Genomic DNA, 248,467 nt, shown 5'->3' with positions numbered 1-248,467 from the left:
TTTACCTTTTACTCTCTTTTGGCTAGCCTTATCTAAGTAACTTTCGAGTTACTAAAGTCACATGAATTTTTAATGGAATGCAAAAAAGAAGGGTGAAAGGCACTCTGTAAGCTTATCTAGTCCAACCTCCTGTTCCATGGCAGAATTAATTATTTCTAAATCATTCCCAGTATGTTTGTTCAATTGGTTTAAACTATTGGTTAAACTTTTGGTTTGTTCCCATTCTTCACTGTTAGATAAACTGTTTAAATCTGCCTTATTGTAGTATTGTCCTGCCTACTGTTTATTCCTCATCATAACCACAATGGAGAGAAAATGTTGTGCTCCTTCCTTATTTGTAGATAACACTGAGATTTTGGAAGACTTCTGTCACTCTGTAATTTTTTGTTCTCTAAACTGAACAACCACTTCTTTCAGTATTTCCTCATAGGTTGTGTTTTCAAAACTTGCAATAAGTTTCATTGCTCTCCTCTGTACAATTTCCAAGGGTATTTCTTCAGTGTGATATCCAAAGGGGGACAAAATACTCCAGCTGCTACTAATACTGTAGTACTAGGTAAAATAGAGATGCTGTACTGAATGCATTACAAATTATGTTCTTTTATCCAATTCCTAAAACGTTTGTTTGAATAGCAGTCTGAAATTGTTGGTTCACATTCAGTTTGTAATACATAGTAAACAAGATCCTTTTCTCAGGAACTAGTACTATTAACAGCAAATCCCCAACCTGCCTTTCTGCATTTGACGATTTCTACCAAGGACAGAACTTTGCAGGTATTTAAAAATAAAATAAAACAGAAATTTCAATAATAACAATAAAAATTATTATTATTTCTCCAGTTTACTAAGATACTTTGAATTACAAGTCCATCTTCCAAAAGAGTTGTAGCTACTCTTCACTTGCAACTGCTGCACAGTTCAATGAACATACTATTTATTCTATTGGTCCTTGCTGAAATACAGAACAGTACCAGAATCAGAGAAGATCCATGAAAATCTTCAATGAACACATCCTTCCAGTGGGACAGCTAGCAATTGATTCCTATTCTCTTGGTACAGTTACCCCATCAGCTTTACACCCATCTCAGAGCACCTGTTTCCCTAACTTACTTGGAAACCCCTTAGACAAAAAGAGGGGTTAAGGAAGAAGCAGTATGATATAACTTATTCATTATGATGACATCTTACTGTGTATGTTTAGCTTCCCTATCAGCGTTAACTCCCTCATTGAGATATAAAAATAAGTTTAATTTGGATAGTGCATATCACTAGTTGGCAAAGAATTTGAAAAGACCTTTTTCTAACTTTATACCAATTTGAAAGGGGTAGAAGCACAACCTGCTTAGCATCCAGATATTATCATCATTATAATAGATTCCAGAATAGCACAAGGAAAATACACTAGTGAGAGAACATGGTGCAGAAAAGTACTCCAAGTTACAGCTAGGTCACCAGGTTGTATAGCACAATTTTTATGTACTATGGCCTAGAATATAACTTAAAAGAAATAGTAGAATAAGACTATTACATCTCTTTTTAAAAAGTCTAGTTTTCCATGGCTATTTCTTCACATAGAAATAACACAGCTGACACTAAGGTTATAAGTGAAAACAGAAGCAGTCAGCTGAAGTAAAGGGCATGAAATAACTCTGGATAAAAAATGGATTATTTTTATTTTCTGTTTTGATATTGAAGACTGGTTCGCTGCCTGCATTGCTGTTGGATAATTGAGATTACACAAAGTAGAGATTCATGACACAGTATGGATGGGGACCCTGTGGGTTCTCTGAAAGCACAGTAGCAATATCAAAAAATCCTTCTCATCCTCCTCAGTCCATTTGTCTTTAAAACCTCACAAGAAGTATTGTGATCCTGTTACATATTCAAAGAATAACCTTAATTTTGTCAGGGGGGCTCTTTTGCCAAATTAAAAATTGAATTATCTTTTAAGAAGTTCACCTCCTGTAATTAGGAATTGCATGGAAGAATAATTATAAACAGGATAATATTCACAAGCTTGCAAAGTTTATGATTGCAGAGATATACTTACAAGAAAAGTATAAATGGGAAAGCAAATTTTCACATTAGTAATTACTTTTGAGTGAGTTTGAAATACAGTGCTTGTGTCTTTAGACACCATCTTGTGTTATGGTACTAAGCTGCTTAAGGACAGTTCAACAGTGTAGTAAATTCGCTTTTTAAATATAAAATAAATTGTAAATTGAGAAATTTCTTTCTTCAAGCCCTGCAATGCAGGAAATACATTACAAATAGCTCTGCTTTTCAAGCACCCTTTGCTAAGGAAACCAACCATCAAAGCAGCATGGCTGAGGATTTTGGAACAGCTACAAGTGCTTTGTTCTGCCGGAGAGCTGCAAGTGCAATCTCAGCCTCGGCACTCGCAGCCACTGGAGAGGAGCTCCCCATAAAGGTCTAAAAAGTTACTTCTTTCTTCTTCTGGAAGCCAGCCTGCAAAACTTAACCTCTGCAGTGCAAAAACCTGACCACATACACAGAGAGACCTCTGACTGTCATGGGTTGTCTAATATCACTTCTCTTTTCATTCTGTTCCTGTACCGGTCTCTACCCATCTCATGTCTCTCTTTTTACTACTCTGTACATCAGTGCAGTGAGGCAGACACCTTTTTTTATTCTGTAATTGTATGCTCTGTAACATCAAGGAATCTCAGGCTTGATTATGGCTCCAAGGTGCTGCTGTCGCAGAAATAATTATGTAGTAGAAAAGGAGAATGGGATGATCTTAGAGCTTTATCTCTGCCTAGGGCCTCAGACCCAAATTGGAAAAAGCTATTCATTATGTCTGCTGAGTTATCAATTGCCAAGTCTTCTGCAGAAGGTTGGTAGTTGTAACAATTCTCATTTTACGTAGGGAAAGCTAAGGACAGAGAATAAGACCAGAAAGGTATGTTGTGGAGGTTTTTTATGCTTTGCTTAGTTTTTGTGGGCACAGGTTATGCATTCACATAATTAACGACGCGTGAAGAAAACAGAATACAATAATACCTTTGATTGCACTTCTGAGCGCAGCAGTCTAACCACTTCATTGCTATCTTAAGTTCTATTCTTGGCATACAGAAAAGATGTTGGTAACCAAGCCTTATTAGTTATTTCCCGAAATCTGAGAAAAGTGCTTTGAGGTGCTTCCCCTGGCAAGGCATTATTGTTAGCTAAATTAAAAGCCTTTCTGATAAAGATAAGCAAATCCTACTGTTATATATTTCCTACATTCATTCTGAGCGAGACTACAGCTGGCATGTTGTAAACATGCCATGGGTATTGGTCTCTTCTCCCAAGTAACTAGCGATAGGATGAGGGGAAATGGCCTCAAGTTGCCCCAAGGGAGGTTTAGATTGGACATTAGGGAAAATTTCTTTACTGAAAGAGTGGTTAAACATTGGAACAGGCTGCCCAGGGAAGTGGTGGAGTCTCCATCCCTGGAAGTATTTAAAAGACATGTAGATGTGATGCTCAGGGACATGGTTTAGTGGGCATGGTGGTGTTGGATTGATGGTTGGACTCGATGATCTTAGAGGTCTTTTCCAACCTTAATGATTCTATGATTCTATGAAACTCATGATGCAGAATCAAAAAATGCAAGTGTGGCTTTAGACCTCTCTTGCAAAACTCTGTCCTGAACTGCCTTAGAGATGAGGCTGTTGGAATGGGTAACATCACTTTTCTGCGGTCATTTCAATCCTCACAGAGCTTTAAGGCCTTACGGGCTTTGTAAGAATCCTGAAGAGATGGCAGAAAGGCAAAAATCTCTCTAAAACTTGCATGTAAAATTTTACCCATAGAGAACTTATGCATAATACTTGGTGGTTTGTTAGCATGGGAAGACAATGCTCAAAATTTGGAGTAAATCCTTCAAGTTTAAAAAAGAGTTATTGTCATTTTAAAATACAGTATAGATGAGTCTACAGAAGTATCTTCCAATTCACATTAAGTCCACTATACTTTCTACACAACACTATTAATACAGACCAAAAGTACTACTCAGTACTTCAAGTCATTTACATTTGGTAGATGCAAAAGCAAGTAATCCACCTTATAATATGACTATAACCTCAGTTAATAACCTAATGAAAACACAAAGTAATGAAAGGCTAAGTTGAAGTAAAAAAAATTCATGAATGGGCAAATGAGACTTTCAGGAAATGACAGAAGCCATACAGGACAGATGCATTTCAAGAACTGTTTTCAGAGAATTAACAACAAAATTCAAAAAATATACCTACAGTTTTCCAGGAGATCTTGGACAAGTAATATTCCCCAGTTGTCAAACTCTGACACTGGTAGCTCAAACCAAAGTGGACAAGGTTTCCCACACACACACTTTTTCAGAATAAAAAAAAAATAGATAAATAAAAGAATAGGGATGAACCTAGAAGAGATAAGTGAGACAAACATATAAAGAAAAAAGTGTTTCAGAGTAGCATGGGATACATAATGTTGTACTATATAACTTTTACATCTATGCTTTTGCTGCCCATCCTTATCACAGTGGTGAAATGGTTGAAGAACATTAGATGGACCACAATTCTTTTATAAATTTCACCCTGCATGACTTTTGTAATATTTTCTTATATTGTCATCTTTAAGTAACTATGATTAGGTTATGTTTAATATAATAAAATGTTATCCAAATTAGCTACTATGAAGAAAATTAACTCTATCCCGGCCAAAACCAACACACAAAGGTTTATGTAAGGACTGGAATATAGAAGCTCATGTTTCTCATTTGTTGACTCAAAGTTGAAATTGCTGCAATACTGAACTTATGAAGTTTACTTATTTATTTATTATTAAAAAGTCCAGAGTCTGAGCCATACTAAAATTGAAATGGCCGATTCCCATATTTGGCACAAAAACTGGAACCCCAGCCAAATGTAAGGAAGAGCTTTTCTGAAATGGAGCTTGATTTTAATCATATGTGCGTGAATGATGCTGTAAGATGCTCGTTTCAAGTCTGTCCCCAGGTCATAAGAAAAGCATTTGGAGTTTTATGGAGATATCTCATCATTATCTCTTTCAAAGCCTCATCAACTCTGGAGGACAAATCTGTTTTGGCCAAACTGGTACTAAAAGGAAGATGTTCATTTAGTCTAACTTAATCTTTTTTCTTCTCAACATAGGGCAGAAGGGGTTTTATTTCCATAGTTACCAGGATATTTCCTTTGAACTTCTTCCAGAATACTTTTATCTCTTCCACATGCACTGACACACAATCCTATGAAGTATGTATGTATTTGTGAAACACACTGTGCTTCATTACCAATTCTTTGTGGCATGTAACAGAGGAAACTTAGTCTATTGTTAAAGCTAAATTTCTGACTTGCTGATTTAGGTGTTTTAATATTTAGTAATGTATTACTATAAATTGACTTCAGAATATTACAAGTGAAAGATTAAATGAATAACATTTATTCCGAGGTTTTGGTTTTTTTTGAAGTTGTTATTGTGCGAAGCCGATTCCTTGTTATTGGGTATTTTGAGTCAATATAGTTGCATGCTTTCTAAACTAAAGAAAGCATTGTTTTGAAATTAAAATATGTGCTTTTTTTAAAAATTCCATATCAATATACTGGCAATAAGAAATGCAGGAAGGATAGGTTGTTGGTTTTTGGTTTTGTTTTGTTTTGTTTTATTTTAAGACAGAAAAATCAGAACTTTAGTTGAATTTATCTAGTTTTTCTACCCTTTAAAACATTTATATCACTTTAAAAAATTTATTTCCATTTTGGTCTTCAGGAAGGAACCATTTTTAGCATTCCTTCAAAACCACTCCTTTTCAATTCAAAGAACAAGCTTTCATCAAATGAAAAATATCTATTCTATGTATCCAAATACTGTATCCATTCTAAACTGATATCAAATGCCCATGACAAACAAAGGAAAAACAAACTTCAGGGTATTTCTTTTCTTAAAAGATTATTTTAAAAAGCTTTTACATAGAAATATTTACAACCAGTTCCATGGTCTACATCAGTGGTTCTCAAAGTGTGATTCTTTGAACATAGATGACTTCTAAGACACTAAGAAATGAGCTGCCCTTGTAGTACAAAACAATGCTCAAACCCTCTCCTCTTACTCTGAGGTCCAGTACTCCATATGCAGCTTGCCATGAGACTCCTTTCATTGCTGCCTTCATAGCTCACTAAAAAGCCGGGAAATATGGTCTATACTAGGGCTTTCCAACACTGGATACCAGTAGTGGTATGAAAGATATGTCAAAGTGGTGCTATTTGGGCTACCATCTTTTTTCTAAAGTGAGGGAGGCAACAAATGGATTCCTTTTTTAGCAGTCAAAGAGTTGACACTTGCATCCAAATAAAAAAAGGACATAGGGCTGGAGTGCACCTCCTTGCTTGCATGGATGTGGTAGATGAAAGGATAGAATTTGCTTGTATTGATCCCATTGCACTATTACACAACTATCTTTCTTCAAGAAACTGACAACTGAACAAACCCAAACCAAAAACCAAACTAGGTTCTCACTAAGGCCAACAAAAGCTCTTTCAAATGTTGTCTGTTAATTTTTGTGGGGAAAACACACAAACATATGCACTAGCTTAATCTAACAAATAAGTAAGGCCATACAGAGTCCATAAAATGCCACAGAAGTCTGTGCAGAAGCATAGACTACATTACAAAACTCCCACTGCCTTAACCGTAAATAGCAGCCTCATTTATGTTCTTTTATATCTATAGTCAGAAAAGTCATCATTCAAAAAAAAGTTGAATCCAAGACTCCGTATCACATGTTCTGCTACCCTTAAAGATTGTTAGCAATCAATATACTATTAGGAATGGCAGGAATTCTTCTACTGAAGTATTCAGTAAAAATAACCAGTAGTTGACTTTTTCTATTTGCAATGGTCTAAAGACTGTTGTCTAAATATTGGATCAACGACAGAACAGACTGATCTTTTTACTGAGGGAATGCAAATGCTCCCAAACACAAGTGTCATTGACAGCTCAAGAAAGATATACATGATACCAGGGCTCTTTCTGATAGGAAAGTTGATTTAAAGGAAGCTTTTGGCCTCTCTGATAAAGTAATAAAGGGATTACAATAAAGACTTGCCTAAAATTATGCCCGAATTCATTCACTGCCTGGTATCCCTAATTATCTGACAACGATTGCTAAACATTGTGGGAGTGGAAGTTATAGGGACAGAGATCTAGATGATTAGGTCATTCTTGATTCTACTGACTCAAGAATAATAGTGAGCATTTAGCCTTATTCCCTTCTGATTCATCTGTTACAGCAGCTACGTGAATTTGGCTGAAGAAGTCCACCTAATTCATCTTGATATAAGAAAGAAATTTTTTACGGTGAGAACAATCAATCACTAGAACAATCTCCCCAGGGACGCGGTAGAGTCCCCATCACTGGAGGTTTTCAAGATGCAATTGGACAGATATGCTAGATAATCTCATTTAAAGTCCCTTTCCTATGAAAGGTTGGACCAGATGATCTTTTGAGGTCCCTTTCAATCTGAGCTGTTTTATGATTTTATGATTAATTCTGTTAGTAAATAATCTGGTAAAAGGTTTAATAGAAGTTTCTTTGCTGCATGTTATTTAACTTTAGTTAACTATGTATACCCATGAGATATGTGGAGAAGGCATGAAACAAGGAATAGACAAGACAAATCAAATCTGGTGTGAGTACACTGACAGTGGTATCTTCTCCAGATGGTTCATTTCTCCGAAGTGTCATTTCATTTACGTGTGCAATGTGTCTGCATTGGCCCCAGTAGACTTCAAAACAAGATCATAATTTGGCTGTAAAGAGTAATTTTAAGTCCATTAGGCCATTAAAACAGATCCTAACATATCTCATTTATTAAAAGGAAGGCAATGTTTTGTGAAAAATAGCTCCTTATTCCCAGATGGAGTAAGTGCTGCTCTCCACAGTCACAGAGACATTTGGCAGTTACAATGTGGTATTGACACAGCTGCAGGCCCTGGCAGCTGAGCCAGTTTCACATGGCTCTGCTCTTTTCTTCCTCCCTCTTCCCCCTCAAAATCTAGGGAAAAGTACTGGACAGTTTCTCACCTGGCCTAGTTGGTTTTGTGCATGAGTCATTACAAGACTCCGTCACTGTCTTGTTTGATGTAGGCACATTTGGCTGTTGTACTTTCAGAAGGGTTATGAAGTCAGCTCAATGCCTGTGTTTGAATACAAAGTTGGTTGTCAGTACATGACTAGGTCAAGAGTTGAATGAGGACAGATCAACTAAGATAAAACAGAGATGAATTAACTCGCATGGGTGGGAGTGAACCACAAAAAATAAATTCATATTTTCTTTGTTTAGCCAGGTGCCTCACTGGATCCTTTGCTTTTCCTAAATGTGAAAGCCTTTTGTGTCAAATATATCATACCACTCAAAAAGCACCATGAGAGAAGAGAAGGTGGAAAGGAAGAAGACATTAATATTTCAACATGAAGACCCACAAGGATTGTGAAATATTTCTGCTTTAAATTACCAAATAGTGATCCACTACAACTGTTTTGCCTGGAAAAGCACTAGATGAAAAGTAGCTAACACAGCACAGATTTCTAAGACACTAGTCTCTACGTTCCTTTCCTTTTTTTGTGACTGATGAGTAATTGCTTTATACGACAAGGTCATGTGCTAAGTTACATAAAAGGACTCTGATACAGTCAGATTTGTCCCCAAAGCAAAGTTTAGAGTTTTCACCCATCCTTTTTTTTTTTAAAAAAAAACTCCTCCAAACATTTAACATTTTTGTGGCGATTGTTTATCTTGGAATAGTTTCTAGACGCTCCTCCAGAAAACATTTTCACTGTGGTTACAAGGGGAAAAGGGCAGAAGAAAGGAATTTTTGTTCTTGCACCTTTTCAAGTTTTAAATTGGTCCTAAATAGGAGCTACTGTGAGAGATATATTATAATTAAAAGGAAGAAAATATTTCTCCTCATTTTGAGAATTGGTTCATGAATTATCCATCTGTGAACTACTAGAGGAAAAAATATGCTTTCTATGGATTATTTTAGTGTATTTTTTTTTTCCATAGAAAGCAAGGTTCAAGGAATAAATAAGAAGGTTTTTAGAACTACTCCCTGTGTGCAACTATTAATAACTTTCTGCAACAAGAGTATACTGACTGCCATTTTTTTAAAAAAAGATTATTTGAAATATTTTTCCTTCCATCACATTAGATTCAACTAATTTTTGCATCCTGTACTAGTAGTAAATTAACTTTTCTTTTTTTCGTGTTCTTTGACAAATCTTAAGCCAATAAAACTCAATTTAGCAACACTGACTACAGGTCCTAAAGTTTAACTGATGGCATGTCAAGAATTTTTAATACTAGATTTAAATAATAATAATTTTATATATTTTAGACACTATTACATAAGCTTCTTAATTGTATAGTGCTCCTTTATCTATGAAGCAGCTTTTGCCACAAAGAGAATCAACACTTCTCCATTGGCTTTTAAACTTTTATTATACCAAAAAAATATTCCACATTTGCTGTGTTACCAAAAGCAAATGGGTGACACTTTCACAGTGTTCAGCAGCCCAAGCAATGCTGGAAATTGAGTATTCCAGGGAGAAGAAATGCAAAAGTTCCATCTGGGATCAAGTAAACATGCCTCTCTGGTATACCTAATGTTTTATATGTAGTTACTGAGAGAGTTAAATGTCTTTGAAGACCTTTGAAAGAAAGTCCTGCATGACTAAATTTGGTGTGTCCTTCCTCCCTTGACAGGCACAGAATTCATCCTCTCCAGGCAGTTTGCTGTAAATCAGTCTGGGGCTCATCTATGTCCGTGTGGCTCACATACAACACACCACTCCTTCAGGCTCCCCTAAAAGGCAGCAACATCTTGGTTGGTCTAAGGCGAGAGCAAAACAGATGGAATTGCTTGCCTCAAACATTTACATTAGGTAGAGGAAAGACAAATATTTCCAACTTCCAACAATGGCCTCTAATCTAGCCTTTGCAATCCATCAGAATAAAAGAAATTAGATTAGCAGGAAGATCACCATCTTCTTCATAATGACCAGCTGAAGCCCTAAAAAAATAAACAACTGTTTTCCAAGAAATTTAAACATTTGAACTGTATCTACCTGCCTATATTTGGATCAGAACAGGCTGTACATGTCTGTCTCTCTAAACAGGTATTAAAAAAAACAATTCCAAAACCCAAACAAAAAGACCCCAACAACAACTAAAGTTGTTGGGGAATTTTCATACCAAATGGTGCCTAATGACTTTATGTATGAAGGATTAATTACCTGGATTTCTGTCTTGTATTTATGTTTTATGCTTACAATTCTTCTCAGTGCCTAAGTGGGATTTTGGGAGACTGGATCACACAATACTTGGCTTTTGATTTAAATTGTATATCCACATTCTAAAGTTAATGGGAAATCATTGTGCTTCACAGACCTCACAAAAGCAAAGAAATTTAAATAACTGGTTATAGAAAATATACATTCCATGACAATTTTTAGAGCTTTTGGAAGCTAGAGAACATACCAGATTTTTATTTAATAGATGGGCTTTAAAAAGCCCTAAATAAAAAAGTGATTTCTTGTAACTGGGTTTATTTTTGGAAGAACTGCTGTGTTTTGCCCCATGAGGATTGTAGCTCTGATGCTTTGTGAATAGATCTTGACCTTCTGAAATTCTCTTTGCTAAAGCAGTTACAATACAGATTACTAAAAATAGTAATTTAGAGGATACTTCTGCATTTTAATTTCTTTTTGATTCCTTTTCAAGGCAGTTAGCATGCAAGAGGCCTCTCCTCTCTTTGGAGTGAAAATGAGGAGTGAAGCTACTCTAAGAAAGCTTACACCCAGATAGAATGATAATCCTGCAATTATTTGCTGTATCTAATAAACTGGATATTGCTATTTCTCATGCTTTAAAGTCAGAACTGAGGCTCCTGTAAACCTTCTCCTTCCTCCCTTCAAAATGTCTTGCCTCTTCTTTGGTAGGAGTCTGAATGCTTAGCATAAGACACAGACCACCTTCAGAGACATCATTAACAAAATACTTTCTTGGAGCTAAAATGTGGTCTTTACAGATTGCAAAAAAAGTTTGAAATTATAAGTTTCATACATCATTTGCTAGATTTTTTTTTAGTTGAAGAACAAGTAATTCAGAACAGGAGTTACTACTAAGGTTAACTAAAAGGTCAGACTCATTCGTCATTCAAAAATCTTTGAGGAACAGAAAATACTCAACTAGATGTATACTTTTCCATTCTATTTTCTCTGTATGTGCTGTTTGTACAATACAGAATCTACTCCTCTCCCTGCATCTTCAGACAGGAGCTGACATGATTAGATGGCCACAACTTACCTGAGGAGCTGATATCTCTCTTGTTGCCAAGAGCAGATGACATGGTGTTGCAAGACTTTGTTGGTACTTCTTTTCTGACTGTCTAAAAAGCATCCTGGACAACTCCATGCTTTTGAAACTGGTATGAGTTTGATTTTTGGGTTGTTTTTTTGTTTTGTTTATTTTGTTTGTTTAGTTTTGTGGTGGTTTGTTTTGTTTGTTTTTTTCTTTTTTTTTTTTTTTTTAAACCCACCCTTTCTGGAATTCTGACATACTGTTGCCTTCTAGCTGCCCTTTGGTAATTGTAAGAGTGGGATGGTAGATCCAAGACATTAGAAGATAACCATCTGCTAAGGAACCATTGTGTCTGGAGACATACCTCTCACCATAGTAAGACAGACAATTCTGTGGACCAGAGACACCAGAGCCCTAACAGGTATTAATTCCTGGAGAGCATGTGGCATTTTGTTTGGTGGCTCCTGAACCCTTCCTGTGGCAGAGTTTGGTATCTAAGTATGGAGCAATTACTGTCAAAGCTGTTGATGAAGCCACAGTGGAATATGCAATAGTTCCCAGAAAGAGTGCTCCACTTTGATTACTTCTTACTGCTTGGGTCTGCCTCTTCCAATGTCTGCAGCCAACATGTCAATGATCCAACCACTACCAAGCCACTCCAGTGATTTAATCAGAGAAGAAACTGTTTCTGCACCAACCAGAGACTATATTTGTTCAGTTATCCTTAAGGTTTGGCCTTCTTCAGACAACACGCCAAGTAATAAGCATAGCCCTATTTCATGTGGGTTGAAACACTACAAGGATCTACTTCTCCTACAGCTTGAATATAAAGTGTCAAAGCCACAGGTCTATTTCACATGCAGGGAATCAGTTCCGTAGACATTGACTGATGTTTTTTAATGGATACCATCAGGCAACTATTAAGACTTTTGAATTGGTTTATCTGCTTTACCTATATGCTAAATACACAGTGTCGTTCTAGTCTTTTATCAGAACCACATGGTCAGTTTATGACATATCTTCAAATGTTATTTTTGGATCTTTTCCAGTCTACATGTCTTGATTTTACAATTACACTGGTGCTTTATATAGATCTCGTTTAGTCCTTGATGGACTACAGACATCCTGCTTGCTGGCTTATTATCCAGCTTCTTATCAGTTTCACGCTAAACCATTATTTCAGTTGCACAACTACAGCAGTTAGGTCAACTCTTTCTCAAACTACAGTGTTTTAATCCACCCTTTCTAAACTGACTGGTTCCAAGTACTTGAGAAACTTTTTCTAACTAAAGAAAAAAAAAAATGCATTTTAAGACGACCACACAGGAAAAGGCAAATAGACCAAAAGGAAATATAACAATAGTATTATCTGTAGTATGTGAAACAGAAATATCCCTTGCATGAGTCCAATGCCTGCACAAATTGGCATCCTTAAAAACAAAACCTCCAACCAAACTAAATGAAGTTCTCCTTTTTGGAAATTTCTGCAGCCTTGTCACCAGGGTTTCAAGATAGATCTGACCAATAACCTTAGACTAGAAAACAATATCTGTGGAAATGTGTTGGTTCAAGCAGAAGACAGGTCTTAAGATTTGTTTTCTGAAGACACACATTTGCCCAGATTAAAACAAATGTTCTCTTTGCAGGCATTGTGCTCTCCGTTCTGTTTGACAGCAGAAAGCTTTGGAATATACATTTGGAAGCTTTGTATAGCATTGGAATTACATTCATGTTAAAGGTATAAACTAAGCTAACTATGTCGTACTATTTTATTTTTTTGAAACATCCTGTTGTTCCAAAATGCCAAGGTTTAGCACCAGCTATGTAGGGAGCTGATCACAAGAATCATCTCACAGATGATTTTTACAAGGCTGGAAAACTACTGTTCAATAGCCAGACACAACTGTTTGATGTTAATTGCTCACTGACAAGTACAGCCATTTGGGAAAGGAACATTTGTAAAAATGCTGCTCACACCAACTAAAGTGACCTCCTCATCCTCAGCAGCACACACTGCATGACCTTAATGACACATATATTGCTGATGCAATTACACCAAGGGGTTCAATTCCCATTACATAAACAGGAAGCGAAGAATGAGAGTTAAAGGTAGCCCCATAATGACCACTCATTATAGAACAATAGCTACTTCCAAACTAGTTCATATCAGAATATTTTTCCTTGACAAACTTCTGATTGTGAGAGGCATAGAGAAAACAGGGAGTCCAGGATGGCTGCTACATTCAACTACTGGGTACAGCTAGACACAAACATTCATTTTTTGAATGTTTATTTAAAGCACCTAAAGATTTTTTTTTATAATAATAATAAATTATAATAATAATTAAACTCACAAAGATTGTATTAAGTTCTTGAACATGTCAGCAAGAAGATTGTTTTGCAATTTTACCCGAGAAAGCAGAGGAGGAACTGCAGAATTATTCTTTGACGGTGAAAAATGTTCTTAATGCCAATCTTCAGGAATGTCATCTAGTCTACCTATTCCCTCAGCTAACCATCTCAAGAGAACTAACATTCAGCTTATGTTAGCTCCCAAAAAATTTAAGCAAGGTACTTCATAGTAATGGTTGTTCATTTTGCAAGTCTGAACCAAGTTGCCAAGGAGTGAATCAGATAAGGAAAACAGTCTCTAAAGTTTTGCAACTTCTTTCACCAAAAATACTGGATTTGGATTTCAGTAGCAGAGAATTACAATCAGTTTCTGCCTCAGAGTTCCCAAGGCTGAGTAGACCAGAAACCCAAAATTAATCCATTGTCTGACTGAGCATTTTTTTTTCTTGTTCCTTGAAGAGGTTTGGAAAGATCTCCCAGCATTTGCTGCAACTGTCATGAATGGCTTAGGAGCGTGGCTGCTCTTACAATGCTGTGGCTGATGAGCCTGGTGCCTTAGAGATCGACAGACAATGTAATGAATCTATGGACCTCCTCTGTGAAGAATAAACAGTATTGTCTTTACAAACTTTTTTCCCCTTCATTAAAAAGCTCTGTCTAGAAGTTTCTGTACTTCTACCTTTTTTCCAGCACAAAACCAATTGCACATTCACTGACATGAATGAAATGAGCCAAATTAGGAGTATCACATTATTGTGTCTGAAAGTACAAATTTAAGCAATCAGCTTCCACAGCGTCAAATACGGACTGATCTTAGAGCACTACAGTAGATGGCTCATTGATCTATGTCACTGTTATAATTCTCAAAAATCAGATCCTACTTTCTACTGTTATGAATCCAGCACTCTTGAATTGTGCCAATGTGGTTTTAAACCACTGCATTTTGATGTGCTATTCTGTTCTTGCCATTTTCATTAGCTACAACTATTCTACCAGTCTATCAACTACATCTAGGTTAAATTAAGTGCAAGAAGTGTACTACACAGTCCTTTCGTCCAGATCTCATGGTTTTATCTTGATGGTCCATCCCAATATTGGAAAAGGGAATTATGAAAACAATATAGTGCATTTTCTAACCAGGAGGTATTAATACCAAGTGTGAATGTATAAAGAAATGAAACCTCAGAACTTATTTTTCTCCTCTTCTTTAGGATTCTCATACTTTCTTTTGCCCCATTGTGACTTAAAAACGTTGGTAAATTGATAAAAATATAAGATTGAATGTAACTGTGTATCATCTGACTTAATAGAACTGTTGCTCAACCTAATAAATGGGGAACAGTGAAAGCAGAACTGAATTTTTCTATCTCATTCTTTGTTTTGAGACTGTATATTTGAGATATTCTTTCACACTCTGGGGAAAGAAATAGAAAATTAATCTTCCATTGCTGTTATGCCTCCATTAGCAGCGGGGTATGAGGTCACACTGCTGCCTCAATAAAGATTGCTCAGTCTCCTTCGCCAAGTGCTGTGGTCCTGCAGAGTATGAACAGCTTGTCTATGAAAGAGACTCTGGATGCGGTGGCTCTATGAATGCCTAGCCTGTGCTGTTAATAAGGTATATCGGCTGGCAAAAGGTCCTGCAGATGACTAACGGCTATTGAACAGTAGTTTTCCAGCCTTGTAAAATTGCTGTCTCCCCCACCTTCTCCTTAGAGTTCATCCACAGACAGGCACAAATACAGATAGAACTGTAAGTTCCCAAGCTGCAGGCTGCAGGATATGAAAATAGGGATCTAATGCCCACTTTCCCCCGCTGACATCATCCTGCAAGATGGAGGATATAACAGAAGGGGTGTGTGGGTGGTGTGGTGGTGGTTCCATAGGCACCTGCAAAGCAAATACTGCAGCTACTGACTCCATAACAAGGCTGGGAAGCACCCGTATCCCACTGTTAACACCACCCTCAACATTACCTGTGTTTCCTCTGCCTGGTGCACAGTATGGCTACTCTATCAAACTGCAATTGTGAAAGGCCCACAGGGACAAGGACAGCAGCTGCAACCATTTTAGATATGTGTAGCCCAAGTTTCTTCTCCCTTTAAAAGGTTTCCACTTACCAACCTCACTACAGCAGAATTCAGAAGACTCTACAGCTAGTAAACATTATTTAATATTGGTAATTTCCAACACCATCACTATAAAATATGCAGCTGCAGGGTCTTAATAGCTCATCTTGCAGATCATGTCAGAGAAGAAAGGGGAACAGATCAAAATACAAACTCACCAGATCTCTGTTCTCCCCAAAGCCAAGAAAACAGGTATTCTGTGGCTTTTTGCAGCTCAACACAACGCAAAAGCATTCCCCTACTCTGGCTGAGGGGGAAAAAGCCAATGCCAAAGGAGGAAAACAGACACTTCTTCACTTTCTACCAGCCTCCAACCCCTTCAGTGCTTCATCTTAAGCCTCCCCTGAGCTGCACTTGGTTTCTTTATTTTAGTCACTAACAAGCTCATGGAGGAGACTTTCATTGTTAGTGACTAATATGAGTTTTTAGCGCACACCTTATTCTTTGACAAGAGGTTCTACAGATCAGCTATGTATATGAAGGACCATCTCCTTTGGTTTGTTTTGAAGCTGGCTCTGACTATTTAATGCCTACTGGTCGATTTTTATTGTTGTTTTTTAGTGTCCCCCCCCCCCGCCAATGGACCAATATGGCAGCAATTTTCTGCTCACACTCCCTGTGCTACTAATGTACTACTGTCAAGTCTCCTCTCAGTTGTCTTCTTTCCCTCAACCTCTTGGTTGAGAACTTCAGCTCTCTAGATTTTTACTATTTGTAACAGGAGATAACTCAGACACATATAATTCAAAGGCAAAGGGATGGTACCAAAAAAACCCAAAACAAACAAAAAACCATACCCAAAGGCCCCACCACATCCAGATTAGAGTGCATGATAATTTTAGACATTGTGCATCTTTTCGTGCACTATTGTTCTAACTCTTAGGAAGAATATGATTTATTACACTTCATAGCCAGATTTACAATTGGACTTACAGTGGTCATATTTTACAATATTTAATTATTATTATTTTGTCTCAAAAATGGAGGCATGCTATAAGCCCTGACGGTGGGTACTGAATATTTCAGGGCAAAAAAAAACCAAACCCCACACCTTAATATATTAATTTACTCACAAAAAGCATTCAAACTTTCAGCTTCCTTCTTTCTTGACGTAATGATACAGTTTATTTACATAACCACCCAGGCTTCCCTAGCTTCGTCCTCTTCCTGCTTACCGAGCTGGAGGCCAGTCCAGGCTCCCCAGCCTCCAGCTCCAAGGCCTGGTGTCTTTCTTTTATTTGCCCATGTTCACAAGCCTCTAATCTTCACACACAAATACTTCAAAGAGCTCCTTCTCTCAGTTTGTTCGCACACTCTCAAATCAAGCTGACTCTCAGCTCTTTTGCTCTTAAGTCCACAAGTGTCATTCTCCCCACTACTCTAGTAAAAATAATGGAAAGCCCTTCCAGTATTCAAAATTTCAAACCTCTTTTCCAGAGTTGTCAGTCTCTTACCTAATCCTGCAATGAACGCCTTTTTTTATCTGTAGGGACAAATCAAGGAAGTTTTATGCCTTAGAGTCTGATCTTTAAGAAAGAGATGTTACATTTATAGATAATTTTAAATGATATAATTATATAAGCACAATTTAATCATTATGAGTCATTGTGGAAAGAGTAAATCATGTTAAAGAAATCTGGTTACTTTTAAAAAATGAAAAATGTTATTAGCCTAGATAAACCAAGAGGCTTGACATACCTAGGTTTTGAAAAAGGTTCAGAGAAAATTCAAAATGATGGATCATTGTTATCATTAAGAAACTTTTGTTGTGGATGGAGTAAGTCTTTATTAAAAATGGGCTTTAAACTTTTCTCCAGTATCAAGCACTTGTAACCTAGCATTCATACCTGAAGGTCAGTATCCCAAAGTCTGACTCTTTCCCATCCTTAATCTTTAGTTTGGGTTTTTTGGGGCACCTGCTTTTCCTGTAAAACTGTAATAACTTAAATTGACTCCAGACCTGATGCAGTTGCCTGCCTTCAGGGATCAGCAGTACCAAGGCACCAATCAGTACCCAGAAAAACAGGGGATTGGAGGGAAAATGGAAAGGCAGCCGCTGAGAAGTGAAGTCCCACAGGGCTGTAGATTAACACCAGCAGATTTTCATATTTTATTCAATGGTCTAGATAAAGCTGTAATAAGTCAGATCATTAAATTTGCAGATGATACTAAAATAAGGGGAGTATTTAAGACTCAGAGGGATGTAAGAATAATCCTGACATTAACAAAATGGGCTCAGAGGTGAGTTAGGACATTTAATGTAATGAAAAGCGACACACTTCAGTAAAAATAATGCCCAGGACACATACTGAGACACTTACAACTTAAATTATATTAAGTTAATTAATATGTAAAGAGAGAGAAAGTTACAAGTTATACTTGCATTGCCATTCACATTCATAATTTTAAATGAAAATAAGAAGACATAGCTCCTGTCCTAAAGGGATAACAGATTAGCACAGACAAAATAACATACTGTCATTTAACACAGTAACACCAGGTGCTTGCCAGCATACTCCAGAAAGGAAAGCTACAGCCCTCTGGACCAGTCTGTCATTAACAAGGCTCAGAAGAATAACTGTGGCCACTGCCACCACCATCCCTACCATCTGTGACTTTCTAATATTTTCTTCACTACAAGTGTATGTCTGATTAGAGGCTACTTCAAAATTACACAGATAATTTTTGGGAATATAAGTCCTCAGGTATGAAAAGAGCAATGCTGTATTACCAACTCTTTGAATAATACTCAACAAAATTAAATGTCCATTTCTAAGAGGAGGCAAAACGCCCCCAGTAAACAAACAAAACTACCCAACCTCTAAAAACAGGCCTCCAACCTTCTCTCATAAGAAAAAAGGTCTGAGGATAAAGCAAGGAGAAAGCCAGTAAGATGCAGAGGAAAGGGGAAAAAAGTGAAACAACAACAAAATAATCAAGAAAAGAAAAGAACAAACCAAACCAAACCTGCAAGCAAGCTAAAGGCAAAGGTCCTTAGCTCTAGTTCACAAAAAAAAAAAAGCCAACCCAAAAAACACCATTAGAAACAGCAAAACAACTTTCCTTATATAGCAAAAAAACTAAAAGCCAGCTGTTCTCTATTAATACTGCTGTAACAGCATGTCACAACACCTACCTCTAGAGTAGAATACCTCTTTTCATTATACCAGTGAAAAGTCTGAGGAAGACAGAAAAAAAATCCCTCACAATTTACCCTTGAACCAATGCAATCATTTACATTGAGGGCGGCAGGTTCCCCGGGTGTTCTTCGTTTAGCCAAATTTCTCCACCTAGTCTATTAACAGCCCCAATTAATTACAAGTGTCCAGCTATAGAGCCTTAGTTAGACCTACTGTTTGTTACAATTCGAAGAACAAAATTTCAAGGCAAAAAACCAGCAGTGTTAACAGCGAGAAACTGCCAAGGTCATATGATTCATTTATCTAGGAGCTTAGCAACAAAGGAGAGCTGCGAAATACTGTAATAGCAATAAGCCAATAGATTAACACAGCATCAAGCAACATCTTGAAGGGGATCAAAGCAGTAAATAAAATGCAATGCAGTGACAGGTATGAGAATAGGGTGTTCAGTTTCTTAACTTCTTAACTTCTTTCTTTCTTCTTAATATGAAATAGTGAATGAATTGCAAAGGACCCACAAATCTTAGAGCAATATAAACAGAAAGGAGGGAAAACAAATGCTACCAAAGCTTTATCTCAGTTAATAGGAATTAAGATAAATTTCTATTCCTTCTTTAATGAAACATTTTCTTGGTGTATTTCCTAAACAAATGACAAGAACTCTGATGTTTATAAATAATGTTATCCTAAAATATTGAAACAAAAGGTAGAACAGTTACAGGATATAATGAAGTACTATTTAAGATTCCCAGAAAATCAAATAATTCATCTAGCCCACACTGCAGGGAAAAAAAAAAAATAAAACAGTGACTCATACTGGTAAGCAAGCCCTCTGATTTCAGTTTAGAAAACACAGTTTGGTATGTTTGTGAAAAGAATGCATTACAGTAAGTGTATTAATAGCAATCAAGTCAGTGGATATATATAAAATATACTGTATCTGTAAGCATTACACCACACAAAGAAAGCCCACAGTCTGTGATGTAAGTTGAATAGAATCTGTTACAATATCACAAATTCTGAGTAGTCGAGGTAAAGCCTCATTTAAATATAAACTTACCGGAGAATAAACCCATTGTGAATGAAGAACATGTTAGGTGTCAGGATGACAGAATCATTTGCACTCAGTAAATATGAGTGTATCATCCTTCAGTACTATCTCCTTGCTGCAAGCACCAAATTACATCTGCAAAAGATTTTACCTTGATCACATTTGCTGTTAAATATCAAGGTCTAAGCTTGTATCTGAATCTATACAAGCGACAACATTAAAAAGTCTAATTTAACAGTACTATTTCCTGTGTAAATCTTTGTAATGCTTCAGATACAATAATAAATATATGCAAATGGTTATTTCCTAATAGCAACTACTGTAGAAGTTGGAAAAGACCCAAAATCTGAAATCTTAATTTCCCACTACTTTTATCTTTAGTATCTCCCACACAATTGGACTAAAAGTTCTCTGTTGTCTCTCAATTTGATTTGCTTCCAATATGGAATAAGTCCTTCAAGGTTCTGCACTTAATGACACCCAATCTGAGTGAGTTTTTGTCAGTTGAATAATTCTGCTTTTCTGCTTGGTAAGAAAGGAAGTACCTATTTCATTTCTTTCTCTCACTTTATATTGTAAAAATGCACATATTACTCTGTTTAGGACAGGAAGGGCAAGGAACTTTGATACTACAGGTAACCAGTTGTATTAGCAAGTAATTCCAAAACATCTACTTTCAAATTTTTATTCTAAATTTATTGATGATTACTTTATCCATTGCATTTTAAGCCTTCTTTGCCAATTAGTTTACCAACTCCTCTTTTTTGATGTTTACTCCCTGACGATTCAAAGATTATATGCAAACTGCCTGTTTATTCTCCCAGGTTCTGGTGTGCATCCCAGTTGTGTTCTGACTACCTGCTGGCACGTGACAAGGCTTTCCACTCTTCTTCCATCCCTATGGTGCAGACAGCGGTTATGTCAATCTGAAAGCATTTGTTGTGTCCTCAATCTGAACAAGAGGAATTCCCTGTTAATTCCAGCTACCATGTAATCTACAGACAGCCTGGGAAAAGCAATCCTACTGTCTCTTAGCTTTTGTTTTATTTCTTCGAAAGATGAGTCCTTTTGCAGTCTCTAAATAGCCTTGTTGCCACCTTCTGCGTAGAGGTGACTGGAACTGTATCTACTATTGTGGTATTATGGGCAGGATCTCATCGGCATCTTGTAAAAATAGCATTAGGGCTTTTCCATCTTAACAAGGAATTTCTTACTGAACACCTCCTCCGTTCTCAACCACAGCCCTTTAGAGACCCCTGGAACTGTCTAGCAAACCCAGCTCTTCCTTCTTGATTAGTCTTGGTCACTTGTGTTTTGAGTTAATGGCAGGTTTTTGTCATAAGCTTTTCAGTGAATGACATTGCCATTCATATTACTAAAGTCTATTAAATTTCTGTTATTCCATTCCTTAAGATTATACTACGTCCAGATCTGTCTGACGTCTTTCAGCTTTATCAGCTAATTTTAATTTCTGTACTCAAACATTCTGTGCCAGGGTAATTAGAGAAAAGTTAAATAATAATAGCCCCAAGACTGAGTCTGAAAGAGTTCTAGTATTAACTCCCAGGGTTTTTTTTTTTTATCAGCTCCTCCTAAGAAAATTAGAACAGGTGAACTGGGTGAGATAAAAATTTCCCTTCTACCTAGATGCTTAGATAAAGTGAATGATTTTTATGTTGAATAGCCCATGATAGATTTTTTTTTTTAATTCCATAAATCCATCTAAGTATTTTTGAACTCCATAAAAACTTTTTATATTTATAACATTCTATAGCTGTAAACTTCACAGCTTAATTATGTGGCAGGTGAAATAGTACTCCATTTTCCCTTGAACCTAACAGGCTATAACTTCATTTGATGTTACCTAGATTTTCCAATATTAAAGAAAGTTAATAAGCATCCCCTACTGATGCCTTTTCTACTTGTGATTTTATAGACCACAATCAATTCCCTCTCCGCAGGCTTTTCTTGAGGCTGAAAAGACCTAGTATATTTAGTCATCCATTTTGTCTGTTTCCTTACATGCCTTACAATTCCTGCATTTATCATAATCTCTCACAGCTTTGCTAATAATTTTCTATGCAGCATCATATAAAATTATTTGTTAAAGTATTGATAGATGAAGTATTATACTATTCTTGTCTAAAAAATTGGTTACCCCATGTAGAAATGGCAGCAATTTGGTCTGGCATGACCTTGCTTTGGTTAACCCATGATGCATTTCATTCTGTTTCCTATTTGACTGCACATTTTTAATTTTTCTTTCTTTTATTTTTTAAACACTTTTGAATTCTATTGAGGTCAGACTAATGAGCATCAAATTACTTCAATAATTTTCTCCTTTTATCTAATAGAAGTATAGTATCTGTTGTTCTCCAGTGATGAAAGCATCCTTATTCCTTCAATATTTTGGAACAGTGAATAACGGGTACCCAAAGTTGAACTCATTCAGCTTACTTAGTTTTGTTTCCAATAGTTATTTCCTTTTTTATATACTCAAATTCATGAACTGTCCTCATTTTGCTTTCATGTTCTATATCTTCCTCTTAATTTAAAACTGAAACAAGGCATTCATTTGGATTTGTAGACGTACTTTTTGAATTTATTTTTCCATTCGTTTTACAACTTCTGAGCTCAACATTTTGCAGCTCTCAATTGATCCTTACAGTGTCTGACTTCCTAGATAAAGTTTTCTTTGCTGATGAATTTTTTTTTCCATTTCTTTTAGATTTACTCCTAGTATATTTTTAACATGACTATTCATCTAGTTAGTTAGGCTTAGAACTTTTCCTACATATTTATGTTCCTCCTGCAGTCTACAAATAATTCTTTCATCTTTGCAGCTGTGGTTGTACGACCTGTTTAGGTGTAATTGGGAGGGATCATTTCTTCAATGCAGTGCCTTTCTACTATCTTGCATCAACATGGACCTGGTGATGTGCCCGAACCAATATGCTATCCCCGTAGCTTGAATGCTGGGGAAAGTGATGTAGCAGGCATCCAGGTGGCTCTGCACAGAGCTGTGGTCTGTTACAGCTGAGATGAAGGTGGATTTTAATAAGACAGGACAGGCTCGGGCACGGTATCTCTGTCCTGTGCTCTCAGGACACAATGTTCCAAGAAAATTATTAGCACAGCATCGTGCAAATATGGGCTGGAGCCTTTCTGAGCTTAATACACCCAATTGTGTGATAGAAGAGCAGTACAGAGAGGCCTAAAAACCTTTTCAGAGTCTGCTTGAGGATGTTCAGGCATATCAGAAGTTCCTGGCCATACCAGAACCAGGTAGCTATATAAAAGACCTCTGCGGTGTCCCTACCCTCTGTTTCTTGTGATCTTATTTGCTAAGTACCCAGCACAGATTTTAGTGAGTTTTACTCATTCCAATTAAATAAATCTCCCCCTTAATATCCATCTTCAAGTCTAGAGAAAGAAGCTTTCGTTTGCTGCTTCTAGCATTCTCTCCTGATGTTAATTTGAGCAATTAACGATCTTGAAAGAACAGTTAGATGGAGAAAAGTGACTCTACAATATTTGCTCACTTGAACTGATGTCACTGAAACTTCTTATACAAGCCAAATGGATACAGTACCAAACCAGGATTATTCTTATGTAGCAATATTTGCGCAGAAAAGTCATGATACATTGACTAAACTACTTGATTCTTTCCTGTTTTATCCTTTTACAGACACCCTTAAAGCACCAAATAATATGATAGAATTCCTATTAAATAAATGAGAGGTGACATTAATTTGGATATATTTTCATTATAAAAAGTGTCTTTACAACATCATTAACATTTTATTTCTCCCTCAGGCTCTGTAAATGTTGAATAAGAATGGAGAACATAACGCTGGCTGTAAAAATTTAACGTTTCTCACCCAGCAGCAGGAGAAATGGTTCTATTATTTATATGAGAACAATAACTGAAGACATTATCAATTGTTTTGTATGGTATATGAAGGGGTTTATGCATAGAGATATGCAAAACATGCAGCACAGAAAAGAGTTAAGTTATTCAAGGCTTTGTCAAGTACTTTTGCACTCAGATTGTTTGAGTCAATTATGTTTGCTATTCTAAGATCATACTTCACCTCTTCATTTCATAGTAAGATCCCTGTCTGACTAGCTCCCTGACTGAGTTTTGTTTTTATTATCATAATGGAGTCAATAAGATGTAAGCCATGTTGCTACTGGTGAAGATACACCAGAATAAATAAAAGGAAAACCAGATCTTAAGATACGTGAAACAATACCACAAAATAAAATGTAATTAAAACCTTTGGTTGTTTGAGAAAATAAATTTCTTTTAAAAATCAGAATTAACTGAAATTGAATCATATGCAAGAAAACCCAAACCAAAATAAAACCCTACCAAAATCTATAATCTGAGGCAACAAAGACATCTCCCGCTTCTTTCATCATCTGAAATATTGGGGAATTCTTTATCATATCCCTGTAGAAAAGAAGAAGCCAGGAAAAAGATCCCAAAGTCACAATCTCTAGCAAATAAACATGAAACTTTCATATGAGGATATTCATCATGGGCCAGATGTTATAGAAAGACATGGGTTGAGGAAAATAGTAAGACACGTCTCTGGTGTGCATGAAGGGACTCTGGGAGTCCTCAGGAGACAGGAGGGAAAGGGGCTGTCCTGGGGACTGTACTTGCCACAGCACACTCTTGCGCATTTCAGATCTAATTTCTCCTGGAGATTTTGTGAGGTAGAGTTACTCAGACTGCCTACTGCTGACACCAGGGACTAACTGCTAGAGTCTTCTCATACACATTTAAAAAAATGTAAATACATTGGCTAATTTATTCTAATGTAAATCCATTGGCCACACTTATTCCTTGTGTATCAGCCTTACATCTCTGGACAAGTCTAGGACCCTTGCCATAAGTTCTAAACAGACACAAGCCATATTCACAATATAATCCAGAGGTGGGAAGATGGCTTGCTTAGAAAAGCCGGAGCTAATTTCATTCTAAATAATGTGGATGGTTGTGTCTTTTTGACAGCACAGACTTCAATTGCTTACGAGGAAGGCTTGCCAAGTCTTTGCTGGCTGGCCAACTGTACCCACGCTGTTAGATTTGGTCTTGTCAATACTTGTCAGAGTTTTGCATATATCTGTAGGGGATTCAATCAAATCCTGTATTTGTTTCACGTTGAGGTTGCAGCTTTGGTTGATGGGTTTCTTCTAAACAAACTTCAGACGTATGGGTAAGTTTCTAAGCTCACTCATCATCAAAGAAGAGAAAGGCACATTTTGTTCTTGAATCTGCCACATTTTTCTTTTTCACATCAGTATTTTCATTCTTGCATACGTTTTGATGACAGGTATGTATCTGCTTTTGTTTTAACTGAAATTTTCAGTAGTCAAACAATTTTTCTTTTACTAGTATACACTTGGACTTTTTTTCAAAAGATTATTCTTCAAGGCTCCAATAGATGTCACTATCAAAATATAAAAGAGAGCTGGTTGTGTAATGTAGTCAAAGAGAGAGGCAGCAGGGAAGCCTTACTCACTGGACTGCTTCAAATCCCAGCATGACAGCACAATTCGTTAAGCTAGACATTGAAGTGAGCAGCTGCCAGCTAAACAGTGCACATCTTTGCATTCTTTAAGCCCTTACTATTAGATCAAAAATATCTAATAGTTTCACTGAATATGAAAGTAAGACTGAACCTACTGAGAGTCTGGGCTAATAAGCACTTTCCTGTTAGCTTTTTGCTCTCTCCTGATTCAACTACAAAAAATGGCCTATCTTCTCTTTAGCCCACTTTGCACATTACTGCGCTGTGTTTTACAAATGCTCATTTTTCATGTTGTTTTGGATCGCATCTGGAGTAAGTCTGCTATAAAGCTTTACTACTGCTTTTGGAATGACCTGTCAAAACATGACAGCGCTGCTTGAAATGGATAAGTAAAGCTTATGAGTAAAATTATTTCAGAGCTATTTGCCCATACTACAGAAATCTTTCAGGTTTTGTACTGACCAAGCAGATACTTTGTTCTTTTTATCTAACCCCTACATCTTTGGAAAAAAGCATATTTTCTGTGTGAATATTGGAATCTTTCATTTTCTGAATCTCTTTTTTTTATTGCTTGGAATAGAGTAGCAAAACCCTGCATAGCTACTGTGTCAGCTCTACTACATGGTGTTGAGATGACTCTACCAGCTCTACTGCCTTGGAAAACAAGCTACCTTAAAAAATAAAAAACAGTTTGTGGCCCCTAATTCTTGGGAACACACCTGGGAATGGGAGGTTTTCTACCTTTAAAAAACTTAGTGACTTCTATAAATCTCTCTAAGCCCATATTTGAATGTCATTTTGATCAAGTAGTAGAGCATTTTCACTGGTGCAAGTTTTGCAAAAACTGCATCAGGATCCATCCCCAAACTAAATTGTACCACAAGATGTCAGTATCCAATGCAAACAGCTCCCATGTTTATGGCTCCTTAGGATCTGCTTGTGAACCTTGTTCCAGTTTGGAGTTATTTTGGGTAACAAAAAGGTTGCTAGTCTTTTTACAAGCAACTAGCTGAAGGACCAAAGAGGCAAGAGTAATTGAATAATTTGTTGCAAATGACCTGTCCAGCCTAGAGCCCTATTGCTCGTGTACGAAGTCTTCTTGCTCTGTCTAGAATCCTGGACCCGTGCACTAATTTGAAGACACAGACACTTGGATGGTTCTGCTAATGACAAGTCTATGGCTCCCAGTCTAGAGAACCTTTGTACTTTAATGCAAATGTCTTTGTAAAAAATTTCTGCCCTAAGCTACAGAACTTACAATATGCTACTGCACTTACCTTTTAAACCATTTCTTACAGGGAATTTGGCTGAGCCACCGTTTAATGAGCTTAGGATGTGAGGAAATTCAATGAGCCAAAAAGAAAAAACAACTGAATACAAAGGTCAGCACAGCTACCCAATTTATGTCAGCCAAGGATTTTCTTAGTAAAACACTGTAGGTATAGGACCAAGCTGCTGCTTCTGTCTCATCTGCCTAAAAAACCTTTTTTTTCAAGACCAGCTTTGCTTTGGGATGATGGGAACCTCCAAAAGGTATAAGCATCAGTGCATGCTGGAGACCACTAAGTATGAGCACATACTACAGATTGCAGGGTTTTTTCCTAGCAGAAATGGCAGCACATGAGCACATATAATCTAGAATTAGCTCTTAGAGAACACAGCAAGGGGCTTTTTCATTTGCCTTTTACCTGCTGTTTCTTGTTAAAGGAGGGGTTACTCTTTCATCTCTCACTAATCTTCTCTGATGTGCTACTGACAGCAGGAACCTTATCTGCGAGACTCTCTTCATCTTGGAATCAGCTCATTAGAGAAAAGTAGACCCCAGGTCCTCACACATGGTGTCTAAGTAGTTTACTTGGGTGACCACCTCCAGAGATTTTGTAAAATGGGCAGCCAGAAAGCAGATTGAAACTACACAGCATCACTCTTCTTGACTTTTAAAAAAATCTTGCATGGGTAATCCATACACAGGAGATGATGCTACGGTCCTCAGCCTAGTTGGCTTTCCCCATTTGTGTAGTTTCCCTGTAGAAAGTGTAAGAAAGGCACTGAGACCTTTCAAAGAATCCAGTGAGAAAAAGTCAAAAACAGCAGCCTCCAATACCAATTGCCATAGCACAGCAAAATCATTAATGGGATTTTAGTAATCAGATTTTCTCAAACTTCTAGAGTACAGGATTTTATGTAGCCTATAATTCTATACTCGCTATAGGGATAAAGAAAATAAAATGTGAAGTAAGCAATGACCACAGCTATGAAAAGCTGAAAAGAAAAAGGTTGGTAGGACTTCCGATGCATAGTCAAAAAAATTAACATATTTTCTCCAGACAAGCAAATAAGATGCAGAAACCATGAAAGAAAAATATATTTCTACATAATTTTAGCTCACTTCTTCCTAATCAGAAGCTGTTCCCCAGAGGAACCAAATGGAAGAACAAAGCCATGTGGTGTTATTATTTTGCACCTTTTTAACCTTAGCGTCTGCTGCATATTTAGTCAGTAGAAACACAGAGGTTATGACTGCAGTTACCCAGAAATACTAAAGAGTGGTTGAGAAATGACTATGCCTTCTGGAAAACACAAAAGTATATCTACATATCCTATTCTGTGAGAATTCAGACATAAATCTCCACATCTTAGAAACCAAATGCATATCTTCTAACCAGACAAGCTCAAGGACTCAGGCACTATTAATTCTGTTGCTCTGAGATGTCCTTAACAGGAAAATGGGCCTTACAGTTGAGTATTTTCCACAGAATATATTTAGACTACATAACTACATTTTCCATAAGTTCCAGAAAATCTTCCAGAAAAAACAAAAACATCCCAGTGCACATTTTTGGCAAATTTCACTAAGCTCAGACTCTGCAACTGAACTTGAAATGTTGAGTTACTTTTACTAATATTAATAATAGAGCGATCAATAGTTTCTAACTCTTATTAACAGTAATATTGGTCATTACTGCTGTTTCCCACTAAAATCTGACTGCAAGACATCGCTGATAATTTCTTCAAGATACTGATAAAAATTAACTTCATAGCTACTACTCTGTGTTACACTGCCTACAACTACATTCTCTGTGAAATACTATCTAGAGGAAATATTATCTGAACCTTTCTGAATCCTGAAAATTCAAAAGAAATACACTTTTTTAAAATACTGGACCTCTGCATCCACTAATCAGAAGTAGCTTCTGCTGGTGATTCACAAGCATTGTATACAACCCTGTATACTCATCCTGTTAAATGAGAAAATTACAGTAGGAAATGTACTAAATTATGCACGTTAGTGGATGTATTTATACCAGCTTCAACGGCCAGTGCTACATCGTGCCCATTTTCATTATCTTGCATATAAGTGCAATAGAATCTGACAGGACCATAAAGACATGTATTGCGAATACATGTCAAATGGTCAAACCCATCAGCATACCATTTCATCTTCTTGATTAAAGTATTGGTAGAAAAATCCCTGCTATGTGTTAGAAGACCTATGTGCTTTGCACTTACCCAAGGCATAGTGTGACAGAGAACTTCCTGAACAGAAGAAACCCAAAGAAAGAATAATAGTAACAACAACAACAACCACCACCACCACCCACAAATAGGCCACAGGTACTGTTTGTGGACCATGTTCTCCGTCATATCTGTTCTTACTAACTTTCTATTTTGAATGAGAGGGACTTTGTGCTCTTCACTTCTGTGCCCAATAGCCTTGTAACTGCCAAGCCCCTGCTGCATCCCCCTGCCAGGGCATACCTCCCTGCTGCCCCAACAGCATTTGCTATAACCAGTGCTCCTCTCCCACTCTGCAACTTTTGCTGCCCAAGTCCATCTCTGCTTCCCCGCTGGAAACGCTGGGGAAGGGATACTGATCATCTCACCTTGCTTAGGCTGCTTGATATGGTACAATGCCCACCTCTGCCAATGCTCAGATGTCTCTCAGCCACACTCAGAGATATTTTTCATGTAACATCTTAAGAGACAGTTGATTCCTCAGGGAAAATATTATGGGCTTCCATAAAGAGGTGTAAAGAGGAAGCCATTAGTAGTGTACAGCAAGTTTCCATGGTCCTATAACACCTAGGACTACGCTAACTAAATTCCAATGCTACCACAGGGATTTCTTGCAAGGAGAAATCCTGGGGGAAAAAATACTGAGCAATAATTCTGCTTCTGTAGCACAAACCGTTATTCATTGTTCTTCATTAATAAGGCCATTTATACACATACTACCGTGCAATTATCAGGCATAATTAACCATAATTAGCCATAGGTATGAGGCACTCTTAGATTTTTCCCATGAATAATAGGAATACTGCTGGCAAAGAATAAAATATATTCAAGTATATATCTTATTATTGGCCATGGAGGCATGCATACATTACTCCTCTCTTACAGCTGTATTTCAGGAAAAATAAGTCATATATAAAATAAAACTAAAGGTGATCTGACCTTCGATGGCAAACTTTGCTGTCAGAATCTCGGAAACATCCCTTTCATTTCTCCAATCGATCCCTGATCATCAGGCTTTCTTCTGTTCGACATCACTGTGAAATCTAGTTTGTGGTGATGGATAGGAAACTGGGAGTACTTGAGGTTTTCCAAAAATAAGCATATTGGTACATACCTACACTGCTGCTGCGTATAACACCTTACCCTCCCTCAAAACATTTTTTTTTTTGCACTGTGATTAAAAGAAGAGCAAAAATAAAATCTGTGCTTTCAGAATGATTAAAGGTAATGAGTCAGCCATGAGTCATGAGTGGAGAGAAGGTAAAGGGCTGTTAGAACTGAAATCACAAATGCTGCTACTTGAAGCAAAGGAGTAATGCCATTATCTTCAAATAACAGGCTCATGACCTCAATGCAGACAGACACCAGCAAAAGACATGACCACACTCAGTAAGTTAATCGGCTGCTCTTTGATTTAAAAATTGTAGTTCAATTGTCTTACAGTATTTTTCTTTCCTGGCAAACATTTCTATAACTGTAATTTATGTGCTGATAAGTACTTACATTCCAGGTTTGTGGAAAAATGTAAGTAGTAGAAACACTACCAATTCCATAGTGTTTAAAACGTTCCATGATATTCTTTATTCATTTAATCTCTTTTTAATCAAACATTATTACTACTGGACTGCCTAAAATCATCAGGTCAGAAAATAGTGCGTAAAAACTATAGTAGTGCATCCTGAGGCAGAGAGAGACAGTGACAGCTAAAGCATGGCGCTGAAGGGACAAGAAGTAACTAGAAGGAATTAATAGCAAAGAAACAGGAGAGGGAGTAGAAACTGGGAAAAGGACAGTGCTATGTTACTGGAATGGAAATAGAAAATGAATTATTAGAGGACACTAGGCAGATACATATGAAATAAATAAATATAACATTAACAATGTATGAGCATTGTATTGTCTGTTTTGAATACTAGAAGAGCCTGTTGGCTGATAGGAACAGTAAAGAAAGTTGTCACCTTTAGGTAAGTATGTTTGGCTCTCATCTATTAAAATAAAACAACGTATTTGTGGATATGAAATATGCCATTATGTACCTCCACACATAACAAACCTAAAGCAAGACAGGAGAGGATTTTTCGCAAAGATGAATAAACACAAGAGACAGACAGACAGACAAATGGGAAGAAAGAATAAAGGAGGAAGCATTAAAAATATAGCAAGGGGCGGGGGGAGAGGATTCTTTTTGTATCACTTTTCTTTGCCAAACCATAAACACAAGGACACTCAGCAGTTCATTCTTACTCAATGTTTCCACATTTTTCTGCTGTTTTCCATAGGTGGGGCAAAACTGACAAAGGACCGAGCCAAGTTTTCCATTGGCCCTGTTATTAATATGGAAGTGCTTCTCCAGTATATGAGATATCTTATTTTTGCTTTACCTTGTGGTTTGTATCTGAGCTTCCAACTTGTTATTTTTACACTTGTTTCCTCTGTAGAAAGAGAAAATTCTGAAGTCCACAGTACATCTCTTGTTTGCTTTGACCAGAACTGCTGGGAGTGATAGGTAACATGACATACTGTGGCTGAGGTCTGTGTGTTCTGAGAATTATTGAGGGTAGTGGGCCCTCAGAGAGCTGGCTTTGTGGCCCACTTTGTTTTAATTCCAAACTGAACAGGTCAAACACCATTAGGGAACCAGGAAACCCAGCAAAACTCTGCCTCACGGCCATTGTATATGCCTATGCTGGAACCAGAGGTTTTATGGAAAAAGGATAGGCCAAGAATAGTTTTTTCCCATTCAGCATTAGCAATCCCAAGAGTTTAAAAATTATGAGTCAAGCCTCATGTAATCACTAGGGTGATTTAAAAAGGAAAATATTTCAAAATATTACCTATTAAAATCTTCTTGTTTGCCTCTTAGATTTTGAACCTTCTATAGCTCGTTTTCAGCAGTCAGAAACATTTGTTAAAGAAAGCAAATATGCAAAAGAAAAAAAAAAAAAGAAGGCAACAGTCACAGGATTCCAGACGCCAGATTTTTTAAGAAAAACTTCAACTATGGGCAACATAGTTTGCATAATATTGCAAGATGTGGCAATACTTTGAGCATTCTCTGAGACTTATTGCTTTTCTTGATGAACACCATCACTGAGCCATCGCTCTTTTTATCATAAGTTAAAGAGCAAAGAAGAAAAATCTGAACAAGTCTTACCTTCGTGCCATTCAGCTTAGTAGTGTCTAATCACATGATATAAAATCCTGAAAGCTCACAGAAATTTGTCTGTAAAAAGAAAGCTTTAAAATATCTGATCAACTCCTTCCTTTTAAATAATGGTTTAGGTAACGATGAACCTAATCCCACAGACCTGAGAGAAAACTGGAGACAGGAGAGACACAAGAAAGGGCCCTGAGTCCTTTCTATCTGGTATGCATAGTTTACAGCTTTAACTGTCACCGTTTATCCATCAAAGGGCTCTGATTTTAACGTAACACAAAGAACACCGTGTTAGCCACTACGGGAATTGTGCAACTGTTACTTTCAATTAATACAGCGTACCAAAGCTTGAGTTGCAGTAAATATTGCATCCTTCTTGTTTCCATGCAGGGAATGCTCTGCCCTGATCCTGAGGTCAGCAGCAAGTTTTTCGGTGACTTGAACGGTGCGGGGTCAGGTCTCAAGTGAACACAGGATTCAGCTGCTTACTTCTGGGTTTTCGGTAACTTGATATTGCTATGTACATAGTCCGGGAAAGGCCACGTGTAGGGATGTGACATTACAACAGCTGGAAAGAGCAGGGGAAATCACTTTTTTAACACTCTTGTTGAAAAAAAATTCTGTTCATCTACATTTTTCCCCCAAGGTGTGCCACTGGGGAGTTTAATGACAAACAAAACCAAAAGGAAGTCTTAAGCAATACTGCAAATATTACAAATGTTATTTATGAAGTTTCTCACTTGGAATGTGAGGCTAGGGTTTTAGCCTGCAGAATATTTTTGTTTCCAGAGACATGAAACAGTGGCTTTCTATAAAGAAAAATAGTTATTTGCACAAAATCTATTAGTTCTGCATCAATATTTTGTTCACTAATTTCCTCACATAATTCACCTGATTTCACTTGATCCCATACAATTGTTCAAACCACACAAACTCTAAAGAAATAAGCAATGGAATATTAAAAAGGTGAGGGGAGAAAGGTGGCTTACCAAAATATCACTACTAGATCCTGGCAATAAGCAATGTTTGCAGTTAGCATTTAATTCATTCAATTAACTGTATGTAATATATTAACTACACATAATTCAATTCATTGGCCATCTAGTCTCCAGAGTCTCTCGATTACTTAAAACCAGAGATCTTTGGGATGACTGTTTCACTCTATGCAGTGGCTATAAAGATAGTATGAACTAGATCCAGTATGGTGTTACGTGACTAAAATATTGAAATAGTTTATATTTTTAAAAAATCATGACAAGCAAGTTGACAGGGATATAGCTCCCTACCACAGAGCTAATGGGAGAATGATGCAGTCAAGGGTGTTTCTACGAGCTTGTCCTTGAAACTCTTTTCTCTGGGAAAGGCAAACCCTAGCTTCCAGTTTGTATCCAAAGGACTGCTTATACATACCCAGTGGATGTTATTGTAAAGCACAAGAGTCTTGGACACCCATGATGAGTCTGTTCAAGCCTTCAGCCACAGGAGTCGTTCTCAGACTCTGTGTTGCTCAGTATGCAATGGGAAGAACATTGTTTCCCTCCTGCACCTTGCTTTCAAACAACAGATACACAATGGCAAGTCCTTGGAAGTAGGAAATTAGGATTTAAAAACCCTTGGAAAAGAGGAAATTTATTGGATCTCTGCTTTAATGACTAGGTTGCCTTCATCAGCCCCTTTTTATAAGGGACGCAGTTCTGTTAGACATGTTAGATGCTCCCGGTGGTAGAGCCCCCGCCTCATTTGGCCAAACTGGGGCTGCCAGATTGAAACTGAGGAATGTTTCATTTCCAGTTTCCCATCAAGATGAGAAATGAGACACTTTTAAGGTAGGAAAGTAAGGTTTCTGTAGAGTTCAGGATCTCTAAGAGAGTAGGCTGTAGCAGGGGTATATTTGGATTATACTTTGTGCCTGGTTTTTGCATATTTCATTTATTAGAATTGACCTCATATGAGTACGACTGTTTTCCTTTGGATCTTAGTTAAACTACTGTGCCTTTTATATTTGTCACTAGTTTATCTGTATTTTTTGATTTATTTGTAGGTAACTGATAGTGACTAGAATGAGAAAGTGGTGATTTACATAGAACATTTACATCTTAATCTGAATTTACCTTTGAAATCACATTCCCTTCATTACTTCATGTAAATGAATGACATTCATTAGGATATCTTTAAAATTAATTTAATTTAATGCAGATCTTCATTATTGTCCTTCCAAAATTGCAGATTTTTAAATGCAGCAAATGTTGAATCTTTATCCTGTTCCTGTCTCTTTGAAGGATTTATTTTGATAAGGAAACAGACTTTCAGTATGACTCTTTGTTATGTTACTTAGTCATTATACTAAACTGACCTCAAAATATTCCTGTGAGGTTGATGTCACTATTACAAATTTTCAAAATATAGGTACACGAATTTATGGAGTCACATAAGAAGTCTGTAGATTGTGTTGTACTTCTGGAATCAGATTCCATCATTTTCTTAAATATCTTATAATAGCTTTGTAAGGAAAAGATCCCAAATTTGATTATGGTGAGAGACACCATCAGTATTGCCATCACTGCCATTCCACAGATGGGGAAATTCAGGCAAAGATATGGTGAGTTTTGGTTAGAACTGGTAGTACCAGAGAAAGCTCCTGGCTGTCGCACCTATGTGCTAATCACAAGATTATATTTCGACTCTTGAACTCAGAGGTATATAATTGTATTTATCCATTTCTTAAAAAGTCATTTGTTATGAATGAAAGTTTGAATTAAACTTCTCAACAAGTATTTAAAATGTGATTTCTTCTATGTTTTTCATGGGCCAGTTTTTGCATCTTCTCGTTATGTAAAGTGAAGAAGATCCACAAGTGAGTCCTCTAAACATGCCTTCAGTTTAGGAAGGTATTATCCTTACTTTTCATCTCAGATATTAGTACCTCTAATCAAACTAACACCTGCTTTCTCAGTCAAATATTTCAAGGTCTTTGAGCATAATCTAAAGTGATAGGCACAAGGCGTTTGATACACAAATGGAGTAACTTAAAACTTAGGTTTTAAAGTAAAAGTTTATATAAAATTAAGCTGATACTATCACTAGACATTGGATCAATTTTATTTATATAACATTATTGTGTTTCTGACAATTTATTGGAAACATCCAAATATGTAGACAGAGCCATCTGTTACAGCTAGAGACTGAAAATAAGAGTTAATTAAAAGTAGGGTATCTGTCTAAATCTGAAATGTCTGTTAGCATGTCATTAACATCTTAAAGGAAAATGGAATGGGAAAAAAAACAAGTTTAAAGCCATTTTTTAATCCAGGTATTATTACTAGTTTGAAGCATGCAAGACAGCCTACATTTTTTAGCTACTTGACTTTAAGCACTTCTAAAAGTCTTGGAGCCAAATAAAAAGTTGGAAGAGTGTGAGGAAAGAAAAACAACCTAGCTCCAGTATTTTTGCCAGTCCTGCTGTTTGGAGACTCCCTTTACCATTTGTATTTAATTTTCCTATCTTAGTACAAACCATCTTTCCAACAGCTCCTGAAAGACAAGACGTGCATCTCCCCTGAGATCACCCTGGCAGGAAATTACCAGAAATTAAGGGCCCAGCCTTGCAAATATTTTGTCACGTGAGTAACATTAGTCAATGGGATACCCATGTGTAAGTGCTGGCTTGATCAGTGTCTAAAGTTGGCAACTGCAGGTGTACTCCTTAAATAATTCAGTCTAAACTGCAAGTCTGCATTATACAACACATACATCAGCCGATTTTATTGAAGATGTTTCAACTCATACTAGTTCGAGTTATTTTATCATGCTGTTTTTAATCATTTTCTTGCCTCGACTACTCATCCTCATGTAGCTGTATGTTATGAACACCGAATTGGGCATGACATTGAGATTCTAGTGTAATTCAATCATTACGGAAAAACTGACATTCACATATGTTTATGTTTAGCCTCAATAGGAAGACAGTCAGTCACTTTATACCAGGTTACAACAAATATGATTTTAATTATTCCTCTTGTGAAAAATACTTTTCACACGATTACTAACAAAATCACTGCAAAATGCAATTAGTTTTACATGGTTTCTAAGACTTTGTAATCCTTTAATTGTAAAAATATATGTTGTGAATGAACATTTTTTTTAAATTGGGGGACAATTTAATATTTTTTTAAAAATCAAATAAAAATGAATACACGTCCTAATGAATCTTTCAAACCTTCATACAAAATCACAAACCTCTCCTATCATAAGTGAAACAATTGCGATTCAGTAATATTCATGGTTGATTAATTTCAAGGAACATAGAAGGTTATTCCAAAGTGCTGTTTCCATAATTAAAGTGATGTTAGATCTGCTCTTTCAGTGATGTTTATCTTTGGATGAAGTGATCCGCTTCATAATTTGGATTCCCCAGAATGCAGCGCAGAGGGAAAACAAGACCTACAACACAGAAACATTATACAAGATTTTTAAAATTATACTTGTCTGTAAATATAATAAACAGTTGAAAACAGAGAGCTCTCGAGTAGAAAAATCATACAAGAATTCTAGGCGTACTGATAAATTCACTTTAGGAATGTATGCTTTTTTCTGTTACTCTTTATGGTGTACATTCCTGTTTGAATTTGTTCTTTCTGAATGGTACCAAAACAAGATAACTGGCATGAACTCTGCATGATCTTCCCTACTTTGTAATTGAGTTTGGATTTGGAGTACTCAGTCATATATAATAAGACAGGACAATAATAACACCAGGTGTGACAGAAGGTAGGTGCAAAAATGTTAACTGTTTTTTTGGCACATGGTCTGAAGAATGCTGACATTGTAAGTTGCATGGTAGGGTACAAATACCCAAAGTAGCCTTAAATAGAATCCATGGCAAAAGAAGTATTCTAGCTGCAGTACAATAGATCAGCACTTGTTCCCCAAGCTGTTATTTATGATGAGATATAAACTACGTTGGAAACAACTTAAAGATGTAATACTCTTTATCTTGTCCTTGGCTATGTGCACCTTTTTTTTTTTTAGTCAGTGAATTTTAATGAGAGATCTAATAATTTTTTTTTATTAATTTATTTGCTGAAAACTGCTTTGGGATGAATAGGAATGCAGGGTAAAGTCTAATTCGGGTAATAGATTTGTCCAAAAAACAAGAAAGAGAGCAGGATAAAAAGTGTGTGCATATGTGTGTATGTGAAATTTTGTATTTTAAATTTGCTGAAAGAAACCTTTGTCTTTCACACAGAAGAATTTCTCTACCTTAGAAAATTGCAAAATTAAGGCAGTTGTTATGGGTTACTGAGGTAAGTGAAATTTTTTACTGTGAGTTAAATAAAACATTCCATTTATACTGAAAGATATTTTGTTCAGGTGATTTTTTGTTTGTTTGAAGGGACAGAGAAAATTGAAAAGAAAAGGAATTTGGGGGTTAGGTTATAATAATTCTTTTTTCAGGTTAATCTGCAATCAAAAGGTACTGAATAGAAGAGCTTCAATTTTAACATTAACATCATCTAACATTCAACATTTAACAGTGCATGGCCCAAAAATCTACTTCTGTGCTCCTCTACACAGTCACTCACCGAAGTACATGAGATCTGAATGTCCAACAGAAATAATAAATGACCATAATACCTAAAACGTACTCATTCTGCACTCATTGAAGGGAACGTGATGGGATCAGGTCTGATCCCTCTCACAACCTGTTTGGGACAGGTACAGGCTTCACGTAATCTATACATTACATACTTAGTAGCACGAGATGGAAATAGCACAATGTATCAGTAAGTAGAATTCTAATCAAATTAAAAAAATGCAATCCTCATTCAACCTCTATCAAGACAAATTCCCTTCAACTATTTTCATTGAAGGCTTTAATTCTACTTGAGCAAGGGTAGGCTATCTACTGTGTTTAAAACTGCTGATGACACTGTTGGTGCTGTATTTGTGGTCCCATTTGTAAGAAAGACTCATAAAATTCTCACCAAAAGGTTTAGTTATAAGAGTTTCAGACCTTTAGGTATGAAAGATTTAACTTTTTTTTTTTCCTTGCATTATCACAAACACCTTGTAAAACTGCATAGCTCTATTTTACAGCTAAGGAATGGAAAGACTTTTTAAGCAGCAGGCACATACTCTCTGTGTTTTCTGAGATGTTTTATTTCTATACTGAGATACCCCGTAGAAGAAAACCAACTACAAATAACTATCTGTATTTCTGATTTGGCTGTTATGTAATCAGGATGAGTGTGAATCATGACATACATAAAATGATGACTTACATATAACATGCTCTTACTGCGGAAAAATTCTTTGTCGTGCTATCTCCAGAAACAGATCTTATCCACTTGTCATAATTAGTACCTCTCTGACACGTTACTAAACTCCTTTCATTCCTCACCTCAGAAAGATCACTCCTATTCCTGGAAGATGCATTAAATATAGAAGTATTTCATTTTCAGAAGAAGCACGTTTAAGCACATTTAATGACTGAGGTGCAGGGCATTTGTAGGGGATTAATGACTGCTGGGAGATGATGATCACCTGAAGAAGCACAGCCATGGGCTATTAAGCCCCAGGAAATGTCCTCAGCTAAAGATGGTTATTGCTATTATAGTCCGAAAATGAAAAAAACATCTCAGGTGAATTTTTCTTCTTAAAATGGAGTGATGCAGTTTCTCCTTTCTTAATTAAATTCTTTATTGTGAATTTCTTAAAGCATGCAATCAATTCTTGTGGGGGCGTATTTCAAATTGCAGTTATTACATCCAGAATGAAAAACCACATACTACACATTGTGGATCTGCAGAACTAGTTTGGCTTCATGATTCTATAAAAGCATTGATTCACTGCCTATCAATGTCAGGACTGCCAGTACTCGATGGAAATAACGTATTCATGAAACAATAATGCTGCAAGGTTGTGGGGGACAGGGTTTGAGAAAAACCCAAACATCAGGGAAAAAAATTAAGAGGCCACATCCTCCCTTGCATGACAGCAATTCTGGCTGGCTCTACTGTATAATGCTGACCTACCCTGAGCAGAGCCAGCTGTACGGGGCTACCAAGCAGAAACTTGCTGTGTAGGTTGGAGTTCAGTTTCTTTCGATTGCTGCTACGTATTTTGGAGTTACAAGGCTTGACCTGCTTGAATGAATGGTGCAATCAGGTGATGTCAGCAATGGAAAGCTGAGACCATACGTGCCAGAATTTTGAGCAGACAATAGTGTAGGCAGCAGGAAGCAGCAGAAGAGCATTCCACCAGGCAACCTGAACTTTAGTTGACCGGTATTTTTCTAATGCCCTTGCGAAAACATATTTCCTAAATCCTATGTGCAGATATTTTGCATTTTCTGTTCAACTCTCTTGCACCCTAACAGGTTGGTTTTCCGTTTTGGTTTTGTTTTTTTTTTTTTCCTTTGCTGTTTGTAAATTATTGTCACAGAAATTTTCATTCCTTCTTGTATTGTCCAAATCTACTAATAATTGTCCCTTGATAAAAATATTCACATATCATTTTCCTAATTCAGCCAGTTTTGCAATAAAATTATGGAATTAAATAGTATACTTTTTTCCTATTTTTACACTGAGAACAGTTCCCTCACAAACAATATTATATGAGAACAATAGTTTCATTTCTGTCTTCAAATGCAATATTACTGTGGACAGCGGTCATATATGGAACAGCTAGGCTTAAAAGCAGAATTTCTCACAACAATATATCCAGCAAAGTTAAATGCAAACTTTTTGCCACCTTAATATAAGCACTTGTTACATTTACCTGTTCAAGTAACTACAGATTAATTATAGACTGTGCTTTAGACTGCTGGAAGAGGACAGTCCTCTTCCAAATATTTACATTACCTCCTTTCATACAGTCTTTCTATTTCCATACAACCCTTATTCTCTCCCTGAATAAGCCTACAGAAATGTAAATAACATTTTTCACAAGAACAAAGATAGCTTAACTGATGGATTGACTGCAGGACTGAATCTGCTCTTCACAGGAAATCCCCACTGGAGTGATCGAAGTTTATTAGGCTATAAACTACTTTAAAATCATCAGCTAAATTCAGGCACCCACTTCTGCATGATTAGTTTTGTTGTTGATTGTTAATGTTATTTTCTGCCATTTTCTCTTCTGTAATGGCTTTGTATATCCAAGTTGCCTAGACATAGTGTCTTTCCTCTTGCAGATTTCATCTCGATAGAATTAGAAGGCTTTAGATATTGGTCTAGAAATGTAGACAAATGTCCAGGTAGCCCTGCTTTAAGGAGGGGGAAGAGGCTCAAACCACAAGACCTCAGATCCCTTCCAACCTAAATCATTCAATGATTCTCTGACATTTCTCAGATTCTGCCCAGACGTGTTCACTCCAAATTTCACTGCAGAGACAATTCGACAACTGTGCAACAAATTGGCTATATCTGGGGTACAACACCATCTGAACGGGCGTGTTTTTGATACTGAATTCTCTGAGCGCCTCTGTACTGGGTAACGTATTCCTAGCTCTAGAGAGGGCTCAGGAAGATCAGTACACCCATGTACTTCATTAGGTTGGCTGTTCACATCATAAAGCGGACCTGGTACTGGCAAATGTGATAAGCAATGAGCCCTCTCGACATGATGCTGAGAACTGCAAATCAAACATGATTGAGATTCTTTTTATATTCTTTATCTACAAATCTGGTCATGGCTTCTTCAAAGGCACCAGAAATCATTTCATACTATCAATATTAATGATGGAGTATTTTTAGACTTTATCTGAGAAGGCTGTGTCTGGGTAATGTCATCATTCTTTTCTAGAAAGATGAAGATCATGAACTGATATAACAGTTAATAAAAAATGCTAATATTAATAACAAAATGGTTGAATAAACTACTCTAGATTTCCCAAGTACCTAAAGGGTGCAGTTTTCACTAACACCATCGCTGTTTTCCCACTTCTCTACACAGGACTCTTTCAGGTGCTGAACTACACAGAAAATATATGTCTCAGAAGTGGGGCAAGAGGTTCACTATTTCTGGAAGTCAGGATTTGGGTAATAAACTCATGGATCTTCATTCTCAGTGCAATGTTTTGAGATAAGCAGTCTGAGGCTAGTAGAGAAATGCCATGGCATTAACAGCAGATCCAGAAATTGCTAATCTTGTACAGTCCACAGATCAAGAAGATTGCACTAGCAAAGAAGTTGCAATAACAATACCTGGAAAGCAAAACCAAGAAACAAGAGGGTTCCTTTTCTGCGTGGTGCCTTCCATATACTTGGAAATATATGGGGAAGGAAGGGGAAAGCTGATTTTTTTTTTTTTGGTGAAGGAACGGTGGATAGAAGGGAACAAGGACACGTACGATAGTAGTGGCGTCACAGCATTTGTCCAAGATTTCTGAAAAGTAGCAGGATGTCTGGAAATTCTCCATAAGGGTTCATGACACACATTCAGACTATTGGTGCAGCACATATCTCGCAGAGACTGTTGGCACACATGGGATTAAGTCAAGTATCTTCAACCCCCACAAAGTGTATAGATAGTTCACTCACAGACTGGTTTCTTGCTACTATAATATACCTCATTAGTTTTATACTTCATTATTAACAGATAATGAGAAAATAATAGGGAAGTGATATATACATCTCCTTCCTATTCTGTTAAATGTTTTAAACATTCCTTCTTTTATTAAAATATGGTCTGAGACTCTAAAGCTAGATAATGCATGAAAACACAGGCTGCAAAAGCCCCCATACCTTAAAAGGCTTATATTACCTATCCAGGAAAGACAGAGAAAGATCTGGAGAAAGGATATATATATTCTTCTGTTGCTTTCACAGCTGGGCACATCCCCAGTATGAAATCAAGTGCACTGCAGAGATGCCTGAGCTAGCAAGGATGTAAGCTGCTAAATCTCTCTCAGCACAGCACCAGGTTGACTCTGACTTTCCTGGCATTGCACACAAGCTAGTAAGTCACATCCCTCAGCTAAATACATGGGGTTTTTTACACAGGCAGTGCTGTTGCAGTTATATTTAGACCTAAAATGGCTTATGTACATCCAGCATGGTATCTCGCATCATGTTCTTCACTCAGGGGAAGCCAGCCCACTGCCTCTCAAATCACTTGTGTAGATATATGTATCCTATTGAACTGTTACCTACGAAATCCCTTCTCTCCTGGGTCACAGAATAATCCACAACCTAAGCACTAGGATTAGGAAGGTTTTACCTCATTCCTCAAAAGACAAAAAAACCACTAAAGTGGGAAGCTTTGCTGTCTGTCATATGAATAGGCACTCCAAAGCATGTTAATAATTATTAAATCTTCACCTTGCGATGAACTAATGCAAGCTGGAGACGGCATCAACATTATACTCATTAACATATACATAAACTCTCTGCATCTCTTCAGTATGAAATTTGTTTTAAACTATTTTAATGAAACATCTGAGAACACTTCCCACAGTAAGTTACCTAATCCATCTATAAATTCCTAGATCATTCTTAAATATTTAGCCATTTCAAGTTGTCCCCAAAGTAAAGCCCTGTTAAACAAAAAAAGTCTTCTTAGCTGTTCAATGAACATTTAAAAATAACTTCTGGACCAAGTCTGTTTCATTGTTTTGCAAATACATTCTAAAAAAATTATTTAGTAATTATAAATTGTTGATCGTCATCTGAGCTTAAAAATTTCATGACACTTGCAAACAAAATCTATACTTTGTTACACATCCTAGAGCATAGTAATATTTTAGCATTTCTGTTTATTGTTCTTCCATATTGCTTTAGTTTCATTTTTGACAACACAGTACTGAAAAACAAGTTCAAACATTAACAGTTTTAGAAGACCTTAATTCTGAATGTCACCTTTTTTATTTTAAATATTCTGCAATTTTTCCGCCTCCGTTTTCCCTCAAAGTTGAGAAACAACAGGCATGGAAGTTTTCTCAATTATTATATTTTAAATGAACAATTGAAAATAAAGCTTTCATTAAAGTTAAGAAGACAAAACTTACTCAATCTGTAAACATACCAATTTAATCTTTTGCAGGCTAACAGGCCAAACGAGATTGAAATAGTTATTAATGGCTGTTCGTTGCAGAAATTAAATATTTGAGATAGTCCTGTCTCAGTTTGGCTAAAGCTGTTGAGTTTATTTTCTTAAACACTTAAACAGGAAATGTACCCATTGAGATGAAACATCTCTCTTACTTTTATGCCTGTCAGCAGCTGTATCATAATTACATACACGCCACTGCATCAGTTATAGCTCAAACACAAGTTGGAGGGTAAAAGACATCTGCAAAGAACTATTTCACTTTATAAGATATTATTTAAATTATATGTAAAGAGCAGCTTAATCTCCCTTATTCAAGAAATATGAAGCTCATTTTAGTTTTATCAATAGTTTACTGCAGAGATCTTCTATTTAATCAAATTTAAATTGTTCTTTTAGGCTTAAAGGATTGAATGCTTTTAAAAGCAATACTCTATGCAAGAAAGACTGGACTTGTGTATTTCTGGGATAAGAGTAAGGGTATTCTTTTTATATGGTCATGGGTTAAGAAAACTTTAGGTACCATACTGCTTAATCTGCGCTGAAGTAAGTTTTTACTTGGAAGATGGGGCAAATTCATTTAAAGGAGCTCATGCACGAGGGACCTCTCCTTTATGCCTGCATCCTTTCAGAATGTGGACTGGATATTACCTAGCTGTGTAACATTCACCAAATAAGTATCTACAGAGATAATTCAATCTCTTCAACCCCTTCATTTTTATGTCAGTTTAATACAATACTATACTGCCATTGCAGGAAAAACATTAGGTAAGTCAGTGTCTACTCTCTCCATCATTAGCAGACATAAAATATTGTATGTTTCTACACAGATGGTTTCATTTCAGAGCGTGGCTATTGTGTGTAAGCACCCTGGAGGGATGGTGAACAGAACCAAGAGCTTTCTGTCAGCCTGGAGAGCTCTGACAAAGGTGGCTGCAAAGTGGAAGATCTCCGCTCACTGGTACACTAAATATCCTCTTGAGAAAAAGTTGACTAGCTATGAGCTCCAAAATGGAATTTTTTCCATTGTGTGGGGGAAAAAAAATATTAAAAAAATAATCCCAGCCTTTAAGTGTAACCCACAGACATTAGATCACTGACGGGAAAAACTTTGCTGCAGATGTTGAAAAGAAGTGATGGGAAAAAGCTGGCTACTGTGACTAATGGCAAACGTGAAAGAAAGGAATAAGAATGTGCAGAGAGGGATAAAACAATTGAGTGACAAGCAGAAGGGATTTCCAGCACAGTGAACAAACACCAGAAAAGTATTCAAGAAAGACATAGGAAGATCAAGGCTAAAAGTCATTTGAGACGAAGGTTGCTCTTAAAGTCAACATGTTGTAAGAAGAAATGAATCCTTTCATTGAAAAATGGAGAACATAGACGGCTGTTCTCAGCATAAAAAAACCCAACCCAACCAACCAAAAAAACCACCAAACAAAAAACCCAACTTCTGAATGAAGGAAATGGGTTAACATTCTAAGTTAAAGATAGACAGAACACACCCATCCTGCCAGCCAACCCTCTTTTGAGGCCAAAAGCAGTAAACTGTGACTGTTTTTAAGTTCCAAGGAGAAGAAAAATGTGCTGAGGTCAGTCCAGTCCTCTGTCCATCTCTTTACATGGAAAAGCAAATCTCCTTCTGGCTATTCGTGTCTCTCTTTCTTGCCTGCTCTCAAGACACTCTTCCTGTGTTCTGGCTTGTTGCTTCTATTCTTGTCTGGGGAAACTCCCATTCCCAAAACTCAGCATCTTTTGATTATATAAAAGTCATTGTTATCGACATTAACCACAGATATATTCAAATGGGCTAAACCATTGATATTCCTACTTATTATGTCAAGCCAATGTAGTTGTATTATTTAATTAGCTTATAAAAAAAAAGAAATAAAATTAATGGAAGTGATCCATGTCTTTCTACTAGACTTTCTACTAAGAAAACTAGGGAAATATGGTCTAAATGAAACTTCTGTATGGAGGGTACAGAACTGAGTGGAAGAAGAAACCTCTAGAAAGGAAGAATCAATTATTATACCACAAAATGAGAGGGAAATCAGAATTTAGATAAAAAAGCAGGCATGTCATAACATTTCTAAAATACAAAAAACCATGAAACACCTTTCTTTTCCTGGAAAACAGGAGGAGATTTCATAATGGTTTTTAAAAATCTGGAGACGCTGAAGAAAATGTGTAATTTAATAGAAATGGAAGACACTAGACTTAAGAGAAACCAAATACACAAATATGCTGTGAGGAATAATCATTAGTCAGGAGTACATCAGAAAAAAAATTGGAGAGTTGGAGCAGTTCACAAACAAAACACGTCTCAACCATACAGTGCTGATACAAAAAAGATGCCAGTATCAATGTGGAAGATATTAACAGAAGCATTTCATGTAGTCCCTAGGTATTGATCCAGCCTACTGAAAGGTGATGAAGTCTTTAAGGAAAACATAGAATAAGCTAGATATAGTCATGAAGTAGATAACAATGAATGATAAAAGGAATAGAAAAGTTGACCTGTAGGAAAGCTTGAAGCAATTCTGCTCTGTATTCTTGAGGGGAAAAAAAAAAAAAAAAGACTCAGGAGGGGCAATAAGATCAATCTTCTAACATGTAAAAGAATAATACAAAAAGAAAAGAAGATGATAAGCTACTGCTGAGGGTAATAAAAACAAGAAAAAAATCTTTTTAAACTAGAATTTTCATTAGATAATAGCTGGCTACCAGAGTGATATAGCACTGGAATCAGCTATGTAAGGAAGCTGCGAAAGGCGTGTAAATGGTTAGATAGGCATGTGTCTATGGTGTAGCTGTACTTGATCCTTCCTCAGTGCAGGCTCCCCACCAGCCCAGTATTTCTGTTTGTTCACAATGAATACAAAAGGACTCTTTACCTCTAACTAACATTTGCTAAGAAGTACTTTGCCAGCAGTGGTTAATAAAGATGAGACTGCTTAGTACATGGAACAACCATTACTTAGCAACTTTTTTTTTGGAATAACCAACCTTGTGCAAGACTTCACCGATTTCATTCTCAGATGTGGTTGTCACCTTAGTAAAAGGACAAAAAGCAGGATCTGCTGCTTCTTTAACATTTTTTTTTCAGTTTCTGGCATCGGACAGGGTTGAACCTGCTTCCTGTCAGAGTAGTCATAGCATTATTATATTTAGAGATCAGCTTACATTGGCTCTTCAGATGATAGCTGCAAAGACTGATGGCAGAAGCATGAGCTAGCTCACTCTTGTTTTATACTCAGCATACTCTCCACACTAGAAACATGGGACTGCATAGTCAAAATCATCTGCCTCTAAGACTGTGAAAGAATAATCAAGGAGTTATGGTAAAAGCCCAGGATGCTGGGGTATTCAGTTTGCATTCTTTGCCATAGATTAGGCAAGACACTTAGCCTTTACAGCTCCTTAGCTGCAAAACAGACAATGATTCTGTTTCCCCAAAAAGGAGTTACTTTCCAATCCCTGTCTTACTGAAAACTAAGATAGTTTCATTCATTACAGAAATGCTGAGAAGACAAAGACACGTCAAAAAGACATAGATTTGGCCTTCTGTGATTTTTTCTCTGACAAGCCTCATATTAATAATTCTGAATTCATACTTTTTTTTTTAATCTCAACAATTGTGTACTTGGATAAACACAATGGACATCCTTAAAAATCAGATAACTGCATGCATTTCTTATGTCGCTCCAGCTATTGAGCAATCTTAGTTCCATAACTCATGCTATTGACCACATGAAGAGCTAAAAATGGTGTGAGAATTTGTTTCTATCTCATGATTACGTTGGTTTAAAAAAAATCACAAACCACTATATCATTAACAATTGCAGAATTTTGGAAAAAATACCAATCGAGGCTTCAGTTTTATAGAAATATATGCTTTTCTTATTCTAAGTTTTTGGGTTTGGTTTTTTTTTTCCAGTATGTTGAATCCTAGATTAAAAAGGATGTTGTGCCCTAAATATGCTTGCCTTGGAAAGGCTACTTGGTATTGTTGTATTTGTATGTCAAAGGGAGGATTGAAGTCTCAACAATTGTTAACCTCTCCCATGGTGTGCTAATAAAAGGTCAGAGGCCCACATGTGGCTTGCAGCCTGGGGAATTTCTCTCAATGTTCTGCCAGGGATGGGACCGCCCGAACGGTTTCTCTCATAAGTTTTAAGCCATAAACTGCATCCTACTTGGCTTGCTGTGCCAAAACTGGACCCAAGGGTATCCAAAGTCTTGGCTGATGGGAAAAAATGAGTGCTTCCTATGGAAGCCACAGCTGTTTTCCTGAGAGAGAGAGAGAGCACAGATGCTCAAATATTTCTCTACTTTCCGTTTCTGACTACCTGTTCTGGCAACAGTTCCAAGAAAGGGGGAGGACAGAGGCAGGCATCCAGCTGCTTTCAATAAGCCTTGGCAGCACAGGTACTGATTGCCTAAACACTAAAAATGTTCAAAAAGAATTTTTTCTGTATTTCAAACTATAAAAAAGGTGAGAGCATGCACTAATGCTCCCCATCTTCCCATCTTGAGCAGAAATTTAGTGATCAGGATTAAGACCTTAATTATGAAAGCAGAGACTATTTCAGGGAAAAAAATGATACTGCATACTATTGAAAAGATATCTTTCATAGAAGTGTGTGTGTGTATCTATATATAAATATATGTACACAGAAATTCAAGCACATATATAAAATATGTACATTCTATGCATTTTCTAGAGAGATTTGTTTCTTCCATCAGACTGTAGGCTGAATGTCATAATATGGATTTGATTTTGAATTATGGGACCATATTTATCCCTACTGTAACTCTGAAGTCAAAGAAAATACATATGCAAAGTTATATTATACATTGATTTAGCCAAGAATTGTATATAACATCAGCTACCTCATAAATTTCATTGAAATTACATTACATTAGGATGTGGCTTATAATACTGTTTAGTAACTGTTTAGTAATTAATCATATCTGCTATTTTTTGCCTATACGTATTGATGTCCAATAATCTTTTCATAGATACACTTGGTCAAAAGTCTATGTTTCTGTTCTGGACAAGTTACATAGCGGGTTTGAAGCCCTTATATGGACACCTTTCAACACTTCTCTCCAGTTCTACCTTTTGAAGTACCATATAAGTATTTCTTAAATGGACTTAATTAGTCCAATTAAAGCACAGTTAATTAATGTAAGTAAAAATGGAATAGTAGATAGTTATAGCTGATATGTAAACAGCAGAACAGCACATACATAAGACTCTAAAAACCCTGGATTTAATGAGTATTCATTGCTCAGTGAATCAACAGAAGCACTATCAGTTAAGCTTACAGTTCACTAGTTTATTTGCTTATTTTAAGGACAGCTCTGTCAGTCTCCTTGATGGCTGCACCTGTTTGCTACCTGGAGTGCTCAGTCAGTGCCTGTCCCTTCTGTCACAGCCTCTCTTCCTATGAAATGAAGAAACATATGTCTATCAACAGGGAAAGTAAGCAGATGATCAATGTTGTCTGTAAAAAGCTTTGGGAAAGCGCTTTGGGAAAAAGCAACTCTATAAAAGTGGTAATTCTCCCCAACAGATAATTAAAAAGGCATTCTCCCCACAAGACGTTTGAATGACGTTTGCTTAAAGACTTGCAGTAGACTACTCGAACAGCCACCAACCAGTCTTCCTCAGGGCTCTCCCTCTCTGCCCCATTGTTCATCGAGACCTTTCATTTACATTCAGTTCCAAAATTTTTTGTTGTTTTTGTCTTGATCACTGCCTAGACATCAAACACCTATTTCCACTTCAATTCAATGATCAAACTATGCTACCAGTGTTCTTGCACTAAGAGGTAAGCTGCTCTCCTAGCCAATACATTCCCCAGAGAGAGCAATAGCTTTGGCTTGACAGCTTCCACAGAGGTATTCTGTAAGACGTGCTCCTTCAGCCCAGAGAAGCTTTAAAGCTGGTGAAGTCAAATCCAGCGTGGTAGATACAATATTTCTAAGCCATAAGGATAAGAAGTTAGATCCGCTCTGAGTGGTGATCTCATAGCTCAGCCACGCAGGCTGCTGTCCTACCCCTTAAAGGTAGAAACCACCAGCAAGATGGATCATGTACGAATCCTTCTAGGAATGGAACAAGAGGAAGAAAGTGGTTTCACTTGACCAAACCATGAGAAGTCAGCGAGTCTGAGCTGCTAAGGAAGTCACAAACTCAGAAAAAGAACCACTGTATTTAAGCCACACCTTGCCCAAAACTGTTCAAATAGGGGAAAGAGTTATGGGAATTTTGCTATATACACTAGAGCTTGATTCTGCCCTGTCTCACTTTCTCCTTTGTAACTCATTCATTGCACTTCCAAAAGAACCAGTGCCTGACCTTTCTGTTTTCTTGCCCAAGTATTTATAACATGGAATCTAATAACCTAGCAGCTAAAAAGTGAGCAATCCTCCCTTTTTTCTCCAAACTAATTGACAGAGGTCATCTTTAAAAATGTCAGATGGCTGCCCAAGATAAAGTGTCCCTTTGTGACAATAAGAATCAATCCCCCACTACCTATTTAAATAAGAATGTAATAATTTTCAATTGTTCATTAAGGATCAAAGAGGTTTTGCTGATGCCTAATTAACCTAGAATTAACCTAGGTAATAGTATATGTTCATCTCTAGTTTTAGTTTAGTTATTTGAAGTATTTTGCTGTGCTAGCCCTTTTAATTATTTTTCTACCCTTCAACTGACTCGTAATGAATTATTCCATTTTTATTGAAAGTATCTCCTATTTTTATGTCCTTCAAGCACTCTCAGAATAGAAGCTTTTTGCAGTTATGCATATACATCAGCCAAATCTTACTTTCAGCAGTACTATAAAAACACAATATTACTTTTCTTTTTTGTTGAAAGCCTGCATACTTAAATACTGAATCATACAGAAAATATGGAAAATAAGTATGTTATCATAAAGCAGAAGAGTGAAAGGGGACAGGGTTACAGAAGTGTAGACACACTTCTGACAAATTCATATATATGTGATATAAGATCTAATCTTGTAACCCTTACTCACAAAAGTAATCTTACTGAAATCTATAGGAGTATGCACAGAAAAAATACAGGATTAACCCTGAAAGCCTGAAAGAAATCCACTTATTTTTTCAGCTATGAGAACAAATATTGCATCATAAAACAAATGATGTCCAGATGAGTAAAATAGCTTAGCAACAAGATAATCTTATAGAAGACTTATAGGCACGTCTATAGTGATGACAGATAATAGAACCTGAGGAGAGGCTATTACAGACAATTTGGAGAATGGCATTGAGTCTCCTCCTGATTGTTAAAGAAATTATTGTCAGATACTGCAGGAAGATTAGTCTGTATCTAAAGGGATTTACTACTGATATCATAATAACACCATCAGAGAGAACCGATTTTTGTAATAAAAGAGAAGCTAACTGGTTTAAAAAGTGACTTAAAAGCACCCCTAGCTGCCACTAACCAGAGAAAAAGAAATGAATGAGCTATCCATAGAATGAAAAAAAGCTTATCACAGTCTAGTATTACGTAAATGCATTCAGGAACAAAGACGAAAATGAAGAGGAACCAAACAAGTCTGGACACAGATGTTGTATTTTTGAATAAACAAACATGAGTTCTTCATTAACAAAACCCACACAATTATTTAATTTAAATGCATAGGTTTGTTCTAGCTGTAGCTAGTAGCTTTCTGTGGGACCTTATTACAGGGCTGATTCTGATCCATGGAAGAGGAATTGGATCAACACGTTCTACTGTGCTTACCAGGCCATGAGCCATGCTAAAATATTGGGGAACTGTAGCACGGGAGGTGGCTCCCAGAGGATCTCTGCATTCACTCACGGTGAGCTGGACCTGGCATCTTCCACAGGCTGCTATGGAGCACTTTGCGATGGTATCCCTATGTACAGTTTCCAAAATAGGCTGTGAAGGGGCTTATTGTAAAGTTTTTCTTCCACAAACATCCATAATAAGGACAAGTAACAAAAATATATTTTTCATATTTTTGTAATTTTGCCCAATGGTTTGTCAGTCTTACGGATTCGAAGTCTGTTGATTCCTATGTGAATTTATATTCAGTACTGAAATATAATTGTCTGGAAAATGTGAAAGAGAAAGAAATAACATTTATTTATATATTTTTAACATAGCTAACCAATTTTAGAGTACAAAAACATATGCAAAACCAATCAGACCTATATTAATGATTTTATCTCCATAAACCCATGTTCTCTTTATGAAGCACTGTACTGGGATATATTCATTTAGAAAACAAATCAAATGAGAGCTCCATTTTGATGGTGTAAAACCTTAACCAGGGAGTTGTGCAGAAGGTGTAGTTGATTAGAAATGAAATAAAATGTCTAGTATGACATGTATATCTGGAAGTAGGAAATAAGGGTAAACACATATACATCTATCATTATTCTGTCAAAATGTACTGAAGCTCTTGTGTGGGATTGATATGACTGGAGCCTATTACAGAGATAAGGGATGGGAAGGAAGAACTTATCAACCCAAAAGATATAACTGCAGATTTGAGTTTGCTTTTTTGTTTTTTGCATAAAAAAATGTATTTGAAAATGATTTATCTCCATGAAAAAGTTTGCTATGTTTCTGTAAGGTATGTTTAGATGTACTTTTAGAAGAATAATTTATTCAACACATTTCAACTCTTCTGTTACACAAAATTTTTATGGAAACAGAATGACCTCACAATAGATTTATTAATCGAAATTATTTGGCTATTTCCTTACAGATTCTGCTTTTCCTACAGATCATGCCTTATTACAAATGCTTGATATGTCTGCATCATATTATTAAACCAATTTTCTATTTTATCTATGTTAAACATACGTCTAACCTTGTATGAAGACATCCTATTGTATTCCAGACATCTGCCTTGTACAAACTTAACAAGGTGCTTGACAACTTTTGGGAAGGCAGTCCTGAGAAGCCCCCCAAGAACTGCCTCTCGTCTCCCGAGTCCAGTTGAGCCTATCTGGTGTGTCTAATCATGTCTAATACAACAGTTTTTATAGCTACTGGTAATTAGGTAAAAGCATGCACAGGTTTAAGAGTATCCAACCACCCTGATTCTCCATCTGAAACAATCAGATGGACATTTACAGCTTTGTTGATTGGGAACAGTCTTTGGCCATAAATATGGAGTGAAACTTGAATTCCCGTTTCTCAAGCCATAGCAAGCAGGCAAACCACTCTACCAGTGCTCTCTCAAATACGGCTCCTAGTTCAGGGAATGGTAGGTTTTCTAAGGCCTTATAGAGGAAGGAAAAGACCTGCAAACTGCCATCGCCAGGTCAAACATATGGTGGAAGCACCACCATTCAGAATGAATCAGAAATTGCCTCATATATGCAGAGCGGCACAAGGAGGCCTATTCACTCATATAGCAAGTCAGTACTATCTTCTCAATGTCAAAGAAATAACAAAAAGCCAAGAGGTCAGCAGCATCCTAGCATCATGTGCATGTTGACAGATATCCCATGTTAAGCTTACTAAAGGTAAAAATTTAACAAACCCAGGCTTTTGGGACACATAACAAATAAATGTATGAAGCACAGTGGACACTTGCCTCCTCCACAGAACAGCAGTATAACTCTCATAACTTCATTTTTGCTGCTCTCCTGAGGAAAATGCTCCTCACATACTGATGGTTATAACTCCCTTTGTAGTTCTGTCTCTTTTCCTTTTTTTTTTTTTTTCCCTCCATTGTTATATTCACCATCCTGCTATTACACCAAGGCCCTCACCACCAACAGCAATACAAACAAACAATAAAACCCTGGTGTTTTTAGCTCTTCCCTCTTCAATCACTTCATCTTGTCACTCTGCCCTTTAACCAGAGCAGCCTGTGTCAATCTCTGCTGGTACCCGTGTGCTGATGCCTGGCCTGGCATCCCACCTGCAGTAGAAACTACATGCATGTTTTTCTCATGTACCAGCCCCTCACCCCTCACTTACCCAGTTCCCATGCTGGACAGCTCACATTGGACCCCATCCATGAATACATGGATGGTGATAACATATCAGAATAAATTATAGGGCAAAAAGGTCAGAAAGAATTTTAGCTAATGGAAACAGTATTAAGGATTTATGTATTCATATCAATAAACTGCTTCCTAAGTGATACGTTCTCTTTGAATAGGGAAAAAGGAACATGTTGTTTCTTTATATTAGTATACCATTGAAGGCCTGGAGGAAAACTGTGACTAAAAGCTCAGAAGGTTTCAACAAGTTTAGCTCATGGTTCAAGGAGAGTAGTTTCTGGGTCAAGAAGGAGAAAAAAAAAACAGACAGACAGACAGACGAGGAAGTGCAAATGAGGAGCTAACAGGTAGGGTGTAACTTTCTCTACCTAGGGCATTAAAGGACAAACATGGCTATTGTAAGTCATCTCTATGCGAACTGGACATGATGGACCAATTTGGAACTTGGGTTGTTATCGCTGCTCAGGTATTGTAGTGATGAGAACATTATAAACAAATGTATATACACACTAGAAATCCATTACATATATCAATTCCACAATATGAAACAATATGAAACACAAATGTACAGGAGTTACAGGGGATATGGGTATTGGAAACATATGACTGGAAGAACTTTCTGAATGAAGTTCAGTTCCCACAGTGATAAGAAACCACACAAACAAATATTTTGTCCAGAAAAACCTACAGAACATAACACAAGCTAAAAATATTTCCTCAAATGCTTTGCTAAACTTTAATCTGTAATAAAAATCACAAAGTCCACAACTGCTATATACAACAAAAAGATCAGTGAAGCCGTAGCAGCACTCTAAGAAGCACACATAGAACGGGATTACAGACCCTCAAATTCCTGCCTGTGTGAGCCAGCTTTTCTCTTCATGCTCTCGCTAAAATCTAATCACATACTACGGAATAGAAATATATTTTTCACACCAGAGTATCTGAAGTGACTAATGTAGCCTAGAGAGTGCTTTGGAATTTTCTGGGAGGCACATATTATAAATTACATAGTATTATAGTAATCCACATCATTAATTTTTATATTTATTAATTCACATAATTAATTAATTAATTAATCACCCCTTGGAGCATTTGTGTGGTTTCTGTAAATAATTGTGTGGCCTGGTAATCCGTCACAAAAGATTTATTGTGTAGATTTATTTGTGGAATGCTTAGCTGAAGCAGCACTCAATATCATAGTTATGGATGCAGAAAAAAAGACAGAAAACAAAACACGTATGTTAGGAACATTTCTTTTAAAAGTTTTCTGTACGGATAGAATAGCAGTGTGGCATGGAACTACAAGTAAAAGTGAAATCAAAACATATGAAATTACATAAACAGGTACAACATTTCAAGGAAATAAAATGCAAGTAGTAAACTTCAGCTATAAACCCTAAATCTTGTTTCTTATCAGAAAACCCCAAAATCTCCAAATTAGAAAAGTTGTGTGGGGCTTTGTTGATATTAGCCATTTGAGTGGCCAATTTAAAGTGAAATATTTGTTCCTTTCATGTAAGAAACTAGTATTGCAGTTCAAACAGATGGTGGATCAGGTTGAAAAAAAATTCTTTAAGAAATCAGATATCATTTTATGAAACTCCAGAAGACTTTCTTTTCTGAAAAAGGTTTACAGGTAGCTTCAAATAGGTGCATCTGGGATATAAGTCTCATTGAGAAGGTTAAATTCACTTTAAAGTTCCTTTCCCTGACAAAGCAATCTTGCCAGGTTGGTATGCTAAGGAGTGGACATTGTATTTTGCAGGCTACACAACAGTGGCATGCTGCGAAAGTTAATAATCTTTTCACGTAATCACAAAAATTAATAGTCATTTAAGTCATCAATCCCTGTAAAGTTGGCACCGGGAGATGTTTTCATATTTGTTTGCTGTTGCAACATCTCTGTATCAAGTATGGAGAAAAGTCCTATTTAAATTTTTTATGTAACCTAGGCTTGAGTTTTTGTTTTCTTACTGATTTAAGAGTTTGGTTTTGGCTTTTTTGCAAGTTAGAGTTTATGAATTAGGATATGGAACATCCTGTCACCAGTCAGACCTTTTTGATACATAACTAATCTTTTGCAAAATATAAGCACACTGAAATTCATTGTCTGAAAATCTCTGGTCTAAACATGTTAGCTGCTTTTTATTTCCTGAGGTTTAAAATTTTCAAATCATCTAGAAGTTGCATCTTCATCTTACTATAACATATTTTTATCTTTGTAAAATTGGTACAAATGACATAAAATCATAATAGTAATGTTTTGTGTGCATTCCTCAAGGGATAAATGACTACCAATATACACGATTGTGGAGAATTAAGCATCTATAATAAAAAAGAACAGAGTGACTTATTTTAGTGGCTTCAAATGTAATTATTTGTTTTGTTGGGTTTTTTTTTACATTAAAAATATCTCATCTTTTAATCTGTGAAGTAACTAATGGGATTACATAAATCAAATTTATCCCTCTTGTTTTGTGCCCAATTCTCACTTTCGTGAACTTGCCAGTCCTGTCAGAATGATGAACATTTTAAATTAAACACAATTAAAATGACCACTTTGGTAATCTGAACTTTAGGTGTTCTCAGTTCAGTATTTTTAAATTGGCACTCTGACCTGTTAGTTTGTCTGCATTGCCACCTGGAGGACCTCATAGCAAAGTCAGGTTGAATTCCTTGGATGAGATTCTGTGTCAAGGCTCCACGAGTTAAAGCAGCCTCTTGTGCTGCAAGGGGAGACCCACCATGGCTTCGCACTGCCCCCTGCAAACGGGAGCCCTGAAAAGCTCCGGAGGTAGCCTGGAAAATGTCTAGCTACCTCACCAGGTATATGCGTAGATAGAGGATATGCTTCTCCCGCTTCCCCTCCCCTCTACACTGTCTTTTCTCATCCATTTGTTGGACTACAGATTGTTACGTTAGTATACATACTAATAATTATATTAGTTGTCTTAATCATAAAGTTCTGACACTAGCTCACAGTTAGCTATCACGTATGAGAAACTGAGAAAAAGAGAACACAGCTCCTTGAAAGCTGATGAATGGCAAAACAGAGAAGTTAAGGTCTCCAGTCCAGCTGGACTAACTAACATTGTGGCAAATAACTAGAAAAAATTCAGTCAAGAACATGGTCCATTTTTGAAAAAGACAAAACAAAAAAACCCTACCTATTAAATATTGAACAAATGGTAGCTTTCTGAAACTACTGCTTAGTCTGAGGCCTTAGATTTACATAAAAAACTAGAAACAAGTGAGGAAGAACATGCTATCAGGTTGAGCAACAGAGATTTGAAGAATTTTGCAACCGTAGGAAAAATGGAACTTCAAAAGGAATATATCAACCTGCAGAAAATATCCATAAGACATCATATTTGGGAAGGAAAAGAAATTATGCTATTTTGAATGACTGTAAAGCCAAGTCCTGCATAGCGATCAGAGATAAAGAACAATGTTTTTAAAATAATGCAAATACAGTGACTCTGTAGAAAGCTAGAGAATAATGTGTAATAGCAAGAAACAAACTTAACTGTTTTCACCAAAACTGCGATATTTGTAAGAAGCAAAACTTTTCAGCAAAACCTGAAAACTTTTCCATATGTCCCCTGCAGGAACATAATACTCCAGGCATATTTTGGTTGTAAGTCTAGCTGGTCAAAGCAGCTACACGCTAATCAGTGCAGATCACAGTCTCCCGACAGATCCAAGTTCTGGTGTATTCGTGAAAGGAGCAGATGCTACCTAACATAGAGAGATGACACTGCTGCAGCAGGGAAGAAAGGATGTTTCAGTGGGAGGAGGATCAGTATGAGTGAAGCATCCTCCATCAGAACTGTCTGGGAAGTAACTACAACTAGTGATTGGTTTACTACTTTGAATGCAGGGAAAACGCTTATTAACCATAAGTCAGACACAGGTGCAGAGGGTTAATGTGATACCAGAAGTCTGACTAACAGTGTGGAAGGGAAAGTTTAGTCTTATGGAACAGAGAGATTCAAACCTTATGTTATACACAGTGGGTGAGTGCGAACTAGATAAAACAACGAGCAAAATCTTGGAAAGTCGGAACAGCAAGTTTTAGCAGAAAACAGACTACCTGTTATAGCCATGAAAATAATGCCCTAGGTACAGCTGAGTGTTTCATAGAATCATAGAATCATTAAGGTTGGAAAAGACCTCTAAGATCATCGAGTCCAACCGTCAACCCAACACCACCATACCCACTACACCATGTCCCTAAGCGCCTCATCTACACGTCTTTTAAATACTTCCAGGGATGGTGACTCAACCACTTCCCTGGGCAGCCTGTTCCAAGGCCTCACCACTCTTTCAGTAAAGAAATTTCTCCTAATGTCCAATCTAAACCTCCCTTGGCGCAACTTGAGGCCATTTCCTCTCGTCCTATCGCTAGTTACTTGGCAGAAGAGACCAACACCCACCTCGCTCCAACCTCCTCTAGTAGAGGAGGTAGTTGTAGAGCGCGATGAGGTCTTCCCTCAGCCTCCTCTTCTCCAGACTAAACAACCCCAGTTCCCTCAGCCACTCCTCATAAGACTTGTGCTCCAGGCCCTTCACCAGCTTCGTTGCCCTCCTCTGGACACGCTCCAGCACCTCCATGTCCTTCTTGTAGTGAGCTGCCCAAAACTGAACACAGTATTCAAAGTGCAGCCTCACCAGTGCCAAGTACAGGGGCACGATCACCTCCCTGCTCCTGCTGGCCACACTATTTCTGATACAGGCCAGGATGCCGTTGGCCTTCTTGGCCACCTGGGCACACTGCCGGCTCATGTTCAGCCGGCTGTCAATCAGCACCCCCAGGTCCTTTTCCTCCGGGCAGCTTTCCAGCCACTCTTCCCCAAGCCTGTAGCGTTGCCTGGGGTTGTTGTGGCCGAAGTGCAGGACCCGGCACTTGGCCTTGTTGAACCTCATACAGTTGGCCTCAGCCCATCGATCCAGCCTGTCCAGGTCCCTCTGCAGGGCCTTCCTACCCTCCAGCAGATCAACACTCCCGCCCAGCTTTGTGTCATCTGCAAACTTACTGAGGGAGCACTCAATCCCCTTGTCCAGATCATTGATAAAGATATTGAACAAGACCGGCCCCAGTACTGAGCCCTGGGGAACACCGCTCGCGACCGGCCACCAACTGGATTTAACTCCGTTCACCACAACTCTCTGGGCTTGGCCCTCCAGCCAGTTTTTTACCCAGTGAAGAGTGCACCTGTCTAGGCCATGAGCCACCAGCTTCTCTAGGAGAATGCCGTGGGAAACAGTGTCAAAGGCTTTACAGAAGTCCGTAGACCACATCCACAGCCTTTCCCTCATCCACTAGGCAGGTCACCTGCTCATAGAAGGAGATCAGGTTGGTCAAGCAGGACCTGCCTTCCATGAACCTGTGCTGGCTGGGCCTGATCCCCCGGTTGTCCTGCACATGGCTCGTGAGCGCCCTCAAAACGAACTGCTCCATAATCTTCCCCGGCACTGAGGTCAGGCTGACCAGCCTGTAGTTCCCCTGATCCTCCTTCCGGCCCTTCTTGTAGATGGGAGTCACATTGGCAAGCCTCCAGTCGTCCGGGACCTCCCCAGTTAACCAGGACTGCTGGTAAATGATGGAGAGCGGCTCGGCAAGCTCCTCCGCCAGCTCCCTCAGTACCCTCAGGTGGATGCCACCGGCCCCATAGACTTGTGAACGTCCAGATGGCGTAGCAGGTCATTAACTTCTTCCTCTTGGATTCTGGGGGGTTTATCCTGCTCGCCGTCCCTGTCTTCCAGCTCAGGGGGCTGAGTACCCTGAGGATAACTGCTCTGACTACTAAAGACTGAGGCAAAGAAGGCGTTGAGTACCTCAGCCTTATCCTCGTCCTTGGTGGCAACGTTCCCCCCCGCATCCAATAGAGGATGGAGATTCTCCTTGGCTCTCTTTTTGTCATTAATATACTTGTAAAAGCATTTTTTGTTGTCTCTTTATTCTTCTTTCAGAATAGCATATGGAGATAGAAAGGGAAATGGAAACAGGAAAAGAGAGAAAAAAAAAAAGAAGTTATTTTAATAACAAAAAAGCTGAACCTCCAGGAACAAGAGAAATCACGTGGAATTACTGACAGAGCGTTATTACAAAAATTACTTCTTCTGCAAGAGGGCAGTGTTTTGGCTGCCTTTCACAGTACCTGGGCATGAAGAACCTTCCTGTGGCCAGGTGCAACACTGCTGTTGCTCTTAACCAGAATGGAAGATCTCAGTTCTTCATCCCACCTCTTTCCCAAAACTAACTAGGGATTGATACTGTTACCGCAGCCACATCTTATGCCTGGATTGGAGGTTTATAGGCTCTGTCTATGCCAGGAGCTGTCTTGCAGTAACTGAGGCAAAACACTGGTTGGAAGCGACTGCTGTTGAGCTCCTTGTGTTTCCACTATGTTTAAGGAAGAGAGAATCAATCTGGATGTAAATATTTGTATCAAATAGAAATAGTAACGTAAGCATACCATTTCATTATGCCAAAGCCTCGTATTGATGGATGTGGAAGAAATCCTTCTAAAATATTCTGTAGTCTTAAAGGACTATGACTATAATATAAGACATGAAGGATGTAAAATAAGAAAACCTCCATGCTCTGACAGAAAAACAGAGGACTCTGACATAGAGGTGGGCAGGGTAAACACAGCACAGAATAAAGAGTACGGCCTCCAAAACAGTAAGAGACGAACTTACTTTAACACACTTTAGCGTGCCAAAACTACTAATCTGGTTTAGTATTATGCTGGATACTCCTTATATTTCTTCTACAGATTTCTACACAGGAAATTAAAGTCTGTACTTACTGTATGGCTGTTACTTAGCTGTAACTGTTAGGCTTCAGTTAAAGTCCCTTTCTTTAGCAAAAGAGTGCTAAAAAATAACAAATCAATAAGCTGCTTGAGACACATGTGGTGAAGGATTGATTTGGAGGCCAACGATTGTTTCCTACTGATGGGAACAGCCTTTCTGCAAACTAAGTGGTTTTTTATATAAATATCACATCTATGGAAAGAGGAAATTCTTTAAAAGACACAGTAAAGAGTAAACAGTGTGTATAAGGGGACAGAGAAGTAGGGAAGGGACAATCCCTGAGAGAAACTTATATATTAGTGACAGAGAGAAAACTATAGGGGGGAGAGCAGAAAAGAAAAAGGATAGAGCCAGGAGAGGAAAGCAGAGAGAGGACTTGAGAAGAGAGGCTGTGGAAGATGGAGTGAGATGAACACCATATACCAACACAAAAAAAGAAAAGGAAGAAAAATTAAGGAAAGAAAGAATCAATAAAAATAGAAAAGAAAAATAGAAAATGGAAGGGCATAAGAAATGAAAAAAAAAGTGTAATGACTCCTTCTAAAGTGTGCAACAATTGAAGAATAAGTAGATTAAAAGGAAAAAAAAATCTACAAATACTCTCTTTATATAGTGTGTATACCTTTCTTTTGCAGCCTTCCCAGGATAAAAGGCTTGCTGGTGTTTCATGAAGAACAGGTGTATCGAGTGGCTACACTGTCACCCAGCAGCAGACTTAGCCATCGTTAGTGCTTTCCTGCTGGATGGGGCAAGGGTTATCGCAGGACCCTCTAACCTGGTTTTTTCTGTTCGGCTGCTGTTTCATAAAGCAAAAGTCATTTGCCAGAAAAAGGGTTAAATTTAATACAGCTGGACAGCTGAGCAGCTGCTTTCATGATTTAAATAAAAACAAGCTGAAATCCTTGCTGTCAGCTCAGTGATATATGACTTGTAATGGGATGTTTCCAACCTTTTCTTCCATATGGTCCCTACGTTAGGTAATACACACAGCCTACAGTGGAACCAGCTTCCCAGAAAACATCTGGGTCCCATTCCTGCTCTGTTAGCTTCAGTGTTGCCTCCCACAAACACAGATGATTCATAGGACAACATCCCTTTGGTTAAGGATCAAATTAGGACGTTTCATTGATAATTTTATCATGCATCCCAACTGGAGTTATGGGAAAATGGAACTCATTCAAAAAAGAATTTCTCCACACGTATTTCCATCCTCCTATCTGCAGTTGATAAAGTTAAGATTTCAGAAACAGATTTTAAAGAACTAGCCTATCTCCTGTGAGGAATGCATTTCCGCTTGACTTGATCTTCTCTCTCGCCTAATTTTAGAGTATTTCCCCCTTTAAAAATGTGTTTGCTGACAGGAAAATCATAACATAATACTTATTTCTGGAAGCTGAACTCAAAACCAATTATTTCTTCTATTGATAAGAGATTAGGATCTGCTGCAAGAAAATTATTTCATGTTTTAAAAAATGTAATGGAATAAAGAGGAAATGGACAGTCTGCCCTGGAGCTCATGCAGTGAGTGATACAGGCTGGCTGCTAGAGGTCCTGTTAAGAACAGATGAAGTTGGCAAATACTGGCCAGTCACTTCTCTGGACTAGGTCCCTCAAATATTAATTCAGTAGACCATTTAATTATCTGCTTCTGAGAATTAAGGTCTTCGTTGGTATCCATTACTTCAGTTTTTGTGGTCATACTTTTGAACATGAATGACTGACAAAATGCCAGAATTTATGTAGCAATTCATTGATTTGCACAGTTGGTTGCCCACACTAATCAGTGGTTTTGTGCAAATGTCTTTAAATCATCTTTTCCAAAACAGTTTAAATTCAACATGACTTGCTTTGGTGTGGTACATTACCCCATTAGTATTAGTTACAAAAAACAACAACAGCTGAGGTATGGCATTTTCTACCTACGCGGTTTTCAAAATGCTATTTTTTCCCCCTCACAATTTTAGTGAGTGACAGAAAGTGGATTAGGAAGAGAATTTAATTAGTTGACTACTATTAAATAATAAGACAGCAGCTTGCAAACGCATCTCTAGCATCATTTAATATTCAAGCTTAATTCCATTATTTCAGATAAGTCAAAATAATGTAAGGATACCCCCAAAAAATTAAGAACCTGTCAGAATGACTCTCTGTTTTTTTCTTTCGCACATATATATTTTGCCTGTGTACTAACATAAAGTTTAAAATGCTAAAAAAAGGATCAGATTCTCATCCACTCTCCATCCCAGGTATAAAATAACATAAAGCATAAACCAGCAATATTCTCCCAGGGGCAGATGCATACAAACACACTCCTAAATTGTTTTTCAAGGATCACCCAGCTACCTCAGGATAGTGCTGGGCCACTGACATGTATATCAGGACAACCTGCTAGCACTGTGGAGATGCTGGGTCATGATCCTGCCCACAAGGAAACAGAGACCGACTACTATAAGGCAGAGTGGATGTAACCAGAGACAGGCCTCTGTAACCCCAGCCTTTCAAGACTTTCTAAATCATGCCGGGGCTGGTGGTGCCGGTCCCGGAGCAGACCGGAGTCAGTGCTAACAAAGACTTACAGCCGCCCTATTCCCAGCTGCCAGTTCTGTGGTGTGCTCAAAGGATATGCAGCACACATTCTCACCCAGTGCGTTACTAGGATTTGCTGAAAGAAAAATCAAGGGCCGCCTTTGTTTCGGAAAGTCTGGTTATATTTTTGCACAAAGATCTGCTGGGGCTTTTGTTTTACTGACACTTAGAAATTGCTGAACAGCTCAAATCGTGATCGGTTGTGCTATAAAATCTGCCATCTGACACCGTGGGATGTTCTGGAGTGATAAAAAAAAGTACATGAAAGAGCAGACACAAGGTTTGTTAGAAATTTGTTGCTTTTACTAGTAATTTAATTAAGTAGTTTTTCTCCCATCAAGTCACGATTTTTCTGTCAACTTAAACAACATTCTGTTGACTCGGCAAACAAAGAAACTCATTCAACGGCTTATATGCGGCAGCTCAACAAACGAACTCAAAAGATATTGACTCAAAGGATATGTATTACAGACAAGTTCTTTTCAGAATTAAGATAAAGTGCATCAGAATTTTTCATGTTGTTTAGACTTCTGTAAGTAGCAGAATTCATGGCAGTCCTTTACCTTTCAGTTTTGCAGAAAGGTATTTCATGTTCTCTCTAACAGGTCATTCGCTATTGAAGATAAAATGTAATTTAAATCACTTAGTCTTTTTCTGTATGTGATGTTTTAGTTATTTTGGATACATTTCTCATCTTAATAAAATACAAAATGTAAATTAATATAAAAGTTAATTTGAGTGTTTGTTATCAAATTCTAGCACTGACATAATATCAAAATACGTATTATCTACACCAGAAGTGACTTATCATGTGGAATGTCAACATGTTATAATGCACAGAGGAATTCTCCTCAGTGAATGTATCCTTCTGTGCATTAAATGTGAGTAAACTCCGGTATACTTTCTCTGGAGAATGGAAGTGATGGAAGTAGCAAGCACAGTGATCATACCATTAGTAGTGGAAGTACCAAAAAGAAACTGATCAGCTTTCAGAGCATGTGAGAATATCCCTGGTTAAAACACACATGCTCATTTCTGCACAGCTGATGCTTAGAACTGCAAATCCCATAAAAATCTGTAGAAAGAAGGTGGCTGGACCAAGGCAAAGAAGTTTTGGGTGAGAAGAAAGTGAAACCACAGAAACAGTACCTCTTCCTTTTTTTTTTTCTTCCTTACTCGTAATCAGATTTGAGAGACTTTGTTTTAAAAAGTGTAGAGGACAAAGACGATACACACAAAATATCAGCTATCTGCCGAAAGCCAGAGATGCTTACGCAGATATATTTGTTGCCAAAGTCTCAGCTTCCTTTACACCTGCCTCAGTGACTGAAAAGCTTTATGGTGACCCTCCTTCCATTTCATCTCACTTCTACTTTAAGAACCTGAGTAAAATAATACTAACCTAAAGTTTAGATAATGTCTACATTCAGAGTTAAATACTGTTTGGTACCTAAAGTTATTGGTATGGAATTTTTGCCTCCAAATCTGAAAGCATAAAAAGGTTAGGGAATGCATTCAGCCCTAAATATGAAAAATAATGCCATCATCAAAATTCACAGAGGTCTTTATAAAATGTTAAAATGGGATTAGTTCTAGGCAGGTGATACATTTAGGTTTTAGCTTTCATTTCTCAGTATTGTTCCATGCTTTCACTCCGTTTTGTTCCCCTCTCTTTGTACCTTTTTGATGTTATTACTAGGAATCAGCCATGACAGAAGCTTAGAAAAAAAATATGGAATGATGCAACCATGAACAATGAAAGCACAATTATGAACTTTTCTAACAATGCTTAACATTAGAAAGCCAAGCTAATGGAACTGTGTATAGACCACAAGAGCTTGCATTCAGGCAACTGAACGTATATGAAACAAAAAATATATAAAAAAGACCTACTTTCTTTTCCACATAGGGTGTATCCAAGATACAATATACACAGAACTTTTCTTATTTACATTTTCTAAGACTGTTTTACTAAGTATTATCAATGCTACAATCATGACTTAGCTTGAATGAAGAAATACTCTCATGTGGCAGAAAGCTCTTCCATGAAGAAAAATATGTATTTGAAGGATGTTTGAAAGACCATTTAACTCAAAGAGGAATGATAGGCATGCCTTTCTCAGAAATACACATACATCTGCAATTCTTTAAGATTCAGCTAGATGCACATAAGCACACGCAAAACTGTAAGCAGATGACAGATTTAGAATGTAGGAAAGTAACCAGAAGGACCAGCAAACTAGAGAAAATTCCCTTTCTCTCTTGTGAAAATTAGTATGTTCCACTGGGTGAAATCTTGAACTGACTCATGTCTGCAATTCCATCCTCCTTAATGAGACAACTCAAAGAGCTAACAGGGGACCAAGAACTGCAGCTTCTGAACACTCTTCTCAATTTCTTGTTATTGTACACTGAGGTAACCAATTAGAGTGAAGAAATGTAAAAAAAAAAATTCATCTCCTAGAAAAATGAGTTCCAGCAACTTTTCTTCATCTGCTTAACAGACACTCTGGTGCAAGGGTCCTCAGCAGGAACAGTTACCTAATCCGAAACATTTGATTCCTGCCTGAACTGATTATCAGGATATTCCCAGGCCATATTCCCTCATTTCTATTTCTTGAGATAATTATTTTCTTCACAAGAACTGATTTTTTTTTTTTTTTAATGGCAAAGAGCTATTTAGGGGGATTTTTCTTGTCCCTAACATTGTTGTTATACTGAATATAGGTATTTTTCATTGCTTAAGAATTTCAGAGATAGCCATAACTCACTATTAACCTTTGGACTTCCCACTCAGCCCTGAAAAATAATTAATGAAATGTCCAGAGCCACAGTAACTTCATTCTCCTATAAACTTCTTTCAAAGTCGTATGTGCAGCCAGTTAAAACGCACTATAGTTCAAGACATGCTGGCCATATTCCCTTCTTTTTGATCACCATACCTTTATTAACAGCGTGGAGGTTTTGGAGGTGGCCTTGAGTCATTTAACGTTAGCCTATGATTCAAGAAAATGTTTTTCACTCATGTTTTGTTTGTGCTGGTGAAGCACAAAAGTTCTGAAGGTCCCCTGAAAAATCAGGCTAAAGTTAATTAATCTGTTCTATTGAATTTCATCATGAACGCCTAATTATAGAATAGGATCTTCACTTTCTCCATCTTCCTTTTCTCTCCCTACATAGATATTCTCTTGTTGGACTCATTCAGCACATAATATTGTAACAAAAAAACAGAATACATTAGTAATATTTTTTTTTCCTTAGCAAGGTTAAGCATAATGATGATTCTTACTTCAAGGAAAATAACAAAATATTATAATAAAAATACTACTCAATAATAATATCTATTAATAATGCTAAACTATCTACCTAGCATCCAATTAAATGAGACATGGAAAGAGAATGTGTCCTGAAGCCCAGGAGTTCATAACACTGCTGGGTGGGGAGACCAGGATGGTTATGGGAGGGAACAAAGCCTGGAGCGTAGGAGATAATGCATATCCAGGGAGATGTGCAAGATGATCTGGAAGCTTTCTCGAGGGTGGATAAAGGCTTCAGCAACAGGAAGGTCAGAAGGAAACAGCTGGCAAATAGGTGTGGAATAATATTCTTGAAGAAGGCTTATGTGAGGGATCCAGGTTTGAACTCAGGCTGGCTTGGGGAGTTTCGTTAATCAAGTTAGAAGTTAGAAGCATAGTCCTGCCAGGAATATGATGCTTCAGTGATAGGAAGTGAACTTTTAGAATACATAAAGCCACGGGACTAAACATTTCTTTGGTGCCTCACAGAACTTCAAAAATTGCAAGGTCTGGACATAAACAAACAAACAAACAATGTAAAGATTATTTTTACTTTTTAGGTAGTAGAGGTCTAACCTTCATAGACAATAATGGGAATTGGGAGCCAAACATCTGAAGCCAAATACACCTTCAGATACTCTGCCTGAGTTGTCCAGGTTCCATAAAGGACACACAGAGTTTTAAAAGTACCAAAAAACATTCATAAATACAGGCAAATGGAGGAGCGATGCACCTCAGCTGCTCAATAGGAGACTTAGGCCTGCCTGAAAGATGTAGGAGAAAAGGAAACTTTTTCCTACCCTTAATATTGTCAACTCTGAACTCTCCCTCAGATCTGAGTACCTAAAAATGTGCCTAAAAACTAAAAATCAGAGGAGATTCTTGTACCTTCTGTATGCTCAGTATGCCCATTGAACCAGAGAGACAAGGAGTGCAGCTTGGTGGCTTGATCACTCTGTTTAGCCCTCAGACCTCGAGTTCAATTTCTTCATAGAATATTGAATTTTTTTGACACAAAACCAAACAAAAGCTTCAAACAGAAGAGCCTGAGTGCAAGCATCCCCAGAAAGTACTCTGGCCCTCTCCTGAATGGCGGAGGTCCTAATTTTAAAAGGATGGGCAATATCAGACAGCAGAAAAGCATGGTGAACTTGAATCTTCCTTCCAAATCCTAGGAAGATTTTATAAGGGCATTACCACCATTTCCCTTAATTTATATTTCATGGGTTAAACCGGTGATGCAGTAGTCAGTCAAAAAGTAGCTAAACTCACCTCTTCGGTGCATGTAAAAAACGGCAGACATGATGTTGACCAAATTAGGACAGCTGTAAATCAATTCACTTATGATGATCCTTGATGCACTATTGAGGTAATTGTGCTCTGAATCTTGCTGAATTAGTACACCCCAGCAGAATAGGTGAGAAATAACTTTTCTGAGACTCCGGTTGTAGTCTGAGCAGCAGAGCTGTATCTGAACTTGTCTGGTATGTATTTAGAAGCTGAAATGTTGGTGGCTTAGGCCACCTCGCCAGCTGGCCACCTCCTAGATTTAGGGACAGATGTCCCTGCAGCATTACGTGTAGTGAAGGGCAGAGGGGCAAGGGGAGAGTTTTGATATGATGCAGAACTTGGATGTAGTTGCATGAAATCGGATGCCTGTCTCTTTGTGTATCTATCCCCGTCCATCTTTGAAAACTGTACATGAATGCATTGAAATACCTTTAGACATCTGATAAAAATATCTTGTGGAAAGACAGTATGCTAACTTTAAGTTATCTTCTTTTAAGTGGGAAACAGAACCAGTCATTTAGAAAGTAGTGCTCCTTATACAGATTACTCCAGCATCCAAAACTTACCACATATGCATGCTCATCTGGCTAGAAGTTAAGTTGACACTTTTCAAATACACTTTAGAGAAAAATGTCCAGAAACAGACCTCACCAAAATTCTTACACTTAATTAAGCATAAGAACTTACTGAAAATAATAATAAAAAAAAGATCAAACATCTTATGGAAAGAAAATACCTCAATCAACTTTGAGTTGATTGAGTTTTTGAAACCAATCAAAAGTTTCATGTTTTAAAAAGTCAAAGAATGGGTGAAGAGAGACTATTTAATTTTAAACAATACTAATTTCTGTAGCGCTGGGGTAATTATGAGGTAGGTAGTGTATCTTAATTTTGAATGCAAAATGTATTGTAGAAGGCTATATTTTGCATTCAATACACTAATATTAAAAATAATATAAACTGTATGACCGTAACATGGTGGAATTTGGCTCAGAATTTTAAAAAGAAACTCTCTCCATAAGACACAGTAAAGAATATCATATTTAAATAAGTTTAAGATGTTTTCAGTCTATTCTATTTTACTCAAGAAGACATTTTTTCTCTAAAACAACATAAAGAATTATATTTAAATAAGTTTAAGATGTTATCCAGTCCATTCTTTTTTCCTTTTAAAAAATATAATTCATCTGTCAATGAAGACAATTACAATGTTTCTCAAAGTTCCCATCCACAGGAATAATGAAAATACCATTCCTACACAACCTACCAAAAGAGAGAAAAAATCCCACGTTATAACATGATAGACAGACAAAATAGCCTTTAAAAATAAAATTAAAAGGAGGAAGGAATATGATAGCTTCACAGGTTTCGCTGACCATAATTAAATGCCAAATCAAATACAGCTCATGCCTTTTTGATCTGCCGTTTTCAGATACATAGTAGAATGACTCAGCAGAGTGTCACCTTTACTATTTTAAAAAATACAAAGAAAAACTGTCATTAACACCCTCCTCCACTTTCTCTCCCACACAGTATTTTTTCTATAGCTTCTTTCTTAGTAGCTAATCATGATTTGAGATCGCAGTGTATTTTGTTACTCTGCCTAGAGTGAAAATCTAATTATCATTCCCTGTTTCATAGCTGCTTGGAAGATTAGGAAAACAAAACAAAACAAAACAAAACAAAACAAAAAAGCAAACACAAAACTGATTAAAGACTAACTAAGACCAATATGATATTTCCTGAGATATACTCAATCGTTTTGTCAGTCATCTTATGTGTGATCCCTAGAGTTTAGATACCTTAAGGTAGTATCACGATACCTTTAGGCTACAGCAATAAAATACATTTTAGAGCACAGGGGTGCTTTCTATGGAGAGAAAATAAAAAATAAAAGAAAGAAATTTTCTAAAGCTCCAAGGTTAAGTCTGGTTCTACTGAAAGCAGAATATCTGAACCTGCGGAGATACCAGTCACCCACCATAGCTGCTAGCCTGATTTTGGTCTTTATTCTCCATTTACTTGCAAGGTGCACTTGCTATGCAGGACTTTCACCTTCTGATGCACAACACAATCTGAGGTAACCCAAATTTGCAAAAATGCCCCAGATATTTTTACGTTTAGCATAAATAGCATTTGCAATATTTCTTTCTCCTCAAACTTCTGAGTTGGAAGAAAAGTTGTTTCCATAAAGCAGTAAGAAACTGTGATGGAGCAGTGGATTATGGAAAGATACTTGGGAGCGTCTCATCTTAAAGTTCAGAAAAAGAAAACAAGAAAACTTTTCAACAAGCAGAAAAATTAGGAAATCTTGAAGGAAATGTTCTTTTTAGTGAAATCAGTCTAAATCCTACAGAACTGCTTTACTATGTGCATGCCTTGTGTGTACATCCTTTTTATGTATTGATTCTGGGGCGGGTAAAACAAAGCAACTGATTACTTATATTTTTTACCTGGGAGATGGAGTCAAAATAGAGAGAAATTGTAAGAATTTATGGTGGTTGCATACTGCCCTAAACCGTGTAAGCAAGATTTTTTTTCTTTTTGTGCCAAGACAAGAAGTGATTTAGGTGTTCCATCAATGCCATTTGACATGATAGCACTGTAACTCAGTGATGAGGGACAAGCCTGGTGATTCTAAATAACTGTTGATGTAGAATGAGCATGTACAGACATTCTGCGACTTACACCGGAGAATACGTTTGAATGCATTAAAATGCAGAAATCCTCACTACAGAAGAACTGAAGGGGTTTCTGAGGGAAGTTAGGGTGTCTGTAGCTTGTAATTTCAGAAAGAATATGCTTATCTTCACCTTCAGATTAAGGGACGATTTATAGGCATTTTTGTAAAGCAGAATGAACAAGGAAATTCAAAGGATTATATTAAAAATTTCACCATCCTAGCAGAGGTATGGAACCTTCTGCTGCACTGCTAGAACTCTGGTCATTTGGAAATAGTTTGATAGACTGAATGATATATTAGAAAGAAACATGGATTTATTTCATGCTCCTGCAGTGCTGAAACAGAGAATGGTTTTGTTAAGTAGGTGATTTTTCTACTTTAAAAGCCCAGTTTCATACCAAAAAAGGACCCATTTATGAACTCAGTTATACAGTCACAGACTCATTTCCTGTCTTTATATTTCCAGTTTGCTTTCAAAGTTATTCCCTTCTGCAATTTGCCTTTTAAAGGAATAAACTGCTATTGAAATTGTGGGGGCAGGAAAAAAAAAAAACACATTTCCTCCAATGTACTTGTGAATTTCATTATATGTGAAAAGCAGTTTTTAGCTGCAGAAGCCAATACTGCTTAGAGGAAGTCGAGTGGAGGGGCAGCTGGAGGTGAAAGGCTAGTCTATACTTTCTGTGACCTGTCAAGCTGAAGCACACGCATGTGATGTAGGCCACTTGCAACAGAGTGAACCTAAAAAAGATGGGAAGTTCTGCTGGTGTCAAGGGAAAAACCTTGGAGAATAGCTGAAAATATTTGCAACAAATTGCCAAAGTCATTTGAATTCAATTAATTTCTTGTTGTGTTGCAAAGCAGGTCAAGAGTTCTCTCCACCGTGTACCTCTAATTTCCTTTCTCTTTCCCTGAAAATGAGCATTGATAGGGGTGTGAAGGAAGAGGAACAAAGTGGGAGGGACTAGTGTTTGGGTTTTTTTTAAAGGTAGAAAACTCTATCTAGACACCAAAACAGAGAATATGTGGATGATAATTCAGAATGGGGACAGAAACATATCCCCCTCAGAAGAAAAAAAAAACACCAACAAAAACAAACCAAAAGCCCCACCTTTTTTGCAGAATGCTAAACCTCAAAAATATTAAATTTTTGAAATATTCCACTGGTAGAAAATTCACTGCTAAAGTATAAGACATTAAATTTACTTATATCAAAAAGCAAAGTGAGAGCATCCTAATTTTCCATTAATTCTTTCATGTTTTGGACTGAATGAACTCTGTGATACTTTATGATTAGCAACATTGCCTTTTATTCAATTTCATTTGGAATAGGAGAATTAGGTAGGATAATTTTTTTGTTAATTCAGTGTGTTTTATAATGAACCTTTTTATTTTCTGGATATTTTTCTTATTACTACTACAAGTGTTTAAAGACCAATTGGCCAACTTTTCCATTTTCTTTCCCCATTTTGGTTTTTGTCAGCATGAGAAAAGGAATACCTAAAATACCTTGATAACCTTCAAATTTGCAAAGGTTACATCTTATCTTGCAGATGGAATTTCACCACATGACCATTTTTGTTGCTGTTACTTGCAAGCAAAAACTAAACAACTCAAAGCTGAAAGAGTAAAAACAAATCCTTTGTCTCCTCTGTATCATGATTTCTATGTACACAGCTCTACCTAAAAAAAATAATATAGCTGCTTCTGTGGTTAAGCTGTATGTATGAACATGCCTTTCTATGGCCTTCAAAGGCATTTCTGAAATGCTTCATAATATATAACATTAAGAAGAAATTCTCAAAAATATATCTAAATAGGAACTCAGGTCTGCAAATTTCAGATTTGAAACTTGTAACATCTTGATAAATTAATTTAAATATTGTTTGCAGAGCAAGTATAGAAACAAGCAGATCAGCAACTTCCCTTAACAATGTATTTATTTTTACAATGCATCTTACTTAATAGTTTCAGCAGAGCTAGTTACATTGTGATAAACTTAATCCACAGATACTGATTCAGTAAATTATATTTGTGGAATAATTGGACCATTCCTACTTTGATTGATTATAGCTGGGTTATTAATGCCTAAGTTTACATCTGCATATTATATGAAACTTTTTTTCCACTCAGAATCAATGTTCAGGTGCTGAGAAAACTGATGGCACAGTGAAACAAAGGCTATTCTTTGTAAGCATCAGCATTTTTAAAAAGTTCAGGCTTGTTTTATTAATTAAGATGAAATACTCATAAGACATGGGAATGCCCATGGTTAAGCCAGCTCAACCATTTGTTTGTAGCCATATCCCCAGAGTACTGGAGCTGGGCTTGGGGAACTGCTTCATAACACATTTAGTGATGTGCAAAAGATGCTAAGTGAAAATAGTATCGGATTCCAGCCTCAGAGAAAAAGAAAATATGAGCCCTATACACACAAGAAAATAAAAAGAGTGTATAAAAATCTTGAAAATAGGGCCAAAAGTGTCAGGTAATAGAGCAGCAACATGCTTTCGCAGATCTCTGACTACCAGAGTCTTGGCCTAGCTCCCAGCTTCAGAAGTTGGATCAAACTAATCTTCATTTTGCCAAAGCTGATGGAAGCTCTAAAAATGTAAATCTGAGCTACAGCATAAAAGTGAAAGAATATTTTTTGCCTTATACAATTTTTCAAAGCACATAAATTTTAAAATTAAATGCTGGGACTCTGCAAGATTTGGACTATGCAACAGCCAAAATAAGTTACCAAAATTAATGGAAATAGGGCAGTAAGCTTTTTCAGGATTATAATGTGATGCAAGTGTTAGGCAGAGTGATGACAAGTCTGCTGCTCCTCTACATATCTGTATTTCATTTTTCTGTGCACAAAAGTTGAACATAGTTGTTCCATTCACAGAAATCAACAAATTCTTGCATCTAAATTTTCACTAAACAGAACAATTTGTCAATTTATTCCAGCATTAATTATCATTTAACAAATCTTCACAGTGGATTTTGGTTTATAAAAAAATATGTATTAAAAATATTAGGAAGGATGGGTTATGAAGCATTATCTCTTCAAAACTAGAGACAAATGATAAGCGTGTGCACCCTGAAACCTTGCGGATTTAAAAAAATATTAGAAGGTTTGGAGTAGAAATACAAAGTTGATGGCTCACACTTATATGTGGCTTTAAGGCGCAAAACTGGGCTGAAAGAAAATGGCATTGCTGGGCAAGTTTGACTCCATTGTAGCTTTCTAGCATATATGTGAAGTAAGTAAGTGTGCCATACTGTGGTGACATGAACATAATAGTTAATTCATACAGGGTACACCTACACTGTTTTGTAAAGTGACAGCAGGTTTTATAAGAAAAAATAATACTTAGCTTAAATGATAATATCCATTTTTGAGAGGTCCCAGTTGACTGAAGGTTAGCAAATGTGATGCCCATCTACAAGAAGGGCCAGAAGGAGGATCCGGGGAACTACAGGCCTGTCAGTCTGACTTTGGTGCAGAAGCAGATCATCTTGAGTGCCACCATGCGGCACGTACAGGACAAGCAGGTGATCAGGCCCAGTCAGCATGGGTTTATGAAAGGCAGGTCCTGCTTGACTAACCTGATCTTCTATGACAAGAAGACCCGCTTAGTGGATGAGGGAAAGGCTGTGGTTGTTGTTTACCTGGACTTTAGTAAAGCCTTTGACACCGTTTCCCACAGCATTCTCCTGGAGAAACTGGCTGCTCGCGGCTTGGACGGGCATACGCTTCGCTGGGTAAAAAACTGGCTGGATGGCCAGGCCCAAAGAGTTGTGGTGAATGGAGTTAAATCCAGTTGGCGGCCGGTCACAAGTGGTGTTCCTCAGGGCTCAGTATTGGGGCCAGTTCCGTTTAATATCTTTATCAATGATCTGGACGAGGGGATCGAGTGCTCCCTCAGTAAGTTTGCAGACGACACAAAGCTGGGCAGGAGTGTTGAACTGCTTGAAGGTAGAAAGGCTCTACAGAGGGATCTGGACAGGCTGGATCGATGGGTCGAGGTCAATTGTATGAGGTTCAACAAGGCCAAGTGCCGGGTCCTGCACTTGGGTCACAACAACCCCAGGCAACGCTACAGGCTTGGGGAAGAGCGGCTGAAAAGCTGCCTGGCCGAAAAGGACCTGGGGGTGTTGATTGACAGCCAGCTGAATATGAGCCAGCAGTGTGCCCAGGTGGCCAAGAAGGCCAACGGCATCCTGGCTTATATCAGAAATAGTGTGGCCAGCAGGACTAGGGAAGTGATCGTGCCCCTGTACTTGGCACTGGTGAGGCTGCACTTTGAATACTGTGTTCAGTTTTGGGCAGCTCACTACAAGAAGGACATTGAGGTGCTGGAGTGTGTCCAGAGAAGGGCAACGAAGCTGGTGAAGGGTCTAGAGAGCAAGTCTTATGCGGATCGGCTGAGGGAACTGGGGTTGTTTAGCCTGGAGAAGAGGAGGCTCGGGAGACCTCATCGCTCTCTACAACTACCTGAAAGGAGTAACAAGTGATAGGATGAGAGGAAATGGCCTCAAGTTTCACCAGGGTAGGTTTAGATTGGACATTAGGAAAAATTTCTTCACCGAAAGGGTTGTCAAGCACTGGAACCGGCTGCTCAGGGAAGTGGTTGAGTCATCAGCCCTGGAGGTATTTAAAAGAGATGTAGATGTGGTCCTCAGGGATATGGTTTAGTGGTAGATTTGGCAGTCCTAGGTTAACAGTTCGACTGGATGTTCTTAAGGGTCTTTTCCAACCTAAATGATTCTATTCTATTCTATTCTATTAACTATGTCTGAGTTGGTAACCCCATCGAGACAGCTTCAGCAAGACAGATGTTCCACTATGGAATGATCCCTACATACACACACACCCCCCCATACATAAAAACATTTGCACATATTTCCCAACCTGTAATACACATATCCTGCTTTATTTGGTGGTTTGAAGCAAAAGAGCAATTTTAAGAACGTGTCCATGCAAATACTGCAAAATACTGTTTGCCTGGTACTATTCACATCAACAACTACTATAACACCTAGCCTATTCCAACACCTTGCCAATGAGTTATGTTACAAATACTGCATCTTTTGTAAAATGAGTTGAGATCTTTGTTTGGTTGACCATTTTTCCCTCTGTCTTACCTACTCATTAAGTTTTGTCCTGTCCCTGGACTGAGGAAAAGAGACTCTTCTAGCGTGATGGGATGGTGAACCTTAACAGGCACCTAGGTATTACTGTAACACAAACAATAATAACATAGGATGGTGCTGTTAAGTCAGTAAACTGACGTTAACTATTTATTCTTGTTACATGAGTCAGTAACTTTTAGATCTGGGCTCAGCTGTAGTGGGTATGGTTTTCCAGAAGTAATGTCAGCTTCCCATAATCCTTGTTTTTCTCCTTTTCCCCTTGTTTTCTCTGTGAATACCCAGTTAAGGAACGAAATCCTGGGTCATTCAAAACCTAAATCAAAACTCTCAATTTGTTTGATAAGGCGTTTAAAATAACATAAGAAACTGAGCTCCTCAGTGCCTGATTGCAAGAAGGGACAAACTAACCTGGAGACAGAACATATAAGAATATAAGGTGACAAACTCAGCTGAATATTGATAGAGGGGAAAAAAATGAACTCTGCTCTCAGTTGATATAAATACTGAATTTCTCCTGTACCTAGAAAGATGCTAAGGTGCAAAGGATGCATTTACCACAGTGTTTTATCTGAGGTCAGTATGCTCTAAAAGCAAATCTCCTGGTCATCCCCACTTACTGAGCTGTGGTTCCCATTGCAGCTCTGGAGTATTAGAACTGAATTCCTTTGGGGTGAAACACAACTGGAAGATGCCCTCTAGCAGCACTCCTAATGCTCTCCAGCTGCTATTGGTCATTCAGTCCACAGACCAGGCTACAGCCAGGCCAAAGCAAAATATGTAGAGTGTAGACTAAGATTCTCAGCGCCAACCAGTTTGCTCTAAAGATCAGTTCCTGTTGAGCTGCACTACTTTCTAGTGTAGACAGAGCTATATCATACAGGCACTCAAAAGACAACCCGAAAGGCTAATTAGTTCTACTGATGCCTCAAAACAAATAGGGAATGTTGCTTTCTGAAGCAAGTGAACGCAATAGCAAGGAACACCTACTGTTTTTGGAGCAAACCCAACAGAAACGAACACTTTTTAAGAAGTGGAAGAAAGCATCTGAAATGTTGAAACTTCTTAATAAAGGTTTGTTGTGGTTTTGGTTGGGTTTTTTTTTCATACTGCTAGTTTCATATTCCAACTTTTGAGAACAAAAAGCGTAAGCATGGAGTAAACAGAATAGAGAATGACATATCTTCTAGTAAATGCTTATGACATAAAACTACCTAAAAGTGGGATGTTGCTGACACATACTGGCAAAAAAATCAGTCATGAATGGGAAGATTAGTAACAGAACTTCTTATGTGTTACCTCATTTGTCCATGAAAGAGGAATACTTGGTGGTGAAAGCATAATTAATACCCTATTTCCTTTATGATCAATAAAACGCAAGAATAACAAGAAATACTAGTAAAATTGCCTTTCTACAGCTGAAAAAAAATGGCAAAAGAGCTTATTTTTAGCTAAAGAAAAATTATCACAAAGGTTGCAAACATTTTTACCAGAATCATTCCACTTCAATGTTATTATTTTGCACAAACATTGCAAAAAAAGGAACAAAAATAGTGTTTATCATGTTAAGTCAAGTTATATTAGGAAGTGTGAAATCATATGCAACAGAAAAATATATACCTCTATGAAAATTCAGAAATAAACACTTTGACCATCTTATAAATATTTGTTATGAATATTGAAGATATCTTAAAATGTAACTTAAAAATATGGAATTAACTTTTTACATATATCACAAGTGTATTTAAATACACTGTGCAGTTACTTTGCTGTTAGAATATTGAACATAACTAGTAGGATAAGTTATGGGTGATTCATGCCTTGTTGTTTTGGAAGTTTACATGAAAGATGATGGTAAACCATGCAGCAGAAATTCTGAACAAGGAGCGGTGAACATCTGTGCTGTTTCCTCTCTGAGAAAAAGAAAAGTTCATATCCCACCCAGGGAGAAGAAATGACCCTGATAAAGAATGCAAGTGATCTTGTTTGACCTGTGACGCAAGACCAGTGCTGACCTCTGCCGCCTAACCACAATGCATGTTTTTTGTTATAAGAGTGAGCAAGTGTGCCTTGCTAAAAAGGAATGCAAGGAATATGAATGATGCCAAAAGTCAGAATGAACTATTGATTGTGGAAGTGAAAGTATGTTTGTTCAGGTAGGTATGAAAGGCTAAACATAGGAGGAAGAGGAAGAAACACAAGAAGAAAATGAAAATAAACATACCAATAAGCATAACCAAGCCATTTCTCTTCTAGCAACAAATCAAAGAATATGCTACTTCCTTGTCCTTCCTCAGATGAATATTGCTCTTAAAAACATACTAGAACTGCTAATTATAGAATTTAAATGAATAAATAACCCAAATATTGTCCCATATAATTATGAAAGTACAAAAATGTTAATCCAACTCTATTTGGGAATGTTATTTATCAGCATTCTATATAATTTATATAACTCTTCAAATTATAAATTAAGTCGTTTTAACTTAGCATATGGAGAGCATGATTAATCATTCTCATCCAGAAACCACCCATTACACTCATCTTTTTTTTTTAAAAAAAGCAAACACTCTTATTTGCCAATAGCTGAATGCATAAATATTTCTAATATCAGCATAAGTACAACACACTGTTGTATTTATAAATACAATTAGCTGCTTACTGACAACGTCTGCTATCTTCAGTACAGGAAACAGCATGCTTAATATCCAGTGCTTATAAACACATTGTCTGTGTAGGTCTTTTGTTAAATATGATCAATGCAACAGATGAAAAGCTGAAGTCAAATTTAACCCATGCAATCTCAAAGCACAAATCAACGCACATCTTTTCACATTCAAGAAGAAGAATAATGTATTAAGGGAACCCTGGAAGAAAAGGAATTTATTAAAGGAATTCACGCCAGCTGAAAATTTGGCCTCCAATTTTAAAAGTGACTAATAGAAAAATTAGAGAATATAACAATAAATCTAATTATATTGCAGCTATTTTCTTCTGGAACACTTTAATTTAATCCTGAAATATAAGCACAAGACTAGTATTAAGCACAAAAGAATAACACCACCAGGTCTGGTGTACAAAACTTGGTAATATGTGAAGCAATCGGACAAAGAGAGTTTAACCTGTCAGCAGTCAATATGCAGTACATTTTTAGCAACAGTAAGAATATGTTTGGTAGAGCTGGATGACTCAAAAGACAGGAAATATAACATGGAATTTTACATCTCTGGGTCACAGGTTCAAATGTAACCCAGGGCAGGATCCACAGTGCAATGCCTAAACTTTAGGCACCTGCTAAGAAATTGCAACCCAGATGCCACTCACTCTACATAGATGCTTAAGACACCTTATAAATGTCCAGGGAAAACATACATAGTCAAAAGGAGGTCCAAGAGGGCTAGGACACCAAACAGGGAACTGTAACCAGCAATCACAGAAAAATACCTTTTCTCCCCAGAGAATAAGCACTTCAATTTATAGTGCAACTGAACACTTCTGGACATAACTGATGATCTATATGTATGAGTCTATCTCCAGGGTCTGGTATTCAAGCCTGTTTCCTAAGGTGAGGCACCCAACAAATGGATGCCTCAAAGAGCTGAGCAAGATTCACTCTTTTTAAAATGTAGGCAGAGAATCAGGTGGTGATGACTGTACCAAGCTTTTACAAAATCACCCTCCAAAAAATTAATCTATTATAAAGTCACGAGATAAATTGTTTAGGAAGGTTACTTCAGTTTTCTCCTTAGTCCAAGGGAGTTCACACCCACATCCATTCTTTTGTGTGCTCCAACTGCCATACTAAAATCTATACTGAAAAAGGTAAAATACTCTTTCATTCCTGCTGAAATTATACCTCTACACAGTAATAGAATAAAAGACTTAAGAAATGAGAGAAGATGGCTACCAAAAAAGATGAACATGACTCTACAGACCATTGAACTGAGAAATCTCAATTCCAGTCTGTGCTTTTGTTGCTTTTTATGCAACTTCAACATCAAACTTTGCATTAAAAGGACATTCACCAGATAAAATAAAGTCTGTGGATTCAGGTATTGCTCTGGAAGGTAGAAGACTTGTCTCTTCAGAAAGAAAAAAGAATTGCATCTGGTTCTTCTGCTTCCTGAACAACTTCTGTCTTTGCTAGCCTATTATACTTCAGGGGAGAGAAGGACAAGTACCAGCAGTGCGCACTGTAACAAAACAACTGCTGCTGCATCTTGAAGGGAGCTTGAACCTGTCACTGCCATGACAGTATTCTGTAAAATATATTGGAATTGGAGTCCCTGTGGTATAGACAGGGGGACTTCTTCTTGGTCCCTACCAGACTTAGGCATGTTCAGACTTGCAGCAGCATTGAGCAAGCAAAGCAGCTGAAGTCTGGGAACTTCCAGTGTAAGGAAGAATTTTTAATGACAATTTTGGTCTTAGCTGCTTCAGATAGTCTCTCTTGAGGTTGTAAATCCTTTAGCTACCAGTCTAGTCCAGCTATCAATAACCAGTGTCTGGATTTGCTGCCAGTTGATGGAACATTGGCAATTCATGAGGTGAACATAATTGTATTTGCAAAAAATCTCCATCAGCTGGCATCTCTTCTTCCAAAACAGGTTCTAAGCAGTGAACATAGAAAGAAAAGAATACACTCATCTGGCCAGAAATAAGTCACAGTGGCCAACTTAACAATGTTGTTTAAGCCACATTTATTTCAGTATCATCATCCAGTAGGCAGTCCAACCATAAATATGCATACGCTAAAGGGAAGGTGTGTAAATACCTCTATTGTATTTGATGAATTTCCTTACAGCTTTGCTGTTTAAATGAATACTTTAAATACTATGGTGTTTATGCTGTATTAAAACATGGAAGCATAATAAATTAATACCACCTGTTACACATCAGAAATTCTAGTCAGTAGACTGGTTTCAGAAAAAATTTTCAAGTTAAGGAATATACTTTTAGTTCTCAGATTTTGCAGGTGCAAATAATTGAGGGATTAAAATTTCATCAGCAATTCCAAATAAGCATTATTAAATTTATATGGATGGCTGATTTGTGAGCACATTTAAATTCTCAGATGCCCAAGTGACATTAGTTGTCCCCTCACAATACATATCCCACTTTCTTTTTCAGCTATCCACAAATCACTAAACAAGCACAAGAATACAGGAATAAATTTTCAGAAGTTAGCATCCTGCAAAATTTTCCCCATTTTGAAGTCACAGACTTTGGAAGTAGATTAGAAACTACATTGACATTGCATAATCCCACAGCAGGTTTTAATAAACTTTTTAAAGTGTTGAATTTTTCTAATAAATACTGAAAGAAATGCAAAGAAAGTTATGTGGTTGTTATGTTTCCTACGAGTTTCATCTTGCAGGAATCATAGCCTGCCAATATCATCCTCTTCTCTTTCTGAATCTCAGTGAGGTTTGGATACTCATATTAACCCTATCCTGTTACTTTTCCAGCAAAATCCTGCCAGTGGATTTCCTCCTTTAGTGTAGCTGGAAATGTTTCTTAGTAATACTGCTTGATAGCTCTATGTGTTCTCTCAGTAAGATATCTTCCATAGCCATTGTATCATTTTAATTGAATATAAAATAAATAAAAGGCTTCATAATACCTTGGTGTGCTATCTTTTCCAACAAATATCTATTTCCTATCTTATTCTTACAGCAGAAGCAGTGGCCTGCCTCTTAAAACTAATCACAGTGTTCTTACTCTGCAAAAGAAATTATTACTAATAGCAACACAAGGGACTTGAAGGGTTTCTTCTGATTTTATCAATTTCATCATCATTGGAACTTCAAAATAAAGCAGCGTGTCTTTCTACATCATATTTTATAGAACATTAACTCTTCTGCCCTGAGGACTTGCACAGACACCTCAGCCTGATCTCCAACAATTGCAATCAAAACTCTTGACATGTCCTGAGGTTGAATCCATTAAAGTGTAAAGGCTCTGACATTTTGGAGCATTCTCTTTATGTTACATTGACAAATGGAGGGGTTTTGTGTTTCATTGGTTAAGAGGGAGTCAGGTTTTAGTTATTTGAACCTGGGGTAACTTCATTCATGGATCAAAAAAGACCTCTTGGGGCTTCCAAAGTCTTAATTATTTTAGAGCTACAAGGCATGATTTGGTAGAGATTTGGGTAATGGGAAACATATTCTTCTGGGATCACTTCACTTTGGGGAGCTTTCCAGCTGTGCAACAGGCTCTCAAACTTAAAAGCTCTCCAAAGCTCTACCTGGCCCCAGGCCCAAATTTCCCTGTAACAAAAGTTGACTCGTAGAAGAACTAGTGTAATATATGCAACCAAAAAACTGCAACATTAAAGAATTGGTAAGATTTATGATAACACTAAAAGTTGTTAAAGTGTTTTTAAAAGGTCAGCTTTTCACATTTAGAATCAGAAGAATGTTCATTTTTATATAATCACCACATACCTAATTCCACATGCAAAAGTGACAGCTATTTTATTATACAAGGTCTATACGGAGGTTTGCACATGACAGTATTAACTTATTAAAATAAAGTGAAGGTTCCATTTGTTATCATTCAGAATGATAAATATCAGGGCTCTTTTTACTTTACAATTGGTTTTCTGGAAAACTGCTTATATGGTGATGGCTCGTTTATTAGTTAACGCAAACATAAATAAATAATAAACCAATTGAAATCTCTGGGTGTCTGACATTACTTTGCAACATTTAAACAAAATGTATCACTTTCAAGGCATATTTATGAACAACATTTATGGAAGACAGGCTACTATTAAGCCCATTAATAGTAATTTTACATTGTATGTACATGCAATGGTAGCTAACAGCTGTCCCATGCAGTTTGGGACCTGAATAAGGTGTGATTTTCTTTCAGAATTGTTTAAATTGAAAATTTTTCTATTGCTATCAATATGAAGAACAGTAAGCAGCTTTTGAAAAATCTAAAACCTGGAATTTTATAGGCTCAAATCTGTTTAAAAGTGCACAGAAAACCTTAGGTGCCAGAACAGACCTTCAGCATAAAGTTCAGGTTGTGCTCCAATATCATGGTTTCTTACACAGGCCAAACTGAAAATGTCTTCTTAACATGAGGAGACTTACAAACAACTGATGGAATTATGTATGCCATTAAAGCAAGCCATTAAGCTTGAGGAAATTACACATGCACAGAAATCACACACAGCAACCACCAAAATTCCCTACCATATCAAAACATCAGAAAAGCATGCCATGAGAAAAAAAATTCTTCTGTTGAAGTGTAGGGAAAAACTCTTTCATGTTTATGGGCTCCATCTGAAGTCTGGAGCCCACATATCTCCTGTATTTAAGAAAAAAGAATTGTAGATCAACAGTCTTTCAGCATCTCTATGGTCTCTCCTCTAGTCCTCACCTAGAAAAGTCTTGTACATCCTCTGCTCTACTCTGCAATGATGATGCTTTTTAAAAAAGTTCCCTAGGACAATGATTATTAAAGCTTCAATTCTATACTATGGGTGACTGAATAATATGCCTAAGCATGTATTCTCCTTTGATTCTGTCCTGATCCCTCTTTTTCCTTAGTTATGTCTCTTCCTCACATTAAAAATTCTTCACACCTCTGAGAAAGCACTGCAATCGTCTAACTGAAGAGCAAACACAAATACTGTCACCTCTCTGGTGTATACAATAATGTTGGACATCTGGGATATCATCTGGAATAGAAAAATACAGAGGAGTAGAAGACAGAAACAAGATCACACTGGGTCAGTCCAGGTGAAACCTGGGCTGTCCTGAGCCAGAACAAACAAGATTTGTCTTTGTCTGACCAGCTTCCTACAGAGAACATGGTACTTTTAGACTGTGATTCACCAAGGTCAATGTTTAGGGAGAAGACAGGTTTGTTGGCATAGGCACAAATTGGGATGTGAGCTGTCTCCTTGTGAAAGAACAGGGCAGCAGCCCAAATGACAAGTGTTCCTGGAATCGGTAGCATTAAGGAGTGTTACAGGCAGCCACAGGAACACTGCTGCTCTGCACCCCAGCTCCACTGGATCGGGGACAGGGGCAGGGAGATGTCAGATGGTCATGTGCGCAATTCACTGTGCAACCCACGTCTCACTGGGTTTATTAGTTTGTGCTCCTTTCTGAGCAAAAACTGCTAGCCTGCTCTTGGACAAAAACTTTGTAGAAAAAGTATAATCATGTTTGTCAAGTGCCAGGACTGAGCCAATAACCTGGGTTTCAGGCATTAAGCTCAGTGTCTCTGTGTTTATCTAGGTTGTACATCTACAACCTAGATAAGCTGTCATGGATAACTCAAAGCAGACTGTAATAATAAGTATTGGTAATAAAACCAAAATCTCAAAACAGTAATGTGTGGTTGCCTAATAAAATTTTAAGAGGAAGATTCTGTTTATTTATTTACTTTTAAACAAGCATACTTTTAGACACTGGGAAGGAGGGAATTTGGAATTTCTTTTCAGAAGGGAGAAAAGTCTAGAATTTACTTGAGATTCTTTGATAAATATGGGACAGAGCTTGGGAAAATAAAAAAAAAGCGTGCAGCGCTTGAAAGTGGTCTCATTTTCTTTTGGGGGTTTTCTTTATGTAGCAGCACTGTCTAATATGTGTAGACTGAATGAAATAGACCACACCAAACAAGCAATGCATGTAAAATGATACAAAAACATTTGTATCTTTGGAAGGAATTTACCTGACAAACTGCCAGGTTTCTTTTTATTCTGTTCATTGCTTAAGATTATTAAGAAGGAAATACTTAGTAAAATCAAAAAGTCTGTCTAGTTCCGTATCCGATTTATAACAGTGGCCAAAAGCTAATGCCTAGGGAAGAGTGTTAGCACAGGGCAAGCATGCAGTGATGTCTTTCCAGAACACCCTCCCAGCCTCCAGTGATTTCCAATTCACAAACTGAAGGAAAAGATTTATCTGAAAGATGATTATGCACAATGTCTATTGCTAGAGGCAATGGCTCTTACTCAGTACATCAGCTAAATAGTCTAAATTCTAAAAATTATCTTCATTCAGTAAAAATTAGTATGTTAATAGAACTGTTATTTCAGTGGCTGCAACTGCAGTGCTCCAGCATGAAATGTCTGTGCTGCATACACCGACCCATAGGGCATTCTTTATATCTTTACTTACATTTTCCTGAAAAGTTCACTGCCTGCAGGGCAGGTAGGTCTGACAAGGAGCCTCAGAGCTGCACACAGACAACACAGATGCAGTCCCTGGGAGTGTTCACACCAACTGCCAAGAGTCGCCCTGAAGCCGCTCTTCACACAGGAGGGACTTGCCTGTCACATGGACAAAGGGCTTGCTAGGATGGACTCGAGCCTCCATGCCCAAGTCCTACAGGTGAGACTGCACATACGCAGGTTTTCTGCAGCCTGCCCCAAGGCGGCAGCAGAACTGGAATGTCAAGCAGTCACAGAGCATGTGCCCCTTGCTGCTCTTAACAGCCATAGCCACTGCTGGGCCCCAGTCCTGCCAATGCATGGTGTTATCTTAAGCCCTAGGGGTTCTCCTGTTCTATCTAGGCTTGCTGATGCTTAAAGAAAAAAAAAAAAATCAGCATTATCAAATTATTGGTCGTAAGATTAACAAGCTCTTCAGATTCTATTTCCCAATGTCTTGCACTGACGTGTTCTAAGTATTGCCAAGGAATGGAGCTAGAAGGACAATTCCACAAACTAATAGATTTCACCATGAATTGGACCTGCCAGGGTTGCTGGAAAGTCACTGTTCATGTTGACCTGTTGCGGCTCGTGCAAGGGAAGAGCCTGACCTGTGCTGCTGCTGGGCAACGCTCCTGCCCTCCAGCAACAGACAGAGGCTCACCAAAACAGATCCCAAGGAAAGAGAAAATGGACAAACTGCCTTTTTTGGTGTGAATAATTAAAGACGTATAACTTTTTAGGCAATGACTGCTCCTTCTATGAAGGAGCACCTGCAACAGAGTACTCCAAACTTTCACAAGTTGAAGAGGGCTGGGCAGATTGGATCAGTGGGCCCATGAATTTATTCCTTAACAAGTCACCAGAATTTAACACACTACTTGTGAGAAGGTAAAAACAATACCAAAAACCCAACCAACCAAACAAAACACTCTTGCAATTAAAAAAAGAAAGTAAGTGAGAGAGAGGAGGAGACTTTGCTGTCCCATCCACAGATAACCTGTATTTGCCAAAGCTGCCCTGCCTTGATGTGACATTTTAAAGATACTTATTTCAAACTGTATACCTTAGTTTGAACCAGGCTTATTTCAGCTGCTGCAACTTCTTCATGCAGAAAAGCCTGAATCTAATATGCAGAGCTACCAACAGGGCCTGACTGGTGTTTCTCCTTTGGCCATGCACGTCAGCTTCAAAGCAGGCCAAGACTACTGGGTTTACGTTCGCAATCTGACAGAACTTATCAGAGAACAGTACTCCCTCACCTTTAAAGATGGTTGCTTTAAAACTTTCCCCTGGATTTTGTTTCAGTAGTTATAGGAAGGAGACACAAGAGTCAAGTTACGCCTTCTGAAAGACTTCCTCGCATCACAGGCATCCCCAGCAGGAATCTTGCAGACTGCTGCTCCCTGACACTCTGCCGTGCTGTAGGACTGCTTTCCTGCCCCCACTTGAAAGAGTAGCAATTAAATCATTTTACCTGATCCACAACACCTGTTGGAATGTAGTTCTGGGTAAAATGTCTCCATAATTCAGGTATTTGAAATCAGCTTTGTACCAAGAACATGTGGACAGCAAATTACATTATTCTGACAAAAATATTTTTCTGTGCTATTCATCATTCTGTACAGTTCTCTCTCTCATAAGCACACACGTACAGACCCATACACCCACAAGGGGCCCCATCCTCGTCCCACGGGTAAGAAAATTTTCATTTAAATCATGTTTATAGGTGTGGTTACACTGAAACTCGCATATCTTGGGCATATGAATGCTGCCAGTATACATGGCCACGTGTACACTTTTTATAGTCAAAACTGCAAATCATCTTCTGCACTGAAATAAGTCATCACTCATCAGTTACATGTCGTAGTAAAATCTATCTCTGTTCTCTCCCTGGGTAATTCTTTCAGAAGCAGCTGCAGCAGAGAGCAGCTATGTATCTGAACAACTTGGCTTACGTTTGGTGAATCAGGTTTGGTTTTCATTTAAAGAATTTTTTTTTACTCTATAGTTTTATTTAAACAAACATTAAAAGCTTTCAGAAAGATTCAGTTGCAATAAGTGATCAAAGCTGTGGTTATTTAGGCTCCTTTTTTACAGGATGGTTACAACCACATTAGCAATGGTTTTCATTCTTTTTTTTTTTTTCCCCATTATAACTGGATAGCACTGTCCCAGTCATTACCATGTGAGCGACCTCTGCCCCAGCAGTCTTGGCAGAATAGGCCAGTCTTTGCCCATTTATCATGTCAGGACATAATTTCAACCATCATGATGTACTTGCTAAGGTCATGCTGCATATAGATTTTCCTTTTTCTTTTTTCTCTTATCTGCTCCTGCATGACTTCCCTTTTCTCACCTAGATCTAAGAACTATAATCACCTAACCGATTTTGATGACTTCATGAGACAATTGTAGGTCTGCTAACACAAAGAATGATTAAATTTTGGTTTAGGGACTATTTTGGGATGTCAGCATGATAGATAAAGCATACCAGTGACAACTAAGTCTAAATCATGGACTCAAAAGTTTAAGTGTGCTGGGATGAGACTGTCAAAGGAAAGAAACTGTTCTGTGACATTATGAAAACAAATGCTTACAGGAATATTATAATAAACAAACAGCAATGTTTTTGTTGTAGGTCTTTGAAAGTTATTGTGCTTTCATTCCTTCTGATAAGCAAGCTGAGTCTTGCAGTTATAAACTTGTTCAAATAATAGTGACTTGAGTGAGATCAGAAGGATCTGATCCTTCAGGAATTACTCATGTACATAATGTTAATAACGTATGTAAACTTTTGCGGCACCAAAACCTCAGTTTGTACATTATGCATATCACATCGTAAATTGTGTTATGCAAGCACCATCTCCAGTATTTTCACATCTTATTTTCTGTCAGCCTGCTAATGTACATTTTTGTTGGTATCTAATACAGACACCATTAAAAAAAAAAAGACAGACATTCACTTGCAATGAAGTGTATGCAAGGGCTCCTAGGACTCTGCTGGGCTGCAATTTCCTTGGTTCAGTATGGAAAATCTGGCTGGGTTAAAAAAAATTTCATTTGGACTTCAGCCTGAGAAAGTTTGGCAAAATTCCTGGTTTATAGAATTTCTGCTGCCTGCTGCTTGTGTTCCAGGTAGTGCAATGCTTCAGAATCTTAAAGACTTCTGCTTTAGTAATTATTTTTACAGACTTCTTGATAATGCCAATTAATTGATTCTCATGTGATTTAGTTCTTACTGCTTATAGTATGTCATTCAAGATTAAGTTCAAAATCAGATGGTAATAGAGCTGCTCTGGATAATATTTTATTTAGATTACTCTATATATTTAACATGGATAATGTTAAAAAAAAAAAAAAAAAAGAAAAGAAAAAAAGAAAATAATTACCTGCAAAGGTTTGGAACACATGAAAATCTGCTGCCTTTGCTCAAGGAGACTAGAAAAATATTCAACGTGATACCATAGAAATAAAAGTCTGCATTTCCATTTTGAGTCAATTTTGCTTATAAGACTTGACAAGACCAAGCTGATATTATTGAAAATCATATCTAACATCTTGGCTTCTTAATAATTTATTTTATTGACTATGAGGTTTTCTGTGAGCAACTGGCAAAATCCAGAATATGAGTCTTGGTAATAATGCAAAATTGTAACTATCATGACATTTTTTGGGGAAAAAAAAATTTAAGCAGTACCTAGCTTGTCCTTTAAGCTTTTTTACTAGTATATGATTTCTTGATACAGAAAGTGTGAAAACAGTAAGAAGGAACGACCCTCTGTATTTGGTTCTTACTTTTGGGATAAGATAAGGAGAATATCAAAACATAATTGGACAACTGGGGTCACAGTGACCATGAAATATTACCTCGTGGTGACTGGGATAAGAAGAAGGACTAAGAAAAATAAAAACAATGAACTTCACTTCAACAATGACGTTTTCAATAAACTTACAGAATTGGTTGTAAGTTTTCAAGGAAAACTTATCTAAGGTGAAAAGGAGTTAAGCAGAGTTCATAATACCTTAAAAAAGCCAGTATTAAGAAAGTAAATGTTAAAAAAAACCAACACACCAACACAGCAAAACAAAAACCCCCTCATTATGAAGAAAGAATATTAAGATATGAGTTGCCCTAAATCATGAACTTTTCCTGATTCCAAACACAAGATGGAATGCACAGGAAATACTTGAAACATACTGTAACAAAAGGTCAAATAAACTATTTATAAACAGATATATATGTATTAAAAAATCCTCACAAAGACGTATGTAAAACATAACAACTAACATAGTTGTATGAAAAACAAACTGAATAAAACTATATCCATATTGGATAGGACAAGTATGATTCAGGCTTAGTAATTTTCTAAATTGCAAGAACAATGAAATACTGGAATACATTGCCTGGGGAATCATCACCATCAAAAGTCTTTGGAATAGGTTAGAAACACATTTGACAGGACGGCTGTTAGGAAGTGTTATTGACCCTGCCCTGGGGAAGGCAGAAGGATTGGAGGCTTTTTCTGTGATTCTTGCAGCCCTACAGTGCAGTGTCCATTTCTATTAATTCTATCAGTTTTGTGTGGTATTCTGTGCCCTGCAGAGCCCAATCCATCACCTCACTTATCCTGTTTCCTTTTTCTCCACCATGCTCCCCTCAGTACCACGTTAAGGGTGGACCCGGTCCATCTCCTCAGTATCTGATATCCCTGTTGGTATGGTAGGGAAAGAACTGGGCACAGGACATGAGAAGGACATGGTTATACTGCAGTCAGGGACTGGAGAGAATTGCAAGTGGGAGGGAAAACAAGGAGGGAGTTGAGTTTCTGTGCTGAGTGTGTATAAGGGTAAAGAGGACACAAATGCATGGGAAATGTGTTCACTGGTGTAGGATCACTGCTCACAAAAGGGCAGTGCATGATGTTCACTGAACAGTGTTTTCCTTTTTAAATATCTGATCAAAGGTTTTATTAAAAGTTGGATTTCTGCTAGAATAACTATGTCACACTGCTGTAGAATATGTGAGCTTTTTAAAATTATTATTTTCCTGAAGGAAGTGCTTGCTGCAGTTTGTAAAAAATCATCAATAAATAAAGAGCTTGCCCACAAGGGCAAAGGCCATGTGCTGCCTGAGGAAACTCAAATGTATTAGACACCAAAGTGATATATAGCACCAACCCTGCCATGTTAATGTGATATTCCACCAAGATAATAAGCCTTGCATTGTGTTGTGCTTCACATACCTGAAGTGTTGCTTAGTTTTTAATCCTTTTCAGAAAATAATGGGTTGATTGCCAAACAATGGAATTTTAAACAGCTGTAATATTTAGCTGAGGGTTCTTGGTCTGTGGGGACTCTTTTATTAAAAGGCAAGTAATAAAAAAAAACCCAAAAAACCTAATGACTTTTGTAACATTTCTTATTTTGTTTACTATTTGCAATGCATTTTAGGTGTCCTTGAATCCCTAGGAGTGCAGATGGCCAAGGCAGCAATTCATTTCTTGATTAATGCAGAAAACGGTGTGAGGCTAGAGGGCAATCCCAAAGTTCCTTGCATATCCCTGATCCTACCTTTCATCTGCTGTGCACAGTGGTGGCCTTAACGTGTTTTAGCCAAGGAAGACAGCCAAGACTGCCAAGTCCCCCTGTGATAAAGCTACCAAACAGCCTAAACTCTGTCTAGCTCTGGAGCAGCAGAGCCCTGAAAGCCAGCAGAATTTCTTGTCTTGCCTTACCTTCCCTTACTCTGAGCTCTCTGAGGGACATGGGAAGTGTCTCAAGACGTTCAGCCATTTAAAGATTTTGGAAGGCAGTCACAGAATCATTACTGTCACTATTTCCTAAACCATTTGCAGCTTGACAACACTCCTACAGTATCTATAACTCCACTTAAGTATGTGCAAACTCATAGAAGTTTCTTTTATATGGCTGTCATTGCTGACTTCAGGAAAAGACTTTCATACTCTTAATAATCTGAAGACCCTTCCAATAGCAATGTCACAGCTTCTAACTCCATATGAAAGCTTCTTATAAGTAACATAGACATTTGAAATCTGAAGTACTCTAAATATCCATATTCACCTGTGTACCTACCATAAACTTTACTGTAAACATGCTAGGAAATGAAAATACACATTTCTGTCTGAAAAGTAGATATTTATTTAGATACAAATAGCAAAGGCAGTAATAAGTTTTTATGTTTTTCTTTAAGTTATTTACTATTTCTCACTATTTCTCACTATTCTTGTGGGCTTTGAAAAGCTTTTGGGGTATACAATCCTTATCCAAAATCAGCGATGCATTTTGTATATTTTACGATAGCTACATCTGTCCATATTTACATGTTGTGCTGTGTTACTGTGCAAATTAGACAAACAGTTTCCTAAAGAAATCAGGCTTTTTTTCTGAAACAGTCAGTAGTTTCCAGCTTCTTTTTGTTTAAGTGTGATCACTGATGGCTGGTCTGTATTGAATACCAGCACTTTTCACAGAACACAAATTACTGTATTACCAGCAGATATCTACTAGGAATTAACCATACCATTCTTGACTGCAAACATATAAAATCAAAAGGGCTAAGTTTCACGGAAAATTGATATTTAGACTTCAAATGAAAAGAAGCCTGCAGTCCTCGAAATCCAGGTTAGCACTTCTTCTTAGTTGTGTGTTGGTAAAAAATGATTGTCAGATATTATGCACAAGAATTTGCATGGGATTTAACGTCACACATCTTAAATTGTCAAGTCCTTCTTGCTCAAGGAATCCCTGAACCAACCATGGATTTTACATATACAAAAACCTTCTATGATTTTTTTTTCCATGAACTCTTCTAGTCTCTTCTTAAGCCTTTGTGAACTTTTTGTTTATACAGAATCTTGTGAGAAGTTCTAAGGCCAAAACCACCTTTTGTCATCAACCACATCCTTTCACCTTTTTTTTTTTCTTTTTTGGTTTTGCATTCACTACATGACATATTATCTTCAGTTGATGGTAAGCAGTTTAGTACTTTTTCAGTTTCCTACCATGCAAGGGAGTGCATTATATGCTGCATCAATGAAGCAGAAGTCCATTGTGGAACCTGGCAATGCAAACATGTATAAACTGCATAATCAGATATTTCTCATTGCCACATGAGCTAACACATGTTCCTCAGCTGTGGATTCCCTAGGACTCAAGAGGTTTGTAAAGTGACTTTTTAAGTTGAAAATTTTGAGAATTTCATGGGGGAAAAAACCCCCAATGATTTTTAAAATACTACCAATTACAACGCACCAAATCTTACTTCAGGGCTTTTTCTTTTTTAATTTACAATAATACTCACATTTTGCATCTCTGAAGACTAGAGAACATTCCCCAGTAGACAAATATGTTATTACTATGTTACCACCTCTGGCTGATTTATTCTCATTTCTGTTAGTTATTATATTCCATCACTAAACCCAAGCACACGGTTCAGACTGCACGTCTATGCACCCGTGTGATGGTGCATTTCCCCCCTGCTTCTCCAGGGCTGCTCTACGATCTCAGGAGTTCCCATTAGGCCTTGGCCTTTGTGTAACGAGTTGGGCGGTGAAGCGTCCCTTGACCGTACCGGGAACTCTTGCATGGCTAAGGTGGGGAACGGCACTGGCTGTACCAGGAACTCCTGCTGCCTGGCCAAGGTGGGGAACAAGAACAGGGATAATTCACCATCCCCTGACATCCTTATCAGAATCGTAGCTCGAGTGGATTCCATTGTTACTGGAATCTTGAGAATTCTAGTAACTACCAACTTGGACTGTGGCCAGGATGGAAATTTACGGATGACTAAACGCAATCATCTTGCGAACCTATAAACAGCGGTCCTAAGTGAGGCCCTTTGAGCTCTGCTGGACCGCAGTAGGCTGCAACCAGCATCTCCCTCTGAGTGGAGGGACCTCTCAGAGCTCTCAGAGCTCGTGAACTCTCAAGTTTGTGGTATTTGGAGGACCATCGCCGAAAGCTGATGACAGGACCTGGGTGAAACCCTTCACTCCTCGAGGCTCAACCCTCACCTGTTGAGAAATGCTGAGACATTTGACGTGAATATTTCACTGAACTCGAGGGGAACTTTTAACAGGTATACCTTTGTATATTTATATATCTTTGTGTCTGTGTCTGTGTGTGTGTGAATTGATGGAGGTACCCGATAGCGAGTATAGTATGAACATTACCATCTCGAATCTATAATTAAGTCACTGTTGTGATTGTAGTAGACTCTATTAATTTACTTTGTAAATGTTAATTTAGTCAATGATTAAGTGTTGCTAAAATCTTGTGATCCACCTTAAAATTGTGAATAAATCTTAGACTGCTGCTAGACACGTATAATCTCTTAGACATAAACCGTTGGCCAAGGCTGGGGCTAGGAGTGGATCCAGCCATACCTAAGCTCCATCAGGAGTTTAGAAAGCAAGGGGGTCTTCTCTGAACCTTGTGACTCAATAGGAGGATCTCCCTCACCCTTTTTTTCCTCAGTCTCTGTATAAATCATTCCAGCTCAGTTCTAACACAATTTTCCTTTGTATGCTTCATCCATGTGATAAGTGATAGAGTGAACCTTGCCATCGAACTCTGTTAAGTCATGCTTTTATAAATGTCTATTAAAATCACTTTCTGCTAATAGCTTAGTGATTCTTTAAGCGGCCTCTAAACCACTCATTCGCAACAATCTCTCAGCAGATTGGTTAAAGTTGATGATGGGTCTATTCAGAGAGTCTCACTATTTCAATATTCTGTTTAGTAGGGTGTTTTTAAGAAGCAAACCTAATATATAAGATAAAGGCTGAACTTTATTCTGTCTGAATTTATTAATTACCCTATCTTTGTTGAACACACAGCAGCTCTGCAGGAGTAACAGGTGAATTTTTTTTTTTTAAAAAAAACCACAAAAATGAGATGTGTGTAGGGCAATCCTTTTAAAAATCTAAAGTATGAATCAAAAAGCCCAAATCAAGAGTGCAATGACATTTTAATACTTAAGAATATTCCCTCTTGAACAGCTCAAGACAAGATCAATATATCCATAATTATAAAAATAATGCTGTTGGACAGATGAGCCAGCACTCGGTGGGTATTCAGTAAAAAAGGAGTGACGTCTAGCAGATTAAGGGTTAGACAGGAGCAGTAACAAGAAAAATCATGAACAATCATGAGACAAAATAACATAGGCAAATTAGCACATAAATTACTCATTATTAGTTCACCTGGAGATAAAAAAAAAAATTAGGACAGAACAGCTGGTGATTTCAGGCTCACTTCAAACAAAAAATTTGTTTGCATTTTTTAACAGAAGGTATCAAAATGTTTCTTTTGCAAGACCCTGAAAAAATATTTAAATTTTAATGAATATTTTTCAAGGATTTTGATTTCTCAATCATAATATTGGCAAAACAAACCTGTAGTACCAAACAATATATCAAGAAACACCAATGCATCTGTAAGTGCTAGCAATTTGTGATTCCACCTCTATTTCTGTATTTTTGATAGGTAAAACCAAACTCAAAAGAATTTGGAAGAAAGTCTAGAGGCAAGAAAAAGGATGAGTGGTGATCTGGCTTATCATTATGAAGACAAATACTAATTCATTTTTTAATGCGTTTCCTACAATATTATATTCTTTGATATGCGGCATGTTTGTGCATGTGTGCTACTATATCTGTTCAATAAATATATGTATATTTTATTTTTATTTATATATATGTGAACACATAGATATTAATTCTATTTCTAAGTTTACGTCTGTGTTCTCATTTTCTCCATTTGTCTCTTTAAAAAAGTGGACAAAAGTGGAATTTCATGACAGATAACATTCTTTGGTATTCATTTCAGTGGGGAGTAAATAGCCATGAATGACCTTCTTGTCTTTACCTTTGATTTTTAAAATGTTTCTTGGCACTTTAACAAATGGTTCACCACACTTCAACTGAAGGGGAAGAAGATGTCAGTGCCTTGATGGATGCTTTTTACTATAACTATGAGTATAAAGAAGACATTTAGCACCATGTATTCTCATGATTTGTTTTATAATCCTATTGAATATGTACAGCTGAATTGCTAGAACATATTGCTAAAAATATTGTTAAATCTTTCTGTTTGAAATGTCTAAGATGAAATTTTATGAAAAGACACATAGCAGTTTCCCTGAAAAGTTTATAATGAAGCGAATCTGAAAAGATTTTGCTCTTAAATCTGTATTGGAATTTGTTCCTAGTCTTGGATACAAGAATGTCTCAAAGTTTTGTGATAATGTTGAGAGTACACATTTTGTTGCGACATTCAAATAACTTCACAGCATCGACAACAAGAAAACAGTTATTGACAGAAAGAGCTTTCTATAAAGAACTGTCATTAAAGTTGTATGCACAAAAAAAAAAAAATCAAGTTTATAGTAATGACATAAGCTAATGGCTACAAGACATACATTTTGGGAGTGGGAAAGAGCGGCTTTGATTTGCTGTGGAAGGACCGTCTGGTAGTTGGAGGCATTTTCTTATGTTAGATCCAAGCTTCATTTAATTTTTAATCCGCTGTTGGTTCCCACATCCTTTTGCAACTAGCACATGCTAACAGGAGATGACAGACAGACTTATATAAGTCACTTGGGGCCAGCTCCAATAAAAGACTTTAAATTAGATGCCACTACACCAAACCATACTCAACAATCCCTTACAGAAATGTCTACGCAATTTTTTTCCTTTTTGAGCTGAAACTACATTATGTCTTTTGGCATCAGTACATTTGAAATTTCTCATTTTTCTACAAGGTAACTCAGGATTTCCAGAAAAAAAAATACAGGACTTCTGTGAAAGTGATGTGTTACTAGAATAAAAGATTGAGCCTTACAATATTGTCAAACCAGTATTAGTATGCAAAGTACACAAAAAGGCCTGCCAGAATGGCCCAATGCACAAGTGAAAATTGACCGATACTGCTTTCCTATATAAGAAGTGTTACATTCTCCACTCCATTCCCTGCTTTTCGTACCAAAAGTCTTTGCACAGGTGCTTTCTGCCCTCCTTGTAACTTTAGTCAGTTCTACCTGTGCAAGTCAAGTGCAAACAGATATGAATGCTAGCAAACCACAACGGTGACACAATGGCTACAGGCAGTTCACAAAAAGAGATCATCAGGTACCATCATATGATGCTCTTTCACATTTGCATTCTGTTCTCAGTTCGCAGGACCCATTACAAGTCTGCAACCCAGTCCAAACACATGATTTAAGCTATTCTAATACAGAGTCTGGCAGTTTCAAAGGCGGCCGCATTTCCAGAGGTAAAATAGCCAAATTTACCCATTTTTACTGCAATATTGCCAAAGAAAGATGCACACATAGCTACACACATTGCAGTTTTGCCCTCACCCTTTTACATTCAGGAATACTCCTTCACCACCCTTTGCATCCTGCTGCTTGTGAAAAGGGAAGACATTATCTTAGCTTGCCCTTCTGTGCTCTCCACTTTCTCCTTTCAACTCATCTCACAAACACTATGATTTTATTGTTAATTTCCTGTTGGACTATAAACATTGTCTTTCTCTTGAAATTTTTTTCATACTTTTTTTTTTCTTGTTTCCTCTGCTGGCCTGTTCTACAGCTCCCCACCCTTTCGTATTCGTCTCCTAATTGTGGCTAGCCTGAAAATTATTTTTGAAAGTGGCTCCTTTTATCCAAAAATATTTTTTTCCCCTGGATATCCACTCTCTACTGACCTCCCCCTCTTTTCTGACCTTCCCAGTTAGGTTTACTAAAGTTCAGCCAACCCTTCCGTTGCATTCAGTAGATTATTTCTTTTTAAATAATCACGTCGCAGGAGTATTATCATGTCAGTTCTCAGGTAAGTGGTCTAAGTAGAGGCAAATTCTTTATTCTTCTAATCTACCTTTCAGTTTGACAATCTGTTTCAATCTTTCCAGCATGGACATAAACAGTGTACTTTTAGATTACAGAAATATTTTCCAAATTCTCCCACATTAACACAGAAATTTGTACTTTCAATATGTAGGATGTCATAACCGTTACAGTGTCAAAACCATTATCATTCATTTTTATTTGGTAAATTAATTTTCTAACCTGAAGTTCTGAATTTCCAATCTATAAAGCAAACAGTGGCATAAAGCTTTAGAGATAAAATAAGTGGGGAAAAATACCATTTGCTCTCCAAAAAATTATATTTTCCACTTTGATCAGGAAAGCAAAAGGCATAAGACCTTTGTCTCCATGGCCTCACTGTAACTTTAGTTCAATGGGATTCCAAGGAATATGGGAAGACTTATTAATCCCCCAAGGCCTGTAAACTGGCTATTTTTCCCTTCTTCAGCCTCTCTTATAGGCGGGGTTCTTCATTTTCTAAAATCCTCTTAAGAGCTGAGGCAGTGGAATTTTAGGCTTCAGACTTAATAAAGGAATTCTTTTCCCTTGGGTATGCAGCACTGGGAAGAGGTATAAGAAAGTTCAAATCCAAAATGAATAGAATCATTTCACATCTTTTTTTATTATTATCCAGTTCAGGTGACTAGAGAACACTGACCGTTAAGTCAATAACATGGCATCAACACAAAAATAAACGTATTTCAGATATTGAGGTGTATACTAGCTCACTAATGAGATTTTAATTTAAAATGACAATTCGCTTCCATACTGTCAAAGTGTATTGAAAGGATTTATTTTTAAAGCTAATGAACCATAACGTAGAGAGCTGTATAGGAGTATACTGAGTACTCTGCTGAGCTCCTATGAGTTCCGCAGCCCTATTTAATTTTTACTCTACTGAATGGTAATTAATTCTGGTGATTTACTTTGACAGCTTTCTGTCAGGCAGCCAGGTATAATCTACAGAATACACAGAAAAGCTACAACATTGAGATTCATACCACTCTACATGTAAAAACTTTAAAGCAGAAAACATTAAAAACCTATCTGATTTAGGATTGAAAAGGCAACAATATGGAGTGCTTTTTTCCATGGACTTATGCCTAGATTAAACTGATTTGGACACATAAATGGCAGGCGCTTTATTCAGCAGATCCAAGAAAATGCAATGCTTTAAGAGGCTCAAGTTCAGAGGCTATCATTCTGTGCTGGAAGTTAGCTGTACATGTAAAATTGCAAGCACAGTTAATTACCAAAGGTAGCAAAATTCTTATTTGGCTAGCTGGTTAATGCTTAGTCATTGGCTATTAACTACTAGATTTTCAACATACCATTTCCCTTCCCTAATATGCCTAGTAGCTATATAAATTATACCTCAAAGGAACTATCAAAGCTTCTATATACCTTATCGCGACATTTCACTCCAAAGAAGACTCAGTAAATGTATACAGCTGTATTATTTCCTCTTCAGAAAATCTCGTCTAATTTATATGATCATGGTCCAACTCACTGCTCAAAGCTTCCATCAGATGGCTCCATCAGGGCAGGAAGCTTGGATTTGTCTCAGTGGTGATGTGAAATTTTTCAGTCTGGGAACACTGATTTAACACCTCTGCTTGAGGCCACGATTCTCAGCATGAAAGGTCTATGCCACTGAGCTGTCATCTATGACTCTTTTCTGTCCTCCCAACATAAATTCAGCCATACGCTCCCCTCCTAGCTGCTAGTTTCCATTTCTAGTCTCATACACAGATTCAAGGGTTTCATTATAACAATACTCTCTAATTCTATTTGAATGATTCCCCGATGATTTCCAGGACAAAGTGTACTTTCAGTGCTTCTCCCTCTCAGCCACAGCAAAGCATCTGCTGCATGGCCCAGGACGGGGACCTCACAGGGCTCACAGATCCCTTCTTGCAAATTCTTAATGTACCTTTAGCTGAAAATTTTCTATTAAGCCATAGCAGTGCCTACTAACATATAGTTCAGCAATTCATTTTGGGTAACCTTGCGAGTTTACTATTTTACCACAGTCAACTTCTGCAGCTGAAATGAAGATCAGGGATTCAATATGTGAAGGATTACAAACAAGCCTTAAACTGTCTTTTTCCTCATGAGCTTATAACCTATAACGACAAACAAGAGCTTACAGATAAGAGAGACAATTGTGAGGTATGCTTGTAGCACATGCCTTAGGCCAGCAGCCATCTAAATGTTTCTTTTTGGCTAGCCTTCTAACACACTGGTTCTTGTCTTTCAGGAGCCCTGAAAGAAGCAGATCCTGAGAAAGGATTTAGGGGAGACATTAGTAAATAATAAGTTAAGAAATCGGTTCAATGAAAGAGAGGAGTAACCAGATAGAATGAACACTTAAACAATCAGGCTCAAGATTGACCTCCCTGATGAAACGGGAGGTGATGGGAGACTAACTCCATGCAGTCAGGAACATGGAGTAGGAGAGTGAGAATTTGCATGGGAGATCTGAAGATTAAGACAAGAAGTTTGAACTCACTAGGATTGGAGTTGGTGGAAGTTCAAGAAAAGAGTGGGATGATAACAAGTTATCTGGCAGGCATTATTATGTTGCAGTTTGTTCCCTTTGGGGAAAAAAAATATTTCAGAACTGGATTAGCGACTCTGGTTTGTGGGACCACAAGTATGAAGGGCTCATCAAGCTAAGGGTAGGAGTGTTTTTCTTCCTCTCACATTCTCCCTTCGACCTTCTAAAAAATAAGTCTATCAACACTGCAGGAAATTAGTACTAATTTATATACACTTTCCAGCTGAAATCATCTGCTGAATATGTGTGATTACAAACACCTTGTTTTAACACACTACATTTGTAGGGGTAATTTTCATTATGACACATCTCAGTCCAGATTCACTAAAGCTGGTTAGACACAGTCTACCTAAAGATGGAGCAGATAAATATGCTTCATGAGGCCGGGACGATTCCTGTTAGAAATGAGTAAAGCAGAAATGATCATAAGCATTAATGCAACTCCTAAAATAACAAAAAATTATTTCCTTGGATATTTACACTCCACTTCTCTGAAATGACTGGGAGTTATCCAGGACCAGTCGGGGTCAGAACCTAGGTTCTACTGACTTTAAGCACTATGCAGTCTCTAAGTTTGGTTAAATTTAGTTTATGTCTGAATTTGGAAATAATGGAGGCTAGGGGAATTTTACTTTCAGAGTTCTTGTCAGACTTGGCCCACTTAATCCTTTAATTGGATGTTGAACTTTCTAAGTATAAAAACAGAAACTGTACATGCTTCTTATATGGGAACATATGGGAAAAATAATGTGTGTATAAAATTGATAAAAATCGGGGGACTTTGCTTTAGAAAATACTTTTAAAGTATAGAAAAAGTGTTCAGAAAGAGTTTTGTTCATTTTTTTAGTAAAAAATAGAATCCAGAAATATTTAGCTATATTATTTTATGCTAACATGGATGATACAGCTGACAACATTTAATGAGTTTCCCAATATTTATTTCAAAGTAGTGCTTTACAGCTTGAAATGAATACCAGTGCTGGCAGGTGTCAAGACTCAATAGCAATTTACTTTCAGAGTAATGATGCAAATTACACACTTGAATTCTACAAAGAAAAGAACAGCAGTAAAATATGTAGTGACAGTACTATGAAGTTTGTAAGAAGTGTGACGGATTGGCTTCCTGATATATCTGGTTTACGCAGCACAAAATCTTTGTGACTAGCACTGAATGCAGAGTGTACTTAAATTTAGCTATGGGATTGAACATTGTAATAGCTTAAAAGCTCACTATGTTTCTTCCTATTTCCAGAGCCTAAACATTTTGCTCTGATTCAGCATTTCTCTACATTCTTTTTACTAAATTGAATGCTGAATAGAAAATCTTCCAACCCCAGCACAAGTTCACTCACTCCCAAAATGATACAATAGAAATCAGTAAAATAGATAATTCCCTTAGTTATTTCATAGCAATGTTGAAAGTTAAAGACTTATTTAAGAGTAAAAACTAGTACAGAAGTTAGAAGTCTGTATCATTATGAATAGATTTTTTTAATATAAAACAAGAATTATTTGGATTTTTATTTGAAAAGTAATTATATAAATACTTGCTCTGAAAAAGTAGCAAGTCCATACAAGTTATTTGAAGTTTGTAAAAATGTGCTACTAACCCTAAACAAAAATAGAAAACACAGACATAATAAAATTAAAATCCCATGGCAACTAGGGAAGATCAATAAGTGAATTCAGACATATAAAATCTTCTCCATAGACAGAGAGAGAATTTTCAGCATTTCAGACCAGTAAGGTAACTGCCTTGCGTAAAGGCTCAGGTTAGTGGAAAGGAAAATATAGACTACAGTCCAGCAAAGATTTAAAACACATGCTTAACTTCATGCACCTAAATAGTCCCATTAACGTGAAGTTAAGCATGTGTGCATGTCTTTGTAGGATCATACTCAAGTGATATCCCTTTGATGAATGTTTCTTCCTGTGTTAGCAGGGAACGGTGTTTGATCAGGCCAGCATGGGGTTAAGCGCCCTTTATCTTTCACCTCTCCACTTAGAGGACTCTACTATGTTGGTGGGGGTGAGGATGAGGATGAGAGAAGCAGCATCCAGCCTTTAAGGTACACAGTTCAAATTCTGGTTATTTTAAGAAGAGGAGCCTCTAACACAGCTGAAACTGAAGGTCTGATTGTAGGATTTGTATCCTGCGGGTTCCTGAGCTGCTTTGGGTTGCAGACAAATTCCTGATCGAAATGTTTTAGTTTTTTTTTTTATAAATTATATCTAGTGATTAATATGGAAGTAGCTGCCTATTTCTAGATTAATCTTCTTGTGCTAAGAATATACCAAAAATTTTATTTTCCATTCCCCTCCAACTCTGTTAAGAGGCCTATTTGTGTATATACCCATACAATCATTTTTGCAGTTTGGATCTTAGTTGCAACAGCAGCGGTTGCAAAATAGCTACATAATATATCACACCGAACAACTGCGAGCCTAAGCTGAGCTTTAATTATACATTCCTGGCTTAAAGTTTCTTCCAGGCATGTTCACTACAGTAAGACTAGTACAACTGTCTCTGTGACGGGAGAAGTGTGCCACAATAGACAATGAAGTTTTGTGCAGACTAAAAATGAGAATGCAGGGAACTGTGTTTCCTTCGACAGTGTAACTTCCAATTGCTTAAGGCCTTTCATAATGTAATTCTAGAGGCTCTTTACAAACACAGTAATCATACCTAATAGATGCTTTATAATGTGGGCATTCTTGGATGCATTTTCCACAACACAAAGAAAGATTCTGTCATTTGCCTAAGCAGTCACTAATTTAGCAATAGGCAGGAATGGATCCTCCAAGTTCCTATTGTAATTTTAGAAGTAGTTAAAGAGGTTGGATTTTTTCCCACCGTTTTTATTGAAAATATATTTTGTTACATTTCTTCCAAACAGAAGTTCATAACTGCATATAACTACTGCATTATGGACTGGCCTAGGAAGACACGTAACTTGACTGTATACGCCACAAGGACATAACCACACATGCTTCCCAAAATGAAAATGAATTCAAAACATATGAAGTATATCAGGAAAGAATATAAAAGACAAATTAACAAAAGGACAAAAGGAATCCACCCTGGATCTTTTGGTGAAGAAAACCAACTGAGAATTATTAATGGCCGCAAATATTCAGTGGCTGTGAAAAATGTTGTCAAAAGCTAAACTGAACCAGAATAGAAATGGAATAGAAAGCTGAGAAGTTGTGTGAAAAAAATATTTCTTATTCTTTTTCTTAAATGCTGTTTTAATATTCCATATATTGTTCTAACAAAAAGTGGATTTGGATGTATTTAAATAAGGAATTGTATTAAAACTAACAACTGGCTCATTATACATCATTTAAGTTGTAGCATCCCTGAATTACGGTTTGTGATGGCTTTGCATATTCCTAACTTTACAGCTAACACCCCTTCCAGTTTTTATTATCACCTCGTTATTCCCATTCTTCCTTCATGATGTTATGGTGACTAAAAAATATGTGACTAGAAAATAGCAGCCTTTCATACTTCAATCCCCTGACTTCCCCTGGGGGAGTGGATTACTGCATCATAATACTGGTATCTGTTAGTTAATGCTGTGGGCTTCACTCAACTTCAAAGCAAAGATATTAAAGGCTCGTTTTCCACTACAAGGCAGGTGTATTTTTATTAGCTCTTTTTCAAAATTGCTATGACTTCACTTGTGGATATCCCGCCAACAGCCATTATTGAAAGCTGGACTATAATTGCTAAGGAACATGCAATGTCTGAAGCACTAAACCAGTGTTACTGCAATCCTCCAACAATTGACTGAAACCAAGTGTTACATCATTAAAGCTGAATTACAACACACCCATGGCGTGTTTTCCATGTGTGCTATTTTAAACAATAGTAGAGAAAAACCTGGCTATAAATTCACAGATCCCCAATTTGTTCAAAATTCATGAACAATGAGGGCTGTCTGACAGGCTCTGCTGGCTCTATTTTAGTCAGAAATGTCACGCACCATAATTAAATGTCTGTTTGGCTTTTATTGGAGATGGAAATGCTAGCTTTAGTTATAAATTTAAACAACCTGTCACAAGGGGAGACTCCACGTTTGTATAGTTTAGGAAAGTTTAGCAATTGTAATTGCTCCAGGAAAGACAAATAAACTTATGGAAACTGTTCTATTTCTTAATTGGCTTTGCATCGGAAAAAAATAAGCTAATGTGGTTATGGTATAGCTTTCATCTGGTTTGGACTGAGTTCTTTGCTTTGGTAGATAAAGTTAGTGCACGAGTACTTTCCCCATTGCTGTTGCTTAATTTTCACACAGATATTAACTGAAGACTACGGTGATCACAGCTTCTAGGTTAAGAGATGATGCCATTGACAAGTGGCAACTAAACACCATCAGTCTTCCAGAAAAATGTTTAGTTCAATTCCGCGCAGTTCGCCCTGATGTTGTCCAAGTGGAAATATTTTGCCGTCACACTGGTATGCAAAGGCTATTATAGTTTAAGCAAATCCTGCAATTTTTCTACTCAGCTTCAGAAATTTTACAGTGCCCAGATTCCAGTGGAAAATATTTGATCACTCATATGCTTGGATAGAAATTTGTCACCTGGAATAGAAATCAGGGTAAACCTGCCAGCATCCTTATGCAGACAGGCTCTGCAAATATATACTAGGCAAGATCTCTGCCAAATAACTTGTGTCTGGCCAATACCACCTTTCAAATAGTCTGTGAATACCAGTTGCCAATAAAGATTCATTATACCATGTGTAGGTAAATATTATTTTAGCTTTTGCATCTACAGTTTTAAGCTTACACAGTAGCAATTCATTTGCTCTCCACATATTACCTGTCTGCAAGTTTCTGTGCAGTGGCCAATCACAATATTCACACTTCTCACTAGCACCTAAACAATATTCTTCTTTTACTTAAAATAGATCACTGTCAGATGCAAACATTTCCAAGTTACGTTTTTCACTGACACACAAAGTATGTACTATGGTTATTTTAAATAGTAATATCACATGCAAAACTTCACAGTAGATGTTATAATCATCTAAGTCTTTTCCTGCTGCACTGCTTTTCAAGAAGCTAATCATTTCATCTGGGTTCTATGATCTATTTAAATGTAAGTCAATGTATAATGTCTTCTACTTCTGAAAATGTATGCATATATTAAATTAACACAAAAAAAAAATACTATCTCTATATTCCTCAGAGTGAAACTTTAGAGCCATTCCCTCAGGCATGGTAGATCCTCCAGAATAGTCCCAAATCATGCACTGGGTTACAGTTGTTAAAAAAATAAAAACATTTTAGAAGGGAGTGTGTACCTCTTTCACCATAAATGTTTGCATATACATCTTCATTCTCTTGTTTAGAAAAAGCCCACCAACTCAGATTATCTCACTTCAGAATGCTACATACTTTTTCAAAATTGCACCAAAGTTGCTGTTATGAAACTTCTCAAGCAGTTGTTGTGTTGATTTAATTTTCCGTTTAATTTTACCACTATTTTCAGTTTTTCTATGGGATTTGTTCTTTCCTTCTTTCTGGAAATGTTTGTAAATACTAAGGTTTATTTTAGAGGGTTCTTTTTCATATGAAGAGAGCTAATAAATTAAGTTTTGCCCGTCTTAAAGGCAGGTGTCTATATGTTCTTGTGTGCACCAGCCAGGACAGCTAATGGCAAAGATTTAACTCCTTTTTAGCACCCTGATCTCTAATTCTTTTGGCTACTGATTTGTCACAGGCATTGTTTAACGCATACTCAACACTACTTCAATTTATTCCTGCTTTTGCAGAAGACATTGGTGGCTGAATAATTGCTATACCACTGACGAATCCTCAGTCAATTCTCTCCGACATTAGTAAAGTCTGTTTGTAGTATTAGAGCACTCTATTGCAATATGACCAGGGATCACATTTGGTCCCAGTTGCCAGACAATTTCATTTTCATGTGCTCAAAAAAAAAAAACAACAAAAAAAGTCTCAGTACCATGAACTCAGCAAGGATAAATCTATTCATCTGTTGTGTATTTGGACATTTTTCTTTAAATAGAAGATATTTCTATAATTTTTTTTCTTTTACTTAAAAGATCTATTGTGTAGATCTTGTATAGATAAAGTTTATTTTATGCCATTATGTAGGGAGATACATCAAGTTTTTATGCCATCATGTACAGCTCAGATACACCAAGTTTTTGTGCAAGCTCTGTCCCAGTTCTGCTTTTGTACTCCTTTAGATATTATTATCCCCAGCACAAATTCTATCATCTCTATGCAGATCCCACTCCCTTCTCCAAGTCTCGCCCCCCTCCCCCTGCCAACTAAATTATAGCCTTCCCAATATTATTGTGTGTCTGATTGTCAGCTTAGGTTAAATATAGTTTAAATTATTTATATCCCCTGTTTCCAACTACATTTTGCCTCCTTCTTTCCCTATAATTATAGATATCATCATCACTGTTTATATATCATCTTCGATTCCCATCTCTCCTGAGATTCCCCACATCCACATGTGCAGCTTCTTTCCTAACAACATACCTGAGATAATTAGTCTTATTCATTCAAGCATCTAGAATTCTCATCCAGGCCCTTGTCTTCTCATATCTCCGATATAGCAATTCTCTCTGCCAAAACCTTTATATCTCACTGATGTCCACCCAGAATGCTACTGAAGTAAACGGGTGTCTTAGACTGTCCTTTTAGCTATGTCATTTCTCTCTATGTACATTTCCTTTGGCTCCCTTTTGAAAAGTAAGCTAATTTTCAACATTTTAAGGATCTTTTCAGTATAGCTCTCTGTTCCCTGAGCTAATTCTGTTAGCTCCTATTATCAACATGCTCAATTTTCATAGAAATACTTTGTGATTTCTCCTCCAATGGTCCTAATGTTTGTCCACATTCATCTGCTGCCTTTTATCTCATGTTTACACTGTACGTGCCTGGGAGCAGGACTATCATTTTGTTCTGGGAATTGACAGTACCTTGAACAACTGTTAGAATACCTGGGTGTCAACTCGTTTGACTTCAGAGTTAATAAAGGAAATATTTACTCTTAAGCAACACGCTGCAAACAGTGATCGCAGTGATGAAGTATTTTGCTACTTGCAGTCCAGCCTCTCATTAGTGCATTAAAATACCGATTTGCTACTGTAGAGTGAATGGACAGCAAGGTGCTTCAGGACCTCCTTAATACAGCAAAGGTCAAAACCACCCAAATGTTAACAATGAGATCCCTAAAGCACTAAATAAACAGTTGAAAAGTATTTTCCTCTCTAAATATTTTGAATCAGAAATAGTATCAATTTCCATATTTGGAAAGTTTTTTTTTAAACCAGATTGGCTAGAAGAATACTTTAAAGCTGTTTTTCTTAGTGTGTAATAACACCTGTAAGGTGAATATAATTGTTTGCGTTAATGGAGGGATTTATTTACACTGATGACTCAACAGTGTTTCTCAATTATCTTAACAGTGAGAGCAAAACAAAACAGGAAAGCAAGTCACTGAACTACCAAATTTCATCTAATAACAAGGCAATCTATTCTTCTGTTCAGCAACATACTTCAAAGTGCACATTCAACCAGAATTTTTCAATTTTTTAGCTCCCATTAAAATAAAACAACGAGGTGTTTCATGCGTTTCATGTAATGCTAAGTGTTATTTTTAAGCTAAGCAGTATGAAAATGCTGGATGAGAATGAGCTTCAGAGAGCTGGCCTTCCTTAAAAATTACTGCACATGAATAGTTACACATGCATAATTATATAATTACACTTGATGGCAGCAATAGCACATAGAGAAGACTATTAATAGCACGTAAAATCTGCAGAAATCTCATGAAGATGAATATCCTTCAAAAGTATGAAAAGGTGGCACTTGGTGCAGAATATATTTTAGTTTTACATTTCAGCATGACAATTACCATGAAAGAAAGGATCAAAGTCGAATGGCACAGCTGGCAGCTTGAGAATAATTTAAGAGGTGTACTGGCAATAGCTTTTTGGTTTCAGTAAGATGGACTGCATTAAGTGTAATAGGGAAATGATGGTGGAGAAAAGTCATACAGCATTCTTGCCTGGCACTAGTACAACATTAGCTGAACCTGCAGTTTTGATGACTTCATACAAATTTTAAGGGAGAAAACTTCTGCTAATGAATATGAACAATAGCAATATCTCTGCAGTTTGGGACAAAACGACAACTCAACATTACATTTAGGCTTAAATCACTGATTCAGGAACTCACGAGCACTGGGGAAATAAGATTAGCATATGCCTCTAGTATATGCAACCATGGTTCCTCAACCTTGTCCCCAAACTACAAAGAGATAATCTGTCTGCAAGGACATGACTAAATACTTCAGAAATCAGGGCAGCTGGGCTGGAAAGATGTAATACAAGCTATGCAGATAACGCTGTATAAACCCAAGGCTCTTTTCTCATTTTCCACTCTCCCTGTAAAGTTTGAATTTTACAGCATTGCAGGGGTGGGATCACAGAAGCAACTCCTTATCATTCAGTTCCTTCACAAAGGAAGTAATAAAAGGAGTTTGGGAGAATATACAGATCCTCCCTCCTTTCCATCCTTACCCTAACTCTCTCCCAGATCATTACAGGTACCCTTTAGACCAGCTGTGCCCTGCATGGACCAGAGAGGGTCTGTCATGTCTGCCTTCTCCCCCATGCCATTTCCTTTCACTCCACTTTTAATCTGGCTAATACTTGAATATACATACTCTGTCCAACAAAGAATGATGTTGCATTTGATAATACACTTTACAGTCACCAATTTCCAAGTCTCCCCCTCAAAGACGACCACACCTTAGACTGGAGGCAAAACTGTGACGTGTCTTAGCTGAGTTTTCCTTCAACTAGACATTCAGCAGAAGACCTACCTTTATTTGTTTTACAAGGTATTAAGTATAGCTTCAGTTTCTTAGCAATTAAGCTAACAACACAGTTCCCTTTCAACCACAATTTTCCAAAGATGATTTGCATTCTAAAGACTCTGTCTAAGCCAAGAGGCAACATTTGTCCACACACAAACAGTTCTGAAAATTAGAATCTCTGCTGCCAAATGTATTATGAGTTCTCTGAAATTACTGGCATATATGCCCAAATATGCACAGTCTAACACATGGAGATTTTACAGTTGTAATATGCTTTTATGTAGAGTTTAATAGTACGGATTACTACACATTACAAAGCAAAATAAAATCATGAAGACCACATAATTTGATCTACAGAAAGATCAAAATAAAACAGCAGAGGATGTAAAGTAGTTGGTTGGGCAGATTTTATGTGGACTGTCCAGGAAAAATGGACCATTTTTGGTTGCATGCTGCTTTCACAGCTATTATTTTTGTTAGTTTTGCAATCTGATGCTTTTGATTTTTATTTGATGCTAATAAGTTCTGAAAGCCACAGAGTTTACAAAGCCAAAAAAATAAACCTGGATCCACTAAAGATCCTGTTTTCCTCTTTCTTAACTCTCCACTAGCCAGGAGTGGAGCTGTCAGTTTTACATCACTGGAAGGAGCAGATTTGATTCATCTAGTGGATTGAGACTTTTTATAAGAACTTGGCAGAAATTAGCAAATACTTAGAAGGTGATAAATAGTCCAATAAGGTACTCAAAAACATCAAGTTAAGATGGCATCAATTTATATAAAAATTAAGGCTATAAAACTATATTTGTTCTATCACTGTTCTTAATCAGAGTAACACTGTATAAATTGACATTACAGTGGGAAATAAAGTTATATAAGAATATGCCGTGCTATTATTTAAATTTGTTTCTTGTTCTTTGATATAATTAATTGATAGCTATGCACCAAATATACATGTAAAACAGAGACTTTTTTTTTCTCCCACATAGACGAACCCAGCTCTCCTTCAAGCTATGAAAGGGTTTTTTCAGATCTTCCTGGACCCTCTACTGAGAATTTCATACTCTAAAATTATCTGTTTCAAGTAAGCTACCTCTGAGTAATGTATAATGACAGAAAAAAATCAGCGTGTGAAAAAGCTGATCTGAATCTCAGGACCTAATATTCTACCGATACCAAGGACTGTGTTAAAAATTGACAGTGTTTGCTTTTTTAATATCCAGTTTCCCTCTGCTAATGGAAAGCTGCTTACTTCCAACAGCAAGGGCCTCATATAGCCATTCAGACGAAACACCCACTAATCTCCCTCTACTCTTGGAAGTAGAGATTGGACAATTTTATCAAACAGTTTATTTCTTGAAATATGTCATTTCAAGATTAATGAACTTACAGCAAGTTGAGGACTTTTAATTTTATTTTAAATGGAGAAGTTTGAATGAGATGGTTTTGTTTCAGGCAATACTTTCTTCTGGCATTTCACTAATCTTATTTTGTAATGGTGGGGAAAAAAACCAACGGGTTTTTGATTCGGATTTTTTTTGTAGGTTTTATTTTATTTTGATTTGGTTAGTGAAACAGAAAATAAAGTTTTCCTACAGCTCTCTCTATTACTTGAGTCAATAGGGCAGAGCACATTGAGCAATGCCAGTTTGATCATTCCAGCAGAGCTGTGAGTCTTTACTGACCAATTCAAATATTCGGCACATTGATAGGACAAAATATGTTCACTACTCTGTAGTTACCGGCAGAGGGCCATAAAATGGTACAAACAAGTCTGTCTGGAGCATAATGGATTTGATCAGAAATCTTGGCCTAGGATGCAAGTACACAATTGCTAAAACTGGTTAAAATTATTCTTTTTGGAAATACCCCATGAGTAATGTTTATTTTTTTGCTTTTTATTTTTCAAGTTTTTAGATTAATTCCTCTGTGCAAGTCTGCATGTTAGTCCTCTTCATTTCCTTTTATTAGTTAAAGTTAAAAATTGGACCCTTTTATTTAGAAAATTCTCAAATATGTTTCAGTGCTTTTTAAAATAAAAAAATATAAAAGCATATGCCATTTTTTGTCAGCCAACTGCACATTTTAGACTTCTATCTAGCAGGCATGGCAAATTCTAGCCAGTTATACCCTAATTTTTAAAATGTATGAAGCTCTTCTCAGTTGTTGATATCTTGGTAACACATTTTTTGGTCCAATTTACAAGTCTGACAGTTGAATTCCTGCTTTTTACACGTTTTATGGTCTGGGGATGCATTTTAATAAGGTCCAGATAACCCCAGAAGCTAATTACCATCCATACATGTAGTACGGAGGATACATTTGGAATGGACTTGCTTTAGGCCAACACTTTCATTAAAAGCAAAGACAGCCCAACAAGGTATTAGAATTAGACTCCTGACCGCATCTTTTACTGTGCCAGAACATACTCAGCTGAAGACAATGGAGAACTTAAAAAAATATGTATACTTAAACCCCCCAGTTTTCTAAATAAGGTAACTGTTTAATAGGCTTCACTTGAAAGTCAGGAATAAGAAATTACTAGGAATTTAACCGGGATGATGGCAGCTCTATTTACTCCTTACGCAGTACACAGAAGTGAGGTAGGCCCTTTATGTATGCACAAAGGCAAGTATATGCCCTAAGATGTTATAACCTAACTAACTAGACTGTTTGCAGACAAAGGAAAATGGAGATAGGTATAGAGACATGTAGATATAAAACAATGCAGTTAATGGTCAGATTCTGTTTCTTAACATCCTGCTTAACCACCACTTTTAACTGTTTCCTAGTATCTGACTGTTCTTTGTAGTCAACCTACATGAAGCCAACAAGAAGAGAAATAAATATATCAAGAGATTTATAGTCATATGCAGATGCGCAATGAATTCAGGTAATATCTAAGGACAAAATATAGTATCCTTTTCTCCATAAAATCTAAAATGTTCAAACTAAAACCAGGCATTTTCAACTGTGTATTAGCTTCCAATCAGCAAAATAAACAACCTATTCCAGGCATTTCATGGGCTCCACATGAAGATAAACCAAACTAATTCTGTCAGGACAGATGTGATCAGTCCCAGACTCCATAGGGGGTTGCTGCTTTATTTTGCCATAGTTTCAAGTGAGAACTAGAGCTTTACATGTACTTTTTTCCCATAACACCTATTTCCAACTTTTAAACATACAAAGTGTTTTGTGTGTTCTGCGTTTGGAAATCAGTTCTTAAACATAGCATTTGCTAATCTTCTTTCATCAGGCAATTTTTATTTGGCATTGGCAGTAGAAGGAAATTTTAAAACATTCTCTTTGCCTTGCGTAATACCCAAATATAAAAATAAATATAGCATTGTTGCTTTTCTATATTCCCTGTCTCTAAACATCATAGAAAACAGAACTCATACAAAGGAATGATATAACAAGACACTAATAAAAAAAAAAATCACAGCACAGATAATGGTTTGATTTTATCTTATTGATCTATTGCCCACTTTAGACAAGAGGCACTGGCTGGTTAAAATTTAGCAAGCAATTGCCCAGATGTCATGAACTAGTTTTCAGTCTCTGTGGTTATTTCAGGTGCTGCTAGTAGAAAAACAGAGGCTCGACTTTTACTGTGCTTTTCCTTCTTTGTTGTTCATAAGAAGCCTCTGAAAAAATAGACTGTGCAGAAGATTATTTTTTTAATCATCAATTCTAATAAAAATATTATAAAATATTTTGAGTTAATTTCTGCTTTCCTAAATACAGGTATTGATTTGGCTTTCCAATGGCCTATGTTACAGCCCGATTCTGCGGGTCCTACACAGCCATAGTATTCCAGAAATGCTAAGTTTTCACAGCTGCCATGTTCTGCTCACTGTTACAGAAGTGGGAATGGACATTTATGGGAAGAAGAATCTTGTACCTCCATCTCCCTTGCAAGACGTATAAATTGGGTAATCCTGGACTCATGTCTTGTTTACATTTGGGTTTTCTCTATTTAAATCTTGCGAGACAAAAATATCCAAAATGCTTTAAATACTAGGCTGGTTCTTTGTGGTCACCTTGTATCTGCCAAACCCAGATTTATTCCACATCAGAAATAGCTAACTTCATTAAAGTTGTCATCTCCTAAAAGCTAATTCGATCCCTCTGCCTGTCACGTTGAGGTTAAAATTCAAACTAAGCCATCTGCCTTCATGGTCTTGGGAACACAGGCACAGCTCTCCTCTCTTTAAGATTAGGACAATGCCCACCTGCCAGTTGCAATAGTTTTGGTGGCAGACTATCTGATTTTGGAAAGAAGTTTACTAATTTTGCATATCAGGTTGTCCTAATAAACACTTACATGCAGGTGAGCTTGATAGGCTAAAGACAGCTACACCACAGAGCACACACGCGCACTGGCCATGCCTGGTAGGGCTGGAAGGCTCCCCGCTCCAGAGTGCTCAGCACGGTTGGGGGACACAGTCTGACGGATGCAGAAGATATCTTCTGCTTCTCCCCACACCATGTCTGTGGATGGGAAATCTCAGCAAGTAAGCCAGTGCCTTTCATTCAGGACGCAGCAATCACACCTTACCCTTGCCTTTGACTCTTCGAGATTGCAATGTGTTTTACACTACGTTACACTTTAAATTAGCTTTGAATGTAAAATGTATAAGAGCGTAAACTGATCAGTAAGCACTGGCTCTGTCTACTCCGACTGCCTTTGCATCTTCCCTACAGAATCCAAACGGCGCGGAGTCTGTCTGTACGCCTGCCTGTCACTCCAGTGTACGCCAGCCCTGCTTGTGTTGTGATGCAGAGGTGCCTCTGTGCTTACATAGATGACTAATACTGTAAACAAGGCATTCTCTGAGCGCTCCTTCACTGGAAGTACTTTTTAAAGCTCTTTAAAAGGAGAAGAAAAAAAAAATTACTCTACAGATTAGTTTTCCTAACAGTACTACCTCTGCAGAAGAAATCCAGGTATGAAACAAATATATGCATTTGTGCATTAACAAAAAAAAGGTCAGTTAATACTCTAGTGCTGGAACTGCAATTACACAGCCAGAAACATCTACCCATGTGGATTATCTCAGTTGTCACCAGGGATTAATATCGGTGAAGCAATTCACTGGTATGGAGATTTCTATTATTATCCATGTGTTATTATGATATAGAAAAGAATGCAGTTTGATGGGGTTTGTAGCATTACTGGCTTTTAGAAAAATTATGCTTTGACTTATGAACCAAATCTGCAATGCAAATTAGTAACAACGTGTGAAATGGCACAGTTTCATTTTTACAAAGACACCCTCAGATGTATAACTGAACATTAATAATTTCATTTGGAATGGCTGTTATCTTTAAAATGCAAACATTGCACACAGATACAAGCCAATCACTAACTGCTTTAGGCTAAGAAGGGTCAGAAAATAAACTTTACAACTATCATTGTGAGTGTTGACAGAACAAAATGCAAAATTTCAGGCAGTATATGTGAATATGTATTTTCTATCTTCAGAGTACCACCTTTGCTTCATCTTTGACTGCATGCTTCTGATTTCTATTAAGTATGACTACCTCCTTGTCTTGTCAAGCAATTAAAGTGACAAAAGTAATAGCAGATGCCTCTTTCATAGTTAAAACTACAGCAAGCAGACCATAGCTTGCATTTTATTACAACCACTCTATACAGCCTAATAATTGCAAGGTAATTGAAAAGATCCTGATAATAAACCACTAGTTTACTTTTTTCAGACAAAATAAATATATAACCGAATTCAGGCTTCATTTTAATGACACATTAGATGGTTTCCAACTTGTCTTGATTTTTGTTTTATTTTATGATTGTAAATAAACCCTAGAAAATTCCTTCCCCCATTTTACCACCTGAAACTGCAGCTGTTGGCTGACACTATCAAAGCCTCGCAATTCCGAACTCACGTGCAAATCTCATCAAGTGCAGACACTTCTAATTGATTCCAGAAGTTTTTCTTTTGCTAAGATCAGCGGGCAGAAGAAGAATAATGAGCAGCTTTTAAGCAGAGGGGGGAGGGTGTTGAGCTCGGGGAGTGGAGATTTTAAAAGCTCCAGCTTGGCTGCTCTGCCAGAAATGCGGAGCAATTTTACGGTCAATTGGCCAGAGCATCTGGAACTATACATCATAGTCTTTAGTTGATGGTGGTGTAGCCGACTCTCAAACTGGCTAAGTCTAAAATCAGTAATGACTCTGCTGTCACACCTAAGTGGAAACTAACTTAATCTACTGCCAGATTTTACTGTGACTTTTTCTAAGGGACATTATTCCCCTTAGGGCAGTTGTCAAGAATATTAAAAGTCCAGTCCCTGGGATACACTGCATGGTATAGCGGACTTTTCTGAATGAGGCTAACATAGAAAATAGAGATTACAACTCGTGTTTGTTTAATTCCATAGGTGTTGACAAGGCTTTTTATCATAAGGCAGTAGAGTTTCCTTCCATCCCCAGCTTCATTTCTAAAATACATTTCAAATACATCAGCCAATCTAGTTAGGGCACAGAGACTGCATAAATGCTGAGGTCATAAATCATAGCACAGGGCATGGAGCTTTCACCTTAATGGAAACCAAATATGGGATATGCTGCTCTTTGAAATGTGTCACAGATGATCGTAACGAGGGACCAAGGAAAAATGCTACAGAGCAGAAAAATATCGTTGATGTGGAAATAAGTTCTTATGAGTAAATGTTTGTTTTAAGTCAGTCCTTACAAGTCAATATTCCAACGCTGGTAAATTACACTGAGAAACAAGTGAGGTAACAACAAGTCTTTGTATGATGAAAGAAGAAATAAGTAGTGTGGTAATATATCACATTAAGAGGGACTGCTGTGGAATGCAGAATACAGTGCAAATCAGTTCTTTAATAAAGAGATATTATATATTTTAACCAGACAAATTAGCTGACACACTCGTAAGAAATACCAAAATTGCATCAAAGATCAGAGAAGCAGTCCATTTGGTACAGAATACTGTCTCCAAAAGTTTTTGGAAGAGCTGCATCTAGCAAGTTTAGATACTCTGGAGGAGTAAATAAACAATTTGACCACAACGAAGTTAATTTCTGCCTTCATTAGTTAAGGGCTGAGTTATACCCTGCAGCACAAGATTTTATATATCTTCCAAAGTTGGTTATAATTCCAATGCACCACATGCCCACATAAAACAGAAAAGAAAATAAGTTATTCATTTAAAATATCACACGTGTATACAATCTCTCTTTTTCTCTCTTTTCCCCAATGAAAGCTGTCCTAGATTTTTATCCTTCCTACCTGTAAATTAATACATGCCTGCCAACGTTTTCATAGCCAGGCAGCCCAGAAAGCTGCAGTGCAGGAGGAGCCTGGGAGAAGAGATTTACTCTCAAATACAATGCCCTAGCTAAAACAAAGGTAAAAGATAAACAAGCACATCAAGACAGACATCTGTATTTCCTCCTCCACCTTCCTCACTCCTAGCCCCTTAGTTTTAGAGTCTTTTTCAGTACTGATTTGCAGCCACTATGAGAGTTGGTGAAAATATTTAAGACGAGTTCCAACAACATGTCAATGGCTGTCATTTCTACTTGCTCCTCATTAGTACTACTGTCAAATAACAGCCAGTGCTTGACCAAAATCAGCTCATGGAATATGCTGGCCGATGCCAAACCAGAGCAGTTGGATGGAAATACTTTGAAGAGGTGCACCATCATCACAGATTTATTTTTACATATCGTGCCTGGTGAACTGTCACATAACTGAACACACAAGCAATGTTTTCTGCTACCTCCAGGTGGTTAGGAGACTCCAAGCCCAGCCTGACAGAAAATGATTTGGCTTTAGTAATACACATGATCATCACATTACACAGGCATGAAGTAATCAGCCCAAAGAAAACTAACTAGTATAGGATGTGGCAGCACAGATCCTCAAGCAGAAACACATTAGCTCCTCAGTTTACTGTCTACAACCAGTCAAATACAATATCTCTGCCCTTGTCGTCAAGGTTATCAGTGACCTCCACCCAGGAAACAATTCTCATAAGACCTAAAAATTTCCTCAAACATCACTTTTTTTTTTCTTCCAAAAAAAGCAGAGACTGCTTCTTTCACCTAACTATTCATATTGAAATACATACAGCACAAGGAACAGAAAATGCATGCTTTTATGCTCCACAGCAAGTTGCATCAACTCACTTATCCGAAGAAAAATCTTTGGCTGCATAAGGCCAACCCAATTAGATGGACAGCAAGGGTAAAAGGTTGGAGCCAGAGGGCAGGACTGCTCCTCCTGCTGGAATTGCAAACGTTAGATGCTTTTTTCACACCCACCTGAGCTAATTTAATAGCAAAATAGGAAAGGCTTGCTTCTTGTTTCCTCTGCTCTTCTCTCTCACTGCTCCCCTAGTTTCCTCTGTTTCTTCTGTATTTTCCTCCTAGTTTTCACCCAGAAAGCCTCCCTCCCATGCAATAATGCTGATAATTGTCAGACTTTTTTATGAGCCAAATGTGATAATTTGCAGTCTAAATCACCTATTACTAGTTAGAGTACTCTGGAAATAGTACTGCAAGAATATTTACTTCTGAAATCATATCTACTGGTTCTAAAATATCCATAAGAAATATGAACATATGAAACATAGTAAAAAAAAAACCAACATGTTTAGGCAGGAGTGACATGCGTTTTCACTAATTATTCAACATGATGTATGTCAAAATCAGTCTTACACTTATCTGCTGCAATGTGCACCATTAACTTAAGAATGTTGGGACAGAATTATTTGTTAAATTCTAGACACACTGAGTAGTGCCATCATGCCTCTTGCAGTTTATTTTTCTTCACCCCTGTGCCCTGAAAGGCTTAATTTATAGACCCCAAAAAATAAGTTAACAAAAATTGTTTTATGTGATGTTGTGCATTCATTCCTATTGCTCATGAATACTGGATTACTAAAGAATTGTTTATTTGGTAACATAAAATGATGACGATGTAAGGAGTATATTATTTAAGTATAATACAGATTATGAGTACTGAAAATACAACATTAAAAAGGTCAAAGTCAGATAAATCTAGGTGTATGTTAAAGATGGGATATGTACGAGGCAAACAGAAAGATTAAATAAATGGTTTAATTTACACCTCTCAAAAATTGTAAGTGGATTTGAAGGAGAAACAGATCAAAGGAAGTTGAAAAGCAAGCAGATAAAAATTACTAGGACATAGTAAGAAATAAAAAAAAAATGCTTATGAGATAGATCTATGTTTATGGGCCTCACAAGATTTTTGAACTTATCTACACTATTATACTAGGAAGGATAGATAACCTGTTTGAATGTTGAAAAGAAACAGGTTTTAGGACAAATTTTATACCTGATTTCTGAGAAAACCTTTTATTTATTTATTTACTTATTTATTATGCTTTCTGGTATCTGCTGGTTCAAAATGATCAGGTCAATAATGACCAAAACCATTACTATTTGAAGACTTTTCAACACAAATTGACAAATCTCTGGCATTTTCTCTGTGCTCAGAATTTTTTGCTCATAAATCCCATTGTAACAATATTACCACCCATAAGAACATTCCTACAATGAATCCAGAAATTGTATAATGCATTGAAAGCACAAGAGCAAAACCCATGATGGTGGATCATTTATATCAAAATAGGGGACCCTTTGAAGCTCATCACAAACATCACAAAAGCTATTAATAACACAAACTTGCTGATTTATGATAAAATGTAAGTGTCTAGTGCTGATCTGTTGGCATTATTCAGAAGCTTTATCTATTCTAGTCTCACTGGGAGCACCTAGTCTTTCAGTATTTTCAAAGAAAAAGAACGTGAGCAAAGTGCTCCTGTTTCTTGTTAAAAATGGACTACCTAGTCAGTGCCAAACAAGGGACTAAAAAAAAGAGTAACAGAGAAGTATAATATAAAGGACAAAAAGAAAAGCACTAGACAGAATAGAGGATAGGAAAGTACGGTAGGAAAGAACTAGGGATGGCAAAGAAGTTAATATTTTAATGACAGATACATGTCAAGAACAGAACAAGAACCATTTCATTTTATTTTCTTCTTCATGACTGAATAGGAAGCCATATAGTTCACTACAAACAACAGAAATCAGAAGTAACAGTCTGATAATTTTACTTCTACTTGCTTCTTAGTAGGAGACACTTTTACACATGTACACACACACCTCAGCAAGGCAAGTACATGAATTTTTTTTTTAAATGTAGAATATATATTTTGATATATAATTCTTCCCAAATTCAGTTAGAATACCGGAGTATCTCAAGTTTGAGAGCTATATCTCAAGGGCTGTAGAATTAATTGCCAAATTTTAGAATTCTTTGCTTCAAGCCCATCTATGGTAGTAGGCTACTCAGTAAATAATAAAAACATTTTCCAAATTATATTTAAGCAAGTAAAATCCTTAAAATATCTGTTGAGGTCTGGCAGACTCTCATCAAAGGGATTCAAGAACTGTTTGGTTTATACACCAAAGTTTTGACAATATAAAAATATGGGAAAAAATCAAAACAATTCTTGATTAGTGGCATTTATCTAGCTTTAAATATTGTCCAATAATTATTGTTTTCCATCCCAGGTAAAAAGACAAAAAACAAAAGATCAAAAAGACCCACAGGAGAATAAGATATTTTTCCACACTTGATCTCTTGGAAAAGCAGGAAAATCCACACCACTACCAGAAACCTCCGATTAGGAAAGTTGCTATAAATTTTGCAAATGTTTCAAGTCAAAGGAACCATTTTGAACTCCACCAGTAACAGGTTCGAGTCTTGATCCCTACTGTTTTATTTCATTTTTTTCTGATTTTAAGCCAAAAGGTAACTTTCTGATAACAGTTCTACTAGTCTAGCAAACCATTCATAAGCTGCTGAAAACTGTCTTTGCTGATAATCAGCACTAAGTAGCTTGGGAATGTTATTCAGAATCATATTAATGATTCAGTGTTATTTAATTCAGATCATATTAAGAGTGTTATTACGAAATACCAACTGTACTGAAAAAAAAAAAAAAAGGTAGATTAAAAAGCAAAAGTCACAAACAGGATAAAAATAAGTCTTAAGAACACAAAAGTGACCATACTTAATCAGACCAAAGGCCTATTTAGTCCAGTATCCTATCTTGGCTAAAAGTCTGTTTTTGACTATAAGTACAGAACTCCAGCCTCCAAGCATTTTCAGATTTGCCCCATGAAAGGTGAGTTAATCATTTCAAATTAAGCAACACATTTCTGTTATTCCCTTCAAAACATATGGCTACCAGTATATTATTTTTGCAAGAACTGGTAAATAGACACTTTTCTGACTTTTTTCAATGTAAATGGGCATCTCTGTAGCAAACCCCAATAATTTTCTTACAAGTTAATCATAAAAAGTGAGAAATAAAGAGATAAGAAAAAAAAATCAATACTCTACTAAAATAGTATAATAAAAAATAAGGAAGCAAAATATAAATTTGTAGTGTTACTGTTTTTTCTAAAAAGATAAAAAATCTAGGGTCATTACAATAGACATTTCAAAATAAATGTCTTACCTCATATGCATACCCCAAGGAAGAAAACTGACTCTTTAAGTAGCCAAGTTTGTACACACCTACGAAGACCAAGCAGCGGATGATTTCCAAAATTCTTGCTTTGGGCCTAGAAATGGGAATTAATTTAGATTAACGTCCAATCTTTTCTTCTTTGTTAAATTCAGTGAAAAAGAGAATGTAGAAATAGCCTGTGATGTCTTGCACTTACATCAAGTCATCTTTCTCAACCTTACAGTTAAGTTTTTATAGTATTTCTTATAGTACTTCTTATATGGACTTATAATACTGAATTTGCTGGGGGTGAGAATACACATACTCACAAACTGTATATGAACTCACACAAACGTAGATGTATATATAGCTATTGTCTTTTGATCTCAAAAAGGACAACAGCAAAATTCTGAAAACTGCTACATGAGTAGCTCAGAATCTTTTTATCGGTCTATTTCTATAAATTTTTACTAATTTGCATTATTAACTCCCTACACATCTCTGGCATATCGACAGATTTTTACCTATCCTGAAATAAACTATTCAGTCCATACAAGTGAAAGGTATTCCTTTCTGAAAACATAATGAACAGCAGGTGCAAAACAGGATGGCACCTCAATCTCAAATGAAGCGTCTATTGCACATTTCTGTGGGCAGGGCAAAATAGTTTCTGTGTAAGAAACTGTAGCTGCTATTTATTCTTCTGTAGGGTCACAGTGCCCATATGGACTACTTCCGTAGTGTATGTCTCAATGGGCTGGTGTATTCAATATCCAGTTTGATTTGAATCCATACTGATTAAATTTAGTCTTATGTCTACACCATCCTTCACATGATTTTGAGTCTACTCTGAGCTACACTTTTCATATACCATCACTGTATCTGACACCCATGGCACGCTACACAGGACCGACACAATACAATTGCAGTCTGAGCTTGAACAGCCTTGGGACAGCCTGCAGGTCTCACTGGCTTGCCAGTGTCTCAAAACCAGAGATGTGGACCCAACAAATGCAAGCACAGAGGGTGACATGAGTAGCCCATCCCATAACTTTTCTGCAAGGAACAATATAGATATAGCCACTGATTGCTATGGGAACACTCCTGGGTTCAGGTGCTGGTTATTCATATATTATTTTCTAGGCAACAGACAGTAACGTATGTGTCCAAGTGTATCTATATTTCTTTATCAATATAATTTCTGACACACTTGAGATTTCAATATAATGATAAACAATGCATAATGACAGAAGAAAATAAAAAAGCACATCTTGTATCTTGCCTGTTCTCCATAAGTAGTCCGAAAGAGGTCAGGGACAGAATGATAAAGCCAATTCTCAGGAGAAGAGTTCCCTGTGATAATGTCTGTTAAAAAGTAGACATAGAATTAATTTAGAGTAATTTTCTGAAGAGAAATTGAGTTTTAACAGAACAGTAGCTTCAACTTCCTCACTTGTTAGTGTCTGCTTTTAAAGTAATTTGTTATTTTAAATTTTGCAACAAAAATACCTGCTCTGGATAGCACACTTATCTGGAGTAACCACCTTTATAGTTGTTTCCTGAATGCTGTATTGCCAAAATATTGTTTAAGATATTCTCTTCTGCACAATGTGTTTTCTTGAAGTTACAGGATTCCCTTATGCCTTTACCCAAGAAGGAACAAAATTATTTCTAGATAAAAATCCCATCAGCCCTGTTCTTTTTCTTCATCTTATGTTACAATTGTCATCTATGAATCCCAGTGGATACCAAAACCAATACATTGGTGAGAATAAGAATTCACATGACATGACAATATAACCATATTTAAGAAGAAACAAAATTAACGTTGTCCCTTCAACTCGACACTTGGTTCCCAATTCAGCAAAACTCTTCAACTCATACCATTAACTTCAATCACACTTAAAACACTTTTAAACATTAACATGTGTGTTAATACTTGGATGAATAGCAGCATGAGGATTTATGTCCTTAAAATTTACATCGAAAAGATATAAACAAAACTCAGGAAAACAGAAATTATTTTTATTTTTTTCTTTTCATTTATTAAATATTTTTTGTATTCACACAGCTGCCTTTGAAAATAAAATATTTAATCAGTTTTCTTGTTCCCTCCCTGACTTCCTTTCAAATATTAGTTTTGAAAAGCCTTTGTTTTTTAATTTAAAAAACAACAAAAAACCCAAAACAAAAGTAGTGGATCTTGCTGAGTTTATAGGAATCCTTTCTGGCTTCAATAGCCATAAGGTTTATGGACAGCATCTTGCACTTCAAGATTGCAGGCACTGGAAAAATAAAAATCTATGAGTGTCTGCCCTGATTTCAATAAATCCCACTTGGTGACATGCCCACCTTCCTTCAGTGGTGGCCCCTACCCCTCGAAGAGATCTAAGGTAAGTATCTGTGAGCGTGGGAGGCCACAGGAGGATATTCTCAAGTTTTACAGCTGTGTGAACTTACAGTGCCCATGTTTGCAAAACACATCAAACCACACTCTCAGGCTGGGTAGGTTTCTGTTGCTTTACTGAAGAATCACAAGCACCTACTTAGATATCCTTAACAAACAGTTATTGAACAAAGAAAACACAATCCCAGCAATGAGCAAGCTAAAGAGCAGTTTACAAGCCAGAACACCCTTCTCACAAATGACACCTGTCAAGCCATTCTCTTGCACAGATTTATACCAGGATAGATCAAACTCATTACTGCATTGTTACGTTTCCAATCTGTTCCTCCTCATGATAAACTTACAAAATCTCAGACTGATGATTACCACCATCACGTACTTATATATACATATCCTTGGGAAAGGATACTCTTTACGCTTTTCTTATGCTCTTACCCTGGGCATCTGCTATCAGCCACCACAGGAGACGGGATATTGAGCTAGATATTGAACCCTGGGGAGACTCAGTATAGGAGTTATGTGTTTAGACTCTCGCTTAAGTCAAGAAAGCAAAAAAATGCTCTAATGGGCTTATAATCCTTTATCAAGATTTGTATCACTTGGAATACACTTGCAAATTCCAGATACAAGTTTTAAATTTGTCAATAAAAGGTTAAATTGAGGGCACTCTTTTTGAAAACTTCAATTTCTAAAATCCAAAAATCCCACAGCTATCCTAAGTTTAAAAGACTTTTCATTGTTAACATGAAGCAATTTATTTTGAAGTGACAGAATTTTTGAACAGAACTTTTTTACAAAAATCAGGCACAGACTCTATTTAAGTTTAATAAAATGAGTAGTTCTTAAACTGCTCATCTAGTCACAGTAAGTTCAACTCCCACTTCAGCTTCCTGTAGAAACCGGGTCATACAAAAATTCAAGAAGTGAGCAAAGAAAAACATGATTTGGCACAGGCATAAAGGGAACTCACCCATAAATTTCTTAGAAATGCTTTGATATGGTTTTCAATGATTGTTAGTTGTCAAATAAAGGAATTTGCCAGGGAACTAGGACTGGAATTCAAGACTTTTCTCCTTAGAGACTGCCCTGACTTTTAAGTTGGAGAATTACACCTTTTTTTAAACCTAGTCCTTCTGGCCAGGTGGATCTGATTTTGCTTTGTGTTTCCAGTGCAATGCACTAGCTTCTACAGACTGCCTGAAAAATGTTTCCACAGCGGTAGGGCGCTATTCTGAGAAAAAGAACAAAAGGTTTTGTATCCCCCTTAGTCAGGAAAGAGAACTGAACATCAAATCCAAATTTCAAGCAAGTCGTGTAATTGCTACATGACAGTATGTGGCTAAAATCACACTTCATGGAAAACGAATGAACCTGCAGTGGTTTTGAGAGAACAAATGTTAATATTTGTCTTCAGGAAGGATCTAGCAGTACCTGCTATGAATGAATAAGGGTGTCTCCAATCTCCAGTTTGAGAGAACTGCATGATTTCACCCTTTTGTGCCCTCCCAGTGTTTCTGAGCTGGCTATCATTAGACAGTCACCAAGTCCTAGGTATCTGGGTTTCGTTGTGATTCCGGTTCCAGAAAACTGAGGTGCTGATTCATTCTAACTTCCTTTAAGTACCTTTACTGAAGTGCCTAAAAATCTGTTAATAACCTAAGCTTTCCCGGTAATCAGTGGAGAGAGAGCACTTTCTGAATGATTCTATTTCTTGCCATTAGTTAGACAGCAAGTCTACAGGCTAAATTTAGTCCTTACACTAAGAGTTGAATTGGAGTGGATGATGGAAACACTTCTCCAAAGCAGACACTTTTGGGTCGTACTTTTTGTGGTGCTTTTTCTCATAATTTCTATCAATTTTTTTTTTCTTTCCTTAAAGATATATTTTAATTGCCATTTCTAGAAGAGGAGGAAAAAAATTAAAAATTACGCTTTCAAAGTTAACATATTTTCAGGAAACAGTAACCATTTTTATTGTTGTTTTTCTCTTATATTGTTGATGGGCCTTGAAATAATGATAAGCTTGATATTAGAGACACCATAATATTATAATTCAGACTGCAGCTTTCTCTCCACAAAGAAAGAAGGGATTGAATACAAGAATTTGGGGTGTGACCCTGCAAACTTCTCTTAAACGTTTTCTCTAAGATGTGCAAAATTGGAGCCTGGAGTTATCATTTGACTTTCCACATTTATCTAACCACAGATGAAAAAAGCATGGATTAAGAACTTGAAGGAAATTAATAAATTGCAGCTCAGTTTTTAACATGGATTTCCAGAAAAAAAAACGGGAATAGAAATACATTTTAATGTATGTTAGTAAATCAGAAGAAAGAACTGAAGCAAACTTATAATTTAGGAAAATCACACCCAAATATAAACAAGCCTTTATCTTTAAATGGTTAAAATGCTATATGCAGTTCTTTGGTATAATAACTACCTGAGCCATGTATGATCGTATTTTACAGATTCTGTTTTTCAGGCCAATTTCCATTTCTCTTCAGACGCTCTCCTACTTGAATCATAACATTTTGAACACTAGCTGTTTGTAAAACTTCTTATGGTCCAATACCATTTGTGGCTCAGAATGTGAAGGACTGGAGGAATCTAAAGCACAACCTGCAGATCACAGTTATTTGCAAACTGGCATTATCATCAGACCTACACAAATGCATGGCACTATAATGTCTGAGTGAGTATGGTTTTGCAGCCTTCCACTTCCCAAGTCCTCAGCTTTCTGGAATGATGAAGGGTGAGGCATAAAGCCTTACTGGGAACCATGAAGGTAGAAGGTGTAAGTTACCCTTCACTGTAGATACATGCACCACATTCACATACAGCAAAAAAATGTGTTCCCTCATTTGTGCTCCTAGTCAAGGACTACCAAGAAATTTGCAGGGAAATATACCATGATGCCATTTGGGAATAACAGCTTTTAGAAAACCAGCCATGTAACATAAATTTTAGCATTATTAGTTTGCTTCCATAACTTTCTCTTTACAGTTCCAGTGGTATAGTTACATGCTGCCTTGATTCTTTTATTTACCTTCAAACATGTATCACCCTATGAAGTGGATGCTGGCAGCTGAGGGATCCATTTTCTAGGCATTACTCTACCAAAATCAACAAAATAGTCAGTGGGTTATATCACTAAACTAAACATCATATATTAAATCTACACACTGCAAGTTGCAGCGTGAAAAGAATGTGCCTTTTACACCTTCGTTAGTGCTAGCATCCTTGTTCCACTTAAACATAATATGCATGGATGTATATATAAAATAGATGAGTATTTATATACTGGAGTATTTGTATAAACAGAGAAGCCTGTGGGACCACAGCAGGATCCCCAATTACAAGTCAGCTACAACTTTGCAATGTGGTTATTGGCTGCAATCAAACAGAAAAAAATATTTCTGTTGGATTTTGATTTCATTGAAAGCTTTAAAAACATTTTGGAGCCTTAAAAAAAAGGCAGGTTTTAGAATTTTGGGAACAAGTTTACATAGCTTCGTAATCAACAGATTGCCGCTGCATTATTATTTTATATTTTGTCAGTAATCAAAAAATAATTAATTTAAATGAAGAAAATATGCCATTCCAAATGTGCATTTAGATGAAAATTGAAAGATTCCAAATTGACTTTTATATTTCAAAGGACTCAGATTGTTTTATTCCTTTTGAAGAATAACATGGATGCATTTTCTCATCCTGGTGCGTTCAGTGTTTCCACAGAACTGCTAGGAACGATGTCACCACATTTCATAATTTAACAGATGCCCTGCTGTGATATATCAGACACTTTTGACATTCAAATGAAGAATCTACCACAACGCTATGAAATTTTTATTGTTAGGTGTCTTTGTCTTATGAATTTATTTTAACTTAGAATTCCTAAAAAAAATTTGTAAATTCTTAGCAATATTCCATATATAGTACTTGGTGATGCCCTACTGAATGGATACATTAATTGTGTTCTCAACTTTCAAGAGATCTATCTTATTACTTACTACTTTTCATCTAACTGAAACTGCTTGTATATTCATAGCATTATAAGCACAGTAAATGTTACAGTATCTATCAGCAATAAAAAAGACACTGCATAATGAGTTTAAGGTACACTTCACTTTGATTTATGTGATACATGCAGTTCTGGAACTATGAGACTTTTGCTTTGAATGTACTGCAGTTTTACACTCCTAGCACTCTCTCTGGGACTGATCCAAATCCCATTTCTTCAATGAGCTTTGGATCAGATCTAGATGTGCAGAGCTCAGAAGTAATTTTTATTCTCTGGATGTAGTGCAGATCGCTGTATAGAAAATAAACACTGTATGCTCTCTCCTGTGGAAAATATGTATTTGTTCTTTCTTGTTTTGCTCTTTTCGCAAGTTAAATGTAGGTCATTCAGACCGAAGGTATATGGTTGCTCTTTACGTATAGAGAAATTTAACACTTCTACAGGGCGTGAGACCAAACACTGAGCAACTGTAATCACTTGAGAAATGTAATAGCTGTGTGCTGTGTCTTATGGCTATTATGAAATGGAACTTATACCTAAAAATGAGGAAAACAGTTAGCTTTCTCCATTTATGGAGCTATGCCACAATTATGACATAATTCATAGCCAGACAGAAAGTTCCAGTGGTATCCATAGACATTTCATAACTCAGTGTAGTGGAAAACTGATATTGAAGAAAGATTTTTGCCAAGTAAAGTTATTCATACACAAGCTTCCTTCTCATGACAGCTTCCCCACTGTATTGCAGAGCGATGCTGGAACTCTGCCTTGGGACAGCACTTTCTACACCCACGCTGAAGGTTTATGTCCTGAGATGAGGTGCTTCTAGTCCCCCGTGCTCTCCTTCTTATCCTTACTACCTTATTACCCTACAGTTCTGTGCAGAGAATTTTCTAGTTGTTTTTCTACAGTAGGTTTACAAATGGTGGATCTTCAGGATGTTTCCTCCATGATTGCAAGAATTTAATGATCATCTGGGGTTTAGGTGTATTTTTCAGCTTCCCCTACTACTTATTCTTAAAGCTGCAGTTATCAGCAGAGAAAATAATTTGGACCATCCATTTTTCCTTCCAGGACCAGAAAAAGGCAAAAAGAGAAAAGAATAAAATGCGAAAAAACTCATGAACAGACTCCTTACTTCTTGCTGCTAAAAGCAACAGTAACAAAGTAAAAGACAAAAAAACCCAACCAAACAAAAACGCCACAGTTTGATCCCTATACAAATATGACTTGCTGCTGGTATGTAGGAATCTAGAAGCATATCCGGAAAGCCTTGCAGAGGTTTCCTCGATATAAGAACATTGGCAATCATGTATACTGTATAACTTGTATACATTGGAGGTATTTAGCCTTACCTTTGGCTTAATTTCCTGTCCTCAGAAATTTCTTAGAATAGACTAAACCTCAGATGGCTTAGTAATCTCTGAATTCCCTGCAGTTGCAATGTGACCCTCTATAGACGTGAACACAATGTGTAGAATAACTTAATATTAATCAGAAGAGTATGCCTGAGGTAGCTTTTATATCGAGAATGCTACATAAAATACTTACTCTTTAAACTTTTCTCAAAAATTGCATTGTTCTACTGGTCTGATGTGCTACTCAGAACACATCTAACCAAAAAAGTAAAAAAAAAGAGCTGTAGCAGCTCATATATGCAGAGCTGCCAGAGCTGCTATAAGACTGCTGCCACACACCCCAAGAAATTATTACAGTCTCTCTCCTGCCCTTCTTGCCCTGGGAAGCAAGAGGAATGCCTGAGTCGGAAGACCAAAACGACAATGTTTGGACAAGATTTCTGACAGCTTTGAAATGGCTTTGCAATCCTCTGGAATCCTTCATGGATGAGCACGGTCAGATATGCAAAAGAGACTTATTTCTAGAAATCTGCCTCTTGGCTGGATTCAGACATGTTGGTCATGGACAAAGGCATCAGGGCGCAGCGAGAGGGGCTGCTCCCTGGGAAAGGGGTGGGGGGCCAGTGGCAGGTGGAGGGGCAGGGCCATGGCGCCCGCGGGAAGGGTGCTGTCCCGCACACCCATCGAGGTGGGCAGGGCACAGTAACCACTGTCGGCCAAGGCCGGAGGTCGCTGGGCAAGCGTGCCGGGACGAGGCAGGTCCACGGGCGAGCAGAGGCTGAAGAACCCGGGGGCCCTTGGCACCCTGACAGCAGGCCTGTGACAACGTGGGTGACACAAACACAACAACAAGACTGCTCTCTAGCCAAGGATGTCTTAGAAAGGGTTTAAGAAGGCAGCCAAAGGGCGTTTTATCAAACTGACTTTTGTGGTGTTTTGGTAGGCCTTTGACTGTTTTGTGGGAATATTAGATGCATTAAAATTATGCTTCCTAACTAGATGATTTTTGCTTTAGTAAAGTAGAAAGAGTTGTCAGGGAAGGAAGAATGAAAAGGAGGTTGGAAGGTACGGAGGGCGTGAAACCATGGAAGCAGTTAATGTCTCACTTCTTGTAGGTGGAGATGGCCTCGGAGTTCACCTTCACAGACTGCCAGGTATCCACGGAGGAACTACGTAGTGTTACCAGGGAGATCCCATCAGCCCAAACGCGAGGTGGTAAATACATGCCTCTCCTTGCTGTATTTCTATCAATGCTGTTGTATGTTTGAGACTGGAAGAAGAATTTGCCCTGAGTCTGTGCTCCTCCAACTCTGAACTCATGCTGACACCAAGCTTCCGACCTGCAAGCACCGCAAGACCTTTGCAATTTTCATTCTAAAGCTTGGGCATTATTGGCATCTAGCGATATGACCAACCTCGACATCTTAAAACCTACATAGTTTAAAGTCTGAGATACATTTTTCCTTTCATGAGATCCTAAAACCTGGAGCAGACACATACATCTTCTATGGAACATTTATTATTTTTAATTTAATTGCTTAACTTAATACAGTTATTAAATGTTGTTTAATAAACAATATCAAACATTGTATATTTAATATTATATAGTTATACATTTAGCCATTTATGTTGATTCTTTTTACAGAATCTAGTTATTATTATAATAGCTTAAGTAAGATATGAATCAGGCCATAGATCCTCTACTCAATGCTTTATTATTTGAATATGTCGCGAGCCATATTACTGTTAGCATGAAATGCTATTTCATAAAGATAGGAATTACTTACAGTCACAGTACCAAGAAGTTCAGTATACAAGTCCAGTATTACAGCAAAATGTACAACTGCATAGCAATTAAGATAAGCTGGTAGACTTGGATTGAAGGGAACTTCTTTTCCAGTGATCTATATGAAGCAAAACAGATAATAGCCTTCAATAGCGACCTGCTCCAGCCTGTTATTCCTTAGCATTCTTTATACTTACAAACAAAAGAGATTAAGGGGTACAGATAATTGCACAAAAATAATCTACTATCAAATTTACGTACTAGCTAGTGTGAGACAGAGTTTAACTCTGTGTGTGTATGTTCACAGCTAAAAGAAAAAGAGAAATTACCGTACTCTGTAGAACAATTTTGAAAATCTCTTTAGGAAATGAATAATGAAAAGATAAATAAAAAATAGGTTTTTTCCTTCAAATAAAAAGAAAAAAACACAGCTAAAACATTCATTTCCTTCAGTTCCATTTCCCATTTCATCTTCCCCTAAGCTTTATGACTGCTAATTTGTTAATTTAAAATAGCATGTGTAGAGTTTTAAACATTGATCCAGTAGCATTAAGAGGTCCAAGTAAATTACACAAAATTGAAAGCCTGTGCATGTTCTATTTACCACTGGGATTTCCTCAGGAAGGCCAAGTCTAGGTTTGCCTGGTCCCCAGCCTGGCCCTTTGAATATGACAGAAAGCTTGTTGCAGAATCCAGGTGTGGCCCAAAACGTGTTCCAAATATGAGCCAAGGGACGTAACTGAAAAAAAGAGCAAGTAATTTTCCATCATCATAGTAAAATAAAATTTAATAAAACATTATATTTTATTCATTTTTAGCTCTCAAGTAAATGATTTTTCAAAGTCTAAAGAGAATAAATTAGGAATAGATGAAGACAGTCAGAAGTTCAGAAAACCTGACTGAAATAGGCAGGAGCCATATCAAGCCTTTGGTTTATAGTGAGGATTACAATGACTTCTGCCCAGAGGAAAATTTGTCTCTCCTGTAATCAATCCAGAGTATTTATCGGTATATTGTATAGCTATATTTATGGTAGTTTTAAACTAGAATTTGGTTACTGGGACCCTCACATGACATATTAAATTACTTAGGTTCTGACTGGAATGGATATAATTGCACTGTGGCCATCCTTCCAGCTTCCAACCCAGACACCCCTGCAGGTAGAATTTCTCATTCTTTGAGTTGCTTCCTTGGATGAATAGTCATGAAAAGCAAACAGGGACTTCAATACTCCTCAGTCCCTGAGGTTTTTACAGAGAATTTTTATCCAGCTTAAGTGAAACCTGGACCAATATCTAAGAAGCACCACACTAAGTACTTTTTCTTCTTTTTTCCTTTCTTTCCTTTTTTTTTTTTTTAAAAAAAAAAACTATATTCAACCTGTTCTAGAGGTTTTGTTGAGACCATGATGGCTGCTATATAATGCTGTCAAAACAAATCGTTCTGGAGTACCTTGAACAGCAAATATGCAGAAGAGATAAAAAAAGTAAAGATATTACACCATGGGGTTATTTATGAAATAGCAATATTTAGAGAAGACAATCAACAGACGAAATACATATTTTTGTCTGTGTTTCGCTGCATATTGCTCTACATACAGCAAAATGGACATCATTCAGTCCAAGGCCTGTTATATCTCCACTGTAATTAGTTGTTAATTTTACTGTATTGTATTTTCATGATGACTACAAGCTCTGCATATGCTCAACACAGTGAGTAGAAATAATTGTTTTGTAATGAAATACTAAAGAAATTGTAGATAATTTAATTGACTGTGCCGTAATGCAAGGGTGGCCTCAACTTTTCCTAAGAGAGGAGTTTCTTTTGAACATGAGTGCCTGTTGAAGATACCAGAGTCAGTGATACAAACTATAGCACCTGGAGCATGATGGGATCAAATGAATTTACTGGATGTGTTAAGCCATATACAACTTTTGCATCTTCTGCCTCAAATGTTCCTGATGGAAGAAGAAAAAAAAAGAACAACCAACAATCAAATTCAAAAGTACACATATTTTTGCCACACTAACTAAACATGAGAAAGAACACCTGTTTTTTTTACTTACCAAATATCCTGTCCCAGATAATGAGTGTGCCACCATAATTTTTGTCAATGCAGTAAGGATTTCTACCTATAACAAAAATAATTTATGAGACCAGTAATTGCATATATAAGAATACATGCAACTGAATTATGAAGGGAAGTCTTCATCATCATCATCAATTTATAATCTAAAAATAATTTTAAAAGATAGCTAATGCATCACTTCTTATACATCTATAAAATTTCTTTTTTCTTACTAGGCTTACTGCTGTCTTTCTACTCAGATTCAAACAAACAAATCAAATGTGTCATACCCAAAATTTCTGTGAAATAAAAGGATTCATTTGGAGAGTAAACTCAGTTCAAAATATATTTATAAAGACAAATTAAAAAGCAAACAAAAAATAATTTCACCAGTTTATACCTGAGAAAATATATGCTAAATACATTTATGTGCAATCATCTCATTAATGGCTTTCAGCTGTCTCTATCTTCTATGCCATATGTCTGATCCTGCCTGCATTATTATTAACTTCAGTGTGAGGAAAACTGATCCTTCTATCTATTTTCTAGGGAATGCAGTTGTATATAAGCTGTCCTATCAAAAGTATGAACAAAGAAACATTGATTACATATCCCCAAGTTTGTGGAGATTGTCTGGAGTGACTGTACAACACTGGATCAACTCCGGAGTGATTCTGCTTAACTCCAATCAGGATCAGAGGATTAGTTTGGATTTACAGCTGAGCAAATAGGAGCAGAGTGTCTCCCTCCAGGATTACCAGTACTTGTGCAAATTTTAAGGATTAGACACATAGAGCACCACAGTCTTTTTAAAAAGTCTACACAGTGCCATAAACACTTTACATAGGGAGGATATAATAAATATTAATAACATCCTCTGTACATATAACTGCATTTGAGTCTGTTTCAAATTATTTTGTTCTTCCATTCCCCTATTACTTTTTTACTTGTTATCTCTGCACACTAAATGAGCCAAGGGCATCTATGAAATCCACTTCTATTCCTCAGATATGTTAATATTTTTCAGTATGCAGTGGAGTTATTAATCCAATTTACATATGCAGTACAGTCTTGAATGCCTCTGAATATTGACGAAAAGTCAATCATCATGCACTTGTGTGCAGTGAGATTTTTCAATAATTCAGACAGCTGAAACCAAATTCCACTAAAATATTTAACAGTTCTTCTAAAAGGTAACCATGTCTTTTCGCACATTCAGTGCTTGAATTTGAATGCAAAAGCATCTGTTAGTGATTGACAAGTTGATGATGTTTTAGTAGTCAGGGAAGGATGAGATATTTTTCTATCGCTCCTTCTATTTACAAACGTTGAATAGTTTTGCTCAAAGTCTTCCAATTATTTCACGTTATCCAGGTTTATTTTCTACTCAATAATTAATCTTAAATGTAAAAATTTTAAAATTAAATTCAAGTTATAAAAAAGTTTTTTAAAATACTGTGAAATTTCTAACTGAACAAGGACTATTTCTGAAGCAATGATAAAAATTAAAATCCTTCTGTAAAACTAATTTTACAGTACAATTTTAGTACTTTATTACTATTATACAAATAGTGACCATGAGAAAAAACACACTGAGGAATAAGAGGTTACACTTTTAGCTTACCATGATGAACTCTGTGATGACTGGGAGTGTTAAGAATCCACTCCAGAGGCCCAAGGTTGCTGATAACCTTAAAAAAAGTAGTGTTTCAATTAATTTGAAAATACTGTATAAAATGCAGAGGAAGGAGGGAAAACAGGGCAAGGAAATGCATAAAGAGGATGTTTATCTTAAGGAGAATTGCATAAAAAGACAAGAATGCCATTTTTTTGCCTGAACCATTTCACTGTATTACTGTTACAAGAATTTTCATGGAAAAAAGTGAAACTTAATAAAATGCAAGTTAAAAATTAAATTTCTTTTTGATCCAGCAGCACATTTTCTTCTTATTTTTATTATCAGTTCATGATTCCATACAGATCATTTCACTCACATTTTTTATCCATATCCATTGGCACTGCTTGGGATCCAGTGTAACTGTAAGATCCCAGTTACGTGAACAAGTTACATCAGCAAATGGCTGGCACTGACCCAGAAACAAGTACTCCCTTCTTCAGTACCTTTGACTGCTTGTTCCTTCTATCAATACCCTTCTTTTACCCCGGCACAAATGCAGTAACACAACAAACCTGATCAGGGAACTGATGAAAGTTAAAACTAATTTTCTTTTGTTTCTCTAAATTAGTTTAACTTGATCAGTTCCTGAATCTGATGCAACATGTGGTCACAAATACACCGGCATGAGTTAGAGGCACAAAAAGAAAGTAGATCAGCATAAATTCATAGTGGAGCTGCGATCTAAGGCAACGATTCAACAGTACAGAAAATCCAGCCTTGATCATTTTAGTACCAGACCAAAAATGACAGAAAGTGTTGATTGTCATAAACTTATTCTAACGATTCAAGCTTTGTCAGAAAATGCTGATGAATTAAGTTTGTATCAGCACGGTTTATGCTAAATTAGGTACTATGGAGCCAGATGAAAGCCAGCATTAACTTCAAATTTTGTGCTTTGGTCAGCTCAACAGAAGTTTGTGGATACCCAAACACAGCAACCATTGCTTAATTCCAAACACAAAATCATCAAGCACAAATAGATGCAATCACTGGCTGACCAAAAAAGATTTCTGTTCAAAATGGTATCTATTCACCATGTCTGATTATGACCATAATGTCTTGCAATTAAAAGGGCGGGGTGGGGGGTGGGGAGAGGGGGAAGGGGCCGGAAGCAGCTAAATAAAAAAGCTTAGACCTTAAGAAATGAAAACCAGAACCTGTAACTTTGTCTTTTACAGGACTTAATTAGTAAATTTAATACCCATACTGCAGAAATGGGTGATCTGTAATATAATAATAGGGATAATATTGGCAAACAACTCATTAAGTAGAGCGGCAAACAGTCATTACTCATAGGAGCAGGCCCATTCATCTAAATAACTAAACATACAAGTATTTTTATTCATTTAAGGTTTACAGAACAAAGTCCTAAAATATGACAGTTCCATTTCTATTTAATTCACACTTGTGCAAGTAGAAGTAGTTCTGGACTCCAAAAGTAGACATGGGACATTCTTCAGATGTATTTAAATTTTTATGAATCAGGCAAATATCACAATGAAAGGAATAAATGCTTTTTGTTCATTTTTATCTTTAATAATAGCTAAAAGAACTTCTATTTAATAGGATAAGTAGAGCTTTTCTGTAATCAAGAGTATAGAAATAAGCAAATTCTTCAGCTAGATAGAGAGAACTGTAACATTGGAGCACCTGTTTCAAAATCCTGCACACACTTGACTGGAAAAGCAGAATACTGGGACAAGTGTGTTTTGTTTTGTTTTGTTTAACTCCGAAGTCAAGTACAATATAAGTAGGATCATTTTTTTTTTCTCGGTTCTCCCTCAAAATAAGTTCAAGCCTGAAAAGACCACCTAAAGGTGAGAAACGATTCATCACTCATGCTAGCTCCATTTCCCGCCTCTCTCAAGCAGAAAATCCCACTGTTTTAAGCTATGTGAGATGTGACCACTAAATTAATTTAATCTGAGTCAAATATCTTGGATTGAACAGCAGTCCAGCACCTGAGAAAGCAGTGATTTATCTATTAGACCACACCTAACTTTGATCCACTTGGTTTCAAAATATTTTTAGCTCACTATTTTAACAATTTTTGTGAAAATAAACCAGATCTGCGCTAGGAGAGCAGGGATTCACTAAGGAATAGCAGTCCCCACTTTTAGCCTACAGGTGGATTATAATAAAATGTCCTCATAATGAATGCCTTCAAGTCTTCAATATCTAGCTAATTAAATTCATATTTTAAAATTAAAATTCATCCTTTTGAAAGTCCATATAATACATCGGTATGGTAAACTAGAACTTTGTGTCTTGGGGCTCCCTAAGGACCTCAGGAACTTACGTAAAATTTTAAATAAATACTTCTGACTAATCCTAGAGAAAGTATTTTCTTTGGAAAATGAAACCTCTCTCATCCTTTAAAATGGTCCCAGCCCACTACATAGTCTTTCTTTGGGTGATGACATTTACAAATCTACCAAAATATCTCTGCAGCATCATTAGTGATTGATGCCTGAGCCTACTTCGATTCATTATTCAGCCAAGCTTACCTCCACTGCAAAGACATATGAGCCACACGCTGATGGAAATATCATCTGAGATAACAATTATAACCGCATGACTTTTAAGCTCAGAGGTGGTACAGAACTCTGTACCTGCCCAAGCAGGAATCCAGCATGCTGAAATTAGCAATCCATAAATCAACACTTTGGCTAAAATACATCAAAAATATTTTTCACCAGATATTCAAAATGGTACAGGGTGCTTTGTCTAGAAACTTCCTTTGCTATCAGTAAGTTTACTTCTATATAGTTAGCACATTTCTAAAACAGAAAAAACTGTTGTCAGTGGAAAACTTTTGGTGCCAAAATTTTTATAAATATTTTATAAATATATATTTTATAAATATATCCATATATCATTCCAACAAACAGAAACACATCACCTCTGGAAAGCTGAATTTTGAAGGCTCCTGCAGCACCACATGGCAAAGAACATAATTATTTTGTTGAATTTTGTTGAATTTTTCTATATTCTGCTATCTTATCAGGGGTAAAACTCCTACAAGCAGATCTTTCACCAAAGTAAATTGTCACGGCTAGGATAGTAAGACAATTTTTGCCAGGCAAGATTCTGACCCTGTCATGTCAGGCTGACAGGAACTTGCTGAAATCACAGTGAAATGAATGACGTTTGTAGGAATTGACTCGTAACAAAATTTAGTGTGGCATAACAACAGCCCGTGTTCAAAAGAATGCGTAACAGGCAACGGAGAGGAGAAAGGCAGTGGCAGGTACTCCACCTACCCATCTACCTTCCAGCTGTCAGTCTACCCTCGTTTCTGTGCTTTCGTTGTGTCCAGACATTTTCCTTGGAGAATGGTGTTTTGGCTGGGATAGAGTTAATTTTCTTCACAGTAGCTAGTATGGGGCTGTGTTTTGGATTTGTGCTGGAAACAGTGTTGATAACACAGGGGTGTTTTCGATATTGCTGAGCAGTGCTTACACAGAGTCAAGGCCTTTTCTGCTCCCATCTCACCAGCGAGCAGGCTGGGGGTGCACAAGAAGTTGGGAGGGGACACAGCTGGGACAGCTGACCCCAACTGACCAAAGGGATATTCCACACCATATGATGTCATGCTCAGCATATTAAGCTGAGGGAAGAAGAAGGAAGGGGGAGATGTTCAGAGTGATGGCGTTTGTCTTCCCAAGTAACCATTACATGTGATGAAGCCCTGCTTTCCTGGAGATGGCTGAACACCTGCCTGCCGATGGGGAGAGGTGAATAAATTCCTTGTTTTGCTTTGCTTGTGTGCATGGCTTTTGCTTTACTTATTAAACTGTTTTTGTCTCAATCCACAAGTTCTCACTTTTACCTTTCCGATTCTCACACCCATCCCACTGGGGGGAAGTGAGTGAGCGGCTGTGTGGGGCTTAGTTGCCGGCTGCGGTTAAACCACAACAAATGGAAATTGCAAAGGAGCTTGTAAGTGTTCACGGTAGCAATAACCAGGCTGCACTTGCAGCCAGTCACCAAAGCATATATACCACTAGTCTCATTCATTCAAGACAGCAAAACATTTTCAGCTTAAAATAGCTTTGTATTCAAAATGGATTTTAGAATAAGAATTTTCACAATTTTCACATTTCAGGAAAAATACATTTTTAAATTAAAATTAATAAAATAAATGTGATTAGCAGCACAGCTCTCAGTTTTTGTGGCACGATTTTCATTGAAAAAAGAAAAAGCTTTCTGCTACTATAATTTTTGTATGCAGTAGAGAGTTTTGTTTCAGACTTTTTTACTGGAAAGTAGTTTCAAAATTCAAAAAAAAAATTAGTGGAAATGTCATTATTCAACATCCCTATCGACTGTACTTCAACCCCTTTTTCATATTATTGAAAGGAAAATGAGTCTGCTTGTGAATATAAAATATTCTTGTTCTTTATATCACCATCTTGCATTGATTTTGGGAATACAGAAAAACAGCTACCAATCTCCTGAAAGTTGAAATACCCCAACTGTTGTCCAACGATGACCTTATCTGTATTTTGACCAATATGGCTAGGGGGTTTACGTTTGTGTTTGTTTCCCTGATACACACACCTACTGCTCTAAATCAATTCCTGTCTCCAATTTTTCCTCTCTCAATTAACACATCATGTGCACCTCAACTCCCATGCCAGTGACCCACAGATGAACTGCAGCATTCCAGCAAAACTCTTTTCCTGTTTGCTTTATTTATTTTTTAACATTCCGTAGCCACAAAAATAATTTTTCACCTGCCAAAATCCTTACAAATGGACTCAATAAACTACCTACAAATCAGATATGTAGGTATCTTATGTGTACCACTTATAAAGGCTTTGCCAGATCTCTCCACAAAACATGTATCCCTATTTCTTTTTTTTTTTTTTTAAACAAACAACATATTCCCTCCATTATTGCACTTGGGTATCGCTAAATAATAAAGCAGAATTACTGATAACGTTTGAAGCAATTCCAAGAGCAGTTTAATAAACAAGGCAGGCTAAAAGCTGCATGCTTAGAAACAGTTTCCATACATTACTGAATAAAACATGCTGGAAGTGAAATCTTCATATATAATGAGAACTAAATGTTTTTTTCTATAGTAGCAGTTCTTATATAAAGATGTTTCCTTTGTGACAGCAATCCCCAGCCTAAAGGAAAAGAACATTATGCAATATCTCTTGCGGCATGTAAGCACCTCCGTTTGCGGTCTCAGAGTTTGTCAGCACCAAGGGAAATCTTTATTGCCTGGTACCTGCACCACTTCAATGTAGTTCTTGTTTAAATAATGAGAAAAAATCGTGACACGAAATCCAAGGGAAACTTTACATCTTGTGTAACAACTCCTCCTGTCACCACTACAACATGAATCTTTACTTAACTCTGTTTCAACATGAACGTTAGGAAGGAATGTCGACTGAGTAGAGCAGGCAATGTTACAGTAAAACCATTCGTATATAAAACATTGGTTTTTTTTTTCTTTGAGTATAAGAAAAGCTGTTTGTTGCACAGCATTACTTTCAATATCATAGTGTTACTGTTCTACAGGACAGGAGAGGGAAAATTCATCCCTGGAGCATCACTAAGGAGCACTCTGAACTTAACTTTGGGGTTTCTGTTAGACTAGTTGGTAGTAAACCACATGTTATGATTGATTTCCTCATCAAAATCAAGATAAGATATTTATTCCTGGTATATATATCTATATTTCAGACAGTCTGGTGGGGAAATTTAAAAATAAGACCTTAATTACATTCCCCAGTAGAGCTGCTGTGTTAATTCAGGACAACACACCCATGTATTTATACAGATGGCTCTGGTGATCATATTTGCCATGTGAAATCTCTACAGGGAAGCTGGGGAAAGGCAGAACTCCTAGGATATGTGCTCGTCTGCCAGTTTCACACTTTGAAATCCTCGGCAAACCCTGATTTATATACCGCCAACTGTTTTCCTATCTGATTAGGCAGTTTTCTACTCCAGTAAGCATGTAAAATGGATGTAGCCAAATTTCCACACTGAGGAGTGAAAAAAAAATATTTATAGTTTAGAAATAAAACAAGCAAGAGGAATCAGGCCTGTTGGGATCATAAAGAGTTTCATAGGGGGCAAATTTCTGATAAATCTGGATTGTAGGAATGGGAGGTGAAAGCCTAGTTTTAATGGATAGTCCGGTTTAGGGAATATTTATATAATAAACACACAGACTGAAGAAATGTGTTTATAATAAATTATCTTGAAAGCAGTCTGTTGTCACTTTTCATTGTTTTACACCTCAACCAGGAGGTAAGGTTTGAATCAAATTGGCATATTACGTGAATATTTCAGCCACTGTCAAAAAGTGGATGTAACTTTTTTTTTTCTTTAAAGGTTGAATTAAGCTTTGTTGTGGGAAAGATGAGCACAATCAATCAGGAAGTTTCAATCAATTTATCCACTAAAAATGAGAGAAAACCTACACTGACTGGTTATTTTAATTGCAGCATTACAAGTAGAAGAGCATGGAGAAAGTCACTCTTTCAGTCATATATCAAGTTAAGCATTTTAAACAAACTCCAGGAGAAAAATTGCTATACAATTTCAGTATTTTTCAGCAGCTTGACAAATACATGCTGGCAACTGTGAGGAAAAAAACAGAAAGTGATAAATCATTATGCCAGTCCTGAAATAAACTAAAATATAGCCAAGAGCTCACCTTCCTCTTTAACTAGATCAAAGTATAATCAACCTCCTACACTTCATGTTCTTAACAAATAAGGGTCTTTCAAATTTTCTGTTTGCTTTGAAGCATAATTAATTTAAATAGATTCTCAATGAGTACAAGCTATGAGAAAAACTCAAGAGTGTTGCATGTAATATGTTAAGATGGAAAATTACTTTTTTTTTTTTGACAGAGAGCAGTATCTCTAACTTTTCTCCACATTAATGTGATATCCTTTTGTTATTATATTAACTTTATTTGGTATTTGGACTGTTTTGCAGGATGCAGAATGTACGGAAATGTGTTGCATCTCTAAGTAGCTCATTTCACTTTTATCTTGATAATTCTCCAGAGACATAATAGACCCAGGTGGTCTAAATAAAACTCTTGAAATACGATTTTTAGTTTTAGGGTTTCTGCAGGCAGATTAGCAATAGTCAGGCCCACTGCTGCTGAAGTAAACATTTCACAGCTGTCTCTTGCAAGAAGAGTCTTTGGTGCAAGGACCAGAAGTCAACAATTAAACTCAAGGATTTAATTATTAGGATGGAAAGTCAAGTTCCTGCTTATGTTCTTATCCCATAAACTTTTCATTTCTGGCCTCACCAGTGACCCAGCTTCAACAAGGAAAGGGAAGGGTTTGTCTGCCCAGATTGTTGCACATCAAATGCAAATCTCCAATATAAGCCAATTATTGTGGAGCAGCCGCTTTTTGAATGAAAAAGATCACGGCTCCTGTGCTGCTTGTCGAACTTAGAGCTACTGGGTGCAGAGCACTACTCATTTCATTTAAATTACTTACATATTTTTCAGTCCCTCTCTATTCTGCAGTTCAATTGAAAGAGAAGCTAGGTAAGAATAAAATAATTAACTCACCGTGTCAAGGCACTTCTGGGTAGATTCAGAAATCGGGTTTAAAATAGGAGGCACATCCTGGGGCTACTAATATGTAAAGTCAGCACTCCTAATCATCATTGAGGTCCTAGGTCCCAAGGAAGGAACTCCAAACCTCATCCCACTACGTTTTTCCTGATTAAACTGTGTTCAACAGCAGCCTACACTTAGCAGGACAGGAACAGTGTGCTCTCTTATGAATGTTTTCTTTTCTCTCTCTTGTGTTATTCTTTTAATTTAAAACCAAAAGCAGAGTTATATACTTTATATAGCCAGAAAGATAATACTTTTCTCCCCTCGTGGGGGGAGTGAAACATGGAAAAGTGGAACACATTTTGCAGTTATTGCTAGTATTTCCGCTTAGTGATAGTGTTGTTAGCTTTGCTCTTCTTTGCGCTCTGGCAAGTGCAATGATGACAAGACTTTCATCCTGCAGGTTGGTCAGAAAATCTAATAAGCCATTTTGGCAGACATGCTGGATTGCAGCAGTGAGATCTCTTTGTTTCTTGGAATCTCCTTTGAGTTTTTTTGTCTATATTGTGTATATATCCTATCTGGACCTACAAAAGCACTGTCTGCATTAAAGAGAGTATTTTTATCTCCCTGGTATTTATTGATTTATTTGTTCTCCTTCTCTCCACAGTAAATACTTGAGTTGACAGTTTGCAGCAGGTGAACAATGAGTTTCTAAATTATAAAAGCATCAGCTATCAGGAATGGGACCCGAACTTTCTTTTGTAAACCAAAATTTTGTTCTTGATGCAAATCAGCGATTAGATCGTTCCCCACTGGTTTTAGAATAATTTCTTGGATCTTTGTAACAGTAAGAAAGTCTAGCTTCTAAAAGCCGGTAGGCTGTCGGACAAACATGACCTGTTTCTAGGAATTCCACTTAAATCATCTGCGTCGCTGAGAGTTGCCAGACACAGTCTTGAACATCAGACTAGGAGAATGGCTGTATATCACCTCTACATTACATTCACCTTTTTGATGACTTTTAGCAAGTGTCTCATGAATGGTAAGTTTTTAGATTGATCCCTTGTAACCTGACTAGGACAGATGTGTGTGTTTCTAATTTCAAAGAGCACATCAGACAGACCCATGTCTATTTTTGGCTATAGTGGCTGAATTAAAGAAAATAAGCTTGTTCTTTCATTAAATGAGCCAATGTATTAGAATACAGAAAATGAAAGGTTTTGTTGGCATATGCTATTTGAATTCAAAATGAGTTGCCAGCATCAAATTCAAGAGAGACTGCAATTTCACAGTTATACTCAATGCATTGGATTATTACTGATTTTACCTTTTACTGGTGATGCTCTTTATTAAAAAAAAAAACCAAAACCAAACAAAACCAAACCACGTTTCTCACCTCAGCCAGGAAATCAGATCAGTCCATCATACTCTGTTGCCACTGTGATCCATTCAATACCACTTGTATACCACGATTTTCCACATATTAAATTTGATTTATTACTCACTGACCTCATGAGAACTATTCACAGTACATTAAATTAAGCATAAATATATGCCTTTGTAAACAAGGCCTCAAGATTTTTTCACCTACCAGCAAAGCGTCTCCATTTTTCATTTGCAAGCTATTGAAGATTTTAGCTCATCACCAAAAATCTTTTACCAACTCCACAAAACAACCACAAAAACAAAACTATCTTCTTCGCACTGCAAACACTCAAAAGCATTATAGTCAAATAAGTTTTGTTAAAATGCCTTTTAAATTCAAATTCTCATTTCCTGATCAAATTTACCTTTCAGTTTTAAGAAACAGATTACTAAATTGCTTCTAAATTACAAAACTACTGAAAGTATTTTAAATAAACATTTTTACACTTGTTTACTCCTGCATTCCTTTCTTGTTTGTTTAAATGAGTCTACAGCACACAATGTGGAAAAGGTAAGTCTAAGAAAATGGAAGAATGAAATTTGCAAAGAAATAGAGGACCAATCTCAATTTTTAGGGTCTGGGAATTAATAACTGAATATTTTATCTATTGTCTCATGCTGTCACTTATTTATCACATTGTCCTAAAGATTTTATGATTCTTTTAACTGCCATCCAACAGACTTTTGTCTCAAATAGTTTCTGCTTAAAAAGACATATATGTCCTCTAGATATTCAAGAATAGCTTTTGCCATTGATACAGTAATCACAGGTGTACTGCTACTTAAAAGAAATACATACATTTTTATGTATTTTACTTAATTTTACTTGGTTCTTTAATCTGCTTGTTTTATTTCCTCATTGACCCTATGCTCATATTTGGAAAACAAAACAAAACAGAACAAAACAAAACATCGGAGGTTTTTTTCTGAATCTGGCCATCTTCCTAGGTAAGAGCTGATTGATGTAAAGACCTCAGGACTGGGCCACAACAGCTCACCTGTACTCAGGGAGCCTTGATGGGCTGTGCTTGGCTTCCTGCCAGGAACAGAATTCCTTTTCATGAAAGCATGAAGTTTCCACAATTTCTCTCTCTTTCAATGTTTTTCATTAAAGAAAACTGAGCAGAAGTCAAAGCTAAAGAAACTCATAGACAGAAACTTAGATCAGTACACACTCCACATAAGTGCAAAATATTTTTTTTACAAATACAATATACTTCTACAGCAAGTTTGGGTTTTACTGAATTGGTGTTTTCTGACAAAAACAAATGTATTTTGGCCTATATCTGTAGCAATTTCACGTCTCTCTTTCCAGCCTGCATGAGGTGTTGCCAAAATTTTTCCCATTCCTTGCCTGTTTTCACCCATGTAACTCCTGGTTAATAGTAGTGGTTCACCTTTTTCTGCTCCCAGAGTTTGATGAGGTAGGAAGACTTAAACAAGGGAAAAAGAGATGCCTTAAGAAACTTCACTTCCATGAGTATGGTAAAGGGCAGATTACAGTCTTTCCTTAAATTAGAAAATTAAACAGAAACTAATGCATGTCAAAGATCAAATAGGCAAGGAATAATCTGCTGCTGCAATTACTACCAACAGGGGTTGATTCAGTTGATACTTTCCAAATACAATTTGACATCTCATAAAAATTACAGCTAAACCAACAGAAACTAATTTCTGTTTTTCACAGGTGTCTATCAGGTTATAAACACACCTAACTTATTGGTTGTAATAAATGCATAACGGAAGGATATAGTTTAATATGAGCCATAGACCTTCCGAATCACCTGTGAAAATAAACTGAAATGGAGTATTTCTGTCTGTCAGTACCAGTCCTGAAACATTTTGTGGCTTTTGAAAAATTAGATTTTTAGTGCTCCTTGACCAAAGTATTTTTTTTTTACTCTCCTTATGATCTAAATGAGAATGGTCTAGTCATAGAAACATTTCTCCCAGACCATTTAAGAGCAGATCTACTGACTGAGTTATTCTATTGACCTAAATAGTATTGGATAGGACCAAAAATTGTTTTCTCTTGATTTATTTAGATCCTATCTTTATGCACCATTACAGAAAAGTGTTTTCTTCAGTTGTTTTTGGGTTTGGGTTTGGTTTTTTTTTCATTTTTCATTTAAATAAACTATTATGAGTTTATTTCAATACCTTGGTGCTACTCAGAGATTTTTAAAAAATCTTTGGAAAATTTTCAATATAATTTCAGATTGCCATGTACACAGTGCAATAATGCACAGAAGCAGTGAAAAAAAAGTGGACTTCAGACAGCAAAGTTCTTGTAATGGGAGAATATAGTTAAATGCAAATGCATAACTTAAGTCACAAAGTTGTGTTTTCACTCTAGCACACCCAATTTATTAATTACAGAAATGCATTTCTTGTATCAATAGCCCATTCTGATTTTGGTGCTAGAGATCTTTTATATTACTAAAAGAATGGTAGAGTATAAGCTTTATATAAGATTTATGGTGTTTAAAATGCTGTACTACTTTATATAAAAGGCCAAAAGCTAATGCATACCAAGTATGGAGGAAATAAAGAAGTCTAACTGAGATAGAACAAGTGGGTACTTTTGATCTTTATGATTTGGTATACTGTCTTCACAGGAATATATGAGCCTCTTGAGTTAAACTAAAATAGACCATGTCTGATCTGCTGGTAGGAAAGCTGGACAAAAACTGACATAACAAGTATTGAAGAAGGTCAAAGTTATAAAACAGAAAACTTCTCTTAGCATTGTTTGAAACAGCGCTGGACACATTCTAAATTGAAGTATAGGAAAATATCAGGGATCATACTTTGGCTATAAACTGTTCCTCTAGGCTGAAACATGGCATAGAAAGTTTCAGCACAGCACGATCATTCTCTTGTAATTACTGAATTCAATTTAAATTACTCCCAAAACAAAACATCTTCCCTCAGAAACTTTCATATACTTTCATTCTTTCCTATCACTTAAATATCATGTATTTTTTTCTTTTATAAAACTATAGATTTTGCATATCCTTTATTAAGCTTTTCAGTGCTAAGAAAAAAAATCGCCTATTAAAGAAAAGAGAATTTTTTACTGTATCATACTAGATTTTCTTTTTCTGAAGGAGAAGGATGTGTAATAAAAAGCTGTGAAGTAACAATTTCCAAACTAGTCAATACGGGGCCAAATCTTGCCTAAGGAAACATCGATACTCATTAAAAGCAATAGAAATCTGAGGACAAACTTAACATTTCTTATCAAATGCTCCTGCATTTTAGAAGCAAACTATTACATCTTGCACTGGCAGAATGGAAATAATGAAGGATGTCTCCACTAGACCCATACTGGCACGTACTGCCACCCTGTAACAGCACCCATCACGGGCTCCCAGAGGACACCAGAGCTGCCAGGGGATGATGAATCTCAGCTGTCAGAGCAAGGGCTAGCAGCAGTCACTGAGACAGGATGCTGTTTTCTATATAACTCCAGGCCTACAGCCCCAGATAAACCTCCTATGTTGGGAAACTGCTGGAAACTGAGACTTACAGAAAGGATTTTCATTTTACTACAATCTGTGTAAGATAATTAGAACTGTTCAAATTCAGGAAAAGGACTGTTAAAAAAAAAAGAAATGCCACAGCTTTAAACAGTTAAATTGTAACAGTTGTTGCAAAAAAACCCTCAGTATAATGGTGAAGCATCATATTAATTTCACCAAAAATATTGGCTAATATAAACCTGTGTTGCTGCAATAGCTGCTACTATTTCCCTTCCTTTCCCTTCTCTTGTCTGTTATGCCCTTGCCCTTGAGAGCAGGAAAACTGCTAATGTATGGTGTAACCCTATTTCTATTTGGACATAATTTTTGACCTTAAAGCATGACTTCAATATATTTCAACTGATTTCAGCTGCACTACAAAATCAACAATATCAACATTAAGAATATCTTGCCTTGTAAACAAGAATGGATGATTGGATCAACTGGATCAGTACAAAAGATCCATTGTTTTTCTACTGGCACAATAATTTAATAGTAAGGAGTGCTTATCTTTTCATTGAGACTGAAATTCGTTCCTGTTTAGACTAGTGTCTAAACTTGGCACATGGCACATACGCTATGGAAATTCCTTGTAAGCCCTATGAAGGATTTAGCGCTTTAGAAGGATGTAGGTGATTCACAAGCCTCTGAAATTCACTTTAGAAACTTTAGATGCACACTGTGGCACCAGTGCTGAGACTCATTGGGTTACTGCTACACAGTTAGAAACATCTCAGCCAAGGAAGAAACGTCTTCAGACAGCAGAGAAGAGGTAAATGAGGCATATTATATTTTTCTTAGTGATAAAACACAGCAAAACACAGAACCTAAGGCATGGTCAAGGAAACTTTGCTATCATTTGATTCAGAATATTCATTTGGTATAATTTCAAAGTGTTCAAATTTGATCAAAACATTTTGACAAGCTTAATTGTGTATTGCTTGAGTTTATGGCAGTTGTGGTGATGTGTATGACATTTTATTGTAAGCCTTTCCTATTCATGGTGTTGCAGAGCATCAGACATATTAATTCGTGGTGTTGCAGAGCATCAGACATATTAATGATTTTAGAAATGTGCCCAACAGAAGTGAAATTTCAACAACAGAAGTTTGCTATTGGGCCACTGTAAGTAGCCTTTTTCCTTTTTTTTTTTTAAATTCTTTTTTTTTTTTTAAGGAAACACACAGAAAAGCAACATAATCACCTAAAAGAGCAGATAAAAAAAAATTGTCTTGCAAAAGAATCGTCCTATAGATCGCAAAATGAAAGTACAGAGGGGAAAAGGCATCTGTATAGTCAGAATAATCAAAGGAGTAAGTGTTGTAGATACAATTAGCCCGCAGCCCACTAGGGCCTACTGAGAAATATGCTACTGACATACAATATGGGATACTTTTAAACACCTCTACTGCAGTGTGAGGGAGAAGGCAGAAGGCCGTTCAACTACCTGAGAAGTGTGGGAAACAACCTACTAATTACAGTGGGTTATTAACTGTATATGTATGTAAACTAGATATGGTCTATGCACTCACAAAACACAAATAAATAAGTGCAGTCATAAACAAATAGCCATCAGATAATCAAAGAGCATTTTTCATCTAGAACTACTTGCACTAAGAAGTAAGCAATATCTGAGTTCAGTTGCAACTCTAAATGATCTTTAAGAACCGCTGGGTTTTGGATATTTTTCCCTAAAATATTTATCTTAGTTTCAGTATCTGCCAGAAATGTTTAATAAGCTGCAAGATAGGAAAATATAGTATTAAAATAGCAAAAAGTTTTGATTCCTTACAGTTAACTACTTTTTTTTCAAATCTAATTGGGACCAACTGGCCTCATTGCTTCTTATAAACTTAGCAATATATATTCAGAAAAAGGAATAAAAATGAACAGATGTTTCTCCTTAAAGAAGTCAGACAAAGATTTTTCTTACACAATAAATCAGCTGCTAGTGGATTTCCAGGACACTGCTCCAGGCTAACTGTTTAGGTATGGCTTAAAAACCTGGTTTACCTCTGTATGTATCCAAAACTGGTAAAGTAGATTAAACTGTAGATGAACAGCAAACACTGAAGGGGGAATGAAAAGAGCCATGGGCAGGTTGAAAATCTGAAAAATGAGAAAGAAAATATGCGTTAGATATATCATTCTAAACTTGTGATGATATAATGAAGTACTCTCTCAGGAGCTCAGAGCACTGCACAAGATAATTGCTTCTTCTAATACCTCCATAATGTACACATTATGTAGAATAGATACTGATTATTAAGTTACTACTAGATGGGTTACAGCAAATGAGACATAAATTGCTGCAAAAGTGATTGGCCAAAAGTCATAATGTGAGCAAGTAGAAAAATCAAGAAAAGAACTCAGAAATCCTGAGATTAGATGTTTATTCTGTGTACTACACGGAGCAGACAGCAACATATCCTTGACACGAAGGGTTCATTTATAGGGGAGAATTATCACAGAGTAAGCAAGGTGTGAATTTACAACACTATAGCTTTTCCAACCAAACTCCCTACGTGAGCACCATAAGGGTAAGGCAGCTTACCTGGCTTTCAAAGTTAATTATAAATTCACACCCCAACTTCCACACGGCATCTCCCTCAAAGCCCCGATATATTGCTAAGTTCTAAAGATGTGCTAGCATGAAAACAGTTTCAGAAAACTGCTTACTTAGGGAAGACACTGGTAATTTACATACAGAGTAAAGCCCCAGGAATTTCACAATTAATTGCCTAACTGGCTGAGCAATAAAATAAGACTTCCAAGACCTTCACGTGTTAAAAGTCAGTCTGCTTTCTTCAGAAAAAGGCTTATCTTTTTTTTTTTCTTCTACCTGACATTGTGTTACACCAGCTGCATTAAGAAGTTAATCCTTCCCTAAAATACAGATATTTTTTCTAAACCAAACAGTTTTCTAAACCAAAACTTTAAGTCTCTTTAGCACTCAGGGAAAATCTGGGTAGCAGATAAGAGTTCCCTGTGAAATTAGCAAAATCTGTTTTCAAATTCATATTCTCCTTCTCACAATAATAAAATCTTTGAATATCAGAGAAAGCAATCTGATAGCCATGTCAGGCCTCCTGAGCCAGGAATTCTTTTAGTGTAGGTCTGCACACAGCATTTAATGCCGATATTCCCTCAGTTTTTGTCAAAAGGGCTACCCAATAGGTAAGATGTCACGCTGGGGCTGTGAAACAAATGCACCTCCGTCCCCACAATGTGACTGATGCTCTCAAGAGTCATGACAGCCGTACCTCACTGTCACGAGCCAATGGAGGATTAAGGCTCTGCAATCCCGGCTCGATCTGCTGGCTTCAACACCAGACAACAACTGAAGCACTAGAAAGACACCCTGAAGTCACTGCAGTTTCAGCTTCACCTGGTAGGGCTGGGACAGCTGTGATTTCAAAAGCTACATTCAAAGGCTTCATGGATCACAGCTGCCTCACAAACTACTCGTGGGGCGTTTCTGGTTGAATGTCTTGGAAGTTCTTTTCCAAGAATTAAAGGAATTCAAAGGTGGTAGAAGGTCTATGCTGAGCTTCTGGAACTTGGGGAAAAGAATTTAAACAGCTATTTTGTTTTAATCAGTCTGATCGTGAAAGGGTGAAGTGTTTGCGTAAAATTTATAAAACAAAAAAGAAAGAAACGTATTCGGATGGTGATATTCGCACATTCAATCCCTAAGAATCACTCTGCCTAAGTAAACTCACAAAAATTGGTGGCAACTCTTAGCTAAGCTAAGGTAGAAGCTAGTAAATGCCATCGGGGGGATGTGGTATTTAGGCATGAAATTCTGGAGTAGAGGTGGGCATGAGCCTTCCTTAAGAGTTAAAAACGCAGATTGAACTGCCTTGTGCAGAAGACTACTAAACAGAAGAGCAACTTTCAAAGCCACAATTCTCCATGCTCTGAAACAGAAGCATAGTGCAAGCCTCCCATACTTTATAAGAGATGCCCTAAACACTGGTATGGAGTCAATCTCTTTTCTGAGTTCCTTTTTCCTCCTTCTTCTAACCTGGACCCCCTTAGTATATAATTACTAAAAGTGGGGGAGCTACAAAAAAAAGAGACTGAAAGATATTTGTCCCACAACAGTCAGAAGGCTGGCATGGTTTTTCTCAAAGGTTATTTTACAAAGAAGCCAACGAAGCAGTAGGACACACGGCCAGATTTAAGTAAAGCTACTGCAGTTTTCTCGTATTATTGATTGTACCTGTCTAATGGCATGATAAGAGCAGGAAATTTTTTAAAAGGAATGGAGAGGAAGTTGATTTAAAAAAAAAAAAAACAACCAGATGGTTTTCAGATTATTCATGGAAGTCGTTGCAGGATTTAAAGCAGGGTTAAAAATGATATGCTTTTTCCCTAAAAGTATCAGAGGCAATTTGGTGGTATTTACAGATGACTCAGAGGGGAAGGAAGGATCATCTTCATATTTATTTTCTAACCTACTTCTTAGTAGGTTAGAAAATTACTAGGATTTCCCCACTAAGTGGTGAGATGAGGGAAATTTTAGATAAAACTACAGGTAAATTTGAGATTGACAAAGGAGAATGCTTTCCTAACTGCCTCATGTTTCCTTGCAATGTAAGCTTTATTTTCCACAGAAAGGATTTCAAAGATCATTTACAAAAGTAGAACCCATAGGGAGGAATGAAAACATCTCCCACACAAAAGATTTGGTTTGCCCTATCTGTGGTTCCACTGGAACAAGATCAATGTCAGAAGAAAAAAAAATCATTAAATAGTTTTTCACTGGAAATGCCAATTCACCAAATCAAAATATTTCATGGGAACATACCATCTTTCACTAATCTGTAGAGGAAAAGCTTTCCTGGCTCCAAGATGGAATTTCTGGTCAAAACTGCAGAAGAACACTTATCACACTCACAAATCTTTTCCCACTTGTGGATTCAGCAACAGAGATTGAGAGAGAGCCACAGGAACTGATAACCTGATGGGAAAGGCACTCATCGAGGGGGCGGAGAGGGATTCCTATCTGGGGCTGCTGCACTGCAGCTGTCTGCCTGCACACTGCAGGCGTTGCCCCTTTTGAAGGGTGTGTGTTCGCTGCGCGCTCTACCTTTCTCCCTCTCATTTGTAAGTAAAAGCTTATAAACGCTTCCACTACAGAAAGGGAAAATTTTGAAACTCCTGAGGTTTAGCGGGAGGGCTGAGTTTCCTGCGCTGAGCCCCTCCGTTTCCGCGCTGGGTCTCAGGGGCCACCCGCCGATGCGGCCGGCTCTCGCCGGCAGGCTGCCGAGGGGCAGCGGGGTCGCTGCCGACAGCTAGTGCACGTGGGCTATACTTCTGTGAGGATTCTGCAGGAGTTAAAGTTAAGGATACAAAAAAACCCCCATCCCTTACAGATCCCAGACCTGGCAGACTCCTTAGCAGATAAGAAGTGAACTCTGTGACTCCGTGCTGAAAAGAACAGTGTTACCTATTCCCTTTCCAGATTTATATACAGATGTTTCCACTGCTTTTGAACCAACAAGGCATAATTCAACCCTTTATCTAAATGTATCGCCTAAAGCTATCAAATTATTACGGATCTATTATTTGCAATCAAATCTTACCCTTGGAGGAAAGTTAAGAACTGGTACTCATAGAATTAAATCATAGCTTTTCAAGGTGTATATGTTACTTTCTCCTTTCACAATTACACTTTAACTAAGTGTTTCATCAGAAGCAAAGATTTATATAGCATTAGCTTGCTGATTTCTTCTTAAAAATGAATATACATTTTTTTCCACATCTTTTTCCCACTAAATGGGCTTCAAAACCATCTCTCAGTCTTAACAGTAGGTCTGCTTCACTATGGCCCCTCCACTGGAGTAACAGAAACACTGTGTGGGCAAACGACGTGAAGCGATACACATTTGGTTCCAAGTTCAGGATTACATCTCACACCACTGATTGTACTTCAAGCATGTTTTTCTCTCCTCTTTCATTTCACATCTTTTCAATCAGCTCAAGCACAACCCACACAGATTAATATGCTGATTTATTTATTTTATAACGTTTAACTTAAAACACATACAGAGCTGGCAGCAGAACAGTCCCACAATCCCACATCATCCACCGCAACTTTCTCACAGCCTCTACAAAACTTCATGTCAAACTGCATTCAACAGTACACATTCAGCAACATCAGATCACTCTCAGAGAGTAACTACAGGCTTCACTGAGCTTCAGCTTCGAGGCAGATGCATCCATGGGGTTCTGGACAAGTCTGGCAGTCCCAAAAAATAGCAGTGCTATAAGAAATAGCAAGAAACGTGTTCATGCACAGTAAGGCTTTGGAGAAAGAAAACTGGCACACCTCTGAAAAGTTCTGGGGGGAGGTAAACCAATATTTACATTAATCACATGTCTTGGCTAATACCAAATATTTGGTGGAAAAAACACCGCGCACAAAAATATTATGGATTCCTAGGTTGACTTCCCTTTGCTCAAAGCAAATGAATTTTAAATGTACATATATTATTTGCCAAGTGATACCAGTGTGGTCCTAAGGATGGTCTTCAGAATCTAAGGCGGCCAGACATCTTGGCCTTCCCGAATATTTTATGCTCTCTGAGGTATCATCCTCAAAACCACGCAGGCAGACAAAGTGCTCATGCACACACCCATATGCACACACAGGCTTTTTGTCTTTTCTGAATTATTGTTTTTGTTAAGCATTTGCACATATGGTCCCGATGGGTAAATGTGCAAAGGTTAAATCTTTAACATGGCAGTATTTACATAGGAAGCAGAGCTGTGACAGAGATGCATCTCTTCCGCTATTGTTCATTATGGCCATTTGAATTTGAGGCACTCCTACTAGATTAGATGACTATTTTCTGAATAAAAAAATAACAAGAATTTACAGAAAAGACTTTAAGAAACAAAATGAATACTATCTGTTTCACAATTTCCAGAAGAACTAGTCATTTTTTTGGAACCTAGCACTTTAACACATCTAACATCATGGGCTTGAAACAGTTATGAACAACAGGCAAAGTCCATGCTCAGTTATGTGAGCATAAATCCAGACTAACTGTACTGAAGTTAATGGAGTTACACTGGATTTGCATGTGTGAGCACACACTCTTGGCTTTGAGTCATTTGCTCACAGGCTAGTTGTAGAGATTGCCAGAGGACTATGGGTTTCCTCCACCACCAGTATTACACCTCATTAGAGAATAGCATTTATATGTTTTATATATACAAAAATACATTGAATATTGCTTTTGAACTCTAATTCTGAAAATTCAAATTTTGAAGTTGTTATTCTTTTTTAAAAAACAAACAACAACCAACCAACCAAACTACAGTCTGAGTTAAAAAATAGTCAGAAAGGAACACAAGAGTGCAACTGAGGAAATCAGCAGTTATCCTGGGCCCAAAACTAAACACTAAATAGTATGTTGCATTTATGAATGTATTTGGAAATACACATTTTTAAATCCAAAAATGAGTACTCAATTTATATTGCATGTGTACACAGCTCACCATTTAAAAGAAATTCTATCTGAAATAACACCAGGTGAAAGTAGTACTTACTGGAGTACTGACAGGTGACATGAATGAGCAGAGACAAATAAATACATTTGCATGTCCAAAGCAATCTTTAGTAATGATTTCTCTCCCTGCTTTTTTCAGGTATACAGACATATTCTAGAGTAGTTATGCTATACTATGATCTTTTCCTGTACTTATGCATGAATAACTGAATGAAAAAAAATTGTGCCATTTTACTGAAAAAGTTATGAAAATATAAATGCAAGGTTATAATTAGCCGTCTTAACTACTGTATCTCTTTTCAAGTTTGCTGTAAAAACATTAATAAGTGTATTTTTAAAGCTTATGATTCTCAGATCCTTCAGTTTCAACTTTTGTGCTTTCAGTGTCAAACATCTTAAATAATTTATATGTTTTTCTTCGAAGGGAAATAAACACTATGTTTTCACTTTTACTAAATCTCATCGATATTAATTTGTCAAATCTTGTGCAACTTACCCAGGAGGTGTATTTCTGCAGTACAGATTGTCTCAAGGCTGTGAATAAGTTGTAGTCTTCAGAACTATGATGTACTTGGTGCGCTGCCCACAGTATATTAACCTCTGCAAAACACATAATTTCTAATGAGGTATGTACTAGAGAACAAAGCAACCTTTGTTTCCCAAGGCCTTTTTTCTTAAGCTAAAAGCAACTAATCTCCCAACTCACACTTTGCTATTTTACCGTAGCATAGCAGGTAATGAAACCTAATGTTCAGAGCTGAGTTTGGGTAGGCTGGGTTAAATGTCAGTAAGTGGACACAAGTCAATGTAACTTTCGTGCTGAGGAAGGCAAGGCTGTGGCAGGAACTAAAATCTTTGCTGGAAGAGCAGAAGGATGTGCGAGATGAGCATTAAACAGCCAGAAAGCCTGAGCTGAGTCCTGATAACATGAGTCAGTAGGGAGCTCTGTTACGGGGCTCAGAGGGACAAGGACCGAGGATGCTTTCAAGCCTGTGTTTGTTTACTGAAGTTACATTTCAAGACTAGAAGGGGACAAAAAGTGTTCCAAAAATCTTATGCTTCAAATTTAAACAACTTAACTGGTGTCTGCTGTTATGCTTACAGTTTTCTGGAACACCTAAATCTTCAAGCCCACTTGTTCCACAGACCACAAAGCACAGCCATTGCCTGCCCACTAGTGACAAATGGAAAAACAAATGGCTGCTTGCTGGGAACTCTGGATCCAGCCAAAGGAGAGTAGTGGCTCTATTGTGTTACAGTTCAAAAAAAGTTGCTGGAATAAGGGCAAAACCAGTGTCAGCCATGTCTTCTGAAGGTATGACACCTCTACTGCACTGCAGTGAAGACGACTTCAAAACCCTGATTGTATTTCAAGGCATTTTCTCATTAAGGTCAGATCTGGGTGGCCCCTCTGCACTGTATATTGATATCTGGAGAGACCTAAGTGGGAGGCTAAGATAGAAATGTTCATGGCCATCAGATGTATAGCTACGAAGATGACCTTAATTACAGCAAAATGAGAAAGTGGGTGGTTAATGCAGCCCAAATAATGCCTGTTTAGCATAAACCTAAATTTAAGGTCACATGTATTTCAAGGGATGAAGTATACACAAAGCCTCAGCTGATTACAGAAATTAAAAGTTAACTGGCTGTCTGCCAGCTGCACACTCCCATTGCCACTGACTTGTTTCACCAGAGCAATTGGAGAAGTGCCTTTGGCAGATATTAGAATCACATTCACAGAATGATCTTATAATGTGTATTTAAAGTCCTGAAATTATCTGGTGCCAAGGTTACATCAAATAGTTTAGGTCTGGTGATTATCATGTACTTGCAACGTAAAGTAATGCCAAAAAATCATCTTAATGAATCTCAAGGTGTCTTCACCATTTCAGGGGACTAGATAGCCTTGTAACAGGAGGTAACAGTCTTGTATGCTAGAAACAGAATTTTAAATCTAATGAATTTTGACTGTTTGGTAATTTACATGACAACAGCATTTTTTAATGACCTCTAAGTCCTTGAAAATCCTTACAATTGCTCAATTAAAACTGTAATTTCAACTATCATAAAACACTTAACACTCAATCTGAGAATTCTTCCTTCTTTAAATGTATTTGTTCCTGAAGGAATAAGTGTTCGTTATATCAAGAATTAGTGATCTCTCCCTCAAAAAAAAAAAAAACCAAAACCAACATCTTAATGCATCTCTGCCTAATGAGCTCACTAGGAGATGAATTATTCAGGTGAGCTTCAGTACTCAATAATAATTTGTATTTGAAATGTTTCCCAAGACCTTGACAGAAGCTAAATGAGTGAACAAAGCATCTGAAAAGGTGGAGGTTAAAGACCTGTCTCCTTAGTTGTTTTAAAAGCATTTACTTCCTATCACAAACTGTGTGTAACACAAGCCTCCACTCAATGAAGTACAGCTGTACAAACAGGGTACAGTAACTGGATCTTGCTTCTTTCCCTCAGTCATTTTTCAGCATTGTGAAAAGTTCAAGGAAGGGAATCTATGATGATTTTTACAGTCTACTTTCATTGTAGTTAAGGTCAAATGGTTTTCAAAATGAATTACTAAAAAGGCATTTTATTAGCATTCATTTTTCAGTTAAACTGCCTCTTACACTAACAAGAATATGGAATAAGGTAAATGAATATTGGTAAAATGTTAATCTTTCAGATGTGCGAGTCAGCTTAAATGATCTATCATTCAAAAATATACCACAGGAATATTAGGGACATAAGCAAACAATTCTGCCACAAGTAATTTAACTGCTAAAGCTATTTCTGACTTCTTCTGTTACAGCTAAGTAAATTAAATTCTGCTCCTTAATCCTATTCTTGCTGACATCAATGGCACAGACTATGTTAAATTCCTTGGCAAAATAGGCAGAGTTGATGATCGGAAATAATTTTTGTCTTAAAAATTTATCTAAAGAAAGTGATCATCAATAACTTTTTATTTGAAGCAAAAGAATAATATCATGAATAAGTGTGAAATAGATCACCCCAAACCTCAGTCTGTAACCATTAGTACATTAAAAATATCACAATCATAATGCCTAAAAGACATCTCACAAATGTAAGAAACAGATCAAGCACCCTTCAAGGAATACAGCTGACTGCTCACCAACTATCCGCAACAGAAACCAAAATATATGTGTCTATAGAAGAGTTGTGGTTCCACTTTTTCATTCATAATGATGATAACTTGAAGCAAAAGGAGGAAAGTTATTTGAATGAGAACAAAATTATAGAAGACTCTCACATGCACTTTCTCATTATTACATAATGACCAAAAAAGAGAGCAAGACCGAGATATGGCCAATTCCAACACAGGTTTTTTTAAAAGTCTGTGTAGAAAACAGGAAGTATTACTGCATTTTGTAGACCTCACCAGTCAAATTCTCCTGTTAAGCCACAGGAAAAAAATAGGTGACGGAATTCGAGAAGCCACCCAGACAATGCTCTAATCGAATTTTTGATGTTTTCTAAGTCAAATGTGATTGGTAAATATAATTTAAAAAATACATAACTGTAATACACATATGCACAAAAATGCTATTTTTGATTCAGGAGAATGAACATCATAGAATCATAGGATAAGTCAGGCTGGAGAGAACTGCAGGAGGTCTCTAGTCCAACCTCTTGCTCATAGCGGGACCAGCTTTAAGTTCCTGAGTACTCCACCCAGTTGGGTCTTGGAAACCTTCTGCATCTTCTGGTATTATGAAGAATGGTCTGTTACGGAAGATAAAGGTGCCATTTCCATTGCATGTAGTTGTGAGGAAAGTTATATTAATTATAACCTAGCATAGCAAGGGCCTCCTTTCCTGGTGTAGCTTTCCCCAGGTTCCTGCTAATGGGTGGAGACCTGATGAGCTATTCGCATCTGGGGAAGAACAGAACAACTACATCTTACATTATTATTACCATTGTACAGAATCAATGAATATCTTTTTCCATCACCCGATATAAACTGTAAAAGAATCAGCATGTAATCCCAAAGGAGAATGAATGATTCCATGTAGATAGGTGAGGAAGGAAAGAAAATTGGTGCTATGCAGGAATTGCTGGATGATGGATGGGTTATCATCTGGCCCTGTTTTCACTCTAGCTCTTTAACTCTCCCTGAAGTTATCTCAGAGTCAGACCTGCAGTCGCTGAAATCAGTGGGCTCCAAGTGGTTGAAACGTCCTAATACTAATTCTAACGGGAAATGAAGATTTGTCTTTTTTAGCATTAGTCCAATATATGAATTCTATTGATAGAAGAGAGAAAATGAGAGACTGAGAGAAGTGGCTTGGAGAAAAGGAGGCTTTGGGGAACTTAATAGTAGCCTTGCAGCACCAATGAAGCACCGGTTATCAACAAGCTGGAGCCAGGCTTTTTTCAGCAGTCCCACTTTATCTTCTTTTCTGGGTTTTCCAAAAGGAAGAAAGATCAATGATGTTATCCTTCATTTCCAATTCTTCCCTCCCTCCTGCTCCTAATTAATACATAAAATGTAATTGTTTCACACACCATCACAATCATAGTGGTATGGTAACCAATGATTCTAGTTAGCCTTAGTTTTTTTCTATTTCAAATTCATTTTTTGGCACTAATCAAATTCCTTTCTATGGGACCCAAAGATAGATCCAATGCCTGGGCCATATTTCACTACTTCTGAAGTATTTCTTTTGTGGTAGTAGAAACTGGTCATTGTGCACATAAGATTTCTTTTTAAGAATACATAATGCAGAAAGTTCAAAATGAGAGTTTGTTGTTGTTCATTTCTGTAGCTTTCAGTGATTTCCACAGCCCAACACATTTTTATTAACAACAGGAGAAAATATGTGTGCCAAAAAAACCTGTAGTCATTTCAAGGAGTGATGTCAATGAAAACGACTATTTTACACAATACTCAAAATCAGTGAAATGGTAAAGATTTGATGAACCTTTAGCGAATAAAAAAGATTGGATAGACGTTTTAATTAAAAGGGGGTAATTTCTTTTCACACAGCTTTGTAAGACCTGGATCTAAAGTAAAGTGGAAAAAAAATACAGATGATTTAGAAATACGTCCATATGATGAGTAAAGTTTACATTCTCTTTCAGTCAATGCTGACTGTAGCTAGGAGAACAGGTGAAAGTTTCCCCTCAGCATCTACTTGAATTTAAACAAAACCTTCAGTTTGACTATGCTTGCCATCTCTTACAAGATTAGATACCTTCAGTATTCAGCGAGAAACTGAACTACAATGTACCTAGCTAGAAACTTAGAAGATAGTGAAATTACATTTACTGTGTCACGGATTACCACATGACGATGAACTCCACAAAGCCAAGCACGTGGCAAGAAACCCCTCACCCACGGCGTGGTCCCTGCTGACCCCAGTGTGGAAACTGCTGCTTCCTAGAGCAGCTGTAACCTGCAGCGCTTCAGAGGCAGGTACTCTCTGCTGCGTTCGCCTATAAGCAACAGAAAAGGGATCATCTCATGGGTCTACTTCTCTCCAGTCAGGATCAGTAGAAAACCCAGGACGACTGAGGAAAGAAAAATGTCCTGGAGGGTAAATCTTCCAGTCATTCCTTTTCTATGCATTTCAACCCTCCCTACAAAGATAAAACAGAGAAGAATATATAGGATTTAAATAATTTCTCCACTAAACTATTAGCTTTTCTTATTGACAAAACAACAACTGTTTGATTACTTACTACCTTCCTGCCTTGTTCTAATTGATCTGTTCTGTTGATGCTTCTGAAATGTTTGAATAAATCTCTTCTCATACAGGGCTTTTTCAAAGAGTCTCATTCCCTGCTGGATTCTACACTTGCATTGAATGAACAACCACTGAGACAGAGCAGCACTTAAGTTTTGTTACTGGGAGGGACAATTACCGGATTTTTTCAATAAAAGTTGGCTAAAAAACTCTATTTTGGGACCCAGAGTGGATGCCTTTATTAAAATCGGGAAGTCACCCTAGAATCCATTCCACCCCACATGAAAACAGAAATCTACCTACACAGATTAGTTACCGTCTCCACAACAGAGGTAGATATGATCTGTACATGACTCTCCTGTTCAGTCTGTTGTGGTGTAGTCCCTCTTTTGTTACTCTTCTGATCCAACTTTGCTTTATGTTTTTTGTTTTAGTGTTGTTCAATAAGAGTCGCAAGATAGGTTATATGCCAAAAGCCTCTGCTTCCTTCTTATTAGAAATATAATTCTTATAGGAACAAATTCTTTTCTCAGTTACATTAGTGTAAGCGTAGGGCTGTAGGGGTTTAATGAGAACAGGATTAGATCCAAGGAATCTATCTGGAAGACTGTATTATATACCACACACAAAGAAGCGTGTATACAGGGAAATGTACACTTTTTTGTTTGTGTTTTTTTTTAATAAGACACATTTTTCTTACATTGTGGCCTTGGCTACAGTGAGTGTTAGCAGTTTGTATTCTCAGGATGATCACATATGTAAATCAAAAGACTAGCTGTAAGGAGATCTGAGTTCAAGTGGTGAATTAGACTTGATTCACTATAGAGCTGCAAAGAATTTTCTCAACTTTCTTCTTCTGCACACTTTTATTGAGAAGTACCTAGCTGTGCACGTACCTGACACAGACCAGTTCTCAGAATTTAGAAAGTAGGAGTTCCGCTACTGTTTAGAATAATAGGAAAAACAGACTACATTAGCCTTTGCTCCCAGAGTTTATGTGTCAGAAGTGGAACAACTTCTGAAGCACCTCTTCAGCCTCAGCACTATCTCGTCCTCTTTGGTCATTTTGCAATGAAATATATTGCGGTACCCAGGTAATTCCAGGATAGGCAATCATACAGCATGTCACACAGCCAGTGTCAAACAGAAAATAATGCTACCTTGAGACACTCTGAAACCTACGTAGTTGCAATCCAGCAGCTTAATTAGGAAATTTCACTAGGTGTTCAGCATCTAATCCTTCCGTGATGCGAGATGTGCTTTTTCTGTGCTTTGTTCAGTATTATCTCTGTTTTTCAGCCCTCTTCTTAAATTACTGTATGCGGTCAGCAAACTATTTAGTGAGTGGGCTAACTTATAATCAAGTAATACATGGTATATGGTCCCATGGCTTACAAGCCAAAAATTGGAGCAACCTTCTACAAAACCTGCCTCCAGAATCTGCCCACAAGCCAAAACCTCCTGCTTGATCTGCTGCCATACCAGTTGAAAACACAAAACTGCTCCCACACAAAAATATCCACAATAAGATCTGCAAAACTTAAGATGCAGAATGGTCTAGGGAAATGTGGGAAGAATCAAAACAAGCCAAAGTATTACATATGCTACCCAGAACAAACAACAGGCCAGATCATATCCCTGCTTAGCAAAAATCTGGGGGGACTGTGAATTATACTCAGATACACTTCTGGATCTGTAAAATATTTAAGATATCACGTGGTTAGGAAAGCAGAGCTCGGCCAGGTCAAAAATAATGGTCCTCTCAACCCATAGGTGCCCTATGTTATTTATTGGCATCCTCATAAGCATAGGATACCAATGGAAAGGACAGAAAAAGCCCCAGTGTTCCCGAAGACTCAGTCTCTTCTAGTAGGAGTAGTTCCCTCAGAAGCTAAGCTGCATGGATCAAACTTCATGCAATTTAGTTATATCAATGTAAACAAGAGTAAGAGTCTCAGTTAATTACATGAGGACAGTCCTAACCGACGGCCTGCGAGCTTTTCATACAGCTGCTGGGAACCGAATAGTCTCTTTCCACACATGCCATGGAAAACCACAAAGGTATAAAGTTTATTAGGTAAGGATTCAGAAATTAATTCACAGTGACTCAATCTCTGACTTCACTCATAGATTTAATAGAAAATGAATACACATTCCTTCGTGGGGAAAGATATTGAGAAGATAAATGATCCAAAGGAATTTTAGCATGCAAATGTTGGGTTTGGACACTTCCACAAAGACAAATAGGAAAAATTCAAAAGATGAAGAAACATACAGAAGGAATTAAGTTTTAGTAACATGTATACATGTAACCTCTGAAAATAGTGGAATATTTGGTAAGTCTTTCAGTACACAGCAGGTCTCTCACACAAATTCTGCTATAGCAACTTGCCCGACCGACCTGTTTCTCACACCTTCCTGAAGCCAATTGTTCAAGTTCTCTAGTTGCTGGGAGCAGTTCTGCAGCTGGTTGAAGTTTTGTTTGCCTGAGCTCTGGATGATTCTCTGTAACACAGACCTGAGCCTCTGGATCGTGAGGAACCATGACGGCAGCAGCTGTTACACAATGACTTCTCTCTTTTGTGGGTGTATAAGGCTTGATTGGGGTACCCTGTTTTCCAGTTTTTCTGGCTTTCATATGAGATTCTTTAGCTCTAAGAGTCTGAAAACAGCTCTGATTTGTACCAAAAAATAAACTGGTGCCATGGCAGTTTCAAGGATAACTAAATCATAGCACAAAATGCTGTTTGCGAACCCAGCCCCAAGCCATGTCAAGCACTTCCCAGCATAAGTCCAGTATTTGGCCCAAGTTGTTCAATTATCTTTTCTTCAGTGAGGGTTCCTACTGGTTATAGCAAGGTTTATCCACCTTACAGCCTCACAACCTCTTGATTGAGTGACACAGTATATGTTAGCTTCTGCAGCTCGTTGATGTAGCAATTTTTTGCAGCACTTAGCTCTTTCTGCACCTTTTTTACTACAAAGAGGAGCATATGGCTCATTAATTGCACAACTATAAATCAACCTGTTGGTGAAATTAGATTTATATATTAAAATAAAAACCTGCAACAAATTTCTGTGTAAAGGAGAAGATCCTCAGCAGCTGGTGCAAAGTGACTTCTATAGACCTCTGCCACTTTACACAAGCTGCAGGCTTGACTTAAGCTTCTCCAAATATGGCCGATTAGAGAACTGGCAATCTTTAGTTCTGAGCATTTGCCAACCTGTATAATATAACTTGGTGTTACTGAATACTGATGTCAAACTGTGGTATAAATGTGTGAAACACATTAGCTGTGACCAAATTAGCACTCTACTCCTTAGCTTGATGATAAAGAGAACTGAGACTAAATTAAATAAATGCTTTTTAAAAAAAAAAGTTACTTCAGAGAACCTACAATTTTTTTACTTCAATTCTTTTCTTTTTTTTTTTTTTTTTCTTTCCCCAAAAGCGTCTCAGCCACTGAAATGTCGGCTTATGCAATTTGAGAACGTATTCATCTTGGAGGATCTTAGAAGGAAACTGCTGGAATGAAATGGAAAAAAAGAGAAGATAATTCTCCTTTTGTTTTTTGGTGGGGGGTGTGGATGGGAGTTCTCACTCTCCTCTATTCTGGGCTGTCTCTGCAAAAGATTGATGTCTGGTGTCACCGTTAGGAAGTGCAAACTGTTCAGCTTCATTGCAATCTATGTCCTCATCCTCTTGCTCTGCAGGATACCACATACTTTGGCAGGCAATATTCAGATGGGAAGCACTTTAATGGCAAGAATGGATGCCAGTGAAACCTTTTCCCACAATGTTCAAACCTCTGAATGTGCATATGCTAAAGCAACATAAAGCTGCAGGATATTAGGAAGAAAACAATAACTGATACTAACTCAGCCACATTAATCTTACTTTTTGCCCCTCAGAACAATACATTCAAAGAATGCTAGGGAAATACACACACACAAAAACAAAAAAAGAAACAAACAAACAAAAAAGATGAACTGGAACGAATTAAAGTCCTCCAACTCAAAGGCATAAACATACTTTTTCAAAGGAAATATCCATGGCCCCTTCACAATTTTTACCTTGTCCGTCAAATTCCTGCATTCATTCGTTTGGTTCTTCATTTTTCCAAGCCAGATATAGTAAGAGTTAACACTGGTAAGTCAATGGAGTTATTCTGGTGTAAAAGAGGAATTAGCTCTACACAGTTTTCTCTTGCAGAGTGTTTTAGATGATTTATTAAGCCAAGTTCCTGAATGATAGATGTGTGGAAATGCAAACTAGATTTGCAAAGGAATCTATTGAAATTTATTGAGATATCAGGAAAGTCTGGGGGACATCAAGACACACCACCCCTCTTACATAAACTTTTAAAATATTCTAGAAAAAAACATTTACACCCAACTTTTGTCCCACTCCTTCGTAGTTTTGTATACCATAGAAAAAGCCAGACAGACACTTTAGACAATGCACATGAGTTTTGTACTCTCTATGGACCTGATCCAGAACTTACTGAATTCAGTTGAAAAATATCCATTAACAGATTTTGAAATAAGTTCATTGTATATTATACAATTCAAAACAAAGGACAGTTAACCCTTTGAAGTCAAATTCAGGTATTTAGGGAGATTGGCCACCCATATTTATTTATACATTTGTTTTACAAGTGTCAAATTATTTCTCTGAGAAATAAAAAGAACCAATACAGTAACAGATACCGTGTGCTTATTTAACAGTGTATCCATTGTATTTGGTCAGTCATACTGTTTATTTACAGCATATGTAATGCATACAAAAAGAAACCTGCACTTCTACAGATTACATTTGGACCAGTGTTGTCAGTACATACATTATACTCCCATTTCTAAAAGCACATAGCTAACCATAGATCCTCTGTGTCCATCAAGCAGCTATCTATCACTGCATCTGTCATACAACAGATTGGCTCTGGACACTATTAAGCATGCTGAAACTTTAATAGCCTTTTCCATTTATCACTCTAACAAGAAGGACATGGAAGCCATGTAGACGGATAGATTAGATAAAGAGACCAGAACACAAGCAACTGTCAAAGCATGCGGCCTCAATTTAAAGGTGAAAAAGAAAGGAGGCATATAAGCTTGCCTCGATACCCTACGAAGCTGAGCTCCATCTGGGCTCCCAGCCCTAAGTGCGTCAGCTAGGACTATTCTAGAGGATGCCTCTAGCACTAGCATGCTATCTTCAAGGTTTTCTCTCCCACCACTCCCTGCCCTGTCCCTTCAGCAGGGAACAAAGACATGTACCTAAATTAGGTCTACACAATTAGGTCTTTACATTGGAGCCATCCCTGGGGATACAGGTAATGGCAGTATGATCAAACACATTTAGCAAAAAGGCAAGAAACAGCCTTTAAGAAAGCATTTTGCTTGAGTGAATATTGCTACTGATGCTCTCTCTTGAACTTTCACCATCAGCCAGAGGATTCACTTTATATGCCACTTCCTCTTTCCCCATTATTATTAAATTATTAATAAACAATTACTAGCTGAAGACCGGTGAAGCCACAAGCAGTGGAGTTTCAGGTGCAGAGTCTATTTCAAGTTTCGGTAGTGATGTTTGTGGGGCCGAAGCTGCTCCAGCACTGCCAGCAAGCACTGAAAGAGATGACAGGTCTGGGAGCGTAAAATGAGGGTTGGCAACAGCAGCGGCTAACAGATGAAGCCGGAGGTGTGGGGGAGCAGGAATACCAACAGGCTCCTGTGATGCTAATTCAGACTGATTTGTCAAAGAACAGCTCTAGCACTTGACCTGTAAAGGTACTCCTCCTACACGCTCACTGGTTTTTGCAACCACATGTCTCCTGACTGATGTTGCATTTTCTGACTTTAAAGGCCTACAGCTAGTGGCTGGATAATTAGTAGCAGAACTAACAGAAAGGAAAGGATTTCAGAGACAGAAAATACCAAGTAGGGAAAAGAATGATTTTTAACTGATTAATTATGACATTTTAACATAACCCACTGTAAAATAGTTAATTTTTATCCTTTATCTCTTTGCTCTAAGCTATAAAATAAGCTAAGATTGAAAGCTCAATGAAGGATGCATCTGTTGTACTTTGTTTACTTTCCAAACGCACAAAAATAAGCATTAAAGCTATGAAGTTGCAAGATACTAGACTGCAGACTTACCTCAACCACTAAAATTTTATATAGAAAGCAGATCTGCCTAAGGAAAATAGGCTCCTCTATTTTATAAAGTCTCATTATTATCTGGCAAGGGTAGGGTATTTTATTTTCAATATAAAAATACAAATTTTTCGCTGCTTTGAGATCTCTGGTCAAAATCTTTTGCTAGACAAAAGAACTGACCCAAAATAAGAGTGTGCGGTTGGCCTCTTTAGACAGATTGTGCCAAGCGTAACTCTAGTCTACCAAAAAAATCCTGTTCCTCCACAGCCAATCTCCTCCCACAGTTAGCAGGGGAGGAAAGGGAAACAGAGAATCTTTCTCTTTATCTGCAAAGTGTTGATTTTTTTATGGAAAACATACTTGTAAGTACAAAGTTTTACAGTGTGTTAAGACATATCAAACAGTAAGCATTTATGTATAATTTCATAGGATATTTTATATGCGTGCCAGTACCCATTATCTCTATACCCAGCATGGGAGCTTGTAAGTTAAATGACTACCCTGTATTCATCCCAGCACTAACTTAGATTCTTTGGTAGAAGGCCCCAGCAATGGCTGAAGTCTTTTTTTTTCAGCTGCTCAGCCAAGAGAGACTTAGCAGCAGCTGAAGAGCGGCCAGAGGGAAGCACGGCACAACTGGGCCAGTCCAGGCTAAGAATATCCTTTGCTAAAACCCCGCAGGAATTTCTCGGAGATTACACCAGGGAATCAAGACCCAGATAATCAAAGTAGTATAATTTACAGCACCGGGTGCCAGTATCACAAAATCTAGGACAGTGGCTATAGCACAGGAACCTTCTTTATTTCACCTCCAGGGAGAAAGAAGAAGGGGAAAAGAAAAGAAAAATAAAGGAAAAGGGGAAAATGTATGAACACAAGTGAACCTAATTTAGATTTAATTGCTAAACACATCAGGACAATAAATTCACATGTGTTTATAAAGAACTGGATATGAAGGTTGACATTATTTTGCAGAAACTGATCAAACCATTGTTTAAGTGATTGTTTAAATCATTTTAATCCCAGTTAAATAATGTTCCCAATTATTTAACCACTGCCATAGAGAATTGAGAGACATGAGCAGAACAGTAAGTTTCTCTGTTCCTTAGTTTATAGAATGAAAACATTACTTCACAGGGCTGTTGTTTACTTCCCTCTGCTACCAGCGAAAAGAACTATAGTTGAAGAGTACTAAATACTCTCCTCATCCCCCCCCAAAATTACAAGAAAGATAGTACTGCCCTGATAAAAATTGGAGAAAAGAATAATGAATGTCTTAGCAGGATGTCAGTACAGTCTATAAATAGTTGTTAAATCTAAAAGCAAAATAAACATCTGCATTTTGTAATTGGTCAAGGCAATCATATCACTACATAGATGTTCACCGAATTCTATCACACCTCTCTTCTAATCATCCATCTGAAACTAGATTACAAATCCTTAGATCAGGAGCATTTCTTTCTGTGCATTTGTTGAGCATCCAGAACCTACCAGCTCCAATCTCTTCTGAGACTTTGGGATCTCCTGTGCCATAAGACCACATAAGGTCTGAATAATCAAAGTTATAAGGAAAGATTTATAAAGGTCTACAAGAGACAGATACGTTTGTTTCTGGAATAGGATAGGACTGGTGAAGTGGAGCTCAGTGGAAAAGCAGGTGGTTGAGATTATAATGAACCAATCAAACAAACTCAGGCAAGCTGGACCAGATGGCCTTTTTTCTGTTACTAATATTACTTATGTTCCTATTCAGCTGTAAGAAGTTACAAATAGTTTACCTGTTCAGATTTTTCTGACTCAAATTACATAAGATCAATGCTCTCACTTCACCATCACATTAAAAGTTATCATGACACTGTCTGTAGTTGTATTTAATAATTTACAATGCTGCCTACCCGGAGGAGAAACTGGTAGGTGTAATAGAAGAAGTTTTGCCTTTTACAACACAAATTATGTAGCAAACCATATAAAAAGGGAAAGAAAAAAACAAAAAAAAACAACAAAAAAACTTAATCTAGAGGATTAAGTGCTACTAGATACAAACAAAATCTAAAGTTAAACCATATTTCCTGTCTCAAAAGATGAAATTTTTAAGGAAAACTAATGGGCATGACTAACCTGTAGTCACACAGATTGCATGACACGTTAATCTACAACTGCACCAACCATGTCTAAATCTCTCCTTCATCTAAGATGGGTCACAGTTCAGAGGCTATAAATTTAAATTCAGGAAGGCATTTCACAGGTGCAAGAAAAAAATCTAACATCTCTAGGCTCCCAATTTGCATTAATTTATTTCAAAACTATACAAGCAATTTTCACATATAAGATAAAGCTTATTTTAAAATTCAAACTAATGTGATAATGGCTTTTGCATGACAGCAGATCTAAATTACTGTTAGCAAAGCAAGCTTATTACCAGTTTTGGGGTATACTCTGATGCTGTAAAGATTCTAATAATCCAGTGGAAAAGTTAACAAACAGTACAGGAGTGACAAGCTTTTCATTATTACCACTGGACGTAAGAGCAATCCACTCAACACCTATCTTTACTTTCCAAAATAGCGCTCTCCACTGTAATTTGTTATCATACATTATAATATTTAAGACAGAGTAAACTGTGCCTATCACACACCTTATAAAAGTTTAGAAATTATTCTGCATTTAGGTCTATTTACATTTTAAATGTCATCTTGGTCGATTAGAGTCTGAGTTTTGATTCAGCTCTTCAAGCATTCCAGGTGCAGGAGCATGAGGCCACGTGAAGAACTGCTAAATTCCAGGAGCCTTAGAGGAAACTACCAAAATGTATAAACTGTCTATACCTATTCTTCATATATGTTTATTAAAGCAGGCATAGAACATGGTATTTCCTTCAGCTACTAATATTCATAGTTATGGATTGCTGCTTCATTTCCTCGTAATTATTCCAGAGGAATGCTGGAGGAAGAGTTTGAAACTAAAAATATATTACGGTTCCCAGTATAGATCGTATTTCAGGAATAGCTTTAACAACAGACTTCACACATCTTCTTGATCCTGATCCTGCAGACATGCAAGCATTTTCATTGACACGGGGGTATGGGTTTTTGGCTGGTTTGTTTACCATTTATAGTGACAGTACATAGCACAATTTCTTTAAACATACTGGGCTGGCCTGGCAATGGAATGACAGGTGCAGTGAGCATAGCCAAAGCTGATGGAAAGGAGAAGACTTTCCAAGGAGCACAGAAAAAAACCTTGCATGGGGATTATTTAAATCAGGATGTCACTACAAACTTCTCGGAGTTGCACCCCTCCCTGGAATGACACAGTGGGCAGGCAATACATGGGTTACCATATCTTTTTCCAGCTTGACGCATTTCAAAGTTTTTGGGTATCTGTATTCAGAGAGTTTTCTTGTTCTGGTGTATACATGTATCCGTTGTTGTGGTAAAGGCAGAGCTTTAGAGATTGGAAACTTTCACTATATTCCAGCATTCTCGCTTTTCAAGGAAGGTCAGATGAGCAGTTGTATCTCAAGAGTCTCGTTAATTTGGGACCTGCTACATATGGAGATGTGATTATTTGTGTGTTCAACTGTTTTGTTCAATCAGAATCACAGAGATTTAAAAATGTTTCTTTTATTTTGCACCATGTACAGTCTCAATAGCCTTTCTGTAAGTAACTGAACAACTGAAACAACTTAGTATTTATCCATGTATCACATCAGTTAATGCCACCCTCATTACTTCAGCACAATAAAATAAGCATTAATGCAAGAAATTGAGTTGAAAGAGCTTATTATGCAGCAAAATATACTGAGAGGTAGTTTGGGGGAGTTTCTCTTGAAGGCCACAGCCATAATCTCTGTGTGATCATCTGACTAAATATTATGTTAGTGTACTGTATGTACAGCTGTTCATTTATGCAGATTTGATTCTGCCTTTGCATATTTTAATGAAGATATTTATTCTGGACTACCTACTCTCCCCCATTTTAAGGCAGAAGAGAAGAGCAGAATGCTCATACATAATCAGTCTGAATATCAGAAGAACACTTAAAGAGTGAAAAGAATCAAAGGCAAAACCAATATACTCTATGTCAGCCACCACAGTCTTTTCTATGACCCTTCTAGCATATTTTCAAGTGTATCAATATTCTACTTGACTCTTTGATCAACAGATGAACATGCACAAAATGGGAAGTACAGAGCAAGCACATTTCTCAGAGTATTCTCAAAAGAACTAAATAAATAGCATGGTCACAACTTTCTGTTCACATTTAATTCAACTCTCTTCCAGTAGAAAAATAAAGTGAACAGATCAAATCAGACTCAGATCTCACAGTTTCATGAGCCTAACCAGGGACAAAGATCTGTTTAAAGAAAATCTGTGAGTGGATTTGCTGTGAGCATTGGCATTTTTTAACTGTTTAAAGATTTTTGGACAGTCTCTATCAAAATTGCTTAGAAGCTTTCATTTTAATACAGTTAAAGGATAAAAAGAAATTATTCTTTCTGTAATTATATTTATTATTAAAAAAATAAAAAAAACTCAGAAAGACAATCTGATTTCATTATTATATTGACTATTTCTGCATTTTGCCTTATATTACTTAAGTAGTTTTGAGATATTTTAAGTATTCTTATCATGATCTGTTCCAGTAGACAAAAATGGTGTATAAATTGAGCTCAGGAAAAAAGTCCCACTCACAAGCAGCTTTTCAGATAGAGCTTAATCCTGCAAGATGATGAGGCCTCAGCAGTGTGTATGTACAGTAGGCCGTGTCAGTCTTCTCTTGAGCTGCAGTGGTAGACTAGAGCAACACGAATTAATAAAGCCTGTGAAGCAATGGGACTCTGTAGAGACCATAAATAAACTTTCTTGAACTTGAACTCTAGAAGAATTTCACACCTTTGGTGTCCTATGGATGTTAGGAGCTTACATATAAATTGCCAACCTCATGACCCATGTCAGTAGAGGATGGATCAGTTTATGACCTCATGCACCATGAAATCTACAGGTGGCGTGGTTTTCTTGCAGCTTAAAGAGTGAACCACAAATGATGAACATTTGCATTAAATTCTCAGATAAATCAAGATGATCACCAACCATAAAGATCCAGAATATTTACTCTAGTCACTTTCAGAAACGTACTACATTGATTTTTTATTTCTAGATAGAAAATTTTTGCTGATGGCACAGTACTAAAAAAAATGTTTTTCTTCATAACTTTTTGTTATATGTCAAAATGTTGGAGGAAGTCTTGACAAGAAAAATTAACTGACTAATCTCCGGTCATACTAGAAAACATCAATGAGATGATTATTGAGAAATATAGCTGCTCTGCCCTGAAATTTCCAGCTCTTTTTTCCCCCCTCAATCATTTATCCCGAATCTATACAAGTTAATTCTTTCAGTGTTGCCTAATGTTTTGATCTCTGGATGTCAATCAGGTCTTTGGAATGGCCAAGCTACAGCTCCCACTCATACACTGCTGCTGATTTTCCCAGATATGGCTTTGCCCTACCTCAACAACATCCTCATGGGAAACTCTGGTTTAGAATTAGGCCCGTTGTTATGACCCCAAGTGATGCTTACGGCAGTCAGAGCACAGTCAAAAAATACCACCTTATATTGATGGCCATCCTCTACTGACTAGTCAAGCTCTTTACAAAGAACAAGAACACTCCTCTCTCCCTCAACTGTTCATTCTATCACTTTGCATGTCAAGATGGTTTTGATGCTTCTTCAGCCCAGAAGATCAGTACAAAATCACTTAAAATACAGAAAAGAGGCAGGCTATGGACAACACACGAGGTGTGATTTTGAGCTCTTAACAGGGTGGCTCTTTTGACGTTAAAGTTATACAAATGTAAAAGCAAGAAAGCTGAGCAACATGCACATAAGATTTTGAGTCCATCAGCTTGCCATACTCTGTGTACTTCTGTATACGTATGTTGCTATGTACTATCTAATGACATCCCCTCTGCAGTACAGTCACCCATTTGTACAGAGGTGAGTATGAACATGGATCCTACTCATAGACTATTTTACTAGACCAGTTTTCAGCACAACTGGACTTTAAAACTTCAAACGTGCATGTAGGGATTTGCCTGTGGCCACTATTTTGGAATAATGAATGAGCCCCAGAACACACTGCACATCTGATGAGATCTCCAGCTGCAACCCAGAATTACAATTTATCATAGATGAGATCTGCTGGGTTCTATTAGGAAATGGTTTTAGAAGTAGGGGAGTGAAGATGTCATAGGTCACAGCCAATGGACGGCTGAGAAAGACTGTTGCGATTAAGGCAGCCTTACACAATTGTCATGAAAAATTTTTTGCTCAAAATACAACATCTGTGCAACCAACTCTACCATAGCAATTGTGAGGACAATGACCAAAAAACACGGAAAATGACACTATATTCTCTTATAAAAAGTACTTCCCACAAAGAAGCAAATTTTACAGGCCCTGAAGGAGTGAAATGTTGAGGTCATAACGGAGAAGTTGCAAGGGGCGAGCAGAAGGGATAGGTCAAATCCTTTATAAATAAGCATCAGCTATGTATTTGCTATGTGTGGCCTCAGTATTGCTGAGAGTGCCATGAAATAAAGCCTCCAAGAAAAGAGGCTAGGGGATGTAACTTAAGAACAAAGAAATCATTAATACTAAAATTCCAAGGAGACTTTAACAGTTATAATATTAATAACTTATATTTTATAACTCCATAGATATAAAGTATGCACTTATTTACTATTTACTTACTAAGTCCAAAATGCCTTAATTTCTTTATAGCTGCAGGGAAGTAATAAATTACTTCATTAAGCAGTTAATGGGGAGAATCAATGCAATGCTAGGGACAAAGGAGAGTTTTTTATGAAAAGTACTGTTAAAAAATTTTAAAATAGATCATGATAAATTTAAATATGTCAATATTTTAAAAACAATTACATTTTTAAATAGGCATATATCTTTCAGTGGTAATTTGAGTTAAAAATAGGAAGTATAACAGGCTCAACTATCAATAGCACTAATAAGCTGATTAACAACATATATATTAACAACCTATGCTGGAGTCTAGCTGATCAACCATGTTTGTCCATGGACAGCAGGATTAAGTAAAAAGTGTAAATTATCCTGCTAACATGAATCACCCCAATGGATAGCATTCTGCAGGATTATGCAGACTTATACTAAGTACTAAAGCATACATAAGAACCCAAAATTTTTAATATTATATATATATTTATATATCGTAGATATGTTGTGACTTTGCTCTAGTTAGTAATTATTAATTGAAATCTTGTCCTCTGTTCATTTCACACAAAAGACAATATAATGCAATGGATATCAAAGTTAAAGTAAAAAATCTTTCATTTATTTCCTGCAAGAGTGTTGCAAGTTCATATACACACAGTTTTAGCTAGACGAGATGATTCAGAGATGGTAATAAAGGTAACTATAATATTACGTGTAGCTTAAGATTTCCTATATCCCTGGATCTTAATGGAAAATTAAAAATACGCCTTTCCTTGGCAGTATAGTGGATTAGTAAATTCAATCAGCTCAAGGAAAGAGCTGATGCACACCTGAGCAACAAAGCAATCAGGGTGAGATGGCAGCTGGACTTAAAGGAGAAGAAAATGCCAGGGCAGGGTGTGAATGGAGAACGATGGTGTGGCAGAGGGTTGTGCTTCTGGATTTGTATAATCCCGCCGGTGGCCTGCACGGTGGGGGGAGCAATCGGCAACTATGTGCAGGGTGGCAGGGAGTGGGGGATCAGGGCTGCTCCCTTCAGAGGCGGCTCACAGTGAGTGGGGCTTGAAGTGATTAGAAAAGTGAAGCAAGAACAAAGAGGCAGTTCCTCTCTTCTAGAAACCGAATGTAATCACCTGACTTTACACCATGTAAGTATTGATGGCACTGAAAGGCAAACGTGTACCTAAGCCATGGCAGCATCAAAGTTTGAAGAGATAAGGCAGACGAAGTACGAAATGATGCTTCCCACCCATATATGCAAACAAACTTCATTGGTTAGCCTTAAGAATCTAAACGTTTTTCAGCAGAGGTCTCATGTTTATGGTACAGGAGTACATCGGCTGTGTTCTGAATCGATGCGCTGCACTGCACTGATGGTGGGATCTGCCAGGCAGTTGTGCTCTGCAGTGCATCTGCACAGCCATACTGCCCAGCAAGGCAGCATCCCCCATACATACAATTTTCTTTGGAAAGTGCGTGGGGAAGAAAAGTACCATAGTGGGTTCAGAAGGATCTTTTAATTAGGCTGGTGACAAAGACCACAGCACACATAGCATTCTAAGGTAAATCTGATTCACTTTGCAGGCGTTCCTCACATACAGCAAGAATAGTTTCAATATTTACCTTTAAATAATTTACTCTCCTCTTACCTGGATTTAACTTCCTGTTAAGTAACTTTCTGGTCTGTTCTTCAATCAGCCTTAACATGTTTAGAGGCATCATTTTGCTACCCTTATGCTGGAGATCCAACAGCTGTTTTTATTCCCATTTTCAAAGTCTCACTTTACTGTACTCTACTGAACCCAGTTTCGATTTTAGAGATCAAACTGATGTCCAGATGCTACCGATGTATTTAAAGATGCATGGAAAAAGAAATGGGACTTTGTTTTCTGCCTTCCACTTAGATTTCTTTCCCGGAGACCACGACAACGAGAAATTAAACCCTACACAGGTGCAATCTTTCTCCTAGTGACTGACAGCCACTTTTTACAGTTTCCAAGAAACTAGCTGTTTGCATCGGTTTCATTCTCACAGCTAATTTTGATTTTTAATTTCAGAAAAAACTCTATTTAAAACATATATTTTCCATGTGAAAATTTCTTAGATTGGAATGCATATGTGGAAAAACTCTAAGGTTTAAAGGTGTTTAGTATTAAGCTTCTTTGCTTGCTAGAACTAGAAATTGAAGGGGTTTTTTGTTTTAAGGATAAGAAAAATTGGAAAGAAACATATTCTTCTAAAACTAACAAACATCAAAATACTTTTATTTTTAAAGTTAAAATTCTGAATATAGTTTTCCACAAGGCAATGACATTGGCTAAATTTATAGCAAAAGTAAATAATAAGTAAAGTATATATCCTCCATTGCAAATTTTGCCTGCATCCAAGAAATCTGATTCTTTGTTAACCACATAAACAACTGTTAGAAGTCAATAACAAATTTGCAGATAACAAAGGAAAGCACAATCTTACTTTTGAATTTCATGTTGTTCTGACACATCAGAAAATAAAACATAGCTATCTTGATTTTTTTTTATAATCCAAAACTCAGAACAACTCATGGCATCAGAGTTCTTCTAACTTCATGAAGTTTAGTATTTACTAAAGCTTTGTAGAAGCAAAATTTGCTGTAAAACATTAAAACCTGATGTTAAACATTTCCAGTGTCTTCCTCATCACAGAAATTGGCCCCAAAATACTGAAATGCCCTCAGCATGACATTGTCATTTTGTATCCTAAACTCAAACTTAAAATCAAGATTAACCAAAAATGAGGAAACACTGTTGTTGCTAAAATAATCCAATTTTTAATAATAGCAAGGAATGGTGAACATATGGCTATATTTTCAAGTAAAATCCAGTGGCAGATTTTGGGCTGTGATTTTAAGGGTGTTTTTGCAATTTTAATATAAGCCAAAGCTGCCGGTGCTGCAGAAAAGATGACCAAATATTTTTTTTTTTTCTGTGCATGGGGCTCTTGACTGGGATTTAAAGTTTCCAACTCCCCAAAAGGGATTATTCCTAAGTGAGGTAAAATTTTCCTTTCAAAATTTTAAACATCTTTAAATGATGAAAATTAATGAAAATTCAGATGCAGTTACTTGGAATTACCTTATCAGTATAAACTTGTCACTGTAACAATAAATAAAAGAGTAAAAAACCCATCAAAATTAAATTTAAAAGTTTAATAAAAGAGAGATAGATCAAATTCTTCAATGTTTGATTTTTATCCATCATCACAAGGTAGTCCTTTAGACATTTTATCCCATCCTTGGAGAACAGTGCCTAAGAAATCAGGAACATAGCTCTGGGAAGACCACAAACATTACAGTAAATCAATGAGATTAAAAAGCAACAACAAATTTGGGGTTGTGACAATTTTCCTTTTGATTTCAGAATGTGTATAATGCACTTGAGGTTTTCTTTTACTGAAATCGCAAAGTCTAGAAATCTACTGTTTAAAAATATTTCTATTGAGACTGAAGGTTTTTCTTCGGTATTCAGTAGGACCAAGGGGTAAGGCTTAAGTAAAACTACAATTACTGTGTCAGCTGTATTAAAATGATGAGATTCAGTAATAGCGCAGTATTAGAACCTACTAATAGTAAAATCTGCTTTCTGTGTCACAACATAGTGCTGCTGCTACACCAGCAGTTACCTCTGAGCAATAGTGGTCCAAGCACATCTCAGTGTATTGGCTCCACACCTGAATTCAAACTCAGGACACACAAATCTCAAAGAACCTTGATAAAGGTTAGCAGAAAACTTACTCAACTCTTTAATTCGACTAAAACCCAACCAAATAAACAAACAAAACCTTTAAAGAAAGTAATTTTTTGAGGTTCAGTCACATATTTAATGTCATCCATTCTAATGTAAACCAATTTTTCCCTTCAATCAGCCAAGTTGTACAAGTTAAATCAAAAATTAAAACTAAAAGCAATCTAACAATGCTACAATCTAAATAATGATCTAAACATTTTGGATGAGGAAGTATGGTAACTAATAAAATATGAACACTACTTTTACCTTACATGAACTAGATGTACATGTTAGGAACTGCTTCTGTAAATCTTACGATGCTTATAACACTTCCTTATGGGCCTGTGATCCCTGTGCATCCTTCAGGTTCAAAGCATCAATCTAAGTGCTAAAAATGTAAAATTTGCTCCAGTCCAGTTGTGAAATACTGTCCACAGGCCCGTGCTAAAGCTAACAACGGATTTGATGGAAGGACAACAGCCCCGATGGGTGCAAAGCCTAATCTCACCAGTTTCTAGGAAAAAACTGTTTTTCCACTATGTCAAGCATAACATGAAAATGGAGTACAGAAAATGAAAGTTTTTATTAAGTTTTAGGTAAGCATTTTGGATATTTTATTTGCTCTTATGTGATAAGATACGATATTTGGCAATAAGCAATTTATATTCAAATATCATCCAGTGTCATCTGTATCACATTATCTATGCACGTATATTTAAACATAGACAATTACTGATATGTTGGTAATATTATGTCATCAGATCTAAGTTTTTAAAATGGAAAACAATCTCTAAGTATTAGTTTTTTGGTTTGGTGGCACGCTTTTTTGTTGTTTTGTTTTTGTTTTTGTAAGGCAGCCGATTTCTGCCGTCAGGAAAGGGCTGTCAAATATATGGAAAGTACCAAGTTTTTTAGGATATAGATTCCTTTGGGTTTTTTACTCCCTGGTTATTGGGGCATACAGCAAGAGCACAGTGAAATGCTGAAGCTGCTATTTCAAACCCCACATCATGTGCTCATACTGAGCTGGGAAAGCCAGATCCTCTGTAGGATTCAGAAGAAGCTTGACTCCTTTTCTGCAGTACACTGGGAAGGTAAGCACAGCCGGTATTACTAACGGCTTTCCACCCCTTTGTCAGCACAAACCAGTTTTAGATTTCTAAAAGACAACAACCTGCCTGCAAGTAGTGAAGAGGAAACCTGGTGAAAAGGGAAATGCCTTCATTTCACCGTCTTGCTTACAGTTACAACAGATTTGTTTAGATGTGAAGTGTCAGATTCAGTACCTGGAAATCAAATTACTTGAAATTTGTACCATTCACGGCACCTGCTTTGCAGTCAATCATTTTAGGCATCCATAAGTGCAATGCCTTTCATTTTGGCCAAGTTTACTGCACAGCCAATGTTGTCCTCATTAAATCATTTAGCTGCCTCTGTGCAGTTAAACTGGAAAAAACCAACACCAAGACTACACCATCAAGTATAAAAATCAGTGAATTTGTAAGACATGAGAAAAATCTGGAAACTGAGCTATTGAAAGGAAGTGACAGTCAGGTTAATATAATATATTGCATTTCTTTAGGAGGTCGCTAATGAGCTTAACTTATTTTGAAAAAGATACAGTGTTTCTCACCAAAGGGAGTTGTTTTCTATGAACATCTTTAAGCTGAACACCTGACGTTTTCAACTTCTGATGATGAGCAAATTCCAGTGCGCATTTGATATGTAAAATATGTCCACCCATATTTTACAGCATTCTCTTACAGATTGGCAATGGGACGAAATAGGGAGAATGGTTCAATCATGCTTCATACTGATCTGATCACTTTGAGAATGGGAGGATTTAAGCTCTCAGGATAGCTTACTCCTGTTTGGGAGCAATTCCATGAATGATGCTTTCATTGCACACATCTGAAAGAAGTGTGCCTAACACATGTTATACGTCTAGCTGGAGGAGTCAGGAATCGTTTCATTTTTTTACCAAATAACTCATGTAAATTCATCATCAGTTAATAGAAAGATTAGACTGTATCTGTGGAGATCTTATCTGTAAAAATTTATTCATCTTCAGTATTAGTAAGGCCATAAAACTTTGCCTCTGTATCCCCCAGTGTTCAGTGTGGCTTGATATTGATCCAACTCTTTTCCCTTTTCTTGATTATATTTCTTGATTATAATAATCATTGTTATATTTATGGAATTAAACCTTTCAGTTAATACCTCCCCAATTCCTATAATTTGGAAATGCAGTAGGTCTTCACAGGTTTATTGAATCATAACTTCCTGACTTTCCCCTAACTTTTGTTAGGGGTTCATCGTGAAAATTTTCTACTGTTCTACACTTCTTTAGCAAGCTTTTTGCTTTATTTCTGTCAGCCTGCAGATCTTCCATTTCTTTACTCATGTAGGATGGAGTATACCTCTGGCAAGACTCAAATATCTACTTGGCAATATCAGCCTTGAAAATAGAATCATAATCTTATAACTTGGTGGTTATGATCTCACGGAATTTTTGTGTAATTTTTCCATCCATAACTTTGACCACGGAAATTGGATCCGTTTGATCTTTTTTTTTTTTTTTACAAAAGACTGTAAGATTGTTGAATCAGGCTCAGGTCATCCTGTAATGGATGTTTATAAACTCTGTTAGAGTTTAGCTATTAAAGTAAGTTAGAGAAGATAAAAAATTACTGTTCAACTGTAGATTCACACTTTTAATACATTCTTGCATAGCTCATGGGAACGTGAACTCACATTTAGACACCTGTAATGAATTACATTTCGTCAATTTGCACAAAATCTCTAGATAATCAGGATTTCAGAGACATCAGGTTTGCAAAGATAATAACAACAAATATAATAATTCTTGATGGTCCAACTAGAAATGATGAAAGGAGGAAATCATCTATGAAGTACATTCACTGAGTTCAGTTGAGTTATATCAGGGATAGATTAAACCTGTTATTTAGTATGCTGCTGATTTTAGCATACTTTGAAATATAAAATCATTCTAGGTGAAGTATATTGTTTTGACTTTGTTCTTATTTTACTCCATCCAAGTATTACTACAGAAATTCTGAATTATGACTAATGGAAGATAAAGTTGAAATCTCCAATCCAATACTCCCTTGTCAACCTACCCTTCACTATGCTATTCACTAAATATGAGCTACGAACTATGAACTGAAAAAATCACCATGTCCCAGCTGCAATGTACAGATGATCGTTTAAAAGAAGAAGAAGAAAAAAAGACTGGATGTATGTGCAAGACAATGTGGAGTACAGTCAGTCCTGATTACAAGCCAGCTGTGTGAGCTTGAGCTCTCATTAGCAGGGTTTTAACTTCCTGGGTTTAGGCTAAAAGTTAGCATGTATTTTCTTTTTCTTTTCCTTTAAGAAAAAAAGATGTGGCTTCATGTAAAGAAAAAAAATGTCCTTATCAGGGTCAACTTTACTCCTCTCCTCATCAACTGCAAACTTTTTAACTTGCTCAACCATAATTCTTGTTATGGTTGAGTTTGCAAGTTACACATTCCAGATGTGAGGCAATAGGAAAATTGCAATGTGGGGGCTGGCTTTGGGATCTCTGTGTGTGTGTGTGTGTGTCTGCAGCATTCTTTTCCCACTAGGAACTTTTCCCACATTTATAATAATGAAATCCTGAATAATGAGGAAAAAAAAAAAAAAAAGAAGTTCCTAAACACAAGCGCCAAGATTTTCAAATTATAAACAAGAATAACTATGTCTTCTTATGATTCATCCATTAATTTTGGAAACTGGTAACTACAGGTCACACCATCTATTTCAGAACTCTGAGGGAAAACTTGGCTGATGACTTTTTTATTAGAAATACTTTGAATCTGTAGAAATGCAGCCAGCAGGAACTTAGGATGCAATGGAGTTCAAAGTTCGTGTGGGTGTATGTTGTAGTGAAGTAAAGAATGGTGATCCAGGCTGCTTTAACTTGCCAGATACAATTTCCTTTCTCAACATTGTTTCTATGGGCTTGCTTAAAAAACTCGAAAATTTACTTTTTATTTGCCAAATTGGCTATAGCTGGAATCAATCAGGCAGTACTACCAAAATTTTAAGTTTCATGTAAGAGAAAAATAGTGACACTGGCTCAATGTTGTCTTATCCTGAAATAGATACATGCAAATCACAGGAACCGTACATGTTATATGTACACAGGTAACATGAATGTATATATATTGTGTGGATACATACACAAATTACATATACGTAACCCAAGGTCAAGCCCAAGATTTTCTGATGCGATCAGTCTCTAAATCCACACATTGGCAAATAAATACATCCTGTTCCTGTGAAGTACTGTGCTCCTGGGGCTCCTCTAGAACGTACTTGGTGTGGCTGGAAACACCCTTGAAATAGGGCTGGGCATGCACTGTCCTCCCCAAAGTCACAGATAATCCACTGCATACGGAATGAAGTCTGAATCTCTTTTTTCCCTCCTGCTGCAGCCTTTCCCCTAATCAGGCAACAGAAAAACATTTTACACCTAGGGTCAAGTGGGAAGAAACTTTGGAAACACAGCCTCCTCCAAACAGGTACCCTGGGCAGTGGGAAAAGCCCCCTGAGCCCAGAGGGGCCCAACGCTGCCGTTCCCAGGAGACCCTCCTTGTCCTCACAGCCTGTTCCTCCAGCATCTTTCCAGAGTGATGGGATTTCTGGTCAAGTCCTCCAGCCCTTCTGTGAGGACACGTGCCACCCCAGAGACTCCCAGGAAAATGAAAGGAGCTGGACTTTTTTAGCTTTCTGGTTCAACAGATTGTGCAGTACACAATCCTCTACCAAAACACGGAAGGCGTTTCAGGGGCTGGCAAAAATAGCCCTGGATATCTGGTGTGGAAGAGTAAAACCAGTCTGGCTTAGCAATTAAACGCTTGGTCGTTTTGCTGGGAGTACAAACATGACAAACTGAAATTTCACGCTACTCTGAAGAGAGGACACTTTCTTTGTGTATAACCTGAATGGACACAGCTCTGGGGATGGCACAGGCCGGCTCTGCTGACTGACGTAAGGAAACACAGTGTCAGCTTTCTTCTCAAATCTGAATGGCTTTTTGCAAATCTTTTTGCAAGATTTTCTCTAGTCTGACCCCTAATTATGTCTTCTAGAGCACCACAGCATTCTGGCTGTCTCCAAAATCCACCAGTCAGCACCACACAACGTTCATTACTTCGTGACTTTAGCAGCAGAGATTAGAGTTATTTAAAAGCAAGCAGAGGCTTGAAACAGAAGACCTTTCAACGCTTACATTGGCTATACCAGAAACCCTGTCTTCCTAGGAAGGATATTACTCAAGTCTCTGGTTTTGGACTATTCAGAAATAACAAATACCTGGTTGTAAAGGAAAGGTTTTTATGATGTTTTGTATAAATAATATTTTGTGATGTATTGTGTTTTGGAAGAGTTATTGAACACAAAATTGAAAGATAAGTGCAAAAGAATCAGCGTGTCCTTCTAGGAAATCTGAACTTATTATGGACAGAAAAAGCTTCACTTTCCTTTTCAACTTTAAATTAAAAACAAATAGATAAAATAAAATATTTATTTCCCATCTGAGTGTCTTTATATTATGAATTTTTTTCAAGCAGCTAGTAGATACATTGCTAACAAAAAACAGATATATTTATTCTATCCTGCTGTGCCACTAGAAATACATATTGTAAGTTTATGAGGAGGCTTTTCTCATATGTTAGGGGAATGAGCATAGCAACAGTACATACGAGAAATCTAAAGTTAAACACTTACTGTGCTTAAATGATGGGGGGGGGGGCTAAACCACAATCTGCTGAAAAGAGACTTCTGCTGAAACAAAGCAAGATTCATTTTACAGTTCTTTAATTCTTCACTGATATATTTCAAATGTGAAATAATTTCAGCTTCTTACAGATCTTCCGAATCCTATTCAAGGTTACTTTCTGCATCCTGTTAAGCTTAATTTTACATCAAGGATTTTAAATACAAACATCCAGCAAACAAACTAAGTGCTTCTGATACTTTGAGAGGTAAAGCAGAAAACAATTTTAGAAAATGAAACAGTGACAATGTATGAGGGTACCAGTATCTGCTGATGTTTTCTGGGCCTGGCCAGAGGCTATTCCTTCCACTCTTAAAATTTTAGATTGGATGAAATGGCAAGTTGACATTCTGCCTCCTACAGAATTAAAATTATTTTTTTGTTATCTAAGACAAGCTGTCACCCCAGGGTATCATGCTCCGCTGTTTTATTTCAGATTCACATAGACTCCTAAAAAAGTATTGGACCAGTCTAGTTCAGAGTGGTTTTAAGCTAAAAGAGATATTAAGCCAGGACAGAAATCTGACTTCAACAAATTTTATGTAGCTATTAAAAATCATCTTGTCCAAAAGTTTCACATGAACTTACAACAGTCAAACATCATCAAAACTGCTGACTCTGCAGCAGCATACTAAGGATAAGAGAAAATGGCAACACACTATCAGAGTTGCCATTTATCAATGGAGCTTTTATTCTGAACTCCTCTCTCTTCCCCTCTGGTAGGGGATTAAAGCCCCAGTGGCACATTTTTGATGGAGTAACAGGACAGTCGCTGAAGTTTTTTCTGACAGAAAACAAACAACAGAAGAAACCCCACCCAACCCACCCCCTACTTCCTCACTCAAAAGCCAAATAATAAAAAAGCAAATGAAATTGTGTGGAAAATGCTTAGCAACCAGTGAAACTGCATCTTGGAAGAAATGCGAAGCAGGAGAAAATCAGAAAGACATTTGGGTATCTAGGAAACTCCCGCCTCTCCTAGAGCTCCTACCAGCCCTGTGGATTGGCAGCTTCTTATCAGCTTTGGTTCAGCTACAGACTGGTTCAGCCCCTCTCAAAAGCCTAAGACAGATTTCCTTCCGACCCTGCCTCCTCCACAGCCCTGGAAGGAGGTGGCGACGTTTCACCTCTGCGAGTGCGACCTGGGGTGAGCACTCGCCTGTTGCAGCAACCGAAAGCTGAGAGCTCTCTCTGGTGATTCCCCTGGCAGCGCTGAATAGTGTGCACCCATCAAAAATAATGGAAATATGGGGATTTACAGAAGGACATGCAAATCTGCCAAATCCAACCCCATAGGGATTTCCCTTGTGCCACCCTGGCTGCGCTGGATTCACCCTAAGTGGAAAGGCCTTGAAGTCCTGCTCCAGTTTGCATCTGGAGACATGGAAAGGAAATGTTTTCTGTGGGAAGGGGAACGGAGCTCCAGGGAGAAGTCGGACCACACGGCAAAGCCCATCTGGTAGTTTGCTCTAACCAAAGCGGCGATCACACGTCCCTCTTCGGCTGCTCTTCCCCTCTCTCCTCCTGTACACCCACACACGCTCCTGCTCACTCTGGCACTCACGACAACACTCAGCAGGGTAATTCAGCTCACTGGGTTAGTTTTTGGCTGGGATTGTAAAACAAGAGGAGAAGTGGGACTGTCATCCTTGGCTCTGTCATCTGTTTAGTTTTCCTTTTAACCCCTGCTTTTCCCAGCATGGATAGCATTTGGACCCAGTTATAAAAATACAGTCCTAACAGCAGTGAGCGCAGAAACACTCAGAAGTCAGGCATGAAGTTCAGAGAGTGCTTCTATCCCTCATCACGTGCGGAGGGAAAGGTATGGGTGTCCAGACAGGCAGGCACTGTTCTGAACTTAAGATAACCGAAAGTAAACTTCAAACAAGCAGTTTTCAAACCCTGCCTAGCTCATGATTTAGCATTTCCCTGCAGTCTCAGGATCTGTGGATCGGAAAGCAGGATCCCTCACCTGAAAGGCTGCTGCTTAAAGTGTTTAAGTCATCCTGTTGGATACAGACGACTGACCTGCTCTTCTCTGGTGTGACAGCAAGAGGTGTTGCAGTGCAAACAGTAACACCTGTGTAGGTGCAGGGATCCCTGGACTGTGAATCCTATCCAGTCCTGGGCAGGGCTGTGAATCCAGACTTCCTCCAAGATGCATCTTGAGATTTTAATTGCTTGTCATTGTAGAACAGCTAATAACTTCAGCATTTTGCATACTTAAAGACTGACAAAAAAAAATAATAGAACCACCTCGTGAAACTCATCACAGAAGTGCAGCCAAAGATCTTGTACAAAGGAGAAAAGAAGATAGATTGGACAATATATAATCTGACTGAAAATCTTGAAAAAAATGTGTATATATATTCACATTAAAGGTACCCTGCTTTCTGGCATGCTTTTAATTTTATTTTTTTTTTTTAATTCCTTGAACATATATTTGTTTATGCATGTGTCTGTCCTTTGGTGACCACTCTCAGCTCATTTATCATCTGACAAAGTGTCAGACTGTTAAAAGTCAACCTAGACACCTAAAAAATCTGCATGTAGATACACACTTCTCCCTTTGAATATTACTGTGGCCTTACCCATAGCCAAGTTTACTTATGAAGAAATCAGCTATGAGTAATTATAAGTGTAACTACAAATTATGTTGAGTCAGTGGAAGAGGGGATATATATGGATGGGGTTTTTTTGTTGTTGAGGAAGGGGTGAGTGGGAGGAGTAGATTAACTCCCAGCACTTGTTTGCTGCCTCCCACCACGGACGGTAAATACGCAAGAGAAAAGGCGGCTTCCTTTCCCGCAGAAAAGCATGTTTTGGAAAACAGTTGTGCAAGATATAAAGGTGACGGTAATGTGCCATTGATACAGACAGGGCACCAAAACATGCAACACAAAAACAATGCCTGGGCCTTCCATAGTAAGAAAACTCTTGACATTCTTTGTCATTGCAAAGTCAAATTGGTCATTTTTGAGTGGCATTCATTAATTACTGCTTACTGAAAAAACAACTTCGATCTAACTGTTATACATATGCCCTCTCTTGACAGCAGCTTTTTACACAAAAATTAAAATAAGGATCAGTACAATGGAGACGAATGGTACTTTAAAATGTTTCTCAGCTTCCTAATAGCACGCTATTTGTTAATAAAGACAGAATATATAACGAAATTGGTTTTGTCTGTTAAAATTCTTTCAACAAACCACTAAAATGAAAGACATATTTAAATATATATAATTTTCTTTTTACGCTGATGTTTGCAAAAGGTACTGTGAAAAGAAAATACCCCCTTGGGAGGAAATATTTAATATCATTTGTGAGGTAATGAGATATTCTAGTTGTAAGGGCCATACAAAAACATTGCATACAAATCACTGTACAGCTCAAAAAGGAATTTCGTTTACTAATGGGTGAGAATTCAACTCCAGTTCTCACTCTCTTTTTCACAGGTGAGCACATAGAAGCTCCAGTACACACAATTGGAAATTGTCTTCAACAAACATAGGTATTTGTCTGAGCAACTTTTTAAAATACTGAGAAACAAACAGAATGCCAACTTTTGCCAGTAAAGAAGCAAAAGGAAATCTCTCATTTTACAGTGTAATCTGAACAACTAACTGAGATGCTTTAGGGAGGAAATTTCACATTGGAATTGCAACCTTTTTTAAAAAAAAAATCCAAGATGAGCTGTTGAAAACTCATTAAAATCAATGCAACTCAATAAACTGTCATGTGCTTCTACTTTTAAACACAGTTAAAACTGTAAAAAGCAGCACAAAATCACTTTTTATTGCTGTCTAAACTTGTTCTGGATCAGAAAGTGCAATGCTTACTACAAAAAATAATGAAAGCAGCTAATAAACCTTACAGAGAACAGTAGAGTCAAGCACATGCAAGCAATATGCCGAATAGCTGTTGATTTTCTGTCTGCTGAGTGACTTCAGATCTTGTCACCAGCACAGTCAATGGGGGACAAAATCCTATGGAATTTGCTGCGCAACGCTGGCCAAGCAAAACAACCATTGGATCCTAGGACACTGGACATGTCACGTGCTGTCATCACAGATCACAATGCTGTTCTCACTCCCATACCAGCAGAAAAGCCTGCTTTTTATATTAAATACAGACTCTCTCAAATCAGTTTTAATAAAAAATTACTTGTGTGCAACAGTATTTAATCTCCAGCAATTACTCTGATTAACTCAAGATGGTCTCTTTCTTCATTCAACTCTTTATACTGACTACCTAAAAGATAGAAAGCATATCAAAAGCCATTTTATTCTGCATTTGTTATGGTTCCTCTTCTAACCTCATCGTTTTAGTCATAAACAAAGTATTGAGCATCTCCAAGAAACTTGTTGTCAAAGCCAGACTTGACATATTTGGTATTTTCCAAACACTTACTAAATGAATGTGTCCTTGAAAGCTGATGATGGGCCATGCCCATTTTTTGCAGGATTTAAAGAGTCAATGTATTTTGCAGAATCACATGCACGTTATATGCACTCATGTCTGGTATCTACAGCCTACAATATAAACTGGGGGCTTGTACATTGAATCCCTTCTTAACTAAAAAAAAAAAAAAAAAAAAAAAGTCTGAACAGTTTCCTGCTAAATGAGTCTAGATATTTCAGGCCCCAATGTCAAAACATCTAAACTGTTATTGTCAAAAGCACCTTTGACTTTTTTTAAGGGACTATGACTAACCATCATCTGAGTAGTTTACTCATGAAGATTTCTTACAATGAATGCAGTTTGTTTATTTTGCACAATTTGCAATTCCTTAGTAAGGCCACAGACACTGCGGAAGTGAGAATGTTGGGTAAATGGAGTTTTCTGTTCAATGCCTTGCTTTGTTCCCCTTTGACAGAAGGAAGTGATTTTTTTGTTGTTGCAATTACTATGAATTGGAAAACAACTCTTCCTAACCTGGCTTTGAGAACTGAACAGGTACAGTTCAGTATAATAAAACATGGGGACCCTCTACCCTTGCTGGGTATTGAAATACAGAAATATGATGTGATACATGGAACAGTTGTTACTAGCACACAATTTATTGATTACTCTCCCCATAACACAAAAGGTCTGTAGCTGGCTAAAATAAAGATCTCCTAGTACGGCAGCAACACACATGCCAATATGTAGGACCTTGATTTTCTCCTATTTGCTATAAGCTGTTGTCTGCCCAGAGTCCATTGGGATCATACATTTGGCATATTTCAAATTTAATTACAATTGTGAAATACCTGCCAAAAATACAAAATAGCTTCAGACACATTAAAGGTTTACACCCTCAAAAGGGAAATGATTAGTTATCCTAGTAATAACATGCTCCTAGTGAAATTATTGGGGTTTATTTTCCATTTAAAAATTCCATAATTAAGTTCAAAAGTTTTGGTGAACATTAGTAATCAAGAATATAGACCTTGCTCACTTTGCTTCTTACTGACCTACATAAATCCACACGCTGGAAAGAGTGGATTTTTTTCATTTGGTAAAGACTGGAAAGCATAGGAGTGTCAGGGCATCTACAATGGGAATTATCAGGCCAAATTCTTTTCAGATTTACACCATTGTGAAATTTGCTATAAAATAGGTGGCTCAGGCCACAATAATAAAATACCAGCAACGACTAACATAAGTAATTCAGTTTTCACTTGTGAAATAATGAAGTTCTTTTCCTGATATGCTATCTTTCATTTTAAAAATCACATTTCTCCAGTCTGCTAAGCTGTAAAAGATTGTGTAAAAGAATGGGACTGGCTAAATCTTTAATGCAGAGAATCCTGTCAAATCAGCGTTAACTCTTTTCAAATTTTTCCTATTTTCTCCATTTTTTTCTTCTGTTCTGAACTTACTAGACTACTTTTCCATTTCTTTCCTGGTATGTAATTAAAATGCACTGCAATCTACAACTTGCATTCCTGATGATGGATAATGTGAATGATAACTCAGACATACAGAGAATAACATCGTCTGATTTTGTTTAGGTATAATGTGTGCCTAAAAATTTCCAACATGTACAGTAAGAATTTCCTGAACTATTGAACAAAAGAGCATAGGTTATAACATAAAGAGATAAAGTCTGGGCAGATTTACGGCGGAGGAACATTAAGTCCACCCATTATCAGCTGTTAGGGTTGCCCTAATTCCCAGCTCATGTCATGAGGCTGCCCCCTTCCCTGTCAACCAGATCAGGCTGGGTCTTCCACTGGATAGTATTGCCCTATTTGTTGTATTGTAGAGCTCGCAGCTCTACAACATGTATAGTTTATCACATTTTCTGGGAGTACACTGATGTACATGTGTTAATTACACTTCAACTGCCCATTATGCTCTATTTTCCATTCCTTTCTCCTGGTCTTGATATAAACACACAAAATTACCTCTTGCTGACAATTCTGGTTTCTGTAAGGGAATCCTCAGCAGCCTTTTTATAGGATTTTAATTTCTTTTTGATTAAGCCTGTGTGAATTTAAACTCTTAATCAAAGCTCTTGCCAACATTTTACGTAAATTGCAAAGCCAATCAAGACTTGCTCGTTTGTTTTCATTATGTTTCACCTCATGTAAATTTTCCACTTGGGGGAATGATGGTATGCTGAGATGTTAAAATAGCAAATAAAGAAAGGAAAACTTGCCCTAGAAATACTAAAGCACATAAACTCTACCAACATACATTCTCCTCCTGTCCCAGCTCCAAGTAGAAAAACGTAAGAGTCTCCCTGTTCAGTTCAAATGGCCTTAAAGCTGGCCCTGCATACTTGTCTAAATATTATACTTTCACTTCTCCGCCCTTCCCTTTCTTCTTGCACAAGAAATATGGATTCCAGGGTAACACAATTAATTTCCAACTGTTTATGCGCAACTGCACAGAGGGATAAAAGAAAAGCTTCAGGCACAGCCCAGAATTAGGGATTATGTCATCTCTAATACCTGCTGCAATGCAAAACTACCTAACTGCTACTATAAGCCCGGTTAGCTGAAATGGCAGAAGTCTTGTGATTTTTGGACCTGAAAAGTGTCTATTCCATTTGCAGGGTCACCAGTACACAGCTGGCAAACACCAAGGCCCGCGGCTTCAGTACTGATGAGGTAAGAGAGGCTATGTATATTCCATATACATATATCATGTTTGAACAGGTGCAAGTATTAACCACAAAGAAAGTTTCTCAGTTTCATTCTGGACTGTGAGACTGGCATGTCGTCAGTATGCTCCAAGGAGGCTTCTTCAGTCAGCTTTGAGAAGGTCCTGTACTGCAAAGCATCTAACTGAAATGACTAGCAGAAGATAACAAGATAAAAAGCTCTCCTCTAGGTTGACAGATAATAACATTATATAAAGTTCTTTTCATCACAGCACGGCAAATATGTGGAAAGTCAACGGGAATCAAACACATTTATATTCTAGCCACTTTATCTTTTTATGTTTTCCATTCTAATCACCATATTTAATTATTACTGTATTGCTAAGAGAGAAATGAGAGAGTTTTCTAAGCTGAGATTTCAATGGTATTTAATTCTTTTTTTCTGGTAGAGGATCGTTACGGCTTTAAGATTTTATGCAGAAGGCCGAGAAGAATCTAAAATTAAAACTGTTATTAGAAGCAGTTGAAAGCAGGCAGTGAACTGAAGCTGTGCCTTGCAATCTTGGCTATTGTTGTATTATTGCAGAGTCCCATAGGCAGCCCTCACGTGTACAGTACAGAGACTTCACATCCTGGCTCTTTTGATTCTTTTGTCTGCCCTCCAACCTGCGCGGCCAGGAACTTTCACTTGAGAAAGATTTATGAAGCCTCCGCTAACAGGGTCAGCCCTGTTATATCACCAGAGGGCTGCTTCTTAAAAATAATAACATCTATCCGCAGCTCTGCAGGGCGGTCTCTCTTGGCACTCGCTTTCCCTGTTTGTCTTAACAACCGGCGCACACAAAGCCCTCGGCTCGAGCGAGGGCGGCCAGCAATTCCCCTAGGCACGGTAGCCCCGTCTCCTGCTATCTGCCAGACCTGTGTCAGCCGAGATAACTCACACCTCCAAGAACCGCTCCGGGTGTCTAAAGGCTTGACTCTTGTAGCCAGTGAGGTTATACCTTTACATATTCGGAAAAGTTTGCAAATCTGCAAAATCTGTAAAAAGTCTGCAAGGCAAACTAATAAAAGCATTATAGAGGCTCTGATTATACTGAATTACGGTGCAAGACCCTTTATTTTTATGTGCTAGTCACTATTATTATTTGGGCATGTAGAGTGGTCACCCTGACTGAAAAACTCCTGTCATTTCTAACAATTAAGAGATTCTTTGCTACCATGTTAAAAGTTACTTCCAAGGCCCGTATGACCTTTACAGTGCAAGTGGCTTGGCTATTTATTGCATATATCTTTTGGATGAGGGAGAATAATGACAATTTTTTTCCACTGAAGTTATCAAATATTAAAAATAGGTAGGGAAAATTATTTTTACAGTCATTTTCCCCAAAGCAGTTCATGCTTAGAAGCTTGGACAAATCCTCAGATAATCTGTCCTACTCTGTATATTTCTTAATAATGTAAAAAGTTGAACTTGTTCCCATTCCTCCCCTCCTGCTAAAGAAAATGCTCTTAAATTTATTCTATTTATTAAGATTACATAAAGTGTTTCTTTCACAGTAAGCATTCCTAACAAGCTTAGTCCCCTGTGCTGGGAGGAGAAAGACTCTTTTCATGGATACTCAGCCAAGGGTTCCTGAGAGTTAATACTCCCACTCTTCTTCTTTGAGTGTCAAGGGATTTTTAACATCCGCAAAACAGACAGGAACTTGGTTTTATGCCTTAGGAAAAGAATGGATTTTTTTTCACCACATAATAATCTGCTGTGCAATTACCAATAAAAAAGTAATATTCTCTGCTATAAACTGAACAATGTGCAAGAAGCATTTATTGGTAATGTACTGCAAAAGGCATAAGGAATTTAAATCAAGTTCTAAAGTGAATATAGAAGTCAACAGCGTAAAGAAACCACGAGCACTATACAATGCAAATTATTTAAATGATAAATAGAAGCTTGTAATATGACAGGGTATTAAGACATCACAGACTAAATTGTTCACTTTTACAAAATACTGATGACTAGTAGATTGCATTCACTGTATCAAGTGCCATAAGGTCTAGATAGGTATAACATGTTCACATAAAAGAAGCATTAGTTTCAATCAGCTCTGTGTGGGAGCATTTCCCTTCACAAATCCAGCTGGAGGACAAGGTCTTTATTAAACTAAAGACTACTGCTTCCAAACTCTAATAAGACAGATAGAGGGAAAGAAGGTTTTGTCCCTGTCACGTCCGTTTACTGTGTATAGAAGTGGGGGTTAACTTGTCTTAAATTAGAATTTGCTGCTCTTTTTTTTCTGGCCAGTAGGAGAGTAGATCAATGAAACAAATCCTTCACAGGATGGACAATTTTAAGAGTAAGGAAACAAGTTGAATGAACACTGACCCCCACCAAAAGCTGTTATTTTGCTCAAAGAGAACATTAATGGCACTTAAATATTTCATAATAAATTCATCCTGAACACTGAGCAACTGGAAAAGTCTCTCATTCAAAAATATATGCACATGTTGCTATTGAGTCAGAACATGGCAATAGTAAAATAACATTCATTCTGTACAAAACCATAATTTTCTCTCTTTCGAGCCATTTCACACATACAAAACTTCTTATAAAACTACAAATTTTTGAATCATGCTTACCTTTACAAACAGAGTATTAGCAATTATGTATCTGCCGTCATTAACTAAAACCATTCCCAAAAACTTAATCATCAATCTGCGCAACACAAATTTTGAAAGTTGCTTTAAGGTATGTTGTTCTCCTAATCCGCGGTTAAGCTCTTCCATAGGCAGTGAAACAGCACAATATGCTTTCAAAGGGTGCATATGTTCTATGTGTCCTTGGTGGACAGACTAATTCCTGCTTAAAGCAATATGAGATAAAAGCCACCAAGTGGGAAGACTTTCCCAGGTGACTACAGGTTGGGTAGAATCACCCAAGCTAACTTGCAACTAGTTCTTTTGCGTATGGCAAACCAAAGCAGCAAAATGTTACACAAACTAATCCTGCTTTGTCAGAATAGTCTTAGAGCTTGCAATGAGCTCTGTTTTTCCATGGCTATCAGAAATAAACCAGCGAGATTAAGGACGTCCCCATGAGCAGCAGTCACTTCCACAAGAGCAATTACTACAGAACACAGCCATTCTGGAAGAGATAATGTTCTTCAGTCCCTCAGGGGAAAAAGTATTCCTTAGGTTGTTCCCTTCAGACATGAGAAAGTAGTACGATGTTCTCCCTTAAATCCAAGCATTTAAAAAAAATATATCAGAAATTCATGCTCAGGTCAAACACAGCTATATATAGTTTCCTTTAATTCTCATACTGACTCAGGATCACAGCATGGGATCAATCCAATGAAGGAGAGAATTATATTGATCATATTTTGGGTTATCTCAGTGAACTGATCTGTCTCACCTTACAGGTTATCGCACCAAAAAGTAGAGCCTAGCGATTCAGAAGTCCATGACTGTCCAAGATATGACCTGAAAATGTGACTGACAATTCACTTTGGACTGGCAAATAGAAAGCTCTGGTTCTGGTTCTAGATATCTCCATATTGAGGATATCACCAACATAATTTTAAAAAATGTTTCATATTTTGTAATTAAATACAATTAAAAAACATATTGAACATGGCATTAAAAACTGTGGCAAGAATATTATCTACTAGCATCTTTAGGCATTATTTATGGTTATATTTAATATGTACAACTCAACAGCTGTATAATTTAGTAACAGTTGAAGACGTTAATAGATACACAGAAAATCACAGGGATGCTCTCAAGTTTTCAGGACATTGACTATCAGAAGTTGTTTGTCAGTCAACAGTTGCATGACTCAATTTAAAAGATGAATTTATAAGAAGCAATACATTCTGTTACCCTAGCAGCCTCACCCCTCCTAGTGTTTGAAGTTTTTCATTTGTCTCAAGTAAACATTTTAAAATAGAAAATCCTCCATATATTTATAATGTTATGAACATATAAAAATAGCCATCCATTAAACGTGCACAGGTTCAAAAACATTTCTTCCTGCAAAGATGACTTTTCCATACTTCCTCCACTACGGTTGGACGCAAAGTACATCACAAGTCACAGTGCAGTAAGGGAAAGGCCCTCCCTCCCAAGCCAGCAGGGAAACGCTAGAGCCTCAGCACATCCCCAGTAACATTTCCGCTGACCTTTTCCACATGTAAAGGAGGCTCCAACCCAAATGACCCCCTAATTTCTCAGGCAACAGCAGCAACTGTCCTCAGTCCTTACCTTGCAACAGTTCACAGTCTCTTGCCCAAAGAAGTAAGGAAAACCAGAATCATCATCTTAAGAAATTCAGCCCTTTCTTTGCCATGCCTGTTTCTTTCTCCACCACAAGGTCAGCTATGTTTGTACTTTTTCCTTAGGTCACCTAATCTTCCAATCTGAACAATGGAAACGTTTTTCACTTTATCCATAGAGCTAGTGGAGAACTACTCGGCTATGGTCCTAATGTACCAGGCTCTCAAATAGACGACATGAATTGCAATCCTTACCAACATACACACACACACACACACTCAGCTAGAATAGAAATGTTTAAATATCAGCTTCGTGGAGTCACCTCTCAAAACAATGCTATTTCCATAGTGTTACATACCTTGATAATTAATTTTGATACCTAGAATTTTAAAATCCAGATTTTGGTACTTGCTACTGTATTGCTATAGAGTGATTACTTTTTATTTAAAATGAATATATGATTAAACATTATATAAATTGTATGTTAAACAAAATTTGAATTCTACACATGTTGTTTTAAAATGTCAGTGCCATCACCATATCTAAAACACGGCAAAATAACTATTTGCTCTAGTAATTACTCCCTACGCTATACTGTGGAATTAATGTTTCCAGCAATCAAATGATGAGTGACTTCTGAGATACTATTCTTATTTATGCTTCTTAAGTCACCTATATTCACTAAAAAAGTGTTAAATAAATTCCCCAGTCCTTCATTTCTTCAGCTTCTTAAAGATGAAAAATAATCTTATTTTATGCACCCTGTATGGAATTTATACCCTTGCAAATCATGCTCCTACAAAACCTTACCACATCGCTTCAGTCAACTAGAAAATTAAAGTTTCTGATTCACTTATTAAATGAAAACAATGAAAACCCTCTCATCTGCAAAACAAACTTATAGTCCTAAAAGCGATTCATCTTATTTCATTAAAAATATGTCTTCAATTGCCAGGGCTGTCTCATTTAATTGGAAATCTGAAATGGTAAGAAAACTTCAGATCTTTACTCTATCATATTTCCAGAATATAAATGAGGAATGAACTTCTTTAAGAAGTCAACTGTGCATTTTTACCAGAACGTTTGTGATGCTCTGAAAAAAATTAACTTCAATCATAACAGTAATAGAGGTTTACAATATTTTTTCTCAAATCTTAAAAGCAAATATATTAACAAGTAACAAAATAGGAGCATTACAACTTTGTTGCAGGTTTGTATTTAGCGCTTTCAGCAATAGAAAGTCTTTTGAATTTATCTAAAAGAATAAATTGAGTAATATTTTGTTCTACTTAATGTAGTAGTAAAAACATAAGCACTTAAACATAGATACCTTATCTGAGAACACTAGGATTCATTTTTTAAGATTTAAGCATCATTGGTGAAAAAAAAATAGCACTAATAAACAGAACACCACAAGCACATGGAAGCTGAGGGTATTTTGAATCTAAAAATTTTACCTGTTTCCCTGTCAACTCCAATACTAGTCACAGCAGCAGTCTTGCAACTCAGTAGCAGTAAAGTTGCAATCCCTCTCCAATATATTATGTCTAACTATCTGGAGACTGCCTGTGGTGATTCTCTTTTTAAATTCATTCTATATGGTAATAGTCCAATTTTGAATGGGGTTCTCCTCATTTCTCTCTCCCCTTCAATTTTTAAATATTTTTCTTATAGGGCATTACAAAAGTGTTTTGCTTTATTTTGATAGTCACACATTTGGGTTACAACACTGCAGTTAGGGGTACCGATGTGAGGAAAGACACGGGCGTTTGAGAACTCCACAGCCACAATCCCTTTTCTTTTTTTAAGTAGTACTTAATCTGGATTATAACTTCATGACTCTTCACCTCATATACAGTGAGTTACCCTGTTCAATCCTCAATAGTTTAGCAGCATTCACATACACACCAAATCAAACATGGCCAGGCCAGCTGTACTACTATCAACACAATCTGCTTTGAAAACATAGTCCTCAGATTACTATTGTTATGAAATTTTACTATCCATGTCACACCACCAGATTTATTTGGCACTTGCAGTCATGACTTGTTCTTCCGGAGGAATTCCTCTATAATTGAGCATTAGTTATTGTACCATTAAACTACAGTGTTTCCGTAAATTTTAAACAGATAACAGCACTTTCTAGCAAGTGTTTTTTTAGATACAAGTTTATTACCTAGTTACAGGGAGAAAAAAAGAAAAATTGGCTAGAAAAGGTTTTCCTTTTCTAGTTAAAAAAAAAAATAAGGTTAACAGAAAACATCCTGCCATTGCTCCCAAAGGAATATTCCCCAACTACAAAATGAGCGAAGGCCATTTCTAAGTATAAATATTTTAAAACCTAATGTAATAATAAACAGTTATCCTACATATTTTTTCTAACGTGATCTTTGGTATATTTATACTATAAGCATTGATCTTTTGTAAGTATTTTTATCTGTTTCTTTCATTTGTGGATACTGGTTTTAGGTTCAACGTTATTAACAATGGCAACAGTCCAGCGTCCTGGTAGAAATATGCAGTGGGCACAGATTGCTCCAGCTCCAGGGCTTACTCATATTTCAGATGAGGAGTGGGCCTGTGCAGTTGAACTATTATTTTTCCACGAAAAGGCCAAGAGACCGGGATGAATAGGCTCCTTTCATTATTCTCTGAAGGAAGAGGAAGACTAAAAGGTTCATGGCGAATTGTGTCCTCACATAAATGTCAGGACAAAGTAAGGCTCCCTGCAAAAACATTTTCTTTACAGTCTTGGCAAGTCTTTCCCTAAGAAATACCGCAGAATTGTGCTCATGATGTCAGACATACTTTAGTGAGTATGAAGGATTAATGTTCTGTATCTCTCTGCTGATCTGCTCACCACTATGGAAAGCCAAAAAGGCAGAAGTAAGCTTTCGGTTAGCTTTCCTTAAAGCAAGGTAGAGAACTGTCGCACCTCAGCCCTTGAGTTCAGGATGCTATTTGATCAGAAAGACTGGCACTTAGGCATCTAATGTAAACAACATTGCTTACTGAAATCTTATTTCCATACAAAATGGAAAATATATGTCAAAAGCAGAATAAATCTCTCAAGATCATTAAGAGGGCAGAGGATTTATTGTGATTTTACCCTGTAGACTGACTCAGTCAATATGGTAAAATTAGGTGTAGAATTAACAATTTCAGTTTGTATTAAGAAAAATATTCTTGAAGTGTCAGATTACAGTATTATATATAAGTATTTTACACTAATCTGTGAGCAGTATAACATCATGCTCTCTTTTACAAAATAACATATTAAATGGTCATCATACTGTAAATGTAGTATATCAACCTAGTAGCTTATAGAGAATTCACAGTTATTCACAGTTATAGATACTAAAGAAATTTAGCAGAAAAAAATTGAATTTTTACTTTAAAATAAATACAAATCTCAAAATAGCTAACAACTGTAACCTGTTTCAAAGTTTAACATAGTATTCAATTATTTAATTTTAAAATTCTTAAAAGTACTGAAAACAATTTTTAAAATAAATAAATAAAATAATCAAAGGTGAAATTCATTGCTTGCCTGGAGAATAATGCCAGGCTTACAATTAAAGTTGCTGTGGCTCGTATATGGGAATCGATAGCATACAGTTGGACTACACTGTGGCTCATTTGACCTTGTTAATATCTAGCATTCAAAGCCGCTGCCAATACAGCATTCACCTGAGTCAGACTTGGGGGCTGCAATACTTTGGTTTCAATTAGCATTCCAAAGCTCTCTTTAGAGCAAATCACAGATACAGTGAATTTCTTCCTGAACTAGACATCATTCCCTGCATTTGGATTTTAATTGACAGTACTTAGTAGCTACTCCTGTTTTCTGTTTCTTCTGGCACAGTTTAATTCTGACTTTACCTCTATTGTGCTACTTCTGAAGCACATGGCAAACACTTTCAGCGATGATACAAGTTATATAAACAATTTCTATTAAAGTTAGGAGGGGTCTTGTAATCCTTTGAAAGTTATCTCTAACTGTGCATTGCACTGTTGAGCCAGCATCTGCCATGCTGAACTTTCCTGTATCAGTGTCTGACATAACATAAAATATGCACTTTTGGGTTTTTTTTCTAAAATAAACTAGTTTTACTCAGTCATTTTCAATTTGACTTTACTTTGGATATACTGCAATCAAATTAGTCCTGACAAACTAATAAGGATTGGGCCAATGTTTCGATGTGACACCATTAAGGAAATCTATCTTGCAAGAAGGAAATTTAACAGCTGCTTCTGGAGGAAGCATCTTTATCACTGAGTCAGAGAGGAACCAACTGCTTAGCATAATTTTAAAGGCAGCTCCTCTGTCACAGGCATCATCATTCAGCTGATGTGTAAAAAACATTTATAAATATTAGCAATCATCTGGCATTTTTCAAAAGAACAGGAAAGTTAATCCTGTTTCCTGACTGAGTTCTGCCTTGCATAATTACATTCTGACTACCTAAGTTCCCCTGCAATTTCAGTTAATTACAGTATTATTCTTACTTCCTGTCCTAAAGTTATTTGGGTAGTAACCATATCCTACTAGGGTGGAAGATGAAGTAAGCTCTGTGAATTATTTTGATTAAGGTGTAAAATGTTGTGCTATCGCCTCACACAAAAGACACTACATATTGGATATTATTCCCAACTACAAAAATGTGTGAAACTTTTCAGCAATTATATTAACACTCAGTAGCGCACCTCCCAAGGGACGCTTGTATTACTCAACTTAATAGATATAAATCTATATGTAACTAAAAGATATTAATACAGCCTTTTATTGAACATAAGCAAATGAAAAATCTTAGATATCTCTAAAGAGATAAAAAATATACAAAACCCCCACCATAATATACATAGAAATATAGTCCTCTAGCACTTGCCATTGCCTTTTCCTTTATAACAGAGAGTAGAGGACAATTTTACCCAACTCATCCACTAAAAACTACTATTGCCAGTTCTTCACATTGAAAAATCATTATATTTGCTTGATAATTGTAAGCTTTTGAAGCATAACTAATTGGGAAGTGATTAGAGTATTTTCAGCAGACTAGAGAGGGCTGCCCAAACTTTATGGCAAAATTTTGCTTTAGCAGTACACAGAAATACAGGTTTTCTTAGTGCCTCATATAAAAATTCCTTTATTTTTGGTGCAAACTCTTATTTTGTAATTAACAGCAAAACTTCTGCGGGCTTCTATAGACAGGGCATTATCCCTCAACTTTGTCATGCAGTAGCCATAAATCTATCCATCATAAATTTCCTCCCTTAGCCTCAGACTACTCCTCCTAAACTCATCCTGACTCTGTGTACATTCCTCCATACTGCCCCAGTGCCTACTGTTTTCTGTCACATTCCTCTGCTCCATCCAGCCCTCCCTGCGCTCTCCCCCACATCCAGCAGTGCTTCCATATCCCGCTCACTCAGGCAGATCCATAGCATTTTCCTACCTGAATGTACCCCACTTTGCCCGCCCTAGTCTTCTCCTTCTATACAGTTATTGTTGCGATATCTAAAATCTCTCTTAGTGCTTCAACTGCTGTAGTCTAGACCCTTTCCACTACTTTAAAAATTATTTCACTCCTCCAAGATGCAGAAAAAAACCAAAGTAAATGTGTCCTATAGGCACAAAAATCAAAGCCAAAGAAAAATAATCTCAGAATTATTTCAAAACTAACACCGCAAATAAAATTCTCGAGACAGGCGATAATACTGCAAGACCTGGCAACACCGGCAACATGCAGATAAACCACCACGACATGCTTGAAAAACTACTAGTTTGACTAGCAAATCTGAACTACGTGTTTTGTCACTCCGCTCTCCCGTCCCCCCACCTGCGTGAGGAAACCGCAGCCACGAGTGGGAAGAGCAGGTGGGTGGCAGGGTCCAGAATCCCTGCCTTCCCAGGGGCTTGCAGTGATTCACCAGGGCAGCTTCCAAGTGCCACCTGGTTACTCAACCTTTAGCTGAAGGGTTTTTTCCCAGGGCCTGGCAATTTATTCTCTCCTAATGGGGAGCAGCAGGCTGTACCAGGAGCAGAGATGAACTCCCAGGACCAGGATTATACCACTTCTAGAATCACTTCTTCATGGTCACTCTCCATCCCTCTTCCTTGTTCTCTCTTTTTAACCACCCCCCTTCCCTCTCCATATGCAAAGATTCGTGACAGCAAGTATTGCATCGGGTGATACCTCCACGCTTTCTTTGCACCTTTTAATGTCTTCCCTTGTCCTGAGCACATGACACTTCCAAGCAACGTTTTGAGGATGACACTGAAACTGAAACAAGCTATTTCTACATGCTTCCAATGGCCGATCTTCAGAGGTCATGCTCCAGAGTCTATTTGTTCTCATACATGACTGGGAAGAAATGAGTAAGTCACTGAAGAAATTTGGGGTTGGACAGCCTGTGTCTTTGAGACAAGGATTTCTGGAACCTCTTTATTTTTTCTACGGAGGAAGAGACTGGACTTCTGTAATTATATGGTTATTATGTTTTCTAATGTTTACACACTGGCAGAATGGGAACACAAAAACAAGTCTACATAAGCACAATAAACGAAAAATCCTTCAAGGCTGTTTCCATTTAAAATTACAGGCCATGCCATTTAAGGGAGTTTGCAGTGCTGGAACATGCTGCAACACTGCCTGCCCAGGAGGATAACCCTGTTTAAAAGTTGTTGGGTTTTTTTTGTTGTTTTTTTTTGTTGGTTGGTTGTTCTTTTTTTTTTTTCTTTTTAAAAAAGTTTCACTCTTGACATGATTGTTTTGGAGCTCCTAAAGGAGTGGGGAGTTCACATAAATGAGTTCATCACCTCCCATGCACTGGGGCAGACTCCAGCCCTCACCCGCCTCTCCGGGGCCCTGCGGGCCATGGGAGATCTTTAGCCCAAGGAAGGAGAGAAAGATCTGGCCAGTAACAACATCTATGTGCTGGAAGGGGCCTCCTCTGCCTCACTGCTAGTCTGGTGGCAAGACCCTCTTATCCCTCATCGGCAGAGGAAAATCCCTTCCACATTAAGTACAATTATAGGCGAAAATTGGCTGCCAATTTTTGAAAATCTGTCCCTTTAAGTTTTAAGGGAGCTGGTTTCCTTTTCAATTTTAAATATATCTTACCCATATGGGAATAATACACAATCAAATCCAATATTTTTCCTACTGCCTAGCAGCTAAGTTATTTACTTGACTTTAACAAGACTTTTCTTTCCTCTTCCCAAGTTTGAGAGCAAGCACAAGCTGAGATGAGCTGTGCTGCTGTATGAACAGGCAGCCGCTTCCAACAATTTATTTGAAAAGAAGCAGATCTGTGTGTTAGGTGGGAAAGGGAGAGACTTAATGTAGGCGGGCGAAAGAGGGGAAAAAGTCAAGGTTTAAATTTTTTGTTGTCATAAATAGGCGGCTTGAAACATGGGAACAGAAAATAGGAAACTTTCAAAGACCTGACACACCTATTTCCTACTGCTGGAAAATTAAGACAGTTCCATAAGCTGCATCTCCCCTAAATTAAAAACAATGCACAAAGGGTGTTAAGTTAGCCATGCAGACATAATGGCCATTAAAAAAATCCCACTTGTATGCTGTGCAAATTTGCATTTGCAACCTGCAGCTGTTCTTAAGACACTAGATTGAAGGCAAAACAAAGAGTTTTACTTTGAAACCCTTCCCCCCACCCCCCAAACGGTAGAAATAAAAATTTAGCATGTTTACTATTTACAACTTCCTTCTCAGAAGACACAGGTAGAGCATTCATGCCTTCCAAAATGTAACCTTACACATCTGGCCAGCAAACATCTGGATATTTATCTTCACTCATCATTTCCTTCGGTAAGTCCAAAAACTGTCAGTTATTTCAGCTGAGATTCAGCCCAAGGGAGTACAAAAAAAAGTTACATCCTTCTTTTGTCCAGATTTTATAAACTGCTTTTTACCTTTTTCCCTGGGATATCAGTAAGTATAAAAATAAGCAGTCTGGATGCCTTTGACTGTGATTGTTATTCTGTGAATATGTACTTCTGTAGCCACAGAGAGCATACATATGCAATTGTATTTATTACACAGTCATATCTGCAATGCACGCAAAATATCCTACATTTTTTATTTTAAGTGCTACACATCCAGAGGAAACCACTCAAATCACAAGTAAGAATTCAGATTGACTTGTGAATAAACTATATAGCAAAACTTATGCCAATTAAACTTCAGATTTGGCATAGTCACAAAACAGGAAATGTAAGTATCAATTCACTTAAAGAAATAATAAAACAAAATTAAAAAAAAAAAAACAAACCACAAACTTCACTTGCAGAATTGTTGTAGTGAAAGCACTACCTTTGGACTGGAGGCACCAGCCTGAGGAGCTCACCTCTGAATTTGTCCCTTGCTCTGCCAATGTTCTAAGAAAGTCTCTTCGTCTGCCTGTGTCATCTTTCTCCTATTTTACAGAGGGATATAGTGAAACTCATCTCCTTTGCAAAACACTTTGAAGTTCAACTACGAAAAAACCACTCTAAGAGTCAAATGTTGTTACCAAAGATACATATTTAGCAATGGAAAATGTCAATCATTTCTGAACCTATCTAATTATGAGTTTCATTTTTTTCTTATTATTCAGTAATTTAAAGCTACTGCTGACTTTAAATTTTCCAAATCACCAGCCTGGTATCCAATCTGAAATTGCTTAGGAAAATGTTTTGGACAAGAAATAAAGAATTCAAATTATGCAATGAGTTTTTTTGAAGTCTGTTGTTTACCTGAGATTGCACTCACTTCTCCTTTGTTATTTCTTTGAACCAGCTTCATGCTTTCCAACTTAACTCTGCTTGGCGAAGATGAAGTGCTCTTAGAAGAGAGGTTAACTTAAAAATCATACCCATATTTAAAGACAAAAGAGCAAAAATGAATATTACAGCTTCTTAAAATTCTGTCATTTAGTATGAATTTATTTTATATGTGTACCATGGGCACTTCGCACACTGCCATTTGTCCCATAGGAATGCTGCAGAGCATTCATGACTCAGATTCATTTTACCCATATGTTACAAGGAAAGCTGTTAATGATATAACAAGCTTATACATGTAACTCTGCATTTCTCCACAATACTTTTATTTTTCAACTTTAAATCAAAAAATAAAATGTATGTTTAAGTACTAACACAACATTTATAATAATAAAAAAAACAAAAAAAACCAAAAAACCCCAAAATTTCACATTAGAATGAGTGGATAAGAGATCAGGAGAAGAGCAAAGCCACAAATAGTAGGAAAAACTTGAGAGCTGGCTTTGACAGGTTTGCTCATTCCTGCCTCACATCACTTCTAGGCAACAAACAACTGAGGAACAGTTCTTTTTTCTTCTTCTTTTTTTTTTTTTTTAATTTTCTTTCTTTTTTTAAACAGAAGGTAATTTCCAGGCAAAAGTGTATTAAATTAAAAGACAGTTTCGGGTGAAAAACTCCTTTTATTTTTATTTCTGCAACACACTATAGGTTACCTTACCGAAAGAAAGGTAAGATTTTATTTTTATGACTACAAACTTTTTAGGATCTCAGCATCCATATGTGTTAATAGTGACTATAATTTAAAAGAAAATAAAAGAAAACATAAAAGTATGTGAAATATATGATGCATATATAAAGCATATACTTTCCTTACACCACTGTGCTGTAAAATAAAAAAAAAAATCATACGTTTTTCTGTCTCAATTTAATAGGCCAGTTTTCAGTTGATGGAAAGCATGAACATGATGTCATTGATTTCTGAAATGATTCCTTGTGAAAACATGTCACATGCCATAGTAGTATTACAGTCTGAGAGTCTGCACTTCCCTTTTTATACTTAGCAAGAGCTTTGCCACTGCTGAACTTACAACTATAATACGGCAAGGCATTCTTAAACGACAGTGATATTTGTGATATATATTCAATAAATAGAAAGGAATTCTTCTAATTTTATTAAAAGTTACAACGGAAAATCTCACCCATGTTTTACAAGCTCACATACCCAGATTACTCTGCATTGTCTGAAGCAATGCCCCCTCCTTTTTACTGATAGTCTGCGTAATGACTGCCACTTGTCCTCATCAGAGAGGCTGAGCACGATCCTGTTCTTTTCAGAAGAAAAATTTGTAAGAGTTTCTGGAAAGTTAAAAACTAGGTAGAATCAAGAGTTCTTCTCCTGGACCCTACAAAAGCTTGCACTTCCCCATGCATACATATCAATGTGATTTGATTATTCACAATTTTTGTTTACCAGAAACAGAAATAAATTTTTTGAATACTTCAGTTCCCATTTAGCCATCAAAATAAGTAGCCCAAGGCCAACATCCAGTGCTAAAATCCAAGTGCTTTGCGGAATCCAACTATGAATACCATAATACAGCTGAGTGATTCTTATTTGGGATATGTCTCTTTCATACAGATTAATACATGAGAACATTGTAGATAACTTCTTGCAACAGGATGTTTATGTTCTATTTAGAGCATGCCTTCATTTTAAGATTAAAAAAGTAATTTTACTTTTAAAATATTTAACCTCGCTGAATTTATTCAAGTTTGACAATTACTGATTATTGGGAAAAACTAATTGAGAAATACTGTAGGTTATTTAAATATCTTTGGTTGAAAAAAAAAGAAAAGTTATGCCAAAAAAGGCAAAAAATCCGGTTAGTAATTTTTATTAAGTTACACCTTCCACCAGCATGCTATCAATTTAGACAGGGTGTGATGTGGAAAAGATTGCCATTCCGACACTCAAAAAGCATTTTTGGCAGTTTAAATACTTTAATTAAGGCAATAAAGATGCATTGAAGGAAACATACATGCAAAGAACATTGTCCAGATACAATAACATTTTGTCTGCTCCAAACACACTTTAAATGTTAATTGCCAATCTTAAAATGTATAATAAAGTATTTTAAATGGTAATGGCCTCACTAGATTTTTAGCAAGCAAGGAAAACTATTACAGACACCCAGCTTCTAGAAATCTGAGTAATATCCTGAAAGGAACAGCTTGCCGTTTGGGGGTTGGGGTGGAATGTACTTTTAGTCTTCTTTAAAAAGTCATTTTAAATTTCTTACTCATAGCAAAAAACAATACCCTTTTCAAATTTGCAAATAATCATGCACCTATTCTTTGTAAGGAGTGCACATCAGTCAGTAAAACTGAGGGTGCAATTAGCAATGCACAATCTTTTTTTCTTTCTTCTTTTTTTATTTTAGCTAATTCTGGAATGATCGATCGTACACACTTGGAAATATTTCAGACAGTCACGTAAGCTGATACCAAATACAACAGAAAAAACTTCTCTCTATGTATACATGCATAAAATACACATGTATTGATGGAAACACACCGGAAAACTGTATTTAAATTACAGAAAAATTTGGATAAAGAGCATGTGTCCTCAGAAGAAATGGAAATAACAATGATATTTCTGATATGTCCTTGGTCCTAATACTCCAGAAACGGGAGCTTTTAGCAATGTCCCGCTAAGGAGCGGAAGTATGAGCCCAAGCCCTTCAGAGCAGCCCATCTCCCCAGGAGGAGAGCAGGGTCCATATCCATGCTCCTCATCCCCCAGCCACAGAACCGCCTATGCACCCCAGGAGCCACCTTACCTTTCCCTGCAGGTAGACTGTGAAGGTGCTCCAAAGCTAAATTCTGCACAGTTTGAAAAGTAATTTCAAAAGAGTTATTTGAAATTGCAAAGTACTACACATCTTCATAGTGCCTACTAGCAAAAGCGCTGAGAGCAGGCATGCAGAGAGATAGTGTTCTGTACATTTCTTTCTCCATGCTAAAACTATACAGACTGACAAACAGAGCAATAATGACCAGGCAATTTTTACTAGCACAGCAGGAGAAAAACAACTTCTTTTTCTAACAGAAAAAGCACAAGCATCTCAATGGGCCATCTGTTTTAACAATGCCTTTTATTTCTCTAGGCCTCTGCTTCTACTTTAAAACTTAGTGACAAGAAATAGTTACCACTGCTGCTGTTTGATGAATTATATGACGTGTGCTTTTACTCTAAATCTAATTCCTTACAATCACATTTTCATATCACAAATTAAAAACTGTTGTTACATTTGGTACCTTTTATTGCCGATCTGCTGATTTCAATAGATTGGCAAACATGGAAGGGACATAAAAATGAACCTTGCCTCTCTTCAAACATCCCTCCAGCCCAGGACAAAGCCCTCTAGCAAGACAGTGTGCAAAGCTGCTGTATCAGAAACAGACTGCTGGCATCTCCAAAGTCATTGCAATTGGTTTAGGAAAGAAGTGTGTTTAAAATGGGCCTGGATCAAGTGATTTGTGTGCTACTTATTCAGGAAATAGATACTAGTGAGCATTTTTACATTTCTCTCTAATTTAGTAAGAAGCCTTTAGCTGAAGTAAATAATCTGGCTTAAAATTAGATCAAGGGAAACAAGAATATATATTCTCAGCTGGGTTTTCACTTTAAATATATGCTTCTAGCATAAGATACATATTCAAATTTTAAGACACAAACAAAAAAGGAAGAGACAGACATAGCTGGACTGCTTTCCTTGAACAAATAGTTGAACTTCCAAACATACAGTCTCTCTCTTCAATTTATGAAGTCACCTGATTAAAGGTCGTTCTATAATGTTTAGGAGGTGAATAATATATATAACAGAACTACTTCAAACTTTCTTTCAGGTAAAACCCCATAAAAATAAAATCTTCAAACTATTGCAGAAGAACTAGTTTCTCCTCTCCCACACTCACTAACTGCAAAAAGGTTCACTTCATAACTTGGATAATTCACATTTTACTGTATGTTCTGTAACACCTTAAGAAGTACAAGTGTTACGCACCATTTCATTGGTTTTCAGCAGCACACTTGGAAAAGTATGTCAAATGAACTGTTTCTCTGCACAGTGAGTTAGATGCTTTCATACTCATGTCTCCACTCAAACTAAAAAGGGATTTTTTTTTTTCCCCTGCTTAAAATGCACATGCACAGACTAGAGGGCAGCACTAGCCAAGGATATGAATGTAGGAAGACAGCTGTCTTTTTACATGGTCAACCCATATTAACTTATAGCAAACTTTCTTCTCCCACTTCATCCTAAAAGATACTGTTTTAAGTTGTTCATGCGCAATGACACTTCTATCAGATTAGTCAGGAGCATGACTGTAATCACAAAAGCCACATGTGCGATGTATCGGTTTCTTCATTACAACCTCTCGTTTAATCCACACACTGTGCACACTTCCTGGAGATCTCAGAAGAGAGTCATTTCACAAATGACTTTTGGAATTCATTTCAAACTTCAGAAAGTTTAGGTTTTACCATCTTAAAGAAAAATTTAGATGAAAAAGAACAGAGATTTTCCCCACGGCTTTGAACGTTTAGGGATATTTATTTTACATTTTCTAATGTTTTACTGTAAAAGCATGTTACAAACTTGCTTTTGTGCAAGCAGATCCAGAGCTTTTTCCCCAGTTTGTGCACTCAGGAACAACTCGGGCACTGCAGGTAGGAAAAAGATGAGATTTTACCCTCCAGACACCCATAGGTACTTCTAGTTAATGCATGTCTCTATATAGAGCCTAAAGAATGCCAATGTATTACGTAAATCCTCAAAGCAGGATCTGAGTGATACTTAAGAGGAGTATTAACCTTGTGCTGGCCCCTTTCCCAACCATTAGAAAAGACGACTAACAAGGAAAATGGAGGAATATGGTTTCTTTTTCATTTTGTACTGGGGAGCTTGCCAGATCTCTTCATGGTGGGAGTTTGAGAAAAGATAAACAGTGCTGAGAGGAGATGGAATTATCACCTGAATTTTTGGTATAAAAATTGTGTCATAATAGTGTCAGCTCACGCTTTCATGAATACATATTTCATTATATTTAAAAGATACACTGTCTCTGGCATCATCAAAAAAATTTTAAAAAGATTGCTTTTATACTCATATCAAGGCCTAATTCATGACAACCATAGAGATCCACCTCTGCCAGTATCCTGTGGCAAAGAAAAGCAATTACCAGGTATCTACAGAAAACCTACAAGAATCATGGCAAGTGTATAGTGAATTTTCTCCTGATACCTTTCTATCATCCAAAAATAAGCCACTTATGTCTTCTTGGACTATATGTTGAACACAGACCATGGAGTTTAATTCCTCACCTATAGCAATGAACCATGTCCTACCCTTCGCTACATCATATTCCCACTCTGGAGCATGTCCTACAGCAGTTCTAAAGAGCCAAAAATCCATGGCCCATCACTTTGTCTGCTGTCCAACCTGTTGTTGGATTTGTTATTACCATCATTCTTAATAACCTCTGGCATTTCACATATTTAGAAAATCTATTCACCTGTAAACAACTTTTGGATATTCAAGAATTAAAATTAAGTAAAAACTCTCTAGTGGATTTCCTCTTATTTCCATCTTCTGAGCTCTTCAGGTTATGGAGATTTTTCAGAAAGTCACTTATTATCTCTCAGCTTCTAAAGTAAAACAGGAAGGGGCTTGTGATATCTGCGTGTGCCACAATAAATTTAACAGACTAAATGAGTCAACCTCACCTCATATCAGGACATTATTTTTGCCAGTATACAAAAAAATCAGTTTTTCAAACAACAGGAACTTATTATGAACAATAACAACCTGAAAACAATACAAGCAGTCTCCTATAATTTTATGGGACCCTAGACCACTCCATGTCAGGAAGCCTCATTGCAGCAGTTCAGGTGAACTTTTTCAACCAAAATATGCATTTAAAATGTTAGAAGGAATGGCAACATTTTGGTTTGATAAGATTGATTGTGGTCTTCTACAAATTCAGTGTCCACTCAGAAGATTAAATGACACATGGTAAAGGAGCACCTCTTATTTCTGAAAAGTAAGAGACAGGTAAAAGATATAGTTATAAAAACAAGCATACAGAAATAACAAATTATGTAGTTTATTTACAGTGGACTTGGAAAGCAGGGAATGAATCATAATCACATGAACTCTCTATTTTCAATTCATGTTATGCTGTCTACAGGTATTAGATTAGAATCAATCAGAAGACAGAACAAAAATATGACAACCAGCTATTGCTTTTGCTATTTTTGTGAGGCAAGCAGACTCAGTGTTTTAATATCCTGCTCTCCCAAGTCTGTTTAAAAAATAAGAAAAAACAACTGACAGAATGGCAAAAAATGTTTTCTCTAAAATTCATAAGAAGAGAATATTTTTCTCTTAATCACTGGGTATCAATTCCCTCTGCAATCAACACAAGCTGTGACAAGAAAAAGAGCAGAGCTTCATTCAGTCACTTGACAGTTCCCAAAGTCTTCTATCTTCCACTGGGGTGGAATTAAATTTGTTTCATGCTGGATAATCAATATGGTACTGAATTTCTAGTCAGGTAAACAGTAGCATTTTTCCTCATACAAGGACAAGCCTAAAAAAACCACTACCACCCAACCTTCTCCCTCTGCCCCGCAGACGGAGCCTTTGCCACGTAAAAGAACATTGTCATTTACTGTATTTCTAGGGGAATACAGATTTTCCTGGAAAGAAAACCTTGTGTCTCTATGTTCCCAGTAACAAAAGTCAGACATCATTTTATTATAATGAATTTCCCATAAATCTGAAATCCTTTAAATCCAAAATTATTTCCATATACTATCAATTCTTAATATAAAATCTACTTAACAAGTCCATTCTAATATACTGACTTCAGACAAGTACATTATAAAATGCAGATGAAAGGAGCACTTCAAAGGCAGGAATGGGTCAGATAAATAAAGATAGCACAATCATATGATTCCAATACACCCTCCAAAGATGAGCAGTAAATGTAGATGCTGAAGAGACTTCGAGGCCTGTTTTCTTTTCCTTTAACAAGCTTGCAAGCTCAAACTCATCTCCTGATTCAACAGTAAACGTAGTATTGCACTGGTGTCCAAAGTGATAACATATTAGGATTATTATTGCAGACTACGTATATAATTAGCAGAAAGAATAGGACTAGGTTTTACTGTTGCCCATTCCGGTCATTTTAATGGCACGAATCTTGAGATACTACCTGCCCCAATTTATCCACTCTGGTTCCTTATAAAAGAATAAGTTACCTGCCTGTGCACTACTGACCCAGAAAATCCTCTCTGCTCTCTCTGAAGTCTCCAGTTATCTCACAGATTCTGTGCTAGCAAGTCTGGCTTATGTTGCTTATGTCCTTGACCACTGGGCAGGACCACATGTCCTGCCCCGTGGCTAAGCTGACCCCATGACTACTGAATTGAGTTGAATTGTTTAAGAAAGAAACCCAGCACAACCCTGTTTTTTAACATGGACTATTTCAGTGATCTTATGCACATAGTCTCCATGCAGGAGGTTTTTTTCAGAACAGGGTGGGTGGTGAACTGCAGCATGGTATAGGAAAGAGTGGCCAGAAACTTCTGAAGTCAGCTCTGCTGCTGAAGAAATTGTTCTATGAAAATGTAACAAAAGAGGCTTACTGGGAGAAGAGGCAGAAGCAATGTAAGTCATGGCTAAGAGAAACCCCCTTTTTTAAAAATTCCACAAAACAGGAGATGAAAAGTTCACAAAGCTTCCAATTCTTGGAAATCTTAGAAAGAAAACCTCCTCAACATCCTCAGTTGAGATATTTTGCCACAAATCTGAGGCACGGCCTTTTGAGGGACAAAGCTGAAATGTGTTTTAAGGGTCTTTCCTTTGTCCTCTGACCCTTCAGAAGCTGGCCCTGGCCAAAAGGTCAGTCCTGTGAGAAGCTCAGAGACTATTGCTCCAGAATACGCCTGGTGTAGTAGAAGGCTTATTTCTCATCCGCCATAAATAAACTCAGAATTATTAAGAGACATACCATTAACTCAAAATTTTATGTAGCAGCTGGGGAATCTGCCGAGGATATACTTATCAGTTGAGGTCTATTTTACGAACTCTGCACATAACTCAAACCATCAGCTCATATTGGCTCAGCCTTTCGCTGACAGGGACCATGTCACGTATCCCACAGGGCGGCTGGAAGCCGCCAGCGGACAATGGGGGCGAGCGGCTGACACGGGCCGCCGCGGCCCTGGCAGAACAATGCAGCTGCTGCGGAGGTTGGCCCCGCTGAAGGAAACTCGCTTCTCCCAGGTTGTCTGAGGGGAGGGACACTGAAGCAATGGAAATTCCCCAGCAGTAAAGGAGAACAAAAGAAGAGGTGTTGGAAGCTGCCGTTAAAAAGAGACAGGCTCTCTAAACCTGCTGGCTGCCAGACTCGGACAGCTTCTTCCAGGGCCTGAAAGAGGAGAGGAGGGTCCCCTGGCTGACAGAAAACCACACTGCTCTGCAGGACGCAGCCCACCGGGAAGCATAGATTAAAAACTACTCCTTTCCACAGAGGAAAGGAGTTCTACCGTTCCCCGCTGTTCCCCACTGGGGCGTGGGGTTGAGAGCGCAGCCCCTGCCGAGGGCCCTGCTCAGCCCAGGGGTGTCCTGGGGCTCAGTGGAGCCCCCCGTGCCCAAGTCGGCCACGAAACCCCCCGCTGCCCGGCAGCCGGGACCTGGGCTCTGCACGAGCCCATGTCTCTTGTTTTTACATGGATCTGGAAGTCTCTAGATTTCCTCCCCTGATTAAAAGGTGTGGCTGCTGAAGAAACTAGTTTACAGAGTCTCCAAATTCCTCACTGCCGCTGTCATATGTCTGCAACAGGAGCCTCTGCGAGGCCAGGGCGTGGGGAGGGCTGGGCTGCACCACGGCTAGGGCTCGGCACTGCTCTGGGGCCGCCGAATCCCCCTTGCTAGCGGGAGTAACTCTGCAAGGACTCCGCACCTGGAGAGGAAACTTGAGGAGTAATCCATATATGCTAGATTAAAATATCTGGTAAAAACCCTTCAAACCCACACATATCCTTCCCTGAAAAAAATTAAAATAAAACCTGTGATTTTACAGCTTACTTTCCCTGATAGTACGGCCATAACGGGTGTTTTTACTGAAACAAAGGGAAAAGTTACATTGATTTATAAATTCATTAAAACGCCAGGAGAAAAAGCAGTGGTTAACTAAGTACTCCCATTGACTGCCTTGGCTTTTGGATCAGGCCCAGAAGAATGCTGGAATAAGTGGTGAAACATTTTATTTTCTAAATTTTTAGTGGCTACTGCAAACAATGGAAAATACAAGCACATACTTAGAATAACTCTATCCTTCGCAAAATGAGATCACACCTAAAAATACTTCCTCTTGTTGCTGTATAACTTCAGTTTATGATAATAGCTATTACACACATATAGTGAAGAGGAAAAAATAGCTTCCAAAGTGCTGGGTAAAAACTTGATATTGTATAGTAGAGTTTCTGCTACAGAAGAAACTTGAAAATCTGTAATGATTCAGACTATTTATTCAAATAGCAGAACAGACAATCCAATTATTGCATGGATAACGTGAAATAAGGTAGTAAAAAGCCAGGGCTTTGAGTTATGAAATTATTGCTTGGAGAGAGGAAAAGCTAGATGATGATGATTCTTTGTATCAAAAGTATATCAAATATTAAGAAACAACTGCAAAATGTATCTGAATTTTAGTTTCCCAGTTTGAAACAATTAGTGCTATTATTTACATCCCCACACATAAGCCCACACAGCTTGAATTTCCTGGGATATACATGTGCTATTAATTTTTAACTTCACTCTAGGATCCAAGCCTGAATCACCAGGCCCTGTCACTTTCAAGCGCAAGGGTGTGTTTTGTCCACTTGTACCAGAGACTGTTCCAGTGCCCTGACTTCTCAAAGTGCAGAGGTATTTTTCAGGAGTTTACATTTTACTTTTTAAAAGCATCTCCTACACTTAAATTTCCTCAGCAACTTCCGAAGCAGCCGACTTTCACAGCTGTGTTGCCGCGCTACAGATTTCATCATTGCTTGACCAGAGAAAAGAGTGTTGGTTGAGTTAAAATCACCATTTAGAGTGATTTTCTCTAACATTGTATCAGTTCCCTGCTGAGTAGCACAGACCTAACAGCAAACAATATTTCTGTAACCTGAAGAAGAGTAAATTAACATTTACGGAACAGCTCAGCACTGACCTTCTTAAGACAAGAGCGGCGTTTTGTTATGCAGTTTCCTCAAATTCATTACATATAGACAGAATTGGTTTGGATTTTAATTCTAAAACTGTTGGAGGGATTAATTTCAAAGTGTGCAATCCCAATGTTCCTCTCAAAATATAGAAAAACAGACAAGCGTAAATGCAAAGTTGCTGCAGGAACAGAAATACGTGCAATTGCTTTAGAGAGCACAGAGCTGACCCTGCTCCCTTCTCTGCCAGTGGGAATTTTACACTGACTCCAGTGAAAGCACAGCCAGGCTAGTGATTTTCTAACACTTGAAGGCAATTATTTTTATTTTAAAATGCAGGAATAGCCTCCCACTCTGGTCCAGATCTCAGCCTGAGGCTGTAGCCCTGCCAGCACTGTTAATGTCATTGTTTGCGAAGCGTATTCCCAGTCTCGCGTACACCCACGCAGGGCTCCCGGCTGCGATGTCCCCCCGGCCGCATTGTTCCCGCTCCCCCCACTTCCTCACCTCCCGCCCCGTCCCCCCGCCAGCCCCAGCCCCCCGCACCATTGTTGTCCCCCTGCACCCACCCTGCATTGTTCTCGCCCCCGCCCGCTTGCCATCCCCGCCCGGGAGGGACCCTTCCTCCTTCCCAATCCCCGCAGCAGCTCAGGCTCCTTTCTTACCTACTTCCATATATTCCGCTGACCTATTGGCATCAAGACATTTTCCCGTTCTGAAAGCGCATTACACAAACTATCGTTACTAGATCCCACAGCTTTTGCGAGCTGTGGGCGCTCTGCCTTGAGAAGCCCAGCGCGAAGTCTCTTAAACAACAAGAAGATTCTTATTTCATTGCTACGGACTTTAGATCAGGCCCAAAATCAGAACTGATAGGAAGTGTTACTCCATTTTCAGATAGGATATAAAAGGCTAGAGCAAAAATATATTGTCACTACGGAACAGAAATATGTAACGAGGCAGATACATAGGGATCATTATTATTACATCTTCGTAATACATATGTACAGAAATGACTGTCATGATTCACATGGGCTCCATTCTCACAATAAATAAAAGTTAAATCCTTTCTAAACTCTGTTTTTTCTCTTCCATGTATAAAAGCAAGTAGGCTTAAAAATGTACTTCTAAAAAAAAAAACCAAGGCAAGGCTCGCATTTATGTAGTCAAGTGTTAATTTCAGACAGGATTTCTAAAATATCTTATTTATAGATGTGTATCTATATCCACATATATATACTTTTTATATATATATAAAGTATAGAAACATTTTTATTTATTTACAAATTAAACAATGATTGAATGTTTAAAAAGATTTTTAAAAACACACAGAAACAGATGAACTTAGCCAGCTGTCCTGTCATTATTTTGGCCACCTTGCTTTTTACTTGCCTCCATTTTGTACATCCACAAGGTTCTTCTGAAATAGTTATCTGTGCTGTGTTTTTCATACAGGCATATAGGGATACTAACCCTAAGTTTTTATGCACTTTCCAATTTTTTCCTATGATACTTCACTTTTGCTGTGATACTGCTTTCAAAACGATACTCCCTCTTTTCACAAAATCATGTTCATTATACAGAGTATGATGTATAAACTGTTTTCCATGCTCAAAGTATAAGTGAATCTTTGCTAATCCTTGGGAAGAACAGCAGCTATATATGCTTAGAGTAGATTAAGTATAGAAACAAAAACATTTTATTAATAAACAACTAATATATTTTGTATTTTAATCATGAAAAACTTGTTAACTCTTACCATGGCTTACGCGATGAAAGCAGTAGTATGCAAAGTCCACACCCAGGAACGTCAAATACCACGTCCATGGAGAGTCCCAGGGCAGTTCGAAGAGTCTATAGTTGTTCCATACGTAGATATAACTAATTAATTCGATACTTCTGAATAAAACACTGAAATAGAGATCCAAGATAATTTTGTCAACTTTAATTACAGAACCTTTTTACTATATATTTACCATTTATCAGATGGGAGTCTTTTTCTAACTCAGAAAACCAGTCTCCAAGTCCTGCAATCTTTGTCAAGTAATACTACTATTGACTTCAGTGGAACCTTTGCTTAAGATCTACGAGGCTTTTAAAATCAGCTCTCACCCACTCACCACCTGTGTTGTGGCATTGGGCATGCTCAAAGGCTGAAGCACCCCTGTGCTCCGCAGGTGCTATGGTGTTCCTGTTCTCCCAAGTCTGGAAAAAACTCATCCTTGCTAACTGACAAGTGACTGAAGTATAGCAGCAATTATGCTCAAACACTAATATATGACATTAAAATACCTTGACTATTTCCATTGTAAGGAAGGGCACGGAAGGTGACAGGACTTTTGGGAGCAGTGAGCTATTTGATCTGCTCAGCATATCACTTCACTTTAAAAGAGGATAAATGCAGCAGGAGGAGACAACGCCCCATGCCTTTGAAAAGAAGGGAAAGGGCACCTGGAGAAATGGCAAGATTGCCAGAAAGGGGGAGAAAAAATCATGAATTTGTGAAGGCAGGAAAGCCACCAGACAGCAGCTTCTATTGCTGCTAAGTCCCTGGACTACAGGGAGTGAGCAGCTACCCCTAACCTAATGCAGGTCAGTACTGAGACCAGGAGAAGGAGAAAGAAAGTAGCTCTGGGATGGGCAAGCCAGATCCAGCGGTAACTCCCCACAGCTGTTTAGGTTAATACAAATTTGGGTTGCCACAGTCACACCCTCCCCTACCCACTACCTCCCATCTCATTTCACCGATTTGGAGGCTGAGCTGTCTCCAAACAAATTGCTTTGGTTTTGCTGGCTGTTTTGGGGCAGATTAGGAAGCGTTAACCCCAGTGTGAGAGAGATGAGAGGCCGTGGGCACTGGGGTGCCCCAGGTGACAATTGGCTTAGGTAGCTGTGAAACAGCACCTCAGCTGCAGGTGAATGTATATTTAAACTGGCATTTTTGTAGAAGAGAATATGATTTGCAGCAGCTTCCTCACCCCCCCTCCTGTTACCCCCTTTTGCTGTGCTGCTGAAATGTTTGTGGTGAACTGAATTGGGGCAGCCTCTGAAAAACAGCAAGTAGAAAAATGTAGCGAAAAGATACAGATTGTAGGAAAGTCACACATATCCTTTTTTTATATATAAATAACTTAAATGCACCTCAGTTTAAGGCCTAAGAGTCAGAAATAAGGTTATCATTAGCATCATCTCTACACCCAGGAAAAACTAATCTAGTTCTCAGATGTTTTGCTGCTGGTATCTTTTTTTTTTGGGGGGGTGGGAGCGGGTGGGGAGGAGGAATTATCAGTAGAACAACACCTTTGTGTAAAGTTGTGGAAGATTTTAGAAATCTATAAATCATATTCATGTTTGGAGGAAGACTGAGGGATTCAAATTCAGGGAACTTCAAATGGAGATTGCAAATGGCATAGCTGCAAGACACTGCTTGAATAGAGGTGGTAACAAACTGCACACAGGTGTCACAGCCTTGCAAAACCTCAGCTGAAAGACTGTCACAGACCAACATCTCTCTTTCACTTTAGTCTCACCTGGAATTTCACTTTACATTGAAATCAGCTAAAAGAGTCTCCATGTGTCTAACTGTCCACGTCTGCTCATTCTTGTCTCAGCACCACTTCTCAATGGTACTTCTTCTCAAAACCTGCCTTTTTTTTTTTTCCTTTTTTCAGCTAGATTATTCTTCATATTATTTCAGTGATTTAGTTTACAGCATGGCCCCAAAAATACCTGAATCTGCAAAACTAAAAAAAAGGACATATTATACTCCTTCTCCTCTCTAAAGCCTTGTTTCACACACCTGGGAAACATCGCTGAAAACAGTCTGGCCATGCCCTGTCCTTTTGGGACAGCTGCACTGAAACACAAGGGAACCTCAGAAAACATGGCTGCTTCAGCTTGCGAACCATCCCCCATGCTATGACTGAACTTTGCGGCCGCCTCCATTATTTCTGCAGAGATATCCATTCAGAGCTTTTATACTTCTGGCATTAGCACCTCTTCCCATAACGGTGTTTTGAATAAGGCTAGAAGGAAACATCTTGAGCTTCTGTGCTGCTAGTTTCTCTATTAACGAGGAACAAAGTCAGCTGAAAATCCCAAGCTCCCAATACTAGACTGCAAGCAGAATAGTATCACATCCACCATTTCACCCTGAGAAGCTGAAGCTGTACAAGGAGTTGTTGCTCGGGAAGAAGAGAACTAATGTCTTTCCCACAGCCAGCTGCCACATCTTACCTGCAACTCATTCCTACCTTTACTACAATCATTCCAGTTTTTCTCTTGGACAAAACCAAAACACAACAAAACCCATGAAGTTTCATTTCAGCAGCTGACAAATGAAGAATTTTTCTTGACTAGCAATGACAGGTGTATCTACCACTTCAAAAACAACTTAGCTATGCCCAGAAGTTGGACCATACACACCTGGAACATGTTTAATTTTCATAAGAGCTGTGTTCTATAAATATTTTTAAAGAAGATTATATGTGTCCAGCCAGATTTTTGCAATTCACCTCATGAGGCATCTGTAAAGTTCAGTATAAATTCTCAATCCCTTTCACAACAGGTCAGAAGGGAGCTGATATTATTCAAACACAAAGAAATGGGCATTTCTTAACATCTTTTCAATGACCAGGAAATTTAAAACACCTCCTGCAACATAGAGTATCAGTTATTATTAGGTACTGTTTTCTTACTTTATTCTTTTGCTTTTATTAACATATAATGCCTTTGCAGTACATCCAAAGATATGTGAACTGGTACGTTTCCTCCATTTTTGATCAGCTTTCAGTATTTCACCCTCGAGTCCTTTTTTTTTTTTTCCACAGGCTGAGGCCAAGGTGTAAAACTTGAGCTAACCCTGCAACACATTTTTTATATATGTAATTTGCTGTACAAGTCAGAATTTGCTTATTCTTTCCTTCATGCTTGAATCACAACGCTACAGCACATAACACTAGCTGATTACCGTAATTAATTTAGAGTAATCCATCACATCTCTATGCAATGCTGGAGAAAGAAGATTTGCTTAGCTAAGTATTTTTTAAAAATTTACAGTGTGATAGATAGGAAAGTCCAGAGCTTGCATTCAATTACGATTCTGAAAGTTCACTTGGAGTTTTAAAGGTTTATATTGCTCCTTTTTTTCTCCCTCAAGTTCCATTTTCACTTCTTGAAAATACTGAAGAGAACTTAAGAAAACTTTTTCCTCATTTAAATGTTAGTTTTTAACCATAAATATGACAGAAGCGGATAGGTAAGACTTTTGTCATCTAGTCAAATCCTCTGCATAAGGAGTAATAAATCCTAGGACAGACTATAGAGAAAACCTTATTAAATACACTGCATAGATTTATCTTCTTGGATTTTGAACATTTCTGCCGAAAATTTTCTTTTTATGTGCAAAGTATGCACTTAGGCAACTGTTTTGACTTTGAGAGAGGGTTCTCGTCTCCTTGTTTCTAAAGTTCATACATACTTTACTCAAAGGTGATAATATTTGTTTTAATAAACCATTTCCCTCCTTCTCCTTCCACTGGGTCAGATTATCACTTCCTCTAATTAAAAAAGTCCAAGAAGGAAATTCTGGGAGATGAACTCTCCATGTGGGCATGAAGATCTACTTATGGTAGATCCCTATGGGACAATGAAGGAGGGGAAAGGTGGAGAAAATTCAACTGGAAGAAAAGGCAGCTGCCTCTTTTCAAAGAATCCAAGGTCCCGTTTTGCTTCCTCCAACTCACAGATCAGCCTTAGAGCCTGAAGCCAAAGTTTTAGGAAACCTCTTCCATGGTGCCCAGGACAGTCACCAAAAGGGAAAAGGGTCAGAGACAGTAGCTGTTGTCGCTCTTCTGAGCATGGAGGAAGATCTGTGTATGGAAAGTGAAGACCCCAAGGAAACCACCTCGGCTCTCGCCACTATTGCAGTCACCACCTCGCGTCACACTGGGAACCGACCTGGGGCCCCTAAGCTAAGAACACAACTCTACAGCTGGACCTACAAAAGCTCAGCTCTCAAGGGCTTTAACAGACTTGCATCCTTGGAGGTCAGACACAGAGGGAAACATATTAAGACACCCTGGTCACAAGGTTATATTATCATTAAAAATAGTGAGTTATTACTAATACAGTTTCTCTGGGTTAAATAAATTCAGTTTTCCCAGCCTGATCCAAACTACATGAATGCAAAGTTTCAAAATGTTGAACAAAGGCAGTTTCTCCTCAATTATTTGAAATTATTCAGACCATATATGTAGCAGCAGGATACATGAATAATTAAATGCTCTGTAAGCCTTCGTTTCAGAGTGGAAAGTACAAGGATTTCCATTTCCAAAGCTACTCATAGAGCTTTCTTTTCCAGATGAAAAACTGGCTCCAGTCACAATTGAAATAAACATTTTGATAACATGACTTCAGTAAAGAGGAGAAGGGGGGAGGAAGTAGAGGAGCCTTGAGAAAAGGTCCATTTGCAAAACAAAGCAAACCTCCTGCAACTGAAATCCCCTTTTATTTCCTGTACAGGTGCCAGGTCTTGAACAGACACCCAATTTATTACCTTGTCAGCTGACTTATTAGGGTTGACACAAATCGAGTTGAAATATGCCTGACATACTGCAGTCAAGGCTTTTTTCACGCTTTAGCACAAAGCCAAACTTTCCACAAGGTGGAGGAAAAGGGAGAGGGAGCTGTGGGAGTTCTATTCCCTGTTTTCTATCATCAAGATGAATATGATCCTCTCCCATTCTTAATATGCAAAACCAGTCATGAAATAACCCAAGGCTAAAAAATAATTCACCAAAATGATACAGCTGGGAAATTATTATCGGGCTCTGGAAAGTCCTTGATTACAGGAAATAGCACCTACATTTTGAGAAAATGTTCCCACCAGACACAAGAGCTGAATCAAAGCCTCTCCTCTTCCTCAGTATGGCTTTCTTCTCTATCATTTTAGCCTAAATAATGCAAATCCCTAGTTTTCCTCACGGAGAAAAAAACTATCAAATGCAAAATGAAGTAAAATGGAGGTGAGTTTGGTATCGCTACTAGCTGTATTGTATACAGTATTGCATAATGTTTTGTCTGACAGAGCTGATCTTGTCCTCACCAAACCTGTTACTGTTGCACTTCACTTTTTAATCCTCTAATTTGAGATGCTAATATTAATTTACAGTAGTGGGTGGAATAAAACATGAAACAACAGGTTTTGGAAGGAAAAGAACAAAAGTCAGTGTTGCGCTTTTTTATTAAGTCCAAGTCCTGTCTAATTCAAGTCACTTGTTGTTTATCTTTGCTCTTTCATACATAAATAAGCAATCAATTAAAAATCCAGCACAACTTAAATATTTTCATGAGAAGTTCCACTGTCTTTAGTGATATAATCCATAGCAGTAATGCATTTTGCCCTAAGTTTATGCAAGGTCTTCTGGTAAATTTAATTACACGTGATCTTTAAAAGATTACAAATCCTAGTTTAAAAACATCAGTACAGCTGAGCTTCTGGCATTGTAGCTTACTCTTCTCCCCTTATAAGAATGGAAGTTATGTTTCTTAAGACCTATTTATATCTGCCCAGCACACTGGGCAGTAAATTCTGTTCCAGTAAATTCAGGACACACAATACTGGGAGATTCTAGAACATCATCTTCTGCAAGGCAACAGACCTGACTTTTCAATATTTGTATAAATAGCACCATATAAGTGTAATACAAATGCTTACTTAGTACCTTTTTCCAATAGAGGATCTGATTTTGATCTCTCCTACTTGGTTGTTCCACCGAAGTCAGCAAATTTGCATTACAGTTTAAGTTATATTAGGAATAAGCCTATAATATTCTCAAAGGTCACATATAAACAGAAGTAATGAGGAAAGAGAGAAGGATATTCTATTCAACTCAGATTAGTTTTTTCTGAATTTATCTAGAACAAAGGAACTGGTAACAGATGACTGTTCCTATGGTGTATAAAAACATAGTGAAATAACTTCAGTGAGACATCATAGCACATCAAATGATGAAATGAGGAAAAATATTTACATGAGAATTTCTATTGAACTGCTTTGGTCATACTTCTGAACTTTTAAAATGATAGTTTGTTTTTGTCTGTGATACACACAGTGGTAGAAGTCTATTCTTTTCAGATCTGTAACACTGATTTACAGAATCATTACGAGATTTTTCCCCAATTTCCATAACTTTTAGGTGTTGACCCAGGAAACTAGGTTGGCCAGCTCTAAAAATGCTACCCCTGTGCTCCATCTAGTGGAATCCTGATTTAAGCTTAACGCATCTTTTAGCAGAGAAGTGCTTCACTCAGAAGGGTACTCTACACAGAAGCAGTTCTTTAGAGTTTTTTCAAAATGCATGCAAACTGACACAGTTTATCTTAAAGAAAAATACAGAAACATGGAACAAAAATCTACACAACATTTAATGGGTTTAAGAAATTGGTATATTTTGTGAGCTACAGAGGCTACTGAACTTAATTAGTAACGTATTTCCAATAAGGGTAAAGTCGGTTCACAGTCTGTACTTTCACAGAAGAGCACAAGAGTATCTGACAACAAACACTGATAGCTCATCTTTGTTGCTAAAGACGTGGCAGGTGCAAAGCTCAACTCCAAGATTCACGAACAGGCGATCACAGAGCCATTTACTGGCCTCACTGTATAGGAAAAGGCAATGATGCAATACAAGGATGTAGACAAACATGCATTCTGCAAACAGCTGTGTCTGTGTAAGAGGTTACAATGTAAAAGAGTAATTGGCTCCCTGACAGGCTTGTGTGAAATACAGCAATCTCTAGAACATTATGGTAGGTAGGGACTATCAGTTGTTTCAGTCAATTAGTTTGAGAACATCCCGAATCTCCCAAGTCTCTCCCCCAAATCCTTCTTTGTAATGTTTAGTAACTTATATGTCGTATCATTAGAAACTCCAGAGTTTTAAGCTCTGGCTCAGAGCTGTCCTTAGTCATCACCAAAAAGTAGCACTCCATCCGTGCCAGGCTGTCTAGACCTGCTCACTGGTACTCCAGTGCTCTGCCAGCAGCTCTGCCCACATGGGTGCTCTCCAGCCTGCTTCAAACAAAATGAGCCAGGTTAACAAAATTCTACAGTTTAAATCACTGAAGGTAATGCTGCTGATATGCCTGGGAAAGACTCACCACTGAGAGAAGTGGAGACAGTAACAGGGGATTGGGGAGGTGGTGATGAGCACCTGAGAGCAGGCAGGAAGCAGTAGCATCTTTACAGGGCACAGCTGGATTTGGCCCAAGGCCACAGCATGATTTTCACCAAATTTATAAAACGGAGTTAAACTGATGCAGTGAGAAGATAGTAACTCTTGTGTGGGTTAGTTATCCTAACATTTACAGATGTAGTTCCACCCAATTCATCGATGACAAACCAGATAAAAAAAACTAATTAGACCAAAGATTGTTCATGTAGACAGTCACGCCAGGAGCTTAACTGAACTATTTAGAGTCAGGTTTGCCTGCTGAAAATGTTACCAGCTCCTACTGCACAGCACTAGCCCCTTATTGAAACTGTTTATCCTACTCTGACTGCTTTACCTACAGAAGATTAGTGAGTTATTTCAAAACCTATTCTTCCAACAGAGCTGTGAGGGCTGTGACCTTTGGCAAAATGTGGGAACAATTAGCAGTGTATATGGGACAGTGCAGCCAGGAGGGTGCTCTTATGAAATATGTAACTACCCAGTGCTACTTGGAGAGTGGGAGGAATGGGGCGGTGAGTAGATGCTGTCTCTTCAGGCTTGTTACCTATTAAAATCATATTTTTTGGAAACATCTGTTGACAGGTAGTGCCATAGCTAGCTGCTGCAGGCATGGTCATGACTGCAGGTTCAGTAGAGCCTAAGCCAATACAGCTCTTGGCTGCAACATCCCCACTCACTTGCCTGTCTCTCTGCCTTAAGCAAATACCTTTTTGCTCCCACCGTGAACTGAAATACCTCTGCACAGGATCAGATGAGCACCTGAACCAACACAAGAGAAAGGGAGGACTACGTAAATGAGTACAGGAAGGACAGAAGGGCAGTAGCCAGAAGTTAGGTTGGTTTAGGGGCATGGCATGGCACGGCAGCTTTACTTGCCATTTAACCAGGTTAAGTGATTACCTTTCCAGTTTAGCCCCATCTGCTCATCACTGCCCTAAGTGTGGTGGTTACCGGCCCTCAGACCTGCCAGCATAATTGCATGCATAGCTGCTCCTTGACCTGGCTCTGTCAAAATGAATGCAGCTGAGCTTAAACACCTCTTTTATAGTTCTTGGGGGGCTTTTGTTTCTGCTTTTAGCTGGATCACTTTGTCAGGACCAGGTTAGGGAGCAATTAAATGTGCAGTTATGTTGGCAGATCTGAGGGGGCAGCTGGATCAGAAGCAACACATCTGACCATGCTCTAAATAAACATCTGTCCAAAGCCTTAGTCAAACAGATGTGGAGAAAAAAAATGTAGCTAATAAGTCTTGAAGTGAAAATATAATTTACGAGAAACTGCATGTATCAAGTTTTCTTCTAAGAGATGCAATCACTAATTTACAAGATTATAATTTTCTACAGTCATACATGAAGTATCTAGTAGATAAGTCAGGAAACCAGGACATACTTTTAATGGACAAATCCATGCAGGCAAGTATTTTGTGTTCTGTCAGGATACTGCCAGCTCCACAGGGTTGTGAACTGCTTGCACCAACTTGAGCCGAGTCCCTTCTAATCAGTTCTGCATATTGCTACTATGAAGAATTGAAAACTTATGGTTTCAGACTGCAATTTTACACATTTTAAAGCAGGTAATTCAGTAATTCTACAAAAGAATTGAGTATTTCTTATCCTGCAACCCTGACTGCTTTTTCCTAAGCTCATTTCTTGTTCTGGTACATGATTTTGCACAGTAAGAATTGATGCAGGTTAATATGATGGTGGGATGCTGGATCTGCTTCCTGGGCCACTTCACCACAGGGTGACACAAATGCTGATGCTGGCAAAAGGGGAGGGAAGGTGCAGAGGCAGGGATGAGCAACCAGAAGTACAAGTCAGTCAAAGGTGCTTCATTTGGCAGCAGTGCTGGTCTAAAACGTACATGAAACTGCCCCTTCAATCTAACTTCTGGAAAAAGATCATCCAGGTGATGTACAAAAATGAACCACACTGGTTTACAGGAGAAACAGGATTTGTACTCCTTTGATTCAATTATTGCTCATGTGTAGATATCTTAAGACACATAAGAGCATGAAGTAATCAAAAAGCATTTTCTCCTTCCTTTCTGATGTTCAACAACACTTCAGAGAACTTTAATCTCCTTTGTTTCAAAAACCAAAGTAAATAATGTACAAAATTTGTAATGTTCTCTTTAGAAATGGAGTTCATTGCAGACTTGACTGACAAAACTGTTAGACATATATATATACACTCACACACTGTATGACTGTGTTGCAGAGTTGAACACTAAAAATTGGCAATTGAGCATGACCATAAAGAACAGAAACTTTCCCAACTAGTTTGAAAATGTACCTACCTCAGTTATCCCCCAAACACTTTTTGATTTGATTTATGTTCTGCTGCTTTAAAAGAAGAAACGGGCCAATATGAAATAATGCATATACTTGTATAGTGGATATTTATACCCAAAATAAACTTTCTCTTGGGAGAATATTTTTAAAGCAGCATTTCAAGTCTCCTGGCAATGGTTACTTAGAAAAGTTATTTATTTATTTAGAATAAAAGTTCTCAGAAATTTTTTAACCACCAACATTTAGGATGCTAGGAGTAAGCTTAGTAATTCAAGTTTCTCCCTTTCCCCCAAATTACTTCTCATTGCATATAACATTTAGTATTCATACATGCAGAGGAATGCATAGTATGCATTAAGGCAGAGAAAATTATATTTAGGAAATGTATGGGCCATTTTACAAGAGATGGTATGTACGCACAAAGCAATTCAACTTACTACATGCTGTTGAGTCTAATAAGCCTAAAACCAAAACACGTTGCCTTGTCCAATTAGACTTTTCCTCTTACACCTACATTTTTAATATTTGGCATATGAATATCAACAATTTATGATTTGCATTTTCTCCAACAATGAAGTAAGAAACACTGAATAAATACTGTTTTCCCTCAAGATATGTAGTACTTTTGTTATACTGACTGTGAAATGGAAAAACATACTCAGAGGCTGAGTATGGTCTGTGACTCCTAATTTTTTCATTAAATGTAAAGATCTCTTTGCAATGATGCATCTGAAGCTTCATTCTAACTAATAGACTGAAGCCCACCATTTTAGATTCAACCACAGATTTTTTAAGGAAGTGGCAAACCATTGCTGCTAGTTGAGAAAATGAAAATTAGTCCCTGGGAGAGGATACAATCAATGGTGTGTTAATCTAACCTTCAGCTGTTAATGATTTGCACTACTATTTCCCCTGATGCTGTGGGTTCTGCTGAAATATTGTTTTAGCAGTTTCTGTCTGTTTCCCTACCTTTTTTCTGCCTGAAAGGGAAAGACTGAAGTAAAAGTCTTAGCAACAGATTTTGCATGTGCTATTTTTTTTTTTCCCTTTTTTTTCCTGACCAAGTTCTTTCACACCGTGGAAGCAGAAGACAGAAGGGTAAACTGTTCTGTTTTGCCAGTTCAAGGCAGTCACCATTATAATTCTGATATTAACATGTGATTAAATAATTTAGAAAGTCTGTATTTTGCCTGCTTCTTTCACATTCAGCCAGAAAGTTAAAAGATTTACAGAATTCTTTTTTGGAAAGAACAGCTGAGGAGGGTCTCATGTTTCCAGCCCTGAGAGTCGCACAAGCGACCTGGAAGAGACTTCTTGTGCTGGTGTAGCAATGAATAAGTGTACCAATCCTGCAGATTTGCCTGATCCTGCAAAGTCTGCATCCTTAAGGATCATTTGGTTCATCAGTTGAAACAACCTTGCAAAATAATTCTTATCCAAAAGAAAACTGCATAGACCGCGAGCCAAATTCTGCAGCAAAGTACTGAGTGCCAAAATAATAAAAGTACTCAGCACCTTGCAAAGCTGCGTTCCACACACGCAACACTGGTTTTCTTAGCAAGCATTTCTTCCAGGAATAAGTGCATCTGAAGCATTTTAGTATTCCTAAAATAAAGCCAAAAAGCCTCGCAAAACCATTCAAACTTACTTTACACATATTTCAGTCCCCATTTAACTTAATCAGTCCTGAATATTTCAGATGGAAAAAAAAAAAGTATTTACCATGGTAAACCTGTGAAGGGTGTGACTGTCTAGAAAATTTGGGTTTAGTTGAAGAAGCGACATTTGAAATCATTCAATTTTAGCTGCATGCAAACTAGAGTAAGTCTTCATTAGGGTTGTGAATTGGTGCCCACAAGTCTAATGTATTGATAAATATTTAATTTATGACAGCTTAAAGTATAATGAAAAGTCAAATGTTTCTCCTTCAAGATCATGTTCTCAAGTCATTAAAAGCAACAAAATGGTTTGAATGTAGGTTGTACGCTAGCTGAAAAAATAGCTTTACAAAATTCTAACATAACTTAGACAATACTTTATGTTTGAAGACGTTACTTTATGTTTGGCTATTCCTCATGCTGAAAGTTAATGCCTCTTATTTGCAAATATATGAAGAGTTTAGGAGTGTCTCTAAGTGACATTATTTATCTACCAAACTCCTTAAAAGGTTTAATCCATGATATTTATTAGTGATAACTAAGATAATCCATCCCAAGTTGTCTTTGTACCTAATTTAAAGGCTCAGACATAGACCTTGTCAAACCTTTTCTTGGTTACAAAGTTTTAAAAAAAAAAAAAAAAAAATCAAGCAAATGTCAAATATGCAATAGATTACAGAGTGGGTGATTTACACATTTCAGAAAATGGGTGCTATTTGCCAGAAGGGATAATTGTTTTGTTGCTCTGCTCTTTTAATGTATTTTATCAATAACCTGGATCGAAAGAGATGATTTCTAGTAAAATTTGCAATGACAAAAAACAGGGATCTGTAAGTAACATCTGTAAGACAATATTTCATGGATTCAAACGATTTCAGGACAACCAAATGTATAATCCATGTATTTCTATGTGGCCAAATATAAGAACATATTGCCTATGAATGAGGAATGTAAGCCACAGAATCTAAAAAAATATTAGGGATGAACAATGGCTCAAAGGACCTGGGATATATAAAGGGAGGAACAACAAGTAGAAATAGAGAACAAATGACTTCATTATTTGGCACTGATGTAGTAATTTCTGAAATATGGAGTGCACTTGAGACATCAACACTAAGAAGGCTGAAAAACTGCAGAGGATTCAGAAAAAGGACTGTGGGAATAATTGAAAGAGTTGCAAATATACCATATAGTCAAATTCAAATAACAGAAACTTTTCTTCATGTAACGAACAGATTACATGCAATTTGATGGTAATCTGTAAATTCATACATGGGGAATAGAAATATAATCCCATTCTAACAGAAAAGATGTGATAAAATCTATCATCTGGAAGCTTATATCATGCAAAGGCAGATCTAAAACATGATACTCCTTAGAAACAATTAGAGCTCCTGAAAAACACTTAGAGCAATTTATATAAAGAATTTGCTGGATTCCCTGTTACTGGATATTTAGTAATCCACAGTGGATATTTCTTTAAAACACAACTCTGTGCACCATGAACTAATTCAGGTAAATCTTATGGCCTTTACATTGGAGAGCAGATTAGATGATCATGTTTGCAACAATTCTATCAGGCATTAAAATCCACTGAAGTCAAACACAAGATTATGACGGAGTTCAAAGAACTTTGGATCACATGCATATTCACAATTCTATCAACTGGGGTATATGCACACAATTTATTTTTAAAAGCTAATGAAAATAATGGAAATGGTTTTGTTTGTTGTTTTTGTTTTGTTTTCTTCCTTCTGAAGTTTAATGAAAGAAAACTCAGATTTTAACATACAGTCTAACCTAAGATATCGTCAAGTCAGCTGAAGTCCCAGAATCAGCAAAAGGTGACAGCCAAGATCAAATATAGATGAATATAATTGGACCTGGAAAATATCCTGCAAGTATCATATTTAGCCTTACAGATTAGAACACTCTTTATGCAACTTCATTTTGGCAAAGTAAGATCCAGTTGCCTTGTTTAATCATTTTGGGTTAGAATAACAACTTCAATATATAATTATCTTTTCTTCCTTCTTAGTGACTAAAAACAACCTTAAGCTAATATAACACATATACTTACTCTGGCAATCGAGACAGGATACCTAAAGAAAGACAACTTATGCCATCATTGATCCGACCTGACAGCTTACGCTTCTGAACCCAGCTGACAGCAAACTCCAGCCCGATAAAAACAATGAAGAATGGAATACTCTGAAAAAGAGTTTGAAGAAAAGAAGTCACAACACAAATAGAATTAGATCCACCTTTCCTAACCGCAGTTTATGTAATCAGATACCTCTCAGGTTGGCTGGCACCTTACTAGCTACTACTATGATAAAGCTCCACGTGGACCTTATGAATCAGAACAATCAAGGCTACCATTGAATCCACAACACCAGCATAAATCCAGTGCACTAACCTCCTCCCATATTATTTTCTTTTGTATCTTCTGCACAGGAATTGTTAAATGGCATCAAAACAAAACACAAAAGTCTTTCCAAACTCGTGTTATATTCAAGTAAACCAGTGAGAGCAGCAACATTTGCAGACGACTCTAACCACAAGGTAAAACAGAATCTGCTTTAGATTTGGTATGTAAGCGGTTTTTGAATGTGTTCAGCCACTGAATTTGGCATCCAACAATATTATCTGAAAGACATATTAAAGTGAGTTTCTTTCTACTCGGCATTTCTGTTGCCATGCTTTTTGCTGCAGATAGTAACAGCTCTTCTGTATGCGTTTTCATCAGAGAACCCAGAAACTATGCAACCTATTCCAATTTGGGCCATACAACATGTTCTCTTTCCAGACCAAGTAGCAATGATACAATGTTCCCTTTTTTCTTTTAGGTTGTACTAACTGCAAAATCATTTTCTACCTCTCTGAAGAAAGTGTGATGAGTGAGACTGAAACACTTCTCACTCACAACACTGCTTCAGTCTAGGATTCAATTCACACTATCTTGCGTCCCAGATCAACTGGCAAGTTGAAAACGCACAAGAACAGCACCCAGTAGAGAAAGGTATGGCTGTGACTAGTGGTAGGACTGGTAACATTATTGTGACAATACCATGTTTCATCAGTGGAGGAAGATTGTTACAGCTGTTCTCAAATTTTCATCAGCATAGGCAAGAAAAAAGGATTGAGTAATAGTAATTGGTAGAGCATATGCTTTTTTACTGACACTGGAGTCCTAACAGTCCCTGCACTTCATGGGTGGAAGGAATGATGAGGCAGTGGCAGCATATCAGCCACTGCCACCAAAACCTGGAAGGTTTATGGCAAGGAAATTAGGAAGGAGCTATTTTACTTGCATCAGATCTCTGTGCACGTAAATGTTCCTTCAACATCCTCCCTCGCTCTGTAGAAAACTTTTAGGTGACCTTGGAGACATTCAGACAACTCCTTCTCAGTGGTATTAAGGCATAAGATTCCCATCACGTTTTGCAGGGCTAGAGAAATGCAAGACCAGTGAGACTTTCTGCACCATTATGGGACGCATCACACTGCCAAACTTGCCCCATTCGTCCTCTTTTGCTGCCCCCTTCAAGTGACTTGCAAACACGTACAGATTCACAGACTGAAACCCTCCAAACTGCACTGCTGTAGAAGAGAGGCTGCTCCTGCCTACACAACATTTTAATGGAAGACGCATGTTGTCTCTGCAAATGCCATTGCATTTTGGAGGGTGCTCATTTTTGTTGCCAAGTGAGATATGATCCGGGAATTCCTACCAGGCTGGGACACTAAGGAGACTAAGATGGATATAGACCAGATTGCTCAGTCAAAGAAGAATGGGATGATTCAAACCATGCAAGCGGCAAGAGATTTATAGCGTCTAGGAAATGTGAAAGTTCATAAACTTCAGCAGCTCAGGGTTAGGTTACAATAACAGATGAACAGAGATTAATATCAACATGGCACTTTTTAATTTAGATGCCTAGCTTGCTCTTTAGCAGCATTTTAAGTATCTAAAAGCCTGTTTGGGATACACACTAACTGATGATATAACAGACTGAAAGCAAAGGAAGACCTATGGATAAAGCCTAAACAGCACCCAAGAAAACCAATGTGGTAAATCTTTGGATATTTGAAATCAATAATAAATAAATACAAACCAAACCCCACAACCTTCCATTTGAAATCATTGAAACATTCTAGGAAAACATAAATACTCCTTGTTTTGCTCTAGCTGCTTCATTTCTAAGTAGACAAGACTTTTGATGTACTTTTCTTAATTGATATAATTAAAAACAGATTCCTAACTTATCAAACAAAGGTTGATAATAAGCCAGATGACCACAGCTGTACATTCCAGCAGAGATAGAAACACTTGACCACAATATTAGGAGCCAGGTCTAGCACAGACTACAGGCAATTTGAAGTTACAGAACAGCAGAAGCTGCACAGCAAATTGCATGGGCTCAGGGCAGAAAAAGTGGGGTGCTTTATTCCTGAAATGAAAATAGTGAGTAGGAAATATGTGATGCCTGTATTCTATGTGGCAATTCACTTCACCTAGCAACCTCTGAAACAGTTAAAATACTTGACTTTATACTAATACGCACTAATATAACTTCTTTCCCATTGACTTCATTAAATATTTTCTTCCCACTGTGAAGCTGTGAGACAGCCAAGCATTTGACAGCCCTTTTTGACTCACAAATAGGGAGTGTCATAGTAAGGAGGATAGAGAAACATTCAATCTTAACCTCCTGCCCATCGAGGAGCCTGCAAAAGGCAAGATTTATGGCTTACCTCTTAGTATCTAAAACTCTCTCTCTCCCACACACCCACATTAAGCTTTGTCCAAAGCAGATCAAAGGGATCAACTATGTCAAGACTAGTATGTATTATTTATGTGACCATAACACCTAACAGCTATTGTCATGGAGCAGGATCGTACCATGTTAGATGCCGTACAAAGAGAAGGAAAAGGCAATCCCTGTCCCAAACAGCCTACAGTCTAAGGATGAGATGTAAGATAGCAGGATAATGCAAACAGGAAAAAAGGAGACAGTTAGTAAGAGAGACAACAGTCTCACTAGCCTAACCATTACTTTTTTTTCTTTAAGTTAAAATGACAATGAAGACATTATAAGGAACCTGTGGAGGATAGGTAGCTCTGCAAGTTTTCAAGGATTGCCCCTACAAACAAAATGGCACAAAGTTAAGAAATAGCCACTGTTGGCATCACAGGTCAGAGACAGAAGCTGGATCCTTTTGATATCTTCTGTTCTATACATGTTTTACTTTCTCTCTGTTTCCAGTTTCCTTCTCTTCACCCATCACCAGAAATACTTAATGGAGATTTGCATTAGCTTGTGGTTTACTTGAATAACTGATCCATAACTTGAAAGTCTTACTCTGAGTAGGAGCGGTTCCCTTATAAGTAACCAACTCTTACAGAATGCAAAGGACTCTTTAAAACCAGTTTCTGCTTTATACAGTTGCAAAAAATAATACTCTTAAGTTGAAACTCAGCATAAATTTATGGTTTTATTGCAAGTCTTGAAACAGTTTCTGTTTTCTTAAAGTCCCAGGTCCTTAGAACATAAGAATCTCAACTTTCACGTAAAACTAAATACCAAGGTTCTGTGACTCATTATTTAGAGGCAAAGCCTAAAATGTGAATTGAGTGTAAATGTGAACTTAATCTTTAGGCTCTCAAAAGCAGAGAGTAAATAGGAAAGAAAAACAGTGATTATTAAATTTAAAGCTTTCATTTTGGAGCTCTCAGCAGAAGGAATAGTGCTCTCTCTCTTCCCGAGTCTGACTCATTAAAGCCTTTACTGAGCACAAGTGATAATTTCAGAATGTAACAAGGAGCAAAGTAAAGTTGTTGTTATTGTTGTTCCTGAAAACTATACACAACAACCAAAAAGAAGCACTCCATCTGCCCATCTGTAGAATATGAGAGAATAAAAAAAACCAGCATGCAGAGCATAACCTTATATCCATAGAAAAGAGGATGCTCATGAAAGGAAAGGGCAAGCATTAGCATATGTTGTAAGAGTCAGGATGTTCTTCCCTGGAAAAGAAAATTGACTTATACTTTATCTTCGCTTTCTAGAAATAAGGGAAAATCAAGGGTTTCAAATTCTACATGACGAAAGCTCTCATAAAAATAAATTCTATGGTTATGATCCAGGATTTGGACACCTTTTCCCAGAGTTTTGGAGACTAGTTGGAAAGGTGATTTTTCCTTGGGCACTGCTGCAGAGCTTTGTTACTAGTCACTGGTAGCTGAGTAGCCCATGTTTTGAGCAGGACTTGGAACCTTCGTGTACAGAGCACGATGGAGGCACTGGGAGCTGTCCTGCCTCTGAAAACGGAAGTAATACAACCACAGCCAGAAAGTACACCGCACAAGTTAACTAAGCTATTCTGTTCTCAAAAGCAGAGCTGCTTCACTCACTGCTCTCATTTGCTGCCCAGATGTAACAGCACAGCTAACTCTAGCTCAAAGGAAGTACTCCTATGAAGTGCATATATTTTGTAAATCACCAAAGTGCTCAGTTTTGCAGATCACTAAAAACATGAATATTTGAGTGAATTAGGAGGTTCTGCCACTCACCTGATGTTGGAAGGTGCTTATCCCCCAGCTGTAGCCATGTGATCTAATGTACTAGAAATACCCTCATCCATCTGATACATATGATAGATCACAGAGCCAAGATCTAAATCCAACTTCTTTACGGTGTCTCATAAAAAAAAAACAAAAACTGTTTAGGAGACACTAATGTAATCAGTAGTTTGTTTCACACCCGCATCATTGTTACTGTCTTTTAGAGTGAATTATTTGAGCTAAGGCCCTCATTTATTACCAGCTCTACACTAGAAATTTTTTTTGTTCTCTGTTGGGCTGAGCTCAGACATCCCCTCTGTTTGTATTTGTACCAACTCAAGGGGCTTCCACTCCAAGCCCCTCTTGAATGGCTCATCAGGTCACTATTAAATCTATCCCTGTGGAATCCAATGGATCTGCTGCTCTTGCAACTGTTACCTAAACAGTCCAAAAGAGGCTGCCAGACTAGTAGGTCAAATAGACAACAGTGACAAGCAGCTGGGGAGGGACTGTAGATAGTGACCTTCTGCCCACAAACACATGGCCAGAAGAAGAGGTGTGAACACTGCCTGAGCTCAGACCAAAGCCATAGAGTTAAGATCGTTATAGTACTAAAAGACTTTTATACATCCACCTAACCAAGCTCCAAAAGACCTGTTCTGGCAACATATGCACTACGGGGGGTTTCCAGTACAACTAACCCAAGATAGCAATTATAGAGAAGTATAACCGTAATGGGAAACCTTTTTTAGTGTAGTTTTGTTGCAAGATACTTATTCCCTTACAAACTTATCACAACAGAGCTCTACAACAGCAGAAGTCTGCAGGCACTTTTATAATGCAAAGAAGTATTAAGAATTCTTCCACACACTTTTACAGCTGTGTGCCCAGTAGCAGAAATTCCAGGTTTGGCCAAGGCCTGAGCTGAATATTGCACAGGTCGGCACAGGAGAAGAAAGGCCAGGGATGTTAAGGAATGCTCCTGGCAAGAAAGTGAATGATACTGTTGGAAATGTGGGAAGAGTAAAAGGGATTGAGATAGGCAACAGATAGAGCTGGAGGGAGAGATCGGGTGACTAGGCAAAACTGTCAGGCTCTAGACAGACTTCCTCGATTGCGACGTTACAGCTTAGTTGCAAAACGCCTCTGAGGAAAGCAGTCCATCAATGAGACACTGCACGCAGAGGCTGGCTTTCCATCAGCTGTCAGCTTCCCCTGCCCAAAAGGGCAATGTTTGCTGATAAGAGCCATCAGCGAGGGGCTGCTGCATACTGCGATTCCCAGAAAGCTGCTGATGGTGCTGCACTGCTCTGTGCAATCCATGACACTCCTATTGCAGCCCAATAGCAGCTGGTGCACAGCAGTCCAAGGTTTACCTGGCAGAGGAGCTAGTCAAAGCTAACAGGACCTTCTGTAAAAAGTGTGGATCTTCAGTGAAGCTGGACTGAATTTACACTGACAAAGGCAAAATAGTGTTTATCTGCTGTCTCCATGAAAAACTCACATTGGTTCCAGGTTCAGCAGGAGCTGATTGCACCTGATGTGCAATAGGCAGGACAGAAGGGAGCAAAGGTACCTTCATGGAAGTGAATAAGCTGGCAGGGCAGGAGGGGAGGGAGGGATATGATGCTGCTGCCTGCTGACTAGGATGTTCTCACCCCGACCTCTGTACTCTTGCCTTGGAGCTTTAGGAGACAGCACTGTCCCAACACAAATATTTGCTCTCAATTCTCTTAAACAATCTTTATTTTTTATTTTAAATAGAATTTTTTATTTTTCTTTCTTTGACTCGCCTTAAGGGCACAAAAAGCAAGCAAAAAGTCAGGTCTCCAAGAACCATAATAGCCAAACACAGTATCATGTTTTCTGCTTTACTCAGTTCAGTTTGCTGAACTATATCCAGCAGCACTGACAATCTGAACAATGTTAGCATCAACCCTCAGATATTTGGGGTGTTTCTCTGAAAATTTTAGCTCCTGGTATCAGCAGAAAGCATCTGAGCCTTCATTTAAAATACATCAAAATAGAGTGCAGGGTTACACAGGCAGCTTGCAGGCAGAGAGCCCAGGACTGAAAGCGGTCAGAGAGAGACAGGGCATTTAATCTTAATTTAGGTGCCCTTTCGCGGACACTCTTTCCCCGGGCCGCCTGTGGCTTTTGAAAAAACAGGCAGGCGGCAGCTGCGGGCAGGGTGGGCGGAGGGGAGGGCGAAGGATGCTGCCGGGGAAGGGGAGGGGAGGGGGCTCTCACCTTCTCCACGTAGTCGGGCACCTCCTCCACCGTGCGGAAGGAGCTCTCGCTGGGCGGCAGCACGTAGAAGAGAGCGCGGAGCTGCTGCCCCGGCGCGGTCGCCCGCGGGCCGCCCGCCTGGCTGCCCATGGCCTGGCTGCCCATGGCCTGGCTGCCCACGGCCCCGCTGCGCTGCGCGGCCGCAGGTGCACTGGGAGCCGGCGCCTCCCGCCCTGCACCGCGGCGGCTGCAGCTGCCGGGCGCGGCGCTCGGACTTTTGACTTGGCCCGGCGGCCTCGCTTCGTTTCCCGGTGACGCTGGGGGGCTTGAAGGCGGCTTTTGGGGAAGCCTTGAATTCCGTATTTCTCTCTGCAGCGTGCTGCTGTGGAGGTTTTCTTGGGGGTTTTGTGGTACGTGTCGTCACGCGTGGCCCACTTCTGGGCGTCAAGAAGCCCTCGCACACCTCCCCACTGCATGTACCGCTTCCCTTCTCACCCTCAAAAATCCCTAAACGGCAGAGCTCAAGCGATCTGCTTTCAGTTTTAGACAGGTTTCCACACACAAAAATACTGCTCAGGTTTTGACTCCTGCATAAAAAGCAGGATTTTATAAAATAAAAATGTTAAGGGTTTCGAGAAACAAGCTGAGGTGTGCTTGTGGCTCCTTTCTTCAGCTGTATGGGTCAGTCCAGCACTCTCCCCATTAAAAGTGTTTATTTTTTAAACTTTCAGAAGGGCTTATCACAGCTCAATTTTATATGGCTCCAGTTAACATGGCTACACTGAAGGTAGCCTCTAGAAGCCCTCTCTTATGCTTTCATTTACAAAGGAATGAAAACTAGGGAAATACAAAGAAACAGTGAAAACAAAAGTATGTCAGATCCTTGTAGAAAATGACTTCTAGAAGTGGGAATAAGGACAGGCTCTGTACATTCAGGCCTTCAATCTGAAGCTCAGGAGCATGCGTTTCCCTGTCAAGTGTTTGTCAATCACACTTGATATGTCTGGCGTTAGCACAAATAATAAGCTTTGTGATAAAATAGATTAGCCAGAAACAAAATAACACAGTGTCCCAACAACCCCTTCACCATGGTTTTTACAGAAGAAATGGACTGTAAATCCTGCTGTAAAGGATTTTGCCACAATTTAAATCCTGCCAGTCATTAAATCAAGAAAAACTTTCTACTTTGAATCAACCCTTAGTTTTGGAAAGGAACTATGACAGGTAATTTCAGTTGAAATTTCTGTTTAGAAAAAGAAACATATGTAGAAATTGACATTAAAATAATTGAAGTAATGCACATTTGTGATGTTTGTATCAAATATGTTGCCATTTAAACAACAGCGGGGGGGTAAATTTAAAGAATATTCTGCAGTTTGAATAATATAACAATACTGTAGTGTATAAATGTCAGAAAATTACTGGAATTACCAATAAAAATATTTTGCTTTAAGCTGAACAAAGCACAAGTATTTTAAAATGGCGTTAATGGTGAAAGAGATCTGGGCACTCTCTTAATATATACAGCTTATACTAGTACTATGATATAAGTAAAAATTAATAAACTTATTAAAATGCTGTAAAATTACATCCCAGTGTTCTCCACTTCAATGTTGATTTATGGTAATCTGAGGTTCTTCTAGAACTCTAGTTATTAACTTCTAAAATCTAAATTAATCTAAATTCCAGATTTACTCAAAATCACACAAATCAACAGCTTTCTGACTAGATCTTCTTTGAAGGCAATGACATAGGGTAGAAAATGTTTGTTTTTTCATTTAGATTAGCCTAAGTATTTCTATGGCGTTACTTTCACATTCAAGCTCTTCGAACTCACCCTAACCTCAGCCACACCATCCCAGCAGGCCACCCTAAGCCCTTCATTGCTCTGGTGCTGGTGTTCATCTTGCTCCACTATCAGCTCACAGAGTTAAAATGACCAAAACTTAATCCCACAAAGAAAATGTTACCAGTGAACAGTATCTGGGGAACACTCTGGGGTGAGAAGAATGATTAGCAGGACAAGGGAGCCCATGGCTACACAGGATGAGATACATTTCAGGTACCATGGAACCATTACCTCACATCACACCATTCTGGGAAAGAAGAGAATCCATCAGTTTTTGGGACTCTATACTATCTTAAAAATTATTATTTCAGTGTAAATTATCACCCAAGTACCACCAGACTGAAATTCTTGTTTTCAAAACTAAAGGAAAGAATTTGGACTTGATTATGCCTCACAGGGGAAACAGATGGGTTGTGTTTTCCAGTTTCTGTGTCCAAGGAAAAATAGATGATAACACTACAACAGCTACACCTCTGGTGAGGAGAAGAACAATTTTAAATCCTACCTGGAGCATCTATGAGTTTCAGACAAGCTTCAGTAATCTGGCTCTACAAATGTAGCTGCTGTTGTCTATTTAAGCCTTGAAACTTAGCATGCTGTTTCCACTGCTTGCTCTTTTCTTTGTTAAGAAAGGAATAGAAAATAAAGCATCCAGGAATGTTGCTTTAGTGGAAGCTCTACCAGGCAATGCTTCCTCCATTCAGTGACCTTGCAGAATTTTTTTACAAGAGTTGATTTTTTTAAATTATTATTTTATTTTCTGCAAAGAGTTAAATAACCTACTTCTTTTTTACTTTTCACAACAAAAAATAAAAAAGTAGATATTTCCTGTCCTATGCTGCCATCAAAAATGCAGAAGGATGTTCTGTCTGGAGACTGGGATTCTGCTGTTGACTAGTAGATCGTTCCAGTAACTAAGGCAACAGAAGCCTCTGTTCTACTTAGAGGAAATTGGGGAGCTGGCCTAACATGATCTGTAGGTGGATCATATTTTGTTTTCTCTAAAGAACTCCATCCCACCCACTTCATGAACAGAGAACGCCCAGACGCTTCCTGTTTGGGTCTCTCTGAGCACTAAACCAGCATTAAATAATAAACTCATAAAGGGAATTAGGGCAGGTTGAAATTGGGATGGGCGATATAGTCTGCCTTGGCAATCATTCACAGCAAACTGAATCATATCCAGAACCGAGCTGGGCTTAGTATGCTCTATTTACGTAGAAGTATCTTTGAATATAGAAACACTTTACATGAGTATGTTGTGATGAGCAGATGTCAGAATTTTTTTGTATCATCACTGCTCCAGGTATTCAGCACCTATATTCACACTTGGCAATGGATGACATTAGGGAAGCACTAAATGCATCAGTGTTATTATAAAACTGGTATTATGACATATTTTTAATGTTGTCTTTGCCAGTGATAAACTCTATATCAGTTTAAAAAACAAAATTGTTTGAGTGTTTACTTGTTCATATTATATAAGCTATCCGTATTAATACACAGTGCTTAATAACAGCACAATACTGACTCCAGAAACCTGCAGACAGTGATGTTCTGCATATTAATCAAGGTCATGCCATGCACTTAGCCACTTACTGCTAACTTTCTGTTTCTTCTATGCAGGACTGCTAACCGTAGAATAGTGCTCATATATGATCATTCTAAATTATTTAATTCAGTGCAACTTGTTAGCAAAATCAATTTATTCAAGGGTTGCCAAGATGTCCGGAGAAAATAATACACCCTTCAGGCAGTCTGTTGGGGAAACTTACTGTGATAAAAGTACATACTAGTCTTAGAACTTTATCCTCTGTGTTTATTTGTTATTAGCATTTATTCTTGATCCTGTGGCAGGTTTTTTTGGTTTTTGTTGTTTGGGTTTTTTTGTTTGTTTGTTTGTTTGTTTAAACACAGTGATATGTCTGATATCTTTCTCCTTTCTCTTATGGAGAAAATACTATTTTTTATTATTATTCTTAAAATTCCTTATCTTCCTTCTTCCTTATCTTCCAGAAGGGGGAAGTGTATTGACCATGGGAATCATTTGCACCTTAGACTATGGTCCCCTACTTAGCGGAGCCAGATGCTGACTTTCTGCTGGAAAATGGGTGGGGAGCACTGCTTGCTCTCTCCCTCCTTACTTCTAACAGGCTTCCTCCACCATCTTGCCCTGGCAGAGAGACTGTCAAGATTCCTCCATGAGCTGATTTACCTCACAAACTCACATAACAAGAAATTAAGCCAGAAAAGAAATAGTTTTACATTTTTCTACTGCTCTAGTGAGCTAAGTGGCTCATGAGAGAGTCCAGGGAGTGCAGGAGTTGGCATGAAAGCCCAGGAGAAAGAGGACAGGACCACACAGCTACAAACCAGAGATGGGAGAATGAGGTTGAAACAGGACTTGTTCATTTCAGCAACAGCAAGTTATTAGATCAACTGAACAGCTCATGGAGTCTGGTGCATTTGCAAAAATATGGCGTCAGCAGGCTATCACACGTCAGCATGCAACTACATCCAAACAGTTGACGCTTCCTTTACATCAGCACTTAAGTAACTGCCTTTTTCAAAGTTATCCTTTTTTTCTGGAAGGCCAGTCTCTAGCAGGACGGAAGCTTTTTCATTTATTTGCCTATTCACATAACTATATATGTTATATACTGCAGTTTATGGATGGGTTTTGACTGGACAGGAAGGCTCCCTGGTACTCCATGTTCTAGCTGCCGCACATGGATGGGGTCAAGGGGCATCTTCTGGAAGGAGAGGAAGATGGTGCTCTCCATGGGATCCACAAGGGACTGTTGGGCTGCAAGGAAGCCAGGAGAGAATAGTTCAAGAGGTGTAGCAGATGAAAGATGTAGCATGAGATAAGGAGGCAGAGGCCTGATCAGGAAGAGGACGACACTGGCTCAGAGCTGCAGGAGGGAGGTTCTCCTGGAGACCAGAGGAGCTTTGCAGAGGTTGCTGCAACCCAGAAAACCAGCTGAGATTGCAAGCTGAGATACAGAAGGTCTGAAGGTAATGGCTCAGCCTATTAGGACACAGTGAGCAGCAGGGGAATTGGCATTCATGCTCCGTATTTTTATTAGTCCTCAAACAGCAAAACCTCAGTTTTCTGTACTTCAGAAGCTACTTTGATTTAGTTTCTATACTAATAAAACAATGTTAGAGATATAGAAAACTCTTTTGTTGTGGTTGCTATGCTGACTGCAAGGAAGACGGGCAGGGAGGTTCATCCTGAAGCTCTGACTGATTTTGGGGAGCCAATCGCAAGCAGAAAGCCCTCTAACATGTTTTCATGTTAGCCTTCTTGAACAGTGCTGTAATGGCAAGAAGTTCCCAAGAGAGCCTAAGTAGTGGTTTCAGCCCTCCCCCACTTCCAGCTGCACATTGTACACTCTCAGCGCTTTCCTTGTGCAAGCCCTGGTGGTCATTAGACACTGTGCTGAGCCATTTTAAGATGCTCCATCAGCAGAAAAAATAGCCCAACAAAACAAAATGCTAAAACTGGCTTGAGTAGTTCTGGACTGAAGTCAAGACAGACATTCACAACAGAAAGGATGATCAGGACGACGTGGTAGTCTAGACTCTACCCTGCTGAGGAAAGCTTGGGAATTTCAGAACATCAGACTTATCTCGGTATCTCATGCCTAAGCTCTGTAGAAAGATTTCTCAATAAACAGTCATGTGGTCAGACTAAATGAGTGTTCACCCTCTGCATGCCTGATTGCCTGGACTCCTCAGCCGCCCATGAGTGGAATCCTAGGCTGCCCCATCTATCGGGTGTTCAGCTGCCAATCTGCTTAAGAGGTGAATTAGGTCAGTTATTGGCACTCCCTGACGTTGGCTTCTTGGGCTGCTTATCTCTGCACAACCTGAAACAGCTCCAAGAAGCTGCTTTTAAGCCATGAGCAGTCCCATACCAGCTGACTTGCTCATGCCCAGTTCTAATGCGGGCAACACAGCTGCCTAATGAGTCAGGAAGCAGTCATCAGGGTACTCGGGCAGGCTGAAAAATACAGAAACTTTTTAAGGGTATTTTTGTGTTATTTTTTCTGCATTTTCTGCTCTCGAAATACTTTAACCTTTTGTTCCCTCTGAGGAAAAATGTGTTTTGTTTTTTTGGTGGGAGAGGGGATGGGATGGGAGTTACTGGAAAAATAAATTCCATCTTCAAGGCAGGCCTGTCGAGTAACTTTAGAAGAACAGCCTGCCCACCTGTTGTGAGTGTTTCCAAATTTTATTTGGCATGCTCTGCTGTGCAATTTCTTGCACTTTTACTTCTGAAAAATCTTATTTTAGTTTAATTTATTAAGAACACTAAGGTTCAAATTGCTGCATGCTGTAACCTACATGGTATGTCCGCATTATATAGCTTACAACCTCAGATTCAGGATAGATATCTTATACATCAAGATCATTTGATCAGACGTGCTATAACCTATTTAATAGGTCTTTGTACTATCTGACCAGTGATTCTAACTGTTTATTTGTTATCACCAGAATAGTCTCTTTCATGTTTTTGAATTAGGATCATATGAATATCAATACTAGGTAGATCCAAAATTATGAAACATCTCATGACATGAGCTAGAGCACGTGCTACCACTTTACTGCATGTGTACAGTCAGGAATCATTTGGGTCATTTCTGAGTGGAAGCATAGGAAATACCACCTTTCAGGCAAGTCTAACCAAAACCACTGATTTTTTTATCATAAAGAACAGTCCTAGAGCATTACAAGGTTTATGCACATATATCTGAACTTGAACAGAAAGACAGTTGTCATAAATTGACACTGAACAGCTTTTTAAAGATACATCTGCTGCTGGTACTAGAATATACTTGATAAAAATCACTGGGTAATATTGTAAAGCTTGAGATCTTCAAGTATCCTCTGGCCTTAAATCAATTATTTTTCTTTATCATGGGGAACAGGGAATAATTCCTTTTTCCGAGGAAGATCACATAGTTTCTATTTCTTCCTAGCCTGCAAATCCCTAGTCCTTGAGGGAGAGATTATTTTCTGTGGATGACTCCCTTAAATAAACTACAGTGAGTTATAAATGCTGAGTGCAATTCATGTGTTTGAACAAAATAGAAAGTAAAATGCTTAGCTACCAAAGGTGGTAGAACACCTTTGGAAAGGTGGCAATCCCCTTTTCTTTTCTTCTAATGAATAAGTTACCCGGGCTTCCGGCAGGCAACAAGCCTCCTGTGCCAGTAAGCCTGGTAGGAGATGGATGCTGCCACCCCACTACCCCCAAAAGGGAGTCTGCAGCCACTGTCCCCTGCCGCTCCGGAGCTAGTCATCACCTCTAGTCCAGCTACCTCTGTGCTCCCCCTTAGTAGAGTTTGTTCCCCTTCCTTGCCTTTGAGCCACTGCATCAATGCTGCAAATTCAGCTCTGAGGGCAAAGGAGGAGCCTTTCTCCTGCTGCCCTGAGTCACAAGCTGTCAGCCTTCTCTTCCCAGGGAGTCTCCATCCACCACCCATCCACAAGTAGCCTCTTGCTCTCCTTCCTTTGTTGCATCCTGGAGCTGATGCTCATGCTGCTGCAGGGGCTCTGTGAAGACCCTGTCCATCATCTGCTTGTCATCCTTGAAACTGCACAGTCACACACTTACTCCCACTGCTCCTTTACCCAGTGCCTAAGTACCTCAGCCAAAGCACACCTCCCACTGTGAGACCACCCAGCGAGAAGCACCAAGTGTTCCCCACAGCCCAACCCTGCACAAGGGCATCCTTTGTTGCTCCGGTACTTCTGATGCACTCCAGCTAGTTTATCTGTCATGTGTTGAGGACCAAACCTTACAATATTGCGCAATCCCATCCTACCTGGAGACATTCCAGCATGCTCTTCACACCCCAGCTGTCTCTCTAATTGCCAAAATACCTAGTAGCTGAAGTTTTACTGACCTAGATAGGTTCTTTCCTAATCAGCAATCAGATAAAGATAGAAGTTACTATCTGTTTAATCAACAGTCTCCCTTTCAGAAGGTAACTAACTGAAGCTGTTAGCTCCAGAAGGAAGCTTTCAGAAACAATGAAAAGCTGAAATTTGGACTGAAGAAAAATGAAAACCAGAGTAAAACCTAATTAAGAAATACAACAAAATCTGCAAATAATTGTTAGGGTGAAAAAACGTTATGGAAAAAAACCTTAAAGGAAGTGAAAATTCATAGAAACCCTGAAGTTTCTGGAATATTTGAAATCTAGAGGAGAAATTTAATTAGAGGTCCCAGTACAAGGTAACGTATGATGAGGTAATTAAAGACTACCATAATGCATAAGCACAGGAACTGTCTGTTAAACTTAAGGATAAATGTTTTCAATCTTTGAGTGCTTTTCATTTTGCAAGCTTGAAGTTCATTTCATGCCCCACACTTTTTAATATAGTATGAAAAGCAAGAATAACTCTTAAAAGTTATTTGATAAAATAAATGGTTGAAATCAGTATGATAATCAAATTACAAGTAATATGTATGTCACTTTTTACCATAGTAAAAGCTTTTTTTGCTTTTTTTTGGTCCTCTTTTTTATATGATGAATATAAATGAAAAGATAAATGAAATTTCATTTGTGCATGCACATCATTTTGAGGAAAAAAGTCTATCCACTACAAAATTCACTTATGAAATGCCTATTCTTTCCTCCTTCATTCCAGTTCCAAAATTTAGTTCTCCATATATTCATGAATGTTTCTAATCTCTTTTTATGTTCAGGGAATGAAATAGGCTTCAAATTTGTATGTCATAAGTATGGAATGTATTCCCAGATATTTAGTTGTGGGGAATCCTTCCAGTGGTACAGAGTAACTCATACAGCAGCTGTGATCAAGATGTCTGTAAGGTTTTCTTTGCTGTGCTGTTTACCTGTTCTGAAACACTTACTCGTTTAATATCTGAGCCAAAGCCCAATCAGAACAGTAAGATTTGTATGTGTAGTGTTTTGGGGGATGCTTAGGGGTTTGTGGGTTTTTTTGTGGCAATTTTTCAAGATAGTGGGAGACAAAATAGTGGAAAATTAGAAAAAGATTTGCAAGAGTCCAGATGCAACTATCAAGGTCAGTTCTGTCTACTTAGAGTAGGTTTGCAATGAATCAACTCCATAATTTTGACATGAATCATCTCTCTAGCTTTTAAGAGACTGATGAGCTACCTGGGGAATGCATGTTCATTCTTAAAAGATTACAAAATCTGGCACAATCTGAATAGTCAATCTGGATAAAGCAATACCATTTATAAAATACATTATTTTGCATTCTTCAGTTTCAAAAAAAAAAATTACATTTACCTCACAACTCTCTATAGTTACTTGTAAATTGGTAAAGATTTTAGACCACAGTTCTCAGTCAGTAAACGGCGGTTAACATGTTTGAGACATTTCTGTAACATCGTTAGTCCTTTCTTTTGGGCCATGGAGAGGTGTATTTTCGGATTTGGAATGCAGTGAGAGAAAAGGATGGGATGGGAAGTGGGGAAACCGAGAATAAACACAGACTTTCCTCTACCAACTCTTCAGAATTCACAGAAGAAAGTTAATATTAACTTCAGACTCTCTTTAAGAAGTGCCACTGAATATGGGTGTACCTTTGAAGTTCAGGTGTTGTCACAAAGCTAAAAGAATTTGAAACATGTTGATCTATATCTCCAGTTTAGCTCTTAATATTTTTTTGCCTTTATATTTTTTAAGCTTTTTTACCTTTCAACCTGAGCAAACCTTGGCTTTTACTCTAATGTAGTGAGCAAAGAAAATTGTCAATGAAAAGTCTTTTTAGAGGATTCTTTCCCTTTTTTCTGTGTGTTCTGCTAGACACTAGATGTAATGATCACATACAGATCTGTATTTGCTTTAGCATTACAATACTGTAGCTGACATTAGAAACTGCAATGAGACATTTAGTGTGTAATTCTGAACTACCAGGTATGCAAATAGTGTGTAAAATGCTGATATCTTTCACATCCAGTCATTCTGCTCCAGTGAAGCACATTCTTACAAAAACTTCCTCCACAGACATCTTGTCTTACTGACATTATCATATTAAAAATGTCTTGGACCTTATGCCAACTAGCGTTTCAGAAGCTGAGAGTTTTCTTTTTATTTGCCCAAATGAGAAGGGGAATAATCTCTACATTATTTTTCTTGGCTATTTTGAGACACTGAAATTCTCTGAATTGTTCCATTGCTCACATAAGTACTTAATCTAATTTTGTTTCTCTGAATCACACCTACATGGGATGCCTAAGCCACTGCAATAGTGTGAAACCAAAATTTTATCAATTTCCTAATTTAAACAAAAAATGAAATGTGAAAGGAGCATTCTAACTCAAAACATTTTATATATATGTTCTCTACAAGTTTCAATTTTGCTTTATACACGTTTTCTTTGTTGATGATTTTGTTATGATCAGGTTCATTTTGCAACTTGATTTAGGGTGAAAACTAATTTCAAATTAAAATTTTCCACAGAACAATAATTGCATTTTCCAAAAGTTCACAAATTGAATACTCTTTGATCATAGATACATCGTAGATATAATTGATATAATCTATGAAGAGTTCTGATGAATCAGGTTAATTAAATTCAGAGCAATGATTTGATTTCATCTCAGATGCATCACTAAATCTTCACTTGATTTTGTAACTTACAAACACACAAAAAAAGATCTTAAATATCCTTAAAAATAAGATATCCTTATTGCCTTGAGCATCACAGCATCACTTGTAAGATGAAATCTCATGTTTTACACCAGGTTAGGACATGCTTGTACTTGAATTGAGAAGATCAGTGTGGGAACTGAGCTGATGAATTTTTTTCCATACATTGTCATCCTTTCTTTGCATTTGAGAGATACAATGCCCAGGCATGATTTTATTGATGCTACTCTGGGGAATTTGCCATTAGTCAGTTGATATGTGAGATATAGCTGCCAATTCATAGTTACTAAAAATCACAAATTGTATTTTATACAAGTAATTGTTGCAATCGTATTTGGCTTTCCCAAATCACTTTAAAAAAAAAAGATCCACACATAGCTTTCTTTCCAGATAGGAGAAATTAAAAAACAGAGGAGTGAAATCCAGTGTCCCGACTAAAATCCAGTTTGCATAATTGCGGTAATCAAAGCGGTGCTAAGTAAGCAAACTACAGTTGCGGTTAGATACATCATTATTCATATTCACTTCTTCCGTTGTCATTCTCTGAATTGTTATCCAGCTGTGAAGTTTCACCTCAGAGAGAGCTGCACAGCAGTGATAGGCAAAAATAGGGATAATAGGTGCTTATGGTTTGCATAAAGCTGCATATACCTTTCAGCATGATTCTTTAGATGCCAATTTAAATACCTGGATGATAATATAATCTTCTGCTGTCAAAATTCCTGAGAAACCTATATCCACCTTGGTGCTCAGAGCTTTATCAGACTCATCAAAGATGTCTCCAAAAGGACTGTTCAGCGAAAAAGCCTTTTTTTATACCGTTGTGATTTTTTGCTATTCTGAGGCAGTGGAAGGGGTTTGCACATATCTTGCAAACGTGTTAGGAGACTATAATCTCCTGCTAGAATTAAAATAAGTCTCTGTACTGAACTGTCAAATGCTATATTCACAAAGTCATTCAAAAGGCCATTGTAGGATGGACTCAGTCTCAAAGTTATGGCTTCATGCTCATTTAATCCATAATGTGAGCAGGTATGGGATGGATTTTAGCCATTAATGCATTACAGCACAGGAACAATTTCAGTGCAATTTTCAGCTTTGTTTTCGTTTCTTTCTAATCAAAATGTGTTTATCTAAGCCTCTGTTCTGCAAATTTAATGAAGAACCCACTCTAACAAGTAAATACTGGGATTTTGATAGGTATTCAACCCGAGCCAAGAAAGGGGTTTAGGGTTTTTTTTTGGTTTTGTTGTGTAATGAAATGTCAATGGTATATTTCAATAAATGTATTCATACAAAGTCTGCTTTTAATTTTACGAGAGCCTAACTCCAGTTTCATCAGGCTTATCTTCGTGCCATTGCTGGATCTTTAATTCTTCTTTTCTTAGTCTCTTAAGAGTCCGTATAACTTTTAACAGGAATCTGGCTGAGCCAAAAAGGAAATCATCTCAATAATGCTGCATGCCCGTGCTTTGTGTACATCTCATTATCGCAATATGCTAAGTCAGTCAGAGGCTAAGCATGATATTGAAAACACAAGAGGAAGTCCTTATGAAAGTAAAACTGTTCTTCGTAGTAGAAGACTGGTAGTTCAAAATCATCCAGATGTCTCAGGGTTGATCAAAAATGTGACAGCACTAGATACTCAGTAACTTACAGGACTGCTCTTTATCTCAGTGTCATATCAATCTATTGTAAATATTTTGTCAAGGATTCTGCATGAGGCTGGGGAGAAAGTTGGATTTCTTTCATCACTGATAAAGCAAACAATGCAAAGTTTTACTGTCAAAAGGAGTAAATGTGCCTGTGCTGTCCTCATCCTCATTTTTCTAAACCACTAACAATGTCATTCATTCTGAACGCCAAGATTACAAAGAGTAAGAGGACTGTTTATTCAAAAGACCTTCTGAAAACGGCATAGGAAATAGGAAGCCTTGCATTTATACTGGTAATCCCTCACCTCCTAACAACACTCATCTGCTAGGGAGAGAGAAGTGTTGTAACATCTGGCTCAGTGTGGTGAGTTTTCATCTTCTGTTGGGAGGGCTGATGTCATGTAAGGAACAGAGGAGCAGACTATTGTAAATGAGAGGCAGCAGCAGTGCTTATCCTGGGAGCTGGGGCTCATGGATCAGTTGAATGGCTGCCTGCAGCCCCCATGTGTTGATTCTGGCCCATTAACCGTCCCATTAATCTTCAAAAAGCTTTAAAGCAGGAGTGTTTTGGAGAGTGAATATAGGTGAGAATTTGCAGGTGTCATTCACACAATACAGCCATCTTCCACACTCTTTTCAACAAACAGCTCTCCCAGTCTATTAAAGCACAGAAGGAAATTCTTTCCACCACCTTTTACCCTGTCTGAAATTTCTGAGAGCATCAGGATTTTTAACATTTTGCAAGATGGCAGTGCAAACGTAAAGGAATAGAAAGTCAATTTATAAGAATCGGAAGATATTTCCTTTGGAAAATTTATACACTTCATTCAACCCACGTCCTTTAACTTTCAGTTTGTGAGTGTCACCACAATATATGAGTCATCTCGATCCTGTATCAACCAACATTTCAATTCTCTGTAATATTCTGTTCTATTCTTTTGGGAAAGAACAGCATACAAGAACGGGGCAATTTTAGGCAATTGGAAGGTTATACCATGCTTGACACCTGACTTCACTTTAGTAACACCTGCCTGAAGAATAATTAGCAGGCCACTTTTAAAGAAAGAACTTCCATACACCACAGATGGCATTTTTCATACCAGACAGGCAACGATGTATGTTGGAAGTGAGCCAAACTGTCTGCAAAAACTGTGAGAAATTCAAGACAGACATCTGAGTGGAAGGAAAGTTTTACCTTCCTTGACACCCTTACCCCCCTGCAACCATTCGGGAACATCTGTTCAAACCTACCTCTCTATGTAATGCGCTTTATTTTTCTTATCTACTAATGCCAAAAATTACAGGAGAAGGAAAGCAGCATAGCAAGTTTCTTTTATATTGGTTATGAAACCTACGATTTAATAACATAATGTGATGATTTGCCAGCTATAGAAATCCCGTATTATAAGACTCCTGTTAGAACCAAGAACAAAATTTTCTTAACTGGCTAGTAATATGGGGTCCTCAGCTCACATTTCCATAAAGTGGTCCTAATTTTCACTGTGTACTCAAAACTTCGTTGAAATCAGGATACCGTGTGTCATAACGGAGGCACAAAGTCAACAGTCACTTTGGAAATTATTGACTAATGTCTTAATTCTGGACCGTTCGCTGATTTGTATGAACTTTTGTGTGTACTTTGGGCTAAATCCAAATCCCTGTGAAATCAATCGTAATCTTTCCATTGCCATCTTTAGATGAGGTCCTTTGCTTCCTTAGAAGAATCTTTACTTCTTTCTTGCAAAAATACTCTATATAAAAGGAGTCCTGAGAACTCTTCATAATATTGTCATCAGAATCAAATGTCTTATGCAAATATGCTAAAATTAGAAAAGTAACAGCTCTATGTTGTACTTAGTATCACTTATGAACTAAAAAATTGTGCATTTTGTTTCAACAGTTCCAATGAATAAGTATATACATAAGAATTATAGAGATACATATACAAAATTATTTACAATGTGTTGTAAATCCAAACTAGGGCTTTTTTTCTCCCCTGGTAGTTTTTACTCTCTTAAATACATTTCTGTGGTGATTGCATAAAATTTTTCTAAGGGCAGTTTTCAAGATAAATTTTTAATTTGGGAAAATGCCCATTTCAGTATTTTCTCAGCTGTGCATGTGACTTTCTTGGCAAATAATGTGGTAAGCATTCAGAATAGGTATATTTCTAAAAACCCTGCAGTCCATAAGCAAACATAAGTAACATATACAGTGTCTGTATATTCATGATGACACTAAGGATGAGAATCTGTCCCAAAATACTAAACCACTTTTATAGATATTTGCCATGTTCATTGCTTCATGTAGTTTTGGAGCACACTTTTATAACACAAAACCCATGATATTATCATGTGGTTATAAGACAAGAAAGTTCTTACAGAAATCAATTATTGTACTGTGTACTTAAAGGATGAGTGAATCTGAAAATTGTTGATTACTGATGTAAAATAACATTTTACAAGGTTTCTCTTAATGGATGCCAAATTTTCAGAATTTACAAATAAAATCCAAATGTTAGCAGAAAAGTACTTACGGACAAATTTTGTCTCTCTCTTGAGAGAGAGAAGTCTATCTGTGGACTAGTAATGTTATTTTGTTAGGCATCAGAACTGAATATTTAAATTCAAGTCTATAACCTTAATAGATATAGACATAATAGGTAAAAATTACTAAAATAATCACATTGGTACACAAAAATATGAAACTGTTTATGAAAAGAACAGGGATGTGGCAATATGCTTTATTCTGTCCTCTGAACAGAACTAATGCCATCTTTATTATTATTTAATGTCCTGGATCACATTCTTATACCTTATCTCAATTATATCTTTCATTTCTGCTTTGAAATCTTTCATTTACTCTTTTTTTGTGAATCCTGTTAGGGGAAGGAGTCAGGGTCACGAGAGTTGGAAGAGGTTTTCACAGAAAGCGTTCAAGGGCCAAATAAGATTAAAAAAGAACAGAACCAAGTTCTCATAGCACATTTAGTAGGGCACTGAAACTAATCCCAAAAGGCTTACTGGGCCTATGATACAAGGTGGCCAGTATAAATTATTTGAGTCTCTTATTGTTTATCCATTAAAAAGGCTAATTCAAAACTTACCTTTCTTTAAAAAATCTTTGGAGTCTGTCT

The 248,467-nt window shown here is 37.5% G+C and overlaps 1 protein-coding gene across 1 annotated transcript; it reads right to left on the bottom strand.

The window, feature by feature from the left end:
• Positions 1 to 35,982: 35,982 nt before the first annotated feature.
• On the bottom strand, positions 35,983 to 233,412 carry AGMO (alkylglycerol monooxygenase). Its single transcript, XM_075143651.1, has 13 exons — positions 233,189 to 233,412; positions 226,451 to 226,581; positions 212,943 to 213,094; positions 153,044 to 153,147; positions 147,038 to 147,133; positions 132,464 to 132,530; positions 130,838 to 130,903; positions 130,650 to 130,729; positions 129,376 to 129,510; positions 128,773 to 128,889; positions 120,482 to 120,564; positions 119,209 to 119,314; positions 35,983 to 36,691 (listed from the first exon to the last, which is right to left on the bottom strand). Exons 1-13 carry the CDS (start codon positions 233,330 to 233,332, stop codon positions 36,611 to 36,613), a joined length of 1,362 nt encoding a protein of 453 aa, XP_074999752.1. The 5' UTR covers positions 233,333 to 233,412; the 3' UTR covers positions 35,983 to 36,610.
• Between the last annotated feature and the right edge of the window lie 15,055 nt (positions 233,413 to 248,467).

Source organism: Calonectris borealis, chromosome 2 (assembly GCF_964195595.1).
Source record: "Calonectris borealis chromosome 2, bCalBor7.hap1.2, whole genome shotgun sequence".
Classification (NCBI taxonomy): domain Eukaryota; kingdom Metazoa; phylum Chordata; class Aves; order Procellariiformes; family Procellariidae; genus Calonectris; species Calonectris borealis.
The sequence above is the reverse complement of the archived record's forward strand: the minus strand, read 5'-3'. Positions and strand labels throughout refer to the sequence as shown.

Bases quoted from the DNA above. Each gene is read 5' to 3' on its own strand.
- AGMO (XM_075143651.1), bottom strand. From the start codon at position 233,332: ATGGGCAGCCAGGCCATGGGCAGCCAGGCGGGCGGCCCGCGGGCGACC. The intron at 153,148-212,942 runs GTAAGAGTTAAC...TGTGTTTTGCAG, and splicing joins CTTTCATCGCGTAAGCCATG to AGGTTAATATACTGTGGGCA. The intron at 130,904-132,463 runs GTAAGCTAAAAG...TTTTTGTTATAG, and splicing joins TCATCACAGAGTTCATCATG to GTAGAAATCCTTACTGCATT.